Here is a 205767-nt window from a genome sequence, read left to right on the forward strand (position 1 = left end):
TACATTCGTTTTCGAGGATTGGCAAGGAAAATAAGATAAACATTAAAAACAGACCATGAATAAAGAAATAAACAGCTTGTTCGATTTGTTTTGAAGCATTATATTCAAAGACCCGCCGACAGCTTTATCTTTATTATCCATAGAAATAACGTCCTCTAATCACTGTCAGACGGGAGATAATACCAATACGAAATGCATTAAGCAACGTCTAGACATAACGGTCGAATCTCAACTTTAGTTTTCTCATTCTTCTTTACATTTCGAAGCGTTACATTGGGATCTTAATCCTTAATCTTAATTTAAGCATGCTTTGAATCTGGTCACGGCTTCGAAAAGTTCGTGGCCTAGCATTTTGCTTCTGTTGATGATCAAATAGAGAAAGCACCCCTTTATAGATCAGGAGAGATTGAACAAAGCACGAAGTAGGAGCAGTGCAATTTAAATATCAAGGGATGGATTAGAGTTTATTTCTAAAATGAAATGAAGGCTATTTTATTTTCATGAGTCCTTTCACTTCATTGAAGAAATACCTCTCTTTATATCTTAGAGACACTTTTCTCTTAAAAAGTCAAATAAACTCGAGAGCATCCTAGGGCTCCGCCCTGAAACCCCTGGTAGGGGCTCTTCCAGGCCCCTAAAGCTGTGCCATAGTGTACGGATCCATTAGAAAGCAAAATAAGCCCAATAAATAATTTGTATATATATATATATATATATATATATATATATATAGTTCTCCTATGCAAACTCTTCCTCTGTGAAATGCATACTAAATTCGTTTTCGAGGGTTGGCAATGAAAATATATAAACAGTAGAAACAGACCATGAATAAAGAAATAAATAGCTTGTTCGATTTGTTTTGACGCATTAATCTTTAAAAACCCGGACAGCTTTACTTTTATATTATCCTTAAAAAATAACTTCTATAATCACTCTGAGATGGATAAAAAATACCAAAACGAATTGCCATATGCAACGTCTAGACATAAAGGTTGAATCTCAACTTTATTTTTTCTTATTCTTCTTTTAAATTTCGAAGCGTTGCATGGGATCTTAATCCTGTTTTTTTTTCTACATACATTAATGCCCCCATTTAAGCATACTTGGAATCTGGTCACGCTTTCGAAAATTCGTGGCCTAGCCTTTCGCTTCTGTTGATGATCAAATAAAGAAAGCAGTCTTTATAGATCAGGGAGAGTGTGAAAAAGCACACAGTAGGAGTAGTGCAGTTTTAAATATCAAAGGATGGATTAGAGTTTATTTCTAAAATGAAATAATAATAATAATAATAATATGACAAATTTATATAGCGCTTGTGACAAAAGTTTCAAAGCGCTGTACATGTACACAAATCAAAATTACTTCAAACAAAATCGATATTACTAATGGAATTAACATTACTCAAATTACCAAGAAAACAAAATACTACCTACATAACAACTAATTATCATTACTTATATTAACAAGAAAATCAAATATTTCTATCATAACTTAACAAATTGACATTACTCAAATTACCAAGAAGATCAAACATTACTAATATTACTAAAGAAATTAACAAAACATGTAAATTCCTTGGAAATTAACACATTATATCAGTAATAGTAATAATTTGAAAAGACTTAATGAAGGCATGGTAATATTTATTCGAACTTATTTTAGAGTTATTTGGGTTGCTTTTGGAATAGATGAGTTTTTAGATTCTTTTTGAAAATGTCAATGGTGGGTGAGTCCTGGATATGGGCGGGGAGAATGTTCCAAAGAGTGGGGGCACAGACTGAGAAGGCCCTGTTACCATAGCGGTTGTGGGTGCGAGGACCAAGTTGCGAGCTGGGGTCTGGATGATGATCTAAGGTTCATGCCGGTAGTCTGTTTGGGTGAGATCAGTTCAATCAGTATGATGGTGCGTGTTGATGGATGATGTGGAACGTGAGAAGAAGAATCTTGAATTGGATACGTTGGGGAATTAAGAGCCAATGTAGGGTGCGGATGACTGGAGTGATGTGATCGTGCTTTCTGGTGCGAAATGAAACTGAAAGGGCTATTTTATTTTCAAGAGTCCTTTCACTTCATTTAAGAAATAATCACTCTGAAATGGAATTAAATACCAAAACGAATTGCATTGTGCAACGTCTAGACATAAAGGTGAAATCTCAACTTTATTTTTCTTATTCTTCTTTTAAATTTCGAAGCGTTGCATGGGATCTTAATCCTGTTTTTTCTACATACATCAATACCCCCATTTAAGCATACTTATAATCTGGTCACGCTTCGAAAAGTTCGTGGCCTAGCATTTTGCTTCTGTTGATGATCAAATAGAGAAAACACCCTTTATAGAACAGGGAGAGTGTGAACAAAGCACGAAGTAGGAGCAGTGCAATTTAAATATCAATTTAAAAACCCAGACAGCTTTATCTTTATTATCCTTAAAAAATAACGTCTATAATCACTCTGAGATGGAATAAAATACCAATACGAATTGCATTATGCAACGTCTAGACATAAGTCGAGTCCCTGGGGACTTGGATCACGATAATGCCGATAATACTTTACCGATGACCAGATTTCAAGTAAAGTTTACTATAAAGAACCAATTCCGACATTCAGAAATGATTTTCGGTGACTGATGTGTCAGATGTGATCATTCACAAAGGAAAGGCCAGCACACAAAAACAAATTACATTTCCTCTCTCAGCTCTCTTTATGTTCATGTAATCTTTGTAAAAGTTCGTTCCCGATTTTGGCGCATGCGGAGTGTGCAATTACGAACTCGCTAATGGATAAAAGAACATCATAATCAGATTATCCGACCCCGAAAACCCAATGAATTCATCAACTTTTATCATACTAGCCCATTTCCTTTCATAACTATACTTGACCTGTAACTCAGATGGCGGCCATTTTGGATTTGACCAATATGACGAGTAAGGCAGCCCCAAGGAGACCTCAAATCAATGAAAGAACATCAAAATCAGATTCTCTGACCCCCAAAACCCTATAAATATAAACTATAATCATACAAGCGCTTTTCCTTTTGGAACTACGCTTGACCTTTAACTCAGATAGTGGCCATTTTGGATTTGCCCAAGATGGCAGTCCCAGAGAGCGCCCTTCTTGGCGTCCGGCAGAATCGTAATAGTATGGTATAATCTACCTCTGGGGCAAATTTGGTGCTTTTAGAAGAATCTGCACCAAAATATCCCTAACAGCCCCCACTAATACAAGTATAATTATACTTAATGAATGAAACGACTGGATAACCATATTCAGCTTTGCCAGCTAGCTAGGGACTACACTACAGGTCTTCCCGGCGCGGGTCCATGGGGGAGGGGGGGGGGGTGCGGGGCGAGAGGGTCTTGACCCCAAACCGCCAACACAAAAAAAGAAGAGAGAGAGGAGAGAGAGAGAGTCAAGAGAGAGAGAGAAGGTAAAGCGGAGAGTAAGGGAAAGGAAGAAGAGGAAGAAGAAAAGAAAGGGGAAAAGAAGGAGATCGGGGGCGAAAGGCCTTTGCCACCCCCTCCCCCCTCCCCTCAGCAAAAGAGAGAGAGAGAGAGAGAGAGAGAGAGAGAGAGAGAGAGAGAGAGAGAGAGAAAGAGAGAAAAAGAAGGAAGGAAAAATAAAGGAAAGGGAAAGAAGAGACAAAGGGAAAGGAAGAAGACAAGAAAAGGGGAAAGAAGGAGATCGGGGAGCCGCCGAAAGGGCTTTGCTTCCCAGGTTGTTGCCCCCCCCCCCCCCCCAAGCAAAAAGAAAGAGAGAAGGAAGAGAAGGAAAAGAAAAAGGGAAAAGAGGAGATAAAGGGAAAGAAAGAAAAGAAGGGGATATCAGTTGCAGTTTTCCCGCCAACAAGTTGGGGATCGGGGGGAGGGCAAATGGCCCTTGTCTCCCCCCCCCCCCCTTCTACAGCAAACTTAAAAGAGAGAGCAAGGAAGAGAAGGGAAAGGGAAAGAAAAGAAGGTACGGGAGATCAATTGTGATTTTTCCCATCACGCGGTGTGGATCGGGGGCGAAAGGCCTTCGCCTGCCCTCCCCTGGCAAAACAAAGAGAGAGAGAGAGAAGGAAGGAAAGAAGGGAAAGGGAGAAGAGAGAAGAGGAAAGGAAGAAGAAAAGAAAAGGGGAAAGAAGGAGATCGGGGGCGGAAGGGCCTTGCCGCCCATGCTGTTGCCTCACCCCCCCCCCCCCCGCAAAACAAGAGAGAAGGAAGGAAAGGGTAAGAAACAAAAGAAGAAAAGAAAAGAAGGGATATCATTATCAGTTGGGAAAGAGGAGAGCTAAATGGAACACAAAAGAGGAAGAAGAAAAGAAAAGGGTGAAAAGAAGCAAAGATCAGTTGCGATTAATCCACCAAATTCGTGTGGATCGGGGGGAGGGGGCGAAAGGCCCCTGCCTCCCTCAGCAAACTTAAATGTGTGAGAGAGAGAGAGAGAGAGAGAAGAGAAGAAGTAAGGGAAGGGAAGGGGGAAAAAAGAGGAAGAAGAAAGGTAGGGAGATCAGTTGCAATTTGTCCCGATTTTATACCCCTCCCCCCCCCCCCTTAGAGAGAGAGAGAAGGAAGGAAAAGAAGGGAAAGGAAATAAGAGAAAAAGAAGAAGGAAGAAAAAAGCAAAAGAAGGAGATTTGGGGCCGGAAGGGCCTTGCCGCCCATGCTGTTGTCCCCCCCCCCCCCCCCAAAAAGAGAGAAGGAAGGAAAGGGAAAGAAACAAAAGAGGAAAAGAAAAGAAGAATATCAGTTGCAATTTTTCTGCAAACAAGATGTGGATCGCGGAGAAAGGCCTTTGTCTCTGCCCCCTCCCCTCCCCGACCACCCCACCCCTCCCCGCCAAAAAAAAAGAGAGAAAGAAGGGAAAGGGAAAGAGGAGAGCTAAAATGAAACACAAAAGAGGAAGAAGAAAAGAAAAGGGTGAAAAGAAGCAGAGATCAGTTGCGATTAATCCCACCAAAATCGCGTGGATCGGGGGGAGGGGGCGAAGGGCCCCTGCCACCCTCAGCAAACTTAAATGAGAGAGAGAGAGAGAGAGAGAGAGAGAAGAGAGAGAGAGAGAGAGAGAGAGAGAAGTAAGGGAAGTGAAAGGGAAAGGGAGAAAAGGGACAGAAAACAAAGAGGAAGAAAAGAAAAGTAATTAGGGAAGATCAGTTGCGATTTTCATTGGTTCTTCTATCATCAATTTGCAATTATCATTGTACAAATGTATTTATATATTCATTTATTTATTCTTGTTTGATAACAAAATGAATATAAACTCATAAACTCATAACAGCAACAAAATTAAATGTAGAAGGAAACTATCTTGCTGGGAGCAAGAAGCGCAAAAATTATCATGCATTTGCATGTACATGTCAGTGTATCATTAATATAATTCATATTGTTTAATTACATCTTGTGAAATAGTATGCATTCAAGCTTTGGGGATTTTTTGTTGGTGTATTTGTTTGAAAGAAAGCGTTTGGAGCTTATAATGCACATGTTGCAATTTCAGGTGCAACTTAGTGTTCAAATATGGAACACGCACGGCCAGGCACTAGTGTAGGAAATCTTCAAATGTTAATCAGGTATATGACTAAATTACTTGTCTGTTGCCTTACGAAAAAGTTTATATTTAGTCAGGCCTGAATTGAGTCGCAAAACAATTATTATGTTAAAAGGAAAAAAACATATGTGATGACATTCGAAATTCCCCAATAACCAATACGATTGGAGAGCGAGTACTCGTTTTTGTTTTTCTTCAAAACTTACTCAACTATAAATAGCTGGCCCGGATACTTGAGCCTCTCACAAAACGCAAGTATAGGCCTGATGTGTCGTCAGTGGCGTCGCTAGTCCTTTTTCAGTGGGGGGGGGGGGGGGGATAGAGGTCAACGATTCCCGACAAAACAAGCCACCAATTAATTACCGACAAAATCAAATGTTCCAATATCTACAATTTAACCCTATAAACCCGGGGCCAAAGGCTAAATTGTTATGCGCAAATGGTCATTGTCGTCGACGACATCAATATACAAATTATTTCGTCAACTTAGTAAGCATCATGGCTATATATTTTAATGCAGGCGCGTAGCTAGGATCTTATTTCAGGGATGGGCGGTATTGAGCAAGCGAATCACTTAAAGAGTGCGCAAAGCGCTCCCTAGGTGGGGGAGGGGATGGGTGAAAGGCATCCCGCGCGAAGCGCAGTAGCTTAGACGTTCCATTAAATTATTATGAAAAGAAGACGATTTGTTGTACCGTTCTCGACTCTTAATCCTTGTCTGAATTCATTTTCCCCATCCCACACGAAGCGCGGAGGCTTAGACGTTTCATTAAATTATTATAGAAAGAAAACAATTTGTTGTATACCGTTCTCTACTCTTAAGCCTAATTGTCTGAATTCAGTTTCTCCCCCTCTCGTGCGAAGCCCGGGAGCTTCGACGTTTCATTAAATTATTAGAAAAAGAAGACGATTCATTGAACCGACTCTAAATCATTGTCTGAAGTTTCAAAAATGTTTCTTTGTCCGATAAAAAGTCACAGCTTTAAGGGGAACAAATTGCTGGCCGACCGACATAAAAAATACCACCGACTTCAACCCCACACCCCCCCCCCCTTTAGCGACGCCCCTGAATGTAGAGTGGCCTGAGCGGGTAGGCACAGGGCGTGGTTCTAAACTTACAGAGACACTTCGATGAAGACACCTTTATTTCATGATTGCGTGTGTTGAACTGCCATGGGCTTTACAACTTTAAACCTCCATGGTTTATTTTGCATATATAGGATTTACACAGGGCTCAAATTAATTTTTTGTCCACGGGGGCTCTTCCCCCCAAAAAAGAGCCCCCGTGAGCCTTCTCACGGGGGCTCTTTTAGTACTGACGGGGGCTCTTTTTTATACAAATATCCATTGAATTGGTACCTATGATACTCCTCATTATTTGCTATTTCATCATTATCATTTCAATCAGCATTTTCCCTCTTACAAATTTACAAGCTACATAGCTGTTACTGGCCTGTGTATATAATATATACGCATACAACACTGATCTTTATGATGTCTTTAACGTGACATATCTTCTTCTCCCCTTGCAAACGAGAAAGAAAACAAGGTCATTAAAAGGGATTAAGCGACGAATAATGATTGTGATTCAAATTGATGCGAATATTTGTTTGAATAAGCACTGCTATTCACCCGAATCTTCTTTGTAAAACAACTTTTACAAATCTCAGCCATGCTTACTGAGTTGAGACGTTCCATTCAATGTAAAATACTCATTAAAGAATACATTTCTCCTAATCTGAAAGTGATCTTACAACACAGTGGCAGATTTGCATGGCTGAGATTTGTAAAAGTCGTTTTTACAAACAAGATTCTGGTGAAAAGCATTGCTTATTCAAAAAAATCCTTGCATCAATTTGAATCACAATGATTATTTGTCGCATGATCCTTTTATTAAATAACCTGTTTTCTTTTTTTTTGTTTGCAGGGGGAGAAGAAGCTATGTCACGTTAAGAAATCATAAAGATCAGTTGTATTATGCGTATATACATTTATGATACCAGAACAAATGTTGATTATCAGAATGTCATTTTGGAATACCTCTATACAAATACCACATTGTCTTTAGCCCGTATCAGTATTAGTATCATCCAATATAAAGCTATTATTCTTTATTTAATTCAGTATAATGCTTTTCCTCAAAATAGTTTTGCTATTTCTTTGGGGTTGAGACGCTAAGAAATGGTTTCAAAATGTACATTACACGAACCCTGCACGAACCATTGCAAAATGATGGTGGCTGTCCCTCTCTCTCTCTTTATTTTAATCAAGGATTATCAACTACATATAAAGCAGCAACCAAAAACTTAGGGTTATCTGAGATAGGTGAAAGTAAGAGTTAAAAAAAAGTCATGCTAAAACGGCGCTTCACTCCCCCCCCCCCTGAAAAAAATAAAATAGATTAGTAGTCCTCCTCTCCAGCATCCCCCCGGTTTAATATCACATTTTCACTTGGCAGCCCAAGGGGCCGGGGGGGGGGGGGGTCACACGTTGCAGTCCACGTTCTCATCGTGCAGATCTAAAAGTCCCTAATATTGATTTACTGTTTGAGTTCATTATTTGCTGGTCATTTGAAATCACCCGATTTCAGCGGGTTAACGCTTTCACAACGAAAACTTCTCCATGACCATCTTTCTGCCCTTGCGCGATCGCCTCCAGCTCCAGCAGACATGGCGCGGCAGCGTGCACACGTACCGCTAAGAAGAAGTAGGCCTATAACCACTGCTGACGGCGGCACTGCACTGTGAGCTGAAACGGTAATAATAGGCCTATACTAATAAAGCGAGAAATCTTGCACGCTAATCTAAGTTCCATTCATTGGTTTAAGGTTTGAAAATTGAAACTCAATATTGTGTTAAAGTTATAACAGAAAAGATAATCTTTATTTTATAATTCCACGGGGGCGATTTTTAATTTTGCAATCGCCCCCGTGAGCAACCTGACGGGGGCGATTATGTAGCCCACGGGGGCGAATCGCCCACCGCCCCCGTGTATTTTGAGCGCTGGATTTACATGATCATTTATATAATAAAAGGAAATAATGAATATTCAAATATCATAGGTAGCAAATAAAGGATGACTAACAGAGGAATGAAAACAAACAGATAGGAGAGGATGATCAAGCATAATGATGTGCACCAATCTATACATGTGAATTACTAAGTAGCCTGTTCACACTACAGCTCTACAATAACAAAGCATTTGTAGCCTTACTTTTAAGCAGTTGAAGAAATTAATAAAAGTAGGCCTACTTGAAGAAATCGTTGAATTATAAGATATTCAGTTTATTTTTATTAAGTATGACAAAACACACATTTAACACCTTTGGAAAAAATAATACCCCAGGAACGTGAAAAACAAAACTTTTATTGTCACACATGCCTATAATCGGACATATTTAAAAACGGAAATGTGGCACTTTGTCTTTGTCTTTAATTTGCACCTGAAAATAAATTCTTTGTTCCTCGTCTATGTCATCGCGGCGAAAATTTCAGACTTTTCTTCTTTTCATGCAGCCTCAGACAAATGTGCCAAAGAAGTTCTGTCTTCTTGTATTCCTAAAAACAAAGTTTGGGCAATAGTTTTCAAGTTCAGTTTATCTTTACGAGATTTCGTGTAATATTAAGCTTTGGTTGAGATTTCTTTGGGTCATTGTACTTATCGGAGAAGTTTTGATCCGTTTCAAGACAGAGAATGTTCTCTCGCAAGTTGCCGTTGTAACCGGGATTGTAAGGTAAATGAGAAGAAGGATGTGCACCTCTGAGAATGATCTCTGATAGATTGGACTGTTGTTGAAAATCTCACAGATTGTTTTAATGTATATTTGATAGGTTTACTCTCATCGTCGCACACGTCTTGGAGGCTTGTTAGCTGCCGAGTTAATGCTACAAAGTCAATATCTCCGGCATACACTTCCCTCAACTCATCAGCACGAACAAAATATTGGGAGGGGGCTCATGATAACCGAGCCCGGCTGAAATATATATATATTTTTTTTTTTGGGGGGGTGGTTCAATGATATCCGGGCCTCTCAAAAATATTGGGGGGCTCCGTGATGTTATCCGAGCCCCCCACAAATATCGGGGGGCTCCGTGATTTTATCCGAGCCCCACCAAAAATACTTGAGGGGGGGGGGGCTTATGATATCTGAGCCCCACCAACATATGGGGGGGGGGCTCAATGATATCAGAGTCCCTCCAAAATATTTGGGGGTTTAAATGATATCCGAGATCTACCAAATATATTTTTGGGGTCAATGATAAGCGAGATCCGATGTCTGAGCCCCCCTCTCTCCTCCCTAAATAAATATTTATAAAATGTTTATATTTGAATGGTACGTCTGTAGATTATAGGTATACATGAGTTTCATGCCTAGAATATAATCATTGGGGAGGAGGGGGTTCATGATATCCGAGCCCCGCAATAAGTCTCGGGGGCGGCTCAATGATATCTGAGCCCCACCTAAAATATTGGGGGCTCAATGGTATCTTAGCCCCTAAGGACTCAATGATATCTAAGCCCCACCAAAAGATTGGGGGCTCAATTAATGATATCTATATGCCCCGCCAAAAATATTGGGGGGGGGGGCTCAATGATCTCTGAGCCCCCCCCCCCCAATATTTTTTTTCTGCGCCCCCCAATCCCCCTCCCCCCGATTCCTAAGCCTAATTACAGTTCAATGAAGTCTATTTTTTAAACTTAAAGGGATTGGGTAACTTTGTTTTAGGTTCTGAATCAAAAAATCCTGGAATGATAGTTAGGGCTAGTTCTGATCGAAAAACGACCCAAATATCGGAGTATGGCAAGCTGCCCCAGGGCCTTTTCCTATATACGGATCAGAGAAAAAATACTTTAAACATTTCGGGGGTTACTTTTTTGACTTTCGGGGGCTCTTTTTGGCATTTCGGGGGCTAATTCACCCCGAGCCCCCGTGTATTTTTCCTCCTGATACGGATAAGTGAGTGCCCTGATGGGTCTACTTCTAACTCGTGTTTTTAGCCCTTCTTTCTTCACTTTTTCCTTTCCTTTCTCTTTTCTTTCCTTTCATTTCTTATTTTTTCAAAGAGGGGGGGGGGGCGGGTCCATCGCCCCCCGTATATCCGCGCCTGAGTGACACCCACACAACTAACCTTATTTATTACCGAATAAAAAATGAAGAAAGAGCCCCTCGACACCATAGGTGTAAGTATTCAGCCAGTTCCTACCCCCCCCCCCCCCCCACCAATATAAACTTTAAAAGTGATTATTTTTTTCTAATTTGATACCAGTGATATACAGATGTTGCTGAATACTTTTTATGCGTTTGTTGGAGAATGACATATATCACAATTTACAGTCAGGCAAAAATGTGCTTATTTACTATTTAGAGGCCGACATGTCAGGTCCCGCGGAACGGCGGGCTTGGGGGGTTCAAGCCCCCCCCCCTCCCACCCCCACACTTTTGAAAAGTATATTAAAGAGAATTAAATAGAAAGAAATAGAAAAGAAAGTATGCTCATGTAACCGTAATTAAATGCCAATACCCCTGAGCTAATTCCGGAGGCTCTGCCCCCTGGACCCCATCTTGGGCCCTAAGGCTGGCCCCTGGATGCTAATCTGACCTTAATTGTAATGTCTAAAACCCCTGCGCTTCCGGGGCTCCGCCCCTTGGACCATCCGCCAATTAGTGACCTGCCAGTGTCATGAATATGGTATTAAAATATGCTCATCTGACCGTAAGTACGAAGCCACGTACAATCGATTACAACAGTAATTGTGGGGCCAATATCACGAGTATGCCTTCATAGAATAAATGTTTTAAAGAAAATATTCACTTCTACTTTCAAAAGGACTGGCCCATTTGCTTTAAAAAATTGTAAAGAGTTATTATTATGTAATTTCTAGAAAAAATGCCAACCACATGATTTACAATGAGTCTAAATACATTGATTTGCCAAATTTCTTCCTTTTTATCAAATATACACGTAAAGCAATGGGGGGACAGACTGCGCGGATAGCAATCCGCACGGATCGTCCCTCGGACGATCCGTGCGAGCAGAAAACCCGCATATTATGTCCGACGGACAAACGAAACTGGTAGGACAAACGGCGCGGTCACACCGGCCGGCGTATTTTTTATTTACACGCTAGCGAGGGGAATTTCTCGATTAATTCCAATGAAACCGCTTAAAATTCCAATTTACATCCAGGAGAAAGTTTGCTTAACTTTTTCTTGAAACACTTGAACGGTTATGGAAACTGTTTGTGTTTCTAATCTTCAAATATTAATATTATTCTGCATCAAATATAAAACATTGATTTCTACTGTGATATGTAAAGGCACGAACTTACGTTAATACATACACATATTTTTTTTGTAACCAAGAAGGTGCACCATGGTAATACATTTAACAAACACATCAACATGTTACCTAGACAACTCATCACCATAGCCATTGTAAAACCATATATTAATGATACATGTAAAATATAGATTGAAGCAATTCTCCTCGATTGGCTGTATCCTGAGTGTGATTTATATAATGGATTTTGAGTAACATTTGCATCTACCTGTAGTTGAAGAAAAGATACAGTGTATAACATCAATTAAGTTGGAGTTCAATTAGAAGGAAGTAACGAGGAATATTGAAGCAAGGGAGACTGGGAGATGAGGAAAGCAGGAAGTTAGAAATTGAGAGATTACTCGCGTGATAGCCTTGCATTAATGAATCCTTTATATAATGTTGTCTTGAGAGAAAGTAGACGATTTTTTTTTTAAATTGGAGATTAGTGCAAGTATTAGATATATTGGAAATAGAATTAATGAGAAAGTTATTTTTTATCGAGATCAATACATGGGGGGGGGGGCACCATCAAAATAGGGCACTTTCTGGAATATAAGGTGCACCTACAAAGGGAAACATCAAAATGTAAATCTACCATATTAAGACATTGATAGACGTACGCGTAACGCATGTCACACACAGAAAAATGAGAAGAAAAGAAAGAATAATTTTTTTAAAAAGAAGATAGAGGAAAAGGAGAGAGACAGAGAGAGGGAGAGAAAGAAAGAAAGAAAGAAAAAAGGAAGAACATGAAACTTAACTTTACACTTAGGCCTACATATTATTACATTTCCGACTGAGTTGGCTCGACATGTGCTTAAGTAGTCTGCGGACGAAAGTACAACAATACGAAAACAGAAGTTATATGAAATTGTCTTTAAGAGAGAAAGAGAGGTTAAATTCTAAAATGAAATGAAAGGGGTTATGTGACTTTCAAGGAGGAAATTACAATTTCTATCGCTCATGACGACTATTTGGAATTTCCTAATTTTTTTTAAAGTTCAAGAACTTCCTGGGGCTCCGCCCCATGCAAGACTCTCGGCAACAGCAAATTATTTACACAATTTCTTGCTGTCTGCTGCCTCGAGATCACTGGAGCGAAGAAAGGTAACATATAGCAAGAATCCCTATTCAGTGAAGGATTTATCCCTTTTATTATTAAAGACTCCCGACAAAGGCTCTCCCCCTGCAAAATTGGAGAGAGTTTTATGTAGTTTAAGCTTCTAACAACCACGCCCGTGGACCTTTTATTAGTTACACAAAGGTAAAAGTGTATAGCAAGAATCCCTATTTAGTGAAGGATTCATCCTTTTTATGCAGATGCTTCTTCTACCATTCTTGACCAGAAGTGCGTTTCAAACTCAATGATATGGGCATCATCCCATTGAATGTTGTGTCCAGTGTTACGGGTTTGTTTTGCTACTAATTGCTGCCTAATCTGAGGGCTCTGTTGTGCTCTTTAAAAAGATGACACATCTGCCGCCGAGCAGGCTACTTTTGGGTAATGTGACCATAGCATAAGAGAGGAAGAGAGGTTATTTCTAAAATGAAATGAAAGGCTATTTGACTCTCAATAAAAACTCTAATCCATCCCTTGAAATTTAAATTGCACTGCCCCCATTCAGTGTGCCATTTTCAAAGAGCACAAAAAGGCTTCAGATTGAAGATTCCATCTCATAAAATCGTCTATAAGAGAGAAAGAGAGTTTATTTCGAGAGAAAAAATGAAATGAAAGGGCTATTTGACAAGAGCCCTTTCATTTCATTTTAGAAATAACCTCTCTTCCTCTCTTATGCTATGGTCACATTACCCAAAAGTAGCCTGCTCGGCGGCCGAGCGGCGAGTTTTTAACCAATTCTGCCCGGCGGCTGCCCGGCCACCGAGTGGCGACCGGCCAGTCACCGCTCGTTGTTAGGGCATCGCTCGGTCGCCGCTGAAGTTTTAGCGCGGAGTTAAAATTTGGGCGGCGCCTGCCCACTTTTCACCCGCCGCCCAAAATACGCTCGGTGCCTGGGCGGTCGCCGCCCGGGCACCGAACTAATCGCTGGGCGATGCCTAATTCCAGCAGCGACCGAGCAGGCTACTGATCGGTCGGTCGCTGCTCTAATTTGTGACCATAGCTTTATAGACAATTTTCTCTCTTGAAAGTCAATAACCCTTTCATTTCATTTTAGAAATAACCTCTTTTTTCTCCTAAAGACAATTTCTCTCTTGAAAAGGCTCTGCCATGTTGTATGGATCCATTAGAAAGCAAAATAAGCCCACTCAATAATTGATATAAATTATATTAAAACGTCATAGCCAGGGCTCAAATTAATTTTTTGTCCACGGGGGCTCTTCCCCCCCCCCCAAAAAGAGCCCCCGTGAGCCTTCTCACGGGGGCTCTTTTAGTACTGACGGGGGCTCTTTTTTATACAAATATCCATTGAATTGGTACCTATGATACTCCTCAATTATTTGCTATTTCATCATTATCATTCCAATCAGCATTTTCCCTCTTACAAATTTACAAGCTACATAGCTGTTACTGGCCTGTGTATATAATATATACGCATACAACACTGATCTTTATGATGTCTTTAACGTGACATATCTTCTTCTCCCCTTGCAAACGAGAAAGAAAACAAGGTCATTAAAGGGATTAAGCGACAAATAATGATTGTGATTCAAATTGATGCGAATATTTGTTTGAATAAGCACTGCTATTCACCCGAATCTTCTTTGTAAAAACAACTTTTACAAATCTCAGTCATGCTTACTGAGTTGAGACGTTCCATTCAATGTAAAATACTCATTAAAGAATACACTTCTCCTAATCTGAAAGTGATCTTACAACACAGTGGCAGATTTGCATGGCTGAGATTTGTAAAAGTCGTTTTTACAAAGAAGATTCTGGTGAAAAGCATTGCTTATTCAAAAAAAATCCTTGCATCAATTTGAATCACAATGATTATTTGTCGCATGATCCTTTTATTAAATAACCTTGTTTTCTTTTTTGTTTGCAGGGGGAAAAGAAGCTATGTCACGTTAAGAAATCATAAAGATCAGTTGTATTATGCGTATATACATTATGATACCAGAACAAATGTTGATTATCAGAATGTCATTTTGGAATACCTCTAAACAAATACCACATTGTCTTTAGCCCGTATCAGTATTAGTATCATGCAATATAAAGCTATTATTCTTTATTTAATTCAGTATAATGCTTTTCCTCAAAAATAGTTTTGCCATTTTGTTAGGGTTGAGACGCTAAGAAATGGTTTCAAATGTACATTACACGAACCCTGAACCATTGCAAAATGATGGTGGTTCTCTCTCTCTCTCTTTACTTTAATCATGCATTATCAACTACATATAAAGCAGCAACCAAAAACTTAGGGTTATCTGAGATAGGTGAAAGTAAGAGTTAAAAAGAAAGTCATGCTAAAACGGCGCTTCACCCCCCCCCCCCCCCCCATGAAACAAATAAAATAGATTAGTAGTCCTCCTCTCCAGCACCCCCCCCCCCCCCCCGCTTTAATATCACATTTTCACTTGGCAGCCCAAGGGGGCCGGGGGTGGGAGGAGGGGTTAAACCCCTAACCCCCCCCCCCCCGTAGATCTGCCCATGTTACCATATCATTCCACGACATCTTGGTCTTCCTCTTCTTCTCAATAGGGACTTTTAGATTTGCGTGGACGTGGACGTGTTACGTCCTTTTAAGGCACTGGCAGTCACATGTCACGTCCTTTTAAGCACTGGCACTGCCTTAAAAGGAGGTCACACGTTTCAGTCCACGTTCCCATCGTGCAAATCTAAAGGTCCCTAATATTGATTTACTGGTCGAGGTTCATTATTTGCTAGTCATTTGAAATCACCAGATTTCAGCGGGTTAACGCTTTCACAACGAAAAACTTCTCCATGACCATGTTTCTGCCCTTGCGCGATCGCCTCCAGCTCCAGCAGACATAGCGCGGCAGCGTGCACACGTACCGCTACTAAGGGCGCAGTAGGCCTATAACCACTGCTGACGGCGGCACTGCACTGTGAGCTGAATCGGTAATAATAGGCCTACTCATAAAACAAGAAATCTTGCACGCTAATCTAAGTTCCATTTCATTTGAAAATTGAAACTCAATATCGTGTTAAAGTTATACCAGAAAAGAAAATCTTTATATTATAATTCCACGGGGGCGATTTTTAATTTTGCAATCGCCCCCGTGAGCAACCTGACGGGGGCGATTATGTAGCTCACGGGGGCGAATCGCCCACCGCCCCCGTGTATTTTGAGCGCTGGTCATAGCGATTCATCCAAATAAGAAATCCAAGTAAGAGGCATTTTGAAAGTTTTAAGAAAATTCTTTCAAATTCCAGGATATTGGGTGTTCTTTTTCAGGAAACTCTATTTAAACGAGTGGAAGCACTGGCGGTTCTGTTTTTTTAAACTGTAGCAATTCTCCTTGGATCAGATATAGACCAAAAACAAGCCTCATTATCTTCAGTATACAAGTGTCATTTCGGACCTTACAGCTTTCATAGAAATCGCTTCTGGACCGTCAAAGAAAAAGTTTGAGAACCCCTAGTCTACCCATTATACACATCAGGACCAACTTGACAAAAATTTGAGGGGGGTTCGACCCCCCTCCCCCCTCCCCCCTCCACCCCTGCGTATACGCGCCTGCATGTGCATCCCTTCCTCCTTATTCCCTTATCCATCGTTACAGTCACTACCATTTGAGTAGGGCCGGCCCCCTCCTTAATAACGACTCCAAAGCCATCAAGAATGACCCCATAATTTATAGATTACCATTCTGCCGTTCTTTGGAGGGGCCGGGCGCGGCCTTTTCAGAAGTGTTTCTACACTAACCTTTTCATGCACTCCGGCTTAACATAAACAAGCATGCTAAGATTGTTTTGAAAAGAAGCATAATTTCGACTCAGTTTCGCATAACCTAAAAATAAGAATACGGCCAGTCACCCCTTCCCCCCCCCCCTCTCCTCAATGCATCCGCCTTCACGCACCCCCTTCCCTTTGTCTTTCCCTTATTCGTCGTTACTGCCATTGTCACTAATTTTTAGTGCCATTTCGTTGTCTTTCTTTCTCCCCGGCTCCTCTCTTCTTTTTCTTTCCTCTTTTTTGAACTCTCTCTTTCTTTTCTTTACTTTTTTGTTCTCTTTTCTTTTATCTTCTCCTTTTCCCCCCTTTTTTTCCTTCTTTTTTTCTTTCTCTTTTTTCCTTCTCAATTTTTTTTGCTTCGCCAATAGGGGGGCCGCGGCCGTTTCGGCCACCCCTGGATCCGCCACTGAAAAGCCTAAGTTTCCGTGCTCCGCGCGGGAAGGGGGGGGGGGGGGCTGAATTCAGTCAAGTAATAAGAGTCGAGAATGGTACAACAAGTCTTCTTCTTTCTCTAATAATTAATGAAAGGCCAAAGCTTTGAAAAGCCAAAGCTTCCGCGCTTCGCGCGGGCGGGAGGAAACTGAATTCAGACAAGGATTAAGAGTCGAGAATGGTACAACAAATCGTCTTCCTTCTCTAGTAACAATTAATGAAGGGTCAAAGCTTCCGCGCTTCACGCGTAATGGGGGGGGGGGGACAGCGAGCTGCCCGAATATGAGTTTTTGATATCTTTTCTCGTTTATTTTGGTGATAAATAACACTTTCACAAATTATTGTTGCTCGCTCGTTTCGCTCACTATTTCGAATTGTGAAACCAGAAAATTACTTTCCGGGCAAGAGGCTATAGCCCCCCCCCCCCCCCCCGACGAAAATGTCAAAAATTCTACCGGTATCGTGCTTCTAATATGACCTTGTCAGTATTGGTATGTTGAGTTGAAAAAATGGTCTGCGCAATTTTCAAATTTCCGGCCCCCCCTATTTGAAAATCCTGGATCCGCGCCTGCTTTAGGGCTATAGTCTAGAGCCCAAAAGTAATATTCTTGATTTTCAGACAATTGTACCGAATGGTCATACGTTTTATGCTGCCTAAAGATTCAATCAGTTTAATCTTGGCCATCACAAGAAGTGGGTTATTGATGTAGACAAATGCTCATGTACCCTTTACAACTATTTTCATCTATGTTATTACCAAAGAAGAAAAAAAGCCAGTCAGTCACTCAATAGTGTCTGACAGTGAAGTCTAGCAAGTAAATGGGTTTCCTTGCATAATTTGATTTTGAGGACACTGCTAACGTTTAAATTTCACAGATAGGACATACATGACATATTCATAATTCCTGCAAAGTTCTACAGAATTTGAGGTTGGTCGCAAAAGGGACATAGTACCTTTCTCATGATCTTGATTTGGACATTTAATGAATATTTACTTCATTTTGGGTATGTTTTAGTAGGGTATCTCCATGCCAGATTTACGGGTCAAATTTTGGATAGGCTTCTGAACAAGCGCCTTTACTTTCAGGTTTTACATTCAATTTTCCAATTCATTAACACCAGCTCCTAGGCCTAGGGGCTGGTGTTGGTGAATGGGAAAATTGGAAAATTCGTGATTTCAAGTTAGGTGTTGGACTGTTTGTGTTGGTGTTGCAGCTTACCACAGCTAACTTTGCAGGCATCTGTCACATCTGTTTTTATTTTAGTGAACTAAGCTATGGTGGCGCTATGGTGAGTTTGTACAGTGCCACGCCAGTACTGTAGTGTACACAATATTGAAAATCGATACAATACTAGAGGGTTACTTGATTTTTTTTTTCCTAAACACAAAATATACTAATTCTGCTCAATTCTATATATGAGCGTTATTTTATTTGTTTTGCGTTACCACATGCACATTGTTTTTGATGCTTGAAAACCTACTTTTTTTTTTTAAATTAAGGTTAAAAATCCCTAAATTGACAACATGTTAGCTGGGTTAATCAGATTTCTTCAAAATTTTCCTGACCATTGTTATTGGTTATTTTAGAATTTGTTTACATCTGTATCTTTAGTTGGTTTCCAAAAGCATTTTTTTTCCCATCACAAGTTTTATTAGTTTCCTTGGTCCGAAATCTGTCAGGAAGGGCAAATTGTGAGAAGAAGACACCTGTGTTTTCCGTAAAGTCAATTTGATGTTTCAAATGCCACTTTTCCTAAATTCATGGACTAGCTGGGCACAAGAGGGGGACTTTGCCGCCTTTCAATATGCTAAGTTGATAAAGGATGTTCACATTTTCAGCATCAAAACCATTTCTATAACCCCTATTGCTACAGACTTGTGACTGGAAGACAATTGAAAGCCAACAAAGATTGTTTAATCCAGGTATATATTTCACACATGTACCTTATACAGTAACAGACTTTTCCCACCCCTGTGATCTCTCTCCCTCAGCACAATCAACATCAGTGCACCCTAACCTGTCTATTTGACCCATTTCAAGGGTGTTGGACAGTAATCAGGATTGTGGAATGATCTGAAATTTTAAAAATGGCATGATTGTTCATATAGTCCCAACTATTCCCCACTTGTTTATGCTGTTTACCATCCAAGGTAAATGTTTTGATTTCGAGTTTAAATAGAAGCTTCCTGTTTTTTTAATAAATAACTTGTCTTTGTACACGTATGCAACTGTGTTCTGTTTCACCTTGTCTAATTTGTGAGAGGTTAGTGTAGGTGCACTTTTAGATTACCATCATTTACACTTGTATCAAAATAAATTTGTAGTTTAATGCTACCATCCATCTCTATTTGAGTTCTTTCAGCCAGTGTGACCGTAGCTAGGGAGTCCGGGATTCAAGGAACAAAAACAAAAGTGTTAACTCTAATGGTAGGCCTATGTATAATTTTAGAGTGTATTTTGTAATTAATTTTGTAATATTTAAATCATTATCTTTCCTTCTATCTTTTTGTTTTCCTTCTGTATAAGGAATTTGAAGCAATAATGGGTCACAAAGGAAAGCGGTATTCCTCATCCTCTTCTGAGATGACTAGTAGTGACTCTTCCAGAGAAAACTCACTTTCCAGAGATCATGGAAGAAACAGGCAAGCAGAGAAAAGGAAAGCAAGTCACTCAAGAGAAAGAAGTAAACTCAAGGAAAAGAAAAGAAAGAGACACAGATCAAGCAGTTCTAGTAGGTCTTCATCTTCGTCGTCTTCTTCTTCTTCATTGCGTCAAAGAGATAATGGAGCTAAAAAGAGCCTGATGAAGAAGATCAAGAAAAAGAAGTACTCATCATCAGAGAGCAGCAGTAGCAGTAGCTCTTCAGATTCAGGGAGCAGTGACTCTGATAGTTCATCAAGTGATTCAAGTCTTGGTAAATATTTAAGGATTTTTTTTTCTTTTTTCTGTGCTGGTGAATATTTCATCTAATAGTTTTCTGAGATTATGCAGTTGATTTTTTTCTAGGATGTTTCCATACAAAAGAAGCATTATATATGTGGAGATGGAGTGTGCTCTTGATGTACATACTAATTCAGATCCTTGAAGTTCATGAATAATTGAGTTTCATCGATACTTAAATTGTTGCATTTCCTTCAGTAATCTTGTACGAGGCTGTTACATGCAATATGTACAGTAAAATACACATGATTGTATTAAAAAAAACTCCTATCAAATGATGGCTGTCATCATTTGATCCCTTTTTTTCCAGAACGACAGAAGAAGAGAAAGAAGCAGAAAGAGAACAAAAAAGGAAAGGTTAGTGTTCAAGTAGATGTTGTTGATAGTACTTAAGAGAAGCTACATTTTAAAAAATGGTACACTTTGCAGATTGTATCAAATCAATCCTTTAATATAAAGCCTCATATGCCATGCTTCAAAGATTGTACTTCAAATGATCACAAAAAGAATAACCAAGAAAACAGAAACTTTCTTGGGCTATGATCAGTGTGGGTTTCTGGCTGGACTAGTCACTCAGGAGGCTATTGCTGTTATGAGAACCCTTTGGGAACAAAGTCTAGAAGTAGAGAAAGAAGTAAATGTATGCTCTGTGGCCTGTGAGAAAGCTTTTGACAGTGTGAACTAGGTTTAAGCTACTGGATGTGTTGAGATCTTGACTGGAAGGAAAGAAGCCTCAGTTTCAGTTTCAGTTTCAGTTTCATTTATTTCTCAAGAGATCAACAGATAAAAATACATATATAAACAGATAAATGCAAGACAATACATACGATAAATTATAAAAAGTGAGGAAGGCAGTGGCCAAAAAGGAAACAAACCTTGTAAGAGGCCAACCCTTTAAGAAGACAAGATGTACAATACTGTACGTAACATTAAAAAGACATCAAAAAGGAATACAAGATAAGATAAGAAATAAATTACCTAACCTAATAAACAACTAAAGGCCCTTTTACACTTTCACGGATCACATCACGGATCATCCCGGATCGTCGCTCCGGGATCATCCATGTTATCTCCGGCATTACCGTGTATACACCGGGAAGGCATCCGGCGTGATACTTGGCGTACCGGCATAACCGGGGAAAAAATTAAGCTTGCTTAATTTTTCATCCCGGAGTTCACGGATGAAAAACAATCCGTCCTCTTCCCTGTAGGCACCGTGTACCTCCGTGTAGCCGCCGAATACATCCGGGACAGTCTGTGTAGACACCAGGAGGTCCTTATTAACACCGGTTTTATCCGGGTTTGAAATTCCGTATATTTTGCCTAAATACAGTATACGAATGAATAGCCCGTGTGCATATTGCCATGTGACGAATACAGATGTACGTATCATTTTGAAGACAACATACGTGCCAAGATGCCTTCGACAAGAAGCGGAAAAAGTCGAAGGGCACTAGCCAAAAAGGATCCACCTCCGAACCCATCTCCACCTGCAAGTGAATCCGATGAAGGCAACGAGTCAACCAGGGTAACAACGCCTCAACCATCGGAGCCCACACTCGAAAAAGCAATCAAAAGGCAGCCTTCAAATCAGCCATGTCCGAAGCGTAAGAAGACACCAGCCCTACACCTTTCTGAGGAGCAGGAACAAGATGTTGCGGACTGGTATAGGTCCCATGAGCTGCTGTACAATAGAAGGATGAAGGAATATAAGCAGGCTAACATGAAGACGAGGCTGTATGAGGAGAAGGCTGCTAGTCTGGATCCCCCGTGTACAGCAAAGCAGCTGAAAGTATGGATTGATTCGATGCGCACAAGCGTTGGCAAGCTGACCAAAAAGAAGTCAGGACAAGAAGCCAAAGAATACACCGACAGAGAGAGATGGATTCTTGAGAATTTCGGATACCTCACGGATCACATCAAACGTGTTGGCTCTGAAAAAAGGAAGCAAGGAGGCCAGGTATGTTTAGGCATACGACATCTAAATCTTCTAATTACTGCAATTGTTTAATGCATTACAAAGAAGACAAGAAACAAGTCAAAAAAAAATTCTAGTATTAATATTTATTTTCAAAACGTTTCCTTCCGTTGTTACCAAACTCATTAATTTGTTAGAATCTGCCTTGAAAATAATTCATAAATTATCTTTTCTATTTATTTCTTTTTCACATTTGACGAAGTTGAAATGATTTACAGCCTGGTCAATTTAGTTTCCGTCACTTCTTTTGGTGAGGTCAATTTGCTGAAACAGAACACACCTTGTTGAAAGGCCAAACCGGAGATCATTCCCAAAAGGGATTTTTTCATACTTGAATAACAAAATGTATTCAACGTAGACTAACAACTTTGATGAATGCATTCTGCAAATAAAGAATGCATTTTAAACATTGTTTTTACATAATGTATTGTTTAATTTTCCATACAAATATGGACATAATGATCTTTGTTATTCTAATTGTAACGTTGCCTTTGATTTGTTAATATTATTTCTGGGTTGTCCTGATCCACAAGATTGCCTTCAATGGTGGGGTTCTTGATCCGTAGGAAGTTTTGCAACACACAACAGGCCAGTGTGATTGGTGCTGACTCTCTCTGGGCTTTGAGGCATTGTGATGAGAAGGCACCTGAACCTTGACGCTAGTAGTCCAAAGGTATTCTCGACAACCCTTCGGGCGCGCGAAAGTCTGTAATTGAACACTCTGTCTCCAACTGACATGTTTCTCTACGGCAGAGGTTTCATCATCCATGTCTTTAAGGCAAAGGCGTCATCGCCAACGATGAAATACGGCATGGGTCGGTCATCGTGCGGCAGAGGATCAGGATCTGGGAGTCCAATCATTCCAGCTTCGAGAGCTTCCTTCAAAATAGTCTCACTAAAAACTCCTGCATCTGAGCCTGCGCCGCTGACACCGATGTCAACGTAGAGAAACTTGTACTCTGCATCCACTAATGCCAGCAGAACGATCGAGTGAAATCCTTTATAAATAAAGTACACTGATCCTGCATTCCTGGGACATCTGATCGCCACATGTTTATCGTCAATTGCCCCAACGCAATGAGGGAAGTTCCATTTTGTTTTGAATCCTTCAGACACTCTTTTCCTGGCTTCCGCAGTGACGGGGCAGACCATTACTTCTGCTGAAAATTCATCTATGATAGCTTGACAAACTTCAGTGATAAAAATTGAGATGGTACTGTGAGATACCCTGAAGCCAAACTATAGAGACTTGTAGCTACTGCCTGTTGCCAAGTAACGCAGGGTTATAGCTAGTTTTAACCCTGGCTCAAGGGCCTTCCTGAAAAATGTATCCGTCTTCTCAATCTTTGGGCCAACTCTAGTAAGGATTTCATGGAATGTGTCAGGGTTCATCCTCATAAAGTTCTTGAAATTACCCACATCTTCTCCCATCAGTTCAGCCATCAACTTCTCATACTGTCCGTAAAGTGGTCGTCTGAGAAGCCACGGTTTCACACACTCACTCCGTTTCCTTGCAGTTTTCTGTTTTTTGTTTATGCCATGCTGTTGCTGCAAAACAAGAGCTTCTGCTACAAGGAGTTTTACCTTTATGGTGTCCACAAACAGGAGCATATGCTGTAGATTTTCAGGCGTGCTTGCCATACTTGACTCTGAAGACAGTCATGTTGTTGCCCGAGAAGGGAAATGATCAAATGAGCGCCTACAAGCTCAAGTCACCCATCAACATTCCGGAGATATCCCAATAGACAACGTACACCTCCGTGTAAGGACCGTAAAAGTACCCAGTAGCCTCCGTGCTCTTCCTTGAAATCCGTGTTGGCTCCGTATGCGTTTCCGGCGTGGTCCGCGTTGCTACCTTGTCTGTCCGTGGAGACATCGTACTTGCCCGTGTATACACCCAGTTCGGAACGTATCCACACCGGCATCGAGAAGAAATTGTGGTGTCGCACGCCGGAACACCCCGGATTAAGATCCGGGATGATCCGTGATGCGATCCGTGAAAGTGTAAAAGGGCCTTAACCAAAGAGCTTAATATTAAATCTAATATTTAGATAATAATTAAAGATATAAGATGTCTGAGAGAGAGAATTTTGTACTAGACTGCTTCAGTCATTCAAAAACTAATTATCTGCATTCAAAATTATGAGTCATTTTATGAATGCCAGGCATCCAAAGTCAATGCATCATGAATGCAGACAATCAAGAGCTCACTGGCAGTGCTTTTGTAGATAGAAGAGTTTGTAAAGTAAGTTGTCATAGATCATTCTTGTTACATGTTTATCTCATTTGTATACTTTTCAAATTGATATGATATAATTGCAATAATTATAATATCATCTGTTCAGAGCCAGAAGTGTGTTAACTCTGTGTCAAAGTATATGAGTTAAAAAGCCCCTTTCCCTCCAAATAGATGGTATGCACTTCGTTCTTGAAAATTTGTTTGTGCAAAGAATTACCAGGTAACTTCCATGTGGTTGCCCTTGTTTGTAGACTCTGTAACTTTTCTTTCACAGAAACATAAACAAATGAAGAAGAATAAGAAAAAGGAATCGTCCAAGAAGAGCAGAAGCCCTGTCAGGTTATCCACTGTGAGTATGTTATTATATTCAATATTTGAAGGTTGCCTGTGCATGAATGTGCCCCTCCTCTGTTCCATAGACGGAGGCTAAGTTACAGTGGAAACACTCCACCCCCTGAATTGAATGTTAAATGGAGGTTCCATGTGTAGGAAAGTCACCAAGTATGCATGTTAAGAAACCACTGTTCTATTTGAATGAGAGTAGGGGGAACTGCAGCGTAGTACTTTAGTGCACCTGCACATTCCAATCACCATCGGGAGGCGAGACCTGAAAGTTACAGCAATTCAGTTCATTTTCCCCTCCCAGGCATATATGATGCCAAATACTTGATAATAGAAGTGATAGTCATATCTGTCAGTACTATGTACCTGTTAGATATGATTTGAATCTGGTAAATTGCACATTTCTTTAAAGTTCATGCATAAAAACAAATAAGAACCCATGCCTGAGGTTGTTATTTAAAAAAAACATACATTTCTTGAGTAATATTCTCTTTGAATGAACTCTTCAATCACATAACAGAATTCCACAGATAATATTATTTGTAGAATACTTAACGAGATTTATAGAGTAATCAGCAATGCAATAATAAACATACTGTATATTATTTAAATATTTATTCATTGAAAGGATCTAACAATATTTTTTCTTTTGCACTTTCTTTTTGTTGGTACTCCCCTCCCATTCTTTGCATTTCAATCTGTTTTCCTTCACTCTCTTCACTATCTTTCCTATTACTATCTCACACTACGCTTTATAGCTTTCTTTTCTTTTGTACCCTCTTTCATTCTGTCGCTCCCTTTCTCTTTCTCTTTTTTGGAGTCGTATTTGTCACTCTGCTCATGTTTGGTCTGCCTACGTGTGATGACGGTGATGACTGCAGTACTTGAACGATGAAAAAGACGTAGGTAGGAGCGTGGTGTCTGGTCAGAAGATTAAAATGAAAGTCAGAAAGACTAGCCAGGATAAAGCGGTAAGTAAAAGGGTGCCCTAGCCTCTAGCTTTCAACATGGATCATTTTGTTTGCTATAGGGCAAGACTCATCTGATGAAAATACATGTTGTGAGATATCACAGCATGAGCTTTTCTCACATAAGTTATTATGCTGCCCAGAACCATTTGAATTAGTTTTGTCTCATTTAAAATTTACCCTTAACCCTATCAACCTGGGCTATTTTTAAGCTGCATAGCCTGGAAGGCCCCTCCCCCCCCCCCCCCCCCCTCCCCTATGATCTCGGCCATGAAACGGCCGAATGCCGCGAAAAAATGTGCATGAATGTCAAGTGAAGTGTCTAGAATACTATGGCGATTTCAATTTTATGGGAAAAAAATCACTCATTTGCATATTTATGGTAATTTATGCAATTAAGGTCATACAATTTGCATTTTTAACCCATAAATCATATATTCTTCATATTAAAACATTAGTTTTCATTACATACCGTATATATTCTGTAGACCATTTGGAATAATAATACAACAAAAAAATTGGGAAGAGCCAGGTGATTCCTTATCTATTGTTTTGATAATTTCTTATGTATTTCTTTGTTTTTTAACTTATGTATGTATGTATCTTATTGTTTATGTTGGTTTATTTCATTTCTAACTATAAGTCAACTATTTTGACCCCCAAAATAAATACCTAAACTATAAACAGGGGGCTTCTAAAGCCCCCCTCCCAGGCTAGAAAGGGTTAAGATCAAATTTAATTGGTACACATAGTAAATCTAAGGACTTTCAATATTCTTTTGCAACCAAATTATTTGTATGGAAAATACTTTCTCGTCCCTAATAATGCATTTTATGCAATGTTTAACTTCACAGCGTGAAAAGAACAGGGAACAATTGCTCCAGTTTCTGAATTCAACCAGGAATTGAGAGGAGATTGAAGCCTGCAAAGATAATTGATCTTCAAAATCTTGTGATTGAGGAGAAAAAATATGCATTACCGGCTGTCATCATGGTGATTGAAAGAGTGAATGAACAGAGGAACTTGAGAAAAACAATCTTGAGAGGGAAGAAAAACTTGATAGGACACATCTTACGGGGGATAACATGCTGAGTGACATCTTAGAAGGGAACATGGATGGTAAACAGGGAAAAGGAAGACCATGAATTGGGGTGGTGTCAGACTTGATAAGTAATAGAACATATGACACAATGAAGAAGGCGGCTAAAGATATAGAAGAACGGTGAGGGAACTAAAGAGGGCTCTGGTGTGTGGAAAACACCTGTGAGGATCAGCTGTCGTAATTGCTTTCAACTGAGACTTTTTGTCAAATTAGATTTGATTTAGAGGTGGAATGTATGCGAAATCAATCAATCATTCTTAGTGTAATAATGCATTTTAAGTGTACCAGTATACTTGACTTTGACGCTGTTGTCTTTCAGAATCCGAAGTCCATTATTTACAAACTGCATTGAAGTTTAAATGAATATTTGGTCTGTTTGGAGCCAGAAGGGCGTTAACTTATATAATCTAACACAACATTCTGGCTCTGAACATACGATTTGATTGTTATTTTTCACCGGAAATAAACCCGTGGAATGGAATGGTGCTCAGTGGCCATGTTTTCTCTTCCCATTTAAATTCTATGTACTAGCTTGTACTAGGGATTGTAGAGAGTGTAGCATTGTGTAGAAATAAGAGACTATTGTTTAATGTTAGCCCAACATATTTAGGGGAACATAAAAACTGACTAATTATGTGCCTCATAGCTAGTGTACAAGTCTGCAATGTCCTGAATGGTTTCACGCTTTAAGCTCCCTAGTCAAAAAATAATAGTCTGAAGCTAGCAGAAAAACAGTTAGAAAAGTATATTTTCTTTTAAAAATGCACAGAATTTTTGTTTTTTGACTATTTTCAACTCTGAATATATTTTTCATGTATGTTTTTGTTCCAAATCCTTAGCCTTAACAATTTTTTGTCCATTTTTCTATTTAAAAAAAGAAGAAATTACATGTAGTCTAGTTTGTAAGAAATATCATGAAAATATTTTTTTAAAGCCAAGAAATATATATCTCGCATGTGAAAATGACCATGGTTAATCTGTCAAATATGACGAGTCTGACATTCTTTGTGATCTGCCTGCCAAATTGCAAAGACTAAGTTCTAAGGTCTAATGTGTGTTCTTTAAGTCGCCTTAGACTGTTTAGTAGAATATGAGCCAGAGGTATTTCCTTAACTTTTCATCATCAACTTCAGGTGGCGCTGTAAAGCGCTGCTGTGGCCTTCACAAGAGCACGCCATGCAACTCTTTCACCTGCCATTTGTGTTGCACCTTTCATTCCTTGTCCAGACACTTTCTTAATATCACCAGTCCAAGATATTGGTAGACGACCTCTATCACATATGCTTCCAATATGTTCATTTGAACCAAATTCATGACCCCATACCAAAACTTTGTATTACCCTTAATATTGGTAATGAGCAGCCTGTGTTTATCCATTTCTCTATTAAACCAATTTCGAATATAGATTGTAAGCATTATAGATGATTGAGTACTGAATTTTTCAAATGCAAATCCTGACCTGCATTTCTTGACTACATATTTTTTGTGATACTTCCATTACAGGGTGTATTTGTGAGCAAGTGACTTGTTTCATACCTTGCATGTTAGTTTGAATAATGTGAGAATAATTTTGCTCTTTTATTATATCTGCATTATTGCTGAAAAATGGGTACAACTTCAAACAATTTTACATTAAGTAGCAAGTTGCATGTAAATTTTCCAATAATAAATGGCTAATTTGGCCTTTCTTTTGATTATAGATTTGGTTCCCTCTTCTCATGGTAGAAATGTTTCAAGTTTGGTTATTATATTTCTCTCTTCTTTATTGCTTATTCCGTACCCTGATAATGTAACTTGTGGATCTGTCTGTTTAAACAAATCTAGCAAGAACAGGTATTACTACTTACATGTAGTCCCAGGAAGTGAGATAGGAAATTTACAGTTTAATGGAAGATAAAATGTAACTTATTGCAACAAACATTTTGAATGTGTTTATGAACCTCACAGATGTTCTAGACTGAAGAATGATCTAAAAGTTTTCTTAACATTTGATTGTAATGACAACATTAATCAATATTCATTTCTTTTTCCATTGAAATAAAATAAGAGGAGAGTGAAACTGGACATGAAATATTTCGCAGGGATTTCCAATAATGGTAGAGATTAGAGAGGGATTAATGTACATGTATAGATCACACCTCTTATTTCTCCAAGCAGTTCAAAACTTTGTAGTAAAAACTCTGATATATTGAGGTAATTATGCTGGCCCCAGCTCTTTATAATCTATGTTACCCTGATATGAAAAGATAGCTGGTAAAGCAAGGTCATTTTCATGGTCCCAAACTCCCAATGTCTTTGTTTCCACTGAATCTCCTTTCTAACATTAAAACATGTTCAATACTTTATTGTAAGCATCTAGATAAATTTTATGATGGGGTTTTCTATCATCTTTGTAAATAGTTAACCTCGTTTTGTACCATAAATACTGTAAAAATAAAGTCTGTACATTGTTAAATTTACTGACTCGATGTGTCTGCTATTCTGTGTTTTCAGAGAATTCAAAATCAAATTATGAAAAAGCATACATTTTTAATAATTATATGTACAAAGAAAAATGAAGTGCTGTGACATTATACCACTTTATTCAGAGCATTTTATTTTAGTATGTTTGTGTTAAATCATTCCTATACACTTTACATTTACTTATACTACAAGGACATATCGGTATGATAAAGTCTGTCATGACAAACCTTCACTAATGACAAAACTTCTTTTCCTTTCTTAAAAATCTTATGTATTTGCCTCAAGATTTGTAGTGCGCCCCATATTATTTGTTATACCAGGATTTCCAGTATCATCATGTCCATCCTAATCATGTTTACAGCTCTATTTACAGCATACCGTTAAGTGTACATATAACATGTTTGTGTGAAATACATGTACCCTACTGCTTAATGACAGTAAATTGGAGAAAAATCAAGGCATCTTCTACAGAAAGTTCATAATCTGTACACATAATTCCCCACTTTTTGTAACATATGTCTCAAAACTCTCATATGCAAAAAGAAATACCGCTATGATTATACAATACACAAACTAAAACATAGAAAAAGTAGTGATTTGGAAAATAAAGAAAAATAGTAAATTTGCAGCTTGGAGCGTACGCAGGGGGGGGGGGGGGGGGAACCCCCCCTCCAAAAAAAAAAAAAAAAAAATGTCCTGTTACACCCCCACCGGACCACACAATTTCTATGTACATGAATGCAAACTCAATTATGAATAAAATAAGCCATTAAAACATTGTCATTAAATATCAGGCATACTTCTATTTGTATGTATCTTTACAACCCAATGCTTCTCAAAAGACCTGCCAAAAACAGCATAACTAATATGCACCAAGCATTCATTTTATTGGGTATTAAAAGATTCTAGGAAGTAATATCCATTATTTTACAGACTTTGACTATCTTGCACTTTTAGACATAAAAGCCCAAATTATATGAAAGCAAAGGGATACTGCAGCCAATATGCAAGTGAGTCCAGATGTGTGTGACCTCTGCCTATACAAGTCTCACATTTGATTACAATATTGCCTGAACTTAAGTTATACAAATATTCTAGACTAACTGAGTTCATTAATTTTCAATGAGTACACTTTAAATGCCATAAGAAAGAAAATCCTGCCAAAGAAAGAGTAGTGAAAATGATGTCTATCTCTTTCTTTTGAAACGGAAATATGTACCTACACTATAATTATTATTATTTACCTTTTATGTATATGTATATATCGAGGGGAAAAAGGCATATTACCTAAAAACATTTCATTCGTTCACTAAAGATAATTATTCAAAAACCTTGGTTTCACAGAAGGGGTTATAGATATAAAATGGTATGTACAATAAGAAACATGGTAAGTTGATTCCTTAGCTTTCAATGCTTGTTGTACATGAATATGGCATTCAGAGGAGTTATTTGGGTTACTTTCAGTTCGGTTCGTCAGAAGCAGCCACTTTGAAATTCTTATTGATTGGATGGCTTTGGACCTGGAGGGCTCGGAAATTATACCTAGCCGTCAGCCTGATGGGGGATGGTGTCTCATTGGCTAGTCTGTGCTGAAGAGGAGTCATGGAGGCAGCCATCTTGCTTTCGTCTGTCAGAGGTCGTGAGATGACCTTATAGATACTGTTGTTTTGCATGGATGACCTCAGCTGTCTTGCTTCAATCAAACGAGATGCCTTATCCTCCAACAGTGGCAGATCCTGAAAATTGGGGACAATATCACATGCATATTACGGGTAGGAAAAAATGCACACATTATCAGAGCCTGAAACTACCTGAAATATTTAGTTGCTTTATCTATAAAAATCAAACTTCAAACTTAACTTTGCCTGGGTTCAAACTTGTTTACTAAAAGTTGACATGTAATGTTTGTGAATCTCTCCATTTCTATCCCCTTTCTTATTACATCTATACAATATGACCATGAAGTGACTGAAGTCTAGTACATTTATATCTCCTTCAATTTCACAGCTTTACTCTCACTTTCTTGAATTCTTCTAAAAAAGTGTATGGAGAAAATTGAGTTGCCAAACTTAATGGGGAACTGGGGAAGTCCACCCTGATATTTAGTTACTGGGTAGTTTTATTGACAACAAAATACATAAAAATTAAAAGAGAGAGAAACAGATTGGTAAACATTTGGGCAAAATCTGATTGAAAATAAGGTACGGTAGTGTATGAGTTTCTGAAGTTGTAATTAATGAACACGAATTTGTTGACATAATTGCTCTGTACCAGAAAAAGTCATAATTTTCATTTTCTGGATCCAAAGATAAATAGATGGAAGTTCGACTGCACGCAGTCGAAAAATGATGCCTCCACCAAAGAGCGATTTCACAAACCAAACCAGAAGCAATTTTTCAAATTCAAGTTTACTAATCCATTAAGAGGTTCTCAGAATATCATGATTACAAGCTATTTTTCATATACATGTATACCCTTTAAACTTTGACCCTAAAATCTAATCAGTTCATTGGCTTTGCAAGATACATGTCTTGAGTTTGATGGTATTTAGTCCATCGGTCCTAATGACAATGCAATCACAAGCTATTTTTGCATAATGAGCCCCATGACCTTTGACCTCACGACCCCCAAATCTAATCAGTTCATTGGCTCAGCACGGTACATACATGTCCTGCGTTTGATGGTAATCTGTCCATCGGTTCTAATGATGTGATCACCAGCTTTTTATGCATACATTATGAGCCCTGTGACCTTTGAACTCGTGCCCCAAAATACTATCAATTCATTGACTCTGCAAGATACATATATAACCTAAGTTTGGCAGGAATCCATCAATCGGATCTTGAGATAACGCTATCACAAGCTATTTTTGCATACATAATGAGCACTGTAACCTTTTACCTTTGACCTCATGACCCCAAAAACTAATCAATTCATCGGCTCTGCAAGATACATACATGACCTAAGTTTGGCAGGAATCCATCGATCCTTGAGATAACGCGATCACGAGAATCTGAATGGGACAGACGGACGGACGGACAACCCCAAAACATAATGCCTCCGGCTACTTTGTAACGGAGGCATAAAAATGACTCGTCAATAAGCGGTGGCACTCTATGGGTTAACCTATGACCATGCTTGCATACATGTGTGTGTCATCACCATCTCTCTCTCTCTCTCCCCCCTCTCTCTCTCTCTCTCCCTCTCTCTCTTCCTCTCCCCCTCTCTCTCCCTCCCTCTCTCTCCCTCTCTCTCTCCTCCCCCCCTCTCTCTCTCTCTCTCTCTCTCTCTCTCTCTCTCTCTCTCTCTCTCAATGTCTCACCCTTGATATAGTAGATATAACGTCTCCTGATTCCTGTAGTCGTTTGGATTCCTCAATGAGAACTAATGAAAGAAAAGTAAACAGTTCAGTGCTTGCATGTATAAACTATGCCATGGTGGACAATGCAAAATCAGTCTAAAGGATGACCTAAAGAGTGTGAGTCAAAAAAAAGTTTACACCTGAAAATTGCTTATTATTTAAAAAATCATCTATGAACAGTAAATTATTATACATCTTTAATATGAAAGAGTGTTTTATTTCAAATCATTTGGTATCATTTTTGTGTGGTATGTGTTCATGCTTGGATGAACAGGAGGCATTGTTTGTGAGAGTGCAAAAATTGACTTGCGCCAAAGTTGCTTATGTAATGTATGAATAAAACGATTGGGATTTGGGTATTAATTCGGTCTTTGCAGATCCAAATAACATCCCTAACAAAATTAATCATGCCACACATATCAAATATTGAATATCAAATATCAACCAAAATTTGTGCGCATGTGTGTGAGTGTGTGACTTTGCTTCTGCAAAAAGCATATGTATTCCGTTTGATACATTCAATTCATTCTCCCAACATAATACATACTGTGGGCATCACTTTGGCGCAAGTCTATTTTTTAACTCTCGCAAACAATACCTCCTGTTCATCATAGCGTGATCACATACCACACAGAAATGATACCAAATGATTTAGGATGAAACACTCTTTCATGAGATGTATAATAATATACTATTCATAGATTATTTTTAAAATAATTAGCAATTTTCTAGGTGTAAACTTTTTTTTGACTCACACGGTATTTCCCCCATCAAAAATGAAAGGAGAAGTCCACCCTGATATTAAATTGGTTTTAATAGAAGCAGAAAAATTAGAGAAACAAGTCAGTGAAAGTTTGAGAAAAACCGGACAACAAATAAGAAATTTATGAATCTTTCAAAATCATGAAAATCATGGAATCTTTGAGACAAATTGGCAATGCAGTCAAAAATTGTGATGTCATCTCCTTACAATTCACCACTGATCTGAATGACAGAATGACCCAAAATCTCAATTTCTCTGAATGTTAATAGAATTTAATGATATTTCTTGCATTCAACAAAGGATAACATGTGAGGGGGTGACATCATATTTAGAGACTGTGTTGCCAATTCGACTCACAGACTTGAAGTATTTCATGAAAAGTTATGGAATTTTTAAAATCCATATGTTTCCTATTTATTGTCTAATTTTGCTCAAACCTTTATTGATCTGTTCTTCTATTTTTTTCTCCTTGTATTAAAACAAATTATTTTCAGGATGGACTTCCCCTTTAAGCTTTTTCTGAAATTTGATGCATCATCACAATCATTTTTCTGTGATTCATTTTTTGGGGTTTAACAAGAAAAAGATTACCAACATTTATGGTTCATTTTTTAAACACCAATTAAAAAGAAAACTTCAGTGGACAGATAAATAGAGGTGGCGAAGTTGACAAGCCTGAAAAAAGGGCAGGAAAAAGTGAATTACTGAAATAAGATCATAGAGAGAACTCAATTTGACAAAAGAAAAACTGTTAGCCACATAAGATATGTACTGAGTCTTGTATATCACAAGATATTATGGGGGGAAAAGAAGAATAAAATGCTTTAACTTCCACTTGGTTAAATGATATGATCTTGGCACAATTGCAAAACATGACTCCATATATATTAAAATCCTCTTTTTCTTTTTCCAAAGGAAACTATATCTGTATCAACAGTCAAACTTGTGAAGTGCCCACATGAACAATTTTAGTCAAATATAAAGGCAGATTGCACTGCAAAATGTGTCGCGTTTCAATGTCAATTTATGAACGAGAGTAGAATACAAGATTTACCTTGCTTAGGTAGCTCTTTATCGTTCATCTGCATCAGGGGTATTACCGGTTTGTGTTGTTTCTGGAAAACAATAAAATAAATAACATAATTTCTTTTTCACATACTATTCTAATCATTGATATGTAGGAAGACAGCTCTCATTTATATATCTATATATGTATACATACAATTTTTCAACTATAATAAGTTAACAAATATTTTTGGATATATATGTATAGCATACGATTTCAGGCTCTCATTTTCTCTTCCTCTTTTATTTCACATCAGATTAACCACATCCATCTTTCTGGAATTGTCTGACTTCTTAGCTTTTCCTTACCACAGCATGTCGTAAGTGCTTCATGCGTTTATTGACCTCATGAGCAACTTTAGGAGGGTGTGTTCTCCTCTTTGCTGTGGTCTTTACCATCAGCTCATCCAGTTCAAGGGTCCTTGACGTGATTTCATTCTTAAGTTCTACATCCACTGGTTCATAATCTGCAAGAAAATTCAATAAAATATTTAATAGTTCATTAAATTAACATACATCAAATGAAGTAAAAATATCTTTAGATAATACAAATGTTAACTGTTAACCTTGAATTGAATTCAATGGAATGGAATTAAATTTCAAGATCTCAACATTTCGTACATTGATTTGTATACACCCTACGTCACAATGCTCAAACATATTCAATTATTCATAGCAATTTTTCACAAGTCTTTCTTCATAATTCATACAAAAGGGCCAATATAATTTTCTCCAGTACTTTTTGTTTGATAAATACAAATTGTATTTTCTTCTTCTTCAAAGTTGGTCTACAGAATCATATTCGTTAAGTTCTGAATGATAAAAACTACAATATCTTCAACTTGCATTCATGTTCATTGTGACTTCTTCAATCTATAAAAAGAAAATTCATTACCAAATTTAAAGCAAACGATTTTTAGATCACAATTCAAAAGACCAAAATGCATCAGTTTTAAAACAAACTTGAAACCCTCAACTTCCTCTGAACTTGAATTATTTTAATTCAAGAAACCTAACATAAAACGAACATATATGAACAACCCCAAAACAGCTTCTTTTTCTGTTGTGTACACAAGTAAATTTACCTTTGGTTGTATTGCCATCTTCCAATGACTGGCTCCATGTTTGTCCTTCTACTGAGATATTGTCATGAACTGCATTTTCATAGATCTGGGGAACAGAAAGATTTAGACAATAAATATCATCTTCAACATGCTGACTGAAGGCATTCATTCATGTACATCTTTTATCATCGTATATTTATATTAATAATCAGAAAAGCTCAACTCAGGTCAACTCAAATCTTCTAGAGTAGATGTAGACAATGACTAGTCAGCAGAGTAGACTAGAAATAAATATTGTAGAATTATTGTGGTTTGGTGGACCTAGAAATGAATCACAAGATACAGGGTTTGAATGCTTGTCACAACTTTAGTGAGTTTACACTAGACCCTATGCTACATTTACACTAGTCACTACATTTACATGTAGGGTCTAGACCTATATCATTACTTTTTAAAAAGCTTTCAAGTCAGCAACACAAAATTAACCTTTTTTGTACATGATTTTACTTCTCTACTTGGCCAAATACCACAACCCAAACATGGCAAGTTTGAACAAAAAATGAAATTGTTTATCATATCATTTGAAAGTATGATTTGTGCAGTCGTTTGCCTTGAAACATGTGAGTGTGAAGTGTCATCCTGTGAGAAAGTGTAGACTGTTTTATGTCTTTGTTTTTCGGAAAAATACTAAAAAAAGATTAGAAAATTGACACGAAAGGGAGAAGAAACATAACGACTTATCATGACCATTATTTGAGCAATGGATGAAGATTCATTTGATTGTTGGTACAATAGTAGCCAGTAAGGCAGTGAGTAGGGTATCTCTACGCCGGAGTTACGGGGCAAAAATGGATACGATAGTCACTAGCGCCAGCGGCCAGGGCCCCTGCGCGCGCTGATAATTAATCGAAGGAAGACAATATAACATTTGACATACCTCCTTAAATCTTTGCTTTAATCCTTCCCGAAACTCCTCATTATACTTTGTCTTGTCTATGTGTTGATTAACTGATGACAAAAGTGTGGTAATTGACGTTTCAACAGCTTGTTTACTACAGCAGCTAATCTTGCGCGAGGTTTTAACATCGACAGCGGAATCCATTTTCAATCTTTGCGCGCGTCTGGCATGATCAGCGACTAATAATCTATGCTCCTCTCTTTTTTTTTTTAAATTTTGAATATCAAAAAATGCTCAGGTATTCAAAAAACATTAATTAGGTAAAATATTATCATTAAGATTTTTTCAAGTATATTAGATTAGTCAAATATCTTTAATTTCTAAAATAATTAGTACACTATATTGATCGAGGCTCTTTCATAAAACGGTGAATACCCGAAATGTCGTACACCAGCAAATGCAACAACAACGATATTTGCATCTCTGCTTTACACTGCAGGCAAGCAAGGAACTCGCGACTTTCATGACTATGGACTCAGACCGTGGTACATTTATTGACTGCCATTGCCATTTAGCTGCGGATGATTTCAAAGAGGTAAATATTTTATCCACAGACCACAAAGACAATATACCGTACGTTGTCGTTAGTCTAGACTAGTCTTCAGCTTTATTTACAATGTATCACATACACTATGAATATGACTGACAAAGAAAGCGGACAAATTTAGACCGAAAACTTCAGTCTCTCTAATCGTCGGTTGTTCCACTGAGACTACGTCTGGCTCCACTAGACCTCCGATTATAGAATGTCAACAAATGTCAGTTTTATTAAAGAAATGACCCAAATCAGACGGTTATTTCTGTCTAGGACAAAATATGCAGTTCCTCAGGGCAGCAATTCTCGAAACCGTCATAACTACAAGTTCACCGACATCCCATTGAAACGCGTGTTAAACATACATGCATGTCAATGGGATGTCGGTGAACTTGTACTTATGACGGTTTCGAGAAACGCTACCCAGGTAGACAAAGGAACATCCCTTCACTGCTATTATGTAAAAATGTGTAGAACAGGTGTCACATGCATATTCACCTTTTTACATAATAGCAGTGAAGTCAGATTTTCCTTTATCTACCTAAGGAACTGTATATTTTGTCCGCTTTCTTTGTCAGTCATGTTCATAGTGATAGGCCCTAGAGCTATATGAGGCGCTAGTCAAATACTAGACAGAAATAACCATCTGATATGGGTCATTTCTTTAATAAAACAGATATTTGTTGACATTCCCCATATAATCGGAGGTCTAGTGGAGCTAGACGTAGTCTCAGTGGAACAACCCAACGATTAGAGAGACTGAAGCTTTTGGTCTAGTCAAATACGTCTTACGGCCACAGGTTCTAATCATGCTAATTTGCATGCCCTTTTTTAAGGCCTAGTTTAATGCATAGCATGGGCCATTGGGATCCCTAAATATCACGCTGATTATGCATGATGAGAATTGATGCACTGATGCAGTGCAGATATTGGTAAATAAGAAATCATTATCTCAATCACCGATGGCTGACCTATAGACTTTTAGTTGACCATGCATGTCCAATTTAGATGGGTCCTACTAATCACTGCTAATAATATATTTACCTAACAGTTTAAAACAAGATCGATACAGTTTGGGCCGGGGAGGGGGAGGGGTAAGGAGGGTTTCATCCTTTCTTCTGTGTTTCCTGTGTAAATTAATATGAAATGAGTAAGCAAATGATGTGAAATGAATATGTATCTGGAAGAGACTGAAGAAACGAATTGAAGTTGGAACAAAAACAAGTATGCAACGAGTCCAATAATATTGTCAACTCTTAGTCTTACTCTTTAATACTTGTCATGTTGATTTCAATTATTGTTAATAGTTCATTGTACAATGATTTGTAGGTCTCTTATAATTTGCATGTATGTTAATTGTTATTGACAAAAAGCATGTGAATTGTGAATATAGCTAGCCTTTTTTAATTTTAATGTTTATTTATTCATTTTTTTATTTCGATAATAGGGAGTTTGAAAATGGGAGTGATAAAAGAATTTTGAATAAAAAAGAACAATAATGCCTTTAGAAAAACTAGGTTAAAGAACCAACTTTTGCTGGGACCAACTCTGTACAGTTATTAATAATTAGCATCACAGAACTCCTTCAATTTGGTCCCGTATAGTGAGGTGCACAAATATTGTAATGAAATAAATCAGTTTAATTTTTGATAAAATTGTATGTTGTATAAATTATCTCTATGTTTTCATTTCTTTTTGTTTGACAGTCTTGCATTAATTATTCTTACCAGGTAAATCTTTTCTTTTCTTTGTGTAGGACATTGGTGAAGTGATTTCAAGAGCTAAGGGGGTAAGTGCGACTTTACTTACAAATGACAAGTTCTGACAAGAATAATAACTGTTCTATGTTTGAACCCCACAATTTTTTTTTTGATACGTCTATCTGGCAACTTGTATTTTTGTTTTCTTGTTTAAGTTTGCTATTTTTTCTGTGTACTTTGTTATGCCTCTTCCACTAACAGTGGTGCAAGAGGCATTAAGTTTTTGAGTTGTCCATATGTCTGTCCATTCTGCCTTTTGTTACCACGATAAATCAAGAACTATTTAGACAAATTTTAACCAAACTTGGATATAACATGTACATTGTATGGACATGATGAACTGACTAGATTTGGGGTGTAAAAAGTCAAAGGTCACAGGTTACAGGGTCATAAAAGTGACTTGTAAAAGCTACCAACATATTGTTACCATGATAATTTGAAAAGCATCTAAACAATTAAAACCAAACTTGGATAAAGTATGTATTCATTGTTATTATAGAAATAAGCTCCTGGTGAAATGTGCGGAAGTGAGAATTGCACGTAGTGCAAAGGCATTCATTGTTGACTGTGCTCAGTCAAATAACTCATTTTTCATTGCTGTAGAGTGTGGTGATATAAAATGAACTTGAACTCACAACCCACTGTAGTGCTCTCATATGTTGTTATTTCATCCTATTTAGAATGGAGTGGAGGCAGTATTAGTAGTAGCAGAGCATTATGGAGAGTTTGATAGAATTATCGAGCTGTCTCGATCTTTTCCTGGCTTTGTGCTTCCATGCCTAGGTGTTCACCCTGTTCAGGTATGTGTCTTATATCCTACCCCCCTCCCACCCCCACCCCACCCCACCCCACCCCACCCCAAAACACACACATACTCTTCCCTTGATGCAAGTCAGAACTACAAATGTTTATTGAAGTTCAACAGCCACCTGAAAGGCCCTGTATGGTGTATACTTAGCTTAATATGCACATAGTATTCATTCTGAATATTACGTTGTGTACTTTATGCAATGGTTACAGTGAACAAAAAGAAAGGAATGATTGTTAACGTAACGTTAATGGATAGAAGTACATTGTAGTTTGCTTTGTTTGTTGCGACAGGGGTTAGGAGAGGAACTTCTCAGTGCCCTTCCCAAAGTTCCGCTTGCCTTCTCAAAGGTCTGCTTGGACTGTTAAGATAGCATTATGCTGCTTGTGCTGCCTCTGCTACTAATGTATCAATGAAATCCAGAAAAGCTTCATGAAAAGTTCACAGGTACATAGTAAATGTATACAATTTACCAAGTGATATGTACAGGTAGATATCTTCTTCTTTTTTTAAAATGATGTTTTAGTGATCGTTTGAAAAACAAAAAGTAATTCCTGTTAGTGATCTTTACTTGAAGAAAATTGTTAAGATGTGTCATTTACTTGATTTCCAGGGCCTAAGTCCTGATATGCAAAGAAGTGTTACTGAGAGTGACATCGTGGAAGCCTTGCCTGCTATTGAGAAGTATGCTGATCAGCTTGTAGCTGTTGGGGAGGTGGGTTATTAAAAAATAATTTTAGAACAGGTAACTTCAAGAAAACAACATGCTTAATAATATTGTAATTGTAATTATGATATTCTGTTCTTGTATAGCGCATCACACAATATGATATAAGATCCCTATGTGCTTCCAAAGAGCTTTGGAAATTATTACCCTAAGTTTTAGGTCCGACAGCCATTATCAGCGCACAGTGCATTTCAAGGAATAATCCTACCAGGTACCCATTTACCTCACCTGGGTGGAGTGAAGATGAAGATTAATGTCTTGCCAAAGGATGTCAGTGTTGTGGCATGGATTTGAACCCTATACATTGTGGTTCACAATCCGGAGAATTCTCCACTGGACCATGAGTAATGACATCTCTACAAACCCAAAAACCTCTACATGTATTTGTACCTTGTACCTTAATTGTGTTCGTCTCTTCTGAAAGGTCCGCTATAACTTTGCGTGACGAGAGTATAGATTTGTGTATTTCAGGGGTTATGCTATTTGGTTTAGTTTTGGGGTTGCAGATTTGAAGACTGTGCTGGATTTGATTTTGATGTCCACGTTTAGTTGAGGTAGGTCATTCCATAGTTTTACAACTTCAGGGAAGAAGGATTCTGCGAATTGTGTTGATGAGCACTGAAGGACGGTCAACTGTTTATCATGTGTCCACCTACTTCTTGATCCTTTCCTCTGGAGATAATCTTCTAGTGGGATATCTAGTTCTGCATTAATCATCTTGTGGAGTGCAGTTAGCCTTTGATATTCATTCATATTTTCTCTGGTGTGAGGACTTTTATAACTTATTAATTTTAGTCATAAACAACTTGCTTTACTGAAGAAATGGAGGGATTCAAATGTAACCTTTGTCCCTAAGGAATATAGGTAGATATATGTCTTGTACTTAGATCACATAGGTGGGATATCTTTCTTAATGTGACAGGCAATGAAGAAATGTCCAAACGAATTTGCCTATATGTGTGTTGTATACTATGTATATTGGAATTTACGCTAAGTAGAGTTTGAGGTCAAATAATGAGATATGAAGGGTCAGATGTCACTGAACTATGTTATTCGGTAGTATCAAGACTGATTGGAAAGAGTGGTGTACTAGTATTCTACTCTTGACCCTGTATTTCATGAATGTAAAGAGCTAATGATAATTTAGGCTGTATCCTGCTAAGATTATTTGAATACTTTAATGTTTTTGACTTACACATTTCAGTTTCGAGTTATATGACATAGTGCATTATGATCAAATGCTTAAACATGTTTCTTATGATCACCAGTTTAATAAAATAATGCATTGTCTTTGTCAATTTTTTGTTCAGGTTGGATTGGATTTCACTCCAAGAAATGCTAAGACTTCTGAAGACAAAGACATCCAGAGACTGGTCCTATCAAAACAAATACAACTAGCAAAGAGACTGAATCTACCACTGTAAGTAGACCCATTGATAACTTTTTGCCTTCACCTTTCCTGTGATTTACCCAGCTTTATACATATTTCTCAAATAGGATGATTAATTTACTTCACCTTGAGCTGTAGTCTGAAGACGGCATTTTCTTGTATGTTAGGAAAAATAGTGTTAATTGTCAGATCAATCTAAAAATGGCAGTAATTAGCATTACCAGTGGTGCTTTCTTAACTTTAGGCAAACACAGCTAGCTGTGTGCAATTAACAACATATAAGTTGTCCCACTTTTGATTTGTTATAACAATTAAGAGCAATTTACTAAATTACATGAAAAGAACATTGTTTTCTGAATACCACCCCAGATTTCCTTCTATATGAAATGTACGTGCATTGTCCTTATATTAATATACAGAGTATTCTTGAGTATTTGTTGACCAATTGTGGTAGATTTGTTTAGATACTGTATTTCTGCCCATCTTTCATCTATCATACAGCTAATTACCACATATACTCTGACTTAATACATTTATATTTGTTGCTATTCTTACATACTTTTTTCTTCTCACAATCTTTGATTTGACAGAAATGTTCATTCTAGATCTGCAGGCAGACCCACTATTGCATTGCTCCATGAACAAGGTATCAGTTTCATGTTCACATCATCACACAACATGCACCAATATCTCTAAGTTAACAATACATGAAATTAAAGTCTAGCAATATTGGATGTGTTCGGTTACTGATTTCTTTTTAAAGCTCAATACACACAGGCATTACTTGTCTGTGACAACACATTCTGTAATGTGTTCTCTCTCTCTCTCCCAGATTGGAGTAAAGGGTCTTACATCTTGTAAATACTGTGTGCTATGATCATGATAATGGCTATGACAGCTACAATTTTTGTTAATCCCCAGAACATTTGAGTCTTTGTGATATGCACTATTATACTAGCGCAGCATACAGAGTATATTTATATAGTAGCTGCTGGGCTAGCTATATAAATTGATCTAATTATTATAATCAATAGGATCCATGTTATAAAGAACTGTCAATCAGACAATCAGACAATCAGACAATCAGACAATCAGAATCAACCGATTTATAAAGTCTCACTTCTGATTTTGTTTCTTGATTGTAGGTGCTGAGAAAGTATTGCTTCATGCATTTGATGGCAAGCCATCTGTAGCTATGCAGGGTATACAATATGGCTACTATTTCTCCATACCTCCTTCTATAGTCAGGAGTGAACAGGTTGGTGTCCTTCATTAATGCTTTGCTTGCTTTCTTCGCCCCTCTGCACAGGCGCTTTTTTGCCACACTTGCAATTTTGCTTCGTATAATGCAATGGCTTTGCAAAATGTCCATTTCTGGTATTAATTAGCTCCATATCCCTTTTAATACAGGTAAAAATTTATCATGCACAGTTAAATAATCTTGAAGCCTTTGCTATATCTGTCCCATTAAAAAATATAATGTAGCACAGGGATATTTGTACGGAACATATGAGTGAATCCAGTTGTCAAAATCATCTATAGGCTAGGACCTACTAGCTAAAAATGAAAAATTAAAATTGGTTTTGAAATGAGAAGAGATATATATGAGGGGAATAATTGATGATTTGACGATCCAATAAGAAAATATGCTGCACATTTGAACTATTTCTCTCTCACTCTTCCCGATGTATTCACCAGTTTCATAGCTCCCGAGCTGATCATAGGAGCTGTAATTTAATTTGTTTATTCTCTCTCTCTCTCTCTCTCTCACTTTCGCTAATGGACAAGAAGCAAAAGCTTGTTAAACAGCTCCCTTTAGAGAGGATTTTACTTGAGACTGATTCCCCGGCACTGGCTGCAGAGAAACAAGTGAGTCTTATCATTCCAATCTTTCATCAAATACCAAGCATATTTGTTTGACAATCCTTCCCTTAAAGACAAGAATGACACAAGTTTCAAATAAGTTACAGAACCATTTTTTTAATTAGAAAAAAATAAGACTATTTCGTGGACTTCAATGAATTGAAACTTCTTGTACGAGACAGTAAGGTTACATTAATTGTTATAATTATATATTGTGTGCGGGTAAGCCTGAATCCGATGACCGGGGTAATAATATATCTGTAAAGCGCTTAGGCACATCGTTGAATCGGTGTATTGAGCGCTATATAAAAAACTGGATTATTATTATAATACATGTAGATAATTTAGGAGTACCGGTAACGAGTGTATTAAACATGTTCTCTACTCCTTACTATCTTATCAATAACACTCTGTACATATTTTTTATTGAATGCATTTCCTTAACTTACCGTCTATACATGAAGGTTTTTTATAACATTTTTTAATTGTTTGAAACCTTTTTTTTCCGGAAAACAGTGAAATTGCTTTTTATAAAATTGCATTTATAAAAACCTTAAAAAACATGATTTCTTATTCATTTTACCCATATTCAAATGTGCATAGGTGCAATGAAACGATAGGCATATGGGCATATTTTCTTCTTTTTTTTGGAGGGGGGGGGGGGGGCGAGGGGTTGAGTCTTAACAGATGGATATCAACCATCCTGTTTATAAGATTGTTATTGCATTCTGTTGTAATACCAAACAGATCCTCGTGAAAAACCACCACTATTGGTGAAAATGGTTGACCCTGTATAAATATCAAAATAAATGAATTGAGATGTTTCCTATCTATGCCATACCCCCTTACTTCCTGTATCTCTGTTTTTCCTCCTTTATTTCCCATTCCTCCACGTTTGTGTGAAGTTTCTGCTGCATTTCTTCATAATATCATAGAGGATATTTTACCTGTAAGAGCTACATTGATTTTCCTAAATTATGAATCAGAAACCGATTATGAAATTGTACCTTTTGATAATCATCACTTACATTTTTGTTGTTCCCTCTCATAGACAAGAAACGAACCCAGCAACATCCACATATCATGTGACTACATCGCAGAGGTCAAAGGGGTGTCAGCAGAGACTGTTCGACAAGTAACCCGGGAGAATACTTTGAAACTTTTCCCCCAAATTCAAAGGTTTCTTAAAGCAAGATGAGGACATCTTAAAGGACTGCAATTTGTCAAATCAGAATTTATCTTTCATAATGACAGTTGATGAGTGTGATAGTGATAGTGTAATCAATTAAAGAAGCTTACTGGTCACAAAATGTTTTATCGCCATGGTTCAAGCATCTATGATATGACATGTGTAAAATCTTGAAAGGTATTGGATGGAATGGATTAGAATAAATGCATCAATCGGTCTGTCTCTTCATCATTACAATCACTGCTGCCCATTGGTTATTTTTCCTTATCACACTCTCTTTTCCTCTCTCTCTTTATCTACCTCTTTCTATATCTCTTCTCTCTCTCTATCTCTCTCTTCTCTTTACTCCTTTTGTCAACTCACCTTTAGTCTTTACCTTTCTCAGATGTACACTCTTACATCATTCTTATTTCTATCCCCATTTCTTTGGCTACTTTTTCTTTATACAACATATTTTCTATTTTTTCCCCCTCCTTTCCCTCTTTTTTTTTCACACTCACTCTTATCCTTTCAATTAACAATCTGATCACTTTGCATATATAAATATTATATTATCATGCCTCCTCCATATCTGCTCTTTGTTGTTGTTGCAGGCCATTTGTCTTTGTGTGGGCAGTTTGTACCATGCAGTACAACATGATGAAACCGTTGTCACATTACATTCTGCATTCGCTCTTTAAACATCTAATTTCCTTTGCATAAATTCTCTGTTTACATTTTATACATTAGTTTTTAACAATTAGGACACGTTGTACTAAAGGTTCTTTCAATACCTTGAAATATTTTTCTTCTTTTTTATTCATAATAAAAAAAAACTTAACTGTACAAATCATTTCACAATTATTATGAATTATTGCCATGATATCAATTTCCATTATACAAATTATCAAAAAATTGCTTTATAGCATTGCAAAAAGTATGGTATAGGAATAAAAGTAATGCTGTAAATTTGCATATATCTTGTAATCTTAATTAATTTTCCAAAGAGTTAAATGGTATTTTGCCATTATTTTAGAAAACACATATTAAACATATTTATTGTACATGTCCCATATATTTTAATTTTCCGAAATGAATAACAGATTACTATTATCATACAGAGTCACAAGATGTCTATACTAATATGCTCTGCTTGTGCAATTTTTTATTTCAAAACCTATGGATAATTTTTTGTGTAATAAAATGTCAGACAACTATTACTATACAATGCTAATCTCAGCCTTTCCTTCATTTATGAGTATCATTTCCAGAATTTCTGTAGAAATAGATTTCTTGTAAAGCATTCCAATATCATAAATCCAGATTGGCCAATAGTCAACATTTTCTGTCTTGGGAGAATAAATACCAGAAATAATTTTGATAAACCATAAAAAAGTACACTAAGATTCTATCAAGAAGTTTTGTATGTCCTGGTTGCCACTAGTCTACACAAGTACTGATTTTAAGCGATTAATAAAACATTCATTACTATAATAATAGAGCACAAATGCATAGTTTGTTTTCCCTAATTATTGCATGATACATGTACATGTAAGTAACAATATTATTAACAAATAAAAGGAATGCACCGTTTCATTGCCTCGCTCTTTATTTTTAGTTTGCAGCACAAAATGCACTGCTATGTGTAAATTTGAAGATATAAAGCAACTAAATCTAAAACTGTTAATGTTATGGCATGTTTATTGCCCACTTGCTTTCTGTAAAAGATGTTGTACGCGTAATCCATGTAAATCTACAGTTCTTTAAAGTTGTTTTTAATTTACATGAAAAATCTTACAAAGCACACAAAGACCTCTGACAGTTTAAACCTGATAGATAATAGATAATATAGATAGATAATATGAATGACACCAGTTGTACAAAGTCCTTCCCCATGTAGTGTTGCACCAAACATTCACAATTCGCAAACCAACTTCATTATTGCCACTTGGAAGTAATTCAATGTCACAAGATGTGAAGAGTGCAGATAATCTAAAGAGTTGATATCTTGAATTCAGAATAGTCTTGTATGATGACCAGCATCAAAGTGAAGTTGAAAGTTTACTGTTCAGTGCAACGAAGAAAGCATATATTCCCATCTGCCTCGTTAACAAGTTCCTTCCACTCTAAGTTGCAAGGGCAAATCAGGTTGTTTAGATGGCTAGATGACTGTAACCTGTAAATCAATAAACAAAAGGAGAATATTAATAAACATTGATTTGCATTCATGTACAAGAGATTAAACTAGATGGAACTTCGACTGCGCGCAGTCGAAAATGTGCCTCCGTCATAGAGCAATTTTACAAACCAAAACAGAAGAAATTTTTCGAATTCAAGTTCAATTGTAATCCATTAACAGGTTCTCAGAATATTGTGATTACGAGCTATTTTTGCATACATGAGCCAATGACCTTTGACCTTATGAACCAAGAATCTACTCAGTTCATTGGCTCTGCAAGAAACATACATGACCTAAGTTGGCAGGAATCCATCAATCGGTTCTTGAGGTAACGCGATCACGAGCTGTTTTTGCATACATAATGTGCCCTGTGGCCTTTGACCTTTGATCTTGTGACCCCTACATCTAATCAGTTCATCGGCTCTGCAAGTAACATACATGACCTAAGTTTGGCAGCAATCTATCAATCGGTTCTTCAGATAACGCGATCACAAGCTCGTTTTGCATACATAATGAGCCCTGTGGCCTTTGACCTTTGACCTCGTGACCTCAAAATCTAATCAGTTTTTCGGCTTTGCAAGTAACATACATGACCAAAGTTTGGCAGCAATCCATCAATCGGTTCTTCAGATAACGCGATCACGAGCTCGTTTTGCATACATAATGAGCCCTGTGACCTTTGACCTTTGACCTCGTGACCCCAAAATCTAATCAGTTCATCGGCTCTACAAGATACATACATGACCAAAGTTTGGCAGGAATCCATCAATCGGTTCTTCAGATAACGCGATCATGAGCTCGTTTTGCATACATAATGAGCCCTGTGACCTTTGACCTTTGACCTCGTGACCCCAAAATCTAATCAGTTCATCGGCTCTACAAGATACATACATGATCAAAGTTTGGCAGGAATCCATCAACCAGTTCTTCAGATAACGCGATCACGAGCTCGTTTTGCATACATAATGAGCCCTGTGACCTTTGACCTTTGACCTCGTAACCCCAAAATCTAATCAGTTCATCGGCTCTACAAGATACATACATGACCAAAGTTTGGCAGGAATCCATCAACCAGTTCTTCAGATAACGCGATCACGAGAACGGGACGTACGTACGTACAGACGTACGTACGTACGTACGTACGGACGTACGGACGGACGGACAACCCGAAAACATAATGCCTCCGGCTACTTCGTAACGGAGGCATAAAAACATAACCTATTGTAGACCCTACATGTATCTCTAAAGACAATATTGTGTATTTCACTATTTTAGTAAGGCCTGGACAAATAAGCACCTAGTAAAATGGTCTTAATTCCTTAATTAGCAATACATCCTCACTTTAGTATGTTTATGTAGGCCTACGAAGTTTAAACGTGCAGCAAGAAATTGTCTTGTAAAGGCCATGAAAGCGACTTGTTAAAACACAGTGAGATGCTTTGTTTATGACGTGAAGGTGAAAAGCTAAGATGACTTGTTAAAACTCGCCACGCTGTGCCACCTTCTCGACAAAAGGCACCTTGTCCTTGGCGAACTGTTAAAAACTCACCTTCTTGTCTTAAACGAGGCACCTTGGTTTCAACAAGTCGCTTTGGAGAGTTTTCAGATCTCATCTTCTTGACTAAAAATTGGTAAAAGGCACCTTGGTGAGTTTAGCAGCTTGCCTTCTTATCTCATGTTTAGACGTTTCCGTACTTGATCTAGATCTCTAGGCCTACACTACTTCGTTATAGATACTGAGCCGAGTAGTATCGCGTAATACTAGTCTAGGGGTCTAAAATCTATAGACATCTTCTATAATTAAATAAAAAGTAGCCTAGTCTATAGACTAGTCGACTATACTAAGATAACTAAGATTTCAACATCTTTTCTAGCTTTGCTCATTATTTATAATATAATATTAATAGCTGGTTTGTAGGTCTATTGCATGTAACTTACTTGTCTTATTTGGAAAATGTCTCTTTTCCCTGTGTGTCTTATCGTTGACTTCGAATGTGCATCTTGCCTCGCTCTCAGGCTGGCCTTGTTTAGCGTTGAATACAGAGCTTTTGAAGTTCTCTCCATGATGTTTCCGCTCTGATTTACACCAATCCTGCAGCGGACTCAGCTCCACAGCACACCATGATTCGCGCTGGTTATTCATCTCGTAGTTTTTCTGGGGATCCATGGTGATTTATTTAGTGTTTTTAGACAAATGGAAGAATGAAACTGAAGCAGAATTAAACAGTGTACTACACCTCAAGAATTGTTAGAGTTGTCTATTTCTTTCGGCAGCAGCAGCATTTGTGTCCGGTACAGTATCGCGTCGCCAACGTACGTACACAAACAATGCACGTGCGAAAGTCAGCTGTGTATGTAAACAACAATGGTTTGTTTAGCGGTTGACCCGTATGCCTAGCAACAGACAGCTCCCTCTCCGTGAGCTGATGTGACAACACAAGAAGCTCCGCCTACTCTTCAGATTCATTAGCTCAAGTGCAGCTCCTCAGAGATCAGCGACCGAGGCCCATGGCCACATCCAGGCGCGGATCCAAGATTTCTTAAAGGGGGGGGGGGGGGGGGCAATCGCATCTCCAAAAAAAGGGTAAAATTAACGTGTTTTTACACATTCCCCCCCCCCCCCTGGATCCGCCACTGGCCACATCTTTATATTTGGTATCTCGCAAAGTGTTTTAAATGTCACATCCGGTGTAAAGTGATCATCACATACCAGATTTTTTTTTTGCAAGGTATTTGTTTCGGGCTTTTTTCAAAAATGAAACTCGGAAATTAAGAGAAGAAACGGAAAAAAAAAAACATACCAGGCACCAAGAACGAATTGACAAAATCTGACCTACATTGATTGATTGATTGATTGATTGATTGATTTTTTTTTTTTATTCGACAAGCTTCCAACATACAATAATAACAGATCAGAAATAAGTCAGCTTGAACAGGATAACCCACGAAAGCTCGAGAGCTTATTTCCAGTGGGGTCCCTTACAGACATATATAAAATGAATAACTTAAAATAGTATACAAATATACACTGCCTTGAGAGGTTCTGGTTAAAACTATGCGCAAGAGGTACTTCTGGAGTCACCGAGGCCCATAGTTTAACCAGTACCTCGAATAGAAGGCATGTTATATTTGTTTTATATCCTGCATCAAAATGTATTTAAAAAAAAAAAAAAAAAAAAAAAAAACATTTAGAACAAAAAAAATGTAAATTTTTATCTAAAAAGATTTAAAATATTTTGTTTTCATATTATTGAGATTTGAAAAATAAAATTGATTCAATTCAAAAAAAAATTTCAATTTTTTTTTTCAACTCCCAAATAGTAAACCAAAATAGTACTCTCATATAGTACTTTCTAAAAAATAGCTTAAATATTTCTGGTCATGTGACGAGCTCTCAACCAATCAAAAGCCAACAAATTTTTGATGCAGGATATAATAATAATTATTTACAGACAGATAAGAAAAATAAAAGAATTACTTATTAAAGATAATAATAATAACAACATTAAACTGATGATAGAAATGATAATAAGTACAAGAAGAAAAAGAAGGAGAAGAAGAAAAAGAGGAGAAGGAAGAAAAGGAAAATAATGATGAATTTGTAGAATTTCTATAACGTACGAAAACATAAGTATATACAACATGAAAAAGAATGAACCGACAGAAGAATACAAATTTCAATCATATAACATGTCATTCACTTCTCTTCTCTGACTGTCAATTATTAAGTATTCCTTTAATTTCCTCTTAAAATGATCATAGTTTCCTATTTCTTTTATACCATTGGGAAGGGAATTCCAATGTTTTATGGCATTGTAATAAAACGAATTTTCCAATGCTACTCTTTCTGGTAAGTTAAAGTTGAATTTCTTGTATTATAATCATGTACGTCAGTAACAAGATCGAAGTTGGATCGAATATAATGATTCGACCTAGTATGATATATTTTATGCACGTGATGCAATACGAGTTGTTTTGATCTTTGGTCGACTTCAAGAAAACCAGCTTTAGAAAGTTCACTGTAGCCAACATGGGTTCTTGGACCAGAACAGTTGATAAATCTCACCATTTTGTTCTGTATAATCTTCAACTTCTTTTGATCTGACTTGTTTATGTTACTATACCATGCAGGGTTAGCATAGTCAAATAAACATTGAATAAGAGCAAAACAGAGTGTACGTCTTGCTTTTAAATCCATACAACTTTGATATCTGTACAAAAATTTCAGACGAGAATTTGCTTTTTTTACAACTGATTCTACTAAAGATGAAAATGAAATTGCGCTAGCCAACTCAATGCCTAAGTACTTTACAGACTCTTTTCTCTTGATTTCTTGATTATTGTGTGTCACTTTGAATTCAAATGACTTTTTAGAACTACTTTTAGAACAAAATAAAATGCTTTCTGTTTTTCCCAAGTGTAAAGAAAGCTTATTATCAGTCATCCAATCGACACACGTAGACAGACACGTTCAGGCGCGGATCCAGGATTTCTTAAGGGGGGGGGGGGGCAATTTTTTTTTTTTTTTTTGCTCCCGAAAATTTGAAAAATCGCATCTCCAAAAAAAGGTAAAATTAACGTGTTTTTACACATCCCCCCCCCCCCCCCCCTGGATCCGCCACTGGCCACATCTTTATATTTGGTATCTCGCAAAGTGTTTTAAACGTCACATCCGATGTAAAGTGATCATCACATACCAGATTTTTTTTACAAGGTATTTGTTTCGGCTTTTTTCAAAAATGAAACTCGGAAAGAGAAGAAACGGAAATAAAAAAACATACCAGGCACCAAGAACGAATTGAAAAAATCTGACCTACATTGAAATTATCGATCTTACATTTCGCTTGCCTTATCGAGCTCCCTAGGCTTATATAATATCGTCACTCACTTCTGTCTTCTTTTTTTTCTTTCTTCCTAATGAACAATTACTCCCCGTCAACCGTCAAATAACTTTTTCCTGCCCATAACCAGAACCCTGATGTTTTCATTTCAGTCGTCTGTTTACAAATGCAATGTTCTCTATTTTCCCTGCCCATTCTCCCACCTCTCTCTCCTCTCTCCTCTCTCGATCTTGTGATCTTTCTCTCTTCTCTCTTCAGATCTTGTGCTCTTTATTTCTAGATTGTGTGCTCCATTCTCTCTCTCTCTCTCTCTCTCTCTCTCTCTTTCACTCTCTCTCTCAAACGACAGATCCATGATTGGAGATCAAACCTTGGGAGTATATACATAGCTTAAGGGGAAGCAATCAACACCTTTTAATAATCAAATCATTCACTCTTTTAAAACGATCAAAAAGGAGCCAATGATATGGTTCACAAAAGATACCTTTATTCCAACATTGATAATATACATGATAAATTGTTGACATTATATTCATTTTGTTTCGTTTTATTATGTTTTTCCTCAGCAATTACAACTACCAAGCTTAAGCTAAATTATCCAGCAATGCACATGACATCCTCACTTTGAGTTGCACAATATATTAAAAGCATATACTATACACAGGAAATAATACATTCATTACACTTTCATTTCTTTGTGTCAATTTACAATTTACAAGCATTAACAAGATAACTTTAAATGTACATCATACGGTATCTTAGTCATTACAAGTCATTATTTGCAATCATATGATATGTAAAATCACGGTCTATGATGCACTAGCATAAGCACTCAAATGGCTCTATACATAGCCTTAGAAAAGCTTGGTTTTAGATTTTTTGTCTGACGAACAAATTCAATATTCATATTTGGGACATTACTACAATGCAAAGATATTTTGAGTTTAACAATATTGAATCTTCCCACAGCGAGGGGATTGAATATCATTGAATGCTGCATCTTATAATTCTTAAATATCAGTCTTTTTTAAAGATGAAAATGAACCCTTCATGTCATTAAGAATAATTTTTTTAATTTTCTTTGTCTGTGTATGATTAGTTGATGTAAAGTAACATTGTACTATATTTCGTCGGATTTTGAGCTATATAACAAACAATTGTATGTATATATGTACGGTATGGGCGTAAATAAGTATGTAAGAACTAAGAAGATAATCTCCAATGCCAATGGATTTGGGAGGATTTCCCTTTCAAGGTTGCTACCAACACTGTTGCAGAGAGAGAATCATTACATGGTTACATGTATGTCATCTACTGCTTATTCATGTGTGTGTGAAGAAAACCACTTGTGAGGCAAACCAACCTAAACCAACCATGAACGTACTGACATGTGATGTAAGATTGACGTTGATTTATGATAATAACTCGGATGAAATGTAAGATTGTCTTTAATACAGCCCATATCGATACAAGATGGAGAAAAGTATTCAGTGACAGTCTTTACATGTAAATCCATAAACCCTTAAAATTACTTTTCTTCTATATTTTAAGACTTCCTTTCATCACTTTCAGGACAGAAAATAAAGCTATAAGAATTTGATATTTCAGTCTAAAGACTACCTGTGGTAAAACGATTCCTTCAATACACTTATTAATTACTTCATTTGAAATCAATTTGTAACATCTTTGTCTGCTCTTTTTGAGTTTGCAACGGGCCTTAGAATAGAAATCAATGACACATGAGCATCTTATCCACTTTCATCAAGTTAAGCATACATTTATCATCCCTTGGTTTGGAACCTTGGAATTAATCGTATACCACACACTTCCTACACAATCAAAATCAAGCCAAATGTCAACCAATTGGAGTCAAATTGAAGGCAGTTTTACATTCTACTTGTGTTTAGACCAAAATATTTTCATCCATATTAGACCAATATCAAATATTAATTAATAGCTTTTTTATTTCTCAGGTGCTTTGAATTGATCCCTCCAATTGTGCAGTATTAATATAGTTTTAATCTTTATTCAAATACAACAACACCCTGTTTCAAATGGACTACGGTATCCAAAATCTTTGAAAATGTACGATCCATTTCACATTGGTAGTGGTGATTTCACATTGGGGTGGTAGGAATTCTGTTCACTGTTAAAAACTTTTTGAAATTCACACTTGCGGCTGTTTTTATGGATAGATAACAAATACAAATTCTACAGGGTGCCCCAAAAAGAATGCAAAACCTGAGATCTACAAGTTCAACAACATCATAGATTGGTTTCTGTTTTATTGGTTAGAAAAGTAAAAAAGAAACCCAAATCATCAATTTTGGGTAAGGCTATTTGGATTGTAGAGCAGTCATGCCTTTGTCAACACAAGTAAATGTATGGGTAGCCATCATGCGCATATTTCTTGCTGCTTTCGGCAGGAAAACGATAGCAAAATAGCACATTATAAAAATGACATTGCTGCATTTTATGTAATTTTGTGTCTCTTTACTCCAAAAAGAATGTTCTCGCCAATAAAACAAAAAAACAATGACATCAATGACAACTCGGGTGTTGTGTTCTTTTAGAGCCACTCAGTTTAGAAAATTGTATCTGAAGATGCTCCTACAGAAAGGCTTAATAGACCTGGTTGGATATCCCTTGACCCTGCCTGTAGTAGTAGTTGTCTGTCTGTCAGCTATGTATTTACCCATAGCATCATCACCTTTTCAATATAGTATGCATTTATACTACCCCTCTGTAATACTGAAGAAATGAGACCAAATAATCAGATATTAAAACCACGCAGATGTAAATAACATGCACACTAGAGACGGTTATTATTCACATGTACTCCTACATCACTCAAACATACTGGCCCAAATTCCCAAAGGAGGTTTGTCGACAAACCTTGGTTTTCGTGCGTCATTTGACGCGTTTTTACACGTTTTTACAAACCAGGTTTGTAAAAAACATATTTGTCGACAAACCTCCTTTGTGAATTTGGGCCACTATCTACAAACAAATGTGTTGGTATGTTGAAATGTCTATAGCACCATTGACAAACTAGAATCATTTTCCATTATATATTGTCATGTATTCAAGCATCATACTATAGGTAATGCACATGTTATGAGCTAGGAGGGTAGGTTATATACAAGAGGTTTTTCATAAAGGATATGCTGCAATATAACTTGCATAGAATTGCCGAAAGTATATTCATCATATCATCATCACTTTCTTTTGAAATAAGTTGCACATTGTAAAAACTCACAAAATACTACTTGTATGGTATACTAGTACATTGTATTTTGCTTTATCTAGCAATAATTTATCATAACCAGTTTTCAGAAAGTATAATCACATAGGCAATACCTAATCATGCCCTCTTACATATCCCCCCCCCCCCCCCCAACGTCTACCTAACAAAATATTATACTATGCTGAATGATAGAACTGTTCTTTTAATAAACTTTGTGAACATTACATTTGGTGATTGTCATAGCATTCCTATCTTTACAACTATAAAAAAGACAATGGCACATCTGTTCAAAAACTAAAATAAGGTTAAAATCAGGTTAAATAAACTTTGAAAGAATTTTTAATTGTGCTCTCTCACTCAAGCCCAAAGATTAAACTGCACGTACCAGTATAAAATACTGAGGGCTGATTGGCAGGGAACTGGATTACTTACAACAAAACAATTCCTTTAAGTACCTTGCCCTCTATATGCTTATAGCAACAGGGATCTCCACAGAAGAGTTCCAGACATTACATGTTCATTACAACAAGTATCATTATTCCAAACAGAGCTACATCTATGTTTGGCCTTTTTCTATTCCTGATGCTCCTACATGTATCTAGCCAGTGAAGTTACTAAAGTTCATTTTTAACTTGATGCTAGGAGGAGCTGAAGTCTTGGGTCTAGATGGCTGTCTTGAAGACTGCTTAGCCTTGTTGGAGGCCTGGTTAGCATGGATAGCTGTCTCTAGTTTGGTCTTGAGGTCCGGAGAGGCAGCCATGACACTCTTAAAGGCATTAGGATACTGATGACCTGTCTTGATGAGACGTTGAAGGACGTGATCATGCAAGGCTCTTGATTGTTTGGTCTGTTGTTGCTGGCTGGTGGAGGTGTCACCCCCAGAGAAGAGGTAGCTGATGAGGATTGGTACCAGCAAGGCCACCATCTGCACTCCTGTACAGGGATGAGGAGATGATGAGATAATAATAATGATAAAACAATAAGCAGTGGCGCTTCACACTCAATTCAAACTGACTTGATTTCAATTACAAGATCGAGCATGTGATCTCTATTTACTGGGTGCAAGCCAAACAAATTTTTTACAACAATTGAATCTTCTCCCAGGGAGTCTAAAATTCAAAGCAAATCAAACTGATTTTACATACCGGTACAATAAATCAAATTTGTCATGTTTTCTTTCCTTTACCCTGGGTTTTCTGAATAACTTTCATAATTATCTGGTGAAAATGCTTATTCTGCTTCCATATTTCAGACACCCCAAAAGCAAAAGCACAATATCAGATGTAGGTAATAGCAATACAGATGCAGAACCATGGAAATGATCTGACAGAAAGAAATGTATCTGAGATATATTTTGATACCACACCTATATTGAATCCTATCTGTGCCAGCATGATTAAAAACTTTTCGGACTTCCCCCAAACAGGATTCCAAGCAGAGGCAGCCATGACATTTTGGATGGCTCAGTGGTAGTGCAGTGGTCTCATAACCAGAAGGTCCCTGATTCAAAACCATGTTGATGCGCTAGTGCCCTTTGGTAAGGCATTAATTCTCATTACCAAGTCCCTCTGAGAGGACTCAAAGTCGTTGGTCCCCTGGTTGCCTACTTACAAGCACATGCTCTCTTAGCAGTCAGGTAAAACCAACCAACCAACCTACCAATATTTCATTGACCCATCTTAATTTACTAATAAAAAACATCCTTTCTGCTTTTACAGGATAAAGAAGTAGAATGTTGGCAAGATTTAGCACCTCTGGCACCCTCAGGGGTTAGTACCATATTGTGTGTTCAGAGCTACAAGTGGAAGGGCATTAATAATGACAATAATAGTGGATTCATGTATAGCGCTCATGTCGGGCAAATTGACACTTCATTACTTTATAAGCTGGAATTTTCGCGAGGGTTTTATTTTCGCAAATTGCATTTTATCGCGAATTTATCAACACGCCAAAATATTGCCACCTCATCAAATCTTGATCGCCAGCTGACTGCTTGTATATACGTATTGCTGTCGCCTCCTGCCCAGCGTCTTACTTCTCTCCCCGTGCATATGTTTGCCCAGATTGCACGAAGTACGCATGTAATCCTCGTACAGAACAAACGTGTGTACTAATACATGTACTGAGTCTGTGTGTGTATATGTTGGCGTGAGATCGAGAACATTTATGAATACATCAAGCCCAATCATTGATTCTGCTGTTTGCTATTCTCGAAAGCAACGACTCGCAAAAATGTCTCTTAGCCTGTCATTCTCGACAATATCTGTACGCGAAAAATATCAGCTTATACAGTATTATTATCCTGGTTTTTAAAGGAATTATTATTTCCAGCTGGGTATTGATTTACCTCACCTAGGTGTAGTGTGGCAAATGTTGATTAATGTCTTGCCAAAGTACATTAGTGCTGCAACAGGGATTTGAACCCGCACCTTGTGTTTCATAGTCTGGAAACTTATCCACTGGACCTCAACACCTCTACTTTAACTCATATACTTATAACTTATTGCCCTTCTGGCTCACAACAGAAAGGAATTATGGCATAATGAAATAAAAACTATTTAGATTAATCAACAATCTAATCTCCTTGACTTACTATGGGATTCATCGGTTAAGCCAACCAGTATTTCCAGAACACGTATTGATTCAATGATAACCGCCACCGATTCATCATTCTGGGGTATGTTACCAGCAGTGGATTGTAGGTACTCTACCAGTCTTGGGCCCAGGGCATGGATGTAAGGTGTGGAGACATCATGGTGTGGACACTGAAAGATAGACGCTGCCATCTGAAGACACTTCAACTTCACCTGAAGACAACCACAATAGAATGAAAGTCTTGGATGAATTACATTATAATACAATATTAGTAGAGATATAGCATTCTTAAATAATTTTCATCACATGTTTTTACAGATGAAATAGTTGTCTTTTGGAAATAAAATGCCTTTATTCTGTCTTCCACAGATAGAAATGATGTTGAAAAATCTACAATTTGAAGAAGAAAAATGTGTAAAATATACTAGGCGAATTTGAGAAACAAAGGTATTTAACATTATTCTATAACCAGTTACTAATATGATTCTACAAGAAATTAAAAAGTACAATCATCAAAACCTTATCAGAAATAAAACTCTTGAGATATCATAGATAATAAGCGTAAATGTTTCCCCTCTTTGTGGTATACCCAAGATAATCATCAACAGAAGACACCAAGAATATGCTACATATATAACCCCAATGAAATGACATACCACAGGGTCTTCTGATTTGAGTGCTTTAGAGAAGAGATCAACTCCCTGAGCCTGAAGAGATGAGACAGCTGAGACAGAGGGAGGAGCTGATGCTATGAACACTGCCACAGCTAACAGAACACTGCACATATCAACCTCCATCTTGTCTTTGTCTGGATTGGCAATCAGAATAATAATATGTAGCTATTATTTAGGAGTGCTAACAACAAAAAGTACCACAGCACTTTCAAAGTTTCAGAGTTGGAAGAGAAACATGAAATACATAGACTCCTAACATAGGTAAATTGCATTATGTTACTGAGAGAATTAAAATGTTTTAAGGGATCTTTTGAAAGCGGCAATTTGAATTACCTCTTTGAATTACCAGATACCAACATTTAAAAAGTCCACTCTACACCATAGTATTGCACATACATGAGTAAACAGATACACCAACATTTGTCCTCAAGATCTGGGATTCATACTCCCACTTAATCCATCTTAATCCCTTGTGCCAATTGATCATCTATTAAAGGGCAATAGTATAGTCCTGAGGTATTCATCACACCCATAAGTTCAGATGCAAAGCAGTAAATGCAGCAGTTCTTTTTTATAACGTTTAAATGAATGGCATCTGTGTGCAACAAGGGATGTAAGCATATTTACTGATATCTGTAATACAAAGATACAGTAAATGTAAGGCACATTACACTTACATCATCATAACACATCCCCCAGTTTACTGAGTCTTATCTTCATTTCATGCGTACACTTCTAGTACATAGAGAAAATAATGAGAGCTGAAGCCACTTTCTTGAAACCATCATTATAAACGGAAATCTTCTAGGAATACATAATACAGAATTAACATGCGTTTTAATGAGATATTCACTGCCTTAGATTCATGAAAGTTTTGAGAAGTTGGCCCGGCCTGTAAAGCTGCTCAGTTAGTCACCTGGGTTGGAGTAATCGAGGATAGTAGCCAGGGTACTCTGAAGAAACTTCTCCCAATCATTAGCACATCTAGGATCCTTGACAAAGGAACAGGTAGCCAGGGAACGCAGGGCCTGCATACACGATGTGACCGTTGGAGCACTCTTACCATCAAGAGAGGGCTCGGCCGTCTCCCGAAGGACGTTGGTTGTTAGGCAGAGGATTGTGGGTAATACTGATACGCTTCCTGCAGGATACAAGGTCAACTGGGTTAGCAAATACATTTAATTCTCGCTACCCTAAATAGGTACGAAAATCTCGAAATTCGCGAGACGAGGTAATTTTCACTCTCTCGGGTCGTCACTACAACTTCCGGTATAGAGTCCCATCCCGCTGGCGCTAGCGCCTGTGTTCGCTGTGCAGAGTTTTCACGCACGCTAAAATCGATGCCAATCAGTGTAATTTGTACAGATTATAATATGCAATGGAAAGCTTCGGGCAGAATTAGTGACTTTAGCACAAAAGGCCGTTAAACTCTACCGTGAAAGAGAGGGTTGTGATCACGAACGCCTGCACAGGAAGCTGTAATGTCGAAAAGCTATCCCATAATGCAATGCGCGTTTTCAGGATTTTCCCCGGATCTCGGCAGAATCGCTATTTGGGGTAGCGAGAATTGCCTGAACTCTCAATTACCCAAGTTAAGAATATTACCAATTGTTCACATATACATGTATTTGGAAATAAACTATAGCCATTTCATTTTGTTTCATAACCATCTTTAACATGTTATCTTTAATTTTGAATAGCTGATATGGGCACTCAGTAGTGAGCCATTTTTGTCCATCATCTCATGTCTAACATCTAAACACATTGTTTAAGCTTTGAGTTATAAATCAAGGTATATCGTCTTAATAACTATTCTTTTATTTAATTAGTGCTAATAATGGATCCCAATCACGTGGAAAATATTTTCAACTGTCCTGATGCAACATCCTTCAATAGTTAGCTAACCGGATGCAATGAAATGTAAAGCAGCCCTTCTCAAAGGTCCTATCTCCCCTTCAGTCAACTCTCTACCACAACCATTTCAAGATTAAATCCCATGGGAAGTATCTTAGAGGATCATCTACCGAGTACCAAAGAAGTCGGGTGAATCTTCATATCGCATTCTTAGTGCTGCCTTTGAGAAATGAGAAAACAGTGCACTACAGAGGAACCTTATACTGTTGTCCCTTTTGAATGAAATAATTGATCCTAAATATCTTTCTTTCATTTGAACGGATGAAATCAAGAGGGTTACCTGCTGGTGAGCAGAGTGAAATGAGAAGGTTACCTGCTGGTGAGCAGAGTGAAATAAGAGGGTTACCTGCTGGTGAGCAGAGTGAAATGAGAAGGTTACCTGCTGGTGAGCAGAGTGAAATGAGAGGGTTACCTGCTGGTGAGCAGAGTGAAATGAGAGGGTTACCTGCTGGTGAGCAGAGTGAAATGAGAGGGTTACCTGCTGGTGAGCAGAGTGAAATGAGAGGGTTACCTGCTGGTGAGCAGAGTGAAATGAGAAGGTTACCTGCTGGTGAGCAGAGTGAAATGAGAGGGTTACCTGCTGGTGAGCAGAGTGACGGTAGCTCAGCCATGATGAGGACTGTAGCTGAGATAAGATGACTAGCTTCATCAGATAGTCCTGCATTCTTAGAGTAGCTATGTATAGAAGCTGCACTGGCTCCTCCTGATGGGTTGAGGGCGGGCAGCTGCCTGACTAGGATGCAGAGACACACCTCTAAGGTAGCAAAGACCACCGACTTGCCAGGGACCACCTCTCCACTTGTCCCACCTTCACCGATGTCAGAATCCCAGTCTAGGTTCTCCTTCTCATTCTCAGACTTCTCCTTGTTTTCAATACTCTCACCTAGAGGATGAAAAGATTGGAAACTGACTCTCCTCTTGCTAGTGCCCAATGCAGACTGTTCATTGGCACACACACTTTCAGTCTGACATATCCAGGACTTTTCTTACAGCTTCCTGGTTCACAGTGAAAGCATACAGACACTTGTACATTTAAAAGCAGGTACTTCACACCATAACTTTAGTGATCCACACTGCATGCATTAAAATAAATATTTCTAAACAATTAAAACAAGAGAAACAACATCCTATTAAATGAAGATGACTTTCATGGTCCACAAGTAAAGAAAACAATCAGGATGAGGTTCAAAGATCATATCATAATAAAGCAAAACAGCAATTCTTTTTTTACATATGACTAGTCTCCCATATTCACATCAATCTATTTAGTACCATGATCAAAGTGTAATCTATAAAATTCTACTCTTCACCTATCATGCACTAAATGATCTAGCTCCAGAATATATTTCATCCCTTCTATCACCCCACTCCGCAGGTCGTTTTGGTTTATGTTCATCACATAATGTTAGGCTTAAAGAAATACGTACCAAAAGAAATAGGGGGATAGAGCATTTGCATCAGCAGCTCCTTATTTGTGGAATAAGTCACCTTTCTCTATTCAGACTGCCAACACGCTTTCAACTTTTGAAATTGGGCTTAAAACTAACCTGATGCTTAATGCGTAATGCATATTGTTAAATTTCAATGTTCTCTTTATACAATGCATGCCAAACAAATAATCACACTGTGCCACATTGCATGTACCATGGCATCATGAAGATGTGTGATCTATAATGCAAGTTAACATTTAATATTTCTTTAATATTAAGTATGTTGAATTCCTGATATAAATTTCAATCATTTGTATGCGCCTTGAGCATCTCTAGAGATGGATATGTTGCGCTTTATAAATATTGTTATTATTATTATCATTATCCCTAAACTAATGGAAATATGATCTTATGAGCCCATTCTTCTCACCTTTGACCTTGCGTTGTCCCTCTATCTTCTCCTGCATGGCTTTAATAACCTGCTTGACCACACTGATGACCTGAAGGTGAGTGGAGAGATTCTCTCTGGTCAGCAGTAGACGATGCAACACATTGAGAAGCTCTATGGGTAGTGAGGGGTCAGCGACGAGCTGTCTTCGAGGCCAGAGGTCATCCAGGAGGGTATGGATGGCTTGAAGACAGGATGAAATGTTCTGAAGGGGCTCGGTGGCACGGTGATTAGACAGATTCTCAACACAAACACCTAATTGTAAGTACAGAGAACGACAGATTGGTATAGTTGTAGTCATGAATGCTGCTCATATATATCACTAAATACAATAATGATCATAAACATGCATTAAGTTTTGAAATAATACACTAAATTACAATGACAATTTATTCAGCTTTCCCTCCTTATAAATATTCTGGCATATACACTCCTGTCACAAACTGGTCGCAAAAGTGATGTTCAGAAATGATGATGACGATGCTAGTGATGGCGCTTTGTAACTGCAAGGAAAAGGCACTATATCAAATATCTTTTGGATTGGATTGAATAAGCTTCTTTGTCATATATCCTTTCACTTCCCAGAGATGCCAACCCTATAGGATGGCTGTCAGTAACATTTACCACATTTGTCCGTAACAAATGGGGGTCTTTCCGTAACGCAAGACACCGCAGCATAATTTTCGCGCAAAATGTACACAAACACCCAATCACTCTTACTGCATTTCGAACCTACCATTTTTAAGTCAAAAATAAAGATGTGCATAAAAACATTTTTTTTAAATCTGTTTGCAGTCAAAGGATCTCCTCTTTGGGTACTCGCTCTTTTGAGTGAATCCATGATAATATTCAGGAAGAAAACACCTTGTTCAAGCGTCGAACGGCAAATTCAAATCCACAGTCAAATGGCAGAACTCGTATCCTACACACGCACACGTACACTCACCAGTACCACAGACACACCAGCCCAGGCCGCTAGGCCCGGCGTTCATGAACAACAACACACCGTATACCGCACTTGCAATGCGCCCGCTGAATCACCGAAGTCTTCGCTACTATAATACTGTGAATGGGTATTGCGGGCGCCGCACGCACGATCATCCACCACCATGCTCCCCCAAAATGCACGACCACACGTAGTATACTAGTATCAAAACAGTAATGACGGCAGCCGTGTTGTTTTGGAATTATTAAACAAGATGGCGGCTGAAGGACTATGGGTGTGAAAGTGCCTATCCAGTGTAGTCAAATTCAGTGAACTTATGAGTAATTGCGTGCGACATGCAGCGCTGTGTACGGAGGCATGTGATAAGGCGGTATTCGCTATAATGTAATTTTATTTATCGTTTCCCTGTAACCTTTTGATTGTTTACCGTAACGCCGTAACAAGAGCATTAAAACCGTAACAAATACGGAGAAACCGTAACGGTTGGCATCTCTGCACTTCCTTATGAAAATACTTCATGACAAGTCAGAATAATTTTTATTCATCTGTGATCTGCGCAATGCCTTATTACCAAGATTAATATACAAATAATACACAACAGAGAGGGCATTAGTTAGACTTTTTCAAAGGTGCCGAGTGTGGGTAATTTTATAATGCCCGTACAAAATGATGTGTATTATTTGTTTTTATAAAATTATGACTTGGATCCTTGTTATTTGATCAATATCACCCTCATATCAAACTCAAAGGCCCGAATTCACAAAGGAGCTTTAAATCTATTGGTTTAAATCCACATTTACATAACCCATGGTTTAAAATATGCGCAAATTGAGGCGTACCTTGCCTTGCGTGCATCTAATATTGGACATCTGACTTGTGTCGCACTTATGATAGCAGCAACAAGCTAGATGTGTTAATGACCGGTCATTACCCAAATTACGCGTTAGGCAAAATAAATGCCTGGTCACATGTACGCTTTCAACCAATTATTTGATTAGGAATTAAGTCATCATCTTATGATTGACTATAATCCTGAGTACGCAACAATTTGTCATCCTTACTGCTTTGAATTGTATTGAGGAGGGTTTTGATAGCATGTTACCTCTAATAACATATGGAATGAGATACTCCTAGCATAATGCTCAGTCATGTTTAGTTTTTTTTTAATATATAAGAAAGTGAAAAAAACATGTCCACAATGAAATGTTAAGTAAAGTTGGAGCTTACCAATCATAAGGTGGAAGTAATCACTCTTGATTTCTTCTGGTTTCTTCATGGAGGCAGCATTACCAGTAGGTATGACAGCCATACCTGGTAGCATAGGACCACTGTTAGCTGGACTGGTATAACTACCATCACTGTTTTCTTCTATCACCTGGAACCCTCCAGCATCCAGCCACAGCGCTGCAGCGTAGACGATGGGAGCCCAAGCCTTGAGGTAATGGGGCCTGGTGGTGGAGGTGGCTTCCGCATTGTAGAAGGCACCGCCCTCTGGAGGTAACTGACTGGTGAAGTCTTCCGGTAAGGCCAGCAGGGCGTGGTCCCGCAGAGCAGCTAACCAATACTTGTTGAGAGATTTGAGCTCAGGCTGGACCAGGGTCAATAGACTGTCTGAAGGTTTCTCTGTGGAGTAGTCCTCTCCGTTGGTATTAGAGTTACTAGAGGGTGACATGTACTGCTTCATGGCTACTACGTATACCTGAAAGAGAAATCAAATCAGTCAGGAATAGCAAAGAGAATGAGAGGAAGTCTTGGTCATCTCAGGATGAAAACTAAAGCTATACAACATTGCAATTGAATATAATATTTCTCCTGGAATACCCTGTCCCTTGGAATAAACCTTTAGCCGTAGCTCATGTACTTCCATTCACACGATCCTATTATTACCATCGAAAACATACTTCTTTGGATCAACTTTTTAGTGGCAAAATCATAGCATTTGTGTCTCTTTAATAAGTGCTGCTACTTTCTCTTTCATTCATTACATAATAGAAATCACCATCCTACAAATATTTATAATGAAGAAGACGATCAATTAAAATACTTAAGAGTCATTGCATGCTTCAAAGAGCATCCTGATCTCTAATATTTTGCATGCCATGTTTGCGTGGGACTGTACCTCGGACCAGGCCTTGATGACAGCCAGTTTCTCCATGGTGAATGCACTCTCACTATAAAGCTGCAGGGGGGCGCCCTTTCCTACTTTCAGCTTGTCCAGGGACGATACAAGCAGCTGATGAACTCTACGCAGGTCATTGAGTTCATGTGCTACCCCACTGCCAATCCACGCACTAGCAACCTGCATAATCAATAGCACAGAGGGAAAATATGATAAAACCTTCACTGATGAGACTCACAGATTCTGAATGTACTAAATGTGTCAAATAACCTACATGAACTTCATTTTTCCTCTTCCTCCAAGTCAAACATCTACAGACAACAATCTTGATTTATAATTAATTATGTACTAACAGAACAACTGCATCTATGAATGCAAAGTTGACATGCATGTTCCAATTGTCTGTTGTACATGTACTGAATATAACAGGCTATGATAACTTGTTTGACAAAGTCAAAAATACCATTAAAACCTTAAGAGGACAGCAATTAACTTTTATTTGAATGTATGTTTCGCAGGGGAACTATGGCAGACAAGTTTCACCATACTTTCCTGTAGTCTTCTCTTTCCTACACTCAAATATGTACACATCAAACTGTATATTATCATCATTGGTATTTTATATTAATAGGTCATTTAAAAAATAATTACAAAATTTGAAGTTGAAGCAAAAATACAAATTATAGCACATATAAAATAAGTTTCACACATTTTGTTGTTGATGTATACTACATATTAGAACATGGAGCCATCTACAGGATATCTGACATATAATGCATGGTTGTAAATACCTGACATGCCATAGCAGTGACATCAGATGGGGTTTCTGAAGAGAAGGCTGGTCTCAAAGCAGCACCCACCTAATCATCAAAACAAAGCATTTTATCATAAACAAGATGGGTTTTTAAAAAGATCAGTCAAAAACTTATTTTAGGAAGTCCTGCAACCATTATATTTCTTTTCTTTACAGACTTGGAATACATTGTTTAAGTTTTCATTAACATGCATCTAGACATTGCTCCAGTATTCCAGTATTATTTCCTGCATTAGTGATAACAATTTTAAAAAAATAGAAATTGAGGGTTGGCCTTATGTATTTATTCATTTCTTTATTTATTGTTGTTGTTGAGAAAGACGAATCCCCTGATGTACTACTTGGGCTAATATGCTTTAGTCTTAAGTATCTAGGTTCATCATACCACTCCTAGCATCTCTTCTTTAAGGTTGCTTTAATATAAAAAATTCATCCAAACTGTTCTAGTCAGCAAGATAACTAACAAAAGAGAACACTACAATTTTCTGTTCAAAAATGACATTAGTTGATTTAAAAGTCATCTTTACTCATCACAGTCAGTAAAAAAAATTCTGTAACAAAATTCCTCTTTGACATTCACTTAAAGCTGTTTCAAATAGTGCGAACATGATATCTATGCACTGTCACTTTCTTTGAAAAAGAAAAGTAGCTTTAATAATGATAATAATAATAAATAACGATAGATAATGGATATATAGATCCTTTTCCAGAGGAAACTAGACGTTCTCCCTTAGTCAACCATCATATAAAGAATTGTAGAGGTATTGTTTCAGATGTTTTTTGAAGGAGCCACATGAAATATTATTTCTCACAAATGCAGGGAGTTTTTTCCATAGATGTGGGGCAATGGATTGAAAGGGGTTGAAGCCAGCCTGTTTTCTGTACTTGGGGATGAAAATGGAAGATCAAAGTGAATTGGTGTTCTCTGTGGTTGAGGGGCTTTGAGGAGGTTCCACAGAAATTTTTATGTGCACCTCAGCTGTGCAGGACCAGCTGATCATGTATTTACTGATTACATGATTCCGGGGAACTCCAGGCATTGTGCTTGCTGAATATATAACCAGTTCAGTTCAGTTCAGTTCATTTTATTCAAAACCACACAAAACATGATATAATCTTTAACATAAAAAAAGACTGGTAATAGTACATCAATCAACATATTTTAACTTGATTACATCATAAACTGAAGGGTTTTAGGACCTCTTTAGAAGCTAAGCTTGTGAGCCAGCTGGCCCTGCGCAGTTAAGGTATGCACAAACATTTCTGCTGAACCTCCTTAAGATGACGTACCTGTGCTTGGTATTGTTCCATGATGTAATGACCAGGAAACTCTGGTTCAGGTACCCTAGCAAACTGCTTGATGATATCCTGAAGCAGGAGTAGACCTGCTTTCCTCAGTTGGTTACTCTCTGATGTAGCAGCAATGAATGCTGTACGCACCAGGTCCGACAGATGCAACACTAGGTAGTTGTCTGTAAAAGAGTTTCCAAGTATGATGATTATACTTCCATAATTTCAATGCAACTCATATTTTACCCGACAAGATTTGTGAGTTAAATGACATCAATCAGCTATTTTTCACCTACTGACAGAACTATAACATTGGCAGATACATGTACTTAATTGTATATGGAACATGGTTCCTCAAGTGGTCAAAGCCAGAAATACATGATTGTGTGGAAGAATATTGTACTCCATGCCATATTCTTTAGCCACTATCCTTACTTGTAACAATGCCAGTTGTTAATCCAACTAATATCTAAGTCAAGTAACCTGGGATGTCCATGAAAATGGCTAATGAATAAGTATATCTATTGTTGACATACCTGTAATACAACTTTGAGGCAACGCCATACAAAATCAAACTCACTTGTAGTAGTCTTGACTCTCATCTCCCTTGCTAGAGCTACGTCAAAGTGTACCGTGTTACCATCACAGATCTGAATGACACGACGCACACTCTCTGCTGCAAACACTCTTGTAGGCCATCTGGGAGGGACTGAACACATCACAAAAACAGCAAGTTAAACCTCTGTATTATGAGACGGTAGCCTGCTTTAATCTACCAAGAGATGGAATAGGCTACACACAAATGATTTTTTTTCTTACAAATGTTGAGACTGCTGACACTCTATATGTATCATTCCAAACTTTAGGAGTCATTTATTTCACTCTTGCCGTCTAAATTATAGTTTGTGGGAAACTAGCATTTCAATCTTCAAATTGGCAACACATCCATGTACATGTAGATACAGATTGATGCAAATCAAGTATTTTCTATGAAAGTGGCAAACATTACTTCGCACTCCAAATAATTACCAGATGAATACATGAATAATCTAAGCACTATGAAACAGTTACTGTAAGAGTGTTATATACCTGTAAATGCCAATATTGTTTTTAATGATATTGATTTGTAAACGGCCTTTAATCATTACAGAATATTCAACTAAATTTCTAATTTAGAAAGAAGTTGATTGGACTATTCTCTACCTGTTGGATGAGTGTCAATCTTGTCAGGAGCTTTAAACGTTGCAACATCTTCATCCATTTTAGTCTTCTCATCATCCACCTCAATCTCCTCCCTTGACTTGTTTGGTGTCGGCATGGAATCAGAATCTACGATCAAAATCAACAACCACTTTTAGTATTCAACAAAATAATGAAGAGCTTCATTCCAAAAGAAGCTTAATCGATTTATATAAAAATTGAGTTTTGTCTTTAAATACTTATTTCCTACATGGGAATAAAATGCACTATATCACATTCTGAAATTTATCTAGAAATATTTTTAAAAAACATCAGCTACAAAATATTATGTTTATATCAAAAAGGAGCTAAATCCATGAAAAAAAAACTATTCAAAAATTCAGCAAAAATAAAAGAATACTTGGTAGATTTTTTAAAACCATATACATGTAATATTGGTCAAGGGGAACACCTGGAACATATATCCAAAGATGTACATACATTCGAAAATACGCAAATTGGATTTAGCTCCTTTTACAATTAAACTCTCCAAATATAAATCACTATTTTGTGCAAAAACATCATACAGCAGTGTTCTAATGTATGGCCCAAGTGGCGGTATCTTTCATCAAATTTGATGTAACTCCAACAACAATGGGAACATTAAAAATTAAGTGACTTTTATCAGTCATTTAATAAATATTTCAATCAAAAGTTTACATGAAACTTGCCACACATGAATTAAAAATCCAGTGGAACCTGTATAAAGACTGCTTTATGGACAGGTTCTTTTAGTACATGTCTCAATAAGAAACACAACATAAGGGAAACAGACAATGGGTTCTTTATAGACATGTGATCTTTCTATACAGGTGATCACAAAAGCTGGGCCCTGTTTGATAAAAATTGTTATTAATTATAAGTTACAATGAATGTTAATAAGCTATCAACATTGTGGCATTTTATGAAACAGGGCCCAGGTTTGATTGTACATAAATTTATCATCTACTGAGAGAGAGAGAGAGAGGTAGAGAGGGAGAGGTGAGAGAGAGAGAATAAGGAACCAACCTGTAGAAGCTGAGAGGACAGCCTTAGAGAGAGTAAGCCATCCTGCTAGGTTCTCCATCACTAGTTCATGTAACATACTGATTAATGTATCATGAATATTGGATAACATCTTAGCATCGGTCTCATTGTTTAGCATGGTGAAGAGTAGACCTTCCAAACCCGTTTCTGAAATAAAGAGAGTCATTCAAATCATATTTCATAATAGCTTTTAATCTTATATAGTGGCACATAGATACATGTATGCAAACTGGATTTCACTTCACACTCAAGAAACATGTGTTCTCTAAAAGTTGAAGTACTATTTGTGAATATATCATACATCATTCAAAAACTGCCATGGTTTAGCACAGCATTAAACAAGGTTTAGCTTCCAACTATTTTCTTCACAAGATGGATGAGATGAATGAGAAGAATACTCACCAGTAATTATTGCATCTGACTTGGCACCTTGTACAGTCACATTTTGTTTCTCAGTCTTAGCCAGCTGTAGGGCATACTCACACACCTCTCTGGCTTCACGTTGGGAGAGCTGTCGTAAACACGCCACCGCTGCACGTCTCAATAACAGATGAACACTTCCTAAAGCAGTCTGAGTCAAAACAACAAAATAATGTTCAGCCATGCTCACTATTAATCAAACCAATATTGAGAAATGCCTTTCTCATAATTATATGATATTTCCAAATTAATACAATCTTGTTTCATTTCTAGATAAGTTCTGAAGCTTATCAATACTTGTATATCCCTGATATGGATAAAATGAATCGGTTGAAATATTTTTCACTTAGATATTTGTACATGGCCCCTACTCGTTTGTACAATCAGCTCCTTCCAATATATTTTAATGGAAAAATAAATTGGAATTGAATTTGAATTGAAATATATAATTTAAAGTAAGTTATCTTAGTAAACAATGATAGAAACAGGTCTTGACTGCCTCCAAACTTCAACAGAAAGTACTAAATAATTACATGTGCACATCATAAACCTGTGATAGATATAACAAACACAAAAACAAAGACTGCGCAAAAAAATCAGGGGTTTATAAAGATGATATAATACATACGACTTACACAAAGATCAGGAACAAGAGTTGATAGATTGACATGACGAGGTGCAAACATGTGAAGCTGTTGAAGACATGCTATAGCTTCTGCTCCAACCACTGAGTCTGGATGATCCTGCATGATAGCACAGGCTACTAAGCACGATGTCCTCGCTGTGGCTATGTTACCTCGATTACCTGATCATCAAGAAACAACAAGTAAGATATACTCTTTTGGGTGTCATTAAGCTCTTTTTATTAAACCTAACCCTACTCTAACCCTAACCTAATTCTAATTACGTATTCATTTATCTAATCAAAGTATTTGGGCCCATTAATATCATCGCAGCAATTAACAGTACATTAAAGTTCAGGAAATATATTGGCATTGTGTCCTATCTCTTGGTTCAATAGACTAAGTATAACAAGCAAGTAGTTGTACAACATGAATTTAAACACCTGACCAACTAGCGCAAGCATTTCACAGTCTCGATTGATCTTAAAGGTGTCAAGATCTTGGAGATAAGTCAAGAACTATGAGTTACAAGGTACAGGGTTGAGTCCTTGTAACATCACTAATTATGTATGCGCCACGTTTAACTACATTTGCAAAAGTCAACCCAGGTAGGATAAATGGGTGCCTGACAGGAATTAATCCCTTAACTCTTTATGCGCCACTTAAAAAACCCCCCTGTGCCACATTCTTTTAGGGTCACACATTTCGAGGGAATCTTTATTGACTCTGCTGAATCAAGAGGCTATAACTCTTCACTGGATGATCATGATGAAAAATATTGTGCAGCAAAGTTGTAGACCGGAAAACGTGCTTTTCGATGAACCGTCATTTGTTATATTTTGAATTATCATTTTTATAATAATCATAATTATATAATGTTTAATTTTTCTTATTTACGGCAGTTTTTTTATCCCTCTAGAATTTCTTATTTAGCAATGATAAGACATCTTCAAATCGAATCTATTAGAAAGGTGGACTTCTTACCTTTCTTTACATACCTTGCTCAAGTATTCTAACAATTCAGAAGGTTAGTATTTAGGTTGTTGAAGAAAAGAAGTTCAATAGGGAGAGACTTGAAAGTACCCCGCTCAGCCACCCTTGACAATGGGCTAATCTGCCCATTGAAATCCCTATTACCCCAGGTTATTGTCAATGTCCGGTTTAGCGGGGCATGAAAAGGGACGTCGTGGGGATGTTTTTCTTTGTTGTGCCATGATAAGTCAATAAGAAATAAGAGAATGTTATTGATTTTGCCCACTGGTATGAGCATGTAAAAATGGTATAGGCATAATATATTATATGTGATATACATGACATAATCAGCATCTTATTGAAATGTCTCATTATGAATGTTCACCGCATCTGTTCTCTCACCTTCTTTACCCCTCAATAAAATTGATTTCAAGTACATTTATCACAGCCATAGATATACAAAGAAAGAATGAATCAATCTTAAAATATAAACTATATTGCATTGTTTTCCATTTACTTTATTGTGAGAGAGCTTATTATCAGAAATGATTGACGAGTGGAGTATGCAATGAATAAAATATGGAGAACGGACGTGAGAGACATTATGAGAGAGAAATAGTGATATGAAATGAAAGGACTTTACTGTGAATAAAGATTATAAGAGAAAGAGATAAAGATGACGGCAAGACAGGATACATATTGATACGAAAATAACAATAATAATGAGATAGAGATGACGGAAAGAAAGAGAGTAAACACTGATAGCATAAGAATGAATAAAGATAATAAGAGAAAGATATAGAGATGACGGCAAGACATAGGGTACATATAGATAGGAAAATGATAATAATAAAAAGATAGAGATGACGGAAAGAAAGAGAGTAAACACTGATAGCACAAGAATGAATAAAGATAATAAGAGAAATATATAGAGATGACGGCAAGACATAGGATACATATTGATAGGAAAATAATAATAATAATAAGATAGAGATGACGGCAAGAAAGAGAGTAAACACTGATAGCATAAGAATGAATAAAGATAATAAGAGAAAGATATACAGATGACGGCAAGACATAGGGTACATATAGATAGGAAAATGATAATAATAATAAGATAGAGATGACGGCAAGAAAGAGAGTAAACACTGATAGCATAAGAATGAATAAAGATAATAAGAGAAAGATATACAGATGACGGCAAGACATAGGGTACATATAGATAGGAAAATGATAATAATAATAAGATAGAGATGACGGCAAGAAAGAGAGTAAACACTGATAGCATAAGAATGAATAAAGATAATAAGAGAAAGATATAGAGATGACGGCAAGACATAGGGTACATAATTATAGATAGGAAAATGATAATAATAATAAGATAGAGATGACGGAAAGAAAGAGAGTAAACACTGATAGCATAAGAATGAATAAAGATAATAAGAGAAAGATATAGAGATGACGGCAAGACATAGGGTACATATAGATAGGAAAATGATAATAATAATGAGATAGAGATGACGGCAAGAAAGAGAGTATTACACTCATAGCATAATAATGAATAAAGATAATAAGAAAAAGATATACAGATGACGGCAAGACATAGGGTACATATAGATAGGAAAATGATAATAATAATAAGATAGAGATGACGGAAAGAAAGAGAGTAAACACTGATAGCATAAGAATGAATAAAGATAATAAAAGAAAGATATAAAGATGACGGCAAGACAGGATACATCTTTCTTTCATTAGTTTTATTCATTCTTATTCTATCACTGTCTACTCTCTTTCTTGCTGTCATCTCTAGCTCTTTCATTAATTTTTATTCATTCTTATTCTATCAGTCTACTCTCTTTCTTGCTGTCATCTCTATCTCTTTCTTTCATTATTTTTATTCATTCTTATTCTATCACTGTCTACTCTCTTTCTTGCTGTCATCTCTATCTCCTTCTTTCATTTTTTTTATTCATTCTTATTCTATCAGTCTACTCTCTTTCTTGCTGTCATCTCTAGCTCTTTCATTAATTTTTATTCATTCTTATTCTATCAGTCTACTCTCAGGGAACACTTTTATCACTAGAGTCTTCGTCACTGCTCGATTCGTCGGAATCAGAGTCCATGCTCCATGCTTCCATAGTAACAAGATCTCGAGCCTCCTCTACACTAAACACACGTTGACGTTTTCCAGCAGGTGCCATCGTAACATCAGTAAAAAAAATCCAAAGAAAACCGCTAAATACACGGTAATTTCGAATGTAACACTATGAAGAAAAACAGTTTACCGGAAAGTGTGCGATGTATACAATGTAAACAATAGTAAACGCAACGCGTGGCTACACACTGCGAGCGGTATTATGAATGTCTAATTGACTCGTATACATCTGTGCAAAAATGCGAAGTTGGCACGCCTACGTCCGTGCAAATCGGCGAACAAAGCAAACAAAGAGTTAAAGTACTAGAGTGCCATAATAGCTGCCCTGCTAAAGCTGGGGTAAACAACAAAAACATGGATCACAAAGAGTGTCAAGTGTGACAGTTATGCATGTAAGACCTATACAAGAAGCCACCATTATCATGATTAGACTTGATCCTACTAGACATGGGCGGGGCCCATAGCCCAGGATACATACCCTGAAGCTCTGGCCCTAGGGTTGTGATGAGAGCTGCTAAGCATCGTCCCAAGCATTGATGAACCTCAACTGTAGAGGGCGGTACACTCAGTAGAAGGGTCAGGACCAGTGAGAGGGTAGGCTCCACGTAAGATCTGAACATAGGACCTCCAGTGTCTGCTATCAGAGCTAGGGCATGCAATGCCCACATCTAAATGATCATGTACATAAACAAAATATGTATATCGTAACAAGTGTACATGAAGGTAATCATGAATGAACATGTAAACAAAAATAGAATGTGTGAAGTCCATTCTACTTATGTAATTAATGCTAGGAATACTTTCCAGACATAGTTCTTTTTAACCTATTTCCCAAATCCCCCCCCCCCCCTTCTCTCACTGTCCTCAATATGTTAACATAAGAATATTGAATTGTTTCCAGTGCACAATTAATCTATACAGTTGTTTATAGGGTTGTCATAGAGCTACTCAAGAACGTTAATGGGTAATTTTGCAAATCCAGTGTATTGCACAAAGCAATCCTTCCCTCAATTAGCACCTTTTGATTTTTGCCAAAATGCGCATGTGGCAAATGAGCGACTGTGCAGAAAGGGAAAAAAAAGCAACTGAAGTGTTAAAGGTATAGACCAGTTTTGGAAACGCCCCCTCTCAAAAAAATGAAATGGAAGCTCTTCTTATCAATCATGTGAAAGAATATGTTTTGACTAATACGTGATGATACAAATTTTGCTGGGAAACTGCCTACTAATTGATATACTTGGTAGATTATCATATCTATCAGGCCTGGATAGATATCACGTAGTCCCATATACATCTTTCTGTGTACAGTGCTTGTAACTTTACCAAGACTGGGCCACATTTCTTATAATTTTGATGATTCCAGAACCTTGCAGTACACACCAATACTTATATGCTAGATGATCAACCTTTTCCGATCGATTCCACAACGTTTCTTTCACAATGCAATCGCACAACCAGAACTGGTCTATACCTTTAAACACATCATTCAATCTATATTTTTTTCTAAGTGATGGATAGATGTTTGACTAACCTGAACTTCAGGAGATGTTATATCTTGAGCTAGAGCAAGAAGGATACTAACGCTGGTATTGAGATGTTGACCAGCCCCCATACCACCTACATAACGGTGAAGACATCCCAAAGCTAGGGAGTTACCAGTCCTTGATACCACATCACGAGCCGTCTTTAATCTGCAACAATAAACAAGATGAAATAATAGTAACAATAATTGGATGCATATCGCTTCTTTTACAGAGGATACAATGTGCTGTCCCTTACCCTGAGGACAAATTAAGAATTGGAGAGGTATGTTTTTAGATGTTTTTTTTTTTTAAAGAAGTCAAGTGAAGTACTATTTCTTAGAAATACAGGGAGTTTTTTCAGTAGGTGTGGGACAATGGATTGAAAGGATTAAAAGCCAGCTTGTTTTTCAGGATTGGGAATGAGAAAGGAAAGAGCTGATGTACATCAAATCAACAATAATGTTTTCTGCTGCTAAAAGAGTGAAGAGATGAATAGTGGACAAAGATCTACAAGTTTCAGCAAGTATTTGTTATTGTATTCTCTCAGTAACTGGAAGCCAGTTCAGTTTATTTAATAATGGGTAGCATGGGACCAAATCGGTTTTTTGGTATATCTAGCAAAGGAGCAGGTTTGATATGGATCTTACCTATCAAAGCACATCTGAGCAGTCTGAGCAATGAAGGTATTATCCCCTCCAACTTGAGCCATTCTACCCAAGGCTTCCCCTGCCGAACATCTCAGGATGGGGTTGCCATTGTTAAGAGCACCCTGTAACAAGTAACAACACAATCACATTAACACATAGTATACATATTTCTTATATCAAAGCAAATAACACAAAAAGGATATTCTGCAAAAAAAAGGAATACAGCCTCGAGCTCTCTGAACAGCTTGAACCATCCAAAATGATGATTACTCATCCAATGTGATACAACATGAGACAAAAAAAGTTTTGAAATCTGTGTGTCCAAGGGAGCTTGAACATGCTAAGGATCAGTACATTTTGTCAGTAATAATTGAATTGGTTTATCAAAAAAGAAAAACATGACGTGCAGCTCAAGACTGATATTGTCTGTTTTACATAGTGATCAGATATTTACATTGTAATACAAACATCAAAATACAAAAGCAATATAACAAAATAACAATGGTAACATCACACAGCAATATTATTTAAGATTTAGACAAATGTGTAAAAGATGTGGATAAGTAGTTATCAAAATAATCAAAGCAATGTTATTAAATATTAAAAAATAAGTTCAATTGAGCATGCTCAGGAATATTAGGCTTATTGCACAAAAATGTCACTTTAGACAAACTATGATTGGCTGTTGAGCCCCGTTACCATGGTAGTTGACATTGATGACAAAGTTACCATCAATTGTAACTTTTACGCAACGGGGCCCTAGACAGGAATAAAACACCAAATAAATGTTTAACTAAGATGGCTGCTGTTATACTTACCATGATCAAAGCGTATGCAGCATTTCTAACCTTGGTGTTTACAAGTCTTTGTTTGGCATCAGCTAGGCCCTGTGGATAAACCAAATACATCTATGACTCAGGCAGGCAGAGCAGTATGAACCACAAAATTCCCTAGCACACTTATCCCAATGTATCACAGATAATTCTAGACATTATCAGAATATGTGAAACTAGAGTTTTGAGTTATCTACTTACATTACATTCTTTTTAAAAGTTGTATAAGGGTTAAATGGTTTATATTTGAAGCAGTATCATTAAATTTATGATTTCTCCCCAGATGATTCCTCAATTTCACATATGAAAGACTTGATTTCAAAAGAGATAAGTCAGATTATAATGCCATTTATCACACATCTTTCCCTTACAAAATATGTGTTACGCATAGGAATCAAATTGTAAAATTTCAATAGATCTTCCACACCATTTCCTTTGCAAACAAATTGACCCCAAATGATCATTCAGATATGAAGCAGTAAATTCATGATATAAAGTGTAATTGCTTCTCATTTCTATATCTTGTAACACAGAGCTATGTTAAGATCCAAAAATTATTTGTTGAGCGCAATTGCTATTCATTTAGATGCAAAGAACTGCAGTTTACCGCGCCATGTGTGAACAAGCCTTAATTCTAACTTGAGTGCGCCATGTGTGAACAAGCCTTAATTCTAACCTTGAGTGCACCATGTGTGAACAAGCCTTAATTCTAACTTGAGTGCGCCATGTGTGAACAAGCCTTAATTCTAACCTTGAGTGCACCATGTGTGAACAAGCGTTAATTCTAACTTGAGTGCGCCATGTGTGAACAAGCCTTAATTCTAACTTAAGCGCACCATGTGTGAACAAGCCTTAATTCTAACCTTGAGTGCACCATGTGTAAACAAGCCTTAATTCTAACTTGAGTGCACCATGTGTGAACAAGCCTTAATTCTAACCTTGAGTGCACCATGTGTGAACAAGCCTTAATTCTAACCTTGAGTGCACCATGTGTGAACAAGCCTTAATTCTAACCTTGAGTGCACCATGTGTGAACAAGCCTTAATTCTAACCTTGAATGCGCCATGTGTGAACAAGCCTTAATTCTAACCTTGAGTGCACCATGTGTGAACAAGCCTTAATTCTAACCTTGAATGCGCCATGTGTGAACAAGCCTTAATTCTAACCTTGAGTGCACCATGTGTGAACAAGCCTTAATTCTAACTTGAGTGCACCATGTGTGAACAAGCCTTAATTCTAACCTTGAGTGCACCATGTGTGAACAAGCCTTAATTCTAACCTTGAGAGCACCATGTGTGAACAAGCCTTAATTCTAACCTTGAGTGCACCATGTGTGAACAAGCCTTAATTCTAACTTGAGTGCACCATGTGTGAACAAGCCTTAATTCTAACCTTGAGTGCGCCATTTGTGAACAAGCCTTAATTCTAACCTTGAGTGCACTAAGTACAGCGGTGAAGATATTGATCTGTACTGCTTGTTGTCTGGCTGATTTAGCATTCTGAATACAATCCTGGAAGTGTTCTAGGATCTTATTCCTATGTTTGTCCGCAACATGAGGGAACACAACTCCAAAGAGGGTCACAGAGGCATCTATGACAGCCACTCCTAGAGGCAGGGGTCCTGGCACCTCATCCTCCTGTTTTCAAATCAAGCAGACCACATACAAAAATGAGACTCAAACAATGCCAGTTTGACATCAACTTAGTTCAGGGAAGGAAAGAAGGAACAATAACCATTAAATCAATGATACAATAGGATGACTCCTCTAACAGGAGAAAGTCTCTTGAACCATGTTCTTTTCTATTTGGCTGACAAACAAAGTCAGTGTTGTTCAGACTACATACATAGAGCAGAATATTAGATTAAAACTCTTACCCAAAGGCTTCAAACCATATTCATTTTTAAAATGTGGATGTTAGTTTCTTCCAAACAGATAGATTTCTTCAAATGCAAAAGCATGTGGAAAGGACAAATATTTCAGTATCATCTACATTCAGAATATGGAATGTAAAAGTCACTACCTTGCACTTTTCTGACCAATATGATCCCATAATAATACCAATGATACCATGTTGAGTAGAAAGAAAGAATGATAGATATACAGAGAAGACAGAGACAGAGACAGAGACAGACTGAGACACAGAGACAGTGGCAGAGATAGAGATGGAGACAGAGACAGAGACAGAGACAGATTAAAACACAGAGACAGAGGCAGGGACAAAGACAGAGGCAGGGACAAAGACAGAGATAGAGACAGAGATAGAGACGTAGATATAGACATAGAAAGAGACAGAGGCAGAGAAAGAGACAGAGACAAGGGACATAGAAAGAGACAAAGACAGAGAAAGAGACAAAGACAGAGAAAGAGACAAAGACAGAGAAAGAGACAAAGACAGAGAAAGAGACAAAGACATAGAAAGAGACAAAGACAGACACAGACACAGACACAGGGACATAGACAGAGACATAAACAAATGAAGAGACATAGAGAGATATACTTACATGACCGATCTCCCAGTAGAGAGATGATGGATCATGCTCTAGTGCTCCTGATCCTGATGCACTGTTTGGCTGTAGCTGAAGCTCTACTGACTTGTGATCTGTATCCTGGATCCAGGAACCTAGGATGATGGAATCATTCTCATGACAGAGGGAGCGCAGGCGAGATGTAGTAGTGTTAGCTGGGTTGTCTGTCAGTGTGAACTCGGCAACCAGCTCTCGTAACAGAGGAATGAAGCTCCCTATAAATGCAGAGTGGAAGATTATACATACCCTAAATCATCGCAACATACATACCACAGTATAAAACGTCATAAAACACATGCCTGTATCACAGGGTTGCAAAATGTTTCTAATGATATAATATCAAGTTCTTCTTTTATTTTCACCTAGCCAAAACAAAACATTGAGATAAGTCCATTTTTAAGACATACAATCTGAGGTAATTGAGACAAATCCATTCTGACACTGTCACAGAGTATAAGGACCCCAGCCCCCCCCCCCCCACCAACCACATAGGATATTAATGTACAGGGACACACATTTGTAGTATAGATAATGGGCGTTATTCAGGTATACTGGCTCCTGGCCTACTACAACCACACTAGCAACATGGTACACAGGGAAGGATTTGGGTTTCAAATTTGTGGTTGTTTTTTTGCATAATAAATAATAAATGGCGAGGTCACTATTAAATCAGTAGTTTCTTTAGATTTTGCCAAAACACACAAATATCACAAATCACATTCATCCGAGTACATTCAAATACCGGTATGTACAGTCGAACCTGTCTGTAGCAACCACCCTAGGGAAACACAAATAGTGGCCATTGTAGACAGGTAGGCGTTGACGGGCATTGACGGCCATTTTGGTTTTGAATAATTGATTGACAGCGTGCCGCCCACTAGCGCCGCCTCTCGCAGACCCGCCAGTGCAATTTTCTGTGGCTTTATAAGGGCCGGCTCAGTCGAGCGAGAAAAAGAGGCAGAGAGCCCATCGATTTTTGGTGACCAGCGGAAGCAAAATGAAAGGCTGTTGGGCAGGTGGTCGTTGTGTACAGATTCTTAACTACATGAAATCTCATGTGGGGATTTTAAATAGTCGTTATGGACAGGTGGTCGTTACAGACAGGTGGTTGTTAAGACAGGTTTGACTGTACTTTAGAATTATTAGAATGAGAACTGGTTGAAGGAAGAGTGTCGCCATGATTACCTTCATATGATTTAGGTGGCAGCTGTCTGAGTACTTCATAGAGTCTGAGTCTAACCATAGCAGCGCAAGCTTTCAAGTGAGCTCCATAAGACTTGATCACCTCATGGATCCTGCAACAGAGAGAGATAGGCATACCATCATCAAGTCAAGTCATGATACATTCAATTCATTTATAGTACACTTACAAGTATTAAACCATTTCACAGGGTGGTTTAAAGATTTAAAGAGTTTTAAAAAAATAAACTAGCATAAACGAAATAAAAGTTATTGTCCATGACTGAATACAACAGCTGTTAAAGCCTTATAAGTAGATTCCTTATGAGGAGAAGGCAGACAAATCCTTGGAGATCTATCTACAGTCATGGTGCAAAAGCCTGAAAAGTACCATCATCAGCTTTACTTTTCTAGGCAAAAAAAAAATATTTAGACAAGCTTATCAAATGGAGGACATATCAAACTGTATTTATTCTTTAATTGACACAACTATTCTATCTTTCTAAAAGCAGGAGGCGCGATGGCTCAGTGGTAGAGTAGTGGTCTCGTAACTGGGATGTCCCAGATTCAAAACCAAGTTGATGATCACTGACTAAACTTCGTGCACTGGCCCTGCGCTAACACATTGCATTATTTGTATATTATCCCTCAGAGAGAACTTAAGGCCGTCGGTTCCCTGGTTGCTTACTTACAAACATACACATGCTTTTCTTAGCAATCAGGTAAAACAAACGCACAAAATGAACTTACTCAGATAGCATTGACATAGCACATTCCAGAGGGGTCATAAGCCTCCTGACGACATCATCACTGATCAGCTCTGGGCAATGACGGATAAAACTCTGCATGGCTGGACAGAAGCAAACGATACAGACACAGAGTAAGAGAGATATACATCAATACACTGCATGATTACTCTAAAAGTATTCCCCAGAAGTTAATGATGACAATATGTACTTGTGCTTTTGAGTGGATCTGGGCTCATCCCATGTGCTACAGCCTTGTTAAATATTTGACAAGTAGCTTAGTAAGGTTTTATACAAATGGTCCCTAATCTTTTGTAAGATGTCAACATTTGCAGGTATACACAGTCCCAGTATTATAAGAGCATTTCAATTTCCTACATCATAAACAAGATCATAACTCATAACCAGAAAACTAACTGTAATCACTGAACAGTACTTTACAACGAAAGACCATAACTTTCACAATGTTTTCCAGCGTGATTCTAAGCCTGTTCCTTTAAGATAACCTAAATAAAAGACTTACAGCACGCCTATCTGGCCTTCCAGTATAACCTGCCAGTTGAAGGTTATCCAATATATTTCTAGCCAGATCCTCTAAGATGCAAGTAAATTGATTACTTAACACAGAGCACCATACTGAGCCTTTCAGTATAACTTGCCAAATGTAGGTATGCTAAATAATTCTAGTCAGTTCAATTAAGATATAACTTAATACTGCACAGCACCCTTATTTGGCCTCTAAGCATGGCTTGCAGTGAAAGCTATCCAACATTATTTGAACAAGTTCCTTTCAGCGAAAACCTAAATTTAGAACTTACCACATAGCGCTCCAGCTCGTCCTTCCAGCATAACCTGCCAGGTGAAAGCATCCCCTCGTGCCTTCTCAGATTCCATCTCACGAGATGATCGTGGGAAGGCATTACGCCAAAGAAGTAAGAGGCGGGGCAAGTGATTCCGTACAACAGGAGTGCCTGCAGAGAAAACAGTGATGGAAGCTTGGTGAGTGAAGGTCATTAATATCTTAATCAATAAAGTGAATCTGAACTATGCAATCTATAGTGATATGGTGATAATCGTTATTCCAATAAGGAGGAGCTTTAAAGAAAATTCACGACAACTGATAATTATGGACAAATCATGTATGGATGGAAAGATTTTCTCTTGAAAAAAACAAATAATTTGCTGAAAAATCATATAGATATCATGGAAAAGCTTAAAATGCTTTGTGGCTAACTGTGTCTCGCATGTGACGTCTTGAATCTTGTCGCTCTACCAAGGACAGCTGAAGGCAGAAAATCTGGATCTCAAAATTAACATTTCTGAGAGATGATTACAGCGGGCCCCAAACATATTTTGAAGAGGGAAGTTGTTATATTTGATCAGTAAGGCTTCCCTTCGCAATGATATTAATTTTGCATCAATTCAAAACACTTTTGATTCTTCGGGTGACTACTTTAATGAAAACTTTCTTGTTATCCTCATTTTTATGCCAACCATCAGTCACATCTGAAGAAATGCTTCCAGTCCTTACAACCTTATTTGACTGGTTACTTCATTTGTTTACAGGTATCTAAATTATAGGTCTGTATATATATATATGTAAGGATCTAGTATAAAGTTAATTATCTAAATTTTTGACAGCGCACCACAAAAACACCGGAAAGTGACACAATGTGATTTTCAATTTGGTTTCAAGAATCATATATTTGGTCAGCATCATTGAATGTTAGTTTGTTGAATGAACCTACCTAATGTCATGATAGAGCCTAGAATGAGCCAGCTAGCCTGTGTACGGTGCAGTGACATGCGACTGTTCTGTGAGGCTGTCCTCAGGAGATCCTCAGCCATACTGAATACTTGCTGAAAGGTCACAGGGAAAGGAAACAAACATTTATGTTGCACTTGCTTAGACTGATATCAAACAAGAAAACTACTCTGACACTAGACAGTAAAGGCTTGTTCAGAAGGTGAACTGCAGTAGTTCTTTTAACAACATGTAAATGAATGGAAACTACCACAACAAAAGTTTTACCCGAAATGTGAAGCATATTGTATTTAATTCATTATATAAAAAAATAGAAAACAACTACAAGTGTGCTGCCTTATATCTAATCCAACCTTAGGCAATATGACACTGTTGATTCAGTAAGCAATATTTGAAGACACAAGCTTCAAAGTTGCATTTTGAATGAATTATGACAGGTTGCTTTGCTCTCTCAGAAAGAGAGAAAGAGAGTTCTTACAAAGATCATTAGCAAGTAAAGTTGGTTATTACATTTCTAATGTGTAACCCACAGAAAAGAACAAAACTGGCTTTATATATGCATGTAAAGTGACTAGTATGTCAAAATGTGTGAAAAGCTCATTACCTTTCCCTTTGCATGAGGTATTCCTAACGGGCAGCTTCTGACAGCACCCAGCATGGCAGCAATAGCAAAGCTGTATCCAGACACAGCCTCAGGAGAGCTCTTGTACTTATCCATCCTCTCCATACAACCATCTAACATCCTGGTCAACTGAGACGGCAGTGCTACAGAGATACAGCGTACACACCAAGAACCAGCTAACCGAGCCGCTGGGCTAGGGTGCAGGAGCACAGACAGCACTGTGTAACACATATCTGCAAATAGAATGAGTTGGAAATGTCAGTTTGATTCTCAGGAAGGTTTACAGAAAGGATAATTATCAATTTGTATGTGGTTGTGGGCAGATTATAGATTACTTTACATTCACCAGTGAATAGCTATGCTTTCAAATGTTTTCATCTTAACAAAACATAATTTATTGTACATTAAACCAAAGAAAGGCACCATTACCTTCTTTCCCTTGCTACAAATCTATGACATCAAAGCAATAAAGAGAACCTGCTAACACATTACAGGAACAATTGTTTAGAATTTCTAACATGACTCACTGAGACTTAGATTATTGTAATTGTAATTATCTTACAATTAACTACTTCGCATGGTTTGTCCTGTTAATGAATACTGATGAGGCTACCCTGGGTAAACAAGACATATTATTATTATTAAATGATGAGATAGCAGAATGCATCATATGACAATCTAATTTAGGCATTGTAGGCCACTTCAGTGTCCGTGTGAGAGAGAAAGATGTACGGGAATTGTGACTAAAGCAAGGATGAAGGATGTGACATATGGCAGTACAGAGGTTAGGCTGCTCATCCATTAGCAACAAGTTAATAAGCATTATAAGGTTGTTATAATAAGATAGAATGACTTACTAGCTGATGATTCTCCCAGGAGTGGAGCAGAGCATGAACTTAAAGTCCTCACCAGGCTCCCTAACTCCTGCAGGGCACAGATCAATACATGCTGACTCACAAACACATCAGATCCTTTGCTATCATTCCCTCCTTCCACAGGATCTGAAAACAAATCACAAAAGATCAATCAATACTATTCTACGACAAAAAACATAATCTCTTATATTTATTACTATTCCCATGTGTTATGCTTTCTGTGCATTATTGATGCTGTTACCCATACCTCTTATGTTTCGTTTAAAAGTTAACAAATCAGGGAAAACTTAATCTAACTTCTAATTGTAGCAAGAAAAATTAAAGAGCATCCATCAACAAGTGGGATACATTGTACTTTTAATGTAAAATGAATCAAAAGCTTTTCCTCTTTAAATTGCTACAAGAAATAGTTTCATATTTACTGCCAGATTATTAATACAAAAAACAATAACATTGAATTCAAAGTTGTCCATTCCTTATCACTTGATGATTTTAAAGTATATTTTCCTTTTTAAACTCCTGGCATCATACCTCATAATGTAAAAACAAGTAGCTTTCAAAAATAAACCACAACCAACTGTGCCTAAGTTTGTTCCTTCTGCTCGTGCATATGGTTCATGTTTTAGGGTTATGAATCAAAAGTAAATGTGCTGAACCATAAACCATGGAACATCTGCTTTGACGTGATCAAAGGACATGTCTATAACTTACCCACAGCATTCATCTGTTTGGCAATGATCCTACAGAGCTCCTTACAAGCAGACACCTGAGCTTTCTCTCCTAGCATCTGACCTAGGGTAGACTGTAGGATGAAGGTCACACAGCGTCTAGAGTAGACAGCATCTACATGGGTCTGAGTAGCCTTGGGGCTTGCTACCAGACCTAGGACATGTTCCATGAAGAGGGACAGGTTACGCTCCAGCCAAAGACCACCCAAGGTCTTCACCAACACAACATAAGCCTGCAATAGCAAACAAAATGAAATCAGTGTTAACAAAACAAGAACTAGATTAGATTTCATTTTAAATTTTGCCTTGAAGTTGAATGGTGTTAATCATGAGTAATGTTGTTTAGACCGAGTCTACCTGCATCATGTGTTTGTGTGCACCATGACAGCGTAACCTCAAAGGGTTACTTATGTCAAAGAGATACGCTATTCGCCCATGTACACATTTTCTGTTTAAGGTCTTTTGATTTATCCTTCATAGTTTACATATCCCTTCTGGGCAGAGTAAGGCAAAGTGTAAAAGAGAGATGTCATGAAATCATAGTTTATGATTCCAATTGATCTTTTCAGAATGTATCTTCTTGAATTAAATGAAATACTTAAAATCAGGGCCCTGTTTCATGAAACTGGTTAACAAGTTACACGAACTGATATAAGCTACTGAAATCATGACGTTTGATTGGCTGAGAGCAAATATGTCATAGAAATTTAGCATTTGTTATTGATAACAAGTTTAATAATACAGGGCCCTGTGCCATAGATGACTTACATGAGTAACTCCAACTCTGATCTCTCTATTGACCATGCCTCCTCCTCCCTTGAGTAGTTCTCCAGACCCTCCTTTGAGGAAACCAGACGTACCCTTCACAAAGCCTGATGCCAGCAGGTTAAGGATATCTTCATTGGAAAGCCGCTTGGCCTTAGAGTCTGCAAAGATATGCCAATTGAAAGATTATAAATATTAATCTCTGCATAATGACTGTATTTCTTTTAAGTGTAAAGATATTACATTCAATTAAATAAATTAAAATTAAAATGTTCAAACAGATAAGTTGGCTTTCATGAGACACACATAGTTTATAAAGATCTCCAAGACAATTTTGGTGCGATGAGGCCTAAACACCATTATGCAACATTTTGTATTGTGTAAACACCAAATATTGTGATAATATTAGTCAATAATGCTGTATTCATGTCTTCTTGTGGTCCTTGTAATAATTCAAGATTCAATTCAATTCAATTGATGCAAATATTATTGATTACACATAAATGTGTAATTTGACAGTAATTTCTAGGTATGCTAGGTTCCGATATGCCTTATAGGTTATGAACACATTTGACACATCTACATTTCCCACAAACTTAAGGCAGACACTCTTTATTGTTCAAAATTTTAATTCATAAACCATTAATATAATATAAAAATATAAACAAATATAATAAACTATGTATTTTGCGATTTTCTTTCAGTGACTCATTTAATATTAAAATGCTATGCTCACTCATGCATGAATGGTATGATTTGAATTGCATATCATCTCTAATAGAGTTTAATTTATGTTTATTTTGATAAATGAAAGTTAAGTTTATATCAAATATTTATTTGAAAGCCGTAATTATGAACCGTGTCCTCTTTTTTAACTTACTGAGTGTATATCTCAAGTAGCATCTTACAAAATGAAATGTTAAGAGGGGTTATTTTGCTTTCAAGTTTCAGACGAAATGGTGGATGTATGTATAGTGAGGGTGCAGTGATTTTGATCTTACCTCTTGGAGGGGGATGAGTGAGTGCTCGAGCTAAGAGAACACCAAGCAGCTGAGCCACAGCACTGCGTACATCATAGTTAGAACCATCTAGGGCTCTGAAGCTTGAAGACACTATGTTCTCTAGCTCAGATGTTATCATGAATGAAGCTTCCCCTGCAAGCTGCTCCAGGCACTGTGACGAGAGGAGGAGGGATTAAGGGTCAGAGATTTAAACCCCTTGATTTTAATCCTCTCAAGCGATGGGTAGAAGAGGAAGCTAGCTCTAATCCCCATGACAGCTTGGTATAACTCAAGCTTGGATTGCCAGATTTCCCTACTCTCCCTTACATCCACATTAATTTGATATCAATCTACATTGCCTCCAAGCTTTCTTTATTACAATCTTATTAAAGGTATTAGTCTACTCTATTATGAAGCTCCGTTTATGTGGTCTAAAAGTGCTGAAAATGCATCATCTACTTGTACAGTGCAGCTACCTTTCTCAGCTTCACATACCTCACAGCCAATGTTTTATCTGGATTGGAACCTACTGCATTACGCCTTGGTTTCATCATTCATTTCTCCAAACATCAACTTATCACCTATATTTTAATACTCCTATTCACCCCATATTCATTCTTTCTTCCATCTATCAATCAATCCACACATACTACCTATCTTTGAATTCTGTGCTGTTATTCATTTATCCTACAATCTACATATTAACTGATGATCAAAACACTGACTCGGTTTCCATCCCATCCTCATTCTTTCTTCCTTCCTTCTATCTATCCTTCCATCCATCTTTCTATCCACACCTCTACCTACCTTTGCAGCAGATACTCTGACAGCCATGGTTCTATCCTGTAGGGCATTACGTGCTGCTTTGTAGATATCTCTGTGTTGAGGCTGGGTTACACTGCCAAGTCCTAAGAGGATTTTCTGTAGACAGAGCATTATCTCACAGCGACCCGTTGACTGCAAGTGAAATAAAGTGAAAATGTTTAAGAAGAAATGCTTTACAAGACACAGCTTTATTTGTAGCATACATTAGACATTAACACAATCATAAAGTGTGAGATCTGCTACATGTACCTGTATGCTTGCACGTTTTATAGCAGAGATTTCATAAAAGAAAGAAACTACTGCCTCTTCTACATGTCATTTGTTATTAACAACTGAAGACAAACAAAATCAAAGGTTACATTCTATTCATAATATAAAGGACTCAATTCATATTCTCATGCTGGCATGTCACATGGGTTGTATCATCATGAATTTACTAGAAATCAAGAGCATTTTTACAAAAATTTATGTGAACTTTAAAATAATTATAATAATTGTGAAACGCCCCTTCCTGTCTAGACAGACTTCTTACAAAGTCTCAATGGATTTTAAGATTCAATGATGCAGCTAAAAATACTTCACAATGTAATTGTATAGCATTTTAAGAGTTATAACCAAGTTCATATGTTTTATAAGAAATATGAGAATATATGCAAGTTCCATCATCAAAGAAATTGCTGTGTGTGAATCAAAATACAATAATTGCTAAAAGTAAAAAAGATATGGCAAATGAAGCTACGTGTAAAAAGTGTACGGAATAGATGGTTCAGTGAAAGTAGGAGAGAATTGTAATAGAAGTAATAGGGGCAGTAGCAAAGATCTAGCAGAGTTAGTAGATGGTTTAGTGAAGGTATTAGTACAGTCAAACCTGTCTATAGTGACCGCACAAGGGAAAAACAAAAAGCGGTCTTTGTAGACAGGTTACTTTGGTAGGATTCCTTTAGTCTATGTAGACAGGTGGTCACTAAAGCAGGTTTGACTGTAGTAGAGAATTGTAATATTAACAGGGGTGATAGAATGAGTCTTACCTCTGCATTTTTCAGAGCCTTGATAAGACTTTGGATGGTGTCTGTATAAGAGTTCCCTGTGAGACGTCCCAACATCTGATACATCTTACCCAACACAGCCACAGCAGCCCTAGAACATAATCAAACAATACGATGCATAGTGGTTAAATCCCTTCCAAGAATAAACTTTCTTTTCTCTCACTCTCTCTCAATCATGTTTTTTTTTCTTCACCCCCACCTGTTTTACGCTTATCATTATCATCATCATTATTATAATTATCTTTTTTTATCTCAGCTTCCCTTCCTAAAACTAACTTATAATTCATTAAAGGTATAGACCGGTATTGGAAATGCCCCAATTTCAAAAAATGAAATGGAAGCTCTCATTACCGATCATGTGAAAGAATATGTTTTGACTAATACATGATGATAAAAAATTTGTTGGGAAACCGCCTACTAATTCATATATTTGGTAAATTTGTTTCTCTCATGGTCTGTGAGAGATATAGGGTAGTCCCATATACAACTTTTTGTGTATAGTGCTTGTAAATTTATGAAGAATGGGCCAAATTTCTTATCATTTTTATGATTCCAGAACCTTGCAGATGCTAGATGCTAGATGATCAACCTTTTCTGATCAATTCCACAACATTTCTTTCACAATGCAATCGCATGACCATAATTGGTCTTTACCTTTAATTGACAACTATGTTCAATGATGACAACAAAGCTACATTTATCATAAGGCAAATATACATGTATAAATCAACATGCTATACTTGTGTAATGTATAAACAAAAGTTCAGGGAGATTTCCTGTGGTTATCTAGTTAGCATATTTGAGAGGAAAATTGTCCATAACCACAAGCCACAAAGGACAGTATTTGAACATCCCATCAAATAATTGATTTAAATGTCGGGAATGTATTGAACTAAATACCATACAAAAAGTCTGATGCAGGGAATACTTATACAAGCTCTAGTACAGATTGCAAGGCAAGCACTACATTGTGTTTTCTGACACAGTCTTTAAAAAAACATCTGGAAAACAGCTGTATTTATCCAGATTCACAAACATGAACCTGAAACTAACTAAATAATGCATTATCAGGCAAACACAACAGGGTATTTCTCTTAAAGGCAAATACAGCCTTCAAACTATTCATACATTTTATGATAGAGTACATGTATTATATTCATAAAATATTCATGGAAATAGTCTTTGCAAATATGTGGAAGTAATTGTGAAAGTATGATTTTATCAGATAGTTTTAAGATATGACAATGATCCTATATTTGAAGTGATGTAAACGTTGTTAATCATTGATTTCTGATTATAGAGTCTAAATGTATAGCTTTCAAAGCTTGGGTAACAGTTAAATTCCAGCCACATTTACATTAGGCAATCATAAGGAACTAAGGAAAATTAACCACTTGCAAATACGTGTACCTGTACTTTGAAAACTCAATTTTTCCCAGTTTTCATATAGGATTGTATACTCATATTCCATCATTATCATCATCATCACCATCAACATGGCACTACAATGCAATATAATAATACTAAAGTGTTATCTTAACAAAAACGAACCATATAATACAATAATAAACGTACAATGATAATGCTAGTATCTCTGGGTGCAAAGGATCTGCTTGATTCTCATTTGAAATGTACCAAGACTATTGATGATTGTAATGTGACTAGGCAGTCTGTTCAACATGACCGGTGGTGCATCATGGTCACATGCCACATAGCAGTTCATAAAATCAACTTCTATCAGAATGAAGAGTTATTGAAGACTTCAGCTTTCCTGTGACAGGTACAATGTAGATATTCTGACACGCGTCCTTGCTTTAAATAGCGGAAGTAACATGAATAATCAGCTGATAACGTAATTGAATAAGACGAATAGGATGTATTTTAATCCCCTTATCGAATATATAGAATCTTTTTAAGTGGAGTTATATATACGACTTGGCTTGAATCCAATGTCATTCATGTACATTTCATCACATACTGTGTTCTGCAATATGTATTCCTTAATGACTTGCATATATATACAAGTAACTAAAAATGTTATTGTCTATGAAGTATAGATATTACTTTAAAAATGAGTTGTTAATAAAGTCTGACAAAGAGGCATTAGTGCACCTTCACACAAAACGTGCTTCATTTCGTCACACACACTTGAGTCTATGTAGTGGGACTGAGGGAACAAAGCATTTGACGAATTAAAGCACGCCCAGTGGCGGAGGCGGTGTGACAGTGTAGCGCCAACAAAGTTAGGGTAATTTTTGTTCCTAGATGCTATTCCCATTCATGCACCTGAAAGATTTTGTTATCATTCCGCTCGTTGTGCACTGTGATGTTTGTCCTATTTATTCTTAAATATATTTGTTCTAGTCTTTTACAATGACTAAAGAATTTGACTTGATTTAAATCCAATTCAACTGACTTGGTGTCTTAAGGAAAACAAAATTAAGTTATTAAGGAAAAGAATAAGCCCCACTGAGTTATATCCACCACAATCCCCACATTGCAGAGTCTATTAAAACCTAGCTAAACTACATGTATACCTAACACTGACTGCCATGTCTGAAATGTCATTGAATGCAGCTAGCATAGCTATGTGATCAGTCTTGGGTGCCATCATTCCCATTATATTACTAACTCATCACACCAGCATACAACTGTCAGACATGTTAATCTATAAAACATGATGTGGAGAACTCAAGATGGCAAACCAATAACACTCTTAACCCAAGGGGTTCAGAATGGTAGAGGTGACACAGTCCCCAGCTTTAGCAACTTGACTGCAAATGCAAAGGTTAAGGGGTTCGATCCCTGGCAAGGCACTATTGTCTTTTCGTAAGGCATAAGTGTACATTTGTTACTCCATACTCAGGAGAGAAATGGGGACCTAGTAGGATGACGAAAGCCTTTGAGTTAGTAATTGCCATATGCCCTCATGATGACTACATGTATAGTGGTAGGAATGCTCCCCAGGGAGTGGAGATGGTGCATACCACTGTTCTTGAATGAATCTGATGACCAGGGTAATAATTTTTGTAAAGCACTTACAGTATAAGACGATAAGCGCTACATAAATCCAGAAGTTATTATTATGATGTGGTATATCAATGACTTTCCACTTAAAACGGTCTATCACCAGGGTCTAGTCAGTCCCTTACAATAGATTATTTGATTAAAACCCACAAAATATTCTCTTTTTTTAATGAATCTCTCTCTTTTATTATCTTTTCCCAGAAAAAAAGCATAATAGAATAGGTCTCAAATTCATATTATTGTATTAGTGTATACTCCTTGCTGTAGAGAGAATAATGTATGATCTTTATAACCTTATATATTCTGTACATATTGCTAAAAGTTCTGAAATCATTTCTACAAAATATATGCTGTTAGTTGCCTATCCCCACCTCCCCTCCCCCCCCCCCCCCCACAAAAAAGTAAATGATTAATAGTGATAAGAATAAATTTCTGAAAATGTGATAGATGAAATAGGATTCATCACTTTTATAGACGACCCACAGTCGTTATGCACTCTCCGCTAGGTGTCTTGCTCATCTTCATAATTACAAATGGACATTATAAAAACACCTAATATGATCAGGAGGATGATAACATCACTTTTGCAATAACGAAAAGCTCTGGGCCAGAATACCAAATGAAACCGATAGAGAGCCTTGGTCATTAAGGGCCTCCTTTAATATGCTTCCCAAGGTACTCACAATCGAGTTGGCAGATAACTTGGGGAGTCATCCTTGCTCTTAATGATGTCATTGCAGAAGTTTGTGGTCTGGTAGAGCGCCAAGGTATCACCGACTTGGAAGATGGTAGCAATGCATTTGCCTAGAAGCTTGCGGGTCGGTGGGCCAGGAGACTGCGATATCTGGGCAGTCAATTGCTTGAGCAGCTTGGCCTGCGATTCCTTGATGTCAGACTGTAGTAGGAAACATGAAAGAAAGGAAGACAGGGGGAGAGAGGGAGAGAGAGGGAGAGAGAGAGGGAGAGAGAAAGAGAGAGAGAGAGGGATAGAGGAAGAAAGATGGGGAGAGAAATGGTGGGTGCAAGAGGAATGAAGAGAGAGAAAGAAAGATATAACGAGAGAGGGAGAGAGAGAGAGAGAGAAAGAGTGTGTGTGTGTGGGTGTGTGTTAGTAAAAGCAAGCAATCGAGGTGGAAAGATATGGAGAGGGTGAGGAAGTAAAAGAAGGCAAAAAAATATGAAGATACAGAAAGGGAGAGTGAGAATGCACAAGAGAGATATAGGGAGAGAGAGGAGGAAACAGAAAAGGGGAAGCGAGAGAGTGGGGGGATGGGAAGAAAAAGAGAGATTAAGTACACAGTATGCATGTAAGTTGATTATCAGGGATTGCTTGACCTATAATCAAATTACTTTCAATAAGGTTCCATCCAAATGACTTGTAATTGCACAGAAGGTCTGACTTTCAATATTTTTACTTGGGAGGGTTATTCAAAGGCAGAAGAACAGCTTCTAAATGCAACAAGAAACATGTGTGACAGTAAACAAATGATCTGCAAAAGTGAACAATATCAATAAATATAGATTGCAAGTGAAATAAGAGAGCAGTACGCTACCGTTGTGTGTAGTCCTATGTACAGAGCGACACATGCTGAGCTCACATTAGGCCAATTTCCTCTACTTCATAACACAATCATAATGCAGTATCTGTTGAACCACAAACTGTCATTTCTTTGGCAAGACATTACATGTATACTGTACATGTACATGTAGACAGGTAATAATTCTATTTGATGAATATTGGGGGATGGGGGGGGGGGTACAGGTAAATATTCATGAAATATAACGAAGGATATTCAGACTAAATACATGTATCAGAGAGCATAGTCACAAATATTTGAATTATTTATGGGTAAAGGAGGATTAGCAACATTTGCAAAATACAGGAAATCAATCATAACATGAAAACAACTAGAGATAGTAGTAGTAGAAGTAGTAGACTTTATTGGATAACTTGTTTAGCACAGGGCTAATATGCCACAAGGTCCAAGATATGGGAGTTTTTTTTTTATGTATAGTAATGGGCTTGCAGACTGTTTAGCTATACTCTTTCTTATTGTCATCTCTATTAAGATGCTTCCCAGAAAGAGATAAAACATCTTGTATTTCATTTTCAATCCATCATTTTCATGATAAGACCTTCAAAATGGCTGTATGTTGAGTATGTTCAGGTATAGCAGAGACACCTACAACATATTCTTCATCATGTTCAAGTTTTCACCTAAAATAATCACATGTTAGGCTCATTCAGATATGATGCAGCAAATTCGTGGACATTTTTGCTTTTGAAATCTAGAGTTCAGAATAAGTCACATCCGTTGGGACCGAAAAAAATAGTTTAACTTATGGAAAATTTGACATGTGAAATGTAAATAACATACATTTTTGGCATTGTTTGGTCCAAAACTTTATTTAACTTCGGGAATATTTGACTTGAGCGACTTTGAGTTTAATATGCAGAGTTGACTGTAGTTCCTCATTGTGCCACACTATTATAGAAAATCCTTTCCATCAACATTACCTTTAATAAATCACAACATGGAACTTTTCCATTTTCTTCCTCATCTATCACCAATCCACAATGTTCTCTCAAATCCCTTAACAACGCATTAGATGACATGAACATCTTGCTCACCATTCAGTGCAGGGAGTCAGGCACATTATCCCTGTTGAGCTAGAAAGTTCACTAAGCAATAGACATGTATGCATGCAGCCTTTTTGTTATTCAATTTAGAATCCAATTTAGTCGTCAGGCTGTAAATTTAATCAGCGAGTGTTTTGGCTTGGCCGTGTTGGGTATTACTGTCATTCTAAATGAATGTCAAAAAGTCAGACGAATCAACGAGTCTGAAGATTTAATTTGGGTAACGATGGCAAACAAAAGAACAATGTACATGTGGTCATCTGGAGATTTAGCCGTTTGTCTGATTTCTTTTTTTGATATCTTGTCTTAATGTCTTAGTTTTGTAAAACATTAAAAGACTGAAAATCCTGACTGCGTTGCATTGCATTGATTGCAGTAGAACATTTAGAACCAGTAATAGACTTTGATGAACAAATTTAATATAAAATATGTGAATCTAACGGCCACGCCACGCCGTCTTCTATTATGATGAAATAATAGAATCGAGCTCCGAGTGAAATCAGGTTTTTGTATTGGTCCGCTAGCTATATGACTTTCACTCGGGGGTGGGGTTAGTCTCAGATAGACCACTGTATCAGTGTATGATATTATATTATTAAAATATAAAATACAAAGAAACAAATCCAGAAATAAAGTGCTTGGACACGATTTGAATTACGATGTCACTTGGTAATTATTTAATTAATATGAATGACAAATCTCATCCATCAAATCAGAATAATAAAAATAATACAATTGATATATAAATGTTGCAATAAATATAATTGCAAAGTATTCTTAAGGGTTAAAGGGCGACTTAATTCTTACTTAATTAGTTACAGTCTAATGGGGAAGGGAAGGGATAGGTTAATGGAAATGAAGTTAGTAATTATGGCCACTTAGCTCGCTGATATTTCGATCGAGGACTTGACTTGGAACGGGATGCGACTGGGACGAACTTGGACGAGACTTGGAGGAACTTGACTTGGCGGGAACAGAGCGGGACAGGAAATGACAGGAATGAAGCTGGACTTGACTTGGTGACTTGACGGGTACGGGAACGGGAACTTGACTTGGACGAAACTGGAAGTTGACTTGGACGAAACTGGAAGTTGACTTGGACACTTTAATGGTTGTGTGAAAGTCCTTTAGCTTAAACGTTAAAGCTTTGTTTCAATTTAACTGTTGCTGCTTTCTGTCGATCATGAAATTCTCTCAACCTGATACTGTTGCTCTTTGCTAGAATATATCGTAGAAGGTCAACCAAAACTGTTGCTTCACTTCTCCAAAGTCCAAATCTTGAAGTATGTTCTATATTTGATCTTGGAGCACTGATGAGTTAGAGATGGGTTAGGAGGAGAAAGGTTCCGGGTGGGGACGTTCTAAGTGAGGGGGTTCCAAGAGAGGGGTTCAGCTAAGGTGGGGGGTTCCAAGTGAGGATTTCATGCAGGGGATGGGGGTTTTATACCTAATTACATATTCACAATCTCGATTCTGAGATCTCCTCCTACAAAATATTCTTACACTAAACTTCACTATTTCATTATAATTACAGTAGGTGACTGGGCGGGCATAACACTTGATGGACACTCAAACAGTGTTCCTGGACCATTAATCCTAACATTCTGATTGGGCGAAAGTAAACATAAGGGGAAGGAGTAGAAAAGACAAAGGCTCATTGGACAGTTTGGTATATCCCGGCTTCTACTTCCTGCGATGACTTAACTCCTTTTCCAAGAAAACAAATGCTTTGTCTTCCAGCCCAAACTGGTTTTCGCAGAGGCAGAAGGACAATTTATATGTTTGCTTATCATCAAAGATTGTCAACATTAACTTCCTCTCTCTGTGTTTCTAATCCTGGGGTAAATAAATCTAAGTCTTAACAGGGAGGTGTTTTAAAAGTTCTGGGAACACGGGATGAATCGGGGCTTTGTCTACTATAGGTCATGTAACTATTCTATGTGAACAGATTTAATCCTATCCTTTCCTTCATGTGAATGGACCTAAACTCCAATGAACTAAGGGGCATTCTCATTATCTACAAACACCCTATTCATGGAATATTTGGACAAGTGGAAATGACCAGGTTTCATCCTACTAATAGTTTGTTGACCTCCAGTAGAGAGGATGATGAAAATAGGAGAGAGAGAGAGAGAGAGAGAGAGAGGGGGGGGGGTATCTGGTTTAAAGGGAGATATCTCTACTTCGCTACATCTTCCCCTTGGCCACTTGAATGGCGACCTCGCCATTCCCAAAAATGGAATATAAAAAAAACACACCACAATTTATCTCAGGATTAATGAGTACAATTGTCTTTCCTAGAAACTTAGGGTTTACCAAATGACATCTAAAATACTACTACAACACTCAATTGATGCCTACTGCGCTCATATACAAGAAATGAAGGCAATAGCATATAACACAATTACAGACCAAAGTATCCTACATGTATGTACACAAGTCATGTCCTATTACATAACAACAGAGATTAAACTCCACCTTTACAAATCCATCTATAAAAAATGTCAGTGCAAACTTAAAATAAATCAAATGCATAGCTAGAATGCAAATAATTACACAAAATAATATCATGTCGGTATATCCTCAGATTCCCAAACAAAATGAAATCAAGCGATATTGTGTCAAAGCACAATATATCATAATACACATCATTTATGACTGTATCTATTAGTGCAAAGATACACATTGTATAATAAGAACTACATTTATTTTTACTATTTCTTCCCTACCAATCAACCAAATGTCTCAAATAAAAGTAACAAAACTAAAACATCTTAACCTTCACATAAAATTAAAGTGATAACCTCTTGGCACACACTATAATCTAAGTAAGTAACAACAACAACCCTTTTTCACCAAAAGCAGCACCACAATTCCACACAAAACAAAACGTCATTTTTTTTTTCTTTGATAGATAAGCTTATCCGGTGGGCGCAGGCATCTTTGTGACTGTCTCGGGGGACAGTCCTCCTCTTCGATTGAGGCGGCCTTTGCTGCTCACATGGACGGGTAGGGGATGGGTTAACATCGCCTTCCACTTCATCATCATTAACAAAACACAACATCAACAAAATTATCACCACACTCATCTTCATCATCTAGTTCAAGTTGCTAAATCATACCTAACATCGGGATCACGTCATCTATACTTATCATTTTTCTATGGGACAGTCCTTGCACTTACTTCGCAATCATCGTTATTTATAATAGGGCCTGAGTTAGATATCTCCAACCTTCCAAAAAAAATAAACAAAATTCAAAATCTAAACATTTGTAACATTTAACAGTTGCATATGCTGAAGTAACAAAATGGCAAAATTAAATCTATTCTCTATCAAAATGTTCTCTTATCCCTACCAAAATTCATATCTTACAAAAAAAAATCCCTAACAAAAATACTTTTAGTTTTTCTCTCAAAAGAAATGATCTCTAGAAAGAAAGAAAAAAATTCTATATCCCATAAATGTGTGATATCAGCAACTAGCAGGCTAGAAACTTAAGCACAAAAGGCAAAGCAACGGTGGACCACTTTAAAACATCCGATCAGACTTTCAACTACACAAAAAAAATATATACGATCTGGATGCTCCTACAAAGGCAGCATCTTAATATTTTCCTCAGGAAAATACTAACAAAACAAAAAAAACTCATCCATGCACAAAGTTATCTTTCTTTTAGACTAACCGCAACATGATGATCTCCAATACTAAACTACTTTAAAACAGTCTACTCCTACCTTATCTGCATCATGCCTATTTACGACTTATTTCGGTTCAGAAACTAAGCCAGCAATGAGCTCTTGATAAGGGGAATACGTGGCAGTTCCCTGAACTCCACCCTAACTGGAACTTAAATGCTACATCTAATTTAATGAAAATCTTCTCGCACATCTTTATTAGGTCCACTTTTCTAAGCCTTCTTATACTTTCTGTCCCAGTACCTACAGTTACCTAAGTCACAACAATACCCGAAATCTCTAATTTGGTAGTAGCAAACTATCATGTGCTCACTAAAAATACTTCTTCCTATCAACTTAAAATATTAATAAGTCAGAGCGAGTGCCCTCCTGCACTCTTCAAAACAAAAATAATTTGCGCAACTTCTAACAATTGGTCCTTTTCCCTGACACAATTAAAAATCCCTGATCTCTGAAAATAAAATGATGAATTACTCGTGGGTAAAAAAACTTACACGTTACTTACAAAAAGAAAAAAATATCATTGTACTTAAAACTTTTGGAATTGCCATAATGTTACTACAACATATTTTAATTACCTTAGATAAATCAAAAGCAAAAAAAAGGGGGATAGTTAGTTAGTGCAGTAATCATGGATCAACAGAATCTAGCCGAATGAGGACAGTTTAGATCTTGATTTTTGCTCTGCTTTGAAATACAGAACTTTTTAAATTCTTCAACGTATACATCTCAACTATTGTGTCATCTATTTCTTTTTCATCATCACCTCCACACTCACATAGCTGACAACAAAGTCTATTGACCGGAGGCATGCCAAACATATTCACGGAAACCAACATATAAAGGAAAAGGCAACTTATTCTGCTCATGGCTACGACCTACGTAAACCTGATTGCTATGAGAAAATGATTTGCAATATATCCTAATGGGATAAGAACCAAATGATGTATCATTAATTTCCGAACCAATTAACTATTCCTCTGCACCATAAAGATTCAAATTCAAATCCTCAGTCAATGGAATACCTGCACTCAGATCTCAACGATAACGTATACTTCACACACACACAAAAAAAGTAAAATGAATAAACTGTCTCCAAAACTATTTTACATATGCAAGCACTTTTTACTGACAGGGACTTGGCATCAAACCTGTCTTTAACAAAAATAATTTGGGAGCGTTACAGCTTTTTGAAATATTTAAAACCAAAATCCTACTAGAGCATTCGTGCTGATAACGCGAAGGTCGTGGGTTCCGTCTAACGGCCACGCCACGCCGTCTTCTATTATGATGAAATAATAGAATCGAGCTCCGAGTGAAATCAGGTTTTTGTATTGGTCCGCTAGCTATATGACTTTCACTCGGGGGTGGGGTTAGTCTCAGATAGACCACTGTATCAGTGTATGATATTATATTATTAAAATATAAAATACAAAGAAACAAATCCAGAAATAAAGTGCTTGGACACGATTTGAATTACGATGTCACTTGGTAATTATTTAATTAATATGAATGACAAATCTCATCCATCAAATCAGAATAATAAAAATAATACAATTGATATATAAATGTTGCAATAAATATAATTGCAAAGTATTCTTAAGGGTTAAAGGGCGACTTAATTCTTACTTAATTAGTTACAGTCTAATGGGGAAGGGAAGGGATAGGTTAATGGAAATGAAGTTAGTAATTATGGCCACTTAGCTCGCTGATATTTCGATCGAGGACTTGACTTGGAACGGGATGCGACTGGGACGAACTTGGACGAGACTTGGAGGAACTTGACTTGGCGGGAACAGAGCGGGACAGGAAATGACAGGAATGAAGCTGGACTTGACTTGGTGACTTGACGGGTACGGGAACGGGAACTTGACTTGGACGAAACTGGAAGTTGACTTGGACGAAACTGGAAGTTGACTTGGACACTTTAATGGTTGTGTGAAAGTCCTTTAGCTTAAACGTTAAAGCTTTGTTTCAATTTAACTGTTGCTGCTTTCTGTCGATCATGAAATTCTCTCAACCTGATACTGTTGCTCTTTGCTAGAATATATCGTAGAAGGTCAACCAAAACTGTTGCTTCACTTCTCCAAAGTCCAAATCTTGAAGTATGTTCTATATTTGATCTTGGAGCACTGATGAGTTAGAGATGGGTTAGGAGGAGAAAGGTTCCGGGTGGGGACGTTCTAAGTGAGGGGGTTCCAAGAGAGGGGTTCAGCTAAGGTGGGGGGTTCCAAGTGAGGATTTCATGCAGGGGATGGGGGTTTTATACCTAATTACATATTCACAATCTCGATTCTGAGATCTCCTCCTACAAAATATTCTTACACTAAACTTCACTATTTCATTATAATTACAGTAGGTGACTGGGCGGGCATAACACTTGATGGACACTCAAACAGTGTTCCTGGACCATTAATCCTAACATTCTGATTGGGCGAAAGTAAACATAAGGGGAAGGAGTAGAAAAGACAAAGGCTCATTGGACAGTTTGGTATATCCCGGCTTCTACTTCCTGCGATGACTTAACTCCTTTTCCAAGAAAACAAATGCTTTGTCTTCCAGCCCAAACTGGTTTTCGCAGAGGCAGAAGGACAATTTATATGTTTGCTTATCATCAAAGATTGTCAACATTAACTTCCTCTCTCTGTGTTTCTAATCCTGGGGTAAATAAATCTAAGTCTTAACAGGGAGGTGTTTTAAAAGTTCTGGGAACACGGGATGAATCGGGGCTTTGTCTACTATAGGTCATGTAACTATTCTATGTGAACAGATTTAATCCTATCCTTTCCTTCATGTGAATGGACCTAAACTCCAATGAACTAAGGGGCATTCTCATTATCTACAAACACCCTATTCATGGAATATTTGGACAAGTGGAAATGACCAGGTTTCATCCTACTAATAGTTTGTTGACCTCCAGTAGAGAGGATGATGAAAATAGGAGAGAGAGAGAGAGAGAGAGAGAGAGGGGGGGGGGTATCTGGTTTAAAGGGAGATATCTCTACTTCGCTACATGAAGAAGAAAAAAAATTAATATAAAAAAATGTAATACAGGACAATTTACACTTTCTTTAAATCGATCTTAGCATTGAAAGTAGATGTAGATGGTCTTTACATTTCTTTACGCATGAATGTCGACAGTTAAATATACATGTACCTGCATCTTTCCATAAGTCCCCGGCTTGCCCCACTTACCTGACATGCATGCACCCTGCATTATTCTACTCTTCAGTTAAAAGGCTGATTTAACATTTCTGGCATTGTTCAGACTCGAAGGTAATCTTAAAGGCAGGGTATTTTACAATCATCGCTACCACTGAGCACTGTAATGTTTTTTTCCAATTGCGCTGTCTTTCAGTGAAGGCATGTACATGTAGCGATTCCCGGTACCCAAGTATCACGTGTACTTCATGCAGTTGGTGATGCATTGTGGGACATGGATGTCGACACGTCAGGACATTGTTAGCAGCAGATGGCAGTAAACGTAAATCTGAAGTAGTGTCAGTAGAATACCCTGCCTTTACCTAGTAAAATACCATTTGAGATTAAATCATTCAATATCTTGGAACAAAGACTTAATGTGTATTTACATTTGACTACGTGTTTGATCAAATAGCCTTCCATTTCTGACGACCCCTTTTAATTCAGTGAAACTTCTTTTCAATCCAGTTAACAAATGACTTCATTAAACATTAATCTTTCTCTTTAATAATTTTGTTGAATTCTTTCTAGGCATTCTTCAATTTCGGGGAAGCAGACTGCAAACTTGGAAGATAAAATCATAAATAAATGTCAATCCAAACTGTTCCTTTAACCAGTATTTATTTCTTCTGTATGTACAGTACAATCTCACTCTATGACTGAAAGGCACTTCACAAGTACATGTAGGGTCTTCACAGAATTGGGAAATTGCATTGGCATTCAAGTATTAACTAACGTCTGTCTGTCTGTCTGTCTCATATCTCATATCACAAGCACTTTCTAAACAGTCTAAGTTATCTTGTAACAGAGTACATGTGTGTGCATTCTGACATGAGAAGATGTAGGCCTACATGTTCATAAGCATGTACAGTTAACAACTGATTTATTTATACCACTTGTAAATTTGATGTTTTTTTGTGTGTGTTTTTCACAATGCAATCACGAAAGGTGGACTGGTTCAATTAGGGCATTTGACGAATATTTTTATATATGTAACAGGCCTTAAATTAATCGACGGCCATCGACGGCCAGGCCGTCGATGCCCCTATGACTGGCCGCGGTGCCCTCCCAAAAAAAGATATATTCACGGCCAAAAAGGCCGTGCCCTTTTTTTCCAACTGGCCGACGTGCCTTTTTTTCCAACTGGACGTGCCCTTTTTATTTTAAATTTGCGCACATAAAACCACCAATTGCGCCCATATTCATCTAAAACTAGACGGCAAGGCGCAAGTGTTTTCCGTGAAAATGCGCCCATAAATTATTAGAACAGTAAAAATACACGAATCACGAACAGTTTGCCGCCCACGAGCTCTCTTCTAGCTTCGTATTTTAAGGCGCAAGTGCCGTGAAAATGCGCCCTTTGTTATTATATAGGCAATGCGCTAGCGCACGTACGTACGTACGTACGTTCATATTATGCGATCGCATGATGCATATGGTGCATGCTGTTGACGCACGCACGTATGCACAAATCGAAGGCCAGGATCAAGAAAACAAATCGTCAAATGGAGAAATAAACAAGCATTCAAATAGTCATTAGAGATCTGTCGAGGTTTGTTTGTAGGCCTAGTTTATTATTTTATCTCAAATAGAATTTAGAATTATCTTATTAATAAGTTAAGAACACCTACGATGTTCTCGATCGTAGTTACTCTCATTTTGCCACCAGTCGACCTCGCTTCAAAAAGCTACCCCGCCAGCTTCCCAAGACGAACGTTTCGAGTCCCGGTAAAATTCCGAGGGTGCATCGGTTTCGCTGGCAAACTTCCAGCCCGACAGCTTCCCACCAAAAGTGGCGAGAGTGTGTGTGCGAGGAACGATTTTGGTTTCGTGAATGCACGTTACGCAACTGAGCTGAGCGTGTCACTTTCAGCTGTCGAATGTCTATAAGGACATTTTTACATCTTATTTCATTAGTTAGGCCTATGTAGACCTTTCTCTACAACAGTTAAAAAGATAATTTCTTCAAATTTGCTCCTACTACCGAGAGAGTGGCGGAAGGTTTGTGTGTGAGGTGCGATTTTGATTTGGAATACCCGGCCCGGTATAGGTAAACTTGCCAATTAAGTCCTTCTGACTTTCGATGTTTGTGAAATTGACAATTTATTTATTCATTTGCTCATCAATATTTTTAGTTACTTTAAAATACTGTTTAATGTGCAAGTTTGATGTTCTTAATCAATCTTTCCTGTTCATATTGTTAAGATTAAAAAGTTATTAAATTGATCGTTCGATCTATTCACATTATGAAATTAACATTTGTAGACTCTCTTTGAACTTATGATTAGATAAGCGGCCTATCTGTTTTTGGAAAATTGCCCCTTGCTCTGGTAAATTCCCGTGGCAAAGGGCAACTTAAAAAAAAAATTGCCCCTTGCTCCTGGCTGCTAAATCTAAGGCTTGCGGGCCGCCGCCTTGTTTGCAGGCGCGTAGCCAGAGTTTGGTGTTTGGGGGGCACATACATGTAATCGATCGAGGTCAAAAAAAGGGTCTACAAAATTTCAACCGATCCTGGAAATTTTAGGGGGGCACATGCCCCCCCCCCCCCCCCCCCCCCCCGTGGCTACGCGCCTGCTTGTTTGTATGTACCGTAGACCTCTATACATTCTGTGAAGAAGCTGGTGCTAAAAGTCATGGGAAATTGATCCTGCACAAGTTTCATAAAATACACATGACATCTAACAAAAATAGAATCAATTTTTTTGGCCTCATACTCGATGCCCTTTTTGTAAAATATTTTGGCCTCGATGCCCTTTTTGTAAAAATATTTTGGCCTTGGTGCCCTTAAAAATATGAGGTACTCGAGGCCAAACTGGCCTTGCCCTAAAAATGACGAAATTTAAGGCCTGATGTAAGCTTTAAAATTTCAAATTCTCAAGAAAAATAAATTGGGACAAATCAATTTTTCACATACATGCATGTACCCAAACATTACAAAACTTGGTAAGGGTATGAATAATTTAGTTGTAAACTGTGTGCTCGTTTCATCCATCATCTTGCGCATGTAAACAAATTGTTTTATAAAAGTCCTGCTGCTATCTGCTATTACACTTCACATAATGTAAACGCTGTCATTTTCGCACCATCAATTTTTTGTGCTGAGCGACCCCAATACATATTCGCTGGTTCTTCAATTCGCGTTGCACCAAATTCAGCCCGTTCAGAACAAGCATAAGAAGTCATGTTTATATTTTCGTAGGTTCTAAAATTCGTGGACACCGAAAATGAATGTACCGCAAATATTTCTGCGTTAACAGTATATGGATTTACAAAATTACAATGTTAACAAAGCATTGTTCAAACTAGAATATATTCTTGCACCTTGGGACAGAAGTGCCCCTTAAACACTCCATCCCCTGATCATGTATCAACAGCAGGCCAGTAAACAAAAACAAAATGTCATACATGTATGCATGTCCATCTGATATAAATGATGTATTAGTGATATGATGAGTGCACTTTGACGATGCCATGTAGAATGAGAAACTATCAATCTTCCTAAGCCTGTCAATTCACTTCCTGTAGCAGACTTTCATTCATATCTATGCATTTGTATTGTTTTCAAACAAAAGCAGAAATATGCAGCGACAAACTCTTGCCATATGTATGGCAAGGATTTATCAAAAACATACTTGTGTAAAGTTATATTGACTAGAAGAGAAAATCTTCTTTTTTTTTCTTTTTCTTATCAACTGTTTAACACACACAAAAAAGGTGTACATTGTATAGTCTGTTTGGTAATGTTTAATGTTATTTTTTCTTGAAAACATTATTTTGTCTTTTTACTTTTTCTACATGTATCAATTTACACAAGGCCAAATGTTTATAACTAAACTATTTAAGGAAATTAATCTCTTCCTTTTTCATGATGTCTTCTAATCTATTTGTATTTTGACTAGTCCTTGTATGTTGTATCTTAAATCCTATTATATCAAAGTTTATTCCAAACTTCCATACATGGAGTCATAGGAGTTGTCAAATTTGCAGTATAAAGACCAATCAAGAATTCCTCAATAGAATAAAAACATTTGTAAACATCTTGAACATGTACATCATCTTTACTCATACAATTTTGTAATGCACTTTCTTTTCTTGAAATCAAGCAGAATATTTCATACACCCTTCCAGATGGAATTATGCCTTGACCTTGGTTTCTATAGCAACCATTGGTTACCATGGCTACCAGTGATGGTAGGTAGCCTGGTTCAAACATCATGAATTACTTGTAAAGAAAAATATAGGTAAAACAGTGCCATGTCACTGTAGGCTTTCATTGAAAGAATTTAATATACTGCGATTTGCCTGTACGTGGATGTCACATTGGTATGGAGAAAGCGCTATGTATTCATTCCTCCATCATCACACTACTCCTCTACGTGCACAGGTAGAATCCAGTGAAGCTAGCTGTGAGATGTATTCAAAGCAGGTGCCTGAATAGGTAGGTGAGCATTCACAGATGGAGAAATAGGTCACACTCTCATATCCCCCAAGCAACTTGACTCCCTTTCCATTTTTCCCCTTTCTCTCTCTCTCTCTCGCTCTTTTTCCCCTCTCTCTCTCTCTGTTCGGAGGCTGCTTCGTACACCAACCAAGTGTATTACACACAGCTGTATCTCGGCACTCAATCATGGATTGAGAGACCTGTGTATCTGATCAGTGCAGTAGGTATTCTTGGGCGACAACCAAAATAGTTGTCAAATACAAGGTCTGGAGATCTGAAATATTTGTCATTTTCGGCTTAACGTTTGCTAAGGGCCTCCATCAGTACAAGTACAGTTTACAACATTGTAATCCTAAAGTAGAAGATTAATATCAATTCAGAATTCTTTCTTTAAAGAAATGAAGATGAACAAATTATATCAACACATGTAATAGGAAGAGAAATATTTTCCTTTAAAAATGCAAGACATGAATTTGTAGTCTCCCTTTTGATTTGAGATTATATATGAAGTTGTAATTGTATGTTTGAACATCCTTATTACATGGTTGTACAAAAATGTTCGTCTCTATTAAGTTTAGACTTGTAATGTAAAGATTATAGTTGAGCTATCGGCACTTAGTGTATGCTACTATCTAGGACGTTGTACTACTAGGCCATTAGAAAAATAGAGGTATCAAGTTTATTTGGTTTGTAGCTTCCTTTCTGTCTGGCCACCATGATATGAAATAGTAAACCAGTAACATCAATATGTGAAGTGGTAGAGGAGTGATGGGCAGCAATTGATGATTATATGTCGTATAGGACATTGGGACAACATTTCTAGCATACAAAGCTATTAAACTGGACTCATATTGATGAAAATTGTACATCAAGTGATTTTAGATTTTTGGATCTAAGTAATGATGTACATGTACTGCATGTGAATGCTGACTATGCTGTGCAGGGGTACACACTAACTTTTGGAAAAGCAGCCCAGACTTGAGTTTTTAGAGTCTGTATACATGGGTCCTATGTCAATACAAAAAATTGAGGGGGGCGGGTCAGTCTTTAATTTTGGGCCCCCATGTGTTCTGAGGGCTTCTTATGGTCGAGCTTTGAATCCATGGAGTTGCAAGGACCATCTTGACGTGACAGACATGTGCGCTATATGGGAAGCCACTGTTATTATCATTATTTATTCAAACTAGCCTACATGTCTTCTTCGAAAGAGCGATCAGGAGACATGATCATGAATAGCATTGAACAAACAAGCAATATCATGCATGAGGAATATTTCTTTCTTGTAAATGTGAAAAGTGTAGGTGTGAATGGAAGGCCAGCTCTTCACCTAATGCAGCAGGCAGGCTCCTCTATAGTAGAGTGCAAATCAATGAAACCTTTGGCAGCACTACCTAGTGATCCAGATAATGGATATGGCTGTTTACACCTTTTAATGGCCATGTCTCCGGTTATTACACTGCTCAACTCAGCCGAGTTGTTTTCAATGACCACATTAAACCCAATCTTGAAATGGGGTAATGGTGGCAGTTTGCCATTTCGGCTGGAGCTCCACTTCGAGGAAAGATGAGACAAGTCAGATCAGCCAAGAAAATTGCTTGGAGAATGAGAAAAGTTTCATAGGACCTTTTCATACCAAAATAAGTTTGGTATAGGTATACTAAAATATTCTTTTCAAACTCTATCGCCATTGACATGGCTAATCTCGTACCATTTAGTTTATAGTGGTATGACGTGAGGCTAGGAAAGTTCTCACACTTTACTTTGCTCTTACATATAATGCTTGCCTACACCACACTTGAACATGAATGATGTTACCTACATTTCTGTGAAAGTTTAGCATGAAATATGCTCAAAGCAATGTAAAACCAAGAGTCATATATACCTCAATATTGTGTCATTGAAGGCCATTCACAAGTCAAAAATGTATTGATTATCATATGGCTATAATGTCATTATTGAAAACAATGATCATATGATAAAATCATATTATTTTTCCTTCCATTTTTCTCTTCATTTTTTAAGTTTAATCCTCAATATTATAGAAGGAGAGCTCAAGTGAGCAGACATCTTTGGACAGGACATACATGGCTAAAATACTCCCCATTGAGCGGAGTGTGTGCACTATCATGTGCAGATTAGCAACTGAATCCAATGCCAGATGTAATAAAAGTTAAAATGTAAATTGGTTTAAAAATGTAGTATTAAGCATTAAATAAATGTGGCTATCAGTATTATATGACTGAAACCATGATTACAGTATTGTACCAAGGCATTAAATTTAGAAACATCATGCCGTCAGGTAAATTATTATGTTCTTGGACTTTGTACTGCAATATCTATTGGTAAAGTTCTAACATCTCTCTGGCATCCTTATCCTCATTTTTACCTGTTACCCGGAAAGAAATTCATTCTCTCTCTCTCTCTCTCTCTCTCTCCCTCTCCCTCTCTCTCTCCCTCTCTCTCTCCCTCTCTCTCTTCATGAAATACCACCATCCTCATCCCACCATCCTCTTCCCGCCCTATTCAACCCCCTCTCTTTCAGAGAGATGGCCAAGCGCTAGCATCCATGGGAGTGTCCTCATTAGCTAAACCTGAAAAAAAATAGCCAGCTAAATTTTAGCCTGAAGTTTACGTTTGCATTGCATCAGTTGGAGATTGAACTGGAGGCCGAAACTCAGGCAGATTGAGCGCACAGTTTCAATCATTCTGTTTCCCATTCTCCAGCCATGCAGTTAAGAAGACAGAATGCCCCACACAGGTAAGTACACCCAATACATCCATGCAGCCGATCAAAAATGCACACAAACAACCGGAAATGGCTGGTCGTCATTCATGCTGGAATCAAGATTGCTGATGAAAATGGAATGTAAATTGTGGGCTACAGGTATGTTGCAAACCAGCCAAAGATTTTTAGGGCAATAAGCTTGAGCTAGAACTAGGGCTAACTGTGTCTCCATCTATCAAATAGCTCGAGATTTAAAGCTCGAGCCAAGTTCAAAACCACAAAATAGCTGGATAATATTCTAACTGGAGCTAATGAGGATGCACCTCATGAAACTCCCAGTGCTGGCATATTTGGAAGATATATCAAATGTCTGCTAGTGCAAAGACATTCATATAAATGCAGACCTCTGATTTCTATTATTCTCCATCCCACCCACAGACCTGTGTTTGAATAGTAAAATGAGTCATCATGCCCTGCAAGACAGCACAAGTTCAATTTACACAGGAGGAAGAGGGAGCTTTACTTGGGAAAGAGAAGAGAGAGAGAGAAGAAGAGAGGGATATGTAAAGGCCTATTTCATCTCTGGCTGAATGCATAATTGAGAAGACTCTATGTGTGTCTACATGTACATGTTGAGTCAGAACTAAGAAATCATTTAAATTTTAATCATGTAGAGTACCATTAGTATTTGCCAATGGCCAGCAGTAAATAGATACAATTCTGTGGGAGCTACAGACGTCTGACCTTTTCCAGATATTCATCTATGCTGCATACTAAGACCCAGATCAAACAGGGATAAAACGCAAATACATCACTCTTATAGCACAAATACAAACCTACTTGACTAAGTAGTTAAATTCAATCTATAAGTATATACAAGTATAGAGGATGCTGTATTCATTTATTTTTAATCATAGGAATTTCAGTATTTGAAATGCATACTGTAGATAAATTATATTATCTTCTAACTATTAAATCTAATAACTACATGTATCTGTCCCCTCTCTCTCCCTCTCTCTCTTTCTCTTTCCGTAAGATGTAAGATGGTGTTCACAAACCATCAGATGCAGCAATCCACACACATTGACCAAGAATGAACTTGACGGAGCCTCTCATCTATGTGAAGGCCTCTCATCGATTTAATCAGTCAACAGTGAATTGTTTTTCTTCTCTTTCTTGCTGGTTTGTAACTTCACAAAATTATTAGAGATTGGAAGGCCCTTGGACTAGGACAAGGGTTTCTGGAGTAGGCAATCAAAATTCATTTTCTAATATACATTTTGTTAATGGCACCAGCAATACATTTACATCATTATAAATCAGGTAGTTTGCTAAGCACTCAATAGTAAACCTTGAAGACAAGACCTTGTCGATATATTGGAAGCATAGTCGTTAGTAGATAGAGATAGGTTACCTTGTAGGAGTCTAAAATATATACCTTTGAGTTCATTCAATTGGTAATTTGTATTTCCTGGCTGCTAGGAATGTGAGTATTGTAGGTATAAAAGCAACCAGGGGACTTACCATGGTAAGTCCTTTCCAAGGGACGTGTTAATGAGGATAAAGACCTTGTCAAAGGATATTCTTAGTTTAAACCTGCAATTTCACGGTTACAAGATCGCTGTTCTACCAGCCATCATGCCTCCTTAGGAAACTGAATTTCAAATAAAAGGCAAACTTACCCTATTGGCAGCTATGAGGACCTTGTCTAGGAAACGTAGCCATTCAAAGATAAAGATGGGTTTCTTGGAGTCTGCAATCTGAGCTAAGGCCTCTTCATTGAGTAGAAGGCTGTGTGAGAGTTCCATGACTGGATCCTCTTCTTCTGAATCATCCCCCTCAGCTCCAGAATGTGAGGAAGAACTCTGCTTGCTACCCGTCGTGGATCTACAACCAGGTACAGGTACAGTGACAGACAGAGATAGAGACAGGCAGAGATGGAGAGAGATGGAGAGAGACAGCAAGAGGGATGGAGAGTGAGGAAGATAAAGGAAGATTTGTGATAAGAATTCAATGAATTATTTGAGATATGTGTTTGATTCATGACCCACACACAAGAAAACAGAGCCTTCTCTGTATCACCATCCTCTTCATCTGAAATGTCTATTACTCCATGGTGTGTAAAAGCCATTACATTTGTAAGACTACATCACCTGATAACATACAACCAATGTATGCATATGGACCTCTGGGGTGGGGGCTTTGTAGCAATTTTCAAATGAAAATCATTTGGTAAGCCTCCTCTTGGGTAGTCCAGTCAATGGAATGGAGGGACAACTGGAATTCTAATTGATTATTATTTTCTGAAACAGTTGGCAGTCAAAGGTAAAATTCCATGATTTCTATTCCTTTTCTATACCATGCAGTACACTGTAAGTATACCCAAAACACCTTTGCTGTATTACAATACTTGCTTACAGTGTTTCTATGGGCATCACCTTTATTTCTCAAGCGGCCTGTAGTGTAATATTTTCATCTTAGAATACTGAATCTCATATGATGTTCATATATTGTGTAAAAACAAAAAAACATTTAAAGCACTTTATCAAATCTTTCTATTTGAAGTCTGTTCTGCAGCGGTACACCAAGGCGTTCACATGCCCTAGTGATGCAATGAATTCTTTCATGTCATGATCTATTTATTTTATGAGGAAAGATTTGACCACTTTACATGAAAGAGGAATGCTGATAGTACAACCATTATCAAAAGTGTGTTTACTTTCTCTTGGTGATGGGTACAAAGAGTATTTAGTTATGGCTGTATATACCTCAGGCAGATGTCATAGCAAGTTCACATGATATCATCAATACAAAGAAAACTGATGGTAGAAAAGTTAACAAGCAGCTGCCGTAATAGGCCGGCGACTGATTTTTGCCACAAACTACACTGTTGCAGTCTTCCTACTACCTAAGCCTAGTCACTGATCATGCATGGTTACTGATCGTCATGCACATGTGGGCACATTTGTATGTACCGGTAGTCTTTTTTTCCCCCTCTTCAAAACAGTGCATAGTGTAATTATTGTAATTTGCCAAAAAAATATACATGTACAGTGTATACATCATGTACAGTATATGAATTATCTTCCATGTGTACAGTAGTTATCGTCTTAATTATGCAGTATATCTATATGCATTTTGTTTGATAACGATTCTAGCGAAAGGGAATCTGACACAATATACCTGTACAGGGACATCATGGTCACCAACTAGCGGTATTACAAATTCATATTTTAGATGACACAAGTTGTAACTTTTGAGTCCATATTAATCAAAAGTTGACTGATTCAACACCCAGTGGTATACAGGCGTTTTAAGCTGTCTTTCAAGAGCTACCTGTAGAAGGGCATTATTAAGTTGAACACAGAGTTAATATCCTTCTGGCTCTTATACACTTATCATAGACGGTATATGAAAGGTATTAGTGGGTGTATATGAATGGTACAATGTGTATTAGGTGTACTTATGAATGGTATACATGTAAGGAACATATGAATGGTATAACTACACTGTATAAGGTGTATTGGGTGTACATGTTTAATGTTTATGAATGGTACAAGGTGTATTGAATGTATATGAATGGTATTGGGTTATACGAATGATATAAGGTGTATTGGGTGTATATGAATGATATAAGGTGTATTGGGTGTACATGAATGTACAGGTGTATGGGTCTGCACATACGTTGCACCTGTATAGCACATGCTTGAGAAAGATGAGATACTTGCATTATAATAGCCTGATGTATTACTGTATATTAGCCTGCACATAATCTAATAACCTCTAAATGTCATATGAATAGCAATGAGCCAGGGTTGATGTTTCAGTGCTTGATTAGTCTCTCTTCTCATGAATCTAGACATGAGCCAGCTAGAGGCTACATGAGAAAGGGGTAGAAAGAACTAGAGGCTAATATCAAAGAGCAAAGGAGTCATCTCAGTTATTTGTTCAGATACGGCCGAGTAAACCACCGCACCGCAAAAAAGCTGTCACAGTTTTTTTTACGTGAATGTATAAAAAAGAATGGCGACTGCATGCAACAAAGGATTTGTGTGATGAGCTCTTTGTTAACTGACTGACATTATAACATACCCAAATGTGAAGCGTATTTTACCTCATCACAAAAAAACGCTAGAGGAAAAGAGTTTGTGTTAATATCATTCACAAGAAGAGAACTCAATACATAACACAGTTTAACGCATGTCTAGAATAGGAGTCGTTATGCATTAATCATTCACTTGAATTTATTAAAGGTAAAGACCAGTTATGGTCATGCGATTGCATTGTGAAAGAAACGTTGTGGAATCGATCAGAAAAGGTTGATCATCTAGCATCTAGCATCTGCAAGGTTCTGGAATCATCAAAATGATAAGAAATTTGGCCCATTCTTCGTAAAGTTACAAGCACTATACACAGAAAGATGTATATGGGACTACCCTATATCTCTCACAGACCATGAGAGAAACAAATTTACCAAATATATGAATTAGTAGGCGGTTTCCTGGCAAATTTTTTATCATCATGTATTAGTCAAAACATATTCTTTCACATGATTGGTAATGAGAGCTTCCATTTCATTTTTTGAAATTGGGGCGTTTCCAATACTGGTCTTTACCTTTAATAATAATATATTATAGGATAATTCTATAGTGCATACATGTATGTCCATCACGCAAGGTGCTCAAGGTACTCCAATATTTAATACCCCGGCTCTGTTAGGCTACCTTTTTGGTGCTCAAAGCATGGAATTCCTTCCTGGGTGGAGAGTGGCGAATGTTTTATATGTCTTGCCAAAATTCATACATGTGTACATTTCACAATACAATAAATAATCATCATCATTAAGATACCAAACAGGCAATACATACTAATTAATTTTATCTAAATTGAAGGAATTTTGAACTGTTGCCTATAAATATCTGATGGATGGAGAAGAAAAAAATCAAGTAAATAGAAATTACAGAAAATACACAGAGACCTTCACTACACGATGAAAAGATCAAGTAATACAGAGATATGAGGCTACCCTGAATAAACAAGACATATTATTATTATTATTATTATTATTATTATTATTATAATGAGAGAGACAGGAGGAGAAAGAAAGAGACAGACAGACAGACCAGAGGAAAGAGGGAGAGAAAAAGAGATAGAAGAAGAACAAGAGAGAGACTGAGACAGAAAAAAGAAGAGAAAGAGAGAGACATAAGGAGATAGAAAGAACGAAAAGGAAAGAGAGAGATATAAAGACAGAAAGAAAGAGAGAGAGAGAGAGAGAAAGAAAGAGAAAGAACGAGAAAGAGCGACAGACAAAGAGAGAGAGAGAGAGAGAGAAAGAGGGAGAGAGAAAGAGGGAGAGAGAAAGAGGGCAAACATTGCTCCATGGTCTAGTCAAGGTGTGCAAAGAATGCAATGGCTCATCTCTAGCCTGGAAGCAAGGAAACTAAATGCCATGGGAGGGAGCCACGATAATGCCTGGCATGGAGATAGTAGGTGAGGAAGGGGAAGGCTCTCATCATTTGAGCAATGGATTCCGGTCAGCCAACGGCTATTTGTGGCTCAGAACTAGGCTTTCCATGATTGCTCCAGAATGCACATTACATTATGTATGGTCCCTGTACGATATTGTCCTGAAGAAAACAGTCATCACGACAAGCAATATGTGTCATTTTAAGTCAACAGCATTGTTTTTATATATCTGCATTCTGTGTTTAAATTATACTAAGAAATGAATTGAAACAAATAACCAATATTTTAAAGGTGAACAAAAATGTTACTGTTTGGTACAATAGCAATACAAATGTAATACAGTATGTTTCATTTCATGTGATTATCATTCCAAATGAATTTGATCTAAACGTTAAAAAAACGAGATGCACATAAAGTACTTTGGACTTAGTTCTAGTAATTTCAATGGTAGACTCTTAAATGAATTGACTAGAACTATTTGCCCCTCCTCTCCCACTCCTTCTCCTTCACTGCTGTGGATGGTTAATGACTCACAGTGCCAATCAAAACATTAATTGCTGGCTTGAGCAAGCCTGATTACTCAGTACACCTTCACACAGCCACTCATAATGACCAACCAATAGCACGACTTCAGACATGTTATCCAGACACATGCAAGGTAAACATGTACTTTCCATAGTGTTCATTGCGAGGCAGGTGACAAGAAGCGCTTGATGGAGGTAAAATGTGCACTAGGATACTTTCAGGCAAAGTGTCCTGTACAACATATTGACTTTCATGTATTTATTGCAATCAAATATGAAGAATCTCTGGATATATACGACCATTGAATAGTGGTTCTTTCTTTCTGCTATTACTAACAATAACAGATAGAGAGAAACCGCCTACCGGGTATTTGGTAAATTATTATATCTATTTGGACCTGATAGATATCGCGAATGTGTTGCGTAGTCCCATATACACCTTTCTGTGTACAGTGCTTGTAACTTTACCAAGATTGGGCCAAATTTCTTATCATTTTGATGATTCCAGAACCTTGAAGTACACACCAATACTTATATGTATGTGCTATGTGATCAACCTTTTCTGATCGATTCCACAGCGTTTCTTTCACAATGCAATCGCATGACCATAACTGGTCTTTATCTTTAACACAGAGCTATTACACCCTTCTGGTTCTCAACAGCCAATTTATTTTGGGGGTATGAAAATTGATTATTGAATTCATAGGATTGAGCAACGCTGCAAGTTCCTCATTACATATATCTTGACCTTCGTCATACAGAAGGCACCGAGACTTGACATTTGATTTCTGAATTAGATTCTGTAGAAAGTGTCAAATGAGTGCTACAGAGTCACACACTACCGCAGGTGGGCTTCATAATTGTATGCACAGAATGCACTGAATAGAGCTTTGTGCCTCCCACCTAATGGCGTAAAGTGATGACATCATCTCAATCTAACTCAGTCACAAGTACATACACCTACAGTAACAAGACTGCAGTCTGCCTTTTTTCCATCTCTTATGCAATCAAAGATGAACATAAGATTGCACAATGTTTGTGGAAATTCATGTCAGACACTCACAAGGTACCATTACATTTTGAGGAAGAAAATCCAGAAGAGCAAAATAATAGGAATGTACAGGAACCTCATTCATATTGAGCCAACTATTTGCCTTTAGTCGATGTATTGCTCATCATTCCTAAGGTGTAATAACCATCAGAGATGATAGATATTGACATTCATCCGAGCACCAACAAAAAATTCAGGGCACCACACTGTGGCGACTATCACTGGTTTTTCTGTCTGTTCATTTTGTTAGTGAAAATGTTGTTTTTGTGTCTTCATTTGTGTCACTTTGACTGTCAATATGCTCATCCTCAAGAATAGTTACAGTGTATGGCTAGTTTTCTGACATTTCTGGTCCTAGGAACTGTGCTTATGACCACTTTCACTTTAGAAACTGGACCACAAGCTCACAACTTAGTATAAGCAAATTTTACTTGAAATGTTAAGATAAATGCAGTTCATAATTATATTGCAATCAATGTATAAATGTTGTTCCATTTCCAATGTAATAATTATTTTCAGAAAGTTAGTATGTTTATGATGATGTACATTTGCTTTCATTGTAATGTACATATTTTCTTGTATGATGTACATGTAAAATGATTGTAAAACCAGTGAAAAAAAGAATTTCCTGAATGGAGAATAAATGGCAATTCAAAATGAGTGTAAGTGGACATTGGCTTGTATAATGGCCTTCCTTCCTAGCACTTGCGATGAATGTCAGAGAAAGGTAGATAGCCTTCTTGATGATTGATTGTATCTCAAGGCAAGATCTATCAGAGAATCTTCCACTCCAGGCATACTGTCCTTCTCTTCAAGATCTATCAGAGAATCTTCCACTCCAGGCATACTGTCCTTCTCTTCAAGATCTATCAGAGAATCTTCCACTCCAGGCATACTGTCCTTCTCTTCAAGATCTATCAGAGAATCTTCCACTCCAGGCATACTGTCCTTCTCTTCAAGATCTATCAGAGAATCTTCCACTCCAGGCATACTATCCTTCTCTTCAAGACTTTCTTGCCCTATTCATCCTAAGATGAAAATCAAGGCAGTGTTATTTTGACATTTAGAAAAGAAGAACAAAACTGTGGAAATGTGCAGCATGCCTTTGAACACACAACATTCTCATGATATTCAGATGGTAATCTTCTTTTTCTTTTAAAATTACAAGAATGTTTTGTTTTCCTTGAGATACTCAATATGTTCATGTACATGTAGGCTTATGTGTACAGTGAAGACCGCTCAAGGGAAACATGAAAAGTGGTCTTTATAGGTACACTGTACATGTACATGTACACTGTAGATGGTCTTTATGTACAGGTTCCTTTAGTACAGGTTAAATGAGAAACCATATTAAAGGAAACCACAAATTTGATTTTACAGAGAGGTAGTCTTCTGTACAGGTGGTCGCTGTACTGTATGTCAGGATGACAGGCCTGAAGGCTTCCAGACATGTTCATTTGTTACTTTGTTCAGCTATATTATCCATTAAGATATTCTTTTGAATAGCTTAGGCAGACCACACTTCATTTTAGAAAATCAGATACATGCCTACAGTACAATTTCATTGGATTCTGCAAGAATGTACAGTTATTTGATCATCCACAACTCCAATGGACACTATATATGTACTGTGGTTCTCATGTTTTCTCTGCCATAGCAGTACTACAGTGTCTCCTTTTAGTGGTGTTTTATGCATTATATTTTGATCCAGAATACAAGAAATTACACAGTATTCATGTGCAGAAATAGCAAAAATCATAGACAATTTTGAGTCTATTTCTGATGCCCTTTTGTCATTTTTAATGACAGCAATTTAATTGTAACTAATCTTGAAAGTCTCTAGATTGGCATCATTGTGTAAAATGAAATATCACTATTTTTGTGTACAAATTCGAATTTATTTTTTTCAGTTAAATTTTTGGAGATTTTCTTTTACACTTTGTCTGGTTCATTTAATACACATTTTTCTTTTTGGCAAACTATGAAGAAGTGGAAAATAAGATTGATTGTTGCTAATTTGAGGAGGATAAACTATTTAATTGATAATAAAAGATACCATTGAACTGCGATGAGTGAAGACTGCTCTGTGATCTGGGGTGAAACTGTAGAATGTTGTCTTACATCTTCTTCAATGATTGATTGTTTGTGAAGGCAATATTTTTGAGGATTTAATATGACAGACATCATCTTTCTAGATCCCCTCTTGATGATTCCTCTTTACACAGCACATTCCCTTTGCTTTCAAAATAAACCAGAGCAGCAGAATCCAACTCTGACAGGAGTTGAACATGTGCACTAAGTACAGACAGGCCTTAAATTAATCGACGGCCATCGACGGCCAGGCCGTCGATGCCCCTATGACTGGCCGCGGTGCCCTCCCAAAAAAAGATAAGTTCACGGCCAAAAAGGCCGTGCCCTTTTTTTCAAACTGGCCGACGTGCCTTTTTTTCCATCTGGACGTGCCCTTTTTTTTTTAAATTTGCGCACACAAAACCACCAATTGCGCCCATAATCATCTAAAACTAGACGGCAAGGCGCAAGTGTTTTCCGTGAAAATGCGCCCATAAATTATTAGAACAGTAAAAATACACGAATCACGAACAGTTTGCCGCCCACGAGCTCTCTTGTAGCTCCGTATTTAGTGCTTTAATAAGGCGCAAGTGCCGTGAAAATGCGCCCTTTGTTATTATATAGGCAATGCGCTAGCGCACGTACTACGTACGATCGCATGCATGATATGCATATGGTGCATGCTGTTGACGCACGCACGCACGTACGTACAAAACGAAGGCCAGGATCAAGAAAACAAATCGTCAAATGGAGAAATAAACAAGCATTCAAATAGTCTAGAGATCTGTCGAGGTTTGTTTGTAGGTCTAGTTTATTATTTTATCTCAAATAGAATTTAGAATTATCTTATTTATAAGTTAAGAACACCTACGATGTTCTCGATCGTAGTTACTCTCATTTTGCCACCAGCCGACCTCGCTTCAAAAAGCTACCCCGCCAGCTTCCCAAGACGAACGTTTCGAGTCCCGGTAAAATTACGCGCGGCGAATCTCCGAGGGTGCATCGGTTTCGCTGGCAAACTTCCAGCCCGACAGCTTCCCACCAAAAGTGGCGAGAGTGTGTGTGCGAGGAACGATTTTGGTTTCGTGAATGCACGTTACGCAACTGAGCTGAGCGTGTCACTTTCAGCTGTCGAATGTCTATAAGGACATTTTTACATCTTATTTCATTAGTTAGGCCTATCTAGACCTTTCTATACAACAGTTAAAAAGATAATTTCTTCAAATTTGCTCCTACTACCGAGAGAGTGGCGGAAGGTTTGGGTGAGGTGCGATTTTGATTTGGGATACCCGGCCCGGTAAACTTGCCAAGTCCTTCTGACTTTCGATGTTTGTGAAATTGACAATTTATTTATTCATTTGCTCATCAATATTTTTAGTTACTTTAAAATACTGTTTAATGTGCAAGTTTGATGTTCTTAATCAATCTTTCCTGTTCATATTGTTAAGATTAAAAAAGTTATTAAATTGATCGTTCGATCTATTCACATTATGAAATTAACATTTTGTAGACTCTCTTTGAACTTATGATTAGATAAGGGGCCTATCTGTTTTTGGAAAATTGCCCCTTGCTCTGGTAAATTCCTGTGGCAAAGGGCAACTTAAAAAAAAAATTGCCCCTTGCTCCTGGCTGCTAAATCTAAGGCTTGCGGGCCGCCGCCTTGTTTGTATGTACCGTAGACCTCTATACATTCTGTGAAGAAGCTGGTGCTAAAAGTCATGGAAAATTGATCCCGCACAAGTTTCATAAAATACACATGACATCTAACAAAAATAGAATCAATTTTTTTGGCCTCGTACTCGATGCCCTTTTTGTAAAATATTTTGGCCTCGATGCCCTTTTTGTAAAAATATTTTGGCCTTGGTGCCCTTAAAAATATGAGGTACTCAAGGCCAAACTGGCCTTGCCCTAAAAATGACGAAATTTAAGGCCTGACAGACATGGATGTACATGAAGCACCTTCCTTTTGTTAAAGAACAAGCATCCTATTCTAAATACTGGTATGTAGTGAACATGACTTTCTAGAGTGGTCAAGATTCATTCAAGTTTCTTGCCACAAGGACTACGATCATACTGCATCACAACAACAAAATTGCATTTGGCTAGAGTTTCCTGCATGGTATATTGGCGGTCTGACACAACACTATCATGTTATGTAACCTGACATAGCCTTAAACTTTTACAGTGAAACATGAATGTAGCCTACTTGTAGGGTCTGCAAGACTCTGCATATAGTTCGCTTTTCTGTTTCTTTCTTTCTTTCTTTCTTCCTTTTTAGGCTAATGAAGTCCATCACGCTTTTCTTATTTTTCATGTTAGCTACTTTAGTCCTGAAATAATTGTTAGTTTTCTTACCTTTTTTTTTCTTCATTGTTGTTGTCTGTTTATGTGTTTGTTTTGGGGTTGTTGTTTGTTTGTTTGCGCATTTGAGGGGTGTTTTGAAATACTGAAGTGAACATATTACAGCAAACTTTCAATGTTAATACAAACAGTGCAACCTAGGCTGAATTTCCTCTCCGGTACAATACATGAATGTACATGGCAGGGTAAATCATCAATTACTATTAATGGAGTTCATAGTAAGAGCTACATGTACAGTGTATGTAGGCTGCACTTGCAAAGCTCAGCCAGGCAATATTGCTATCTGGTGAATTCATCCATACAGTTCATTAAAGCATTTTACTCAGATCCTAATTTCGTTAATAATAAATTGGGTGAAGTAAATTTAATTGCTGCAGCGAGGACCGCTCTACCTGTGAGGGGAGATGAAGTGAGGTAAATATTTGCAATTCCTGTAGTCCACAGGGATAAAACCAGAGTCAGTTCGTTCAATAAATAGAGGGTACATTAAAGTAAATGCACATGCTCATATATTGTTTGTCCAACAGGTAACGTGTACTTTAGAGTTTTGGCATATATTTATTCCACTTCATTGGATTCTCATAACTATATATTTCATCAAAAGTCCTTAACAGATTTAAAATGCAAAAGACTAAATAGTAATTACGTGTGACAAATGTATTACTACATATTACATTTATATTGAGTTTGGAAATGATGCAACATATACTTCACTCATAATTGACAAAAACTTACACTAAACATACTAATAACATTTCTGCTAATATTCAGAATTCCATACCACATGGAGTTTTCTGTTGCCAGAAATCAAGATTACCAGTAGCTCTGAATCTAAACAAGGTCTATCTTTTTATTCTTGTCATGTTCACATGAGCAATTCTTGTCATGTTCCACATGAGCAATTCTTGTAGTCAAAACAAGTATTAAAGGTTACATTTTCATTGAAGTATTGTACATATTGTATATGCTTGTTTGTTAATTTATTTCTGCATGGATAAATCCCCCCCCCCCCCACCCCCAACTCAATTAGGCAAAAGTGTGTGGGCCCCACAAAAATGTAGGCCCAAAATCAAGTTCCTGAAATCTATTATGTGGTGTTTTTTAAACTTCAAATGTTAATGCAGTCAAATCTGATTTAGTGATCACCTACATGTATATATTTTGTTTCCCTTGAAAAGTGGTTCCTATTAAAAGCTACATTCAATAAACCTGTACATTAAGACCACTTTTCTTGTCTCCCTTGAGTGATCTTTATGTACAGGTTTCAGTGTATTCTGTTGATAAGGCAAGACGCTGCAGAGACCTCTTCTATATTTGATATTCAGCTCATGCAAAAACCAATCTATTCTTTTGATAGACACAGTACATTAACTTCGCTGGATACTTCACATATCTACAATTACACAGCATGCATTATTAATCATTATATTCACCCAAACATCAAATTGGCTACATGACATGTAGAGGTAAAACGATAAAGCCAATTGGTCAATATAGAAGGTGTAGGTAGTCATGTGCATAGATAACAAAATGCATGAATTCAATTGGATGCATCGTTAGTAAAGAGAGAAAGATGAGGAAGGTTAGGTTGGTATAGACAAGGTGTTACCACACTTGGTTAGGGATGAAGAATGGCTTATTATTCACGATGAAAACATGAGATAAATACATATAGGTTCATGAAATACACAGTACAAGGAGGAGCACTTAAATTGCACATTTTTTATGATTTCTAATATCTCTAAATGAAATGTGTTGTATGTGAACATGAAGGCAATCTGAATTGCAATGTAGTCCCTAGGGAGTACAGTATCAACATACTGTATTTGCCTGCATAAAGGCTGCAGTATTTTTGGAAGAGAAATTGTTGCAAAGTCTGGGTGCGGCCTATGCGCGACAAGAGTAAAAATCAAGTCATCTCGAACCCTGAATCGGCGGTCAAAACATCACATATGCGTACATATGGAACTATAATAACTATACTAGTTAATGTTCAATGGTACAGGACATTTCTATAATAACTCCACAAATCTTACAGAAAATTAAAGACATGAAGTTTTGTTAATCTTGTGATTGAGCTTCATACAATAAACCTTAGTTTTTTAAACAAAAACTACTGGAAGATCTAAGTTCGTGCCATCCCATCACTAAAGTAGGGACCGAAACGGAGCTGCCGCGCAACGCAAATACGCATCCGCTGTCTGCAAATACATATATTTTCTTTGTATCCATTTCAGGCAATTTCGCATTGCATTGTGGAACTGTATGTACTGTAGGGGTATATGTCAGATTATTCAGATACCAAAACTGTCTGTGATACAGTAGCCGCAACTACCTTCAAAATCGACAAAGAATTGCTCAATTACAAACATTTTTGAGGTGTAAATACAACTTTAAACTTAGTTTTTTCTATTAAATGTTATAAGAATATTGGTAAATTTGGTATTAATTTGTAGAAAAAAATAGTGTTCTACAAGAAAATAACAATGATTTTGTTTGGTCTTGTAGCGTTGCATCTTCCCCCCCCCCCTTTTTTTTTGTCTACGAAATGTCAAAATAGGGGATGCGGCCTTAATGCCGGCAAATGCAATACATGCTGATGCATGATGTAGTTACTAAAGCTTTAATATCAATGGAGGTTCATGTAGTGTACACAAGCACTCCTCTGCTCTGGGTTAATATTCTTTACCGGTACAGGAGAAGGTAGTGTACCTACCCTAGAAAAGGACCTCTTGGCATGAGGTAATTCACCATGTGGCTATGTTTCAATTATGGATCATGCAACTATACATAGCCACTGCCACAACCTACAGTGTAGCTAGCTAGCACTGTGATCTCATTGCTTCACACAGGTTGTCATCCTCAATTTTCACACATCTTACATTCAATTATTAAAAATTATAGTCAAATATGTTCACTAATACCATTGGTGATGATAGCTTTTACAAAATACTTTTTGAAAAATTGAATCTTTTTATTTAATAATTTTAAACAGTACACCTCTCTTGGGATTATTTTTAAATCAAGTTTATATATGCCTCTCACCGCCCCCCCCCCCCCCCCACCACCAAAAAAAAAGAAAAAGAAAAAATGTTAAAAAGAATGTCAGAGCTGGGAGATTCTCCACTGAGTCATTGAAATTTCTCATCAAGAACATTACATGTACATGTAGGCTATACAGCTCCACAAGCACATATTTAGTGATTTTTAAATATTATTTTACTCTGCATTGCCAATTTAGAGACTTTAATGATTATTGGTAGTTATAATTAAATTGCTCTATCTAAAATACGACACAACACACTACATTGGAAATAGACTCAGAATTGGCCCTGATATCTGCACTTTCTGCTCATGCGTAATTCCTAACATTCTGGATCAAAAGATCATTTTAACATGTCACTAAGCAGACACTGAACAGCGATGGGTTCATTGTTCATCCATTGCCAAATAACTTTCTGTTTATTTTCATGTTTACACATTGACCATATTGAAATCGATATGTGCATACCGGTAGCAACCATACAAAATAAACACATTGCTACTTTGCCTTGAATACTTACTTGTAAGAATTAAGCCTAGTAAGAATAACAAGTGTAAATATCAACTACATTGCTATATGAGAGTTTCATACAATTCTGACAACAACAACAAAAAGGAAAAACATTATATCAGTAGTATATCTGAAGCATGGAGTTAAAATATATTCAATACAATGTAAATGTATGTTCATATTTACGTATTGAATTTGCAAGCATTATCTTTGTATCAGCTGTTTAGAGGTGTAGATGTGTTATAACTATATAAGTTATGTCCTTCTGGCTCTAAATAGACAATATTCTCTTTCTTTGTACACAGTTCCATCGATCTATAAATCCCTGCTTAAATGATTAATTCATAAGCTCCTTACCATCTTGCAATGCTTTGTTTTGATAAAGGTCACAAAGATCTCTCACATATTGAAAGGTCTGATAATGCTGTGGTACAAGGTTTTAATTCCCTGAAGAGTTGGCTACATGTAAAAACACCTCCTTCTGATATTAGTTGGTGAATCCATACTTCTTAACCATTCTTTCTTCCCCTTAACAATAAAAATGCTGTAGGCTGTTTGAACTTCCAACAGTTCCATGGATGTTGTTGATGTTGTTGTTGTTGTTGTATTTGTTGTTGTATTTGTTGTTGTCGTTGTTCTTGTAGTTGTCGTTGTTGTTGCAGTTGTTGTTTTTGCTGATATTATTATTATTCTCAGTAATATCATTATTACCATCATCATCACCACCATCAGTATTATATTATTATCATATTGCCTAATATGCCTACCGTAATTAACAGTGTATTAACCGCACCTTTTTGTCCCTCCACCTGACGCTATGCCTGGCAATGTCTCCCAACTCAGTAATCGGTGTGTTTGCTCACCACTCGGAAACTAGAACACTCAAAATTATCTGTCATCTTGGTTTGAAAGTTATCTCTCTGATAGATTTCAATATGTACTTTATAATAATAATTCCTCCAATTTTTATTCTATTACATGGCGTACCACAAGGTTCTATCCTAGGTCCTCTGCTGTTTTTTAAGTCGGCAAAAAAAAAAGTCAGCAAAAAAAAAAGTCGGCAAAAAAGGGCGAAAAAAGGGCGAAAAAAGGGGTGCGGTTAATACACGAGGGCGGTTTATACAACGTTAATTACGGTATGATGTTTTAATATATAAATACGGTACACTATTTTTTCTTCTTCTATTTTTCCCCCATATAATAATGAGCTAATAAACATTCTTACTATGTAGTATTAGTTTCCTTGATCTTTGATCTGACCCAATACCTGTACATGAAGTAGGGCTATCAACACATGTGACAGAATGATTTGAAACTTGCTCAAAAAGCTTGCTTGTCTGCTGAAGTTTACCAGTGGTTCACAAATTATGATGAAAAAAGTTTTAGTATCTAGATTGGCAATGACAACGATGCATTATAATGGAAAAACTCCACCTCAAAAAATCTTTGATAATGTAGTGACAACTCTCGACTCAATCTAGACTAAACCTGAGCAATATAGTATACGCTGTAGGGTGTAGAGCATCTAATAACATGTGGACCTAATGAATAAACCTGCACAGGAATGTGAAGATATGGTAGAGTAATAAGGTGGTATGAAGCTCATTAGGCCTGTCCTCATTAGCTTGAGTTGGCCAAATAGCCTGCTATTTCTGATTTAGGAAATTAGCCTGATAACGAAATAGCTGGCTATTTGGCAGGTGAAGACGCAAATAGCGGGCTATTTGCTCGGGAAATCTTCCTAAGATATCGTGTACTTTGCAAAATAGCCAGCTATTTGTACGGTCCGTCTTCACCAGCCCGAAGACTCGCACTACTGTATGCGCGAAGATGAAGACACAATTTGTTACTTCGGGCTAATTTCCCCGATTCAGAAATAGCGGCTATTTGGCCAACTCGAGCTGATGCAAACAGGCCTTAATGTAATTACTACATAGCCTTTGCAGTAATGAAGGTGGGTATATTACATGAGTGCGGAAAAGCCTATGGGTGTAATAGAGTACCGAAGTGTGACATCATACTGGCCAAGTTGTCAAGGTTGGTGGATTCAAACAATCTTGTGCTAGTAATGGTGTCATGATCAAACCAGCCCCAAACACTGAATTTGCCCTTCTCCAGCCAGATGCTTCAATGATTTCAGGGTGAACCTCATGCACAGGCTCTGTTGTTTAGAACCAGTAATCTGGACGACTAAGAATACAACTTTAGCACTTCGGTACTCTATACACTGATGTAAATGAATTAATGAATAAGTTAAGATAACTTTAAAGGTAAAGACCAGTATTGGAAACGCCCCAGTTTCAAAAAATGAAATGGAAGCTCTCATTACCAATCATGTGAAAGAATATGTTTTGAATAATACATGATAAAAAATTTGCCGGGAAACCGCCTACTAATTCATATATTTGGTAAATTTGTTTCTCTCACGGTCTGTGAGAGATATAGGGTAGTCCCATATACATCTTTCTGTGTATAGTGCTTGTAACTTTACGAAGAATGGGCCAAATTTCTTATCATTTTGATGATTCCAGAACCTTGCAGATGCTAGATGATCAACCTTTTCTGATCGATTCCACAACGTTTCTTTCACAATGCAATCGCATGACCATAACTGGTCTTTACCTTTAAAGCGTTTGACATACATGTACATGTGAAGACAATAAAAACAGATCATTATTTGATGATTGAACTGATGATAAAGATGAAGGAAAATCTATAAAAAATCAAATAGTAACACCATGTACACTGTAGGCCTTTGCAGTGCAATTTCTTCACATATATCACAGTCCTACAGAATGCCATTAGGGTATTAATATGTTTACTCAGTTCTCTGTAATTCGATTGTAATGCCCTTCTGGCTGTAAGCAGAGAGTACAATGGAAAGCCAAGTGCATGATTTCCTCTTCTAATCTCATCAATTGAACAGCCACAAATTCTACTTGTATGATATTCAGAAAGAGCATGAGTTCCCTAGGGGGATATATTCATGCTTTTACCTCAGTTTCCTTTGCCTATGAAATGAATGACATGTATGTACATACCTTCTAGCAAGCAGAAAGAAATGTGATTTGGTGTTTCAGAGCGGAAGCACAGCCTTTTAGGAGTTTTCTTTGAGTAGAGCAGGGTCAAGACAGAGTAGAGTTACCATGCAGCAAGTAACATCCCTTTATCTCCTGACTGCAAAACACTTTAACAGGCAGGGGAAAATGAAGAGCATACATGCGTGCACATAAAATAAAAACAAAGGGGAGAAGGGGAAAACAAAATCAAAATCAGACGTACTACAACAAAACAAAGGAATACAGACAGACAAACTCATTTCTCAAATTGGGAACACAAATATAAATATGAACGAAGCACAGCATTAAACTATAACATTTTATTTTCTCCTTGTTGCTTATAATTATCATATTCATGTAAAGTAATCTGAGAGTGTGTGTGCAATGTCGCAAAGTCATTGGCTTTAGGGTGCGTTCAATCAAATTTTTGAAGCTACAATCAAAAACGTGAATCATAAATCAAAACGCTGTTAAAAAACATGGTTACTGCGGGAGAGCGTTTAAGCGACTTATCATCAACGACCAACAAAATATCGCTTGAAAATCGCTTGAACGCTACCATGTTTTATAATAAACATCTTTGAAAACCATGTTTCTAGGGTGAAAAAGTGTTGCTAGAACGCACCCTTAGATGCATAATTATAATAACAGCTGCTCGGCCTGTAATATTTCATGCTCGTCATTTATTTTACTTGGTTTGCAAAATACAAGCATGTCTGATTCATAGGCCTTCATACTGTACATGATATTTGGTGCCCTCCCCCAACACACCCACACACACACACACACACAAACACCTTCCCCATGAACCAGTAATAATATTTACAGACTTTATGCCTCAAGCATGAATATTTCACTGAACTGATGAGCAAAATTCTCATTCTGCAACAAGTACATGTACTGTACAGGCATGATGGTATCGACTGCATGTAATGTACATGTACGGCACCTGAATAGCAATATTATTAATGTCTTATCGCTGAGATCCACAGGGGAATTAACTTTATCAAAAAATTAATAGTACCTAACACCCTTCTAGCCCTCAGCATACCACATATTGATTTTTAAAACTCACTTTTTTTCTCTTTCTTTTATCCTCACAGAAGCTCTTTATAATGTTCTCTTCTTTTGTTTTAATGTATATGTAGGCCTAAGGTAAACCTATCTACAGTACACTGTATTTATGTTCTTCATTGGTTACAGATTTTATATCAGCATCTCTACACACATGTACTACACATTATAAAGATGATATTGATGTCACATGTGAATTTCTAACTATTTTTTTGCACAATATACAGGTATATTAACATGACACAGTTGCATACATGTATAAATAACAAATTCTTTTCTTTATACATGTAAAACATGTCAACAAATTAGTGCCTTTTGTAAAATACACATATTTTACACTCATGTAGTGACAATTTAGTGGTAAGCTCTCATACAAGATAATAATAATAATAACAATATTTATAAAGCGCAACATATCCATCTCTAGAGATGCTCAAGGCGCATACAAATAATTTAAATTAATATTCAACATATTCAACATAAATTTAACAATATGCATTACACACATGTACGTGCTGTCACGTACGATGATTGTAGTAAGGAAGTGACAAATTGGCATGACTACTCCCACAAAACACACTGTTTATGATAGCATGAGGCAAATACTAAGATACATGTACAGCATACATTCCAATGTGTACAGTTCATTCGAACAAGAGAACTTTGTTGAATGCATGTACGTTAGGCTACAATCTAACTACATGTACATGTACATAAAGTAATTATTTTCATCTTCATTTTGTTGGCATGTCTCATTTCCTCTCTTAAGCAGCACAATGCTCCTAACTGCTCAACAAAGTTTGAGGTATTAAACATCACATTTAATGATTTTATGAAAAAAGATTACATCTACATGTACATATACATGTATAAAAAATTGTAACAATGCAAGTCTGTACAGTACATGTAAATACATGTACATGTGCATCATCTACTGCATGTAGGCCTTCAAGTATGTATCTAACACAAACAATGAACATTTTATAAATAAAAGGTGAGATTTCTTAATTGGACAATCTTTTTTTCTTTCTCCACAACGCTTTTATAAATTTTCCAGATATTTTTGGTCATTTAAGTCAAATCATTCTCAACTCCCATATTATTTTTTCACTGGTTTTGGAGTACAAAAAGATAATTTTAATGGAGTGCACTAAAAATGATGTATCACTTTTTGTATCATGCTTTCAAAAATCCAAGAAAATGCAGAAACATGCAACTCACCAAAACAAGGCAATCGTGCTTCACTTATTTTATTTCATTAAATTAAATTGATTTTCAAAAATCCTTGCAGACATCAAAACTGAATTGTGATTGTTGTATTTTAATAGCTGAGATCAAAAATATATATATACAAAAATATTAAATGTAAAAAACTACAATGATAAATACTCAACATAATTTTGAACTGATTTAGATTATGGTCGAAATTAAAATACAATTCTTTAGATGAATCATTGATGGTACGGGCATTCCTGTGAAAACTGCCAAAAGCGCCAATGTAATCAACAGAAGAATTCACTATTCATCAATGTGATTTGTGATTCATATTCCAGAGAAAATAACACTGGACAGTAAAATCAATTTCCATTCAAATTTGAAGATTGAAAAGAGTACAGTCATAAAATGTGTAATCATAGATACTGGCGAGATTTGAACCGTGAAAAGGGAAAATGGTGACATTTTCATTGACTCAGCTTATGAGGTAATGAAAAGGGGAAATGGGGTCATGTATCTTGTTCAAATGAACATATTGGAAGCATATGCAATCCTACAATATTCAGTGATTGTTGTCGCGATAGAAATCGAGTCTAAAGTTATGAAATTCTAAATAATACACCCTTTATGTTGAATAGCTCCCTCTCAAGGTTAACATATTTATTAAGCTATAAAACAACGTTTCTTGACTAAAATCAACCGATTAGCTATTCCTAATTAGAAATTATATATCACAACTATATATTCTGAGATTTTCATGGTCGCAGCTACTATTGTACGGCCGTAGGAGCTATTTGAAATTTATCAAAATTTTCCGGTAGCACAATTAAATTTTTATATTCAATTTTTCTCGAAAGCAGAAGTGTTTTAGGGGCTAAATTTTCTAGTGCTGATAATGTATCCACAGGGGCATCCAAATATATCAAAATTGTAAAGAATCACTATCCACCCAATATTCAAAATTTCCCAAAACTTTGTATTACCTTTAACCAGCTTAGAAAAGTACCGGTAAAAGATGAAAAACAGGGATTTCCCAGAGAGTCTCTAAGATTTTAAGCTGGGCTATATAGTATCTCATGAAACAGGTATTGTGCACTGCTAATAGCATTTACCATACTTTGTCAGCTTTACAATAGTCAGCCACTGTGTCTTGATTCTCAAAACTCTGAAACATCTACAGGTATGTACAAAACTCAATACAACTCACTCATAATCTGCACTTAAGTTACATGATGATGACCCCCTAACCTAAATTTCACTGATCAGTAAAATACATGTACAATCAAATCAACTCATCAATTTTGCAGAATATACTTTAAAAATCTAATGTCAATCCTGTCGATGTGCCGCTTGTGTTCACAGCATTTAATGTGAGCACTGCAACTCAAACAACAACAAAAAATCACTCCCTATCTCAAACACAAAAGGTACTGATTTTTTGTGTAGGCAATACAGAAGTTTTTTTAAGCCAAATTCATTTATTGGCCATGTACCAATACTAGAAACTATCAACGCTGCAAAAAATAACACACAAGATTTAGGCGTCATCAATTGTCACTGAATTGCTGATTTTTAGTGCATTCTTGTAAGTTTTATACAGTCACTGTATAAAATTATGAGGATCTGAGCGGAGGGGGCATCTTCAAATTTTTCATCAGTATAACACACAACTACGTAACTAGATTATAATGTATAGACTCTATACAAGTGAAATCAGTTAAAAATAATGACATTGTTATTGCTCATCATCATGTATTCATGATTGTTGATAAAATTTTCATGAAAGATTTTGCACACTTACTTAGACTACTTAGGTCTAGACCTACTGGAGCTCTGGAACTCCAAAAGGGATTTCTTCGAGATTATCATTAGCCATTACATTAGGCCTAGACCCTCTACAGATGGAGTCGGAGTCGGGCCAACTCGGGCCAACTCGGGCCAACTCGGACCAGGGGACAACTCGGCCCAGATGCAAAAAGGTCATTTTTTGCATGTTTAGGTTTAGGGTTAGGGTTAGGGTTAGGGTTAGAGTTATGGGTTAGAAATAGAGTTATGGGTTAGGGTTAGGGTTAGGGTTAGATAGAGTTAGGGTAAAATGACAAAAAATGACCGTTTTTGCAGCTGGGCCGAGTTGTCCCCTGCCCTGGTCCGAGTTAGCCCGGATCCTTACAGATACATAAAACTCAAAAGAAAGTCCTAGTCAATTTAAGGTCGAATGTAAGGTGCAGACTCATTAATTCATTATCACACTCACACTCACAGTCAATACACAGTCAACACGCCCATCAACACACTCACGTTATGCATACCGTCTACGAGATCGAGTAAACGGAGATCGCCCGGCGTACCGAACCGGTGTAACACAGCGACTCGCATACGCTATCGTACCGTAGAGTAATCTAGGGAGTTTCGCAGCGCTACAGCGTCGTCGAGTCAGAGTCTGGGATAAACATTGGTTCAAATGACTAAGTAAGAAATATTACTCACCTTGTACGTTATAAAACTGAGAAGAAAATGTTAGTTGGACAAGCCAACGTTGATACAGATACAGATTCCAGCAACCTCATGAAAGATGTTTAATTTGCACCAGTCGGTGGTCGGCGGTCGCTCCGCAGGTTTTCCATTTCGTGTCAGCAAATATAATGTTTGATTTGTCTGAGGGCGCTATTTAAGTTCTGTTCCAGTAGTTCCGTTCTACGTACCTCATCAGCTCACAGTAAGGATACTCCAAGAAAGCTTTCTTACTTTTTCTTCCCAAATACTCCTTCCCCTCAGTGCTTCATCCTATCCTAATCTCTTTAAATTGCTTTCTTTTATATCAAAACTTGTTAATCATCGGCAACCTTATTATGAAAAATTGTTAAATATGTAAATAAATCTGATCCAAGAAAAAAATAAAAAATAAACCACATACTAGTAATTTATTTATTTAATAGTTCAGTTCAGTTCAGTTTATTAAAAAACACATGGCATAGTAATCATGACGAACAAACATGATCCAAATTGAGACCCCAAAAAGCAATGCTTGTGAGTGGGGCCCCTGTGGAGGATGGAGATCTCAATCCCAGCGGATTGGCAAAGAGACCAACGTGTTTCAAGGATCTGCGCAATTCAAAACATGAAAGTTTTTTTTTTTTATGGTCAGTTTTTATTCTTTTCTCTCTTGAAACAAATTATAATCATAGTACAAATTACAATCATCATATGTAACGCTCACTGCAAATGTGATGACATTGTAAATCAGTATAAATTTTTGTCTTACAAACGGCTTCAAAAGAAACTTACATAGTTAGTTCCTACATCATATTTGAAACAAAAATTCATATTTTCAAAGAAAACATATGCAGTTGTATAATCCAAAAATTTTGTTTTAACAATGTAGCAACTTATACTTCTTTTATACTGTTGTCCTGAGAGAAAAGTTTTCTCTTTTTGTTAACCCTTCCCTACCCGACCTCTCCCTTATCCCCCCCCCCCCCCCCCCCCCCCCCCCCCCCCCCCTCTTAACCGGTGGACGACTGGCTCTGGGTTCCAATTGTTTGTCTAATACTCAGGTTTTCCCATTTAGAAAAATGAATAGTGAGAGTTCCCCTCATTGCTGCCAATTTCCTTTCTTCTACTTTATCCCCTATTATACTATTCTTTATTTCATTAAAAGAGGGTGGTTTTTTAAGTTCTCTATTTCTATAAATCAGATATTTAACAAGAATTAAAACACGATTCATTAATTGATATTTTCCTTTATTTCTCTCCTCTTTCCCATACAGAATTTCCTCCAAACTACAGTTATGTATTTCAAAGTCTAAAAATCTCGTGCACATTCCCCACACTGATTGTGCAAATTCACAAGTATAAAATAAATGTTTATATGTATCTTCATCTGTTTCGCAAAATGAGCATAAGTTAGTCGAGAGAAGACCAAAACGGAAGAGGTGATGGTTTGTATATAATATATTATGTATAAGTTTGAACTGAAACTCTCTTAATCGACTGTTAAGTGTACACTGTCTTAGTCTTAAAAATATGTTTTCTATGTCCTTACAGGAAAAACCATAGTTCCTTCCTATTCTCTCAAAAACCAAAGGTTTAAAATCATCTTTCTTTATTAATTGTACATAAATTTGTTTTGATTTTAGATCAGCTATATTAGTTGTTTTCTTCCCCAAAGTGAAATCAGTTCCAGAATTATTTTTTTTCTTCTCCCTTTCTAAAATTATTTTTCCAACAAACTGGTAAACAGGCATAAAAGTGCTTGATCTTTTCAATTTCATTTACTTCAACACCCAAATCAAGAAAATGCCTGTCACAGTTTAGTTTACCATCGTTTTCCAGAATATGTTTTAATTTGTAAATTCCTTTGTCATACAACCTCTTATCGTATATACAACTTCCTTTATATCGAATAAGTTTATTATTAAAAATTACCACATCACCAATGTCTATATACTCCTTATATGTCTCGTATTCACCCAATCTTCTAATAAATCCATATAAAATTGTGGAGCTGTCACTTTTAATAAACTTGGTATATAGTCACATGAAAATATCAAATCTCCACCCACGTGTTCAGTGATAAAGTTAAAATATTGTTTCCATTTCATGTCTTCATCTTTGTTTAGAAGTTTTTAAATCCACATAAAGATGGTAGGATACGATTGATCATGGATACGATACAGTCTTACGCGCGCAGAGCCCCCAAAACAAGCAGGTCCCAACAACAAAAAAACATGGTAATGTACACAAATTATTACAAGGAAATGGCAAGGTTATATGAATTTAAAACATTTAGAAGGAAAAAAGCTGAATCACTGACAACATGATGAACACCCTTAACCACCCCCCCCCCCCCCGGGGTCCAGCCGGGGTCCATTCGCTGTTCATAAGGACCGTTATTCATAAGGACCGCTATTCATAACGTGGAACTTCCCATCCTGCAGGTCCGCTATTCATAAGGGTAAAAGAGGGTCACTATTCATCAAGAAATAAGGTTCGTTAATCATAAGGACAGCTATTCATAACGTGAGATGAGGGTCGCTATTCATAATACAAGAAGAGGGTCGCTATTCATAATAGGAGAAGAGGGTCGCTATCCATAATAGGAGAAGAGGGTCGCTATCCATAATAGGAAATGAGGGTCGCTATTCATAATAGGAGAAGAAGGTCGCTATTCATAATAGGAGAAGAAGGTCGCTATTCATAATAGGAGAAGAAGGTCGCTATTCATAATAGGAGAAGAAGGTCGCTATTCATAATAGGAGAAGAAGGTCGCTATTCATAATAGGAGAAGAAGGTCACTATTCATAATAGGAGAAGAAGGTCGCTATTCATAATACAAGAAGAGGGTCGCTATTCATAATACAAGAAGAGGGTCGCTATTCATAATACGAGAAGAGGGTCGCTATCCATAATAGGAGAAGAGGGTCGCTATCCATAATAGGAAATGAGGGTCGCTATCCATAATAGGAGAAGATGGTCGCTATCCATAATAGGAGAAGAAGGTCGCTATTCATAATAGGAAATGAGGGTCGCTATTCATAATAGAAGAAGGTCGCTATTCATAATACGAAATGAGGGTCGCTATTCATAATAGGAGAAGGTCGCTATTCATAATAGGAAAAGAGGGTCGCTAATCATACTACAAAATGAGGGTCGCTATTCATAAAAGGAGAAGAGGGTCGCCATTCATGATAGGAGAAGAAGGTCGCTATTCATAATACGAAATGAGGGTCGCTATTCATAATAGGAGTAGGAGGTCGCTATATTCATAATACGAAATGAGGGTCGCTATTCATAATACGAAATGAGGGTCGCTTTTTATAATAGGAGTAGAGGGTCGCTATTCATAATACAAAATGCGGGTCGCTATTCATAATAGGAGTAGGGTGTCGCTATTCATAATACGAAATAATGAGTTTAGTGTCCCATTATTCCGGTCACCAGCCCCCCCCCCCCCAGTATACCCGACCACGCTGCGCCATTCAGCCCACCCGACCGGCAGTATTCCCTTGGTACATGTACATATTAGCGATAATTCTCGTCCAAGTAGTTCATAGATGGCGTAGCCTGTGTGTGTTTAAGGGTGGGGGCGGTGGGGTTGTATCAGTGTTGCCTTCAAGGGGTTGATCTATCATGTATCTTATCCTCAGCAAAGGAAGAAAGCGACAGAGAGGGGGCTGTAGGGCATGGGTGTCGATCCTTACGTAATACCTATTGTTCAGGGGGATGAATGAATAGATCATCCCCCCTGAACAATAGGTATCAATTACAGATCGACACCCATGCTGTAGGGACTTGAGTTATATACCATATTCAAGCTTTTCGTAAATATACAATGTCGCACGACATATTTTCCATATAAGTAAGGAAGTTGGATATTCAGAATCAGATACAATTTTTTTTTTACCGTAAGACATTATGCGAACAGTTGCATCCCCTGTATTGTGTATTTTTTTAAAAATATTTTACTTTTTAGCTTTGATAATTAGAGACATCAATAACCTAGATAATATATTTCCCCCGCTACAGCGGTGAAAACAAGAAGGAAAACACACATAATCCTATCGTCATTTGTCCCGCTCGTGGGAAATCTTGCCCCACCACCCTACCTTTTCTTCTATCCTACCTCTACTACCGTCCTTCGTCAACTACAAACCTACCCATTCTTCTATCCTACGCCTACCACCACCCTACCCATTCTTTAATTCTACCTCTACTACCCTCCATCCTACCCATTCTTCCATCCTATCTCTACTACCATCCCTCGTCAACCCCAACATTACCCATTCTTCTATCCTACCTCTACTACCATCCTTCGTCAACTACAACCCTACCCATTCTTCCATCCTATGCCTACCACCACCCTACTAAATCTTCAATCCTACCTCTACTACCATCCTTCGTCTACTACCACCCTACCCTTTCTACCTCTACTACCCCAATCCTACCCTTTCTTCAATCCTACCTCTACTACCATCCTACGCCTATCACCACCCTACCCTTTCTTCTATCCTACCTCTACTACCGTCCTTCGTCAACTACAAACCTACCCATTCTTCTATCCTACGCCTACTACCACCCTACCCAATCTTCAATCCTACCTCTACTACCATCCTACGTCTACCCCAATCCTACCCTTTCTTCAACCCTACCTCTACTACCCCAATCCTACCCTTTCTTCAATCCTACCTCTACTACCATCCTACGCCTACCACCACCCTACCCTTTCTTCTATCCTACCTCTACTATCGTCCTTCGTCAACTACAAACCTACCCATTCTTCTATCCTACGCCTTCTACCACCCTACCCATTCTTTTATTCTACCTCTATTACCCCCATCCTACCCATTCTTCCATCCTATCTCTACTACCATCCCTCGTCAACCCCAACATTACCCATTCTTCTATCCTACCTCTACTACCATCCTTCGTCAACTACAACCCTACCCATTCTTCCATTCTATGCCTACCATCACCCTACCAAATCTTCAATCCTACCTCTACTACCATCCTACCCCTTCCCCCTCCCTACCTCAACCCCACCCTACCCTTTCTGCTATCCTACCTCTACTACCATCCTTCGTCAACTACAACCCGATCCCTTGCTTCTAACCCTACTACCATCCTTCGTCAACTACAACCCTACCCGTTCATTCATCCCACGCCTACCACCACCCTACCCTTTCTTCTATCCTACCTCTACTACCATCCTTCGTCAACTACAACCCTACCCATTCTTCCATCCTACGTCTACCCCCATCCTTCGTCTCCCCCACCCTACCCCCTTCCTACCCATTCTTCAATCCTACCTCTACTACCGTCCTTCGTCTACTACAAACCTACCCATTCTTCTATCCTACGCCGACTACCACCCTACCCAATCTTTTATTCTACCTCTATTACCCCCATCCTACCCAGCATTCTTCCATCCTATCTCTACTACCATCCCTCGTCAACCCCAACATTACCCATTCTTCTATCCTACCTCTACTACCATCCTTCGTCAACTACAACCCTACCCATTCTTCCATCCTATGCCTACCACCACCCTACCAAATCTTCAATCCTACCTCTACTACCTCCCTACCCTTTCTTCTATCCTACCCCTACTACCATCCTTCGTCAACTACAACCCTACCCGTTCATTCATCCTACGCCTACCACAACCCTACCCATTCATCTATCCTACCTCTACTACCATCCTTCGTCAACTAATACCCTACCCATTCTTCCATCCTATGCCTACCACCACCCTACTAAATCTTCAATCCTACCTCTACTACCATCCATCGTCAACTACCACCCTACCCTTTCTTTCATCCTACGTCTACCCCCGTCCTACCCTTTCTTCAACCCTACCTCTACTACCCCAATCCTACCCTTTCTTCAATCCTAATATACCTCTACTACCATCCTACGCCTACCACCACCCTACCCTTTCTTCTATCCTACCTCTACTACCGTCTTTCGTCAACTACAAACCTACCCATTCTTCTATCCTACGCCTACTACCACCCTACCCATTCTTTTATTCTACGTTCCTCTACTACCCCCATCCTACCCATTCTTCCATCCTATCTCTACTACCATCCCTCGTCAACCCCAACATTACCCATTCTTCTATCCTACCTCTACTACCATCCTTCGTCAACTACAACCCTACCCATTCTTCCATCCTATGCCTACCACCACCCTACCAAATCTTCAATCCTACCTCTACTACCATCATACCCCTTCCCCCTCCCTACCTCTACCCCACCCTACCCTTTCTGCTATCCTACCTCTACTACCATCCTTCGTCAACTAAACCCCGATCCCTTGCTTCTATCCTACCTCCACTACCACCCTACCTGTTCTTCCATTCTACCTTTACTACCATCCTACATCTGCCCCTACCTTACCCACTCTACCATCTTACCTCTACTACTATCCTACATCTACCCCATCCTACGTCTACCCTATCCTACATCTACCCTCTACTTGTTTTCCCAGCCTCCCTCTACTACCACCCTACCTGTTCTTCCATTCTACCTCTACTACCATCCTACGTCCACCCCCCCCCCACTCTACCCCCACCCTACCTGTTCTACCTCCCTACGTTTACTACCACCCTTTCTGTTCTTCCATTCTACCTCTACTACCATCCTACATCCACCCCACCCCCACCATACCCATTCTTCCATCCTACGTCTACAACCACCCTACCTGTTCTTCCATTCTACCTCTACTACGATCCTACATACACCCCACCCCCACCCTACCTGTTCTTCCATTTTACCTCTACTACCATCCTACGTCCACCCCCACTCTACCCCCACCCTACCCATTCTTCCATCCTACCTCTACTACCACCCTACCTGTTCTTCCTCTACTACCTCTACTAGATTCGTACATTCACCCCACCCCACCCTACCTGTTCTTCCATTTTTTCCTCTACTACCATCATACCTCTACTACCATCCTACGTCCACCCCCACTCTACCCCCACCCTACCCCTTCTTCCATTCTACCTCTACTACCACCCTACCTGTTCTTCCATTCTACCTCTACTACCATCCTACCTCTACTACCATCCTACATCCACCCCACCCCACCCTACCCATTCTTCCATCCTACCTCTACTACCACCCTACCTGTTCTTCCATTCTACCTCTACTACCTCTACTAGATTCGTACATCCACCCCACCCCAAACCCTACCTGTTCTTCCATTTTACCTCTACTACCATCCTACCTCTACTACCATCCTACATCCACCCCATGTGCCCCCACCCTACCTGTTCTTCCATGTTACCTCTACCACCATCCTACGTCCACCCCCACTCTACCCCCACCCTACCCCTTCTTCCATTCTACCTCTACTACCACCCTACCTGTTCTTCCATTCTACCTCTACTACCATCCTACGTCCACCCCCCCCCCACTCTACCCCCACCCTACCCGTTCTACCTCCCTACGTCTACTACCACCCTTTCTGTTCTTCCATTCTACCTCTACTACCATCCTACATCCACCCCAACCCAACTCTACCCATTCTTCCATCCTACATCTACTACCACCCTACCTGTTCTTTCATTCTACCTCTACTACTATCCTACATACACCCTACCCCCACCCTACCTGTTCTTCCATTTTACCTCTACTATCATCCCACGTCCACCCCCACTTTACCCCCACCATACCCATTCTTCCATCCTACCTCTTCTACCACCCTACCTGTTCTTCCATTCTACCTCTACTACCATCCTACCTCTACTACCATCCTACATCCACCCCACCCCACCCATTCTTCCATCCTACCTCTTCTACCACCCTACCTGTTCTTCCATTCTACCTCTACTACCATCCTACGTCCACCCCCACTCTACCCCCACCCTACCCCTTCTTCCATTCTACCTCTAGCTACCATCCTACCTCTACTACCATCCTACATCAACCCACCCCCACCCTACCCCTTCTTCCATTCTACCTCTACTACCACCCTACCTGTTCTTCCATTCTACCTCTACTACCATCCTACGTCCACCCCCCCCCCCCACTCTACCCCCACCCTACCCGTTCTACCTCCCTACGTCTACTACCACCCTTTCTGTTCTTCCATTCTACCTCTGCTACCATCCTACATCCACCCCAACCCAACTCTACCCATTCTTCCATCCTACATCTACTACCACCCTACCTGTTCTTTCATTCTACCTCTACTACTATCCTACATACACCCTACCCCCACCCTACCTGTTCTTCCATTTTACCTCTACTATCATCCCACGTCCACCCCCACTTTACCCCCACCATACCCATTCTTCCATCCTACCTCTTCTACCACCCTACCTGTTCTTCCATTCTACCTCTACTACCATCCTACCTCTACTACCATCCTACATCCACCCCACCCCACCCATTCTTCCATCCTACCTCTTCTACCACCCTACCTGTTCTTCCATTCTACCTCTACTACCACCCTACCTCTACTACCATCCTACATCCACCCCACCCCTACCCTACCTGTTCTTCCATTTTACCTCTACTACCATCCTACAGCTACCCCTACCTTACCCACTCTACCATCTTACCTCTTCTACTATCCTACATCTACCCCATCCTACGTCTACCCTATCCTACGTATACCCTCTACTTGTTTTCCCAGCCTACCTCTACTACCACCCTACCTGTTCTTCCATTCTACCTCTACTACCATCCTACCTCTACTACCATCCTACCTCTTCTACCACCCTACCTGTTCTTCCATTCTACCTCTACTACCATCCTACCTCTACTACCATCCTACATCCACCCCACCCTACCTGTTCTTCTATTTTACCTCTACTACCATCCTACAGCTACCCCTACCTTACCCACTCTACCATCTTACCTCTTCTACTATCCTACATCTACCCCATCCTACGTCTACCCTATCCTGCGTATACCCTCTACTTGTTTTCCCAGCCTACCTCTACTACCACCCTACCTGTTCTTCCATTCTACCTCTACTACCATCCTACCTCTACTACCATCCTACATCCACCCCACCCCACCCATTCTTCCATCCTACCTCTTCTACCACCCTACCTGTTCTTCCATTCTACCTCTACTACCACCCTACCTCTACTACCATCCTACATCCACCCCACCCCTACCCTACCTGTTCTTCCATTTTACCTCTACTACCATCCTACAGCTACCCCTACCTTACCCACTCTACCATCTTACCTCTTCTACTATCCTACATCTACCCCATCCTACGTCTACCCTATCCTACGTATACCCTCTACTTGTTTTCCCAGCCTACCTCTACTACCACCCTACCTGTTCTTCCATTCTACCTCTACTACCATCCTACCTCTACTACCATCCTACCTCTTCTACCACCCTACCTGTTCTTCCATTCTACCTCTACTACCATCCTTCCTCTACTACCATCCTACATCCACCCCACCCTACCTGTTCTTCTATTTTACCTCTACTACCATCCTACAGCTACCCCTACCTTACCCACTCTACCATCTTACCTCTTCTACTATCCTACATCTACCCCATCCTACGTCTACCCTATCCTGCGTATACCCTCTACTTGTTTTCCCAGCCTACCTCTACTACCACCCTACCTGTTCTTCCATTCTACCTCTACTACCATCCTACCTCTACTACCATCCTACCTCTACTACCATCCTACATCCACCCCACCCCCACCCTACCCCTTCTTCCATTCTACCTCTACTACCACCCTACCTGTTCTTCCATTCTACCTCTACTACCATCCTACGTCCACCCCCCCCCCCCCCCCCCACTCTACCCCCACCCTACCCGTTCTACCTCCCTACGTCTACTACCACCCTTTCTGTTCTTCCATTCTTCCTCTACTACCATCCTACATCCACCCCACCCCCACTCTACCCGTTCTTCCATCCTTCATCTACTACCACCCTACCTGTTCTTCCATTCTACCTCTACTACCATCCTAACTCTACTACCATCCTTCATCTACCCCACCCCCACCCTACCTGTTCTTCCATTTTACCTCTACTACCATCCTACCTCTACTACCATCCTACATCCACCCCACCCCCACCCTACCTGTTCTTCCATTTTACCTCTACTACAATCCTGCCTCTACTACCATCCTACGTCCACCCCCACTCTACCCCCACCCTACCCCTTCTTCCATTCTACCTCTACTACCATCCTACCTCTACTACCATCCACTCTACTACCATCCTACGTCCACCCCACCCCCACCCTACCTGTTCTTCCATTTTACCTCTACTACAATCCTACCTCTACTACCATCCTACGTCCACCCCCACTCTACCCCCACCCTACCCCTTCTTCCATTCTACCTCTACTACCACCCTACCTGTTCTTCCATTCTACCTCTACTACCACCCTACCTGTTCTTCCATTCTACCTCTACTACTATCCTACATACACCCCACCCCCACCCTACCTGTTCTTCCATTTTACCTCTACTACCATCCTACAGCTACCCCTACCTTACACACTCTACCATCTTACCTCTACTACTATCCTACATCTACCCCATCCTACGTCTACCCTCTACTTGGTGGTAGTAGAGGTAGAATGGAAGAACAAGTAGGGTGGTAGTAAAGGTAGGCTGGGAAAACAAGTAGAAGGTAGACATAGGATAGGGTAGATGTAGGATAGTAGTAGAGGTAGGATGATAGTAGAGGTAAAATGGAAGAACAGGTAGGGTTGGGGTGGGGTGGATGTAGGATGGTAGTAGAGGTAGGATGGTAGTAGAGGTAGAATGGAAGAACAGGTAGGGTGGTAGTAGAGGTAGGGTGTTAGTAGAGGTAGGATGGAAGAATGGGGAGGGTTGGGTAGATGTAGGATGGTAGTAGAGGTAGAATGGAAGGACAGAAAGGGTGGTAGTAGACGTAGGGAGGTAGAACGGGTAGGGTGGGGGTAGAGTGGGGGGGGGGGGGTGGACGTAGGATGGTAGTAGAGGTAGAATGGAAGAACAGGTAGGGTGGGGGTGGGGTAGATGGGGGTGGATATAGGATGGTAGTAGAGGTATCATTGTAGAATGGGTAGGGTGGGAGTGGACATAGGATGGAAGAATGGGTAGGGTGGGGGTGGGGTGGATGTAGGATGGTAGTAGAGGTAGAATGGAAGAAGGGGTAGGGTGGGGGTTGATGTAGGATGGTAGCCTAGTAGAGGTAGGATTGCAGTAGAGGTAAAATGGAAGAACAGGTAGGGTGGGGGTGGGGTAGATGAAGGATGGTAGTAGAGGTAGGATGGTTGTAGAGGTAGAATGGAAGAACAGGAAGGGTGGTAGTAGATGTAGGATGGAAGAATGGGTAGAGTGGGGGTGGGGTGGATGTAGGATGGTAGTAGAGGTAGAATGGGAGAACAGAAAGGGTGGTAGTAGACGTAGGGTGGTAGAACAGGTAGGGTGGGGGTAGAGTGGGGGGGGTAGACGTAGGATGGTAGTAGAGGTAAAATGGAAGAACAGGTAGGGTGGGGGTGGGGTGTATGTAGGATAGTAGTAGAGGTAGAGTGGAAGAACAGGTAGGGTGGTAGTAGACGTAGGATGTAAGAATGGTTAGGGTGGGGTTGGGGTGGATGTAGGATGGAAGTAGAGGTAGAATGGAAGAACAGGTAGGGTGGTAGTAGAGGTAGGCTGGGAAAACAAGTAGAGGGTAGACGTAGGATAGGGTAGACGTAGGATGGGGTAGATGTAGGATAGTAGTAGAGGTAAGATGGTAGAGTGGGTAAGGTAGGGGTAGCTGTAGGATGGTAGTGGAAGTAAAATGGAAGAACAGGTAGGGTGGGGGTGGGGTGGATGTAGGATTGTAGTAGAGGTAGGATGGTAATAGAGGTATCATGGTAGAATGGGAAGGGTGGGGGTGGACGTAGGATGGAAGAATGGGTAGGGTGGGGTGGGGTGGATGTAGGATGGTAGTAGAGGTAGGGTGGTAGTAGAGGTAGGATGGAAGAATGGGTAGGGTGGGGTAGAGTGGGGGTGGACGTAGGATGGTAGAAGAGGTAAAATGGAAGAACAGGTAGGGTAGGGGTGGGGTGGATGTAGGATTGTAGTAGAGATAGGATGGTAATAGAGGTATCATGGCAGAATGGGAAGGGTGGGGGTGGACGTAGGATGGAAGAATGGGTAGGTGGGGTGGGGTGGATGTAGGATGGTAGTAGAGGTAGGATGGTAGTAGAGGAAGAATGGAAGAACATGTAGGATGGTAGTAGCGGTAAAATGGAAGAACAGGTAGGGTGGGGGTGGGGTGTATGTAGGATAGTAGTAGAGGTAGAATGGAAGAACAGGTAGGGTGGTAAAAGATGTAGGATGGAAGAATGGGTAGAGTGGGGGTGGGGTGGATGTAGGATGGTAGTAGAGGTAGAATGGAGGAACAGAAAGGGTGGTAGTAGACGTAGGGAGGTAGAACGGGTAGGGTGGGGGTAGAGTGGGGGGGGGGGTGGACGAAGGATGGTAGTAGAGGTAAAATGGAAGGACAGGTAGGGTGGTAGTAGTGGTAGGCTGGGAAAACAAGTAGAGGGTAGACGTAGGATAGGGTAGACGTAGGATGGGGTAGATGTAGGATAGTAGTACAGGTAAGATGGTAGAGTGGGTAAGGTAGGGGTAGCTGTAGGATGGTAGTAGAGGTAAAATGGAAGAACAGGTAGGGTGGGAGTGGGGTGGATGTAGGATGGTAGTAGAGGTAGGATGGTAATAGAGGTATCATGGTAGAATGGGAAGGGTGGGGGTGGACGTAGGATGGAAGAATGGGTAGGGTGGGGTGGGGTGGATGTAGGATGGTAGTAGAGGTAGGATGGTAGTAGAGGTAGAATGGAAGAACAGGTAGGGTGGTAGTAGATGTAGGATGGAAGAATGGGTAGAGTGGGGGTGGGGTGGATGTAGGATGGTAGTAGAGGTAGAATGGAAGGACAGAAAGGGTGGTGGTAGACGTAGGGAGGTAGAACGGGTAGGGTGGGGGTAGAGTGGGGGGGGGGGTGGACGTAGGATGGTAGTAGAGGTAGAATCAAAGAACAGGTAGGGTGGTAGTAGAGGTAGAATGGAAGAAGGGGTAGGGTGGGGGGTGGGGTAGATGTAGGATGGTAGTAGAGGTAGGATGGTAATAGAGGTAGAATGGAAGAACAGGTAGGGTGGTAGTAGAGGTAGGCTGGGAAAACAAGTAGAGGGTATACGTAGGATAGGGTAGACTTAGGATGGGGTAGCTGTAGGATGGTAGTAGAGGTAAGATGGAAGAACAGGTAGGGTGGGGGTGGGGTGGATGTAGGATGATAGTAGAGGTAGGGTGGTAGTAGAGGCAGGATGGAAGAATGGGAAGGGTGGGGGTGGACATAGGATGGAAGAATGGGAAGGGTGGGGTGGGGTGGACGTAGGATGGTAGTAGAGGTAGGATGGTAGTAGAGGTAGAATGGAAGAACAGGTAGGGTGGTAGTAGAGGTAGGATGGAAGAATATGTAGGGTGGGGTGGGGTGGATGTAGGATGGTAGTAGAGGTAGGATGGTAGTAGAGGTAGAATGGAAGAACAGGTAGGGTGGTAGTAGAGGTAGGATGGAAGAATGGGTAGGGTGGGGGTAAAGTGGGGGTGGACGTAGGATGGTAGTAGAGGTAAAATGGAAGAACAGGTACGGTGGGGGTGGGGTGTATGTAGGATAGTAGTAGAGATAGAATGAAAGAACAGGTAGGGTGGTAGTAGATGTAGGATGGAAGAATGGGTAGAGAGTGGGGGTGGGGTGGATGTAGGATGGTAGTAGAGGTAGAATGGAAGGACAGAAAGGGTGGTGGTAGACGTAGGGAGGTAGAACGGGTAGGGTGGGGGTAGAGTGGGGAGGGGGGGTGGACGTAGGATGGTAGTAGAGGTAGAATCAAAGAACAGGTAGGGTGGTAGTAGAGGTAGAATGGAAGAAGGGGTAGGGTGGGGGGTGGGGTAGATGTAGGATGGTAGTAGAAGTAGGATGGTAATAGAGGTAGAATGGAAGAACAGGTAGGGTGGTAGTAGAGGTAGGCTGGGAAAACAAGTAGAGGGTATACGTAGGATAGGGTAGACTTAGGATGGGGTAGATGTAGGATAGTAGAAGAGGTAAGATGGTAGAGTGGGTAAGGTAGGGGTAGCTGTAGGATGGTAGTAGAGGTAAAATGGAAGAACAGGTAGGGTGGGGGTGGGGTGGATGTAGGATGGTAGTAGAGGTAGGGTGGTAGTAGAGGCAGGATGGAAGAATGGGAAGGGTGGGGGTGGACATAGGATGGAAGAATGGGTAGGGTGGGGTGGGGTGGACGTAGGATGGTAGTAGAGGTAGGATGGTAGTAGAGGTAGAATGGAAGAACAGGTAGGGTGGTAGTAGAGGTAGGATGCAAGAATGGGTAGGGTAGGGGTAAAGTGGGGGTGGACGTAGGATGATAGTAGAGGTAAAATGGAAGAACAGGTAGGGTGGGGGTGGGGTGTATGTAGGATAGTAGTAGAGGTAGAATGGAAGAACAGAAAGGGTGGTAGTAGACGTAGGGAGGTAGAACGGGTAGGGTGGGTGTAGAGTGGGGGGGGGGGGGTGGACGTAGGATGGTAGTAGAGGTAGAATGAAAGAACAGGTAGGGTGGTAGTAGAGTGGGATGGAAGAATGGGTAGAGTGGGGGTGGGGTGGATGTAGGATGGTAATAGAGGTAGAATGGAAGAACAGAAAGGGTGGTAGTAGACGTAGGGAGGTAGAACGGGTAGGGTGGGTGTAGAGTGGGGGGGGGGTGGACGTAGGATGGTAGTAGAGGTAGAATGGAAGAACAGGTAGGGTGGTAGTAGAGGTAGAATGGAAGAAGGGGTAGGGTGGGGGTGGGTTGATGTAGGATGGTAGTAGAAGTAGGATGGTAGTAGAGGTAGAATGGAAGAAGGGGTAGGGTGGGGGTAGAGTGGGGGTGGACGTAGGATGGTGGTAGAGGTAACATGGAAGAATAGGTAGGGTGGGGGTGGGGTGGATGTAGGATGGTAGTAGAGGTAGAATGGAAGAACAGGTAGGGTGGGGGTGGGGTGGATGTAGGATTGTAGTAGAGATAGGATGGTAATAGAGGTATCATGGCAGAATGGGAAAGGTGGGGGTGGACGTAGGATGGAAGAATGGGTAGGTGGGGTGGGGTGGATGTAGGATGGTAGTAGAGGTAGGATTGTAGTAGAGGAAGAATGGAAGAACATGTAGGATGGTAGTAGCGGTAAAATGGAAGAACAGGTAGGGTGGGGTGTATGCAGGATAGTAGTAGAGGTAGAATGGATGAACAGGTAGGGTGGTAAAAGATGTATGATGGAAGAATGGGTAGAGTGGGGGTGGGGTGGATGTAGGATGGTAGTAGAGGTAGAATGGAAGAACAGAAAGGGTGGTAGTAGACGTAGGGAGGTAGAACGGGTAGGGTGGGGGTAGAGTGGGGGGGGGGGGGGGTGGACGTAGGATGGTAGTAGAGGTAGAATGGAAGGACAGGTAGGGTGGTAGTAGTGGTAGGCTGGGAAAACAAGTAGAGGGTAGACGTAGGATAGGGTAGACGTAGGATGGGGTAGATGTAGGATAGTAGTACAGGTAAGATGGTAGAGTGGGTAAGGTAGGGGTAGCTGTAGGATGGTAGTAGAGGTAAAATGGAAGAACAGGTAGGGTGGGAGTGGGGTGGATGTGGGATGGCAGTAGAGGTAGGATGGTAATAGAGGTATCATGGTAGAATGGGAAGGGTGGGGGTGGACGTAGGATGGAAGAATGGGTAGGGTGGGGTGGGGTGGATGTAGGATGGTAGTAGAGGTAGGATGGTAGTAGAGGTAGAATGGAAGAACAGGTAGGGTGGTAGTAGAGGTAGGATGGAAGAATGGGTAGGGTAGGGGTAAAGTGGGGGTGGACGTAGGATGGTGGTAGAGGTAACATGGAAGAATAGGTAGGGTGGTGGTGGGGTGGATGTAGGATGGTAGTAGAGGTAGAATGGTAGTAGAGGTAAAATGGAAGAACAGGTAGGGTTTGGGGTGGGGTGGATGTACGAATCTAGTAGAGGTAGTAGAGGTAGAATGGAAGAACAGATAGGGTGGTAGTAGAGGTAGGATGGAAGAATGGGTAGGGTGGGGTGGGGTGGATGTAGGATGGTAGTAGAGGTAGGATGGTTGTAGAGGTAGAAGGGAAGAACAGGTAGGGTGGTAGTAGAGGTAGAATGGAAGAAGGGGTAGGGTGGGGGTAGAGTGGGGGTGGACGAAGGATGGTAGTAGAGGTAGAATGGAAGAACAGGTAGGGTGGTAGTAGAGGTAGAATGGAAGAAGGGGTAGGGTGGGGGTAGAGTGGGGGTGGACGTAGGATGGTAGTAGAGGTATGATGGTAGTAGAGGAAAAAATGGAAGAACAGGTAGGGTGGGGTGGGGTGAATGTACGAATCTAGTAGAGGTAGTAGAGGAAGAACAGGTAGGGTGGTAGTAGAGGTAGGATGGAAGAATGGGTAGGGTGGGGGTAGAGTGGGGGTGGACGTAGGATGGTAGTAGAGGTAAAATAGAAGTAGACAGAACAGAAAGGGTGATAGTAGACGTAGGGAGGTAGAACGGGTGGGGTGGATGTAGGAAGGTAGTAGAGGTAGGATGGTAGTAGAGGTAAAATGGAAGAACAGGTAGGGTGGTGGTGGGGTAGATGTACGAATCTAGTAGAGGTAGTAGAGGTAGAATGAAAGAACAGGTAGGGTGGTAGTAGAGGTAGGATGGAAGAATGGGTAGGGTGGGGGTAGAGTGGGGGTGGACGTAGGATGGTAGTAGACGTAAAATGGAAGAACAGGTAGGGTGGGGGTGGGGTGTATGTAGGATCGTAGTAGAGGTAGAATGGAAGAACACGTAGGGTGGTAGTAGACGTAGGATGGAAGAATGGGTATGGTGGGGGTGGGGTGGATGTAGGATGGTAGTAGAGGTAGGATGGTAGTAGAGTAGAATGGAAGAAGGGGTAGGGTGGGGGTAGGGTGGGGTGGATGTAGGAAGGTAGTAGAGGTAGGATGGTAGTAGAGGTAAAATGGAAGAACAGGTAGGGTGGTGGTGGGGTGGATGTACGAATCTAGTAGAGGTAGTAGAAGTAGAATGAAAGAACAGGAAGGGTGGGGTAGATGTAGGATGGTAGTAGAGGAAGGATGGTAGTAGAGTAGAATGGAAGAACGGGTAGGGTGGGGGTAGAGTGGGGGGTGGACGTAGGATGGCAGTAGAGGTATCATGGTAGAATGGGTAGGGTGGGGGTGGACGTAGGATGGAAGAATGGGTAGGGTGGGGGTGGAGTGGATGTAGGATGGTAGTAGAGGTAGAATGCAAGAACAGAAAGGGTGGTAGTAGACGTAGGAAGGTAGAATGGCTGGGGTGGATGTAGGAAGGTAGTAGAGGTAGGATGGTAGTAGAGGTAAAATGGAAGAACAGGTAGGGTGGTGGTGGGGTGGATGTACGAATCTAGTAGAGGTAGTAGAGGTAGAATGAAAGAACAGGTAGGGTGGTAGTAGAGGTAGGATGGAAGAATGGGTAGGGTGGGGTAGAGTGGGGGTGGACGTAGGATGGTAGTAGAGGTAAAATGGAAGAACAGGGAGGGTGGGGTAGATGTAGGATAGTAGTAGAGGAAGGATGGTAGTAGAGTAGGATGGAAGAACGGGTAGGGGTTGACGTAGGATGATAGTAGAGGTAGAATGGAAGAACAGGAAGGGTGGTAGGAGAGGTAGGCTGGGAAAACAAGTAGAGGGTAGACGTAGGATAGGGTAGACTTAGGACGGAAGAACAGGTAGGGTGGGGGTGGACGTTGGATGGTATATAGAGGTAGGATAGAAGAATAGGCAGTATTGAGGTTGACAAAAGATTATAGTAGAGATAGGATCATAGTAGAGGCAATATGGAATAATGGGTAGGGTGAGGGTGGGGTAGACGTAGGATGGTAGTAGATGTAGGATTGTAGTAGAGGTAAAATGGAAGAACAGGTAGGGTGGTAGTAGAGGTAAAATGGAAGAACAGGTAGGGTGGGGGTCGGGTGTATGTAGGATAGTAATAGAGGTAGAATGGAAGAACAGGTAGGGTGGTAGTAGACGTAGGATGGAAGAATGGGTAGGGTGGGGGTGGGGTGGATGTAGGATGGTAGTAGAGGTAGAATGGAAGAACAGAAAGGGTGGTAGTAGACGTAGGGAGGTAGAACGGGTAGGGTGGGGGTAGACTGGGGGGGGGGGGGGGTGGACGTACGATGGTAGTAGAGGTAGAATGGAAGAACAGGTAGGGTGGTAGTAGAGGTAGGCTGGGAAAACAAGTAGAGCGTAGATGTAGGATAGGGTAGACGTAGGATGGAAGAACAGGTAGGGTGGGGGTAGAGTGGGGGTGGACGTAGGATGGTAGTAGAGGTAGAATGGAAGAACAGGTAGGGTGGTAGTAGAGGTAGGCTGGGAAAACAAGTAGAGGGTAGACGTGGGATAGGGTAGACGTAGGATGGAAGAACAGGTAGGGTGGGGGTAGAGTGGGGGGTGGACGTAGGATGGTAGTAGAGGTAAAATGGAAGAACAGGTAGGGTGGGGACGGGGTGTATGTAGGATGGTAGTAGAGGTAGAATGGAAGAACAGGTAGGGTGGTAGTAGACGTAGGATGGAAGAATGGGTAGGGTGGGGTGGGGTGGATATAGGATGGTAGTAGAGGTAGGATGGTAGTAGAGGTAAAATGGAAGAACAGGTAGGGTGGTAGTAGACGTAGGGAGGTAGAACAGGTAGGGTGGGGGTAGACTGGGGGGGGGGAAGTAGGATGGGGTAGATGTAGGATAGTAGTAGAGGTAAGATGGTAGAGTGGGTAAGGTAGGAGTAGCCGTAGGATGGTGGTAGAGGTAGAATGGAAGAACGGGTAGGGTGGGGGTAGGCGTAGGATGGGGGTAGGCGTAGGATGGGGGTAGAACAAGGGTGGTAGTAGGCGTAGGGTGGTAGTAAACGTAGGATGGTAATAGACGTAAAAGATGGTAGTAGAGGTAGGATAGAAGTATGGATAATGTTGGGGTTGATGAAGGATGGTAGTAGAGATAGGATTGAAGTACAGGTAGGGTGGTAGTAGACGAAGGATGGTAAATGAGTTAAGATGGAAGAATGGATAGGGTGGTAGTAGGCGTAGGATGGTAGTAGAGGAAGGATTGAAGAATGGGTAGGGTGGGGTAGACGTAGGGTTGGGGTAGGGTGGGGTAGACGTAGGATGGGGGTAGACGTAGGATGGAAGTCTGACTGTAGTGGGTAAAGGGTATGAAATGTAGGAAGGTAGCAGAAGAAGGACTTACGCATACACAAACACATACACGCACTCATTATAAATATCTTTTAAATGTTTGAAAAGCTCATTTCATTGAAGAAAAACACATGACAGTAGAAAGTGTATCAGAATTTCATTTTATGTTTCAACGGTACTTTATGTATTATATCACAAAGTGTATAATAATTCCAAAGCATTATTTATTTATTTATTTATTCATTTATTTATTTATTTCTAATCTTTTGACAGGGTAGCCAATTCACCAATAAGTAGTGGTCTTCCATGGGGCCCTGAAAAAACCTGAACATATTTACATCGTTTATAACGTTTATACAGAACAGTTAAAAAATAATACTCGTTTGCCAAATATACATATATCATTAACATTATCTTTATTTGTGAAATATATTTATATTTTTTGGTCTCATAAAATCAGTAATTCAATCATAAGAGTTATACAAATTTTTACACTATTGCAATATGTCAAAATATTCTACTAATTATGCATATATTACATTTGCATTTTCTTGATTTTCAATGACATTGACATTGACATTGTTCACAAACAAATAGAGTCAGTAAATAGTATAAATATGCTTCAATAAATCAGTTATGAGTATTGTATTGAAACACAAACAATGATATTACCCAGGTACGTCAATCCTAAGGGTTGCAACTAACTTTAGAAGTAGCTGTCTATAGAACATAATAATGCAATGTTTTCCCCAATAATGGATTGGCGCCCCTACCCACATCACAATAATACTCGTTTGCAAAATAAACATATATCATTAACATTATCTTTATTTGTGAAATACATTTATACTTTTTTGGTCTCATAAAATCAGTAATTCAATCATAAGAGTTATACAAATTTTTACACTATTGCAATATGTCAAAATATTCTACTAATTATGCATATATTACATTTGCATTTTCTGGATTTTCAATGACATTGACATTGACATTGTTCACAAACAAATAGAGTCAGTAAATAGTATAAATATGCTTCAATAAATCAGTATGAGTATTGTATTGAAACACAAACAATGATATTACCCAGGGACGTCAATCCTAAGGGTTGCAACTAACTTTAGAAGTAGCTGTCTATAGAACATAATAATGCAATGTTTTCCCCAATAATGGATTGGCGCCCCTACCCACATCATAATAATACTCGTTTGCAAAATAAACATATATCATTAACATTATCTTTATTTGTGAAATACATTTATATTTTTTGGTCTCATAAAATCAGTAATTCAATCATAAGAGTTATACAAATTTTTACACTATTGCAATATGTCAAAATATTCTACTAATTATGCATATATTACATTTGCATTTTCTGGATTTTCAATGACATTGACATTGTTCACAAACAAATAGAGTCAGTAAATAGTATAAATATGCTTCAATAAATCAGTTATGAGTATTGTATTGAAACACAAACAATGATATTACCCAGGGACGTCAATCCTAAGGGTTGCAACTAACTTTAGAAGTAGCTGTCTATAGAACATAATAATGCAATGTTATCCCCAATAATGGATTGGCGCCCCTACCCACATCGATGTGACTGGAGATGTCATGAAGACATTTCTTGAATGTCTCCTCTTGCCATCAAACCTGTCATGTGGGTCCTACATAGCACAGGACGTGCAGTTACCATGGTTACAGGTGGCAAGTAGATTTACCTTGATCACGCAATAGTACAGATATTGGATGAATGTTGGACAAATGAACTTCATTATGTCCAATGGAAATAATCATCCTAGTACCAATTGGAAATTATCCTTGTGGAACTCAAAATCTAATTCTTGTATCGTCAACCAACTTTGATAGGATGAGGATTTAACTATTGATGAAATTAGAAGGGGGTATGTGATGGGGGAAATTCCTCATGTGATTCTTTGCCCCTCCCATATGAGTCGAACGTGGTATATTTGGGATGAGGTACTTTATTGCCCCTCCCCTATAGTATAATAATGGGAGGAGCCCGTCAATGTAGGAGCACTGCTTATATATGCCACTAGCTAGGCTCCTCCCTGTCACTGTATATATGCATTGGTATGCAGGGGAGGGACCCATTTGAAGATGGTATTCTGAGTTTCCCCTCCCCTTCTAGCTTACAACAGGCAATGAGAGGAGCAATTGATTGAAGCTCCTCCCTATCTGTATATGGTATGCAGGGGAGGGACCCATTTGAAGATGATGTTCTGCATTTCCCCTCCCCTTCTGGCTTACAACAGATAATGAGAGGAGCAATTGATTGAAGCTCCTCCCTATCTGTTGTGTTTAAGGATCAGGGAGGGGTACATTCTGACCGGCACATTTTGCGTTTTTTTATCATCCATTGGCCCAGGCTTGGGGTATTCCCTACCACTGTCCTGTAATTCCTGTTGTTTAGCTCAACTAGGAGGGGCTCCATCCTCCCATCCTCACCCCCTTAAAAAAAATATTTGTTATGACCAGACGCCCCAGCCCTCTAAGGGCAAAGGCATTATAGAGTTCCAAAAGAGAATCTCAGTAAAGCTTACTTGCCACCTGTAGTAAAAAAAAATGATAAAAAAAGGGTGCAGGTATTTCAATGCTAAACCATCCACTGTATGAAAACGATAAGGATATATGTCTATCCTAAAACCATACAAAAATACCAGTTCAGGGAAAAGGTGCAGAAGAACAGGCTACATACTTGCCTGGCTACACCAAACTGGTATATACTACAAAATGTACGTATCTTCATCGTTATGTAAAAAGCAGCAGTTTAAATGTCAAGTAAAGAGAGAGAGAGGGTATGCACTGACGTGACACAAACATATAAGACAATGGGAGGAAACATACTATGAATTCCTCCTATTTCCCTCTCTCACATATTCTGCTAACATCTTATAATCAAACCTTGAACATAAAGGTATGTTGTTCTAGTGGAACATTGATTACCAATACAACAAACAATGTTGTATGGTAGGAAACTGTCTACCAATAAAGCTATACACTCTCCTATAAATATACAGTGGATGGCACTATACCAGTCAAACATTCTTTTAACCGTGTAACCATGTTTCCCATATAGAGACATCACAGATGTATAAGCACTATAGTATCCTACAATCCAATGACCACCATTTTACGAGGCCATTTGAACATCTAAATAGTGTAAACATTTGTTTTCAGAAGGGAAAAACAAAGTCAAATTTATTCTCAAACATGGCTTTAACATGAACAGGCACCTTGCCTAAGCTAGTACACATACAAGGGACATATCCCTGTATAAACAAGATGAAGCAGATAATACTGCTTAGTGGGAACATATACTTGTATGACATGGTTAAAAGAATGAATGCAATTTGTGGTATAGCTACACTTGTGACAGTTCCTAACTCACCAGAGGTTCCTAACTCACCAGAGGTACACACGTATGCATCCATGAATATGGTACATACATGTACACCATACCAAGCTAACAAGGAAGCTTATGCCAGGCTTCAGGAGGACTACAGCCTCCACCCTCATCAAAATGAGAGCTCCTGGATATGTTAACAGGAGATTATGGGGGTTCTACAATCAAATTATATTAGAGTATGGCCGTTACTAACAAATATATACCAGTAATTATATGTGATATAAGAATTTCAAACATACTATGGCAAATTAGAAGTGTTGTTAACACAGTATCAGGTATTGCAATCATCCCTTCAATAACATAAACGCATGAATATATAAACAGCAAACTTGTGTTGCATTTAAATCATTTCACAATCAACAATTAGCAACGATAAATCTCTTTTTCACAATAAATGAATCCATCTTTTTTTAAATATCAAATCTATGTTATGATAAAAAGTAAAGCATGATAACTAGTATGATAACCAGTGCAGAACAGAATGTTTGATAACAACTACAATAAGATAACAAAGTATATAGTGCTCTAACTTGGTTCATAATATAAATTATCAAAATATCAATATTAATATTGATACAAAAGCAAACTTGTACAACATTTTGTGTACAGGAAAAAAAAAAAGGTCTCACAGAAATACTTGGAATGTATGATTTACAATTACCAATTGATAATTAAAAAAACAATCATGTTATATTTCTATATTTCTGAATTGTAACAGGGTATGAACATTTCCCACTTGCAAAGTACAAATAAACTTTAGATGCCAGGAATATATTGACCCTTAATTTTTTCTCATGCTCTCACAATACTAGGAATTAAAGCATGGCACAATGATGCACAACTTTATTAATTTATTAGCCAACTTAATTAACACTTTCACGTCTGGAAATGAAAACAAAGTTGCTGGTGCAAAAAGAGTTTACTCACCCACGTCTGGGTTAATAAACCCTATTGCATATTCAGGATAAGTTGACATATGCACGTCTGCATGTGTAAACTTTACCTGCTGAACCAAAGTAATATTAAGAGCCATTTAACAAACAGATCTTTATCATGTATAATTCCATATATTGTTGTGCAGAGACTGATAAGCAACACGTGACTGAGACTAAATTCCATCTTCAGTCCCGAGATGAATTTGATTTTTGTTTTTCTCTAAATTCCTCCATCTGGAATTTTCTGCTTAAACAATGCAAGTGGGATGCCTAACAAAATTTTAAACAAAAATCTTCAAAAGATCAAGCTTTAGATGCAAGACAAAAAAGACAATTCGGATAATAAACAAATTTGAACATTAATAAGGAAAATTATACATTTTCATGTACTTTGCATAGTCTAAGACAGTACATTTTCATGTACTTTGCATAGTCTAAAATAGTAATAAATACTGCTAAAATAGTAATAAATACTGGTGAATAATATAATGGCACTGATACTAATTACCATACATTAAAAATATTACACAAAAGAACTTGAAGAATAAATGGGAAACTTAAGCCAGTTTGACTTTTCGATTACCTTAAATTATCAAGGTGATCATGAACCAAATATTGCCCATACAAAACAATCTGGTTTAAATCATTTAAATCTGAAACCTATATTTATTTACACTAATTCATTAATTAATTAATTTTTTTCAAAACAGTTTATTAAACAATCAATGTCACAACCATGTGGCTGAATTGCACAATCAAAGTCGGAGCTAGAGATTATCTTAAGATGTTGTGACTATGGCAGGAGTTGTCCTCTAATGTCATTAATAATGAAGGTGCATTGTAGACAAAATGGTACTTCTTTCAATAGGAATGTGCACGTTGCTCTATTTGATTACTAATTTAAAGTCTTTTTGTTTGTAGATTGTTTTGTCCGTTGATCATTAATTTCTTGAAGGCAATAATATATAGGATACATTTGTATGTATGTCATTGTAAAGGTTATACTGCATCAAAAGGTGGAGATATATTGGATCAAGTATCTACGAGCAATAAATACGTCCCAATATAAAAAAAAAATGTATTAAATGAATAAAAAATGTACAAACATTCTCTAAGCAACTCTGAATTTGATAACTTATAGTTACAAAGAAATAGAAGAACAAAATCTTGGCATAATTGTGATGAAATCTTTAGGAAATTATTAAAATATAATATCTAGATTTAACAGTCATAGATTACAAAGAGTAAGAGGGGGGAAAGGAGGAGGGGCTATTACTTAATCTGAAACCTATAATAGCAGTATATAAAGTGTATTATTTATAATAAGTGTAATCATAGTGAAATGGAAAAAGAGAGAGAGAGAGGAGGAGTGGCATCTCTTGATTTGAATATGATGTGTAATAAACATGAAAATCTTACATTCAAAAGTCTCAACTACATAATATAATATATTTGATTTGTTTTGATTTGATTTGTTGATCTGTGCGCCAAGAGTGCTATTATGTTGGCAGAGTTGTGCGCAATATAAATGTAGAATTATTATTATTATTACATGTATAAACAAAAATAGAAAGATGGTTGTTCCTTTCAATATGTTTCAGTGTTCAGAAAAGAAAAGAGCAGGTTAATAAGACAAAAATTGTACAATTAATAGAACACGAGAATAGAGCTAGCTGTGAATCTGCTGGAATGTACTATTAACGAAAAATATTCAAGTGAGTAAATCAAGATTCAAAATCATGAAGACTAATGTAATATAATTAATACATTAGACGTTTTCTTATGTCTACTTTATTAATGTCTTAAATGGATAATGGGAATCATGGGTGTCGATCCTTACGTAATACCTATTGTTCAGGGGGATGAATGAATAGATCATCCCCCCTGAACAATTGGTATCAATTACAGATCGACACCCATGATGGGAATAATTTTTGAAAATAAATCGGACATGGAATATCCACAAAAGTAAAGCAATTTCAGAACTAAGAACTACACAAGGTAATAGAGGGAGATAAGGGGAATACACTGTACCTCCTGAAATGAATCTTATAAACAAAAGTTTAAACTAGCAAATCTCTACATTTAACAAAATATAGAGTGACAAACAGAAAACAAGTATAATTCATCTTAATTCTGATTAACAGTATTCAAAAAAGCAAAATCAAGAAATATGAAAAATAATCATTTACAGGAAGAAAGAGAGAGAGAGAAAGAGAGAGAGAGAGAGAGAGAGAGAAGAGAGAGAGAGATAAGGGAGCAGGTAGTGAACACTTTTTTTCTTTTTTTTTTACTCAACACTCAATGTTCAGCATTATATGCAGACCCTTTTCAGTTTTGTAATGAAGATGAGTAATGAACAGGCGGAAAAGTATAAAGTCATAATCATTAAACAATAACATAATAGGAAAAGATAACAAAATTCGAGTGAGAAATCCTGCACGCTATTAAAAGATAACTTCATAGTTCCATTTCATAGTTTAAGGTTTGAAAGTTGAAACTCAATATTGTGTGAAAGTTATAACAGAAAGGATAATCTTTATTTTATATTTGTTATTTATTTTATGATTTATTTATATTCCACTTGGGCGAGTTTTAATTTTGCAATCTCTCCCGTGAGCACTCTGACAAGAGGCGATTGTGTAGCTCACGGGAGCGAATCGCCCATCGCCCCCGTGTATTTTGAGCACTGTTCGTAAATGATAATCATGTTCATTTTTTTTCTTCTATTCACTCCATGAATTGTTGCTATTCACTCCATGAATTGTTGCTATTCGCTCCATGAATTGCTATTTGCTCCATGAATTGTTGCTATTCATTCATTAATTTCTGCTATACAACTCATTAGTTGTTGCTATTCACTCCTTTAATTGTTGCTATTCAACCCATTTTGGGGTACATTATTCAAACAAGCACAACTAGGCTTGATAAGTTATAAGATTATAGAGACCAAACTAGGTAAATCAGAAATGATTTTATTATTTACTATTTAAATTGAATATACCTCACTTAAGAAATCCAGCCATCTAATTGGTTGAAATTGCAGTCGTGATTTAAGCCATTCCCGTAAAGAAACAAAAAATGTCAAACCTATGTAAGAGTAAAATCCTGGCCAAAATCCAGTAACCGGAAAAATAATAAAATCTTGCTGAAATACCCATTGGTTTAAGTGTTAACATGTTCTTTGAGCGAGCGCGGATACCATACTTTGTGTGTGTGCGAATTGGTCGCTTAATTTTTAGATTTTTTAATAAGGCGACCGGCGGTCTCGATCGTACTACTAAATCTGGCCTAGATTCTACTTATAGTCTCCAAACAAGGCAAAAATGGCTGAAGAAACTCTTCCTAGATTTCAACTTCTTGATGATGATCAATTGCAAGACTTGATTAATTCTGCTGACAGCAAGAACACCAAAAATTCAGTGAAATTCCCCATAAATATTTTCGAAGATTAGGTCTAGATCTAGACCTGCAAGTTATCAACAAAGACATTGATAGCATAAACAAACTTCCAAATTTGGAGCTGGACAATGTAGGCCTAGGCCTACTCCAAAAGTTTTAAGCTGGTGCTATAGACGGAAGAACGGTTCTTTATACATGAAGAAGTCAATGTTAAGTATTAGATTCCGACTTAAGCGTCATTTCCTCAATTCTAACAATGTCAACATGATAAGCATGAAGATTTTTAAAATTCGACAAGAGTTTTGCAGCAATGCTTAAACACAAAGGAAAGAGAGTTGTGACTCACAAACCAGCTATTTCAGCAAAATCCAAGGTTCGCTTGATTTGGATGATCCTGTAGGTCTTCAGGACAAGGTATTTATTGATGTTATCCTTATGACACTCGACAGCTTTGAAATTTGAGGAATTAGGGGGAAATGCTACATCTATACTAGTCCAACTCTCATGCAAACTTCCTCTCTTAAAGCAGTCCCAGATACAACTAGGGACATGTTGCCAACAAGGAGAGGGGATGAAGGGAGGGACATAGGTAGATACATAAATTTATATAGTAAATAATAAAATCTGTTCTGATTTAATTAATTTACCACAATAAATCATATGTATCTACCTATTATTGCTTAGACCAACACAGATGAAAGCAGGGGGCATGTCCCAAACAAAAGTTTGCGGGGGACCAGGCAAAATGCCACCCTCAAAACGCTGTAGCAACACACTCCTCACTCGCAGGAATGTAAAGATAACATGAAACGAAAGTTGTTAGGTGAAAGCCAGAAGGCAGCCTTCATAATGACATGAAGCGCTTCCCCATGGAAAAGAGCCCGGGAGGTACCAACACCCCTGGTATCATGTGCACGAGGACGCACACCCTCCGAGAGAGCCTCGGGACCCGCCCTTTGAACCGCCTTAACAAACTATCTAGAGATAGATTCCTTTGAGGCAGGTGAGACGGGCTCCCGCGTGATAAGAAACAGCTGAACGTTGTCAAGGAAAAACCAAAGCCCCAGAGGGGAAAGGAGAAACCGATCCACCTACTGACACCTCTCACAGAGTAGTAAGGGTAGTGGACAGTGGGAGTCTAGCCACCAACGGGCAAAGACCCCGAAAAAGGCCAACAACAGCACAGAGCTTCTCAGAAGCCGGGCTTAGCAAGACGGGTCCCGAAACAAAAAGGGAACCGGAACACCAGAAAAGTGCAACTGAGTCCAGTCAAGACACCCCTAGGGCAGGGGCACAGCCCCCACCAGACCCCTGGGTACCTGATGGACTTCACAGTCGAAGTCACAATCGGAGACTCCACATCTTAAAGCAAACGCTTCCTACCTTACGCCGAAAGGTCGGGTGACGAAGCCTGCTCAAAGGCCTTACTAAAGCTGGTAGGTTTAGCTACAGGCCCAGCGTGGTCGTTACGACCACGCTACACCGCACCTTAAGCTGAAAAGCTTGGTGCTAGAAGCCACTGTGTGACCGGGGGCAACTCATCTGAGAACCCGAGGCATATCCGAAGAAAACCGTGAGACAGAGTCCCACTCAAATCGACAGACTGGGGGCACGAACCCCCAAAGATAGGGTAAGGGGCCGATAATAGCTGCCCCTGGAGGAGCATTAATAGCAGCAGGAGCTGGAGGCTTAAACCCAAACAAGGGAGGACGGCACATGGTGGCAAGCCAACAACAGCACCAGGCAATCCGGGCCTAAAAGGTCTAACAGATGCCGGAGAAGCAACACCCGTGAAGCAACATCCGAGAATCAAGAATCGAACCCGAACCCGAGTCAGGTGTGACCGAAGCCGGCTCAAATGCCGGCTGAAGCACGGTCAAGGATAGGAGCAAACCTCCGTCTGAAACCGTGGTGCCCTTCTACTGACAACTTCAGTAGCCCAAACATTAACTCCAATAAACCAAACATTAACTCCAATAAACATGGTGACAACTTTGACGCCAACGAACTCAGAGAATACATCTGAAACTGAGTACGGTGTGAACGGGCAGAGATAGGCGCCAAGCCACCGCCCAAATGATGTGATGAATTTGACGCCAAACTTTGGCGTCTGCCAATACAACTGATAACCCCAGTTGACCGAGCGAAAAAACTATCAAACCCCAAAACAAAGCTTGGGTGGCTTGGGTGGATGAGCGTTTCCGCTTCTTAGGGGGACGAAGCGAGCTTCACGGCCGTACTAGAGCTTAAACTTTAGCTTTACGGGCGGTGTGAACAGGGCCTCAAGCTCTTCCGCTTCTCATCCGTAAAGACAGCGAGCTACATGGCCTCACTAGAGCCTAAGCTTAGCCTTCTGGCCGTGTGACTGGGGCCTGCTCGTTTCATTGCTTCGTGAGAAGCCTCACTCAGCGAGCTTGTGACCTTTGCGTTCCACTTATGTGATTTCAGGCACCTCAAATGTGGAAGCAGGAATACTGACGAAATGAATCGGGTGCGTAAACCAGGTCAACCTTCGTGCTTGAGTGCATGGCTTGTGCTTTGCATGACTGCTGTATCGCAACAGAGCGAGGGGTCATGAAGCCCAGGGCCTCTAAAAGACTGACTAACCCCCGTGCCGTGGGGGAAAGCCTCTTATTAGAAGTTTATATATTCGGTGTAATTGGATCTCTAGATCACAGCGTACTGGCGCCAGGGCGCAGCCTGCAGGCTGGCCCGGACGCAGTACCGCTGGCAACTTACTACAGGGCAAAGCTCCAGTCACACCAGCCCAAAAATACCTGGTGTGGGGAGCATCCTGTCTCGAGCCTGTACTTGAGATGCCCTTACCAACCCCCCCCCCCCCTGCCGACCTAAACTCACTTGCTAGTGAGGCGGTAACGACAGCCGTAACTGGGGGGAGGAAATCGAATCCAGATCCAGAATTCTTGCTCGATGAGACAAAACAAGCTTTGTCTCCTGTATTTAGGGGTAAGAAGCAAAAGAGCTCATCCACCGAGCCTCGGCTGGGTCTGGAGATAAAACGTGACATCAGGCGCGAAGATGACCCAGGTTTCACAAAGACGTTCGGGAGTGACCTTGGTTTCTCAAGTGATGTGGTTCCATTCAACGCCGTGGAGCACCAAGGCTCCGCGCTCGCTAAGTCTTTCTGTGAAGTGGTGAGGCGGTACTGCCCCGGTCCCACCAGCCATGAGGCTGAGGAGGCGAAGTGGTAATCTGACGGCCAGGGTTTGGCGTCAAACGTTTCTGTCAGCAGTTTCTGTATCCGCTCAGACGGCTATGTTTTGGGGTTTGATAATTTTTTCGCTCGGTCAACTGGGTTACCAGTGGTATCGGTAGACGCCAAAGTTTGGCATCAAATTTATTACCCCTTTTGGACGGTGTCTTGGCGCCCATCTCTGCCTGTGCCCCGGCTGGCTTTGAACCGGACCCGTTCACATCGTACTCGGTTTCAGATGTATTCTCTGAGTTCGTTGGCGTCAAAGTTGTCACCATGTTTATTGGAGTTAAAAGTTTGGGCTACTGAAGTTGTCAGTAGACGGGCGCCATGGTTTCAGGCGGAGGTTTGCTCCTATCCTTGCCCGTGCTTCAGCCGGCATTTCAGCCGGTCCCGGTCACACCTGATCAGGTTCGGGTTCAATTTTTGATTCTCGGATGTTGCTTCTCTGGCATCTGTTAGACCTTTCAGGCCCAGATTGCCTGGTGCTGCTGTTGGCTTGCCCACCATGTGCCGTCGGCCCTTGTTTGGGGTTAAGCCTCCAGCTCCTGCTCAGACTATTAATATTATTATTATTATATTTATTATTATCATTATTATCATTTTTATTATTATTATTATTATTATTATTGTTATTATTATTATTATTATTTTTATTACTATTATTACTATTATTACTATTATTACTATTATTACTATTATTACTATTATTATTATTATTATTATTATTATTATTAGTGCTCCTCCAGGGGCAGCTACTATCGGCACCTTACCCCATCTTTGGGGGTGCGTGCCCCCAGTCCGTCGGCTTGAGTGGGACTCTGTCTCGCGGTTTTCTTCAGATATGCCTCGGGTTCTTAGTTGAGTTTCCCCCAGTGACAGAGAGCCCCCGGTCACACGGTGGCTTCTAGCATCAAGCTTTTCAGCCTAAGGTGCGATGTAGCGTGGTTGTAATGACCACGCTGGGCCTGTAGCTAAACCTACCAGCTTTAGTAAGGCCTTTGAGCAGGCTTCGCACCAGACGTTTCGGCGTAAGGTAGGAAGCGTTTGCTTTTGGATGTCGAGTCTCCGATTGTGACTTTGACTGTGAAGTCCATCAGGCACCCAGGGGGATGAGGATAACTGTGCCCTAGACCGAAAGCTTCAGTCTCTATAATCGTCGGTTCTTCCACTGAGACTACGTCTGGCTCCACTAGACCTCAGGTTATAGAGACTGAACGATCGCCTATGCCATCGTATGTTGAAGATATCACGGCTAGATTTTAGCCGTTAGGCCCCTCCCACAAACATGACAAACTTGCCACGGCTGTATTGTTATGCCCCCAAAATGTCATTTTACCTCGTGCATATCCAATTTTGAATTAGGCCTAGGCTATAATACATCGGTTCCACTTACTAACTTGATTGAAATAATCCGTTTAATGGTCCCTTTTAAGGAAATTATGGGTCAAAATCGACATCCATGTTGAAAATCTTGCAAGCCGTGTTAAACTCTCGCTGCCGTCAATCTCATCCCTTCTAGTCTACGCCGAAGGCAAAATGATTATGAAGGAAAAACTGTGCACCATCTACATGTTCGTAATGGCGTTATCACAGTGGAACCGATGTATTATAGCCTAGGCCTAATTCAAAATTGGATATGCACGAGGTAAAATGACGTTTTGGGGGATTTGGGGGCATAACAATACGGCTGTGGCAAGTTTGTCATGTTTGTGGGAGGGGCCTAACGGCTAAAATCTAGCCGTGATATCTTCAACATACGATGGCATAGGCGATCGTTCAGTCTCTATAACCGGAGGTCTAGTGGAGCCAGACGTAGTCTCAGTGGAACAACCGACGATTATAGAGACTGAAGCTTTCGGTTTAGCTGTGCCCCTGCCCTAGGGGTGTCTTGACTGGACTAGTTGCACTTTCTGGTGTTCAGGTTCCCTTTTTGTTTTGGGACCCGTCTTGCTAAGCTCGGCTTCTGAGAAGCTCTGTGCTGTTGTTGGCCTTTTTAGGGTCTTTGCCCATTGTTGGTGGCTAGACTCCCACCGTCCACTTCCCTTGCTACTCCTCTGTGAGAGGAGTCGGTAGGTGGATCAGTTTCTCCTTTCCCCTCTGGGGTTTCGGTTATTCCTAAATATCATTCAACTGTATCTTAAACATGATACCAGGGGTGTTGGTACCTCCTGGGCTCTTTTCCATGGGGTAGCGCTTCATGTCATTATGAAGGCTGCCTTCTGGCTTTCACCAAACACCTTAGTTTCGTGTTATCTTTAGGACATTCCTGCGAGTGAGGAGTGTGTTGCTACGGCCTGGTTCCCCGCTAACTTTTGTTTGGAACATGCCCCCTGCTTTCATCTGTGTTGGTCTAAGCAATAATAGGTAGATACATATGATTTATTGTGGTAAATTAGTTACATCAGAACTGATTTTATTATTTACTATACTAATCTATGTACATGTATCTACCTATGTCCCTCCCTCTGTCCCCTCTCCTTGTTGGCAACATGTCCCTGGTTGTATCTTGGACTGCTTTAAGAGAGGAAGTTTGCATGCGGTCGTAGTGCCCATGTGACAGGTGGTATAGCAGGGCCTTGGGGTGGGGTAAGCACAATTGTGACTTTTTCATTTTGATGACTGCTTTGTCTGTTCACCTACAATTTAAGGGACAGTGCCATGTAGGCTCATCATTCACATGTCACCATCTCCCAGCCAGTAATTACCTACACCTAATACCATGAATATCAAAAAATACAAAAAAAAGTTCAGTTCTTGAATTAAAAACGTGCCTCATCCAATATGATATCAATCAGCTCAATGGATGTAGGAAAGAAGAAATGTGGATATATACACAACATTCACTTTAAAAACACTTTTGATGCCAAAGAGTGATGACTGCGTAGTTGAATATCTAGTGCATTATTTTACAATGGTGAAATAATATCCAATGCAAACATCTTCTGACTGCCAAGAGAATTATTGAACGAGACAAAGAAGTTGATGCTTAGTAAGGTTACACTGGTTGCATAGTTATGCAATCCATGACTGTTAATGTCATAAATATTTTCCACACAAGCAAATTACGATTTTTCTAACTAAGGAAAATTACTCTTAAATTAAGGGAGCAGATTGGTGAAAGTTTGAACGAAATCGAACAAACAATAAGGTTATGAATTTTTGAAAGCTGTAATCAAGTTCAAATTGCCTGATCGGTAATGTTGCTGTGATGTAGTGGCGGACAACTATTCAGCTTATTATAACACACAACAGTACTAAAATGTCAATTTTTCAAAATGTATGATCCAGGGGATCTTTTTCAAGCATTTCCATTCCACTTCTAGTTTCTCAATGTCATTTACTTCATTATTTGTTTATTCTATTTCTTCTGTGACTAGGCAATTATACCTATTTCTAACTTCCATAAGGTATTTTTCTGATATCGACTGTTTTATTTAGAGCTTTAACATCCAGAAGAGGGTTTCTTTTTGTTCTGGGGAGTGTATTCTTAGCTTTATTTCAACTTCTGCAATCACCGGGTTGTGATCAGAATCTATGTCAGCCCCTGGGCATGTTTTAACCTGCTTGATTAAATTCTTGAACCTGTTCGTTATTAAAATGTAGTCGATCTGATTTCTATTTGCATCTCCTAGGCTTTTCCAGGTGTAGGTTCTTCTTTTATGTTGTTGGTAAAAGGTGTTGGTTATCACTAGATCATGTTCCTTACAGAACTGAACAAGTCGATCACCCTCTTCATTACGATGGCATAGTCCATATTGTCCAACAATCTTTCCATCCTTACCTTCCCCGTCTTTATCATTCCAATCACCTATCACGATAACAACTTCTGTTGATTTACAGTGCTTTAGCATTTCATCTATTTGATCGTAATATTTTTCTACTTGTTCATCACTGTAATCACTAGTTGGGGCATACACTTGAATTATTGCTTGGTTAAACGGTTTAGCTTTCAGCTTCATTAACGTCATTCTCTTAATGTCCAGTATTAAACCTAGAATGTGTTTCAAGATTTTTCTTGATTAACATTCCAACACCATGTTGGTGTTTTTCTCCTCCAGAGTATATGAAGGTATAATCATCTCTCTTCATGCATCCATTATTAGTCCACCTAGTTTCTGCAATACCTATAATATCTAGTTTCATCCTATTAGCCGCCTGAATGCGGTTATCTAATTTCCCTGCCTTATACAACGTCCTAACATTCCATGTCTTGTTTTCAGGGACAGAGCATCACAACCTAATCTTTCCGAAGGCTTTGAACCAGGTTGGTCATTATAATGTACCTTATTTGCAAAAGGCAGCAACTCTTCCCGAAGGCTATTTACAGCAGGACTAATTTTTTGGGGACCAGTCAGGCTTGCATCTCGCTTTTCTCTCTGTCTGTACTTATTCATGATGTTGCAGACAATGGTAATATACATGTACATGGTGAGGTAACAAACTCTTCCATGGTAACTGGCCATTGGCTCCATGTAAGCTCATCCGCCCGTAAGTTCTATATGTTATAGATCTATAGGATGGCTACACACCCTATGTTAATTGGGTGATGGTTCAGTTGAGCTGTCACGAGCATGAAGAGAATGGCATGATGACACATAGCAAGCACCTTAAACTACGAACTAGCCCTACCGGGAAAAAAAAAATGCCTGATCTTGCTGCACCGTTCTCCAGCAATTTAAGGTACAAGACCAGCTAGAACATCACTCACAGGTGCTCTAGTAAGACAGGTTATAACCTACTTACTAGTTACAGCTAGCCATGTATAATCCAACTTGATCTCCCATAACTCTCAAGGCATCTACAACTATCCATCACCCTGCACGTCGCTGGCTGTAGTGTCTACGGCATTACAGTAGCAATTGTGAGACAAGAAGTACTCAAAATTGGCCAGACCAATTCAGAGGACCTATAATTATATGCTATCCATAATTAATGTGACATAGTACCCCATGGGAGAAGGTGCTCAGGAGATAGAGAGATAGAGTGGGAGGCAAAAAAGATTTTTGCTATGAATGGTATTTATCCTATTCAAAAAAGCAAATCTAGATTTGATAAGTCATAATCATAAATAGTGAGCAAGAAAGTGTGAGACATGGTGAGAGATAGGAAGAAAGGGAGAGAAAGGGAAACAGATGATGGGTCTTGATTTAGAGCTGATATACAGCCGGTAATAATCGCAAAAAGCAACAAAGAGAGAGAGAGAACAAGGGAAGCTAAAATAAAATATGACTCTTATACAATAACAAATTAATCTGATAAACAGTACTTTTATATAAAAAAAAAATATACAAAAATATACAAAAATAAATATGTGACTTGGGAACCTGTACCACCAAATTAATAGCAATAAAAAAAGAGGACGGAATTCAATGCGTAAAAAGAGCTAAGCCTATCGAAAAAAGGACAAAATCCTCGAATTTAAATGTGACACTGCTGTAACAATGTCTCTGCCGGTAGGCGAGAATAGAAAGAGGATGAATGGCGGGCGTGCGTTGCGCACATGAACCCTGGGAAGGCGAATTATGGGGGTGGGGCATACGCGATTGTGATGTTTTTAGAGTTGTGGCGTAGTTTGGATAAACTAGCAAATGATAGGTAGATACATTGATTTATTGTGGTAAATATGGGTATTATGGATGGGTACAATGGATGGGAAAGATAATGAAGAGAAGATGATAAAGTATGAGAAGAAGAAAGAGTATAAATGATAATGTTCTAAAAGGACATAGAAGTGAGAGACAGAAAAAAAAGCAAGTCCATGCAAAGCGTAGCGTCCTTTCGCCGGGTAAAAATGGCCTATATTTAGCAAGTTTTTAATATTTATGAGCTGACACCTTTGACCTTTGACGTACATACTCAACATTACTTACATTATTGAATGAAAACCACATTTTCGCATATATAAATAGGTATTTGGCATATTTAATGACCTATGACCTACATACTCCAAAGTTGAAATTATGCCGTATTTTGATACCATGTACCTTCATATCAAGTTTCATTCAAATCCGTCGAAAAATTACTAAGATTATTGAACAGAAACCAAATTTTCTTATTAGCTTTTTCCCCACATATTAAATGAGCTCTGACCTTTGACCTACATGCTCCGCAATCGAAATTGGGCTGTATTTTGATACCGTTTACTTTCATATGAAATTTCATTGAAATCCGTCAAACATTACTAAAGTGATAGAGCGGAAACCAGATTTGGGTATTTTGCATATTTAATAAGCTATGGCCTTTGACCTTTGATCTACATACTTTGAAATCGAACTTAGGCTGTATTTTGATACCATGTACCTTCATAACAGATTTTATTAAAATCCGCCAAACATTATTAAAGTTATCAAACGTAAATCAGATTTGTTACGAACGGACGGACGGCTGCGTTACTAGATCCCCTCCGACTTCGTCATGTAAGAGAAAGTAAAAAAGAGAATAGGGGAAATAGATACAGATACAGAAAAAGAAAAAGAAAGACGAAGACATTAACAAAAATACAAACAAATAGAAAGATAAAAATGATATAGAAAGAGGAAATATACAATTTTCTTTTCAAAACTACACCCTTTGCGATCTCCTCACAACCTTCTCAATCTTGACCACCCTTTCTTTCCTTCCCTTTTTTACTTCCATATGACCTAATTCTTGGTGTACAAACCACATAGTGTTACCGAAAGCCTTGAATTGTGAATGACATACGATATTCTCCTATTGAAAGAAAGATTCAATACTCTTAGAAGATGTAAAGAGCTATCAAGAGAATTCTACAATATCGAGAAACATCCCTGCTGCAATGGAGAGAAGGGTAAACCAGAGAGAGCATTGGACAAGATAAACAGCTGCTAAACAATACTGAGAATGATTAGGTATTACACATTTGAAGTAGAGCCTACTGTATTAAAACATTAATTTATATTAGTGGAGACTTGAGAAGAAAAGTAGAAAAAGCTATATATTACATTTTTATTATATTTTAAAGGAGTCCTATCCTACCATAAGAAAAATCAAAACATCCCACAATAAAAGCAATTATATATGATTAAATACAAACTGGAAAGATAAGAGAAGGAAAAAAACTATTCATTTCACAGAGAGTCTAACAAATCCTATTAGAAAACACACATGGGATTTACAGGTGCTGTATACCTGAAAATAGTGAACACGATGTATTTTTTGTCTGATATAATGCTTAATATGTCCTCTAGTAAATATGAATAATAAACTAAATTTAATTTTGTTTTTTACCCCAGCCACATAAAGGTGATTTATTTCTTCATATGTGATTTTGTGTTTCTTCTTCGAATTGGTAACATGTCAGGAAAATGCACCCCTTTAAAAGATAGGATTGAGAATAATCCACTACAAATAGAGAAACAGAAGGGGATTTGCTTTACCGGTATATGAGTAGAACCTACATATGCATAACATGTATATAATGTATAAGAAAATAGGATTAAATAAAAGTATTTGCAAATGAGAGATGAGATTTCAGTTGTTTCTTTTAAGGGACTGGAAAACTTTACCAAGAATTTTATGATCACTAATGCTAAAGGATTATAGCGGTTTTAGTGTTTTCCCGTGTAACTCGTCTCGACTTTGAAGGGAACACACATCCTTTTTAAACTTAATTTTAAACCATTTTTTTTATAAAAAAGAATGTGTTCTGTGTTTCATATTTTTTAATTGTATTTTATCATTAGTTTGCAACCATTTTTGTAAGTTCATCATTAATTGTTGGCATCTTTTTTTCTTATTCTTTCGTGCATTCCACATGAAAGAACATTCTGTCTACAAGTACATTAATAGTACACATCCTATAATAGGCCAGTTTGTAATTGCAGTTTAAAATTTGGTTTTAAAAAATGTGCAAATGAGAAAAATACTGGTTACATGTTCAAACATTCATTTTATTTTATGCACCAGTATGGTATTTCATGATACACAGGTAAAGTTTTGCATCTCTAACTGGAGATAAATGGCATTCATGTGACTCCTCAAGTTCTACAATCCCTATTAGCTAGGCCTCTCCATGTTCAGATATATATTTAGTGGTTATTTGGTGCTAATTACAAACTGGGTAATTGGACAGCTCCTGCCAAGTCTAGCTCTTACAACAAGATACATTGATTTGATTTGTTGATTTGTTTTATTGTCCACATTACGTGGAATTTTTTTCTTCACATGGCTAATAACTATATACAGTACATAAAGCATAGGTCAATTGAACACATTTTAAATTACACATTGCTCATTAATCACCGAGTAGGTCATATTAATAATTTAAGCTTAACCTTTATAAACTCAACACTAAATTTTATAACAATAAATAATACACATTGAAATATCAGTACAACTACTTTTATGAGATGGATGATTGCAAAACCAATAACTAAACTTACAAAAAAAGACAACTTCTGAACCCTTATAACAATATAACGTATATTAAAAAAGATTTTCAGCCGAACATTCACAAATTCTCAATGTAATAACCTACATGTCAAACCTCAGAAGTATACATGACTTCTATTAGGAGGTATTGGGTAAACTGATCTGGTGAGTAGAAATATATTATCACAAGGTAGACATTGAAATACCTGCATACTTACGACGTGTGTGCGCGTCCCACGGTGAGGCCTGATCTGTGGAATAAAGAGGTTAAACAAATGTTGAATTAGGCATCTCAAAGGAAATATGATAAGCAGATAAAATCATAAAAATAAACACAAATTAAACAATTTTGTTAGGTAAAGATTATACCAAGTTAATACATTAATTTCAAAATAGATTTATTTTTGAGTATGTAGACAAAATATAAAGACGTTTTTCACCTTTCGGCCCTACATTTTACTTTATATAAACCTTTTCCACATAGAGGATACATATAAATGGTATACACTCCAAAATGATGAGGACATGTGCAAACAAAAGCAAAGATGAAGACTCCCCATGTTTTGCCAGGTAATGCTATAATGCTACAAAGAATTAATACTATTTCAAACATATGAAGCCAAAATAATGAACAGTAGACATACCTTCTTGGAATAATTTACAGGCGGTCAAAGAAAGGGAATGGCCTCCGGCGTCTACCTCGACTGACCACACCCAGTCTTTCTTGACTACGATAGTACAGCGGGTCTGGTTTTGAGTGACCATGCACTACCCGTCTCGGCTTCCTCCCTACTACTCCTATAGCAAGGCGTTTACGTCCCGAGAACCTCAGCAGTGTTCGACCCAGTATCCCCCCTCGGTCTCCCCCCTGCTGCTTCTGCGAATCAGTCTGTAGGAAAGGAGAATGAAGTGAGTTTAAAAAATCATTTATACTAAGGGGGAAGTCCACCCTTAAATTAAGTTGACTAATAAAAGCATAATAACAATAAAAATATGAAAGTTATGAATTTTAAAGCTGTCATCAGTGAAAAAAAGGTGACATCATGCAAGCTCATCTCCAATTTGCTCTGTAGGCTACAGACAATTTCATGAATTTTCATTTTCTTAGATATTGATGACGGAATAGATACGTTTCATACAGGGGTTGCTTAACACTATACTTGAAATGATAATACTTAGGGTAAATATTTGATTGAAACATTAATTGATTGCACCTTTAAAAATTCATAACTTTCTTATTTTTAATCGGTTTATGCCCAAACTTTCACTGAACTGTTTCTCTCATGTTCTGATTCTAAAAAAATACACTTAATATCATGGTGGGCTTCCCCTTTAATTTCATTATGAGCAAGATGTTTCTGTTTCAAACTTTTTTAAAAATAAATAAAACAGATTATGTTTTCAGATAAATGAATTTTGAAAAACCCCTATATCATTGTGACAAATAACAATCATACTATTTGGAAACCTTAGATGCATCTCAGTTCATTTTGATCCAACTGATCATTAAAAGTTGCTGCTATGTTGTAAAGTTTTGGCTCATTGTCAAGTCTTCAATTAAAAAAATTGTGTTTGGTACATTGAATACATTGCATGCTCATCTGTTTAGTTATTTTTTGTTGTGGGGGTTGGAATTGTTATAATACTTAAAATTAGGAAAGCATATAAAAAAATTTACTTACCCAGGCTACAATCACACATTGCCTCGCCTCGCGGCAATCCGGGCCGACCTCCGCAGGTTCTGGTTTGCCCGATTGGCGGCACGACGTTGCTCTCTCTCCGCGGCGAGTTGAACAGCGGCGGCAGCTGCGATCTCTCGCTCTACCAGACGCGGTGACCTTCGTCTCGGGTGGAGTTGCTCACGCTCCTCCGCCCTCCTACGCTGTTCATCCTGCTGTTGGCGATGAGCAGGAACGACCTCCGCACGACCGTTCTCGCGATGCAACTTGTTGACTGTATAAACCAAACGAAAACATAAATGAGGACATGCTACTTAGTACATGCATGGCATTTCACAGATCACATTCAAATACACGATTCTCCATTTATTCTTGAATATACCCCCTGTCAATTAATGCACCAACGTACACATTCAATGATCCCATATTACAGGGTAAAGGGGTAGGCTACTTTTCACGCAACAAAGTAAGGCCCGTACATACACAAAAATCTGGCCAGTATTGACTTTACACACCGGAGATAGGGGGTGCTTTCAAAGGGAGGGAACATGCATATATGCTGCCTACCCTAAAATAACACTGAGTGGAGGGGGAGGGGGAGGCGGAGGGGGGCAGTGTAATTAGTTTCAAAATATTTTGAATCAATATACATATGTACATGAATCAATATTTACTCTTCCATTTTTAATATTTTTACCAATGGCAATATGCGGCCCTCGATCCCTGGAAAATTCTGGATCCGCTAATGGTCTGGGCAAATACATGTAGATCTATATGGTCCACAAGACGCCTTTTTAAAATGTAGATCTAAGTTACATGTGAGAGATTAATTTACTTTGAATAAATGCATACCGTGTTGCGTGCAGTAGAGTTCAACAGCGTTTTCGTCTAGCGAGTGACGTCCACGCCGGCTGCAACGTCTGCCATTCCCATGAAGCCCAATATGTGCAGAGCACTGGACCTCGGCTGGCTGTCTGTAATAAAGGAAACATAAAACAGGACATATAGTCTATTACTACTACTAGATTGCAAATAATAGAATGCGAATATATAAGACAAAAGTGCAGATGTTGCAATTTTGGTTAGACATTCGATAGGGTAATTACAATGAATGACCCAAAACAAATAACTTAACTCACTGAAGGGTCAATATCCTGCGTGTATTAAAGGGACTGTATCAGCAGTTTCCATGCGCAGAAGGCCATAATTCGCCGACACCAGACTTGGTGGAAATACCATTAATGGGGGTACAAATCTGCACACAGCAAACCTGTTGGCCAGTCAAGAATCCGGCCCCCCCCCTTCTGATTTCTCGGATAATACTCGAGAGTTTTCGGGTAACGGGGAAACCAAAGCATTACATAAGGTCTAGTGGTCATAAAACTCAAGGCTAACCCGGGTGATTGACAACACCTGTTGTTGGGTAAACACCCGAACGGTGTCGAATTCTCCATGAGAGCTGACTACTGAGTTGGTAAATTCATTTTTAATTTAGAAAATAACTATAGATCTATACATACTGTCGGTGTTGCCAGCACTCCTCCACATCATCAACAGGCAGGGGTGCCTTCCTCCTACAACGAGTACCCTCCAGGGTATTCATCACACAGTTCCCGGTGAACTTGTTGCCGTAAAAGACCATTATTACACAAGTGAAATAACAGTGGTTCAAAGCAAGCTAAGCGAACGAAGCAAAAGCTAAGTAAATATCTCAAAACGACTTGTCTAGGACAGAATCTAGCAGAGAATGGTAAATTTCTTGCTTCCCATCTTACTCGAAACCTAAAACCGATTCGCGCGAGCGGTCTCTATTTGCATGTTCAATTGAAATACATCACGTGATTTGTTTATACAGCCAATAAGTGGTGAACACTAATTGTTCTCTGGCATGCGTGACGGAATTTTCAATTCCGTTGCGTTGAAGGTGTTTCATTTGAATATGAAAAGAGAGGATGCGAGATAAGGGTGTGGTGTGTAGAGGGAAGTCATTCTAGCTTCAGAGTGACATCTGTATGTGATGGTTGCTATGGGTGATATTATGTGATAAACGATGTTAGGATGAACTATTATTTGTCTGCGGTACGATTGTATAGCAGACAAATGCTGTTTGTATCGTTAATGAATGCATACTTATGTTGGGCGCGGCCGGGGGGGGGGGGGGGGGGCTGTGCCCCGATGGAATGTATATTTGCATAGGCAGCTCGTACAGGTGTGCGAGCTAATTCTGCTACGGAGACCAGGGCGTGGCATGAATTAGTGTGTAATATCATTCTAGCTTGAACTTTCAACGAGACAACTTTTATTTACAATAAAAGTGTGTTGTGTCATGTAGTGTTACATCAGTGGCGGATCCAGGGGGGGGGGGGCCTGGGGGGCCCGGCCCCCCCCCCTTGAGAAAAAAATCATGTAAAATCACGCGATTTTTACCTTTTTGGGGGGTTGGGCCCCCCCTGGCGCTCAAAGGGGGGGGTGCAAATTTTAAAATTTTCGAGGACCATAAAAAAAAAAAATGTGCTCGCTACCCCCCCCCCCCCCCCCCCCCCCCCCCCCCCCCCCCCCCCCCCCCCCCCCCCCCCCCCCCCCCCCCCCCCACTGAGCGACTTTTCGGCTGGTTGAGTCGTTGCGATTTTTTTTGGTAGTATACCCTTTGACTGAATTAATGTGACTTTATGCTGGTGCAACATTGAGATATGATTAAGAATAGGCCTACGATTATCATGCAATTAACATGACACGTTTAAATAATATCCAACTAAATGTTCTGTGATTTTTACAATGTAAATGTATATATTTTCAACTTGTGTCAGTGGCGGATCTAAGGGGCACAGGGGGCACGTGCCCCCACCCCCCAAAAAAAAAAATAGTGCTCACTACTCCCCCCCCCCCCCCCCTGGGGAGCAAAACAAAATAGTGCTCATTACCACACCCCCACCCCACCCCACCCCCACCTAAGAAATCCTGAATCAGCGACTGTGTGTATTCAGTTCTGATGCTGCCAAGTTCATGAAAGCTGCAATAAAATACAATTATCTAATACGGTTTCTCTCCCGTCGTTCAAAATAAGCCCTTTTTCTCCAATCATAATGGTTTGCTTTGTTTTTGACCTGTTATCATTAATTCTTTTATAATGATAATCCTATGTTATTTATTTACATCATTAAATTATGTAAGCAGTGGCGTAGCTAGTGGCGAGGCAAGAGGTACACCCCCCAGTCGAGTGTGAACCACAGGGACAGAAAAAAACTGAGCAATACTAACATAAGGGTTCAAAAGAAGCTAGAGGGAAAAGATGAGAGACTGAAATGCCTCCACCTCAAGCACCTACCCCAATCAACAGGCAGACGCGGATCCAGGATTTCTTAGGGGGGCCCAAATTTGAAATTATGCGAGCCAAATATTGGTAAGTAATGGTGACCAGCAGTGACATAATTGGGAGGGGGTGTGAGCAGGGAGGGGCGAATTTTCCCCTCCCTCCTCCGCGAAGCGCGGAAGCTTTTACGTTTCATGAAATCATTAGAGAAAGAAGACGATTCGTTGTACCATTCTCAACTCTTAATCCTTGTCTAAATTCAGTCCCCCCCCCCCTCCCGCGAAAAGCGCGGAAGCTTCGACGTTTCATTAAATTATTATAGAAAGAAGACGATTCGTTGTACCGTTCTCGAAAATTATCCTTGTCTGAATTCAGTTCCCCTTTTCCTCTCCTGCGCGAAGCGCGGAAGCTTTAACGTTTTAATTCTTTAATAAAGCTTTAATTCATTAGAGATAGAAGACGATTCGTATTTCCATCCTTGACTCTTAATCCTTGTCTTAATGCAGTTTCATCCCCCCTCCTGCGCGAAGCGCGGAAGCTGTGACGTTTTGTTAAATAATTAGAGAAAGAAGACGATTCGTTGTACCGTTCTCGACTCTTAATCCTTGTCTGAATTTCAAAAATGTTCTTTATCTACTCGCTTTTCTCCCTTCGTCCTCTTCCATTTCTCTCCTCTCTTTTTTTGGCCGGCATTTTAGGGGGGACCACCCCACCGCCCCCTGGATACGTGCCTGCGGTCAAATGAACATATGTTGATACCTTGTCCGCCCCCGGAAGCTCAGGGGTTTAAGGCAAAAATTTACGGTCAGATTATCATTCAGGGGTCCGCCTTAGGGCCCTAGGCGGGGTCCAGGGGGCAGAGCCCCGGAAGTTCAGTGGTTTTAGGCATGCAATTACGGTCAGATCAGCCTTATTTTTATACTTCTTATTTTGTGACACTGGCAGGACACTGTTTGACGTGGGGTCCAGGGGGCAGAGCCCCCAGAAATCAGGGGTTTTAGGCATTAAATTACCGTCAGATGAGCATCTAAGGGCCCGCCTTGGAGCCCTAGGTGGAATCCAGGGGGCAGAGCCTTCGGGGTTTTAGGCATTTAATCATGGTCAGATGAGCATATTTTGATACCTCATTATAATGTGACACTGGCAGTTAACTATTTTTTCTTTCTTGCTCTCTTTCTTTCTATTTCTCTTTAATATACTTTTTCAAAAAAAAGTGTGGGGGGAGGGGGGGGGGGGTTCGAGGATCCCGATCCCCGCCGTTCCGTGGGCCCTGACATGTAGGCATCTCAAGAAGGATTTTCTTGCCTGGCTGTAAATTTAGGAATTGGTCATTTTCCAACAAACGCATAAAAAAGTAAAATTTACTTAAAAGTGAGGAAAGATCTCGGAAAATTATGTCATTTCAATATTATTTGTAAACTACTGTTATGGAATTAGAAATAACCACGTTTGAATTGTATTTTCCCAAGGCCCACCCCCCCCCCCCCCCTCCCGGTCTACACCTTGTTGGCGGGAAAATTGCAACTGATATCCCTTACCTTTCTTCATTCTCTTTTTTCTCTCTCTCTCTCTCTTCTTTCCCTTTCCCTTCCCTTCCTTCTCTCTCTCTTTTAGATTTGCTAGGGGGGGGGGGGGAGGTCATTTTGGCCCCACCCCGCTCCACACAATGTTGGCGGGACTACCCGCAACTGATATCCCCTTCTTTTCTCCCTTTCTTTTCTTCTTCCTCTTTTTTGTTCTCCTTTTGCTCTCCTCTTTTCCTTTTCCTTCCTTCTCTCTTTTTTTAGCGGGGATGGGGGGGGGGGAATATACAACTTGTTGGCGGGAAAATTGCAACTGATATCCCCCTTCTTTTCTTTTCTTCTTCCTCTTTTTTCCTTCCCTTTATCTCCTCTTTTCCTTTTTCTTTCCCTTTCCTTTCTTCTCTTTTATTTTTTGATTGGGGGGGGGGGGGAGGAGGCAACAGCCTGGGAGGCAAGTCCTTTTACCCCTCCCCCAATCTCCTTCTTCCCTCTTTTCTTTTCTTCTTCCTCTTCTTTTTTTCCCTTTCCCTTCTTTTCCTTCTCTCTCTCTCTCTCCTTTTTTTTTTGCAGGGGGGGGGGGGACAAGGCCCGCTCGGCCCCCCTGGATCCGCGCCTGCCACTATGCACCACCACTCTCCGTACTGGCGCAGCAATCAACACTCTTTCTTATAAAGGACAATTAATGATTCTTTTTTACTCCAATTGTGGATGTTATACAATTTATTAATCGTTGAACCGTTTATCATACTCAGAAAACATGAATCATATTCTAATTGCCGATTAAGCTGGATTATCAATTGATTTTCTTAAGCATCTCAGAATCATGTCCTCACACGAATATTCCGATTGATGAGACAAATTTACGCCCTCACCGGCCGAAATTTTAAGGCTGCCCCTTCTAAGATGTTAAAGAATTTATAAGGTTAACATTTCTCGGCACATGAAATAAAACATTGACATGTAGGTACATTCATTTAAAAAAATATATCTTGATCTAACTTATATACATCGTCTGCTTCCTGTGAAAAAGAACATGGTCAAATTTCAACTACAGTTCAATAAAAATGAGAAGAGGGTCTTAGAATGGTTGTAGACATTACAAAATACTTTTTTAAAAATATAATGTTTATTCAGTTCTTATTCAGTGAAAATCATGCTGTATGGCGGTAGAATTTGCCATACACATTTTTCGAAAAATATACCACATTTTGTTGTTTTTGATAATTTTTCACAAAATGTCATATCTAATAATTTTCCAACAAAAGGTGATTGTCTTACTAATTATGACATCTTGTAACGTTCATCATGCCCTAAAAGGTCTAAATTCATGCAAAAAGCTGGCATCCTTGAATCTTTAGAGCAAGGAATAAAGCATTTTACCATCTGCTTTCTGACTCTTTTATTGAAAAACCCACATCACAGAAGGAGCTTATAGCTCTCAATGCATTATGTGCTGCTCGGAGCCAAATAGCAACAGCCATTGCCCCAGGATCAGGTCGTCCTAACTGGTCTGGGTTGACGTATCTTGCTCTGCCAGCTCTGGCGGCCATCATAGATGTAGCTTCAGCACTTTGCTCAGCAGCCTGTTTAGGATAGAGAAAAATGATAGGTTGAGATCTGAAAAGTAAAGATCTAGTAAAGCTATAAAGGCCAAAAAAAAATCTGAATGGATTGGTTTTCACTCCCTCTATTGGTTCCCCCTTTTTATTTCTCATTGTGTCCATCATGCTTTTTACCCATACCACCCCCTCTATTGGTTCCCCATTTCTCATTATCTGTTTCCACCTTGCTCTTTACCTGAACCAACCCCTCTATTGGCTCCCCATTTCTCATTATCTGTTTCCACCTTGCTCTTTACCTGAACCAACCCCTCTATTGGCTCCCCTTTCTCATTATCTGTTTCTACCTTGCTCTTTACCTGAACCAACCCCTCTATTGGATACCCCTTTCTGTTCCTCTGTGCCCATCTTGCTCTATACCCATACCACCCCCTCTATTGGTTCCCCATTTCTCATTATCTGTTTCCACCTTGCTCTTTACCCGAACCAACCCCTCTATTGGATACCCCTTTCTGTTTCTCTGTGTCCATCTTGCTCTATACCCATACCACCCCCTCTATTGGCTCCCCATTTCTCATTATCTGTTTCCACCTTGCTCTTTACCTGAACCAACCCCTCTATTGGATACCCCTTTCTGTTTCTCTGTGTCCATCTTGCTCTATACCCATACCACCCCCTCTATTGGTTCCCCATTTCTCATTATCTGTTTCCACCTTGCTCTATACCCGAACCACCCCCTCTATTGGATACCCCTTCTGTTTCTCTGTGTACATCTTGCTCTATACCCATACCACCCCCTCTATTGGTTCCCCATTTCTCATTATCTGTTTCCACCTTGCTCTATACCCGAACCACCCCCTCTATTGGCTCCCCTTTCTGTTTCTCTGTGTCCATCTTGCTCTATACCCATACCACCCCCTCTATTGGTTCCCCATTTCTTATTATCTGTTTCCACCTTGCTCTTTACCTGAACCAACCCCTCTATTGGATACCCCTTTCTGTTCCTCTGTGCCCATCTTGCTCTATACCCATACCACCCCCTCTATTGGTTCCCCATTTCTCATTATCTGTTTCCACCTTGCTCTATACCCGAACCACCCCCTCTATTAGCTCCCCTTTCTATATCTCTGTGTCCATCTTGCTCTATACCCATACCACCCCCTCTATTGGCTCCCCATTTCTCATTATCTGTTTCCACCTTGCTCTTTACCTGAACCAACCCCTCTATTGGATACCCCTTTCTGTTCCTCTGTGCCCATCTTGCTCTATACCCATACCACCCCCTCTATTGGATACCCCTTTCTGTTTCTCTGTGTCCATCTTTTTTTCTCTCTCTCTCTCTCTCTCTTCTGTCTTTGATCAAAATGCTAAAGGAAAAGTTATTTTCTGGTTTCATAATTGGTTGTGAAGGATTTTAATCATTTCACATGGGACAATCATCCTATTGGAATACAAACATGATTATCTTCACCTCAAAAATGAATTTACTTCCGACACTCTCATGTATATAAATGAGAGTGAATGATACAATCATCCTGTCATCTAAAACTGATATCCTAAGATCCTTTTACCAGTATGCATAACTATCTCATAGTCTAATCTCTTTTTTCATTAATTATGTCACTCCTTCAATGATTCTTCCACTCCCTTCAAACCCACATCCCCCAAATGTGTACATCTGCACATGCATATCAGGAGAATAAGAAGGTATTTCTTTTCACTTGGATGAACTCACATTGACTGCATCTTCCAAGGTCTTCATAGAGTACGAGTTGTTAGTGTGGCCTTCCTTCAGTATCCTGTATGCTGCGTCAAGCGGATCCAGCTGATAAAAATAATCATAAATATTTGTTACAATCATTAATAATTATAGGTAGTTCTATAGCGCCGTCTATCAAGAAATTCTATTCAGAGGCACATTAATTAGTACCCCCCGGCGCTTTGAACCTTTGTCTAGGACTACAGTTTGTGCTTTTACTGTGAAAACTTACAAATTAGCCTTACCCCTATATTACTCAGGCTCTTACTTCCGTCTTAGTTTTTTTCTTCTTTTTTAAATAAATCTTTCTTCAGATAGAATCAAGGATAACATCATACATAAATATTCATAACAAGCACTTAACCACATGTTTAAATGAGATCAAATCAAATTATATTCCTGTAAATCAGTAATAATCTTCCTATTGTCTTAGTCTTCATTTAGTTATATCTTTATTATTTCAAATGCACCTGAAACAAAACAAGCTTGTGCTTATCTTCTACATTGATTTTGATTAATAATGCATCTCATGCAAATGTTTCCTTTTTGAAACATAATTTAAAATCAGTCACTATATGAAAAAGATGCTTGATGCTGTCGCATGAATATCACAGTTTGATTCTTGCATGCCTCTTAAAATCATGTGCAAGAGTCAATGCACAAAATTGCTGAGGGGCGCACAATTTCCACATAAATAACAAATTTAACAAATATTTTACTGATAAACTTTCAAATATCAATACTGATCCAAAACAAACATGGAAAAAAAATTAATCAGTCATTTCTCTTAAAAAATGTGATTCTACAATTAGTGATAAGAATGAAAGTGTTAAAGAATTTTATTCTTTATGTACATGCAGAAATTGATGTCCTGTTTTATATTTATTAGCAAGGTTTTATTTTGTCAAGAATAAAACCAAGAAGATGGGAATGCTTTGTGAAACTCATAACCTTACAAGATATTTATGTCAAATCTTGCAACTATATACACAGATTCAAACCTCAGAATTTGAATTTTGTAAATTATTGTTCTTTGTAAGGGGTTACACTCAACCAATGATGTGTAATCGTCCATGACCTAGCATCATTTATCCATCCATGAATGAACCTGCATTCAATCAGCAGATGTATTGGATTTATTTTATTAACAGAAAACCAACGCTCCTTCTCTCCCCTTTCCTTTTCTTCTCTGCAAGTCACTCTTCTGCTTTTTTATTTTTATTTTTATTGTTGTATCTAAGTTGAGGGCTGTGGGCATGTCGAGCTACATCTGCATCTAATGTATGTTAATTATGCATGCATTCAATATATTTGTTTAATTTTGTATATTATCTGTATAAAATTATATACACTTGAAATATTGTATCAAACCATATTATGTTCATGAAAAAATGTTTGATGAAAACAAAAAGAAAGATGCAGAAACCAATAAATAAAATAAAATAAAATAAAATAAAATATATTATGACATATACCATGGTTCTGTCCCCAACCTCTGCTTTGCCATACTTCATAATTCTGTCCATGCCTTGCCTGAGGGCTTCTACCCAATCACCAAATCCAGGTTCATCTCCTTATGCTTGTTGAGCTGTTAGCAGGAACAACCCATAGAACTACAATCAAGATCAAAAATGAATCAAGGATATCATTCTATAATCTGATATTCACTTTATACCAGGTATGAACTTTAAAGAAAAGAAATGGGCAAGTCCTAGCTATTTTGTACCATACATAATTATCCAGTTTGCAATTTTAGTATCTTTTATGATTGCATTAAATTTTAATATAGGCCTCATAGAACTTGGAATCGTACAAAATCACCAGGAAAATGATACATTTGATGTCAATTTACATAAAGGTTATCAAATTTTAATATGAAACATCAAATTACCAAATACTTTGGACTTGCCTAATTTTAAGCAAACTTAAACCATCATATTTTTGTTGCAGAACAGCCAAATAATTTAACCAAAGTTAACCCGAAGATAATCATCAGTATCCACAATGTATATCTAATAGTATATTAGAATACAAACACAAGTGAAACTTTCTCATCATATTTTTAAGAAGAGGGCATTAATTTGATGAGAAATCCTTTTCATAGAACTTTCCTCCTTCTATGATATATCTGCCAAACCGACATATATATATATATATATATATATATATATATAAAACGAATTAGAAAGCCCAAAAAACTATTTCTTCTTTTCTTGAAAGGGAATGACTTATATCATAAAGTGGAGTGCATTTTATACCAATAAATACAAATTTAATGTATATAAACGAACGCAATATAATTATTTGGTTTCGGTCATTATGTTACTGATTTATCTACTGTGCTTTGTTATACTATTGAACATGTATAAAACGATTTATATTTTTTGTAAATTGACCCTTTCAGCTTAATGCTGCTGGTTGATGATTATATACCAATAAATAAAAATTAATAAATGAATAATCATCTTACCGCCCCTGAGCTTCCTCCCATAGCCTCCTCAGCAATAATTAGAGACATGAGACATGTAAAATAGAGCAGCTCTTCGCTTTCAATCCAGGTCTTCATTGCTGAGGGTCAGATCAGTTATTAAAATCAATTAATTGATCAATTTCGTAATGTCACAATCAAATTTAATGCACAAATCTTTGTTAAAAGAGCCTTGTTAGGCGAGGCGTCAAAAATATCGATACCAGCAGGCTGCCGCCTCACGTATTGGCGCATCGAGGCTGCAATTACGGCCGAAGCCTGGCTGGGGCAATTATTTTTCTTTTATTAGCCCAGCCGGCTTGCGCCAGGCTGGGATCTGAGGCTCGGTTTCCATTCGAAAGGCGGCAGCCGGCACATGCTTTTGAATGCCATTTCCTACCGCCAGCGGTAGCCGGCTGAGCTAATTTAAAAAATGCAGCCAGGACGCACAAGTGCAGTTAGCTGCCGCTGGCTGGTATATTTATTTTTGACGCCTCGCCTTACACATTTTGTCATTCATCTGTTACAAATAATTGTTTTTCAATACCGGTAGTCAGAAAGCAAATGACATATATTACATGTTGTTAGGTAGGTCAAGCAATAATGTTTGTCCTACCTAGCAACAACTAATGTACGCAATTAGAATTCTGACTATTGAGATACTTTCATTTGTAACAGGTGAAAATAATGACTCGTAACGAGCGCTTACAAAGATTTGTGCATTAAAATTGATTATAATATGAAAATGTTCTACCGGTATTGGGCAGAAATAATTACTGACAAGTCTACAATTTACTCAATTTACTAATGTTATACATGTAAATGTATATGTCATTTACGTCGTTTAAGGCATAATAATTATTAAAGCTGATTCAAAAGTTGTTTTCATGATAATCATTACACGGGGTACTCACAATTTATGTTACACTATTTTCAAGTGTTGTCAAATTCCCAATCCTTTAACGACTTGTAATATCCATGGAAATATAGGGTTCCACAATATTCATGGTTTCCCAAAATTGAGCAATGTGATTAAAGTTTGTGAGGTACAAACGTGTGCAAATCTTGATCACTTGCAAACGTCTGTTTCTAATCGATAAACCAGTTTAATCCGATCCAATTCAATACAATGCAATTCATGCATGAAAGCCTCATGCACACATTTATTGTCTAATACTTAAAAATCTAGTATTAATTCACTTTCATCGACTACACTTATCCCCAGAGTATAGTTAAGCTAGGAGCAGACAAGGTGTACCTTCTGCACCCCTTCTAAGGGTGGATCCACAGTCTCCGTCCCCGTCTAATACTTTAAAATCTAGTATTAATTCACTTTCATCGACTACACTTATCCCCAGAGTATAGTTAAGCTAGGAGCAGACAAGGTGTACCTTCTGCACCCCTTCTAAGGGTGGATCCACAGTCTCCGTCCCCGCTGCTGGTGTCAAGATCGTTTAAAAGCTTCTCACTCTCCATCAATCGATAGCATACACTGCTCAAAACAGTCTTAATTCTCTTACAGGACTCTGGAATGAACAAAACAAGAGGGAAAATGATTTTTGAAAAATGAAAAATTAAATCCAAAACCTGACAATATTATTGTTTTTTGTTTTTGTTTCATTGATTTTATTTCTGCGTTCAAATAACAAATACAAGTTTATACATTTTTTTACATCAGTATTACAATAGCAAATCAAATCAAATCATTATGTTTAGAATTAGTCCTTTCAAGGCAGGTACTTTTTAGGGCTGAATGGAACACATATATTGTTCTTCAAATTGGCAAAATATATATTTTCTTACTGCAACATTTTTCTATTTAATAAAATGAAATGTCTCTGAAAAAAATTACTTGGGGTAAAAATTTTGCAATGAGTAATTTAAGAAATAAACTAAATCAAATACCTGCTTATGCAGTATACTTTCTTGATGGAAATAATGAAAATCTCACCATTACTCAATTTCTCTCCTTTTCTTGTCACATGGGTGGATCCTAAAGAAGCTTGCTCTAAAACTGAGAGTTCTTTACCAAGTGATATGTTACCATGGCGATGAGATACAGATGGCCACGCTGGAGCTGAGGTTGCCTGATCTATCAACAATCACAATAAATTTTTCTAAGTCATGCATTGAACAAGATAACGGAAGAACTATACCTGAAGTATCTTTTCCGGTAATCAAACAAACAAAATTGACTTTTACTATTTTGTAACTGTTTTACGAGGTATAAAAGCCATGTAGGGTATTGGTAAGCACTCAAATACTGTCTATAATAATTCTTTATATTAGTGGATAAAAAAGCATGTTTCCCATAATTTTAGGCATGAGTTGTAAGAAACAAATATATAGATACAAACAATTTTTAAATGACTTTGCACAGATTAGCTTTTTTATCAGTTTCTGTCATATCACGGCACAGTGGAGTAAAAAAAGAGAAACATCACAATTGTGTATTTGTGAAACAAAGACTTAACTCCTTCTCAGTGTGTCATGTCACTCTTTATTTTTATGGGTCTTAGTCTATTTTATTGATCAGGACTATATTGCTACTCTGTTAAATGAAATATAGAGTTTATAATTAGAGTGTTGGTCATGTGATCATTATAAGAAGTGTACAGTGTGAGGTTTTATAATCTTCATTATGATAATTGTTTCAGCCTTGCCGAAAGTATCACAAACTGCACATAAAATGTATATAGGTCTACAAGACTACATTATTTGTGGTATGAAAGTTTGAATTAAACTTTCTTGTCATATTCAAAATGTGAGGTCATTCTTTCTATACTATTTCTCCAAAGTGATATTACAGAATGAGAAAGAACACAATCAAATTTTATCTTCACCAGAAGTCAGAACTCAAACAAAGCTTTAAAGCCCATCTGCACTAGTTTGGCCAGGGGTATTAGACCTCCCTGCAAGGTAACTGACAGGTGGATATCTCATCAAATCAGCTCTCAATTAACATAAGAAAAAGGACAATGATCATGGGGGATCAACGGGTACCGCTCAGGCATTGTTGGCTGTATTGAGGGCGCAAGTAGCTATAAGTAGTGCAGTGGGGCTTTCAGATAGGAGTGAAGACCATGCACTCACCAAGATACAAGGCTCGCTAGCTATCCACTCCGGTCCAGGATGAGGATAGTAAGAGAGATGCCGACCATCTCTAGTGATGTCATGAAGCAGCCACAGTAAACCCTCTCTACGACTCTACCTTCACTCCTGCATCACCTGCAATAGAAGCGAAAAGGTTCACAAGATCTAAACAAATGTAAACAATAACACAAAAGTTTTCTCAGGAAAAAACAAGATTCTACGAAAAAATCAGCAACCATGGCGAGCAAGACACGTGAGGCGGCGAGCAAGGCAAGTGAGGCGGCAACCAAGGCAGACATGGCCGAGCTGACCAACACGATTGTGAGTCGATTTGATGGGCTGGCCGCCAACGTGGCAACCATTAAAAAAGACATTACCGAACTGCGCAAGGGACTAGAAGACCTAAAAGCGACAGCTATCGACTCAACCGCAAGAATAAATGATTTAGAACAGAGCATACATGTACCTGCATTAAAGAACGAATGCTTAAAGGCAGAGAAGGAGCTGAGAGAAGCCATATCTTGGCGATGGACATTCACAACAGAAAGCAGAACCTAGTAATATACGGAATAGCAAAGGAAGCAGGAGAGAATTAATGTGCAAAGAAAGGTACGAGATGTGATTGGAAATTTGTGGTTATCGGGAGAAGTTGTCACAAATATGTCGTTGATAAACGCCCATCGACTGCCTCGTAGATACGTACCCTGGCCCACCGGGAGAGAAGCGAGGACCCGACCCCTTGATTGTACGATTCGGTACCATGTTTGACCGTGATCTCGTACTACGGCAGTATCAACAGAAACAACGCGACTTAATGGTGGCTGCGAGGGAAAATCGTGATGCCCAGAACCGACTTCCATTCAGGCTCCTTATCGACCTACCCCACTTTTGAAGCGACGCCGTTTCGAGCTGGAAAAATGTGCCTACAGATTAAGGAAAGAAGGAAATCAGTCAACGAGAATCCGCGTATAGTTGGAATCGAAGTAGTGCTCGAGAAGCGAGAGAAAGGTTCGACATCGGCTTGGAAAAGAGAAGTTGAGTAGATTGAAGTTGAAAAATGTCATCATCATCATGGTCACCAGTTCATTTTCCTATATATTTTGTTGATATTGAAGTTAGTATTGATACCGTCAATACTACTAAAGCGATTTATCTTCAACGATTGAAAACTTGAAAAGTGTGACTACTAATACTAGTATTACAGATAAAGAAAAGAAAGAAATCAACTAAGATTCCTGTTATCTGAATCGATTGTGATAATGAGACAGACCAAGGGAAAAAGTCTACATCTACATCGGCTTGAAGTTGAAGGACTAAAAGACCTAAGATATCAACAGATGGTGAGGATTATTTTTATTTATCTTTGGTACATTTTCTTTCTTTTTTTATATAGGAATCAAATATTCAGTTTGTATCACTCCAAAGTGACAAATAAAATGTGAAGAATGTTAAGATTAAGATTCAAGCAGTTCTTTGGGCAATGAAGAAAAGCCATGCATGATGTACATCATGATATTTTGTATTATGTCCAATAGTAAATTACCCACTATTTTGTTGGGAATGTTGGTACATGTATGTAAAATAATGACAGGAGAGAATGTGGATATAACTGTAAAACAGTTCGAAAATCAGGCAGATTATTCCTTGCATTTACACTGTAGATTTTGTCTGTCTAAGATATTTAGAGTGTAATGAACATAAACATTCTTTTGATTTGAACTTAAATTTCCTTATATCCATAGAAAATGTCATTTTCAGAGGATGCTCTGATTTTGATACGTTTTCATTTTTTCACTTATTGTAGTACTCCTAAAAGAAGGAAGGTAGAGAAAATGTTATGTTTAGAGGATGCTCTGATTTTGATACGTTCTCATTTTGTAACTTATTGTAGTACTCCTATTAAAGGGGCACGTTCCCGCCAGTGTAGTTATCGCTGCTCTAGTCATCGCCATCTTGGTTCCGAAGATCGACTTCTAATTTGCATACAGCTAGCTGTCAATCAAAGTACGCGCGGCCTGGCCTGCCTTCGCCAAGCCAGCTGATCGCTACCGATCGTGACGTCACGAAAGTGGGTGGAAACAGCAGCCGAATCTTAGAGCCGAACTACGATTGGTATTACTTCGGCACATGTATGCGATAATCGGCAGTGTGCGGGCATTCGGAACATGCCATCTGCGTAAGAGCCGTATTCTGTTGGTGTCAATAGGCAGCTAGCACCGTCCGCCAGCGGGTACGTATTTTGAACGCCCTCTGGAATACGGGGAACATGCCCCTTTAAGAAGGAAGGTAGAGAAAATTTTATGTTCAGAGGATGCTCTGATTTTGATACGATTTCATTTTTTTTCTTCACTTATTGTAGTACTCCTAAAAGAAAGAAGGTAGAGAAAATTTTATGTTCAGAGGATGTACTGATTTTGATACGTTTTCATTTTGTAACTTATTGTAGTACTCCTAAAAGAAGGAAGGTAGAGAAAATGTTATGTTCAGAGGATGTTCTGATTTTGATACGTTTCCATTTTGTAACTTATTGTAGTACTCCATAAAAGAAGGAAGGTAGAGCAAATTTTATGTTCAGAGGATGTTCTGATTTTGATACGTTTTCATTTTTTGCACTTATTGTAGTACCCCTAAAAAGGGAAAGATTATGAATCAAAGTTGCCAGAAGTAAATTTTCATTATACTTCCAGTCTCTGAATTGTTGTTTATCTTTTAATTTTCTTATGTTAAAAAAAAAAAGACTGAGGTATTCGTTTTTGGGAAGGATTCTAAGGATCTGAGGATTCTAAAAGTCATATTTTTGACTTGCAAGACAGCAACATTACACTCATTTAGTTCATTGGCAGTGGAGAATAGTACTTTTAGTTTAGTTCTGGATGCAGGATTTGGCAACGCTAAAGAATGTATTCAGATGTACACTGTACAGGTGTAGATCTCGTAAGAAACCATGCGCATACCTTCAACAGGTGTCTTCCTTTGTAAATTTCAATAAGCCTTTATAGAAATGTACTTGCTTGAACTCTTGAACTTAAGATGTTGCACCATCTATCTCTAGATCTCTCTTTCTGTTACACTCCCTGCTATGTAAATTAATGTAAATCGTTGCTCTCGTATTTCAAAGGGTCTTGAGAGGATTTATTTTGGCCACAATGCTGTTGCCCGTGGCTTGTCGGTCGTGTCGTTACTCGACCTTTGTGTTTGATGTTTGTGTTTTTGTATGTGTGTTAGTTGTATTTATATTGAAAAAATCTTCCACAGGTAGTTCGTCGTCTTTTTTCGCCTCGGTACTCTCGTCTGATGCAGGGTGACATTACTTTTATTTCAATGAATTGTCACGGCCTAGCAAATGATAAGAAAAGAGAAGATGTTTTGTTATATTTGAAATCTAAACAATATAATGTATGTTGTATTCAAGACACTCATTTCACTCCTGACATAGAAACAGAAATATGTCGCAAATGGGGAGGCAAGTGTTTTTTCTCTTATCATACATCCAGCTCTAGAGGTGTAGCAATTTTGTTTAAGGATACTATTCCGGTCAAAGTTAATCAAAGTAGAATAGACAATGGTGGAAACTTAGTAGTTTTAGATTTGACATTATATGAGTACGACATTACACTGGCGTCTTTATATGGCCCGAACACTGATAATCCAACTTTTTATACTGATTTACAACGTATCATAACAGAGTTCGAAAATCCACATGTTGTTATTTGTGGAGACTGGAATTTAGTGCAGGACCAGACCCTTGATACTCATAATTATGTTCATGTAAATAATCCTAGGGCGAGACAGCAGGTTAAAAATATGAAGGACGAATTAGATCTATGTGACCCATGGAGAATTAGATATCCTGTGAAAAAATATTACACGTGGCGCCAGCCGAACCCTTTTAAACAAAGTAGATTAGACCTTTTTTTTATATCATCAGAATTACTATCATTAGTTCATAAATCTGATATTTTATCTGGTTATCGAACAGATCACTCATTAGTTCGTCTTAGCTTGTCTTTAAATAAAATTAAACGGGGTCCGGGAATTTGGAAATTTAATAATTCTCTAAGATGAAAATTTTGTGTCAAAAATTATAAAAACTATAAAAGAGACAATTACATTTTATGCAAATTATCGAATGATAAGACCGCATTACTAAAAGAATCAAGTGACAAAAAGTCACAACTTGAAACCTATCGCTTAAAAGTAAATGATGGAATTATCATGAGATCTAGAATCAAATGGATGGAGCTGGGAGAAAGGTCATCAAAATATTTTTTAAACTTGGAAAAACAGAATAAAGTAAATAAAGAAATACGGCAATTGTCAACAGAAAATGGAGATGTTATTAGTGGACAAGATGGTATATCTAACAAAATCTTTAAATTTTATTTAAACTTATATAAGGCGAAAGACACTGAAGAGGTAGATATAGACACATTATTAAACTATCCAGATATTCCTAAGTTAACTCCATTATTAGAAGGTCCTTTGAGTGAAAGTGAGGTTTGTTTAATGCTAAAAAGTATGAAAAATAATAAATCCCCTGGGCAAGATGGCTTCACCGTTGAATTTTTTCGTTTCTTTTGGCAATATCTTAAAACGTTCATTATCAGATCTTTGAAATTTGCTTATTTTACAGGAGAATTGTCGCAGTCACAAAAATTAGGAATTATCACTTTAATTCCTAAAGGAAACAAGCCTCGACATTTATTAAAGAATCAGCGTCCTATTTCACTTTTAAATATTATATACAAAATAGCATCTGGGTGCATAGCTAATCGATTAAAGCAAGTATTGCCCCGCTTGATACATGAAAATCAAAAAGGATTTTTGAAAGGCCGTTTTATCGGAGAAAATATTTGTTTACTTTATGATATACATGTATTATTATATACCGAACTTAATGATATTCCAGGCATGTTGTTGATGATTGATTTTGAAAAGGCCTTCGATTGTATATCTCACAAGTTTCTAATCAATGTCCTCGACTTTTTTCATTTTGGGCCATCGCTGAAAAAATGGATCAATCTATTTTATCAAAATGCTTCTTCTTGTGTCACAGTAAATGGTTTTTGCACAGAAAGATTTACTATAGGACAAGGGTGTCGTCAAGGAGACCCATTATCTCCATACCTGTTTTTACTTGTTAGTGAAATATTAGGAATTTTGATTAGACATTCCAATGATTTAATTGGCTTGCATCTACAGGGAAAAAATAGTAAATTACTACAATACGCAGATGACACTATTTTGACACTTAACGGTACAAAAGAAGATTTACAGAGCTCATTGAAAATATTGGGTGATTTTGAAGAAATGTCAAACCTAAAGATCAATATTACAAAAACTCATGTGATATGGATTGGCAAAAATAGAGCCTGCAAAAAACAGCTAATGCCAGAGCACAAACTAAATTGGTTATCAGAAGGTTATTCGAGATACTTAGGAATAGATTTTTCGGTTAACTTAGTAGAGATGGTAAATCATAATTATACTGAAAAAATTAAAGATATAAAACGCCAAATTATTTCGTGGTCCAAACGAACCTTAACTGTGTGTCCTCGGAAGAATAACTGTAGTCAAATCTTTGTTGGTGCCAAACTTGAACTATTTGTTGCTTTCACTTCCAGAACCGAATTCGCAAATTATGAAAGATATAAATCGTTCTTTGTATGCATTTATATGGGGTAACAAACCTGATAAAATCAATAGAGAACAAATGTGTCAACTGTATAATAAAGGTGGGGTTAAGATGATTGATATTTACATTCATGCTAAATCCCTGAAAATATCATGGATTAGAAGATTTGTAACTAATTCTCAGATAGAAAGTTTCACTTTTCACATGTTCAATTCATTCTTGCCCCAAACCTATTTTTTTCACCTGTATATGGGCTCACATTATTTTAGAAAATTAGCAGACTTGACTCCAAATCCATTTTGGAAAGAGGTCCTTTTCGCTTGGTCAGACTTGGTCGAACTTCTTATTGACGACATTGCAAGTCAACCTCTCTGGAATAACCCCCACATTAAAATAAATGACAAAGTGGTATTTTGGGGCGCTTGGAATTTACGAGGAATACGTTTTGTGAATGACATCCTAAAATTAGATGGTTCTTTTTGTTCATATTTTGAGTTTCAACGGAGATTTGACATACAAACAAACTTCCTCCAGTAAATGGTCTTTATAATGCAATTCGGTCAGGTTTTAAAATGACTACACATGTAGCTCCTAGTAAGGCCTTAGCACCTATCATTCCCGAAGCCGTGCACCTTGTGGTGAAAACAAATGTTGGTTGTTCACATATTTATCAGTCTTTGCTAAAAAACAAAGTAAAAGAATGTAAAGCCCTTACAAAGTGGTAAAGTTTTTTAGATTTTCAAGATGTACTTTGGGGTTCGTATTGTCCAATTCCATTTCAGTCAACACACATGAGGTGGTTTCAAATCAAGATTTTAAATAGACTATTATATATGAAGGACAGTTTGTTAAGATTTGGTGTAGTGGCTGACAAGAAGTGTACTTTTTGTAGTAACAATGATGAAACTATCATACATGTTTTTTGCTTTTGTAACTATTCTAATTAGGGTAATTCTAATGAAGTATGGTCGAAGTTAGAGTTCTGGATATTTCGTAATACGGGGGAAAGGATCAAATTTACAAATCAAAATAAATTGTTTGGGTTTTGCGGTAGCAATAATAATGCACTCAACTGTGTTCTGATGGTTGTAAGACAAGAAATATTTTCAGCTAAATTACGAAATCAACTACCATCATTTGATATAATTTTATCAGCTGTAAAACGTTATTATGAAATGGAAAAATATATATACCAAACAAATCTCAGAGAGAATAAACTGAAAAAGAAATGGTTTCACTTTAGAAAATATTTTGAGAGTGTTGGAAATGTGCTAACATAAACATGATCATGTATTTTATGTTTGGTATTTTTTTTAATTATATATTTAAAGTACTAATATTGTCATAAATGTTTGTTTTTGTCTGCCCCAAAAGTTTTTGGCCGTGATGATTATTATCTGTGTCAAGCCATTATGTATGGAAATTATTTCTTTAATTATTTGTATATGATATATGGATGTTCTGTATATGATGAAATTTGTTTTGAAAATAAAGAACCCTGTGGAAGGGGGAAAAAATAAAAAATAAATAATAATAATTGATCCAACTTGAGATTCTGGACTTTAATGTGCCCAGTCAGTACAGCCAAAGACCCCGTTCTCATTCACTTCTCAGACCCATCCAGGCTAGATCAGTCTAACAGTGAGTGTGAACAGACAAATAGTCAAGTCGGGTATAGGAAATTGTATATAAATCTGCCCTCGGGAAAGTTACTATTTATGCCTCCTCATTAGCTAATTTTTTTGCTAGACCCTCGAAAGGTATTGTATAGTTGTATACTATTTGATTAGAATAAGGAGAAAGTTTGAGTGTTTGAATGGATTAATTAGTTATGAACTGATTTATTTTGTCTCTTACTGAATATCATTTTCAATGAAGTCCAATGATGGAATGAAGGAATTCATGCTGTCTGTCTATTTTATTACTCCTTCATAAATCTTGCTTGAAATAGGAAGAGATCAGAGATTAGTAACAGATTAACAGTATCGTTAAACAGGTTAATTCTATCACATAATAGATGTATACCCCATCTTCCATAGCTTTCAATTTGATTTCTTCCAAATTAAGACATTTGAGAACTTCATTAATGAAATCCTAAATGCTCCTCTTTCTTTTGTATTGTAGGCCTGTCATGTGACTTTGAGAGCCCCTGTGATTGGCTAAGTCCTCCTATTGACATGTTCACTCCAGGATGGGAGGTACGAGAGGGGGCGTCGACCAACCCTTACACAGGACCCCCCGGAGGTTATGATCCGAGCGGGGAAGGTATAGTTTATATCTTTTTTAATCTCTTTTACATCTTTTATCTCTTTTACTTTCTATTTCATAACTTTAAACCATGTAAAATGAATTATATTATTGAACATTGAATTGTATATCTGATCTCTTGTCAAAATTACTGTTCTGTTGGAAATGAAAATAAAACTGAAAACTGAAACTGAAACATGGTGTCGGAGAGTTGATTTATTTCCTATATCGACTTTATGCTGACATAAAGAACAACAAAATTGAATCCTGGATTGGCGAACAAGTTGCAGCAGAGAGTATTGTACTCACTTTTGAATATCAAGGATAGAATTCTTGATCAAGAACTAAGGGTATAGTTCATTCGGTTCAAAAGGCGTAAATCTTTATAACTAAAGGTCACATAATACAAATTTTCATTGAGGTATACATGAGATATAATGAAAACATTTCCATATTTACTATTGCTTCCACTACCGCTGATTTTCCTTCTGAAATAAGAATACCCTAATGCAATCAGTTATGATGAGAATAAATATCTTCTGTTTCATAGCCAGGAGGGCTTAAAAGGTAAAGATCAGTTATGGAAATGCCCCCCCTCAAAAAATGAATGGTAGCTCTTATTACCAATCATGTGAAAGAATATGTTTTGACTAATACGTGATCATACAAATTTTTCCCAGAAACCGCCTACAATTGATATATTTGGTAAATTATTATATCTATTTGGACCTGATAGATATCGTGCACATGTTGCGTAGTCCCATATACATCTTTCTGTGTACAGTACTTTTAACTTTACCAAGACTGGGCCAAATTTCTTATCATTTTGATGATTCCAGAACCTTGCAGTACACACCAATACTTAATTATATGCTAGATGATCAACTTTTTCTGATCAATTCCACAACGTTCCTTTCACAATGCAATCGCATGATCATAACTGGACTTTATCTTTAACTCTTATTTTTCAAACAGATAAATGTCCTTCTGTCTTTCAACAGACAAGGGACTGCAGTGGAAAGAGAGAGAGGGAGAGAGAGAGAGAGATAGAGATAGAGATAGAGATAGAGAGAGAGAGAGATAGAGATAGAGATAGAGAGAGATAGAGATAGAGAGATAGAGATAGAGATAGAGATAGAGATAGAGAGAGAGAGAGAGAGATAGAGATAGAGATAGAGATAGAGAGAGAGAGAGAGAGAGATAGAGAGATAGAGATAGAGATAGAGATAGAGAGAGATAGAGAGAGAGAGAGATAGAGATAGAGAGATAGAGAGAGAGAGATAGAGATAGAGATAGAGATAGAGATAGAGAGATAGAGAGATAGAGAGATAGAGAGATAGAGAGATAGAGATAGAGAGAGAGAGAGATAGAGAGATAGAGAGATAGAGAGATAGAGAGATAGAGAGATAGAGAGATAGAGATAGAGAGAGAGAGAGAGAGAGATAGAGAGAGAGAGATAGAGATAGAGATAGAGATAGAGAGAGAGAGAGAGAGAGTAGGAAAGAGATTGACAGAGGAGCATAACGAGGATCAAGAAAAGAAATAGATGGCCAAACAGAGAGAAAATAAATACTTTTTGCCATAAAAAACGGCCTTCATGAGCATACTAATACATTCATGCATATAGAAACAGAATTTAATGATAACCACGCCAGCATGCTGAATAGAATATGAATACATGTACATTTACCTACTGGCCCCTAACTCATATTACCTGAAGTAAAGACGAGGCATCCATGGATCCTTCTTATCATATGCATGAGATGAAGAGGGCCGTTAAGTTATTTTGGTGAATCAAAAACATGCAGAACCAGAAAGGTGCAAATAATTTCAATGTAAGGTACCAAAGGTACTTCCAAAATACCAATAACTAATGGAAATAAAACATGCATAAACCAAGATATTAACATTGATAATGATGATAGTGACTTTTAAAGGACAAGTATTTAAAGTATGCTGGAAATGGTTACTCTCTTTTGTGCCAGCGACTCTAAGGCCTTTTAAGAGTAACAGTTTGGACTTTTGAGCCTTTGTTCATGCTGGATGGGTATGATATATCACTTTTCCTTGAAACTAAACTGCATTGTGGATATATTAATGTACCTAGTGTGGTTTCAGAAAGAAAGAGCACTTTTCTTTTGCTAAATGTGAAGACTAACATTATTTCTCTGGAAGAATTGTTCTACTTCAGCCAAATTATGGACTGAATTCCATGGCAGAATTCCCACTTGTGATAAAAGGAACGGTAAATAATAACTTGCCTTTAAACTGATTTAGAGAAAGGTGATCTCTTAAAATATGTCGATAATTTGACTTAATGCCCCTTGCACTGCTCTACTTATAGCTACCGGTACTTGTGCCCTCTACATAGCAAACAATTCCTAATCGGTGCCTGTTGGTCCCCTTTGATCCTCTTTTTCTTATGTTCGAGAGCTGATTTGATGAGATAATCACCTGTCAGTGACCTTGCAGGGAGGTCTAATCCCCCTGGCCAAACTAGTGCAGACAAGCTTTAACATGAAAGCAATCGAACGAACCCCCAATCCTTAATTTTGACTGTGAAAACTAATCTACTTTGGATTTGACTTTAATGATAAACAAACATATGCCAAACCTAGGACCTTTCATTTCCTTTTACAGAATGTCAGCATTTATAATGAATTGGAAAGACCATGTTAACCATAAAAGCATTTCATGCTAGACCATTTTGTCCATTGTGCAGCAATTTGTCGGAAGCGTGTCAACCGTGACATTTTCTTTGATACCCTGGTGACGGATCTTTATCAATGATTAAGTTCCACAGATGAGGGAGCTAATCTCAAAGTGATGAATTGAAGATAAGCAATTACGTTATCTACAGATCGGTTGCGACAATCATCTATATATTTATCAGATTATGATGGATGAATGCTCAAGGTAATTTGATACAAAATGGGAAATTGGTGACTTTTCATGAGACTCTATTAGTATGGAGAATTATTAATTTAGTTCTTTATATGTAAAGCACGTCAACATTTAATTTAGACTCATGATTTTTGTTATACTTATTTTGAAATTTCAAGGTGTTTCAAGGTGTTAATTTTGTGCCAGCGACTCTAAGGCCTTTTAAGAGTAACAGTTTGGACTTTTGAGCCTTTGTTCATGCTGGATGGGTATGATATATCACTTTTCCTTGAAACTAAACTGCATTGTGGATATATTAATGTACCTAGTGTGGTTTCAGAAAGAAAGAGCACTTTTCTTTTGCTAAATGTGAAGACTAACATTATTTCTCTGGAAGAATTGTTCTACTTCAGCCAAATTATGGACTGAATTCCATGGCAGAATTCCCACTTGTGATAAAAGGAACGGTAAATAATAACTTGCCTTTAAACTGATTTAGAGAAAGGTGATCTCTTAAAATATGTCGATAATTTGACTTAATGCCCCTTGCACTGCTCTACTTATAGCTACCGGTACTTGTGCCCTCTACATAGCAAACAATTCCTAATCGGTGCCTGTTGGTCCCCTTTGATCCTCTTTTTCTTATGTTCGAGAGCTGATTTGATGAGATAATCACCTGTCAGTGACCTTGCAGGGAGGTCTAATCCCCCTGGCCAAACTAGTGCAGACAAGCTTTAACATGAAAGCAATCGAACGAACCCCCAATCCTTAATTTTGACTGTGAAAACTAATCTACTTTGGATTTGACTTTAATGATAAACAAACATATGCCAAACCTAGGACCTTTCATTTCCTTTTACAGAATGTCAGCATTTATAATGAATTGGAAAGACCATGTTAACCATAAAAGCATTTCATGCTAGACCATTTTGTCCATTGTGCAGCAATTTGTCGGAAGCGTGTCAACCGTGACATTTTCTTTGATACCCTGGTGACGGATCTTTATCAATGATTAAGTTCCACAGATGAGGGAGCTAATCTCAAAGTGATGAATTAAAGATAAGCAATTACGTTATCTACAGATCGGTTGCGACAATCATCTATATATTTATCAGATTATGATGGATGAATGCTCAAGGTAATTTGATACAAAATGGGAAATTGTTGACTTTTCATGAGACTCTATTAGTATGGAGAATTATTAATTTAGTTCTTTATATGTAAAGCACGTCAACATTTAATTTAGACTCATGATTTTTGTTATACTTATTTTGAAATTTCAAGGTGTTTCAAGGTGTTAATATAGGCATTGTTTTGGGGAAGATCAGCTCCTTTGAAAGGCTTTGATAGCACCTTTTTGAATCAGCTATTGGTTTAAGGTGTTGGTAAGCACCTTACTGAACCAGCAACTACCTTTGAAGGTGTCAATAAACACCTTTTTGTACAAACACCTCTGTTTAAGGTGTTGATAAGCACTCTTTTGAACCAGTCAAGAATTCTAAAGGTTTTTAAAAGCACGTTTTTGAACTCCTTTTAAGGTTCTTAAAACCACCTTAATCCTGTATTGTATCAACTCCTCAAAAACAAATATGGTTTCCATTCAATAACTTTAGTAATATTTGACAGGTTTTAATGAAATTTGATATGAAAGTATATGGTATCAAAATACAGCCTGAGGTCGATTTCTGAGTATGTAAGCCAAATGTCACAGCTCATTAAATATGCAAAATTGCTAATAAAGAATTGCTAATTAGGTACATGGTAATTAGTTACAGTAATTATGTATGCAAAATTGTTGTTTTTCGTTCGATAACTTAAGTAATGTTGGTTGGATTTTGATCGTATGAACGTATCATTATAGGCCATTTGTACCAGGATAGGGGATGCTACGCTCTGCATTTTCTTGTTATTTCTCTCGCAGAAGCACAACTCATTTCATACAAATAACCCCAAATCATTTGGTGGATTTTAAGTAGGAGTAGATTCATAAAAATGGAGTGTTTTGGACTGGAAGTGCTCATAGGGAAAGATTACAATGTTAAAAATGAAAATTTCACAGACTTATTTCACAAAATTATGTGGATATACATTAAAACAACCATGCGTTTGCTATACCCGCCCACACTCTTCTTTTCCAATTTGTCAATGACATTCTTTGGTTGTTCTATTTGTTTGTTTTCTCATTGTATATTGTATCTTACATTTATATTTTTGGATGAAATTGTGCAATAACACTTGCATAATTGCATTTTGTATAGGTTCGATTAAAAATATATAAATTGAATCATATCAAATACATTAAGCAATCTCAAAATCAAATGTATTTGTGCACTCTCAAAATGTGAAATGTTATTTCAGAATCATATTATGATTACAATGTTTTCTTTAGACAGTGTTTGCCTATTTTATAGAATAATGTTCCTTTTTCTTTTTATATTTGTTTTTATAGCCATAGGGAACTACACCTATGTCAGTTCTCATGGAAAGTTGGATAGGGCGATGGCTGAACTGGAGAGCCTCACATATCAAGAGAGTGGTGCTCTCTGCAGCATCAACTTCTTCTACTACATGAACGGAACTGACACCGGGACACTTACATTATCGGTTGCCATGGACAACCAGAGATATCCCATCTGGCAACGCTTGGGCAGCCAAGCAGCAAGGTATGCCACTTTGTTTAATTTGGATGATTAGCTTTGAGGATTGTTAAAGGATAAGAGATGATGGCAGGTAACTATCTGCTGACATGCAAGCTCCAGCCTTGGCCTTTGTTCAAAGCTCATACCTTCCATGAGATAAACGGAATTGAACGATAATCAATATTCAACATTATTTAATGTAAGTACTCTATAGTGCAGTCTTTTTTATTACTGATAAAATGGTGTATTTTACCGGTGTGTTGGCTCAGTCAGTAGAGCGTCTGCCTCACAACCGGAAGGTCGTGGGTTCGAACCCCGGCCATGTCATACCAAAAGACGTTAAAAGACAGGAGTCGCTGCTACCTTGTTTGGCGTTCAACAATAGGGGATAGAGCAACGTCGATCTGGCGCTGCTCAGTGGCTGCCGGGCTCACGATCAATTGGGCAAAAAGAATTTTCATTTTCGGTTTAACTTAATAAAATTTGGAGTGGACTTTAACAGATTATTATTATAAAAGTTGTGGTCTAGTGGATACGCCACAGTGCTGGGAGTCACATTGTTCGCCATTAGAGTCCTGACACCACACCTATGTCCTTTGGCAAGACATTAATCTACATTTGCCACTCTCCACCCAGGTGAGGTGAATGGGTATCTGGTAGGAATTTATTTGTTAAATGCTTTTAGCGCCTCAGAGCTGCTGGGTTATAGCCAGGGTATAAACAATAGTACTTTGTAGGTAACTTGAGCATCCTCTGGGATGGACACGTGTACAATATAAATGTAGCTATTACAGTCAAACCTGTCTATAGCGACCGCCCAAGGGAAACACAAAAAGTGGCCTTTATAGACAGGTGGCCTTTGTAGACAGGTTCCCTTAGTACATTTTTTAATGAGAAACCATTTTCAAGGGAAACAAAAAATGCGGTCCTTGTAGACAGGTTGTCTTTAAAGAAAGATGGTCTCTAAAGCAGGTTTGACTGTATTATCATTATCAAGATCACAATTAAATCATGTATGCCCAATAATTTTGTTAAAAACTGCATTAGATATGGAGAAGAAAAAAAGAGAGAAATTTATTAAAATATGCAATATGCTTTTTAATCTTTTCAACTACACTTCTTTCATTTAGGTGGATAGATGAAGTCATACTGTTAAGGTCAATGCCCTCTCCATTCCAGATTGTGTTTGAGGCTACGATGACAGGGGGAAGTGAAGGAGATATTGCTCTTGATAATATACAGCTTCTAGACTGCTCACCAGGTCAGTTGATAGTAGAGGTGACCAGGGGGGTGTTTCACAAAGATCCTAAGTTGAACTTATCATTAAGTTGGACTTAACAGTTATGGAAAGCCGTTAGTATCTATGAAAATATTGTGTAAAGTTATTTTAAAAGGCATAAAATGTTGATTCAAATCATTCATATTTTCTGTTATCAAGGAGATTTCATGTTCTTGATGTGGAATTTATGAAAAGTCTAAAATATTTCAATTTTTGCTTTTGAATATATTTTATTTTAAAGCTACAAATGGCTCTCCATAATATTTAAGTCCAACTTAGAGTTTAGGTTGGCTTAGGACCCCTGTGAAACACCCCCCTGGTCTAGTAGATATGTCGCTGGACTGGGAATAACATTTTTAGCAATTTGAGTCCTTTTACAAGATATTTATCTGTATATGCCACTCTTCACCCAGGTGTATTAAATGTATTGAGTGTATTAAATATCTGGGACGATTTGATATGTATGTTGTTTCAAAAAAGCTTTGCGTTTATCATCTCTCAGAAACATGATTCTGGCTCATTCTCACATTCAAAACACACTTTTTTGGGCGTTTCAATATACCCATATCTAAAGACGTTAGAAAACAGGCTTGCATTTATCACCATGCAAATTTGCCTGAAACACGTTTGAAAACTCTGGTTCTAACCCAGAAAAGGGATGATAACCACTCTCTAGTCGGCCTGCCCATGCCTAATATGAATTTGATTAAGTTTTCTTCACTGTGGGATGATTCATCGGTCCAGGGATGGAAGGGCATTATTTCTGTGTTAAAGTAGTCACCAAAGAAAATTCACAACAATTGATAATTATGGACAAATCATATGGATGGAAAGATTTTCTCTAGAAAAACATGAATAATTTCCTGAAAAATCTTATAGATATCATGGAAAGGCGTAAAATGCTTTTTGGCTCGCTGTGTCTCGCATGTGACTTCACAAATCTTGACGCTCTACGGAGGACCGCTGAAAGCAGAAAATCTGGATCTCAAAATCAACATTTTTGAGAGATGATTATTGCAGGCCCCAAACATATTTTGAAGAGGGAAGTTGTTATATTTGATCAGTAAGGCTTCCCCTTCGCAACGATATGAATTTGGCATCAATTCAAAGCACTTTTAATTCTTTGGGTGACTACTTTAAGATCTATGAGCTATTAATGCCCTTCTGTCTCCAAGTAAATGTTATGTACATATATGTTGCAAGAGATTTCTTTCCAAGCCTGTTGGACATTAAGGCTCGAATGAGCAATTTTGAGTAGATTTATAGGTTGCCAGGAAATGTGACCTTTATAGAAATGGAGCACAGGATTTTTGTTTGGTTAAGATGATGCACTTTGGATTGAAATCGGTGATGATTGAGGGAAGGATGGGAGAGAATGGGAAAAGAGGAGACATTGACCTGGAACGGGAGAAGTCAAGTTTTGTGATAAAACTGCAAGGAAAAGACACTATTGGGAAATACCTTTTGGATTTAATTTGATTGGATAAAGAAGAAAGGGAAAAGGGAAGAAGATGTTGTTGAGATGGATGAGGAAGCTAAGATAGATGTAGAATGAGAGTGTAGAAGGCAGTGGGGTGCAGCCTACTTATTCTTTGTTTACAAACGAGGAAGATATTGAGAGAAAGAGCCAGATAGATAAATCTAGAGGGAGAGCAAGAGAGAAAATGAGAAAGTAAAAGAAAGGGAGAGAAAATGTGAGAGAGACAGGGAGAGAGAAGGTTGCAAATAAGAAAAGTTTCATAGGGAGATATTCATCAAAATAAAGTAAGGAGGGTGTATAATACCCCATTCACAGTGGTTTTGAAATTTGTAGCGGCGTTGTAGCGGAGCGGCGACACCGCCATAACACCGCTACAAATGCATTCACAGTAGAAAAGTTATCCCGCTGCAGCAGCGGGATAAATATCATGTACCCATTCACGCTGCAGCGGGTGATTTTTATTACCTCCGTAACAAACACGTGTATGCATGGCTCATGACCCGCGAGTGACCCCGATATGACCGGAAATACTTCAGCGCGGGGTTTTCGATTGCTTGAAATTGCGCGCGCTAGCTGTACTTTACACACTCTTCCTCATGTAGCTAGCTCGATTTAGCTATGGATCTATCTATACTTTTACGTAAAACTCAGCAAAGCACGGCACGGAAAAACGATGAGGCAAGCTTGCAAAAGGTAAACATGTCAAGTTGCTTTTTGTATCCTCGATCATATTACTTTTTAAAAAACTAGCATTTTTATTGCTTCCAGTCAGAATATTTTAATTTTTTGAAGTGTGAAATATTTTTATTTGGATAATTATAATATCTACATAATAATAAAATCAATTTGAATCCACTGGTTACTTTATTTCTATTTCACTTTATGTTCCCCATTGCTGGAGAAAAGAGGTCAGTGATAGGTAAGTAAACAAATCACACGTGTTTGTCGCGGTGTTATAGCGGAGAGCCTTCACACTGAGTAAACACCGCGACAGCAGCGGGACTGTCCCGCTGCTGTAGCTAGGCGAACCTAGCGATAGTTTGTCGCGGCGTTATCGCGAGGCGGTGTTATCCCGCGATAGTTTATAACGGGTCCGAGCCTTCACACTGAAGACAACACCGCGACAGCAGCGGGACAATCCCGCTGCTGTCGCGGTGTTTGAGGCCACTGTGAATGGGGTATAAAAAATAAGGATAGATAACAAGAAAATGTTGGAAGAGATAAACATGGAAAGGAAAAGGGATAGGAAGAGAGGGCAAGAAGGAGAGAGGTAGGGAAGGAAAGATAGAGACTGAAAGTGAGAGAGGTAAAGAGAGAGAGAGAGAGAGATTGTGAAAAAGAGGGAAAGTGGGATGTAGATACAGTTATATTCAGATAGAGAGAGAGAGAGAAAGAGAGAGAGAGAGAGAGATTGATAGATAGTGAGGGGTGAGGGGCATAGAAGGGACATTACAGGTACATAAATGTAATATAAAAATGGACAATTCATATATTCCCTAAAACATCAAAAACAGATAAGCAAACTATCTTTTCAACAAATCAAAACTGATTACTAAACCATGCAACACCATGCACAGAAGGAAGAGTATTTTATGACCCTTTTTGCTTTGTTTTTCAGTCATTTAGAACCATGATTGATTACTTTTGAATATCATCTGACAATAGCCCCATTAGAACCAATTCAGGTTGAATTAAGTGGAAAGATGAGAGCATTATATTCATGTTCTTAAAATGGTTTTAGTACAATCCATTATGTTGCCTGTTGAGAGCCAGAAAGAACCTATGAAACTCTTATGTTAATGCCTGTGAATAGGTATGTCCTCATCAGCTCGAGATTGCCAAATAACCCGCTATCTTAACTATCCCGATCGCAAATTATCGAGCTAATTTGCCTCTTCATCAGCCTGCAGTTGCAGTTAGCGGAATATTTGGTTGAGATAATCATCCCAAGATATCTTGGGCTACTTGGCAAAATATCCTGCTATTTGTTCGGTGCATCTTCACCAGCCCGAAGACTCACACTATGCACAAACGCTGAGCAAAATATCTCGAGCTAATTTCTCAAGCTGGAGCTGATGAAGACGCGATTTGTAACTTCAGGCTTATTTCCCAAATCAGAAATTGCAGGCTATTTGGCAATCTCGAGCTGATGAGGACATACCTAGTGAGTCGAATCTCTGCTGGCTCTCAGCAGATGATATATTAGATGGGCCATGCAAACATGCAAGCTGCTTTCAAGAGTGCTATCTCTTATCAGGAGAATCAGGAGAATAAAGAAATTTAGTGAGCTCTTAGAGCATTTTGTCTGTGGAGATTCAAAAGGGCATGATATACCTGTGAGCATCACGCCATTCAGTGAAATTCCGCTCATCTTTTTTTAACAAAGACATCTTCTAAACTAATGTTTTGATGTGAATTGACCATGTAAAATATTATTAAAACGAAATACATCAGAATCAAAAAATTATTTATTACAAAATAAACTACGGTAAATACTTTCTATTTTGAAAAACAAGTTTAGGAACCACATATAAGAAGACAATAAATGATTAATGAACTGATATGAGGAGAAGGTGAAAGTCAGAGAAAAAAGGTACTAAGTCGTTAATAATCATTAAGGTTCTCCATTAAGAGCTTCCTTGCTAGGCACCCACCCGCCTACCTAATGTGAATGTACATAGTGTAAAGGAGCATGAAGGCTGATACTCATCACTCCATTTCATCACTTGTCATCCGTTAGGATCCATGGATGAGCGATGTTTGTCTTTAAGGCATCGTTTAACAATGTTAAATCTGAGATGCGTGGCCCTACGTGTTATCAGTGTCTGTGATTTGGTGTAATATTGAAGCCCTAAAAAAATTGTGTTTCAAAATGATCATGAAGTGCCTCAAAAAAGTAAACAAATCTTTGAGTGACTGGTTCTACCATTATCATTTTCCCCAAATGACTGTAGTGTTATAAAAAATGTTAGGAAAACAAATTTTGCAATTTCTAATTCCAATCATAGATATCTTGATAATCAGACAGGCGATTGCTTTGTAAAAGTCATGGGATTCCTGACTGACCTAAGGTTTATAATTTGATTGCAGCATGAGCAAAATCCATGATTTTGTTTCAGAATCTTAGGCAATGTTACCGAGTCACTTTAACAATGATTCTGTGAATTTTAGAACTTGTTAGTCAATCATTTAACCATATGTATTAAAAATTACCAAAATTCCCTCAATGCGTTTATTGAATTTGAGCACAATCCCATGTTTCTGAGTATGATATAAAGTGTAAAGAGTTTATTCATTTACTTCAAAGATAATGAATGAAAGAAAGAGAAGAGAAAGGCAGAATATTTTCATACAAAAAGATACATATTCATATGACAATTTTCTTGTATGCTATGTACTTTAAAAAAACAATATACCGTAATGTATTAAGATACAAATGGAATATTGGTGCCAATAGATCAAGTATGCATGAGAGAGATAATTAGATTAGTCATTACTTACACGTTCAGATTTCTGTTTTTTAATTTTTATTGTTGCTGTCAGTTGTTTACTTTCAAAGCAATATATATATTTAAATTATTAATATACATATTGAATAGAAAGGAGTGACAGCCTGGTCACAGTCTGTAGTGAAATATTAGCAAAAGGCCAACAGATGAATTTAAAGATTAATATGAAAAAGATAGTCTTTGCATTGTCATGATCAGGTTAATTGATATTGATTTTTTTAGCAAATGCCTTTTTGTTTTGAGGTGTTGAGAATTCTTATGTTATAATATCAACCCTGAACTACAACAAGAATTGTGATAAGACCCTTTTGTATCATATTTTATAATTATTTAGCAACCGTTCCCACCTATTTCTTCCTATATTTAGCATCCCATATGTTATAGGAAATATTGTTATCAAATAAGACTTTGTATTTTCAGTGATATTCATGTCTTTAATAAAAAGGTTATGAGTATTAAAGGTAATGAAAGAATTACATGTATATGAATGAGACAAGAATAAATAAATACAAAGAGATTCTCCAACCACTGAACAGAGTATCTAGATAGATCCCTTTCTATCCTGAAAGCTTTCTCATCTCTACTTATTACCCTCTACATAAATAACTATGGTTCTGTGAGGGGGTGTTATGATGCAAGCGAACGCCTGATAAATATCCATTTATCTCTTCCCCCACTCGTCTCGGTGTAATCCATCACTTCATTAGAGACCTGATGCTCTTTTCTTCCGCACATTACAACTTCTTGTTCCTCTAAGCAGTTTAGTTGCGGCTGGCATTATGAAAGTGGACAGCCTTTGTTATTGGAATGTTTAGGTTACTGTCTGTCTGAGTATATTGGATCATCTGTTACATATGGTTTGAG

General features: G+C 38.3%; 8 protein-coding genes across 13 annotated transcripts; 3 read left to right on the top strand and 5 right to left on the bottom strand.

Annotated features, from left to right (window-relative positions):
* The first annotated feature begins 18782 nt into the window (after positions 1-18782).
* LOC105443789 (suppressor protein SRP40-like) lies at positions 18783-29191 on the top strand. Of its 2 annotated transcripts, none has more exons than XR_972853.2 (6): positions 18783-19085; positions 19690-20077; positions 20414-20460; positions 24595-24669; positions 25421-25633; positions 26485-29191. XR_972853.2 is itself a non-coding variant. In XM_030999500.1 (6 exons), the coding sequence occupies exons 2-6, from the start codon at positions 19705-19707 to the stop codon at positions 26536-26538; spliced, it is 639 nt and encodes a 212-aa protein (XP_030855360.1). In that variant the 5' UTR covers positions 18796-19085; positions 19690-19704; the 3' UTR covers positions 26539-29191. The 2 variants fall into 2 exon arrangements, 1 of the variants encoding a protein (XP_030855360.1); XM_030999500.1 differs by having other exon boundaries at positions 18796-19085; positions 25544-25633.
* Positions 29192-29884: 693 nt separating this feature from the next.
* On the bottom strand, positions 29885-36581 carry LOC574812. The gene is made up of 6 exons (XM_775208.5): positions 36386-36581; positions 35470-35554; positions 34694-34851; positions 34374-34434; positions 32518-32579; positions 29885-30931 (listed from the first exon to the last, which is right to left on the bottom strand). Exons 1-6 carry the CDS (start codon positions 36548-36550, stop codon positions 30656-30658), a joined length of 807 nt encoding a protein of 268 aa, XP_780301.2. The 5' UTR covers positions 36551-36581; the 3' UTR covers positions 29885-30655.
* Positions 36582-36670: 89 nt separating this feature from the next.
* Positions 36671-44909, top strand: LOC574879 (putative deoxyribonuclease TATDN3). Of its 2 annotated transcripts, none has more exons than XM_011677393.2 (9): positions 36671-36941; positions 38698-38730; positions 39382-39501; positions 40123-40224; positions 41547-41656; positions 42217-42272; positions 42772-42884; positions 43415-43495; positions 44541-44909. In XM_011677393.2, the coding sequence occupies exons 1-9, from the start codon at positions 36804-36806 to the stop codon at positions 44685-44687; spliced, it is 900 nt and encodes a 299-aa protein (XP_011675695.2). In that variant the 5' UTR covers positions 36671-36803; the 3' UTR covers positions 44688-44909. The 2 variants fall into 2 exon arrangements, with proteins under 2 accessions (XP_011675695.2, XP_011675697.2); XM_011677395.2 differs by having other exon boundaries at positions 36795-36941; positions 43418-43495.
* A 549-nt stretch (positions 44910-45458) lies between these two features.
* Positions 45459-49170, bottom strand: LOC574952 (protein SPATA45 homolog). The gene is made up of 2 exons (XM_794605.5): positions 48775-49170; positions 45459-46833 (listed from the first exon to the last, which is right to left on the bottom strand). The coding sequence occupies exons 1-2, from the start codon at positions 49001-49003 to the stop codon at positions 46811-46813; spliced, it is 252 nt and encodes an 83-aa protein (XP_799698.3). The 5' UTR covers positions 49004-49170; the 3' UTR covers positions 45459-46810.
* A 2972-nt stretch (positions 49171-52142) lies between these two features.
* Positions 52143-131468, bottom strand: LOC575022 (HEAT repeat-containing protein 5B). Of its 3 annotated transcripts, none has more exons than XM_030999756.1 (36): positions 131267-131468; positions 126473-126608; positions 110086-110290; positions 92382-92593; positions 88654-88762; positions 87608-87757; positions 86801-86972; positions 85803-85960; positions 85018-85267; positions 84289-84432; positions 83414-83664; positions 82793-82904; positions 81863-82015; positions 81049-81148; positions 80305-80414; positions 79096-79334; positions 78023-78229; positions 76578-76646; positions 75760-75881; positions 75121-75280; positions 74068-74257; positions 70475-70644; positions 69822-69990; positions 69402-69566; positions 68358-68483; positions 67735-67863; positions 67155-67336; positions 65842-65910; positions 65051-65230; positions 64159-64630; positions 61968-62240; positions 60685-60990; positions 59110-59334; positions 58176-58327; positions 57518-57731; positions 52143-55857 (listed from the first exon to the last, which is right to left on the bottom strand). In XM_030999756.1, the coding sequence occupies exons 3-36, from the start codon at positions 110209-110211 to the stop codon at positions 55523-55525; spliced, it is 6201 nt and encodes a 2066-aa protein (XP_030855616.1). In that variant the 5' UTR covers positions 110212-110290; positions 126473-126608; positions 131267-131468; the 3' UTR covers positions 52143-55522. The 3 variants fall into 3 exon arrangements, with proteins under 3 accessions (XP_030855616.1, XP_030855615.1, XP_030855617.1); XM_030999755.1 differs by having other exon boundaries at positions 126473-126618; XM_030999757.1 differs by lacking the exon at positions 126473-126608.
* Positions 131469-169125: 37657 nt separating this feature from the next.
* Positions 169126-173355, bottom strand: LOC588638. The gene is made up of 5 exons (XM_030999708.1): positions 173041-173355; positions 172373-172494; positions 171524-171794; positions 170486-170730; positions 169126-170092 (listed from the first exon to the last, which is right to left on the bottom strand). The coding sequence occupies exons 1-3, from the start codon at positions 173160-173162 to the stop codon at positions 171535-171537; spliced, it is 504 nt and encodes a 167-aa protein (XP_030855568.1). The 5' UTR covers positions 173163-173355; the 3' UTR covers positions 169126-170092; positions 170486-170730; positions 171524-171534.
* Positions 173356-177627: 4272 nt separating this feature from the next.
* On the bottom strand, positions 177628-183440 carry LOC115929665 (triokinase/FMN cyclase-like). Its single transcript, XM_030999405.1, has 5 exons — positions 183397-183440; positions 182142-182239; positions 181147-181284; positions 179648-179737; positions 177628-177936 (listed from the first exon to the last, which is right to left on the bottom strand). Exons 3-5 carry the CDS (start codon positions 181195-181197, stop codon positions 177730-177732), a joined length of 348 nt encoding a protein of 115 aa, XP_030855265.1. The 5' UTR covers positions 181198-181284; positions 182142-182239; positions 183397-183440; the 3' UTR covers positions 177628-177729.
* Positions 183441-183927: 487 nt separating this feature from the next.
* On the top strand, positions 183928-199977 carry LOC115929664 (MAM and LDL-receptor class A domain-containing protein 1-like). 2 transcript variants are annotated; one of them, XM_030999404.1, is made up of 4 exons: positions 183928-184311; positions 192991-193131; positions 198446-198659; positions 199766-199977. In XM_030999404.1, exons 2-4 carry the CDS (start codon positions 193044-193046, stop codon positions 199971-199973), a joined length of 510 nt encoding a protein of 169 aa, XP_030855264.1. In that variant the 5' UTR covers positions 183928-184311; positions 192991-193043; the 3' UTR covers positions 199974-199977. The 2 variants fall into 2 exon arrangements, with proteins under 2 accessions (XP_030855264.1, XP_030855263.1); XM_030999403.1 differs by lacking the exon at positions 183928-184311 and adding an exon at positions 185715-186571.
* The last annotated feature ends 5790 nt before the right edge of the window (positions 199978-205767 follow it).

The sequence above is a fragment of the Strongylocentrotus purpuratus genome, unplaced genomic scaffold, assembly GCF_000002235.5.
Source record: "Strongylocentrotus purpuratus isolate Spur 01 unplaced genomic scaffold, Spur_5.0 spur5_scaffold_5, whole genome shotgun sequence".
Taxonomy (NCBI): domain Eukaryota; kingdom Metazoa; phylum Echinodermata; class Echinoidea; order Camarodonta; family Strongylocentrotidae; genus Strongylocentrotus; species Strongylocentrotus purpuratus.

Bases quoted from the DNA above. Each gene is read 5' to 3' on its own strand.
- LOC574812 (XM_775208.5), bottom strand. From the start codon at position 36,550: ATGGATTCCGCTGTCGATGTTAAAACCTCGCGCAAGATTAGCTGCTGT. The intron at 35,555-36,385 runs GTATGTCAAATG...TCTGTTCCCCAG, and splicing joins TAAAGCAAAGATTTAAGGAG to ATCTATGAAAATGCAGTTCA. The intron at 34,852-35,469 runs GTAAATTTACTT...ATTTTCTTGCAG, and splicing joins AGATGGCAATACAACCAAAG to ATTATGAACCAGTGGATGTA.
- LOC574879 (XM_011677393.2), top strand. From the start codon at position 36,804: ATGCAACAACAACGATATTTGCATCTCTGCTTTACACTGCAGGCAAGC. The intron at 36,942-38,697 runs GTAAATATTTTA...TTCTTTGTGTAG, and splicing joins CTGCGGATGATTTCAAAGAG to GACATTGGTGAAGTGATTTC. The intron at 42,273-42,771 runs GTATCAGTTTCA...TCTTGATTGTAG, and splicing joins TGCATTGCTCCATGAACAAG to GTGCTGAGAAAGTATTGCTT.
- LOC115929665 (XM_030999405.1), bottom strand. From the start codon at position 181,197: ATGGACAGAATTATGAAGTATGGCAAAGCAGAGGTTGGGGACAGAACC. The intron at 179,738-181,146 runs GTATATGTCATA...TATTTTTATCAG, and splicing joins AGGTTGGGGACAGAACCATG to CTGGATCCGCTTGACGCAGC. The intron at 177,937-179,647 runs GTGAGTTCATCC...TATCCTAAACAG, and splicing joins CCTTGGAAGATGCAGTCAAT to GCTGCTGAGCAAAGTGCTGA.
- LOC575022 (XM_030999757.1), bottom strand. From the start codon at position 110,211: ATGGAACTCTCACACAGCCTTCTACTCAATGAAGAGGCCTTAGCTCAG. The intron at 82,016-82,792 runs GTAGGTTCATTC...TTTTCTCTGCAG, and splicing joins AGGCTCTATCATGACATTAG to GCACTCCTGTTGTACGGAAT. The intron at 64,631-65,050 runs GTACAGTCCCAC...TTTCTCTTTCAG, and splicing joins TCATCAAGGCCTGGTCCGAG to GTATACGTAGTAGCCATGAA.
- LOC574952 (XM_794605.5), bottom strand. From the start codon at position 49,003: ATGGATCCCCAGAAAAACTACGAGATGAATAACCAGCGCGAATCATGG. The intron at 46,834-48,774 runs GTAAGTTACATG...ATTGATTTACAG, and splicing joins ACATTTTCCAAATAAGACAA to GTTACAGTCATCTAGCCATC.
- LOC588638 (XM_030999708.1), bottom strand. From the start codon at position 173,162: ATGGTCTTTTACGGCAACAAGTTCACCGGGAACTGTGTGATGAATACC. The intron at 172,495-173,040 runs GTATGTATAGAT...CCTTTATTACAG, and splicing joins GAGTGCTGGCAACACCGACA to ACAGCCAGCCGAGGTCCAGT. The intron at 171,795-172,372 runs GTATGCATTTAT...TGGTTTATACAG, and splicing joins ACTCTACTGCACGCAACACG to TCAACAAGTTGCATCGCGAG.
- LOC115929664 (XM_030999404.1), top strand. From the start codon at position 193,044: ATGTTCACTCCAGGATGGGAGGTACGAGAGGGGGCGTCGACCAACCCT. The intron at 193,132-198,445 runs GTATAGTTTATA...TTGTTTTTATAG, and splicing joins TTATGATCCGAGCGGGGAAG to CCATAGGGAACTACACCTAT. The intron at 198,660-199,765 runs GTATGCCACTTT...TCTTTCATTTAG, and splicing joins TTGGGCAGCCAAGCAGCAAG to GTGGATAGATGAAGTCATAC.
- LOC105443789 (XM_030999500.1), top strand. From the start codon at position 19,705: ATGGGTCACAAAGGAAAGCGGTATTCCTCATCCTCTTCTGAGATGACT. The intron at 20,078-20,413 runs GTAAATATTTAA...CTTTTTTTCCAG, and splicing joins ATCAAGTGATTCAAGTCTTG to AACGACAGAAGAAGAGAAAG. The intron at 20,461-24,594 runs GTTAGTGTTCAA...TTTCTTTCACAG, and splicing joins AAGAGAACAAAAAAGGAAAG to AAACATAAACAAATGAAGAA.